The sequence below is a fragment of the Molothrus ater genome, chromosome 9 (assembly GCF_012460135.2).
Source record: "Molothrus ater isolate BHLD 08-10-18 breed brown headed cowbird chromosome 9, BPBGC_Mater_1.1, whole genome shotgun sequence".
NCBI lineage: Eukaryota > Metazoa > Chordata > Aves > Passeriformes > Icteridae > Molothrus > Molothrus ater.
Window position 1 is genome coordinate 25,038,042 of NC_050486.2, and position 288,358 is coordinate 25,326,399.

At 42.3% G+C, this 288,358-nt stretch overlaps 8 protein-coding genes and 1 long non-coding RNA gene across 15 annotated transcripts in view; 3 read left to right on the forward strand and 6 right to left on the reverse strand.

Moving 5' to 3' along the window:
* Nucleotides 1-10,491: 10,491 nt before the first annotated feature.
* LOC129046760 (uncharacterized) lies at nt 10,492-20,817 on the reverse strand. Of its 3 annotated transcripts, XR_008508515.1 has the most exons (5): nt 20,729-20,817; nt 17,246-17,361; nt 17,037-17,156; nt 13,071-13,248; nt 10,492-12,845 (listed from the first exon to the last, which is right to left on the reverse strand). It is a non-coding gene; the product is annotated as an uncharacterized LOC129046760 (long non-coding RNA). The 3 variants fall into 3 exon arrangements; XR_008508514.1 differs by having other exon boundaries at nt 10,492-13,248; nt 17,049-17,156; XR_008508513.1 differs by having other exon boundaries at nt 10,492-13,248.
* Nucleotides 20,770-78,253, forward strand: OSBPL9 (oxysterol binding protein like 9). The gene is given in 25 exon segments (XM_036387485.2): nt 20,770-20,880; nt 29,671-29,721; nt 33,298-33,376; nt 45,041-45,117; nt 54,619-54,714; nt 56,420-56,467; nt 61,161-61,190; nt 62,027-62,077; nt 66,280-66,318; nt 69,236-69,329; nt 69,733-69,834; nt 70,283-70,442; nt 71,115-71,227; nt 71,499-71,617; nt 72,925-73,010; nt 73,243-73,411; nt 74,423-74,507; nt 74,771-74,881; nt 75,272-75,335; nt 75,450-75,590; nt 76,429-76,507; nt 76,830-76,921; nt 77,300-77,348; nt 77,350-77,436; nt 77,533-78,253. Coding segments are annotated over 25 exon segments (2,208 nt in total). The 3' UTR covers nt 77,608-78,253.
* Nucleotides 78,254-78,976: 723 nt separating this feature from the next.
* NRDC (nardilysin convertase) lies at nt 78,977-105,091 on the reverse strand. The gene is given in 32 exon segments (XM_036387480.2): nt 78,977-79,190; nt 79,410-79,499; nt 79,728-79,844; nt 80,135-80,225; nt 81,095-81,178; nt 81,791-81,843; nt 82,124-82,171; nt 82,601-82,739; nt 83,022-83,053; nt 83,731-83,893; nt 84,579-84,706; nt 85,740-85,890; nt 87,001-87,052; nt 87,765-87,884; nt 88,482-88,568; nt 89,052-89,175; nt 89,429-89,533; nt 90,794-90,848; nt 91,421-91,479; nt 91,558-91,678; nt 92,113-92,190; nt 92,555-92,624; nt 92,817-92,890; nt 93,850-93,907; nt 95,182-95,304; nt 96,249-96,344; nt 97,762-97,835; nt 99,517-99,670; nt 100,238-100,319; nt 100,506-100,818; nt 104,747-104,982; nt 104,984-105,091. Coding segments are annotated over 32 exon segments (3,480 nt in total). The 3' UTR covers nt 78,977-78,995.
* A 1,963-nt stretch (nt 105,092-107,054) lies between these two features.
* On the reverse strand, nt 107,055-158,665 carry RAB3B (RAB3B, member RAS oncogene family). 2 transcript variants are annotated; one of them, XM_036388095.2, is made up of 6 exons: nt 158,532-158,665; nt 153,664-153,744; nt 148,244-148,471; nt 117,326-117,444; nt 112,079-112,203; nt 107,055-108,953 (listed from the first exon to the last, which is right to left on the reverse strand). In XM_036388095.2, the coding sequence occupies exons 2-6, from the start codon at nt 153,682-153,684 to the stop codon at nt 108,766-108,768; spliced, it is 681 nt and encodes a 226-aa protein (XP_036243988.1). In that variant the 5' UTR covers nt 153,685-153,744; nt 158,532-158,665; the 3' UTR covers nt 107,055-108,765. The 2 variants fall into 2 exon arrangements, with proteins under 2 accessions (XP_036243988.1, XP_036243989.1); XM_036388096.2 differs by lacking the exon at nt 153,664-153,744 and having other exon boundaries at nt 158,532-158,664.
* A 7,245-nt stretch (nt 158,666-165,910) lies between these two features.
* TXNDC12 (thioredoxin domain containing 12) lies at nt 165,911-175,474 on the reverse strand. The gene is given in 8 exon segments (XM_036387407.1): nt 165,911-166,762; nt 167,163-167,246; nt 167,336-167,405; nt 167,959-168,032; nt 168,527-168,579; nt 173,335-173,395; nt 175,376-175,432; nt 175,435-175,474. Coding segments are annotated over 8 exon segments (504 nt in total). The 5' UTR covers nt 175,460-175,474; the 3' UTR covers nt 165,911-166,682.
* On the reverse strand, nt 167,990-172,379 carry KTI12 (KTI12 chromatin associated homolog). The gene is given in 4 exon segments (XM_054515826.1): nt 167,990-168,032; nt 168,527-168,579; nt 170,534-171,691; nt 171,693-172,379. Coding segments are annotated over 2 exon segments (1,029 nt in total). The 5' UTR covers nt 172,155-172,379; the 3' UTR covers nt 167,990-168,032; nt 168,527-168,579; nt 170,534-171,124.
* A 670-nt stretch (nt 175,475-176,144) lies between the features above and the next one.
* On the forward strand, nt 176,145-185,216 carry BTF3L4 (basic transcription factor 3 like 4). Its single transcript, XM_036387404.2, has 6 exons — nt 176,145-176,250; nt 177,373-177,436; nt 178,267-178,380; nt 180,375-180,576; nt 181,804-181,863; nt 182,745-185,216. Exons 2-6 carry the CDS (start codon nt 177,383-177,385, stop codon nt 182,789-182,791), a joined length of 477 nt encoding a protein of 158 aa, XP_036243297.1. The 5' UTR covers nt 176,145-176,250; nt 177,373-177,382; the 3' UTR covers nt 182,792-185,216.
* Nucleotides 185,217-204,073: 18,857 nt separating this feature from the next.
* Nucleotides 204,074-260,369, forward strand: ZFYVE9 (zinc finger FYVE-type containing 9). The gene is given in 21 exon segments (XM_036388071.1): nt 204,074-204,185; nt 219,203-219,305; nt 223,868-223,972; nt 224,749-226,808; nt 231,919-232,018; nt 235,607-235,783; nt 236,109-236,278; nt 236,994-237,117; nt 238,247-238,266; nt 238,268-238,370; nt 239,539-239,694; nt 246,363-246,587; nt 248,901-248,951; nt 248,954-248,982; nt 249,700-249,804; nt 252,602-252,752; nt 253,853-253,933; nt 255,279-255,441; nt 256,266-256,371; nt 257,264-257,440; nt 257,956-260,369. Coding segments are annotated over 19 exon segments (4,230 nt in total). The 5' UTR covers nt 204,074-204,185; nt 219,203-219,305; nt 223,868-223,902; the 3' UTR covers nt 258,118-260,369.
* CC2D1B (coiled-coil and C2 domain containing 1B) overlaps nt 260,303-288,358 on the reverse strand; it is a 28,423-nt gene continuing 367 nt past the window's right edge. The window contains exons 2-25 of one of the 4 annotated variants that reach the window (XM_036388073.1): nt 288,228-288,332; nt 285,088-285,229; nt 282,277-282,386; nt 281,393-281,512; nt 280,162-280,299; nt 277,963-278,224; nt 277,342-277,466; nt 277,132-277,207; nt 275,897-276,007; nt 275,278-275,408; nt 274,928-275,000; nt 272,716-272,828; nt 271,761-271,929; nt 270,386-270,558; nt 270,157-270,282; nt 269,585-269,643; nt 269,228-269,344; nt 268,685-268,758; nt 267,998-268,056; nt 266,220-266,271; nt 265,524-265,623; nt 262,670-262,760; nt 262,225-262,355; nt 260,303-261,440 (exon numbers count right to left, since the gene is read on the reverse strand). In XM_036388073.1, coding sequence (XP_036243966.1) covers nt 262,236-262,355; nt 262,670-262,760; nt 265,524-265,623; nt 266,220-266,271; nt 267,998-268,056; nt 268,685-268,758; nt 269,228-269,344; nt 269,585-269,643; nt 270,157-270,282; nt 270,386-270,558; nt 271,761-271,929; nt 272,716-272,828; nt 274,928-275,000; nt 275,278-275,408; nt 275,897-276,007; nt 277,132-277,207; nt 277,342-277,466; nt 277,963-278,224; nt 280,162-280,299; nt 281,393-281,512; nt 282,277-282,386; nt 285,088-285,229; nt 288,228-288,293 — 2,607 coding nt within the window. In that variant the 5' untranslated portion in view covers nt 288,294-288,332 and the 3' untranslated portion in view covers nt 260,303-261,440; nt 262,225-262,235. Of the gene's footprint in view, nt 261,441-262,224; nt 262,356-262,669; nt 262,761-265,523; nt 265,821-266,219; nt 266,272-267,997; nt 268,057-268,684; nt 268,759-269,227; nt 269,345-269,584; nt 269,644-270,156; nt 270,283-270,385; nt 270,559-271,760; nt 271,930-272,715; nt 272,829-274,927; nt 275,001-275,277; nt 275,409-275,896; nt 276,008-277,131; nt 277,208-277,341; nt 277,467-277,962; nt 278,225-280,161; nt 280,300-281,392; nt 281,513-282,276; nt 282,387-285,087; nt 285,230-288,227 lie in introns of those variants that run through there. The other 3 variants (XM_036388072.2, XM_036388075.2, XM_036388074.2) reach the window with 3 other exon arrangements.

Genomic DNA, 288,358 nt, shown 5'->3' on the forward strand with positions numbered 1-288,358 from the left:
GTTGAAAATATGAACTGTTCAGAAACTAGAATTCCTTTTTCACTCATGCTTTGGTTAGCAGCGTTTAAGCACAAATAAATAATTTAAATTGCATGGACTATGAAGTGTATTGATTTCCCATTTAAACACTCTGATACATGGTACTAGAGAGCTCTCCCCAGCTTGTGATACTTCCTAGCTCTCCCACAGGACTCCCTGCCCATAGCTTGCCTAAGTGGAGGCATTGTCCCTGCCTTAGGCAGGATTATGCCTTAGGCAATGTCTTCATTGTAAAGTAAACCTGATTTGAAGCTACCATGTTGTTGCAGTGCGGTTTCCTGTTTGACCAGTCCCAGCCCCCTCAGGTGTGCCAACCTTTCCCCCTCCCCCTTTTGCCCTCCTGCCTAAGAGCTGTCCATCATTCTTAACATTCCAGCAAGGCATCTTGTGGTTGGCAGATTTTCAAAACATGCCCCCAGGTTGGGGCTCATTGGCCTGTATATCCTTTGAGCCTTCCCCTCCTCACACCTGGTTGGCCCTCACCTGTCCCTCCCCCTGTCCCCGGGGCTTAAAAGGACATGAGACCATACAGTCAGTGTGTCTGTCTGTGAGCTGTTACCATGTTCAGAAGTCTACCATGCTGCAATAAAACTCTGGACTAAGTCTCTACGACAGAACCCGCTCCTTTTCTCTTCACTGCCGTTTCAACCTTTTCCACCAGAGGTAAACTGAGTTCCTACTTTGCCTGGATTTGTTCTGAGTGCTCAGCTGCAGCACCCAGCTGGCCAAAGGCATCTCTGGGGTGAAAAACGCCACAGCTGCCACCTTTGGTCCAGCAGCAAGGCCCAGAAGAAGCCAGGCACCTCCTCACCCGAAGAGCTTCAGGACTAAAATTCAATACCATATGTCTTGATTTTCCCATAAATGCGGTTTTTTGACACCTGGAATTTTTCCCGAGGGCATGCACACAATCACACACACACACACACACACAAACACATCGACAAACAAAAACCCACCAATATCTATGTGCATATATAAGCCTATTAATTTGTCTATCTCCCCAGATTTTGTATTCAGGTGTCTGAATTTCTTAACATCAGGAATCCTGACACAGGATAAATTAAATACATTCCTATTAAATACATACAAAAAACCCAGACAATGGCAGATTGCATACTGCAGAGTTCTGGTGTGCATGAAAAAAAATGAACATTTCCAAAAAGTGTTTCTGTGTGTTTCTACTTCATGACCAATCACGGTCCAGCTGCGTCGGGGCTGTGAGCAGTCCCAGGTTTTTATTATTCATTCCTTTCCAGCTTTCTGATGTCTCCTTGCTCTTTTAGTATAGTTCTAATATCTCATTTTCTTTTAATATAATAGAGATCATAAAATAGTATTTCAGCCTTCTGAAAGGTGGAGTCAAGATTCTCGTCTCTTCCCTTGCCCTGGGGACCCTCAAACACCACCACAATCACCGGCCGAGCGGGTTTGTGCGAGCCTCTCAGGAACCCTCGGCCAGCCCCGAGTCGGCAGACACCGGGGGGCAGCCCCGACACGGCCCAGAGCAGGGAGACACTGGCTGTGCCCCGAGGGTGCTGAGGGCACCCGGGCTGGGGGGAGACACTCTCTGTGCCCTAAGGGTGCTGAGGACACCTGGGCTGGGGGGAGACACTCTCTGTGCCCTAAGGGTGCTGAGGGCACCTGGGCTGGGGGCAGACACTCTCTGTGCCCCGAGGGTACTGAGGGCACCTGGGCTGGGGGGAGACACTCTCTGTGTGTGCCCCGAGGGTGCTGAGGGCACCTGGGCTGGGGGGAGACACTCTCTGTGCCCTAAGGGTGCTGAGGACACCTGGGCTGGGGGGAGACACTCTCTGTGCCCCGAGGGTGCTGAGGGCACCTGGGCTGGGGGGAGACACTCTCTGTGTGTGCCCCGAGGGTGCTGAGGGCACCTGGGCTGGGGGGAGACACTCTCTGTGTGTGCCCCGAGGGTACTGAGGGCACCTGGGCTGGCAGGGAGACACTCTGTGCCCCGAGGGTGCTGAGGGCACCTGGGCTGGGGGCAGACACTCTCTGTGCCCTAAGGGTGCTGAGGGCACCTGGGCTGGCAGGGAGACACTCTCTGTGTGTGCCCCGAGGGTGCTGAGGGCACCTGGGCTGGGGGCAGACACTCTCTGTGTCCTGAGGGTGCTGAGGGCACCTGGGCTGGGGGGAGACACTCTCTGTGCCCCCAGGGTGCTGAGGGCACCTGGGCTGGCAGGGAGACACTCTCTGTGCCCCAAGGGTGCTGAGGGCACCTGGGCTGGTCCCCTGTGCAGCACAAGAGACACCAGAGACATCGGTAGAGGAGAAAGGGCCGACTCTTAGCAGGGGTTAATCCAAGGTTTTATTAGGATCCCAAAGGAGCTCCTGCACCTCAGGGGGCCTCCTGCCGAGAGCCCCAGGGAGATGTGCCAAGGTCACATTTAAAGGGAGGTGGAAACCAAAAGTAGAAAACATTTTACCAACCAATGAGTGACCCTAAGGGATGGGTACTGGGGGATCCAGACATACAGGACAGCGTATGGGGCAAGGCTTGGGGGGCTGACCCCTGGCCTCGGGCTGATCACTCAACGACCGGGACAGAAACTTCTGCATGGAGGGGATGGGATCTGAGTGATTGACAGAGAGCCAGGGTGGGGGTTTGGGGATGATCTCATCCCGGGAGAGGGATAACACAGGTAAAGGGAGGGGGGTACAGTTTGGGATAAACCATTTGGGAAAAATATGGGGATACAAAACAAAACTACTTCAAAGTATTACAAAGTATAAAAATGCACTACAGCAGGTTTGGGCAGCACCAAATAAAATAAAATAAAATGCTTTAAAAATAGAAAAATTAAAAATAAAAATTAAATAAAATTAAAATAACAAAATTAATTTAAAATAAATGAAAAACAAAATAAAAACTGTAAAGTGCTGTAAAAGTTCCATAAAAGGTAGTGCTGTAATGCAAGACCCTCAAACACTACCACAATCACCAGCTTGAGTTGGTCTGGGCAGCACCAAATAAAATAAAATAAAACCCTTTAAAAAAAGAAAAATTAAAAATTAAAATTAAATTAAAAAAAATTTTAAATAAAATAAATGCTTTAAAAAAAATCAAAACTAAAATTTAAAAAATAAAAAGCTTTAAAAATAGAAAAATTAAAAATAAAAATTAAATAAAAATAAAATTAAAAAATACAAAAGAAGCTTTAAAAATAGAAAAATTAAAAATAAAAATTAAATAAAAAATTAAAAAATAAAATAAATAGCTTTAAAAATAGAAAAATTAAAAATAAAAATTAAATAAAATTAAAATAACAAAATTAATTTAAAATAAATGAAAAACAAAATAAAAACTGTAAAGTGCTGTAAAAGTTCCATAAAAGGTAGTGCTGTAATGCAAGACACCAGCTTGAGTTGGTCTGGGCAGCACCAAATAAAATAAAATAAAAAGCTTTAAAAACAGCTAAATTAAATAGAAAAATTAAATAAAAAATAAAATTCAAAAAATAAAAGAAATGCTTTAAAAATAGAAAAATAAAAATAAAATAAAAAATAAAATTAAAAAATAAAAAAATGCTTTAAAAAAGAAAAATAAAAAATAAAATTTAAAAATACAAAAAAATCTTTAAAAAAAGAAAAATCAAAAATTAAAATTAAATAAAAAAATTAAAAATCAAATAAAAAGCTTTAAAAATAGAAAATTTAAAAAAAATTAAAGAAAAATAAAATTAAAAAATAAAATAAATGCTTGAAAAATAGAAAAATTAAAAATAAAAATTAAATAAAAATAAATTAAATGCTTTAAAATAGCAAAATTAAAATAAAATAATAAATTAAAATAACAAATAATTAAAATAAATGAAAACAAAATAAAAACCGTAAAGTGCTGTAAAAGTTCCATAAAAGGTAGTGCTGTAATGCAAGACCCTCAAACACCACCACAATCACCAGCTTGAGTTGGTCTGGGCAGCACCAAATAAAATTAAAAAAAAAGCTTTAAAAATAGAAAAATTACAATAAAATGGAATAAAAATAAAATATAAAAATACAAAAAAAGCTTTAAAAATACAAAAAAAAAAATCCCAAAAAATCAAAAATAAAAATTAAATTAAAAAATTTAAAAATAAAATAAAAAGCTTTAAAAATAGATAAAAATTAATAAAAATAAAATATAAAAATACAAAAGAAGCATTAAAAATACAAAAAATACCCCCCAAAAAAAAAAAAAAAAAAAAAATTAAAAAATAAAATAAAAAGCTTTAAAAATGAAACAATTTTTAAAATATTAAATAAAAAAAAAACAAAAAAGCCTTTAAAATAGAAAAATTAAAAATTAAAAAAATTAAATAAAAAATAAAATTTAAAAAATACAAAAAAACCCTTTAAAACTAGAAAAATTAAAAATAAAAATTGAATAAAAAATAAAAAATAAAAAAATAAAAAGCTTTAAAAATAAAAATTAAATAGAAATAATTAAATAGGAAAATTTAAAAAATACAAAAAAGCCTTAAAAAAAGAAAAATCAAAAATAAAAATTAAATAAAAAAATTAAAAATGAAATAAAAAGCTTTAAAAATAAAAAATTAAAAAAAATTAAAAACACAAAAAAAGCTTTAAAAATAGAAAAATTTAAAATAAAAATTAAATTTAAAAAGTTTTAAAAATACAAACCAAGCCTTAAAAATAGAAAAATCAAAAATAAAAATAAAATAAAATATAATAAAAAGCTTTAAAAATAGAAAAATTAAAAATAAAAATTAAATACAAATTAAAATTGAAAAAATAAAAAAAAATGCTTTAAAAAAGAAAAATAAAAAATAAAATTTAAAAAATAAGATAAAAAGCTTTAAAAATAGAAAAATAAAAAAAATTAAAAAATTTAAAAATAAAATAATTTTTAAAAAAAAATTAAAAATAAAAAATCAAATTAAAAAATACAAAATACAAAAAAAGCTTTAAAAATAGAAAAATTAAAAATAAAAATTGAATAAAAAAATATAAAAATACAAAAAAAAGCTTTAAAAATAGAAAAATCAAAAATAAAAATTAAATTAAAAAATTAAAAAATAAAATAAAAAGCATTAAAAATAAAAAATTAAAAATAAAAAATTAAATTAAAAAATTACGAAATATAAAAAAAGCTTTAAAATAGAAAAATTAAAAATTAAAAATTTAATAAAAAAAGTTTAAAATAAAAAAAACATTAGAAATAGAAAAATCAAAAAAACTTTAAAAATAGTAAAAATTTTAAAAATTAAAAAAAAATTAAAAAATAAAATAAAAAGCTTTAAAAATAGAAAAATTAAAAATCAAAATTAACGAAAAAATAGAATCAAAAATAAAATAAAAACCTTAAAAAATTAAAAATAAAAATTAAATAAAAAAAAAATTTAAAAAAATTATATAAAAATTAATGAAAGTGCGACTGTCGTAAAAGGTGCCGTAAAGCGCGACTGTCGTAAAAGCGGCCGTAAAGCGCGACTGTCGTAAAAGGTGCCGTAAAGCGCGACTGTCGTAAAAGCGGCCGTAAAGCGCGACTGTCGTAAAAGCGGCCGTAAAGCGCGACTGTCGTAAAAGCGGCCGTAAAGCGCGACTGTCGTAAAAGCCGCCGTAAAGCGCGACTGTCGTAAAAGCGGCCGTAAAGCGCGACTGTCGTAAAAGGTGCCGTAAAGCGCGACTGTCGTAAAAGCGGCCGTAAAGCGCGACTGTCGTAAAAGGTGCCGTAAAGCGCGACTGTCGTAAAAGCGGCCGTAAAGCGCGACTGTCGTAAAAGGTGCCGTAAAGCGCGACTGTCGTAAAAGCGGCCGTAAAGCGCGACTGTCGTAAAAGGTGCCGTAAAGCGCGACTGTCGTAAAAGCGGCCGTAAAGCGCGACTGTCGTAAAAGCGGCCGTAAAGCGCGACTGTCGTAAAAGCGGCCGTAAAGCGCGACTGTCGTAAAAGCCGCCGTAAAGCGCGACTGTCGTAAAAGCGGCCGTAAAGCGCGACTGTCGTAAAAGGTGCCGTAAAGCGCGACTGTCGTAAAAGGTGCCGTAAAGCGCGACTGTCGTAAAAGCGGCCGTAAAGCGCGACTGTCGTAAAAGGTGCCGTAAAGCGCGACTGTCGTAAAAGCGGCCGTAAAGCGCGACTGTCGTAAAAGCGGCCGTAAAGCGCGACTGTCGTAAAAGCCGCCGTAAAGCGCGACTGTCGTAAAAGCGCCGTAAAGCGCGACTGTCGTAAAAGGTGCCGTAAAGCGCGACTGTCGTAAAAGCGGCCGTAAAGCGCGACTGTCGTAAAAGCGGCCGTAAAGCGCGACTGTCGTAAAAGCGGCCGTAAAGCGCGACTGTCGTAAAAGGTGCCGTAAAGCGCGACTGTCGTAAAAGCGGCCGTAAAGCGCGACTGTCGTAAAAGGTGCCGTAAAGCGCGACTGTCGTAAAAGCGGCCGTAAAGCGCGACTGTCGTAAAAGGTGCCGTAAAGCGCGACTGTCGTAAAAGCGGCCGTAAAGCGCGACTGTCGTAAAAGGTGCCGTAAAGCGCGACTGTCGTAAAAGCGGCCGTAAAGCGCGACTGTCGTAAAAGGTGCCGTAAAGCGCGACTGTCGTAAAAGGTGCCGTAAAGCGCGACTGTCGTAAAAGGTGCCGTAAAGCGCGACTGTCGTAAAAGCGGCCGTAAAGCGCGACTGTCGTAAAAGGTGCCGTAAAGCGCGACTGTCGTAAAAGCGGCCGTAAAGCGCGACTGTCGTAAAAGCGGCCGTAAAGCGCGACTGTCGTAAAAGCGGCCGTAAAGCGCGACTGTCGTAAAACCGCCGTAAAGCGCGACTGTCGTAAAAGGTGCCGTAAAGCGCGACTGTCGTAAAAGGTGCCGTAAAGCGCGACTGTCGTAAAAGGTGCCGTAAAGCGCGACTGTCGTAAAAGGTGCCGTAAAGCGCGACTGTCGTAAAAGCGGCCGTAAAGCGCGACTGTCGTAAAAGGTGCCGTAAAGCGCGACTGTCGTAAAAGGTGCCGTAAAGCGCGACTGTCGTAAAAGGGGCCGTAAAGCGCGACTGTCGTAAAAGGTGCCGTAAAGCGCGACTGTCGTAAAAGCGGCCGTAAAGCGCGACTGTCGTAAAAGCGGCCGTAAAGCGCGACTGTCGTAAAAGCGGCCGTAAAGCGCGACTGTCGTAAAAGGTGCCGTAAAGCGCGACTGTCGTAAAAGCGGCCGTAAAGCGCGACTGTCGTAAAAGGTGCCGTAAAGCGCGACTGTCGTAAAAGGTGCCGTAAAGCGCGACTGTCGTAAAAGCGGCCGTAAAGCGCGACTGTCGTAAAAGCGGCCGTAAAGCGCGACTGTCGTAAAAGGTGCCGTAAAGCGCGACTGTCGTAAAAGCGGCCGTAAAGCGCGACTGTCGTAAAAGCGGCCGTAAAGCGCGACTGTCGTAAAAGGTGCCGTAAAGCGCGACTGTCGTAAAAGCTGCCGTAAAGCGCGACTGTCGTAAAAGCGGCCGTAAAGCGCGACTGTCGTAAAAGGTGCCGTAAAGCGCGACTGTCGTAAAACCCGCCGTAAAGCGCGACTGTCGTAAAAGCGGCCGTAAAGCGCGACTGTCGTAAAACCCGCCGTAAAGCGCGACTGTCGTAAAAGCGGCCGTAAAGCGCGACTGTCGTAAAACCCGCCGTAAAGCGCGACTGTCGTAAAAGGTGCCGTAAAGCGCGACTGTCGTAAAAGCGGCCGTAAAGCGCGACTGTCGTAAAAGGTGCCGTAAAGCGCGACTGTCGTAAAAGGTGCCGTAAAGCGCGACTGTCGTAAAAGGTGCCGTAAAGCGCGACTGTCGTAAAAGCGGCCGTAAAGCGCGACTGTCGTAAAAGGTGCCGTAAAGCGCGACTGTCGTAAAAGGTGCCGTAAAGCGCGACTGTCGTAAAAGGTGCCGTAAAGCGCGACTGTCGTAAAAGCGGCCGTAAAGCGCGACTGTCGTAAAAGGTGCCGTAAAGCGCGACTGTCGTAAAAGGTGCCGTAAAGCGCGACTGTCGTAAAAGCGGCCGTAAAGCGCGACTGTCGTAAAAGGTGCCGTAAAGCGCGACTGTCGTAAAAGGTGCCGTAAAGCGCGACTGTCGTAAAAGGTGCCGTAAAGCGCGACTGTCGTAAAAGGTGCCGTAAAGCGCGACTGTCGTAAAAGGTGCCGTAAAGCGCGACTGTCGTAAAAGGTGCCGTAAAGCGCGACTGTCGTAAAAGCGGCCGTAAAGCGCGACTGTCGTAAAAGGTGCCGTAAAGCGCGACTGTCGTAAAAGCGGCCGTAAAGCGCGACTGTCGTAAAAGGTGCCGTAAAGCGCGACTGTCGTAAAAGCGGCCGTAAAGCGCGACTGTCGTAAAAGGTGCCGTAAAGCGCGACTGTCGTAAAAGCGGCCGTAAAGCGCGACTGTCGTAAAAGCCGCCGTAAAGCGCGACTGTCGTAAAAGCGGCCGTAAAGCGCGACTGTCGTAAAAGCGGCCGAAAAGCCCGACTGTCGTAAAAGCCACCGAAAAGCCCGACTGTCGTAAAAGCCACCGAAAAGCCCGACTGTCGTAAAATCGGCCGCAAAGCCCCACTGTCGTAAAGAGAGCCTTTTAGGACACAGGTTTTTTAAAGCACTTTAATAGCATCTCCTGCCAGGGCATGGCTGCCGCGGAGCTGGTCCCAGCTTGCAGGGTGCTGCTCGAGCTGTTTGTGTCAAGGGGGATGCCCGCAGCAGCCGCCCCACCGAGCCCCTGCCCCTTGTGCTAGTCCGCCCCTTGCCGCCGCGAGTCTCCAACGGGACACGCCCCCCACCTCCCCGTCGGACTGCACAGCTTTAGTACCCGCAGTCCTGCTCGCCCCTGCCGCCCCGCCCGCCGCCCTCGCGGTCCCGGCCCCCTGTCCCCAGCCACTCCCACCATCCCCACCTGTGCCATGCCGTCGGTCCCTGCCGTCTCGGCTACTGCGGGCCCCCCCCCCCCCGAGTCCGCCACTTCCCCCCCCCGCTGCCAGCGCGGCCGCTCCTGCCGCCCCCCACGTCCCCCTCGCCCCCTTTGCCGATACAGCGGGGCCGGCGGCGGCTCAAGTCCCGTCGCTGCTGCGTCTTTGCAGTTCCCTGCGGCTCCCGGATCTCCGGTGCCGAGCACGCCTGGCGCGGCCGCGCCGCCCCCAGCGCCCCCTGTGCGCGTTGCCGCGGGAGCCCGCCCCCCCCCGCCCTGGCGTCCAAGTGCACGCCGCGCACCCCGAGCTGCCCACGGGCCCCGCCGCGGGACAAACCCCCACGGCTACCCCTGTCCCTGCCGGCGTTTCAGCGCAATCCCCCGGTCCGGGCACAGCCCCGCTTGCGCTGGGACCGGGGCGCCCCAGCCCGCCCAGCCCGCCCGTGCCGGCGCCGCGGCGCCTACACCGGCGTCTGCAGCCTCTGCCGTGCCTGCTGCCGCTCCAGCCCAGCTCCGGTCAGCGCCGCCCCTGCCCGCCGGGCCAGCAGCCGCCCCAGCCCCCAGTGGCTGCACGCCGCGGTCGAGCCGCCGACCAGCCCACCGCCCGCCATGCCCCCCCCCCGCAGCAGCCACCCGCCGCCTCCACGCCGCTCCTCCCGCCTCCCGCCACCCCGGGATCATCTCCCGCTGACGAGGGGCTGCTCCGCCGCCGCCCGTGGGGCCGAGCCGCGCCTTCTCCACCGCGGCCCCCCGCTTCAGAGCTGCTGGATGGCGCGGCTCCGCCGCCGCCTCCCGCACCCCCCGGCCGCCCCCCCGCGCCATGATGACTACCCACGCATGCGGATTGCAACCCCGCACCAGTGATATCACTCCGCGCCGACTCATCCAACCACAGCGCTGCTTCCGGGATCAGCCGCACGCATGCGCAGTTCTATTCCATGGTCCGGCGCCACCCCCCACTGCTTTGGCCGCAGCTTTGGTACAGCCCGGTCCCGGTTCCGAGCCGCTGCATGCCGCTGTCCAGCCACAGCCGGCATCCCTGTGCCCTGTCACGCCACTTCCGCCACCACCGGGTCTGTACACGGCACCACAGCAGCCGAAAACTGCGGCGCTTGCATGTATCCTTCCGCGTCTCTCCCTCTGCCGGGCACCGAGAGATCCCCCCCCCCCCCCCCCCCCCCCCCCACCCACGCAGCGCGTAAAACCGATACCTGGTGTGCCTCCGCGTTTTCTCCTTCTACACTCCTAGCACCGAGTGGGACTACTTTGTGTCACGATTCGTCCGCACAGCCACATCCATGCACACAAACCGTGCGACGAGGAGGAGGAGGCTGGAATATGACAGCTGCTTTAATAAATACAAGACAGACAGAGAATAATTTTGCCCCTGCAAATGCCAACCCTTTGATCCAACACAAAAGAATTTCGAAAAAGAACTGTTCCCAAATAGCTCCAGAGTCCCCACAGTGTTTCGGATAGATTTCTCGACCCTAAATGAGACAATAAACCCTGAAAATTCCCCAGCATTAATGCCAAAATTAGAAAACTCACAAAAATATTTTGATAATTTTCAACTAACAGACTGCTGTGAAAAACGGCAATCACTTGTTTTTAATTTTTTTTTAAAGTTTAATAGTAATAAAATGGTTATAAAAATAGTAATACAATTAGAGTAATAATAATTTGGACAATTTGAGTCAGGACAATATGAGACAATAGATACAAAGAGTTACACACAGTCCGGGTACCTTTTTCTGGGCAGCACGAGCCTGAAAAAGGACCCCCGTAAACAAAGGATTAACCCTTAAAAGTAATAGACTGTTGCATATTCATACACTTCATACATGATGCATAAATTCCATTCAAACACAGGATTCTGTCTGGTCAGCGGTCAGCTTCTTCCTTCTAATCCTAACAGCGCCTTCGAGATGGGAAGAAGTTTGTTTCTTCTGATAAGAGGGCAATAAATTCTTTTTCTCTGAAAGATTTAGATGTCCTGTGGCTGGTATCTCGCTGCGAGTCCTTTCTTTAAACTAAAGTCTCTTACATAGCATTGTTTCCATTTTAACAGTTTTTGTAACCTAAAACTATATTTAACACACTACTTAAGAGAATTAATACAGCATTACTTTCTAACACAGCACATATAATATTAATTTCAATATTTGTGAAAAGCCAATCATAAAATGCATGCATTTTTCACAATCCCCACTCTTATTCTTTGTAAATCATTTGGCTTGAGCAATATTTCTTATCTACTTGCATCTTCTGGACTATGCTGGCAAAAAAACCCAGGGGATTACACAAGGAAGAAATATAAAAACAGTTGTAACACATAAAATGAAAGATCTTAATTTCTTCTAACACATTACCCCACCAGCTAGGTTTTAACATTTTTTTCTAATTTTTGGACTGGTACCTGGGTTATTATATGCATATATATTTTTTTCTTCTTTGATTTCTTTTGCTTTTTCTAGAATGACTTTTCTGTGGTCATGAATTTTCAACAATCTGATATATTAAAGTTTTTACAAACACCCCCTTCTTTGGCCAATAAATAGTCTAAAGCCAACCTATTCTGATACCCTACAGTTTTTGTTTGGCTTAGCTGACTTGATATTAACTCTAATGCCTGGGTGGCTCCATTTGCTATCATTTCCATAACTGCTTGGAGTCTTCTAATACGACTCAATCGATAATTTGGGGTCAATACAAGTTAAATTGCTGTGCTGGTTTTATCTTTTTGTTTATTATTTGTTTTTTTACCAAATCTTGTATCTTCAAGATTAAATGTAAAACAAATCCATCTCTCTCCTTTTGGACATTCAATTCCAAATCTATTACCACTTTTTTCTAAGTTTCTTGTAATCCAATCATTTACTCCATTTTGCCTAGAGGTTCTTAATTTGGATGGGTTATAACAGTGGCTGATGACATAGGTGTGTGTAATAAAAGAGGAACTTTGGTTTCTTTCCATGTGATGCTTTCTGTAGCATTTGTGACACGATCTTGCTGGTATCCTGAAAGGGAAAAGACAACAAATGAGTGCCAGAAACAGGAATAACAGAGGTCCAGTATGGTTTATACTCCCACCTCCCAGGCCTGTGAGGTTGCAACCCACAGCAGGTGTATTTGATCTTGGTGGCAAAATACAGAGGCCAATCTGCTCTTGCCCTCTATTTCCTTGTCACTTTCTCTTAACTAAATTCCAGGCAAATTGGTTTTGACACCCTTTAACTGTGGTCTCTTACCGTTCTTCAGGTATCTCTAATTCAACAGGCACTAATAATCCCCATCTACAAAGCTAAGTTATTACTTTAACACTTTTTGCAATTAGAGCATAAATGTTGTGAACCACAATACTAATTATTCTCACAATTCAAGCATTTACTTATAACCCAGCTAGCATGTCCAGTATTGGAATGAATCAAATAAAGTTTACTAATGGAAATGGTAATTCCCCTTCTCCCCTGTACAATTCACAGGCTAAGGTCAGAACACAAAAACAGTCTTGACTCTTCTATCTGGAGTATTCCTCCCCTAAGGAGATGTTTTATTCAGGCAGTGCTTGAAACCAGTGGTATAAGCATTGTCTTACTTCTTAATTCAGTGTTATTCTTTGTACATTTCTTGGATCATTTGGCTTTTTCCAAACTGTTACCACTCAGTCCCCATTGGAAAGTCAGTTTGGTATCACCCAGTTTAAATGTGATAGTCCATTCCTCAGGTTTCTTCACAAGTCCTTTGATTCTGCTGGCATGAATTCACCCTCTTTCCGTGAATCTGATTGTTGCTTCAGTAGTACCTGGATAGGACTTCTTAATAGCATAGTAATAAAAGAAAGATAATACTGCATTAACTTTTACCATTCACTTTGCTTCCAAACTTTCTGGGTTTAGCTAAAAGCTTTTTCCACAGCAGCCTCTTCTTCTTCTTCTTCTATCCAGCTGTGCTAATAGCTGCAGAGGCAAATTCTTCTTTTTGTGAGTTACAGTTAGTTAAATAAGAAAAGCTAGATCAATTTTAACACGAGATGTATCACATCTATTGCTTTTTACTTTTTGGGCAGCATTTAATTGTTTTAGCCTTACAAACCCATTCTTCAGGAGAAAAAAAAAAAAACCAACAACTTATTTTTAACAGCAAACAAAACACACAAAAGAAAAAACCAAAAACCTTCTTACTTAAGAAAAACAAATCACTTTATGAGGTTTGGAGAGTCAGCAATCTCTGCTTTGATTTTATCTTTCAATCTCAAACATCATCTTGGACACTGGGCAGATCCCTCTTGTGACACGATGAATCTGCTGAAAAAAGTGTTGTAATTGACACAACCTGGAGTCTCTGGAAGCTGGACTCCTCCTAAAAAAAATACAAAACAAAATCAGAACAAAACCAGAAATTACAAATTAAAATAATTAAAAAAAACAAACCATTTACTCCCTGGGAGCCTGAAATTTTCTACTGCTGCACCGGACATACAATTTTTCTTCTTTTTCTTCTGTTTACTATATACAGTACAGCAATAGCCAATATCTATGGAAAATGGTAGGAGTGGAAAACGTAGTGACACTGCCCAGGTGGACTTCACAAACTTCCAATGATTTACAGTTCAGAAGTCACCTGAGCTGGAGTTGATTCTTGTGAGTGGCTTTTTTACTTTGGACAGCAGCTTAATGTATCCAGTAATATATCCAAGGCTTTTGTCTTCAGCCTCCCAAGACTGAAACCTCACCAGGGTGTGCCAGGGCTTTCCCTGATCCTTGAACCCTGATCCTGGGTTTTCTTCCAAGCTGATGGAGCTGCAGGAGGTGCTGCTCTGAACTGAAGCCTCACTTCATCTGGAGATCTGATGCAGCTGCATTCTGCACAAGTCTGAGAGTTCACACATAAGTGGAATATTCTCCTGACAGCTCCTGAGAGCTGACACAGTGGCAAAGCACCCATCTGCTTGCACCCATCTGCTTTCTAAATTCTGGTCCAAGTGCACATCATGATTTTTGGGGAGTAATCTGAGTGTGTTCTGCCAACCACTTTTTTTTCTTCTACTAAATTAGTTTTCCCTTTATTTTTTCTTCTCTCATAGAAGAGAGAGAGAGAATTGAGTAGGATGAAAAAAAAATTCTGCATTTTTGCTTTCATCAGAACAAGGAGAAAGCAAGTCCTTTAAGTAGGCATGAAAAAGGACTTTCTCATTCTCAGATAAGAAGAAAAAAAATCTTCTCCAGTTTTTGGTAGGATAAACTTTGCTAGTTTTATCTCTCATCCTTACACAAGAAACAGTAACCCTAAAGAAAAATCTTTTTGCCATCCCAAAATCAGGGCAGTATTAAATGAGGGCTTATACTGTTCATGGACTCCTCCTACACACAAATCCCTGGGAGTGATGCTAGACCTCATGAAAAATTATTTTACCTTATTCCAGAACAAAATGTAGAGAAGACAGAAACTCATTCTACATTGACACAATGGAAACTTAGTTTTAACAGAGACCCTTTTAATACCTCTAGTTATGGAAATTAAATGAGCAATAAAGGCACACATTGTACTTGTGTATTATGATGGATTGCTCAGCTCTAGGTCTCCTTGATTTTACTTTTAGCCTTCCTTTCATCACTTATTTAATACCCGAAAAATTACCAGAGTCAGATGTCTGTTATTAACCTGGACAAAAAACCAAACCAAAACAAAAACCCAAAAAATCAAACCAAACCAAACCCCACCAAACAAACAAACAAACACACACAAAAAACAAACAGGGGGAAAAAAGATAGGGAAATAGATATTTCCCCTCCAGATTTTACCATGACTTTGTACCACTGAGTGTGGATACTGCTCATAACAGCCTAAAAATATGCATATATTTTGGAACCTATCTGTATGTATAAACACCAGTTTTAAATACTGCCTTTGATATTGCTGTATCTATTAATAATAAATAAATACAGTGTATAAAGAAAAACAAACAGTCCTGAATTGAAAATAAACACAGCATATAATCCTTATGAATAGTGACAATAAAATACTAATTTATTCTTACCTTTTCCCTTGCTAAATTTGCTACACATCAAACTCTAAGTCTAAATTTTGTGAGAAGATGATGATAGATGTATTGCATTCTTGCTAAACCAACTACAAAGAACAAGTAACCTTCCCTGAACATATTAATAGGGCAAACACCATGAAAAAAGGGGATGGTGAGAAAGCTTTGGGAAAAGAGATTATACTTCTTTGCCTTTTTGTAGCAGTGGCTGCATACCACAGCTGCAATGAAGGAAACATTCCAGCTGAGCAGCATTCCTCTGTCTCTTTTCAAAGCCCCTGTGGAGGCTAAAGTAGGAATCACTTATTTGCGGTTGAGAAAATAGCAAGGACTTCTGCATTAAATTTTAAATACATTCTGCTCGGAGGATGATAAGATGTTTAAATCAAATAATGAGACATTACCCATCTCAGCAATGCATTAGGAGTATGAAATGGGATTCAGCACGCTGTGAATTCTAAACTCCTGTACTCAGCAAAGAATCACAGACTCACACAATGCCACATTGGAATTACAATATCATCCTCAAGGATACTGTGGTCCATTCTTTCCTGGTGAAAATACAGACAGACAATATGGCCCAGCACCCTATCAACTCTGAATTTTAGAGGTGTCAATGGCCTGTTGATCTCAAGAGAAAATTATGGTATTTTAAGTTTTATAATAAAGTAATACAAAGGTGACAATGAATTGGTCACCAAAATTCATTCCAGCATTTTTCTACTTGCTAGATTGATTTTCAGATTACCAGAGCTCAGCCAACGTAGAGATGGAATATAGCCTGTATAACCATTTCTTCAGTATAAAGGCTAGGTAATTTTAAAAATTATTTTCTATTAGATTTATACTATGTTTAAGTTACAGAATGTGTTAGAAGGTGCTTTCCCCATTTAATTTTTACTGCTATTAATTTCTCTTAGAACACTGAAGATCTCAAGTGTGATCAGGATATGTGGGAGGAATTCTTTGTCCTCTGAGTAAAGTGAGTGCAGAAGATAATCACATTTCTTAACAGCCAAGCCTCTCAACATGCCCAGAAATGTACTTCTTGAAGAGATGTTGAGTCCTGAAGTGTCAATCTACACTCCTGCAACTCCCAGATAACATTATGTCAAACTGTCATGCAAAACCTGAACTTACTCTTAAGAAACCACACCAAAAATTTAGGTTGTGTTACTGTTTCAAAGCTACTCCAATTTATAATGTCCTTAAAATGTGTTTATCTGCAGACCTTGTAACAGGATTTGGCCATTAGGTGAGTCACTGGAGTTGCTTAATGAAGCACCTCCACTCCCTGTTTTTAACACACAGCAACAACATCTGACAAACTGCTCCCGGTCCTGCCAAGGGTCCGTGCCAGCGAGGTGAGTCAGCCGCGTCCTTGCTGCATCATCCCTCTGACAGACAGCGCTACAGGGAGGATTAAATAACTGCACACAGAACAAATCTGACTTTCTGCATAATCTCTATCTTAAATGCAAGACAGAGTCTTCAGCCTTGTCTTAAATGGTGTTGCAGTTTGGCTGAACATATTCCATGGGTTATGGAGAACTGGCTCCAATATTCCAGCGCTCTCCAGTGCAGCTCCAAACACACCGTGGAAGGATGAGATCCTGAACTGCAGGAAGGCAGATCTAATGTCCAAATAGAAAAGCCCCTTCTCTTGTGAACTTCCACCAAACACAGCCATAAGCAATATGCAAAACCAGAACAGGGATTCTGAGACGTGATGACTTGATTCCCATTCAACCTGCTATAATTTGATTTTTTCCAGAATATGCTAATATGGAGTCATTTAGAAGACTCAGAAAGGCCTGCATAACCCTCAATGAAGTTCCTCATCCCCGAGCAATTTAATGAATTTACGACAATTCATTAAAATCAGAGAAAAAACTAGATTAAAATGGACAGAATTGGGAAAATGTATTGCTAATTGCTTTTATTTCATAGAATCATAGAGGAATTGGCAAGAAAGGCCCAAGAGAATTATTTGTTTGCCTCAGAAACTAGCTACTGTCCTCCTTCCACTGTCTTGTTGATTTTTTTCATAAACATTTCTATTAAAACCAGTGACAGTATAATAAATCTATTCAGAAAATCTACTTACAGTGGCACTTACTGTCATGCTTGATTTAATTGTCCTCTTTGAAGAATGACTGCTTGTAGGATGAAGGTGATTCTCTCCCATCTATCTTTCTCTCTGTAATCCCCTAAACCAGACATAATTCTGAAGAAATAAAATAAAAAATGTTTATGCTCTGACAGTGCTCCTATTCTTAGTGTAGTTGGGATGTACATAGAGGGACTAGAAAATACCTGTAAAGGACAGAAGCTGGAGACTGAGGATGACTCAGAATGCTCCATCTTCTACTTGATTGTAGTTTATTACTGCATTTGTTACCCATAAAAAATAAAATGGAAGGAACGTTTCCCTGAAGGTACAAATAAAAGACATTATTTGCTATCAACAAGCGAAAAAAGAATCATCCACTATCAGGCTAAAACATAAATTGTTAATTAGGATTATTACATTATCAGTAATTGACACAGGGAACTTACAGGACAAGCAATACAAAATTAAAGTACCAGCACATTTCTGAAGTTGGAAAAGAAACTGAAACAGAATGTTATTTGTTCTCTTCTCAAATGCCTTCCTTATGTTCCTCAGAACCCCAAGCAATTGCAGCTGTTGGGAGAAGCAAAAGCCACTTTCACTGGTGCCAGTCACACTCCAGACACCCTGAAGGAAACCCACAAGCCACAACTTCATCACTGAGGTTCTTCTGAGTTCAGCCATAACTTCAGCAAAATGACAACAGAAAAGCATTTTCTTCATAAAGAATCAGACTTCCAGTGTTCTCTTGCTTCCATTGTCTACCCTGGTCCTTCACTGGTATTCACTCTGACCAGCAGTGTCTCCCTTTTGGCTAGAAACCACGAAGATTTAAACTGTAATGGGCAAAAATATAATTTACTGGCCATGCTCGGACAAAGAAAAATAACACAGAGGAAATTTTTTAAAGTAGGGTGCAAATTGGATGTCCTGGAAAACACAGGAAGGACTGGGCATATCTGAGGTTTCCCCCTACATTCCTGCTGGGACAGTCTGAGTACCCTGGAGGCCACTTCATGGTCAGGAAATGTGTGTGTGGCTGGGACACTGTGGCAGGATAACAGAACTGAGACCTCTGGGAGGCAAGAGAAAGGTGCTGGACAAGATTTTCAGCTGATGGAGCAGTGCATGAAACAAAGGCAGTACAAGGTAACAGCTGCTGCCTTCAGCCCAGTTCTATTACACCTCTAGTACATTGTTCTCTCAGGTGACAGTAGGTACTAAATGGTACAGAGGGTGACACTCCAGTCTGAGTTGTGTAAAATATGGAGAACATCACAATAAAACTGCCTATAACCACAGAAAATAACAGCTCTTTGTAACTGATCCAGATGGAATTCACACAGAACATGTTAAAGTAAACCAAATCCTTCTATTAAGAAATTACTCCCTAATTTCTATTTTACGCCATTTTTAATTCAAAATAATCAATGCTAATGATTTAAAGTAAAAAGTATATAAAAAAAGATTATGGCACATTGCTGATTTCAGTTTATTGATTTATTTAAATGAACTAAAATGTTTGCATTGATCTTTCAAAAGAATTCAAATAGGCCCCAAGAATCTTTATCAGAAGGATCTAAGTAGTTCATCCTAAACCCTTTGTAGTGCCCTCATGATCCATGCCCAATATAGGGAGTTATCTGACAGACACAGAACATCCTGGCCTGAGAGTGCATAAACCTGTATGATACACCCTGGATGCTCTGTCAGCAGGGTATATCATACAGGTTGATGCACTTCCATTTGCACATTCACAAACTGAAATAAATACATTTGAAAAGACTGCCATTTCAAATGTATTTATTTCAGTTTGTGTGGGGCTTTCTGAAAAACAATGATTCTCTGATCTCTGCCAAATTACTTTAAGAGACTATCCACACTACATTTCTAAAAGAAACCTTGAGCTGAATTCCCCCTTTTATTCCTGTTAACACATTTTTTCCTACTCTAAACTTTTAGCTAAAACGAGATACCTAAAATACCTGTTTTTTTCTGCTGCATGCAAGCCTTTGTCATATTTCCCCACAAAAAAGAGTCAAAGAGAACAAAGAACTGCTAAGATATGCAGTGTGAACTGAAGTTCAGGAAATTCAGCCTCTGGCAAACCAAGGTAAATAAAAAGCTCTTCTGTGGAGAATTTCCTACTGTGGATGCTCTGCCCACACAGAGCTTTTTTGGGGTTAAGCCAAGAGGGGTTTTGTTCCATGAGTTCTTTGCATTGTTTCAACTTCTGTTGCATAATAGAGCCAAAGGAGTGATCTGAGATAATAAAGCTCCAGTCCAGCTACAGCTTTAACTGGCAGCACTAGTAATGTTCTGGCACCATCTGATGTTTTTTGTTTTGCTTGCCTGGGTATAATCTCTAGGCAGCCCCGCTTTGTTTAGTCAGTGAAAATAAAGAACAAAAACAGACTACTAAGGTCATATGCAGCTTGGAAAAAGAAAAAGTTATCTAAATTAACAAGCTGGATTTCAAAATCAGATTGTGCATTAGGCGCCCTAAACTGGTGACTCCACGCATAAATACACCACCAGGTGACTCCGAGGAGTATCAATGCTCCAAATTCCCATTGGTGACAAACTAGTGTATGATGTGACATGTGATATGGGGAGACAATTAGAAATCTGGAATATTTCTTATTTCCTAAAACCAAACACAGTGATTCTTTTTCACTAAAGGGGTAATTTTCTATTAAATTTTGTTTAACTTAGTATAAAGTTGTAGTGTTGTGAGACACTAAACCTGCTTTAGCCCACTGTAAAGGCATTTAAATAGAATAAAAAAGGGCTATAAGGGGGAAAGGAAAAAAAGTTACTAATGAACACGGTAGACTGCATGATAAACACAAACCTCATGGTAAAAACACTACTTCTGCTGCTTTATTGTTGTTCCCTAGGAAGGAACATGAGTATCCCTATGGGTCCTTTGAAGTTTTCATGTTAAAGCACAGCTCAAGTTCTGTACTTATGTCAGAGGAGATCAGTGCCAAAACCATGCCTTATGCTGAACAACAGATTTGCAATTGTTCGTAGCTCCTGGGGAATTCATTCCACATTCTTGGATCAGTCCACAGGAAAGCTGTGCCACATTGAAATCTTAGCTTTTAAAGGTCATCTCGAGTCATGAATGGGTTTTAGACACTGTGGACGTGGAGCGCTTTGAAGAGAAACCCCCTCGGACTCCATTGTTAAGCCCACTTTGGTTTAGATTTAAGGCACTTAAAAAAGCCGAGAGGCAGAGGGACAAGTACACCAGCGAGAGACGCTCAAAGCTTCCAAGCGGTGCCAGGTGTTCTAGAGAGGAACTAAAAGATCCCTAAGTGCTTTAGGGGACAGGATGACGCCCTCCCGCCCTCACGCTCCGCAGGGCCAGCGCGCCGTGCCCTCACGGCACCGCCTCACAGCCCTGCCTCGCGCCTCGCCCTCTGCCTCCCCCGGGGCCGTGAGGAGAAGCCGCGGGGACGGAATCCCTCAGGCAGCGCCCTCAGCGTCCCTACCCCGAGCTCCCTCTCTCCGGAGCCCGGGGCCGCCCCCGCCGAGCTCCGCTCCCCTCACGGCCCCTCCCCGCTGCGCGCGCAAACGCCGCCCCCCGGGGCAGAGTGGCCCCGTGGCCCCTCCCCGTCGCTGCGTGCCCCGCCCCTCCCCGCCCGGCGGCCGCCGAGTCTCTCCCCCGCTCCCCTCACCGAACGCGCGGCGTGCGCGGCGGTGCCGGTCCGGTGCTAAGATGGCGTCTATCATGGAGGGCCCGCTGAGCAAATGGACCAATGTGATGAAGGGCTGGCAGTACCGCTGGTTCGTGCTGGACTACAACGCGGGGCTGCTCTCCTACTACACGGTGAGGGGCGGCGGGCGGGCCGGGCGGGCGAGGAGGCGCCGGGGACCGGCTCAGGCGCAGGGTGGGGGCGGGGAGGGGACTCGGGGCGTGCGGGCGCCCGGGCGGCCAATGGGGAAAGAGGAGGCGGCGGGAGCGACCAATGGGGGACGAGGAGGCGGCGGGATCAGCCAATGGGGCGGCGCTGCGGGGAGATGGAGTGGCGGGGGCGAGGGGCGCTGTTGTTGTTGGCGGCGGGCGGCGCCGCCGGCGGGAGCGGCCGCGGGACCCGCCCGGGCTCTCCCGGCAGCTCCGGGGCCGCGCACCCTCCTCGGGCGGCCCGTGTCCTCCTGTCCCGGAGCCTTGCTCGGTGCTGGCCGAGTCCCGCTGCTCCCCGCCCTGTCCAGCGGGAACTCGCGCTGGCCCCGGTCTGGGGGCTCAGCCCGGCCGGCGGGCGCGGGCGGTGCCGCCTTCTCGGGGCCGTGCGCGCCCCGCGCTTCGTTCCCGCGGCTCTCGGTGCGTTACGGCCGCGCTTGGCGGGCTCGCTGCCGCCCGGCAGGTGCTTCCCGGAGCCGGATCGACTTTCCCGTTTCCGTTCAGGACTTCCCACTTCCCAGCACGAACTTTTTACTGCGGTGTGTTAAGAAACAGTGATGCTTTTCTTAACTTTTTTTTTTCTTCTTTATAACCCCTGACAGATCCTGCCTTACTGGCTTGTTCACCTTCCTTATTCATATTTTTACATAACTTACAAGTATTTTAATGGTAGGAATTAATTTTTTTCAAGGATGCCCCCTGAAATCTGAAGGCTCACTGAGTGAACTGCATCCATGCCCCAAAGTTTTCTTTTTCAAAGTATATCAGGCTGAATAAAACACATACAAAATAAGCCTGCAGTAAGTTGTAATAGATGTACAGCAAATAACTTGACATAACCACATTGTCTGTGAAGCTTTGTTTGTACAGAAGCATTGCATATGAAACTTTTTTTCCTAAATCTGGATTTCCATTATACTGGTAGAAGCAGGGGTAAGGCTCTTGTCACAGAACTGTCACATGCTCTCGATTTTGTTCATGTGGGTTCAAAATCTCACACCTGGGATGTGGATGGAGAAATGGAAGTGCTTTTATAGTTGCTATTTAGTGGCTCTTCAAATGTCAGCTGCTTGACAGAGATGAATTAGTCAGTGTGGTCTAACTAGCAGTCCAAGGTGCAAAGTCATTTAATGCTCAGCTACAGAAATAGAAACATTTGCTGATGACTACTGTGTATAATTATAATTCTGGATATTGCACTGACTTTCATCCTATGGTCTTCAGCTGTTTAGTAGAATTATAGTATTTAATTTTTCCTGTGACTGGGTACCTCTACACGTATGTTACACTTCCATTTTGTATAATTTATTATGTTCTCTGTCAGTATAACAACTTTTAGTTCAAAAATTTAAAACCCCTTTTTTTAACTAGCTATCCTAAAAAGTTCAAGTTGGGTTTAAGGAATAAAATCATGTTCTCTGCTTTATGTGCCTTTACCACTGAGAAGTGGCTGGAGTGAGCATTTCTTTCAGAATGCTTTTCCCATCCATGAGCTCTTTCATTCTCATACCTAAGGCTGTTAGGTGTAATGTAATGCATGTAATGCATATGCATTTGCAAGGTGTTTTATAAAAGCCTTTTACCCAAATTGCCAAATTTCAGTCCTGCTGAAGCCTGCCTGTCACAAGATCTGGTCCTTGGGTGTGCCCTCCTCTCCCTGTGTGCTGGCAGGGCTGCTCCCAGGGCAGCAGGGTCAGCAGGAGCAGCGTTTGAGGGATAACTCAGAGCTTGTCCCAGCTGATCACACCCCTCTCAAGAGCCAGTCCTTCACCTGTGATAGGGTGATAGGGCACTGTTTGCTTCAGCTTCAGTGTTGGAGTACTAACTCCTGACTGGTAGTTGATGAGGCTCATAAAGAGCATTAATTTGAAACGTTGGCAGGTTTGTGATTTTATTTAAATGGGACAATGGCCTGTTGCACTCTGCACAGGCAGCCTCGTGTTGGGAAGGGACCTGTGATCAGGTGCACAGGGCTCCTTCTGCACCAGTTTCAGTCTGGAGCAGTGGAGTTGCCTGGCTGAGTCAGTGTGGCTGCTGTCTGAGCCTGGATCTGGCCCCTCCCAGGAATGTAATGCAGGGCTGGGATAGGATAGGATGGGGTGGTTCCAGCCCGGCTGTCTGGACACACAGCCTGGAAGCAGTTTTGTTGGTACGAGAGATTACGGGTACCTGATCAGCCTGAGCCTGCCCACTGTCTCTCCAGGCTCCTCAGCCTCAGTAAGTTCTGCAGACAGGAGAAACTTTCTCCAGCAGCAGATCCCACAGCCTGTTAACCTTTGGCTGGGCAGCTGTGGAAAACTGCAGGCAAATAACTCCTGATGCAGCTGAAGTTTCCATTAGAGCCTGAGCCACAAACTTCTTCATAGGCGTGTCCTGGCACTCCTGGACTCAACCCTCCCTGGTAGTTACCTAAAATAGACTGCAGAAAAGCACCCTTAATGTGAAATAAACATTCAAACAGAATTAGTGTGCAATAGCACTGCACTCTGGCAGGAAAATAAAAGGTTATGCTTTTTCTTTTGGTGGAATGAATAGCTGTTAACCTAAGTATGTTTTGGATACACCAGGAGCAAATGATTTCAATGAAATTCCATTTCTCGAATGATTAGAACTTTAAAGGAGCAAGTCAAAAGATTTTGCATCAAGTCAGAGTCAGGAAAAAAAGAAAAAAATGTAATGGTCACATTTATTTCTGTTTTCATTTGTGTGTTCCATGCTCTGTACTTGTATTGCAGTGAACAATAGTAGTGCTACTTGCATGTGTCAATGTGAATCTTCTCATGTGCATTGACAAAAAAGCCTTTTACCTAAATTGCCAAATTGTTGGCTTTTTTCCCCACTTCTGTTATCCAGGAGCTTTTTTCCTCATTCAGAATTGAAATGTTCATCCTCAAATTTGCTTACAGTTACTTTTGTGTTAAGTTATTTACAAATTCTGTAATTTACAGAGTATGATTTGGACTTGTCATCCAAGTACTCTTTTCACATGGTTTTGCTTAAATAAATGATTGTCTGATATCAGTAAATGGCCCCCTTTTTTTTTTTTTGCTTTTTTTTTTTAAAGCAAAATATGAATTAAATGACAGCGTGCCATTTTTGCCATCTTGGTTCAGTTTGACCAATGGCTTGAAAAATTTTTTTTTTCCCCTCAGTATTCTTGGATTTGTGACCCTACTCACGCTTCAGTGCTTTCTCTTAAGGGAATAGCTTATATATGTAAGTTACTGAAGCATTGGGGGGGTTCACTGTGTTGTTGGCTTCACTGAAATATTTAGCAAACAAATCTTGAACTGGCTCATTCCTGCTTTCTGCTGGTGCAGGAGCTGTAAAGTTGTTCCATGAGCTGGATTCCAGATGAAAAATAGCTTTGTGCTGGTTTATTTTTTCAGCTGAATTTGTTCTGTTGTTTGTTTTGTGCATGTCAGTGTAGAAACGTGTGTGTTGACATTATTCTGGGAAGAGAACATGAAGACAAAGAAATGGTCAAGGAGGAAAGGGGAGTTGAGTGCAATTTGCTTTTTGTTTGTGTTTTCTGGCAGAAGTGCTGTCTTAAATACACATCAGCTATAGCCTTGATAACCCTTGGGAATTCTGTAGAAATAATCCAGTGAACCACTTAAGTTTGAAAATCTGATTTAAATTCTAGCTTTAAGTGTATTCTTTAAATAAATATTTAAATTGTATAATAAATTGAAAGCAGAACTGGCATAGCTGTGCAAACAGTGCCAGAGGAAGGTCAGTTCCATAAAGTATTTTAAAACTTCATGGATATATGACATTTGGTGATATTGAAAGGAGAACTATTCAAAATGTTGCAGGCTTAAAGAACTGCCTTGCACAGGGAATGAGGGCTGCCAGAAAAAATTGTTGTGTATGACAGCTCCGTATTGTGCATTCCTGAAACCAAACTGGGGAACCTCCCATCATCTTAGTGGTTTTTGCACCAGTGAATACCTGAAGAATGGATTTAAGTGCTGTTCTTTTGTTCATCATTCCATCAAACTACTTTTAAAACATTTGCTGGTCGACTGCTTTCAGGAGCAAGAGCTGTGTGAAATCAGTTGTTGGGAAAAGTAATTGTGGCAGTATGAAATTATCTCTCCCCTCATGTTTTTCAAGACTACAACTAGTTAGCAACTTTCAAACTGGTTGTATTGAAGAGCTGCTTGTGGGTTGTACAAGCCAGCTATTGAGGAGGGAGACTCAAATTTTGGAGCAGTTTTGTGAATCTTTGGTGGTGAACTGAAAGCAAACCTTGTTGCTTTGATTTCAAACGATGCCTCTGAAGCTGCAGTCAGGGCTCAGTGGCCCTATGGCAGAGACTTTCAGTTAAATACTTCTTTCAAATACACTTTCTCAATCAGCAGCTGCATGCAAAAATCCCAAGAAAACAGGAAAAAACCACATCTGCTTTTGCAGAAACGTTCCCTCCGAGGTCTCTGTTTTCCATTCTCAGATGAAATGACACTTTTTTCTTATAATAACTTGATCTTGTCACATGCCCTGAAAACAACTCAGTGAGTCTATTAAAACCAGACAAAGCTGTAAGTGAACTTGTCATAATAAAAATAATTCTGAATTTATGGTCACGGGATCTAAAATATTGTTGGTTGTCATACAACACTAACTTGAATTTTGTACATAGTTTAAACTTTGTATCACAGGTTTCCGTGCACTGAATGAACTGTTAAAGGATTATAATTGAAGTAGTTGACTCCTCTTTAGTAGTTAAGTTTCAGCTACAGGCAGTTTAGTCTGCAGCTGTGCATTTTTGAGGAAGAGGCTGAATGGAAGGTTCCAGGACTGAGCTGTACCTTTTACACCTTGATGCAGTTAAGGCCTCATATGTATTAATTTCTCATAGGATTCTCTAAAGCAGTGTAATGCTTTTCCATGCCAGGATCTATAAAATGTTGCCTTACCTATTTCACATAATCCTGGTATCTGTTGGGGTTAGATGAGCCCCAGTGGCACATCAGCTCTTGCTGCAGTGTTTTATCTCCTGTCTTATGACTGCACCCACAGAAGTCCCAGCTTTAGCTGCACCAACAGCAGGGCTGTGAGATGCTGTCCCTGAGCTCAGGGAGCTTCTCCTCTGAGACTGGGCTGTGCCTTGGAAAGGGGCTGGAGGAATGGTGGGGCTGGGAACAGCCTGTGAAGTCTTCAAATTGTGGAGGTCTGTTTCTGCTTAAAAAATGAGCGTTGCCTTAGGATTTGATGAGAAAAAATGACTGTTATGGAAAGTGATCCAAATTTAAGCTTCTCTTGTAGATAAATTGCAAAGATTACTGTTTATAGATACAGCTTGTTCCAGGTTCTTCATCCTTAACAGGAAATAAATGTCCCAAGTGGTTTTGCTCATCTGTGTACTTATGTTAGGGATTTCCATGACAGCACCGAGTGAGTCAGAAATGCACCTCTTCAAGTTCTGCCCTTCTGTGCAAGCAGAACTCGTGCCTGAGAACTTTTGGAGGCAAAGAGCAGCTGGGTTTTATTTGAAACCTTAAACTTTGCACGCCACAGCTACAACTCAAATGAAATAGTAGCACTTCTAAAGATGAAGGAGGGCTGGAGGTCTCTGGGGCCTGGGTTAGGATTCTAATTTTGTTTTGTTTTCTTTAAATAGGCCCAAACATTATTTTTATTTCTCTTAAGAAGTTGTAGGTTACCTGAAATGCCTTATGTTAGATCAGTTCTGTATGTGATCAACTTTGCTATGTGGATGTTAAAGAGGAACCAATAAAGGCCACATCTTTTTGGGAGATACCTAAATTCTCCCTGCAGTAATACTCTGTAGCTTTATTCATTTTTACAAATTTTTATTTGAGTTTCAGCTGAAATTTATCTCATATTGCTGTCTGCTTATAACCTGTTCAAGTCCTTTATCATCACAATCAGTACAGTGTGTATTGAAAGCTTATGGAAAATGCAATTTTGTCTGGTTATAAAACTGAGCACTGAAAAAGATAGCTGCATATTAAAATTTTAAATATAAAAGGAAAGTAAAATGTGGGGGTTTTTTATTAGCCCTTTAGAGATGTCTTTCTGCTGTATGAGTTTTTTGTTCAGTGAAATGGAACCATTCCTCAAAGCAGTTATGGGATGGCTTTATATTTAATAGGATATATTGGATAACCTAATTTCTATCAAAGAATAATAAGGGAAAGCTGAAAGTATTTGAATTGTATTTTTATAAAATCTTAGTTGTGGAGGGGCAAAATCTAAAATGTCAGCTGAATTGTGTTCTAAAGTGCTGTCCTGCAGCAGTAGGGAAAGGTTTGCTGTCTGCCAGTGAGAGAATGCAGCAGTGTGTGTGATGGCAGCTGCCTGCTCTGGAGCTCAGGGAATTCAGCTACTGGAATGATGGGTGTTTTATTGCACTTAGGATGGATAAATTCCATTTAGTGCTTTCTTATAATTGGTATTAACCAAGTAAAGCTCTGTCAGAAGATGGTGAAATTATGGGTATACAGGCCCACACTCTGACCTGTTATTTATCTTGTGATTCTTCTTGCAGACTAAAAACATTATAAAGTTTAAACTTAATTTCCATCCCATTAAAATGTGGTGGACAAGAAAAAGGGAGGCTTTTACTGTATCTTTTGCAGCTGAATTGGTGATCAGTGGAAATGGGGGTTCTTAGGGTTCTGCTCTCCCTTGCACTGGGACGAGCCCCCAAATTCCCTGCATGTCACTAAGAGGTATAAACCCTTCCAAACCCAATCTCTTCTGCTGCCTTTGCTTTTTGTCTGCTCTGGTTCTGTGCAGGGAGCTGGGAGGGCTTTGCCTGGCTCATGGGATCTGGGTCAGAACTGGTCAGGTCCCTGCAGCTTCTGCACTGTTGCAGCCTCAGTCCAGATATTTTCTTTCCTGCTTAGATTATGCCAATATTTCTTCCAGAAACCACCAGAGGGAGTGATAAGCTCTCAGAAGTGTCCTCCCATTTTAGGAGAACTCTCAAGGCGGTGAATATAAAAAATAAAAGTGTACTCTAGTGAGCTATGTTTCAAATATACACAATTTCTCATAGGAAATTGTTGGAGAAACTTTGTAACTAGATCCTCTCTTGGGTTTGAGGTTAAAAAAAGAGACCAAAACAAACAATGTTCCAAAAAGTCTTTCCTATGTACTTGTTGTCTAAAAAGAAATTATATATCTGTAGAATGCATTATGGAGGCACTGCTGGTCTTTACTTGCATTTCATTTTGATCAGCTAACATGTGCTGATGTAAAAACAAGTAGATTAATACTGATGGCTTCTAACACTCAGAAGACAGCTCTGATAAATTGGAGCCTGAATTGAATGAGAGGTCAGCTAAAAATTTATTTGAAGCCCCAAGTGCTGTACCTGTACATTATCTTTAGTGAATAGGACTTGCTAGGACTGCTTCATTCTTTCCTCCTAGCTGTATCCAAAACATGTTTCAGGTAAAGAATAATTAGTGACTCCTAAGACTGGTACTTCTTGTCCTGTCTTTTTTTTTCCCATTAATGTCAGCAAGATTTTATTGTCTAATTGCTAAAGTGAAAATAGGTCTGGTGATAATAACATCAGTATATTGACTTGATGGAATTATTGATACACTGCTGGAAAGAAGTGGGTATTTGAGAAGATGGCAGCAAGAGAATCTGATCTTGAGACACCAGTGAGAATTGTTGTTTTCCTGACTTGAAAGAATGCAGTTTGAATATTTGGATGGCGGGAGAGGAGGGGTTTTATTAGACAGAACTACTTTTCAGATAAGGCTACAATAGCAAGGAATTTATAATTTAAAAAACAGGAAGCGTGTGTGTGGGTAGTCAAAAAACAGCCCTTACCAGAAAACTGAGTATTCAGGATGATCTCACTATTTTCTTTTTCACCTTAAATAGTTGGTGTGTGCTACTTGGGCTTGCCACTATTGCCCAATAGCAATGATTACTGTCAGCTTTGCCTGTGGCAGTGGTGGGAAGAGCTGAAAGCTCAAGGATCACTATTTCAATCTGAGTTTAATCTTTAGAGTTCCCTACTTGGGGGGGGAGGTTGAAGCTCTTTTTTCAGTGCTTCAAACAGGTAGTAAAGAAGAGATTGAGTAATTTTGCAAGGTGGGTTAATGTGCAAGTTTGACCACTGGTTATGGACATGAAAATCCTGTTTTCTGATCTGGGTTCCAACAGCTTAAATGGCTACAAAGGTTAACTTTTTAAACTGCAATAATGACAGCGAGCTGTACTAGCTAGGAAGTAGATTTACAAACAAGTCTAAACATGAATTTTGTCTCTGCTAAAAAGGGGTATAAATCAGGGGAAGTTTCTGACAGATGTATAATTTCATTTGTGCAATTCTGCCTGCACAGCTAGATTTTGTTTCATGGACACTTTCCTGAGAATAGGAGAGAAAAGAGGAAGATGTGAATCAGCATACTGCTGACTTTTAATATTTCTCAACTCCTTTCTTCTTCCTTTTCTTTTACTTTCTCTAAAGGCATGGACTGCATTTCATAAGTATTTCTTGAAGTTACTTGGGAAACTTCTTGAAGTGGGATCTTGTATTCTTTTGAAGAATTCATTTTCCATACCATGGCGGTGGGAACGAACCAATTTTGTAACAGAAATTGCATCTTGTTTAATCAGTCACTAAAACACGGTGTAAAAATGCTTTATTCTTTCTCTGTTGCTTTGAATAACTTTCTTCTTACTGTATCTGTTAACCCACTGATCTGTTTTTTTCTGTTTCAGTCAAAAGACAAAATGATGAGAGGCTCACGCCGAGGGTGTGTTAGACTCAGGGTAAGTGTTGTTTTATTCAGTACTCAATGACTTACTGTGTATAATATGTCCTAGTGGAGAGAACTGCAAGGAGACTTTTGAGGTTTGGGCTCTATTCCTGACTCTGCAAAATGCTGAAATGGTAAAGTATTTAAAGAAAGAAAACGTTAGAGGTCAAGTGACATGCTGGGCTAATTACATCCTAGAATTTATATATGGTATAAAAATATTATACATTTTATGTGATATATTGGAAGGCATTCTGTGGCAGAGTAAGATGGGTTAGTAGTAGGATGCCAAGAAAAATTTGCTGTTGGCAGTTCTCATTTTTCTGTGTGTGGAGGTCCATGTGTATATACACAGATATATATATATATATACATGTATGTATATGTGTGTGTGTGTGTGTGTGTGTTGTTCTGTACCTACAGAAGTCATTGTGAAACTGCTTCCTTCTGTCCTGGTTTGTTTTTCTTCTCTTACCATGTCCTCCATCCTGCCAGTTTGGACACTCCTTAGGCCTAGGCTTGAGCTTAGTGAAAGGAGAACTGGAAAGGGAAGGGAGAACACTGCTGGCAAAGTTTTTGAAATATGATTGGGTGTGCAAATTGGGGAAAGAGAAGGTGCAGAGTGGGAAAGCTGAGCATTACCTGTGTGGGGCTCTCTGGTGTGGTTCATTTAGCCCTGACTGCTGCTGCTGTATTGGAATGGAATTACTAAAGGGAGGTGAGAGTGCTGTGATGTCTTTGCACATGCCCAGTTCCTACCTCGCTGTCATGCTTGTACCAAAACTATTTCTTCTTGCACAAGTCCTTTTTCTATATTTTTTCCCATTTCCTGTAGAATTTCTGTTTCTAGCATGCAGCAGTCTTGTGAAGAGCTGGAACAAGTGAGGAGTGAGAATGCTGGGTATGAATGGGAGCATTTTGAAAGTTGAAGAGGAGTCAAGAGAAGGGGATCTGTGGTCTTGCAAGCAATGTGATGAGTGTTGAAGGAAAAGTGTGCATTTTCCAGTTACTCCTTCCTTCTGTTGTTAGGCCTTTCTAGTCTTTCTCTGGGTACCTGTAGCCTTCTGAGACTCAGAGAATCCCCAGTAACTTGAATTCCAGATGACTTCTTTGCACTTTGCCTTGCTTGATGTATTGATATCTTAATTCAGAATTTCTTTAAGGGAAATGTACACTCAAACCACTCTCTAGAACAAGACATTCCCAAAGATTCATGAGGGAGGTTTTTTCATTGTGCAGAAAAATTCAGTTCAGAAAGCCATGCCTGCTTTAATAGTGCTGTGAGCCTGTCACTGTGGAGGTTGGCCTCAGCCTGCCAGTTTAGGAAATAATAAAAGTGAACAATCTGTTCAATATTGCCTGGTCCATCTTTATATGTATTTAACATAAAACAGCCACTTTCTCTTCTCCCATCTGTCACTCTTCCACCACAAATTGTTCTTTGGAATTTTCTAAAAACTGATGGACTCCCCCAGCCTTCCTCTGAATGTGTAATGTGTGTGATTTGCTTGTTTGGGGGTTTTTTGTGAGAAAGGAAGGAATCTTCCTTTTTTCTGCTTTTGTAAAGCAGCTCCCCTGGCAGATGACAGTGATACTGATAGCTGAACAGATGGGCTTTTGCAGTCTGAAATTCTATCAGAGAGGTTTTCTGTTTAGAGTAATTGTTGATTTGTAACTGTAGGTGTGAACATAAACAAACACGTAACTTAAGGAATCTGGCTAAAATATTTCCTTTTCTCTTGAATGGATTATGAAAAGCTTGTTCCTCACCTTTTTTGCTCCTAATGCACATTTCATAGGGCTGAAGTTTCATCTTCAAAATTGTAGAGTACTTAGGAAAGTGTAGTCATAAACCATTCTGTGTCATCTGCACTATGCTTACGTCCTGCTAAAGTTTACTGGAATATCCATAAACTTTGCCACTCTTATTTTTAATTTTACTTGTTCATATGTATTATCTGCATGACAGAGGAAGCATTTTCTGTGCTTCTGGCTCAGACCCTTTGCCCCAGTGTTGCAGTGACAGTATGTGCACAGGTTTGTGCTGAGTTCACAGGCCCAGGAGAGCTCTCCCTGTTCCCACACTTGGGATGGGGCAGGACTCAGCTGTCTGAGTCTGTGTTTATGTGAATTTTACTTGTATCCTCTGAGGAGAATATCTTGGTCATGGTGAGGGTCAGTCTCTTCTCCCGGGTGACAGGATGAGAAGAAATGGCCTCAAGTTGCTCCAGGGAGGTTTGGATTGGATATTAGGGGAAATTTCTTCACTGAAAGAAAGGTCAGCCATTGGAACAGGCTGCCCAGGGAAGTGGTGGAGTCACTATCCCTGGAAGTGTTCAAAAGATGTGTGGATGTGGCACTTGCTGAGATAATTCAGTGTTGGGCATGGTGGCACTGGGTTACCAATTGGACTGGATAATCTTGGAGCTCCTTTCCAGCCACACTGACTCTGATACAGCTGCTGAGGAGAGCAATATTGTACAACTTGCAGTGACCTTCTGCTTTACTGCATAGCAAAATATGTACTTCAAGTGCCAGATATTTATCTACTGGTATATTTAAAAGAAATCTGGTGGTTGTTGTGTCCTGGCACTAAAAATGTTCAGAATTATACTGGTTTGGATACACTTTTTAGGTGCCTCTTTTCTAGTGATCACAGAGCTGTCCATGAAAAGCCTATAAGGAAGATACTCTTGGAGAAGTTAAGTGGCACATTTTATCAGTGGAGGGAAATAAAAAGCCAGCTTGGAGCTATCCTTTCCTGCCACACTGCCTTGTATTACAGAGGGTTGGTGCTGTTCTTACCTAGGACTGCTGTTGTGGGGCAGAAGGAGAAAAGAAACTGAGTCAATCCACTGGTGATTTTTGAGCTAAATATTACAATTTGTTGGAGCTGGCGGAGACTTGGAATTGTCCTTTTTTTGTGTCTTCTCCTGGGTGAAACTGTTATTTATTATAAGTGTTGGAGGGGGCAGGAATGAAAATGTGGATAGATTTGTAAATTGCTAAGCACAGATGGTCTTTAATTTATTTGCATTTTCTTGTAATAATTCATAAAGAATTAGGAGACAAAGCTAGTTGCTTCTGATATATCCTGATTACTTACTGTTAATATTTACTTAGGGACTGAAAATTAGATCATGCAGTGTACCAGTGACATGACATGATGGGCCAAATTCATTCTGCTAGAATGATTTATTTTTTATTACAGGCTGGTAGATAAAATCAGGTCAAGAGCTTCTTTTTGTAGAGTACTTAAGAATTATTATTTTTATACACGGAAAATACATATAAAATATGTAGTAGGGAACTGCTGCAGCATAAAGCCACCTCCACTACAAAAATAAAAGATGCATATCATTATCCAGATAACAGCTTTACATTCACTGGTTTTTTTCTGCAACTAAAAATTTATTGTTTTAAAGAACTGACTGCATCCTATGCCTGAACAGAGATTCTTTTTGCTCTTTACTGTATTCGGTTTGTTTCTAATTTGTCAAAGCTTTTTAAATTCCAGTGGTGTAGTGATAGAGTGTGTGCTGCTGATGTCACTGCTTGCCTTATCAGGATTTTGTTCTTTGTTTCACAGGGAGCTGTGATTGGTATAGACGATGAGGACGACAGCACCTTCACAATAACTGTTGATCAGAAAACCTTCCATTTTCAGGGTGAGCTGAAAGAAGAGATTGTTTTTTCTTATAATAGATTCCACTTGTATTTGATGGATGATTTTAAATGTTTGGCAACAGAACAGCATGAATGAGCACGCTGAGAACATTCTGGATCCAGGGGTGCTGCAGGTTAGGCAGGGATTTACATCTGCAGTGAATACATATGTGCTAGAAGGAGACTGTAGCTCTGGCAGGATTTGGAGATGAATAATGTAAAGAATAAATCACTCAAGGGGAGAAAGTAATGTGCTTCTGATGATGGGTTTCGCTTGCAAAACGTTTCTGCTCTTCGTTATCAAGATACAGTGATGCATTTCTTTATGAAGAGAATCAAGACTGGTCTGAAGGTTGCAGTTTTATCCAAATAGAACTTAATGCTCAATTATGAGGAGACTAGAGGCAACGTTGGGCTTAACGGTGGAGCTTTGCTTCAAGATTTACCAGCTTGCATTCATTTCATCTACATTTCTGTGTCTTGTCTGCCAGTCACCATTTCTCTGCTATTATCCTTTTATTCACATTTCCTAGCACCAATGCCATCTGCCACTGCTATGTTTCGTCATTGCATGCTATGGCTCACCGGTAGAAAGGGTAAGGCTCTATATCATTGCTATGTATTCCTTAAATGATTTTGTCTGCAGCAGTAGGACAAAATACTGTGCTGATATTGAATAGAGAACTTCCTTTTTCTGAATGTTAAAATCCCAGGGAAGTATGATGAAAATATTTTGCAGTTAACGTTTGTTAGTCCTTTTGCTTTTCCTCTGAAATGCAGTGACTAAATAATTGCTTTGTATAGAGCTGGAAAATGTAAATACCCAAGAGGCACACTTGCATTTATGCAGTCATTTTCATTTATGTAAACTGAAATAATTCTATAACTTATATTGTACTGTACATATTTTTAAATCAGTGATTTGCAACTGGGAATTATCATCAATGCTGTTGCTTTTGTGAGACTATTTCTAATGATAAATACTAATTGTACACCATATTGTCACTGGCTTCTGTATTCCTTGTGCTGTAGTTTTTCCTAAATACTGCTGCTGTCTTCTGGCTTTTCACTGCATTAAGCCTTATAAATATACCTTCACAGTGCTGAGCTCACAGTAATACTTAAATCTCCTGTTCCCAAGGATAATTGTTAAATGCAAGCTAGTTGCTAATGCAGTAATGGAATGCTGTACCAGGGCAGTCTCTCAGTACTATAAAGCTAAATACTGCTGAATATTTGAGAACTTGATACAGGTAAATCTAGAAATCTCTGATCTTTAGTTACTAAGACAGACCTTTTTTAATACATCTTGTTATATGCTGTATTCTCCTTTGGGGAGTCAGATGTCTTAAGAAAACTGATAGTATTTGACATAAGTAATGCTGTACTCTTAAGTAGTATTGGTCATTTTTGAACAGCAATGTTGTCACATCTCATGCTTTATAATTTCCCTTTCTCTGCATTTCATATTAGGCCAGGATTTATGTATCCTCCTTTAGTGTACAACTAAGATATTGTGCACTATTTTCTGTGTTATGCTTTTTCTATTAGTATATTATGAAGATAACGTCCCTGATACCCAGGAAATTGTAATGATACAAGCACAGTATTAACATACATGGATTTAATGCAAACATGTATAAAGACAGGTAAGATCTGAGTCCTGTGATATTTCAGTGTCAAAAAATGCTCTGTAGAACTATATATGTAGTTCTTATAGCCACTGTAAATGCATTCTCACCTCATGCAACCTCTGTAATATTTATGTCAAATTTTTGTACATGATATTAAATTGATTCGGTATTACACAGGTTTAAACTTATGCAAAATGTAGGTCACTTTCAGTCATAAATGGTGAGGGGTTAATAATGTAAATATTACAAAATGTATGCTGAGACTACATAGGGTATGTAGGGCAGATTCTGGGAATAATCCAAGAAAACATACAAAATTCCTAACAATTTCTTCCTAACTTTTAATAGCTGATTAGGAGAGAGCTTTTGTTCTGCAAGGTAGTCATAACTATAAATTCATTTACCCTTTATAAAAGAAGTCTTGGACAAGAGAAGACTGCAGGAATGGCAACTTACAGTCCCTTCCTTCTTGCTGCCTTCCTGCTCTCTCAAGGACAGACAGGGACTCAAACAAGCTGGAGCCTCCTTGCTGGGGAAAAATCAGAACTTTAAAAATTCAAGCTTTCAGAGATCTCCTGACCTCAGCTGGGGTCCCATCTGCAGTGGAGCAGTTTCTCTTGCAGGCTCTCCATTCACTCAGACTTTAAGTACTGATTGGCGCCTCAGTGAAATTTTGCTGACAGTGATAGAATTTGAATTTGTGAAAAATGAAAGAAGAACTTCATTCTGGGTTAATTAATTATTTCTTAATGTCAGTTGCTCGAAATTGCACATCTGACTAACGCTCTAGAGATGGAAATAATGAGATGAAGGGCAAGTAAGTAATTTAAAATTGCCTGACCAACCTCTCACATGGAAGTTGATTCCATATGTGTGTAACTGAATTTCTGAAGTGCCAAAGCTCCAGCATCTCCCACTAAGATTTGCCTATCACTGGATTTTGGCAACTTCTCAGTCTTTCTCAGAAGAAAAGTTCATATTTTGTTTCTGTCTGTGACAATCTCCCTCTTTTCTGTTCTCAGCTGTGCTTCCTAGTGGCCATCCCTGTATTGAACATCAGCAAAAGTTAAAAAGTTTTCATTACAAAGATATTGTAGGTTTTGAAAGGTGACTGGGTACATCCACATGTAAGGATATGGGATCCATATCCTTAATACCTGGGTATAAAGGACAGGAGTTAATTGAATAAATATTGGCAGTAAAACAAACACGTTTGTCAGCTTGACCTTAGCTCTGCCAGAGTGCCCAGCAGATTCTTTCCCTGTATTTTATTGTTATAGACAGGTATATTGATGCTCGTTCCTATTGGAGAGGGAAGGGAGGTAGAATGACATCAGAAATTTCAAAATAGATGCAAAAGTAATGTGTTACCTCCTGACTGGTCCTTGTTTGGTCGTGCTGAATATCCAGTTTCATGGCTTGCTTGTAAGGCTGCTGAATTAGGTAGATCTTAAAGTATTCCCTCGTGGATTTTTTCAGATTAGATGCAAAAATCCATTCAAGTTGCTGTGAGACATTTGGGATAATACTTCTAGTTTAATTTACCTTCCTGTCAGGAAGCTTTTTCTTGGTAATATATTTTTCCTTGCTGCAGTACATGTCCCTGTTCTAAATGTTCCATAACTTTCAAACACTGTGGGGGTTGGGTTTGTTTTTCTTTTAACATCTTCATATCATCACCAAGCTTTAAGCTCTTTCCATTTGGAAATTCACTTCTTCAATCCTTCATATTACTTAGCTGTTATTTCTCCTCACTGGGATGCTTGTGACTTAAATTCAAGAGTGGGAACATGATGTTCAAGAGACTCTGGCAAGGGTATTGCTGTATTTCTTCTTGATGTTTGATTTTCTGTCTAACCTGAAGCAATAATAGCTTCTATCTGGACTGAAATACTTCACTAAATGCACATTGTATGCATAAAAAAGAATTCATATTTTTTTAAAAATTAAACTCCTACCTGAAAATCCAGCTTTTATTCTTGCAGCCTGCAGTACAGTTCCTTGGAAGGCAAATCAGTTTTGTCTCCACTGTTTTGTGTAATAAAGGATGGAAAGATTGGAAGCAGTCCAGTGCATTGATCTGAGATGATTTTGCTTTAGCTTTTGTCTTTCCTTTCCTATTCCTGCCACAAAAGTATCTGAGAAATGAAGCGTGAATGTTGCTGTGCAACTTATTCTCCTATTACATGAAAGCTGTCAGCTGGTAAAGGTAGATTTCTCCTTTTTTTTCCCATCCTTTCCCAGTTTTGTAACTTGATTTGTGTCTGCCCACCATCACAGCTGAGGAAAAAGGGAGACATGCCCAGCAAGAGGTTGCCATAATGTTACAAGAGCAATGATTTTTCATTAATTTGAGAGGCATTATTATTGAGGATATACTGGGGCCCACAAAGCCTTAGTGCTGAGCAGTGTCAGAATGTGAGATTTTAAGTATTTGTATTACATATCGAAATTAATTATATTGGTTTTATACCTGTGCTTCAACATTACTTGCAGAAATAGTCAATATTTATAGTCTCCTAGAAATCTTTGACATTGTCCACCAAATAGATGACAGGAAGCTGCCTGCTCTTGTGGTAGGAAGAGGCACTTCAGTCTATCACATTACCTGATTTAAATGATGATTCATAAATTGCAGCCTTTAAAAACAAAAAGTTTAAGAGTTGGTTTTTTTCAAATTTAATATTGAAAAATGCCTAGAGAGAGATTTTGGTGTGAATTCTTGCTGGTTTCTTCAGTGATATCTATACCTGCTGTTGACAATATTGTTTGTCCTCAGTTAACATTTTTCTGGGTCTTTTGGACTTCTGGTGGTGCTGAAACAGTGAATTCCTCTGTGCTGAACTGTGCTTTTATGTTGCAGAGGAGTAAGAGCAGCTGTGATGAGAGTAAAGCTGAGCTTCCTCTGATCACATCCTCCCTTTACCTGACCAGGTCTGGGCTGCACAGAGTTCTGGGCTGCATCTCATCCTCCCCTGATTGGCATAACTGCAGAAATTCCTCTGTGAGCCAGAGCTAGGTTTAGCTTCACAGTGATTCTTCTGTCTTCCCTCTCTTCCCTCTGCTCCTTTTTGCTATTGCTGTGTTGCACTGGTATTTTGAGTGGCTGGGACATGTGACCAGAGTGCAGGGAATGGTGCAGGGTTGTGCTTTTCCTGTTTCATGCAGGTCCTTCTTGCCCCAGCAGCATCCTGTGTTGTAATTGTTTTCCAATCACCACCCCTTGGTTATGCCATTTTTTAATGGAACTTCCTGTACTCAATTGTTATGGTTATATATAAACACCTCCTTGTTTTCTGTTTTAAAGGTTGAAGCTGCAGATTTTAGAATGTGTGTTACACTTAAGAGTAGGAAAGAAATAATACCATGAAACTGTATCTGTGTGATGTGTTGATTTGTTTTCTTTTTTTCTTCCTCTGGAAGAAATTGTTACTTTTGGCATCAATATGAATATCTTATCTCAACTGTATATGGGGTACATGGCAAGGATTTTGGAAGGGGAAAAATGGCCAGAAAAGGTCTCACTATAAGGAGGGGGAAGATACTGAGTAGTTCAACACTCTTTTCCTTCTGTTTTAGCAAGAAATTCCAAATAGCAATAACCTTGAGTTTGACCTGTTAAATTGACAACTGTTTATTGGCTAAGAAAATGGTTATATTTTTGTTCTTCTATTTTGATTTATTTTTTCAATTCAAGCCAAAATATGGTTTCTACCTTAAAGTAGTAGTTTCAGAGCTTTGTGAGTGGGATCTGCAAGGGAAAAAATCCTTTACTGTGAGGGTGCTGAGGCACAGGTTCCCCAGAGAAGCTGTGGCTGCCCCAGCTCTGGAAGTCTTCAAGGTCGGGTTGGACTGGGCACTGGGCAGCCTGGGATAGTGGAAGGTGTCCTTGCCCATGGCAGGGGCTTGGAATGAGATGGTTCCAAACCAAACCATTCTGTGATTCTGTGATTAATTTAAAATGCAAACATACCCTGAAAACCATTTCCACAGAATATACCATATGAAGTATTGTTTAGTGCTGCTATTATTAACATTTAAATATTATTTTCTAGTGAAAAAACATATACTTGCCAATTTGTCCCACACTCAGAAATGTTTAATTACAAAATTATATATGGATTATGTAGACATTATTGATGGATTTCCAGAGAGAACTAATAGGAACTTGATCATGTGTTTCAATTGTCAAGTTCCCACCCAAAGCTATGTTTCTGGGCTGATTATAAAGCTTGCTAAAAAGGCTTTTCAGCTTAGGTAACGATAAAAGAACAGTTTAGTTGGTTTCTCAGGATCACAGATGACACATTGTGCTCAGGAGACCTTTTGATGCCTTTTGTTTGGGCATGACTTTGTGTCTTGTGACTGCACAGGAGTTTCCTGTAGGGACAGGGAGCTCAGGCTGGTCAGACACCTGACCAACAAAAGGAGGGTTGATTTATGTGTATGGGTGGAGAATGGCATCAGGAGGAGGGAGAATAATGATTGGGACAACTCCAAGATTATGATACAGAGGAAATAATGTTCAAGCTACTGCCAGATGTGGGAGCTGCATGAGTTAAAGGGTTTTTGTCGGCAGTGGAAGTACAGTGTTGTTCATACAGGCTTGTATGAAACCCTGCTTCATCTTGCATGTTTTTCTATGGTTTGAAAGGCCTTCAGTGACTTTAAATAGCAATTTATTTAGCCATGGAACAGTCCTGTGATGCATGACTTTTCCACCTTATTGAGCACTGCTGATAAAATCTCTTTCCATTGAGACTGGTGGCAGAAATCCTATCGATCTCAGTGTAGCCAGGATTTCATCTCTATTATCTGGTGATTTGTGTGTAAAGGTACTACATTAGTTCTGCACTTGGCTGAGAAAATACAGGAATTTTGCATACAAATCAGTGGAAGTTCTGTCAGAATAAAAGCTGCATAATTGACTCTATTGACTCTGTGGGTATAATAGACTCTTCTTACTGAGTTCTGCCTGTAAGTAGGTCACAGTGAATGAAAATGAAATATGCATTTCTTCTTGTGACAGCATGGTGTTTTTATAAGTAATCTAGTAATTTTTTTTTTAACTAATTCTTCAGGTTTTTCTTTCATCCTCATGGCCATGTAGATGCACACACACACACAAAAATAAGCACCAGTGTGCAGATTCTGAGGTGATATATTTTGTGTGTTTTCTGTCTTCCAAGTACTGCTGTGCATGACCTAGAAATGCTGGTGGTAAATGCTGTATCGTGGAGCAGAGTTGTTAAACTTGTTTGTATCTAATCTTTAGATGCTATCAAGCTTAGGCTGGAAAAAGTAATCTGTTTTATGCTGTACTTTAACATTTGGTATACGTTATATAAACACATATAATCTCTCCACAGCAAAGTAAATATTATAGGAACTCTAAATTATAACATTTATTCTCTATTTGGAAAATTAATAGAGGCTGAGAGCATCTAATGTAGTTGCATTTCATTTGACTTCTTATCCTCATAGAACTTTTTTAAATCCCTGACATATCTGATTTAGCAGTTTGGGAAGTTCAGAGATAAAGGACAATTCCATAAAACAAAAGGGAGTTTTAAACCACAAGTTTTCAGAATTACAGTAATTCTTCAGTAGAAGCAGTAATTCTTGTGTTTAGTACTTTTTTTTTCATTCTATAATTTTCTCTTTGATCAAATAATTGCTTTTCTTTCTTTGAACCTCTTCTAGGAAAGAGTTCAGATTTTTTTTTTTTAGTATAAGATTGATGTGAAAATATCTTAGGAATAAACTCAACCAGACAGATCACAAAAAATATGCATTAAAAAAATCATAATAAAACTCACTGTAATAAATGAGATACTTTTCAAGTGTATTTCTCTGAACTAGTCATAAATAGGACTATGATCATGTTAAGTACCCTGTGGTTGTCTTAGATATGCCTGAGATGTCACAGTAAATTATACAGGTGTCTTTCAAAGGATGCACCACAGACACAGAGGAGTGAGGGCTTAGGCATATGGGAACAAACTGTAATCTAGCTCATAAATACTAATTCTACTAGGAAAAAAAAAGTAAAAATAGCTTAACTGACATAATCACAGTAAATTGCAATGTTTCAGCCATTAATGATTCCAGTCTCTTGCACACAGCAGTGATTATGCAGCTCTGTGTGGATTTAGCTTCTTTCACGTGCAACTGCTCACTGTTAAATTACAGTAAAAACTGAATTAAAATTCTAGGACTTAAAATAAGAGAAAAACACAGGCACTGTTAGTGCCCTCTCAACTGCAGACCTAGCATGGCTATTTTTGTGGGTAGTTACATGCTCTAGCACAATTTGAATTTCAGCTGACCAGGTAACACTTGCATTAACCCCTCAGACTAAGAACCACCTTTATGTTTTTAAGTGTCAGGTATATCTCATGTCCACGTGTCCTTCAGTGTTTCTTGTTTGGTTTTTTTTTTGTAATACTGTTATTCTAGAATCAGCCTGGGGAAAAGCAACTTGTTTATCTCTCATGCCCTTCTTCTCTTTTTAGAAGTTTTGTGCCAGGAGGGGCCAGATAATACTCCTGTATTTTGGTATAAGCACACCAGTGTCATTCCTTGGACTAGATAAGAATTGCCTTATCCCAAATGTTTTGTCAGAAACAAATTCTGGAGCAGCTTTCACATAGGAATTGAGGAAGGGATTAACTTTAAAGTGGAGCCTGATCAAATAATGGAGAAGTTGGAGTGATTTCAGGGTACTTGAGAGAAGGAGTAATGAGCAGGGCATTCTTGTCCCTACCTGCTGAAGAAAGCATCTGCAGATACAGAGTGGATATTAGGTGCTGTGCATCACAAACTTCGTAGGTGCAAGGATATTGGAGCTTTTTCTTTGACCAAAGTTGCCTTCTTTAAATGTAAAACAGCTTGGATATTTAGCTTTACAGATAGGTAGATAATGATCTCTGACCATTGTGTGTAGATTTTTCCCATAAATTCTTTCTGAGTGTGTCGACTAATCTCTTTTTTGAATGTTCCCATTGATTTTTTTTTTTCATCAGTGATCTTTTGGCAGCTGTTCAGTTCTAAATTGCTTTTACCATTAGGGAGCTTTTACTTGCACCTAATCTCACAGCAGCCATTTTGATTAGATTTAATATAACTTTTCTTGCATCTTGCTTTACTAAAAACTGCATCCTGCTGGTTTTCTCTGTGGTTTTCTTAAGAGAGTATGGAGGAGAGCCAGGAGGATCTGCTGTTGATGATAAATGGTCTGAAATTAAACCAGTGTCCTGAACAGAGAGTGCTTAAAAGGTTTTGATGCTGTGTTTCCATGCAGTAAGCAGTCTTCTCATGGCAGTGTTCCTGGATTTATCGTGCCCAAGACTTTCTCTAAGTAGCAGGATTGATGAGATTCATGTGTGCTCCCTAAGGATGGATCATGCTATGCCAGAAGAGTGCAATGTCTAATATATGAGGAAAAAATACAGATTTTGTTCCCCCTCTGCTGAGCCCTGGTAGAGAGAGCTGTAAAGGGGTCATTGGAGAAGCAGAAGTTTGAAAAACTTCGTTTATTAATGAGCATGGGAAAGTCAGTTTCATTTTGGAACTGTATGGATTGGTTGGTTTCTAGGTCTTCCCTGCTGCTGTAAGGCCTCTCTGTTCTGGTGGGGGTTCAGATACAAGCCAGAATGTGATAACCTTTGTTAATGGGCTACTGGATATTAAGATCAGTATTTAACTAATACCATGACCTCTTTTTGCTGGCAGTATGGAAGATCACAGGAATCCTGCAGCAGTACAAGGATTAATTCACTGGTCTGCAGCTTAATTGTTTCCTTTTTAGTTTAAATAATCGTGGGAAAAAATCCTTCAACATAGGATATTTGTATCCCATGAATTACTTAACAGCTCCTCAGTGACTTGTACCCCAGTTCTCCAGTGAGATGTTTCTTGGGACTGGGAGATGGTGATTAAAAAAAAACACCCCAGAAAAACAGAAACCTTACACATATTGAAATAATGCTAACCACTGTTGTTTTGGACACACCTTTGAAAGCTTAAAGCACTGATACATTTCAAATACTGATGGATTCATGACACAGGTAACTATATATATTTAGTGGTGACTGGAAGAATAATATAGGAAGAGTAAACGATATTCTTCCTATAATAGTATAGGAAGAATAAACTTGATTGAAATGTCTGGCAGGACTAGGCCAAGGAGCCTGGTTTTGGTAAGCAGAACTGAAGAAACTAAGAAACATTAAAATTGATTCTGGTTGACTAATTCAGTAATTGAAATGAGTGTTAAGGTGTAATGCTGTGCAAAAAGAACAGCGTTTGTGTGCACGTGTGTACAGAATGTGAAAAGAAAAACTGTAATTTGCATGTTGCAAAATGTATTTAGTGTAATGCAGTCACTGGACAGAGTTCACAGGGCCTCTGTCCCTCCATCCCGTCTGCTTTCACTGAATTATAAACTTGTCCTCAGTGCCTGCTTCAGCTTCTTAATTAAAATATGGATCATCAGTAAGAAGAGTCCTGTAAGTTAAAAGTTCTTTCTAATGAGGCATATCCAGCTTTTTAACACTTGCTGCATTTCCTGCAGGAAAGTCATCTGCTGTTCTGAGCAACATTTAATTACTTGAACTTCCTCTTTCTCTGTGCATCTGAAAGCACTTTGGTAGACACTTTTCATTATGTCTAGTTTTAATTTGTTCAGGTTATTGGTATTGTAGCTGAAATACCTGTGGCTGTTGATCATAATCTAGTATTTTTAAAGAACAGTGAGTAAAGATTGACTTGTAATAGATTGGAAAAATGTAAATTTTTAGGAAAAAAGTAGATAGATTTCAATCTTTTACCTTGTGTTTAGTGAAAATTTTGTCTCACTATTTTGTGAGGCCACCTCATCAGTTAGGCTCTGAGCAAGCTTATGTATTAAAAATACATTCTTAATTATTTCTCAGAAACATTGTCAGTTCTCTCCTGATGGTTTTGTTAACTTGATGTAATTAGTGTATATATGCTGAAGTAAACAGTGCAGTATGTTTATCTTTAAATTGGTAGGGTTATCCTTTGGGAGTTTAGAAAAATCTACATATTCAGGAGTCTTGGGGCATTTTTAAGTGCTGATAGGTTTAAGCTGCAGAATTCCAAAAAATAAAAGCAATGGAAAAAAAAAGAGTGAGAAAGGCAACATTGAAACAAAGTGTTTTGAGCTGGAGAGTACATTTCACTATAGCCTAAGGATATTTCCTCTGAACTCCTTAAAAATAAGTGAGATAGAAATCTCAGTTCGCTGATTCATAATAGGTGCTAGCTCACTTAAGCTTTCCTTGCTTCTAGCAGGCTTCCTGTTTCTTTTAATATCTTCCATTTGAGTGAGGACCTAGAAACAATTGTTAATAACTGTTCTCAATCCATTTACAGGCCAGTTTGTTTACAGTCTATTTAATGCCTCTGGAATTTTCCCTTCTTTCTTTACCTGGAGTCCACTGACTGTTCCTTTGTTTTTTAAGTACTCCTAGAGCACAGCAAGGAACTCTTTCAGACTAGTGAAGTAAAGGTGGCTTGTCTGTACTGGGGATAGGAGGGAAAGAAAGCAGTTTTGGAATAGGATTTTCTTCAATTTAATGTTTGTTGTATGTTTAAGATTATTCTTTGTGCTTCATTATTCACACCAGTGAGCTGTTGGGGTGTTTGTCCCCTATTATGAATCCATACCTGAAAGTTACTATGTCCACACTGAAGTAGAATTACTAGATAATTAATTACAGGTAATTTTCTTGTAAATAAGAAAATTTTAGAATTACTTAATGACTTGAGGAATATCTGTGCAAACTCTCTTTGCATGTGTTCCCCTAAAGCTGGACAAGGGACAGAGCTGTAACCACAGAAGAAGAAACAGGATATTAAGACAACTGTGGAATGTTGTGCTTGGTGATTAACACAGACAGTGTGATTAATTTCCATATTTAGTGTGGACAGCAGATCTGTTTGCCTGTGCCTTTTAGTATATAAGACTGCATGTAATTGAACAATAACTTTTGAATTCTTTTTCAGCTCGAGATGCAGATGAGAGGGAGAAGTGGATCCACGCTTTAGAGGACACCATCCTCCGCCATACCCTCCAACTTCAGGCAAGTTTCACTTTCAATTTTCACTTGTTTTACTTTTTTTTTCAATCAATGAAATACAGTGGCATGACTGCTAATATCCAACACATCCTGTATAAAATCTTGCTGTTCTGTGGCCTATACAGTTGGACATCTGTTTAGGTTCAAGTCTGTCACATTTTTCTTGTCCTACCATAATGAAAAGTCAGAATGACATTTTCCTTTATTAGCTCATATTTATAATATATATAGTTTTCATTAACTCATATTTATTTATAATGTCTATTTATGGTAAAGTTCTGGATTTATGTCTATAAGACTTGCTGTATGTTTTTTTTTTTTCCCTGGAGAGAAACCCAAACTCATGAAAGGAATTTGGTTTGTACCATATAGTGTCTGGTGACAGGGTAGAAATCTTAAAGCAGCTGTTCATTATTTGTGTTTAATAAAGCTTTGGTTGTGCTTTTGTAGCATGGCAGGAGAATTAGGTCTCCTAACATTTGATTCAGTGTGAAGAAAGATAGAATAAAATCTCTAATATCACGTAAAGAGAACCTTGTGAAGACTGATTTAGATGAAATTTGCCCAATCTAAAGGGTTAGAACAAGCCTGAATTTGACCCATTGAACTTTAGACCATTGTACTATCTCTGTCAATTTACCTGTTAGACAGTGAGTTTCAACCTCCTTTCATACCACTACAAATTTTTTTAGAGAATAGCAGATCCCTGGATAAAAATTCCCATTTGACAGTCAGCTTTTACCCCTCCTACTGTGCCATGGGTATGTTAGAAGTAATCTTCCCCTCTGAACACTGTAGCTGACCAAGGGCTGAAGAACCCCACTCTGCAGTGGATGTGAGGAGACAGGGATTACCTAGGGAGCAATATGTGCACGTAGAAGGGCTGAGCTCGCTCCCAAGGGATGCCTCTTTCCCTATCCTCAGTTTAGAAAGTGAATAGGTTAATGTGATTGGTCCTGTTTAAGGTTTGAAATGAAGTTAAAGGAATCTGTGCTGTTTTCTCTGCTGGCAGACTTTTTATGACATGGAGATACAGAGTCAAGGAATGAAACACCAGAATATATACTGGTTTTATCAAAATGTACACTTCCATGCTCTCTAGAAATTTTGAGTGTAGTTATATTGGTGGAAATAGCTTTCATTATAGCAGCTAATAATGGAACTATTTTCCATTACATAACTGTTCACGTTCCTGGAGATTTTCAAACGAGTAAGGCGTATTTAGGAGAAAAAAAAAAGCCCAAGTTAGTAATTTATCTAGTAATGTTTGAGGGAATAATTAAAAAACCTGAATTGGGTATAAGAAACATATCCTCCATCCTTGTAAATATGTTCACCATGGAGCGTCATACTTTGTGGACCACTGCTGTGTGCTCACCACTCATTTTCAAGAACCTTCTTCAGTGTACGGGTCATGAAACCTTTTACTCTCTGGCCCTTGTTTGTGGGGTCGGTGGAGTAGTGTTCACTTACACCCCCGTTCAGGAGCTGCCAAGGTTTGCCACGGGAGCTGCTGAACCGATTTCAGAATGAAACACGGCTGCACTCCTTGCCAAACCTCTTTCTTTCACGGCTTAGGAGTGTGCTGTTCCTTCTGTTCCCCCTCGCCGGCGGGACGCGGGGGCGGCACGAACAGGGGCCGAAGTTTGGGGGGATGCTCGCAGGGCCGAGCTCGGGCTGAACCCGGGCAGGAACATCCCCGCGCCTCCATGGCAGGGCCGAGCTCGGGGTGAACCCGGGCAGGAACATCCCCGCGCCTCCATGGCAGGGCCGAGCTCGGGCTGAACCCGGGCAGGAACATCCCCGCGCCTCCATGGCAGGGCCGAGCAAGGGCTGAACTAGGGCAGGAACATCCCCGCGCCTCCATGGCAGGGCCGAGCACGGGCTGAACCAGGGCAGGAACATCCCCGCGCCTCCATGGCAGGGCCGAGCTCGGGGTGAACCCGGGCAGGAACATCCCCGCGCCTCCATGGCAGGGCCGAGCTCGGGGTGAACCAGAGCAGGAACATCCCGGCGCCTCCATGGCAGGGCCGAGCACGGGCTGAACCCGGGCAGGAACATCCCCGCGCCTCCATGGCAGGGCCGAGCAAGGGCTGAACCAGGGCAGGAACATCCCCGCGCCTCCATGGCAGGGCCGAGCTCGGGGTGAACCAGAGCAGGAACATCCCCGCGCCTCCATGGCCGGCCGGGCACTGCTGGGCTCCCCGCTCCCTCCCTCCCCCGGCCGCGGCTCTCGGGGCCGGGCCGCCCCGCTCCAATCTCCGTCCGCCGTGTTGGTGACGCGCTCGGCGGGGCCGCGGCCGGGGGGTCCTGCCCTTCCCGCCCCTTCCCGCCCCGCTGGAGGCGGCGCTGCCGGGGCCCGGCGGGCGGGCGGCCAGCCCCGCTCCTCCGCCGCGCTCGGAGCACCGCGGGATGGCCGGTGTGAGTACGGGGGGCCGCGGGTCGGGGCTGCGGGAGTCCCTCGGGGCAGCCCCGGGCGGGCAGCGAGCCCCTGCCCTTGGCGGCCGAGCGGCGCTGGCGCTGCCCCGCCCGGGCACGGCGGGGACGGAGCGGGAGCGGACACGGAGCGCCCGGGTGGCTCCGGGAGCAGCGAGAGGCGCCCGGTGCCGGGTGCCCGCAGGGAGGCTCTGTCCGCATGGTCTGACACGCCTTGGCTTCAGGAGCCTTTGAACAAACGGCGCTTCGTGCGCTTGGTGTTGTTGTTTCGCTTTCCTTTTCCTTCGGACAGAACAGTCGGACGGGTTCTTTGGGGGATTATTGGCTCAGCGGGATGGCGGGGTCTGAGTGCCGCGGCAGAGATTATTTTCTGTAAAGGCATTTTCTTAGGCTCTTCGTTTCGCTAACTAAACACGTGGTTGACAGTCACTTAAAACCTTTAGGCAGCTGGTTTTGCCCGAAATGTTTTATCTTTTCAGAGTCTTTTTTTCGTATTTCCATGCTGCTTTTCAGTCTGCCTGTGCTGGTATAGGAGTGTTCAAGTTTGAAAGTCAGACTTAAAGTTGACTTCACTGTACCAAAAACTCATCTGAGCTGTGAGGAACTGTACCAAACCCCGGGGGTTCGTGTGCTGTGTGAACCAAATCAGGAAGGATTACGAGTTAATGCGAGATGGAGAGGTGAAGTGGTGTCTCTGTGTTCTCTGGTCTGATTAATCTTGCTGGTTTTATTTTTGCCTAAATGTTCTGCTGTGCTGTCCTTCACTATTTATAATGGAAGTGTTTTTGAAACACAGAATGAAACAGACTTCTGCCCCCCTCCCCCCAAGCCTAAAATGAGCTACAGGCAAGGAACTGAGTCATAAATACATAGAATGTATAAGGGGACCCAAACTGTCCTGAGGGCTGACAGTTAGCTATGTTGTATCCACAGGGAACAACGATAGGGAGGAAACATTTCAGATACACTTGGAGCCTGATTTGTTTGAATTTTGAAACTGAAATGCGCTGTGTTTTCGTATGCACTTGTATTAAAGCTGTTGCTAAAAATACACATAGTGGTTCTAGTATTAGCTTTGTCTGTGGAAAAGTCATTGAACAGATGGTGTGACACTACTGGAAATGCCATTCTGAACCCCGCAGAGTTTTTCCCCTTATCCCCCCAAATTGTTACTATTGTGGCATTAGCAGGGCTGTGGCTTTGCAGTGGCAGCACAGCACTGGCCTCATACCCACAGCACTTAAAGGGGAGGGTGTGCCTGGGGTGAAGGCATGTTGTGGCTAAAGTTTCATGTTTGTGTGGGGAGAGAAGTTATCTCACTTTTTCTTCAGTTCCCCAGCAGCAGTCTAGCTGAGCAAGTCTTCTGTCAAGCAGCAGTCCCATTCAGACAGGACATGCTTCTCATTGTCCTGCTTTCCTTGCTGCCTGCCAGGTACACCCTGGCAGCACCCTAGAGCTACAAGTGCTTTTGGGCAGTGGAATTTGGCTCTGGAATTGTCTCGTGAGTTATAATGGATAGCTCATGTCTTTTAGTAACACAGTTACTTCCTTATTTGATCAACACCAATTTACTTCAGCTCTAAGTGGCCTCTGTAGAGACAAATGAACTGAAATCATGAAGGTGAGCAATTTCTAACCACCATTAAAGTGAAAGGAATTAAGTGAAAATTAATTGCTTTCTAGGTTGATAATTCCATGATTTAAACAAGATGTTTACTTCCTAAGTAGCAAATGATAAGAAAACTTGATTCTAATATGTGACTCTATGCTGGCTTTAGAGAAGAGTAGATTCAATGGCTTAAACACTGACTGACACCATGGCTTCACCAAAATGTAGGAGTTGGTGCTGCTTCTGGGAGCAGTCCTGTCTCACTTCTCCTAGCAAAAGGGAAGAGGCAGTGTGGCAAGAAGGGTGGAATTTGGAATTTAAAATTGCTTTTCTTGCTGCTCTCTCTGCATTTATTTTTAACCCTGATTAGTTTCCACATTGAGTTGTTTATGTGACAAGGTAAATGTTTGTGCTGACTCAAAATAAAGAGCAGAACGAAGGCTAAAGTGAACAGCAGGGGAACTGATTTGTTTCCTCTTCATTTATGCTGGTGCAAAGTGTTTGTGAAATGTTGATAGTAGCAGTTCACCTAGTACCACATTAACCAGGATTTTTTTCTGACCTTTCTAAAGTTGCGAGCAAGAACACGAGGTAGAGTAAAACTTCCTTGTGTGTTAACTATATTACACTCTAAATATATTGTGTGTTATTAACTGGCTTTTCAGTGCTGCTCCTTTTGTGAGTCAAGAGTTCTTGCATAAAGCTAAAACCAGGCTCTTTTAGATTAAGAGTATATCCAGTGTAGATGTTTTACAAGTACTAGAGGGAGGGCATAGGGTTGGCAGCCATGCTGCCCTTTCCACATTTTGCTAAAGAAATAATCAGATAGTGCCTGAATACCCTAGAACATGTGCATTATCTGCACTGGTGATAGGTTATAAAGGTAAAGAAATGGGACTCTAAGATGTACTTGGTATTTGTGAGGTTTCAGAATTGTAACTTACGCTTTAAAGAGAGAATTTTTACATCAGTGTGTAAATGTTTCTGTCTTCTGAACTTTCTGTTCTCCTTGAAGATCTGATACTATCTACAGGTACACAGTCTTTGCTAAGCATTTTGTGTTTTGCAAAGTAGAGCCTTTTTTTTTTTTTCCTAAGAGTTGCAATATTCTGTTTGGAAGGGTCATATGCTTTCCACAACTTAGAATGTGTTTGAAAACAAATATATGAGCTTCAAATATTGCATAAAAATCTAGCAGAGGAAAAAAAAAGAGTTATTTTTGCCAGAAAACTGCCCTTGTTTAATGGCTTACAAGTTCATTTCTTGTTTTTCTTCAATTTTCTATCAGTGGTCCTTACAGGCAATGTCCAGCTCATCAAAATCAAGCATGTAGGCAGGGACTGTGTTTCTGATGAGATATTGTGGATGAAAAGAAAACATTCTTATTCACTTCTTCAAACTAACTTACACAGGAATTTTTTGTTGGATTTGGAATCCTAATTAGATGAAGAATGTAGAAGTGTCTTCAAAAAGATAAGAAATTCCACTCTGTACAGCTTTCTGCCTTCCTCCCCCAGGAAAGCTGTTATTCTAATGCTTCTATTTGAGAAATATAGTTGAATATTTCTGGTATGCTTCTTCTAAGGACTATGCAATCTTTTCATCCCATCTGAGTTTGAAAGAACTGGTTTAAATTAGGCTGAATTACTTCTCAGCATGGACAAGTTTTGAATACAAATGCATTAGAGATATGTGTGACTTGTAATTTGGAGGACAAGGAAACAACACAAAACTCCCTTGGTGCTGGCAGTTCTGTAGTGAAAATAAGGCTCATAAGATGTATTTTTAATTAGGTTATGTTTTGTTGTTGCCCTCCTGTTTACCTCCTCCAAAAAATGGGTTGTGTATGAAGGGAATAATTTTGCAGGACTGTTAGCATGCAAATTATTTACTGAACTCGAGAGCAGCATAGAAAGCCTTTCCTAGGCAAACCATCCTGTGTGGTCACTCCACATCACTGGGATCACAGAGATCCCCCTGGGCACTGATCTCAGCTGGTCAGTGCTGCTGGGCCCTGCCTCCTCCTGCACACACTGGCACTGACAATGGCCCTGGACAGTCTGGGCCCTGAGCTCCTGCTGTGTCCTGAAGGGGAGGGACGTTCCAGAAGTTGTGGGAGGGAGGGAGGATGAGGGAAAGAATGCTATGGTACCTTTTTCTCTTTTATCAGTATGGTTTGAGTATCAGGATATTTGTTCCCTCTTGGTGGGGAGCAGTCAGACATCAAATTACTTGTTTTGACACCAAACTTCTTGGTTTGGAAGATTGTGGTCAGACTAAAATTTTTTAAATGACCCCCTTCTGCAGCTGTTTAATCTGTTAATTCTTTTAAACTTACATGAACACAGAGTCTTTATTTGAGGTTAATAAAGTGTATTTACAAAAAGATATAGTTACTCAATGGAAAAACAAGTTATACTACTTCAGATAGGTCCTGACAGTAAGAGTTCAGTGTATTTCTGAAGATCAGTAATAGTCTGGATTCCTGTTCTTTGAATCACAGGATGACTTCAACTGGAGAAGACCTCTGGAAATCACTGTTCCAAGCACCTTCTCACTGAAGGCAAACTTGTGCTTTAGATCAGGTTGTCAAAGGTCAAATCCAGTTGAGTTTGGAGCTCTGCCCTCCAAGGGTGGAGGTTCAACAATGTCTGCAGGCAGCCTGTTTTGTCAGCCTGTGAATAGGTGAGCAGTGTATTTTACAAGTTCCTCATAAAAATCTGATTGCTCGTTGAGATGTGCAGATTCCTAATGTCCAAGTTTACCAAGCTGTTAAATGCCATTCTAGTGACTCTGCTCACCTGTTCCTTTTGAAGCCTCATTTCCTTCATGGCAGGGTAGGAGAGAAAGGGTCCCTATTTTACCTTTACTGTGGCTTTGAGAGACCAGAAGATCAAGAAATAAGCATTTCTTATGCAAATGTGCACTTTGTGTATCTCCTCTTCCTAAATTACTGCTGGGTTTGAAATGCTGATTGATTTTGTTTGCTATTTATCCAGACTGTTTTTTCTATGCTCTTTTCAGCTTTTCCGAGTGTCTTTTGGTTTTCAATTCTAAAACTATGTGAGAACTTAAATTAGTAACCTAATCTCATATAAGACAGGCTAATAAATTTGCTGAGAAGCTTATCAAATTTCATCTCAGCTTCCCAAGAGCAAACTAGTAAGGTGCTGCAGCTTTAAGTACCTGTGCTTTGCAAAATTATTCTCATGTTTCATCTCTGTTAAGTTCAGCTTGACACTTTACCTGGTTTTATGGCTTCCTTTTTACATTGTTTAAAGTTTTAATTTTCAAATAGAACTTCTTAGGTTACAATTTTCCCTCTGTGTTTTGTGTGGGTGTCTGCTCAGTTGTAACACTGAATGTTTTGATCAGCTTTTCCCTTAGTTCTAAGAGCCTGAAATTTAGAATGACATTTTATCTTAAGCCACCACTAAAAATATCAGATAGTTATGTGTTCATAGTCATAGAGTGAGGACTGAAATAAAAATCAGCATTTTGATGCAGCATACAGATAACATGCACAGTAAAACCATATTTCTGTGTATAGTATCTTCAGAAATTTCCTGTATGTGGTTTGGTATATGAAACCTGACCTCCAGAATTTTTAACTGAGCTTGCAGGACCATTTGCTGAACTAAAGAGTTTTGCTGGTAGCTGTACAGACAATTCCATTTTCAACAAGGAAATTGAATACTAATTTCACATCATTTCAGATGTAGTTTCAGTGTAATTTAAGCTAGTTTGAGGGAGAGTCAGAAGTTGCTGGGTCGAGAGCACTCTCCCTTCTGCCTATTAGTTGTTTTAATAACTTGTGAAACTCAGTGCTTTTTGAATTTTTTTTTGTCACAGTCAAAATGTTTTGTTTTGTGGTGTTTTTTCCCTCATCTTCTCCTCCCTCCACCTTGTTTCACAACACTATTTCTAAATTTGACTGGTGTTGGCTGTCTAATACAGGTGAAGTATCTTTTTGGATTACAAACCCAGCTGTATGGAGAGATGGACTCCTGTAGAGCTGTTGTCAAGATCTGCATATCCATCTGTAGCAAATGAATAAAGAATAATATTTTCTACAGTCACTAGCTGGGTTTATGTTTTAGGCTGTGTGTGATGCTGTGCAAGTCATTCCACTAATGCACAAAAATGTTCACACCTCTAAAGAGCCATCAATAAAACTCTTAATATGATGGCCCAGCATCATACAAAAATAAGAGAAATTGTGTGTTCTGACAGAGCCAACAATGCCAAAGAAAATGCTACCCTAATGTGGAACTTTACAAATACAGAGTGCCTCTCTTCCTCCATGTGGGATGTTTTTCTCCACTGGTTGATCTTTACATGCTCAGACTCTTGAGATGCTCAGCAGTTCAAACAGCACTTGATGGTTTCAGCAGAGTTTGAAGTTGTCCTATTTGAGATCAGTGTGAAAATACTGAGGCTGGTAGCAAAGTTGTCACTGCTGTGATGTCCTCAGGATTGCGTTATTTTACAACTGATGTTTGCTTCTTTATCCTTCATGGGTTTTCTCTCCTATATATGTTTATCCTACAGTGTACAATTTTTTCCAACTTCAGTATTTGTTTCTCAGTTCCATTTACATTAAAGGTATTATATAAATAAACCTTTAATATGTTTACATAGCATATGTGCATGAAGGCAGAAGTCATCAAGAATCCTCTAATTAAAGATGTGGTATCCCAGTGGGAATTTGTTTGGGTTTTTAAATCAATGATGTATCAGTTTAGAGATAGAGATGATGTTATATACAGAAGTGTGTTCTGAGTGTTATATTATTGGGAGAAACAAGTTTCCAAGCAAGAAAATATAAAAGTAATCATTCTCATTGCACTGATTCATTGTCCTTGGTACTGTGTGTGCAACTAAGTGTCAAAATTCAGATACAGTGACAAAGATGCAAATCATTTTAGCTGTAAAGGAACTAGGGTGACCAGCACTAATGATTTTGAACTTTTCAGATCAAAGGTATTTAAGAAAAGATTTAGCAGTTCTTAGCTAGGAGCTGTGAGTTGAGCAATACTGTGTGAAGTGTGAAAAGTGCAGTTATCCCATTGGGTGTGATTTGGGCTTCCCTAGCTGAAGTGGGAGGCTATGGAATCACAAGACAGTCTTCAGAAAAATGTGAATTCTCCTTTATATTTTATAAAGAAACTTTAATCAGTGTAATTTAAGAGGATTTGTTCAATCATCAGTAATGAAATACTCTGGTGTGTGATGATTATACCCCCTCTGAAAATGTGGAGCAATTTACTGCTACTGATTTAGCTGCAGAGAGAAGCCAAATGTGTTCAGCTGTGTGCCTGTGTTTGCACGTGGCAGGATGAGAGGCAAGGCAGCATTTTCTCAGTCAGATGGCAGGCAAAACCATATTGCTGTTGTATTTTTTTCTCCTGTGAGACACTAATTAAATATTTTATTTTTGTTTGTTTGTTTATTTCTAGGGTGTGGATTCAGGGTTTGTTCCCAGCGTTCATGATTTTGACAAGAAACTTACTGAGGCTGATGCTTACTTACAGATCTTGATAGACCAGTTGAAGGTATGGTAACTAAATGCTGCATTTATTGTGGTGGGGGTCTGTTTGTCAGGCTGGATTTCAAGGCCAGGTTGAAAGGAAGCTCAACAGAGAGAGTCACTCAAGATGAAAATGCCTTTCTCTTAGGATTGTTAAAAATTAGAATATGTCAAGCATATTTAGATAAAATGGTTTACAGTGGCTGAAAGATTCTGTTTTCTATACAACTTTTATGGAAATGGCAAGGTTAAATATGCTAAAACATAATTAAATTATTGTGTTGCTCATAGCATTTTAGACTCTATCTTGAGAAGGTGTTGTCAAGTGATGTGTAACTACAGTTACAGATAGTTTCAGACTTTGTTGCAGTGGTGGTGGATAATCCATGCTTTGTCCTTGAGTGAAAGCATTCTGGAGGAGTGTTGTACAATACAGCTCTTTCAAACTTTGTATTTTAAGAATAGATGGGACTGCAAGGAACAATGAGGTCGTATCTCTCAGTACTCACCTTATTGAGAAAAACAATTTTGCTGCTGCTTAGGACACCTTTTTTCCCATGACTCAGCTGATTAAAATTGCTGTTAAATTGCTTCAGTTCTGCTGGGTTGGATTTTTTCCCCTGATATAATGTGCAAGTATTGCATGTGGGATATTCAGCAAAAATTCAGTTGGAGGGGAGGGTGGAGAGGGGGATGAGCACAGCAACAAAAACGAAGGTAGGCAGAAGAGATGCAAACAAAATTCAGAGCTGCCCTGCAAAGACTTGATCAGGAGCTGTCTTTTCTGCCACTCTGGAGCCATCACTTCACTGACAGAATGTATTTAAATCTTTACACCTTCTAATTGTTATTTTAGGCCAGCTGGGGGGAGGGGGATAGAAATTAATTAATAATGAAAGATGAGTCAGTTTGAGGATGGACAGAGACCAAGATCACAGTCTATTTTTAGAACTAGAAATCAGCCCTCAAGGGAAAGGGAACACACGAGTAGGTTTGAGGCAGGCAGTTGAGTGGAGAGCTGCAGCTCACTTCCTAAAAATTACATCCTCTTCTCCAAGCTGCAAGGGTGGATGTCATGAACTTTCAGCATTACCCATGGTCTTTTCTCTTCCTTGAGCAGCTTCATGGTTGTGTGTGCACCTTAGAGTGCCCTCAGAGGCCTTTGGTAACTCTTTCAGCTCAGCCTGTGTTAACTGCACATGCAGGCTCTTCAGTGAGCATTTGTTTCACTTTGCTTTGTTGCATCTCATATCCCACTTTTAAGAAAATAAGCATAAATTAATGCTAGGAAGTCATATCTTCCCCAGAAAATGTGCTTACATGATTTGGATCATGTACCTGAATCAAGGTACCTGGAAGGGTTGGTGAGAGTTAAAGTTCTTCTGGTTAAAGGTTTTTGCTGAAATAGAAGAAAGGCAGCTGGAGGTGTTCTCATGAGCTCAGTTATGTTCCTTAACCTCACCTTTTTCTTCAAATCATGGTAGAATTGTCAGGCTTAGCTGTGGGATCTCTTGCAGGATGGGATGATGTGAGAAATTAGTTAAAAATCTCTTCTATCACAAATGCTGTAAAGAAATACTAGGCCAGAACTGCTTTGGATCCTAATACCAGGGTTGTGTGACTTTATCCTTAATAAATGTTTTCGGTTTTGAAATGTCAGTGTTTCTGTCTGATTTTATGTGGAAAAATAACCCTTTCAGTATTCTCACAAGTATCTCTCTTCCTTTCAGCTCTTTGATGAAAAACTCCAGAACTGCAAAGATGATGAACAAAGAAAAGCAAGTACATTTTGTCTTAAAAATTGTCTATCAGGTGGTGTTGTGCATCAGTTTGCTGTAGTAAAAATGCTAAGTACACATTTATTGGGTTGTCAAAATCACTTCAAGCAATTAGAGTAACTTACAACAGTTTGTTGTGACTAAGTTTGCAAAAAAAAAATTTAGTAATAATGGGAGTCATAACATTAAAAAGGTTTCAGTCTGTCAGAAGTAATTGCTCCTCTGCTATCCCATATGTTGAAATGCTTCCAACAGTGTTGAAAGCATTTTAACTTAAATTTGCTATTTTTTAGTCTTTAACAAGGATGAGTGTTAAATGTTGGTAGGAATTACAAAGCTATTCCAAAGGCAAAAAAATAATACTCCTAATCATGTCTTTCACATAATCAATCTGCATCCTGTGTAGGTCTGTGACTCATTGGGAGTCTGAGAATACCACAGTTGATTCACTGGAATGAGGGTGTCAGCAATGTAGTAGTGGGGAGCACAGCTCTTTAAGCCAGGGTGTAATTTGTTAAATGGTTTGTGTTCATTGCACCCCCTCCTGTTCCATGCCACAGTCAGCTCTGTCAGTTCAAGCACTGTTTAAGAAAGGCTGGCACATTCCTTTGGTGGTGTGGGTTTGGCATTAAGTGTGCTGCTGGTTTCATAGATTAATTTGTGTGTGTGGAGGAGGGGTTTAACAATTCCTTATGAAGGGTTGGTTACAGAGCAGTTGCTTCTCTTCAGCAAATGCAGTAATTTTGATATCATGAAGTAGTGGTGTGTTTCATCCTTGTTCTCTCCCTCAATGTCTCTTGTGGAAAACAAGCTGTGTTCTCCTGGTGTTTGGTTCCTGTTTTGAAAACTCTTTGATGTTTTCTGTGTTTAGTTTTACTTCTTTATAATGGTTGTGACCTTTCAAGTGTTATTCATCTCACCTGATGTGTTAGGTGGTGTCTTGGGGAGCTCTTTTTCATGTACAGGCTTTTAAAAGAACTTTGAAGTACCTCTCTGTCAGTGTGTTTAATCTGTAGACAAGTGACCACAAGAGTCAGGTCTAAGGATTTTGTATTTCTCCTTCAGTGTGTTTTACTGGGAAGAGTTGTCCTTCAATTCTGACCTCCCTCCAGATGCTGCTTTGCAGATCAGGCAGTACTTTCTTGTCTCCTAATCCCTAGAGACTTCCCACATGTTGTGCTGACTTCTTTATTTGTCTGTGCAAGGTATCTGTGGCACAGATGGATTCACTTCATAGAGAAAGGAGGAGGCTCGTTTCAAAGAGGTTGGCATCCTCTGGTTTTAAATCTTGATGAGGATTGCTATTACTACAGATTCCATTTATTCTCTATTAAAAATGAAGAACATTTGACAAAGCATTCTTTTGTCTCTGCCTGTACTGAGAGGTTTTTTGATACAGTATTTGGCATTTTCCCTGTTTGTTTATGGAAGCATGGTTCAGCTGTCAGATTATGAGTGGAGTGTAATCTGCAGGGTGCTTCCATCAAACCCATAGTTCTTTCCTCCAAGGAAACAACTTTTGGATATTTGAATTTTAAGTGCTTCCCAAGCAGCTGAGTGCTGTTCTGCAACTGTTTATGGCCAGGGATTTCAAACCTGAGCTGTTGTTTTTGCAAGTTCACAGAGCATTGTATGAGCTGGCTTTTAGTTACAGAATATTTGGTTTTCTGGAGATGGTGACACGGGTTATAGGTGTTCTGACATGCCTCAAGATCTCCTGGATATCTTCCTTCTGAGATGTGCTATCTTCCTTCTGAGATGTGAATTTGGATGAAGACAGTGCAGACGTAGGCCTGATGCAAATGCAGGGATTTTCATGCATTCCCTGTGCTGCACTGCTGTTCTGGCAGAAGTGCAGGGCCTGGGGGATCATGCACAAGCAGCAGTGCTCCAGTTCTGCTGGATCTCCTGGTGGGGTACAATGTTTGTGTCTGATGGCAGAGGAGGGGAAGGAGGAGGGGGGTGTGATCTGATCTGAGGGTGCTGGTGGTTCAAGGTGGAGACAAGACAGGACCTTGCTTTCTTACAGTGTTTCCAATATTACTGCTGAGAACTCCAGCACAGCTTTTCTCTTCAGTTTGGTGGAGTTATCTTGACCACACATCAGAGAGAAGAAAACTGGAGCACTCTAAGGCACCAGAATAGCAAAGAGGTGCATGTTTGCAGGCTGGAACAAAGCTGACATTCCTTAACAGGATTTGGGAGGCAAGTGCAGCCTGTTTAAGCTGTTTGGTTCAAAACAAGTGCTTTTTGTGAAGGAAATCCAAGGCTGAGCACACAGATTTGGGTTGCTCCTTACAGATTTCAACCATGAGTCAGCTCCCACTCTGTGCTCTGCTGCCTCTCTGTGCTGGGTGAGCTGATCCCTCTGTAGTCACATGATGGTTGAGTGAGGCAAAAATCATGTTGGATGAGGAAAAATTGGCTTTCTCAGTGATTTCCTAAAAAATCAGATGTCAAGGGGACGCAATGAGCAGCAAGTAGAGGGAGCAGTTTCAGCAGCAGCCTGCAGTTTGATTAGATTAAATATAGCAAATTGTGTTCTGCAATTGTAAATCTGCATTCTGCAGATGTAGATCTGCAGGAAATTGATGTGTCAGATGAAAATATGTGTATTCATTACTGAAACCAGGGGAACTGTCTTACTAAAATTTTATCTTCATCATTTTTCACAGACTAGGGATGATGAAAAGAGAAAACTGTGATAGATGTTAGTAGTAAATGTTTGAGGTTTTGTTTCTGTTTTTTTTTATTGGTAACGTGTTTTATCTTCAACATACTTGCTTATGGTTTTCCTTACAGTTTTGTCTAAATTATCAAAGTTCCATGTGCTGTGTTCTTGCAAGGTGGTCATTGAGCACAAATGTGAAAAATACTGGATCAGTGCAACCTGTCACTGCTTAATTTGGCCAGCTCACAAAGAATTCATTTCCAAGAGGGAAAAACTGTGGTTCTATGATTTACTGAAAGGCCTTAGAAATCTGCTTGTCTTGAGGATTTTTCCCTTTCAGTCTTCCATGTGATCTTTGATAAAATTACCCTTTTGTCTGTACCTCTGTGTAAGAACAACAATGTCTCAGTGAACTGTTTGGAAAATTACACATGGGTGGGGAGAAACCAACTTCACTAAATTGCATCACATGGCCTGAGGTCACTTTCTTATTTTCAGCAAAGGTGATGTCACTGAAGGGACTGAGATCTCAGTTTATTTGGTGTGTAAATACTCTATAACAAGTGGAGGAAAAAATGAGTAAAGAATGATCAAAGCTGCTGATGGCTGCCTCCATTTGGCTGTACAGCCTTGAGACTGCATCATCTCCTTCAGCTGCATCATCTTTCATCCAACAAGATGTGTGTATTTGGGTGCATTGCCTATTCTATTTTGGGGCTAAAAGGCTCAAGTCTTCTATGCTGTCATATTTAAAATGCTTTTTTGGATATGTGCTGATAAAGTTTAGACTGGAAGTCTCGTTGAGACGTGAAAAACAAACAAAAACAAAGCCAAGGGATTTTTAGCTGTTGGCATGCTTCTCTGCTAGCAGCAGGAGCAAATATAACTTCATGGTATAACATCCCTCATATGATATATCCTAGATAAACATGATCCAGGGTTTCCAGTTTTTAGTAGGAAGGGCTGAATCTGGGTTCTGTTTGGCCAGCTCTTGCCAATTAATCCTGAAGAAAATAGACAGCATCCCTTGAGTAATATCTAGAGCATAAGAAATTTATCTAGAGCATAACTGAGAATTTCCCCCCAGGAATTGCCTGAGAGGCTGTCACTGCATTTGTTTTCTTTTTAATCCACAAATTGGGACTGTTCATTTCTGTGGATTTTTATAGCTGCATGTTCTGTTCTTATGCTTCAGGCTTTTCCTTGCAATGCCTGGTGCAGGGAAAGGATCCTTTACACACTTGGATTATTCAACAGTCAAGAAGATTGTGACTCAAGTCACATGAGACACTCAAATTAATCAAAACAAAGAGCTCCTGTAATTGCATTAGTGGAGGTTCAGTGCTGAGCCCAGTTTAGTGATTTTGCCTCCTGCAGACAGAGCCAAGGACATCAACAGGAAGCATCTGCTGCTGCCCCAGGTCACGCTGCTGTGGAGCAGGGCATGCAGATGCCTTCTGCATGCCTGAGGTGCAGCTCCACACAGGAAACCTTGATGGACCAGTGTTTCTAGATAAAATTCAGTAGGCACATTTCCAGATGCACTTTCACTGGAGGCGTGGGAAGAGCAGGAACATGTGTGCACTGCTATTTTCTGTGATTTGTTTCAAGCTGTGCTTAACTGCAAATGTTTCTTGTACTTGAATGATGGTCACTTGGTGTAATAGTGTTGAAATGTGCCACCATTCAGTGCACTTTATAAGGATACAAAATGAATTTAGAATCTTCGTGCTGCATTTCATTTTTGTTGATGTTATGCAAAAAGGAAGTATAGCTTTTAATGGGTAAATGTCACTGTTAAGAAATTCTTAACCTTGTCATCTTTAAGCTTGAATTATCAGTTTGACTTCAGTCTTGTCTTGCAAATTGTCTATATATGGAAATAGTCTTTAACATGTTGGTTTAGGGCTTTTTTCCCTCCTCCAATTTAAAATTAAAATATTGTGTTTATACAGTATTTAGGTCAAACCAGATGCTGGGAATTCTGTCTTTAATCACACTGTTTTGATTTTTCTTTTACAGAAAATTGAAGGTCTCAAAGAAACAACCAGTGTAAGTTTCTTTAATTTTTGTAAGTCTTATATATTGATTCTGAAATTCGCCCCTTTTTTGTTTGGGAAGTTTTTAAAACCTTTTTACAGAAAAATGAGAATCCATATTAAGTCCAACATTGTGATGGCAGAGACAAGCTGGTTCTGGTGCTGTGTTCAGGTTTCAGTCCAGCAATCATGGAGTAGTGGAGGTTGGAGGGGGTCTCTGCAGGTCTGTGGTCCCACCCTGTGCTCAGAGCACCATCAGCTGGAACTGGTTGCTCAGGACCAAATCTGGTTTGGGTTTTGAGTAACTCCAAGGCTGGAGGCTTTACAGCTTCCCTGGACAATCTGTTCCAGTGTTTTATCATCCATAAAAGAATAAAAGGTGTTTTCTTCTGTTTAAGGTGATTTCCCTGTATTTCTGGTTGTGGCCATTGCTTTTCCTGTCACTGGGCCCCAGTGAGAAGAGTCTTGCCCTGCCCTCTCCTGCCTTCCCAGTCAGATATTGATCCCCCTTGAAAAGGCCTCCCTGAGCCTTTTCCTCTGCAGATTCAACAAGCCCAGCTCTCTGAGCCTCTCTTCCCTGATAATTTACCTGCCTGCAGCACTCTGGGGTTTGGAGCTGACCTCCACTTCACCCTGACAGCCTGGCTTTATGCTCTGTGTGGCTTTGGAAACTTCACTTTTCTGCTGCTGTGCTTTTGTCTCTTGAAAAAAAAAAATGGGGAAGGGAAAGCAGGAGTTCAACAGAACTGAGTGTCCATTTAGTTCACACCCAATATTGTATGTAACCAATAAATACAAAATAATAAGGGATAGTAACACAATTTTTTTGTGATATTTTTCTTTTCCTAGAGCATGGTAGAATCAATAAAACACTGCATTGTGTTGCTACAGATTGCTAAAGTAAGTACACTGTAAACTATTCTGAATTTTAGTGATACAGCATTAATCTAATTGAAACCTAAAAGTGCCTTCTAAATGATCCAGGAACAAGAAAACAATTATAAGTTGATTTCTGCTTTTATTTTAATGAAGTTTCTGAAAGACTGAGTTCCACAGCAGACAGTCCTACTAATGCTCATGGTAACAGTCACATTGGCTTGAGTTTTCTTTCAGATAAACTTTCTTTTGCAGAGTTTGCTACTGGACTAAAGAAGAACTTAGACAAATGTCAGGTTGACAGAACAGGAACTTAACAAAACCCTTCTTTCTGCTTCATTTAAGAGTGTGGCTAACAAATAAAAAGGGCAGAAGGATGATGGAAATAGTGAAACTGGTTTGGCAAGGTCTGTCACAGGTCTGAAGTTCATCATGATGTTGGAACTTCTTGAAGTTAGAATTGTTTCATTTGAGAATGCAGTGTGGATAATGCACTTACACTTTTCACCTGCACGTTTCATTGGATTTTAAAATCTGGGGAGTTCTGGATTTGTCTATTTGTCAGATTCTGCCCTTGCAGGTTTAGCATTCTTTATTTAGTATATGTGAATTATGAACTGCTGATTTGTATCTTGTGACCAAAGTGGAGGGAGGTGATATTTTGCAAAGAAATAAAGATATTTTCAGAATTTCAGGCTGATCTACTCAGAACACATTCTGATTTATCCAGATACAGGTGTGGGCTCCTCGATTGTTTTTTTCCCTGTAATTCTGGATCAACTATTTTTTTGTGGCTTTGGAATGCAAGACTGCTGTTAGTGTTCATTTTAGATGCCAGATATGTTGTACAAAATTCTGAGTGCAATGAAAGTTGAAGTATTTAGACTCTTAGAGGATCCAAAGTCATTCACTGAAAGGATCAGTGTATGTTTTGGGAAATTCAATTTTCATATCTATTACTTAAGAATCTGTGAAGAAACTGTTTGTTAATTAACAGGTTTGTACAAAACCAAAACTTTTTTACAAGCACTAGGGTTGAAACATTGAAATAGTTTTGTGCCACATGAATTTGGAGCTAGGGCAGTTTTTATTTACCATGCAGTGAGGCTACTTCAATCCTTCACTGTAGTGCCAACAAGAAAAGCCTTTCAGTATTTAATTTGCTGTTATTTAGTCCTGGGTATATTTAGAGGTGTTTTAGCACAGTGAAGCCAGTAGACAATACTGACAATGTCATTTTTTAGGGATTTGATGGAGTCAGTTGTAGATAGGTTAGATGGTAGTATGCTGATTTTCTTATCTAGATGTGATTTGCTGTATTGAGGAAGCTGTTGGACAAACTGCAAGGAATTACTAGCTCATTTTTTCTTAATTACTGTATAATTGTATTTAGTAGTTCATATTTTCACAGGGGTTTAATTCCTATGAAATTTTACTCTTTTTCAAAATCTCTGCTATGTAATTAGCAAATGTGAAATTGCAGAGTTATAATCTGCTTTTCAGGCTGTTGGTCAGAGCTGGTAACTGGGTTATCTTTCTTGTTTCTGTTGAATATCAAATCCTGCTCTGAGTTCATTGGGAGTCAGACAAATGTGACCACCTGTGCTGATGCTAAAACATATTTTGAAGTTCTTTAGGTGACTTACAGATAATGGACAAAGCTGGGAGTGGCAGATGCAGTCCTTTAGGTCAGGTTCAGTACTTTACTGCTCCAGCTGCCATGGGAGTGTAAAGGCACGTGGAATTTGACTCCCCCAAAGGTGCTGACAGTTGCTTTTTGTTGCACTAAATCAGACCTTGAAGTCCTTCTTTCAGTACCACTAAATATTAACCAGTGTAAACAGCTCAGTTTATCCACCAAGGAGTGGGGGTTTATTGTTTTGGTTATTTGCTAAACCAAATCTGAAGCTCTTTTGGAGCTGTTGAAGACAAGGTGGGTTAAAGGGGTGCCTTATGCACAGCTAATTGCAAGATGTTGATCCACATATAGTGAAAAAAAATTTCCCAGTACTTTAATAACCTCTTTCCTGCTTCATTTCTTCACCTTCTTTGTCTCTCAGGCAACTGTACTTTTTAACTGCAAGGGAATTCTGTCTTCCTTTCCCCTACACCTTTTCCATTAACTGTGTTAGTATCCTGATTTCCTGCTGCTGTAGAAAATTTATAATACAAAGGGGTTTGGAGTTTTTTTTCCCCAGAGTTCTGCAAGTTGCTTGTGTATGATGCAATCTCTGTGTAAAAACGTGCTGGGCCTGACTGTGGCTTTGTGCTCTCCATTAGAGACCTTTTAAGATTCTGCAGGGTTTTTTTTTTCCCAAATCTGTAGGGCAGGTATGGCTGCTGACTGACACTGCTGAAAGGAAATCATCCTAACACCACCCTGCACCCCATTTTTACTTCCTTTTACTTTACTTTACTTTTACAGTGCCTTTCTCACTAGCAGACAGATTTGCCAATCTGTACCTTGATAGTGTTACCACTTCTCTACATACTTAGAGCTCTGTTTCCAACACATGACCATTTATTATGTTGATTATTTGGAACATTGAGGCAAATCTGGACTTTTGTTTATTGGAGTTTTCTTTTGTTTCTTTTTTTAATTGTGTTCAGTTGTTCTGTTTCATGGATTTTTACCTGTGTTAATATTTGGACAGTTAAATTTTCATTAAACTTGCTGGTAAATAGTCTGTAATTACACCACTCATACTGAAGTGACTCATGGCATTTCCAAAATAATGAACTAAATACCAGCTAAGCAGGAATATGTCATAATACATTCATTGCTTATCAAAAAGCAGTCAAAATAAACAAAGTGGGAGCAAAATAATATACAAAAAAAAAAAGGTGGAGCATTTGGCCTGTGTTGTCCCCTTTGTGTGTGTGGCAGCTGAAGATGTCCAGCCCTGCTGATGTGTGTGGTGTAAAAAACATGAAATGTTCTGCCAGTGATGTGGTAGAACTCAGTCTTAGAAATATATGTGATATATGTGTTATGAAGTACCTTTTATAATTTAGATATTTAGTTTTGCATCCTTCCCTTCTCTTTTCCACTCCATTTCTGGCAGTCTTGCCTGCCCAGTTTTGTGGAATTTCTGCCTTCCTTACCTCAGTGATGCTGCTACTGGTGCATTACTGAGGTGGGAGAGCAAGCATCAGCCAGTGCTCCTGCAGCATCTTTGTGCTTTATATCTTAGGTCTTAAGATTATGGACACAACATGAGGGTTTTTTTTGTGTTGGGAAAAAAATTATGTGTTTTGTAAATTTGCAACCCAGTGGAACTTTTTGTCCTTGGTGTTCTTTTTATCATGGAAAGCCAGACTTGAAAAATGTCAACTAGCAGAGATGAAATTTGTTCAGCCTGTTGCCAACTGTATAAGCTAAGGAAGGATGTATTAAGTATCAAAACATAAATATGTGCCAATTTTCTTTATACTTCTTACAGCTTTTTTTTTTTTTTTTGTTCCTTTCAATTGTAACTGGAAATCCAGGGGAATACTCTGCAGACAAGTTTTGAGGTTCACACTGGATAAGGTTATGGGTTGATGTATTGACTAATATGAACTTGGCAGCAGAAGGGAAGAGATTTGGCTTAGTGTTCAGTAGAATTTATACTGGTGCTGTTCAGTGCTCAAACTGTGCTGGCTCAGACTGGCATTAACTGGTCTGCTGCTCGTGCCATTCCCCTGAGGACAGATGTTTTTTACATTGCCTGCTCTTTCACTTATGCTTCTGGGCAAAAAAAAAACAACCAGAATCTGAGCTAGTGAATGATCTTAAAGCATTTTAAAATATAGTGGATGCCAAAAAGCAAAAGTTGAAACCTTTCAACTTAAGCCTCTCCCTTTTTTGTGTGTTAATCACAGAAGCTGAGAACTTCATTTTTTCAGGGACTTACAGGAGCTGCAGAGCATATTTAGGGGAGCTCCTAGGTATTGGGGAGCACCCATATTATAAAGCAGAATTGCACTCTGCAGTACAGAAAGGATATTTTTAAAATGGTCTGCACTCATGTGGACAGGCCCTCAGAAAATGCTGATGTTCAGAGGTGCAGGGACTGTGAGTGGAATTGTGTCCTCCAAGTTCAGTTACTGTCTCACATGATGAGGAACATTTTATGGCTGGAAAGGTGGACATTCCTGAGGGAAACTCACTGTTCTCACTTAGCACAGAACTGATAAGTCATGCAAGATTGTTTTGTTGATATTTTTAACATTTTTTCCTTAAGGACCAAAATAATGAGGAGAAGCACGCAAATGGACTTATAGTAAGTTTAAATCTAATCTTTATCTCCTTTTAATTCTGCAGAACATGTGAACAGAGACCTGAATTTCCACTCACTTTGCAACATGCTTCTTCCTTTCTCTAATTTACTGCTTCCAGTGTCTTGTTAAAATTCCTGTCGAGTCCTTAGCTCCTGAGGTTGGCTAACCCTTGTCTTTAGAAGATAGAGTGGTCACTTTTGTGTGGAGTGTCTCGGGCAGCAGTGTTGTGACTGAACACTTAGATAAAAATCTGCCATGTGAACAGATGAAAGGGAAATTACTGGCATAGAAATAGTTCTGTGTTCTGTCTGAAGTGTCTTTGTGTAGGAAATAGATCTGCTCTCCGTGTGCTTCCAGTAGTTTGTCTTTTCTACAGTGCTGCTCCTTTGATGCAGAGTTGTGTAATGTCTGTCTAAGCAATGTTTCTTCTTTAATAGAACTGCTGCATTTTTAATGTAACTTCTGTCATTTTTGGTTTTGGTCACACGTGGTTTCTCTTTCTTTGTTCTTTTTTTGTCACTTGAGTACATTTCAGATACTTTTAATAGGAGATTGGTTTCAGTAAAAATTCTAAAAATCCTGATGTGTTTTCATTAGAGCTGTCAGTGATTCCCAGGCCTTGGTTGTTTGTCCACTACAAACAGATTTAGCAGTTGGATTTTCTGGTGTGAACCTTGGACTTAAGGTACACATGCATATTTCAGTTTTGTGCTTATCATAAATAAGGTGAATTATTATGTGCCCTGCAGATGGAACATAATTCAGATCTTGGTGTGAGGGAACAGCTTGTGTGATGTCCCCTGGAAAAGAGAAGCTGTGCAGGAAGGCACTTCCACAGGCACAGTGACCTGCACATCTGGGCTGCAACTCAGCAACTGCATAGAGATATTGCAGCTTGGTGTAGTCTGAATTTGATTAGCCACTGATCTCACTATCTGTAGGCTGGCCTGTACTGGGGAGGATAAAATATTTCTGTAAGGATATATTAACTGTGGGTCAGTGATTGTGAAGTCTAAAATTGTGACTCTGGGGAGGTCAGCATCACCTTGGGCTAAAGGTCAGGATTTCACTTTAAACTTAGGCAGAAATACAATCATTGTCTGCTGCCATGGTGGGATGAGTCTTGTTTCTGTGTAATTGTTATTAGACTCAGAGCAGGAGACTTTCAGGTCTGCCTTCAGCTGCTTCTAGCTCATGAAGGCATCCCTCAAAATATCCAACATGAAACTCCAGTTCTTGGTGCAGTATGGAGAATTGTTTAAGGATGAGGTTACAGCCCTGAATACAAAATCAGAGTTACTTTGTTCTTTCTTTATCATACCAGTGCTCTGTATCATGTGGATTATTAGTTTCCCTAAAAAATAAAGGAGATGTAGGTAGCAACAGCATCCTGTGTATCATAGAGCCATCTTGGGTTTTAACTCTTAACTCTTAAGATGGGATCATCATTTTAAACTGTGAACTCTGTGGGACAGGGACCTTCCTGTGTTGAACACATGACTCCACAAGGAGGTGAAGTACTGGGTAAAGGACATTGCCTTTATGCTGGAATGCAGTGGAGTGATAGCACCTGTACCTGATTATTTGTATACTGAGTAGTAAAGCCAGTGGAACTTTAGAAAGCTACTTTTATGGATGTTTTTAATGGAGATTTTTTTTTAGTGATAAGCAGAGAATAACTGTTCTATTTTTAGTTAAAGAAATCCTGTGCTATAAAAAAAAAATAATAGAACTTTTCACTGATTTTTAGAGTCATACAGTGTCCTGAGTTGAAAGGGATCCCCAGGGATCATAGTGCTCCAGCTCCTGGCTCTGCACAGGACAGCCCCAGGAACCACACCATGTGTCTGAGAGCATTGTCCCAACATCCAAATGTAGGATAAAGGTCTGAATTTCAGGTAACTGGGAAAGAAGGCAGGAAAGGAATCTGCCTTTAGTAGGAAAATGGGAAGAAGGTTAAAATGAGCCTGTTTCCCTCAGTCTGAATGCAAATAGAAATGAATGGACTAAAGGGAGAGGAGAACAGTTGTAGACACTTCTTTTAAATACTGGTGTAAAAAAGAGGATAGGGATGAACATACTGACTGAATTTCTGAGCAAACTGAGCAAAAATTTTCATAGTTCTGATAGATTAGGCATTTAAATTGCAAGGTGCTTGGAAAAGGGTTTATTTGCCTTTTACTCAACAACCAAGAAGTTCAGGTGGTTGTGTGTAAACATAAATAACAAACAGTGCTTAGGTGATATTTTGGGTTAAGGACAGGGCAGTTCAGATTTCCAAGGGTCTTGATGCATAAAAGCCAAGGACATCAAGTGAAGTCAGTGACTTTTGGGAGCATTGAATGGACCTGGTCCTTCATTTTCCAGGTGCCCACATTCAGAAGTAGGTTGAGATGTCCTCTCCTGAGCTGCACTGAACACTGTCAGCTTGCTTTGGGAAGAATTTTGCCAACAAAGCTGCTTCATGGCTCTAAGCTTGCTGATGATTCTTGTTTTGATTTATGGGTTGATCTGCAAAATGAATTTTTGAGGAAATTTTTTTTTTTAAATACTGATTACCTATTCTTATTTTGGCCGGATAATTTGCATCTAACTTTCCACTCTTTGCATGCATTATTAATTAATGGACATTGGGTGGCATACCAGAAGCAAGAACCTGAAATAGGAATTCTTTATAGGACGCTTCAAATCTGCATCAAATCCAATTTATTGTGCAGTCTGTGTAAAGAATCAAAATATTCCCACCTCAAAAGTATTTCTCATGTCCTCAACTGTCAATTTGTGTTTTACTTCCTCTCTCAGGAATTCACTCTCTTGCATTTGGGCATTTCTCATGCTCACAATGTTCTTGCTATCTGTGCTTTATTTTGTTTTAATTGAGGGGGAAAAAAATAACGTGGTTTTCTTTTTCTTGCCTAGAGCACCATCAACCCCGTGGACGCCGTGTATCAGCCCAGCCCCTTGGAGCCATCAGGGATCAGCACCATGCCCTCCCAGGCTGTGACACTGCCAGGTAGGCTGGGGACAGCCCCTCCCAGGCTGTGACACTGCCAGCTGGGCTGGGGACAGCCACCCAGAGCAGTGACTGCACACTCAGCTCAGAGGGGCTGAACAGGAGCAGGAGGCACAGAGAATTCTCACCAGCCTGGTTCTGGGGATGAGCTGATTTGTTTTATTTACTCTCAGTTACTGGTTTGCATTTCTAACACTTTTTAAAAATGAAACTATAACTTTCAGAAAAGGCAAATGTTTTCTAGCCTAACAACTGCAGGTTTTTTTAGATGCCATCCTTGGTTAATAAAGAAAAGGACCTAAGTATGGCTTTTGTAGGAAATGATTTGATTTTTGGAGGTGAGGTGAAATAATTTGGAATCTCCTTCTGAATTTTGGGGTTAACATGTCAAAATCTCCCCTAGAACCTGCTCAGCTGTGCAAGTCAGAGCAGAGACCCTCCTCTTTGCCAGTGGGACCTGTGGTAGCATCGCTGGGGAACCAGACTCCAACACCAAACAGTACAGGTACAGTTCTGGGTAACTTCTGTTGAAACACAAGAAACCCTGTAATTAGTCATTAAAACAACAGTATTGTTGGCCTGCATCTTGCTTTTGATCAACACCAATTTCAGTGTTTTGTTAAAACCAGTAATGCTGCTCTTTCTCCTCACCATATGTACACAATATGCACGAGTTTTACCAGCTTCCCTTTGTCTCCCCAGCATTGCAATCCTGCAGTAACTGAGAAAACATGTCCCTTAAACTTTACTGGTGTTCTGTGCTCTTCATTTTCCTTGTGACTTTCCTTTTGTCAACTGTTAAACTCTTTATGAACCTGCCTAATTATTGCTTTTAATTTTGTACTTTCCTCTTCTGAGTTTATATCAGCCTTTATTGATTTGAACTATTCTTGTTTAAGTAGATTTTGAAATAATTCATTTTTATTGTTTCTGTAATTTTTAATACTCCACAGGGAGTGGGCAGTCAGCACCTAGCAGCAGTCTCACCTCTCCAAGCCATGTCAACCTGTCTCCAAATACAGTCCCAGATTTTTCTTACTCAAGCAGTGAGGATGAGTTCTATGATGCTGATGAGTTCTACCAGAGCAGTTCTTCCCCAAAGAGATGCATGGAGTAAGTAGCTGGCAGTGTGCACTGTGTGCAGTCTGTATCTCCAAGGCCATGCCTTGTCTGCTTGCAGAAATTGCTTTAAAAAGGTGGGGGAGGTCAAAAAGCCACTTGGTGTAACAGAGTGAGATTACCCCTGCCCTCAGCCACAGACACAAACACAGAGGCAGTTTCTTCCTCTCCTCCTTCCCATTCCATCAGATATGTGTTCACAAACTCTAACAAACCAAACTTTGGAAGCCCCCAGCTCAGAGCTGTATTCTGAGGCCATGGTGCATTTCACAAGCATTTGCTGCAGCCCTTGCTAAGTGACCAATTCCTTCACACATTTGCTAAAAGATACTCTTTGAAGTTGGCACCCTTTTCCCAAAATCTCTATTTACTCTCATTTTTTATTAATTGAAAAATTAATTTTAAGAGATGCTACACATTGCAAAGAGGGATTAGTCAGCTGTTTTCTGCCTTCATGTGTTATCTGAGGCTGCAGGCTGTCCCATTCCTTCAGCTGCAATCCATTCTGAGCTTTCTGTGAATTAGCATGCACCATGTGTCTTAATGTCTGCCACTGCACAATTATTGATGTCTATCACTAAATTCCCTGTCTGTGAATATCAAATGACAATAATTTGGTCTGAAATTACTTAATTTGAATTGTGAGAATTTATTAGTCTTCTATAGTTCTTCAGGGTCTGCTGCAGTCCTGACTCGGAGCAGCACAGGCAGCAGCCTGAAACGTCCAGATACCACAGAGTCCCTCAATTCTTCCATGTCTAATGGCACAAATGATGCTGGTAAGTGGCCTGTGTCAACTTTCAGTAAGGAGCTATTGATTGTTCATCAGTGTGTAAACTGGGTCAATAGATGCAGGGGTTTTTTATATATGTGTGTGTATGTATATGGCAAAGTACTTATGGGAAGGGGTTTATCTACTGTTTCTTTACTAATGGAAGATTGCTGAATGGTAGGATTTAAAATCTGTATTTTTTTACATATATGCTAATGAAATCCAGTCTGGTTTTGAAGGTTTAGAGGAAAACAAAAGCCATTTATTTGGTCTTTCAGATCTCTTTGATCCTCCTGACGATCGAGAAGATGATGGGGAGGGGGAGTCAGTGGAGGAGCACAAAAGTGTTATCATGCATCTCTTGTCACAAGTGAGATTAGGCATGGACCTCACCAAGGTAAACTTGCTGCTCTTCATGGGGATGGGAGGGGCAGTAAACCCAGAGTTCTGGGTAAAAAAATGTTGAATAATTTAACTACATAAGAGCTGGTGAAGCTGTAATCTCTTTAGCATAGTGTTTTTGAATTGGAGTTCTTACTGGAAGGGGAAGAGTAGCTGCAGAATAAGTATATCCAGATGCTAAAATCTGCTTGGGAAAATAGTTTGCTATGGAAAGTAGCTGTTTGTTCTCTTTGAACCTAATTCTTGGAGTGCTTGTGAAGCTGGCATAGGGAGAATGCTGAAATGTTACTCCTGTCTTTAGTTTCCTAGAACAAAGAGCTCCAAGATCGCAAGATATGGTGGCATTCAATAAAACATAAAGTGAAAGGGAGAATTGTAACCATATGGTGAAAAGCTTGGCTTAGTTGGGATCTTAATGAGTAAATAAGTTGCCTGTGTATTTTGAAATGCTACACTTAGGTCTGGCAAGGAAAGGGTTGGGTCCTTCATGGGTGAGATTCATGCTGGTGTCTGTCTGGAGGCTCAGTGAGCAGCATTCTGAAGGTGTTGGTCTTTCCAGGCAGCTTGGATAAATTTAAAGAAGTCATTCCAGAGTGAGAAAGGACAGGGGAGATCAATCCTTATCCTAAAGTTTCCTTAAGTGGATGAATTGAACTGTCCAGCCTGGAATGAACAGGAGATAATAAAAAGATACCACTTTTCTGGGGAAGTGATGGGCAGCAGCTCACAAGCAAACAGCTCAAGGTTTCTGGCAGTTCTGAATAGGAATTGATCCAAACTGTGTCTGTTCTGGGAATTCCTGGGGTAGCTGAAAATTACTGATCTCAAATCAGGCTGCCAGGAATCTTTGTGAGCATGTACCTTGTCAGCAACAGTAATTGAGGGTGGATCACACTGAGCAGATCCATGAGGATGGACCTTTGGGAAGCAGTAGGGAAAAGCTTAACCTTGATCTTGATGAGACATGCAGCAGGATGGGACTGCAAGTGAGTGTTTGTAACTGAAAATTGACAGTGTTCACAGAGATGGAATTCAATCAGCAGAGAAACTGGAATTCAGAGCAGCTTTTGATGTGCTCTAAGTGGGACTAGAATCCGTGTAGGATGAGACTGTTCCTGTTAAACCTTAGGGTTTGGAGAAGGTGCCAACTGACCTGCATACGTCAGAACTCATTGGTGAGCTCAGGCTCACAGTCAGCTGAGCACACACAATGCTGTGGCTGCTCTGTTTGCTGTTTCCACTTGGCTTTTGTACAGGATATTGAAATACCTTCAGCTGGATGAGATGTTTTCCTTCACTCAGGTGGTTCTCCCAACATTTATCCTGGAAAGAAGGTCCCTGTTGGAAATGTACGCCGACTTCTTTGCACACCCGGACTTGTTTGTCAGGTATTTGACTTGGGAGATGGAGCATTCACTGCTTCTCATGCTGCTTATGGCCCTTGTGGGCTGCCACAAGTTGGTAGTTTTGAAGAATATTGCTTGGATTTTGGTTGAAACTTCAAAAAACAGTCAAATCAGCCAAACTTGTAGTTGTAAAACAACCACCCATTAAACTTTCCTGTCTCCAAGGTCCCTGCTTATATTTCACTCTGCCTGTCCTTTTTCTCCCTCTCTGTAGCATTAGTGACCAGAAGGATCCCAAGGAGAGGATGGTTCAGGTGGTTAAGTGGTACCTCTCAGCTTTCCATGCAGGAAGGAAAGGCTCAGTTGCTAAGAAGCCTTACAATCCCATTTTGGGGGAGATCTTCCGCTGCCACTGGGTGTTGCCTGGCACTGAGGATGACATGGTGAGTTTCTTGTGGTGGTTTTTTTTTGGAGCCCACAATGCAGAGATGCAACCCAAAATTTTGTGAAGTCACTGCCTGAAAAGGATTAAGCTGTGGTTAAGTAGCAAATCAACAAACTGTAGCAATTTCTTAACCAATTCTCCCCATCCCTCCTTGTTATCTTTTGACAGAAGTATAAATCTTGCATAACAAAATTTATTGTTTTTTAAAGAATCACTTGACGTGTTGAAAAGTGTCCTTTTTCCCTGAACTGTTTCATAGCACAAATTATGAATTTGATTATTCCCAAACTATTACTATTTTTTCCTTTACTTTCTAAACCAGTGCAGCCCAGAGGGATTTTTTTGTTGCTTTTCTTTTCTGGCACCTCATTTGGGCCTCTTGCCTGAGGAAGTTGCCAGTGATGGTGTGGAAGGTGCTGTTGTGAGGTGCTTCATATAGCCCCAGGGTAATGCATCCAAGCCAATGTGATTATTTGGGTATAAGCCATGCCTTTTTCCCATTTCCTTTGCTTCCCACTGATCTGTTTGCTGAAATCTTGTTTCTGAGGTGAATGTTTGCACTCCAATTTGCTGGCAGAAAGGGAGTGTTGTGTTTGGGCTTCCACGGCTTCTAACCATGAATTAACTACACTTTGCATTCTTTGCCACGGAAAATAAATATTAGTTTATGGTTTTGTGGTACATGGAATCTGATCTGATTATTAATGTGCAGATCAGACTTTTTCAGAAGCAAAAGCAAAAACTGTTTCTGCCACTTAAACATTATTTATTTTGTAATTGGGTTTCTACATGAGTCTTTCAGTTTGACTGTTTTTTCTGGAGACAATTAAAACAAAGACATTTATACTTAACAATAAGAGAGTAGATCCTTTAGAAAGGATCATAGTTCCAGGACTAAGGAGTCCTGCAGTACATTTTCAGAAGCCTTTAGAGATGGAGGCAGCTCTCAGGGAAGCTTGCAGTGTTGTTAGGCAGTGTGAGTGATGCAGTGCTCTGCCCTGTCCCACAGGAGCCAGTCTCTGAAGGACCAGTCCCCTGGGTCAGCAAAAGCAACGTCACCTTTGTGGCAGAGCAGGTCTCTCACCATCCTCCAAGTAAGTTGTGACAACACCTTTGCCAGGAGAGGGGGGGACAGTAAAATCAGCTCTTGGTTTCAATCCTGGATTTACACTTTGTCTCCAGATTTAAAAGCTGAATATTTATAAAGACTGAAAAATTATAAACTGCTTTTGTGTGAAATTGCAAACTCTGTTACACATTAAGTGTGAGGCACCTGGATATTTCCCAGTGAATGAATTTGGGAACAGAGGTATCAATGTCCTGTGCTGCTGTTTTTAATACCTGCCTTTCTTTTCAGTTTCAGCATTTTATGCAGAGTGTTTTAGCAAGAGGATACAGTTCAATGCTCACATATGGACCAAGTCCAAATTCCTAGGAATGTCTATTGGGGTTCATAACATAGGGCAAGGTATGTGTGTGTCACCTGAGCAGCAGAGGAGAAATTAAATTCTGCAACTAGGATTTTTCATTAAATAATTAATGTAAATTATTCTATGTCATGGTACTAAATGTAAGCAATTGTTGCATTTATATAACTGGAGCTTATGTATCTGAATTAGAGATCCCTTCTACACTCTCTGTGTGCTGAAAACACCTAGGGCCCAGTTTTTCCCAAATTACAGCCATCCCTGCCTCCTCCAGAAGCTGGGCATTCTCAGCATCCATTAAAAATGGAGCTCCTCCCCTTTCCTTTTCATGGCACCTGTTTTTAATGGCATATTTCATGAGATCATTATGAAAAGTTCTGTAGAGGTTTTGCTTAATGTTTTTCAAATCTATTTGTATTTTTCTTTAACAGGGTGTGTTACATGCCTAGATCATGATGAACACTATATTTTGACTTTTCCTAATGGCTATGGAAGGCAAGTAGATATTCTAATTGTTATTTTCATTTTTAATGCCTTGTAATATTTCATGCTTAGTATTTATGGGTCAAGAGCTTATCATGATGTGCATTTCTGTGTTTCTAATTGCAGGTCTATTCTCACTGTGCCATGGATAGAGCTTGGGGGGGAGTGCAGCATCAGTTGCTCAAAGACAGGTTACAATGCTTCCATTGTCTTCCACACAAAACCATTTTATGGAGGAAAGAAGCACAGAATTACAGCTGAAATTTTGTAAGCAGCTTCCTTCATCTCACTTTTCCCTTCCTGAAATGCCAACAGCTTTAACAAGACAGTCAAGAGTGTAAAATGCTGAAGCAGAAACACCCAGAAGAACTTAGCTCATCATTACCTGTCATAGAATTTTATTGCCAGGTTTGTGAGAGGAAGCTGCACAGGCCTGTGTCCTACTTTGTGCTGCTTGAAAACATCCTCAGCTGGTTCCCAAAGGGAACTTTGCTGTCCTGAATTATCAAAAGTGACTCCATCATTACCTTTCCTACAAATACAAATACTGCAGCAAGCCTGGGATACTGCTCATGGTGTCAGTTGCAAACTTCACTGATTTTTACCTGTGGTTTGGTGGATTTTGGTTAAACCCTGTGCACATACCCAGCACAGAGCATTCAGTGGAGATTCCCATTGTATTTGGAGATGTGCTGTGATGCCAGCAAGTGGATGCTGACAGAATGAGGTTTAACCTGGTTTTAAACCGTTGACACATTGATAGATGCCATTTAAACACTGGTGTCTTGTGTTTCCCTGGAAACCTTTATAAGCTTAAACTCACCACCCTAAATCTGTGTGGAAGGCCTGTAACTGCTTTCCTAAACTCTAAATGCAGATCCAGCCCTCGGGCAAGGCCTGGTTTACCGTGCTCAGTGCTTCTGTGAAGGTTTCTGTAACTCACTCATGCCAAACTGCCCCCTTGTGAACAGAGCCCTCCTCTGCTGTGCTGGGCAGGGACTCTTTGGCTGATATGAACCAGGCTGTACAGAAGACCAAGTTTGATCCTTTAGGATTTTTCAGTTGCTGTAATACAGCTGAGAACTGACTGTTTGTTTCTCTTTAGTTCTCCAAATGACAAGAAACCCTTCTGCTCCATTGAAGGAGAATGGAATGGGGTCATGTATGCAAAGTACTCTACAGGGGTAACACAGCTTGCTTTCTTTTTTCTCTTTTCATCAGAAATACAAGATTGTACTTAGAAAGGGGGGTTTGGGGTGGTTTTGTAGGCTTGGGATTTTATTTTAAACAAACATTAATAGTTGGAACCTCCTATGAGGCTGTCCAAATGAATGCTGAACTGGGGATAAAACTTGTTCATTATTTTTAAGGAAACTTGATTTCTATACAAGAGAATCTGAAGAATTACCATGTTTCATGTATTTGCTGCTAACCAGTGCACTAGGGTGTAGAAAATTTGAAGTCTAGCTAAAGAACTGAGTAGGTCTTTTTCATCTTCCACTCCAGGAGAATGCTGTCTTTATAGATACCAAGAAAATGCCTACAATAAAGAAGAAGGTAAGGAAATTGGAGGACCAAGACGACTTTGAGTCTCGCTGGTAAGAACTTCAGTTTACTGGGAACATTAAGGTTTTATTTTAGTTAGACTCCAGTTTGCAGTACAGGGACTAAGGCTGCACTGATCCAAGCACTGCATGCTCTGCTCACCCTGAGCCCAGGTACAGGCAGGCTGGGGATTTAAGGGGCAAGAGGATACCTGGAGTTCTCAGTCACATCCTAATCGGGATCACATATTCAGGGAGGTCTGGAGAGCTCCACCACAACCTCTTCCCTCCTGCCATAACAGCACAAATCTCAAATATCCTGAGGGCTTTTCTGCCCTTTCTCTAACCTGAGATCTACCTTTATTCGCTGCTGTGTCTCCAACTTGTAGCACTCTGCTCCCATAAAAGTCTCCCTTGCCTTTCTCTTTGAAGCTTATGGAAGGATGTCACCTACAACCTGAAGATCAGAGACATCGACGCAGGCCACGGCGGCCAAGCACGCGCTTGAGGAGCGGCAGAGAGCCGAGGCCAGGGCCAGGAAGGAGAACGAGACCTCCTGGGAAACGAGGGTGAGCTTTATTCCAGCAGGGTGAATGAAGCTCAGCCTGTGGCCTTTGTTCCTTTCTGGAGTCACAAAAAGCTCACGTGTGGTTATTCCTTTGCAGTTATTCCACGAGGACGGGGAGTGCTGGGTCTATGATGAGCCGCTGCTGAAGCGCCTCGCTGCCAGCAAGCACTGAGGGGGTGAGGCCTGGGCAGGGCAGGGCAGGGCTGGGCTGGCAGCTGAGCCCACCCTGGAGCCTGGGCAGGGCAGGGCAGGGCAGGGCTGGCAGCTGAGCCCACGGCCGCAGTGATGATCCCAGCCCCGGCCCTCCTGCAGCTGCAGCGGTTCCTTTCTCAGGGATACTGGACTTACTGAGACAGACAAAGCAATTCACGAGAGGCTGAGCAGCTCCGGGCAGGGACTGGCTCTGGTGGCAGTGGCCAGGCTCAGGCCCTGGGGCACACACACTGTGTAACCACTGTGAAGGCCACGGCGCTGGGAGCAGTTGCATCATAATCCTGGGTCCTACATATTTAAAAAGCAAGGAACAAAATGCAAGGTGTCATTTAAATCTCGCTGATGTTAGCAACGTGTAAATATGAGGATTCCTCTGATGGGACAATTTGTTAGAAAATGCTACATCAATGTTATCTTCCACCTGTATGATAATCAAATCTTTTGGCATTTCAGTGTCTTGCCCAAAATAACTGTTATTTTGAGATTGAAATGTAACCATAGATAATTCTACCCAATGCATCTTAAAGCTTCATAAAATAGATTTTTCAAACTTCTCTTATGGACTTTTTATTTATTTCATAATAAACCTTTGCAGGAAGACTGTTTTCCAGTTGAGTCATGATAAATTAATTATGTGAAATGTATTAGAGGTATTTGTTTTTCCACTGGAATAATCCTTGCAGCTAGCTAAACCTACTTCTTAAAGTAGTTCATGAAGTAGCAAAATGAGGATCTGCAGCATCCACAGGAGAAGTTTTCTGGACTCTACATCCAGCCTTGCCAGCACATCAAGAACCTCTGCATTGTGTGCTTTTGCTACAGTTAATAATGATTGAGTAAGTAGCTAGATGTAGCAATCAAACTACTTTTCTCTCCACAGTTAAGTCTAGCTTTTATTTGATTTCATCTTAATTTTGTCTCTGTTGCACATACAGAAAAACTAAAAAAGCAGTGTGAGATGGAAGCCTTGGGCTTTTCTCCCCCTCCCAGCCACTGTCACTGCTCCAGGAGCGCTGCAGATCCTTCCTGAGGAGCTGTCACTGCTGCTGAGGAGCTGCTGCAGCACTGCAGGGATGGTGCAGGCCAGGCTGGACACGAGGGCAGAGCCCACAGCTCCAGGCAGCTGGAGAGGAGAGCGTGGGGAGGTCAGGGCTGTGCCTCTTCTCAATGAACATGGGAAGGTGATGAGAGAGGTTGGCTGGAAACTTGAGGAAAGCTTCCTCAGTGTCTCCATGGGCTCTTCATCCCAGCTACCACTACAGCTCTGGTTTAATAAAAATAGGTTTGTAATGTTGGTGTTGCAGAAAGCACCTGTATTACACAGCAGGGCAGGGGAAGGTATCAGTTTTATTTCAATATTTTATGGTAAGGGAGAACATTCAGAGTTGATGTGTAGGCTTTGATGTCCTTGATGGAAGTAAAGTCACGCATCAAAGAGGAGGGGGGCAATAAAACAAGATGAGGTATTTCAGCAGATGAAGAGTTCTGTCCTGAGACAGCTGTCACCTCTGAGTCCCCTTCGTGCTTTCCATATCCAATCACCTGGAAAAAGGGACCAGGAGAGAAATTGGGATCTCATTCAGTGTTTCTATGCCCTGACAATTAACTTGAGATACCGAAATGCAATTCTAACAAGAACAGTACTTATAAATGAAGAAAATGTGGATAACCAGAGTAAAAGGTACATCACAGATCTTCTCTCCCACACTCTTACTGCACTCTGCTCCTTGAAGGTGGCAGCAGGAGCTGACAGACACTCACATGTACACTGAGCACTTTCCTCTGGTTGCTTCTGTGGTCTTGGAACCAGTTGACCAGGTCTGCTTGTGTGATAGACTTGAGAGCTTCAATCTGAAACCCACAGCAAGGAGGTTTTAGCAGCACAGTGGCAATTCAAATCATTTTAAACATAAAAAATATTTCCTCTGCGACCTCTACTCCACTGGATAAAAGAACCTTTTCAAAAGAACATGTAATTTTAGAGCCAGTGTGTCACTAGTAGCATAAATCCCATTTATGTTTTTGAAACTTCTGCAAAAGCAGTGTGGTTTTTGTGTGCCACAGCTGCAGGACACCCACCTCCCGTGCCAGCCTGTCAAACAGGTACTGCTGGGTCACCACTTCATTCCAGTTCCTGTCCACTTCTTCCCCAAGGTGGGAGTCTTCACATTCCTTCAGTTTTATCAAAGCTGTTACCTACATGGGAAAAACAGAATTAGCTTTAATGGGTTTAAAACTACCTTAAATTTAGCATCCCAGTCACTGCAGTTGAGAGAAAAGCTGAATTACATTAACAAGGTAGCTCCTTGCTTTTGGAGCTTAACTGCAAATGGCCACAGATTGGATGTTTAGGGAACAACAGCAGAACAGAGCAAGAGGCAGATTTTAAAAGGTGATGCCTTTGTCCAGAAAACCTCAGAAAATCACCAGATAGCTGGAACTGAATCATGCAGCTCAAAGAAGAGCTTTTCAAGATGATGTTTTACCTGGGTGTTAAATGCCTCTTCAGTTAAATCCTTGATTTTCTCTTCAAAGCAAGAAAGGAACTCCTCTATTTTCCTGTCAACCAATTCAGAACTAAAAGAGAAACCAATAATTAAATAAGGCAGGAAAAACCAAACAAAAAAAATTTCCACAAATTATTAAGGGGTAAAGTAACAGCCCCCATATGATGAGGAAGGGACAGGCTCACTGCTGTAGTCCCCTGAAAACTCATCTGAGAACACCTGGTGGTCAGATTGTGCAGTGCTCTCATTTTCAGCTGTGCCCAGGTACCCCAGGAGCTGTGATGCTGCTGGGGTCCTGCTCTGCTGTCCCCAGCTGCAGCCCTGAGCCCTGCAGAGTTTGGGGCTACAGGACTGAAAGAAAATGTGATGTGATAGATTCCGAGGTTTCTGACACATTGAAACCCTCACTGATGACAAACACCTCAGTAGTGGAAGTGTCCAAATGTAAAAATCAGATGCAGCAGCACTGTGCTAATGAAGTTTTCACTGACACTGTTATTTTTCACAAGTGGCACATTTTTCAAAAAACCCTTCAACTCTGGCAGGTCAAATGCTTGCAGTTCAAAGGCCCAGCTTTGAACAAAACTGTAACAGTGCTGTGCCTGCTGAACATGAGCCACAAGAACAGCTAGACAGGATTTGACCTCTCCTGGCAGGATAGCTTCAAAAGGGCAGGGGGATATTTTACTTAGTCTTGAGATTACTTTTCACTATTCAAGTCACGATCAGTGCAGTTTTAAGAAACCTGAGGCTACTGTTTTATTCAGGTGCTGGGTTTGAATCAGGATATTGTGACTGTCAGCAGTGTCCCTTCTGACATCCCCTTGAATTAAAAAATCCCTCTGTGGCCTGAAACAGGAGGGGAATCTCACCTGGGAGCAGGTGACTCCCACAGCCAGGGCTGGGAGTGGTGAAGAACTTTCCCCACAGAGCACTTACTTGTATTTAGTTGCCTGGGTTGCCACTGTGACTGAGAAGCCAAGAATCCCAGAAGTGTTCCTGCAGGTGGGGTACACGTGGTAGCTTAAAAGAAAAAAGGACACAAGCACAATTAACTTGTCATTTACAGGACATGCTGCAAGTTAAAATAGTGTTGGTACTTTAGACAGAAAAAATGTGATATTTAAATTTGCAATAGTCTTATTTATTTTCTGCATTGCTGCTTTTCAGTGTTTTCTCAGCCTTAGGAAATCCTTTTAAACTTGGGAGTGTTTGTATTTGGGTTCCTGCAAACTCATCCAAGCAGAGTGAGAGACCCAGAGCTGTGAAAAGCCTGCTCCAGTTTCCTGAGGTAGCAGGGTGCCTCTGAGGGAGGCTGCTCAGCACCACAGAGCTGCTGTGAAAACAGCCCTGGGGAAGGGGGGCTGAGTGTGGAAGTGCAAGGAACAACTTTATGCTGAATAATTCTGAGTTAACACACTGGTAATAGATGCAATTCTTACAGAAGTCAAAAGCAACTTGGCTTGCACCTTGTATTGATGGGTGCTTTTGGTTTTGAAATGTTGATGTTGCTGTTTCCATTACAGTAACTGAGGATTAGCCACTGTGCAGGAAGGACTCCCAGAGTAAAAGCACCAGAGACCAGTCAAAGCAGGAGTGTAGGAGCAGGTGCAGAATTCCTCCCAGTGAACTCACCCAAGGGTCTGCTTGGTCCTCAGGAAGTCAAAGCAAGGCTCCTCCATGTGCATCTGAAAGAGCACAAAGGTACAGCAGAGGTGACACTGCCTGCAGCCCCTCGTGGGCTCCACACAGAGCAGGGGGACACTGAAGTGCCCCTGGCCAGCCACAACCACAGCATTAAGAGAGCTCAGTCCTGTGGGCTGGGAGCTACAGAACAGTCTCCTGTGGTGTCCATCACTGCAGCACCCCAACATTGCAGCCAGGGGCAGCAACAGAAAACTGGGGGCCAGTCAGCCCTGTGGCCTCAGCTCCAAGCAGCGCTCAGGGGAGACACAAACACAAACTTACCACAAGCAGCTCCATCAGGGTGTATTCCCTCAGGTTCCTGGCACCTGACTGGAAAGAGAATGAAGAATTTAGGGTGGGTTTCATGGGATTGCTCAGGCCAAGGTGACTTGTGGCACACACCTCAGCCTGGACTGCAGCACGGAGGGACAATTCACAGCAGGGACAGGTGGGAAGTTCTGATTTTCCCTGAGGGGACAGGCCCAGCCCAGCACCCAAGATCAGAGCTGGGGACACCAGGAAGCCACCACAGCACTAACCCAGCTCCCAGCACTAGTGCAGGAAGGGAGGTGCTGGCTTCAGGGAACCCCCCAACTTGGATTTCAGGCTCAACTCACCTGGGCTGAGCCTTGGGCACAGGGCCTGTGCTCACAGGAGGGGTGTGTGTGTGTGTGTGTGTCCCCTCTGTGCCATCCCTGTGCAGAGCCTGCTCTCAGGGAGGGGTGGTGCAGAGGAGCAGGCCAGCCCAGCACACAGTACCTGGTAATAGACTGTCACCTCGGAGTTGGCGTCGCCCTTGTTGAGAGTTTTCACCTTACACAGCAGGTGGGTGTTGGGCAAATCCACCACCCGGAACTGCACGGGGCAGGGATGGGCCAGGGGGGCAAAGTGGAGCTTTCTGGGGGGAGCACAAACAGCACAACTTCAAACACCTGCTCACACCTTGGCCAAAACCAGAGAACACCCAGACATTTACACACTTGGTCTGACATAATTTTCCCCTTCTCCAAACCAGAACTGTCTGCTCAAACTGCCACCATCAACAGGCACCTCCTGCAAACACCAGAGGGAAGAAGGGAATTTCTCAGCACTCCCACTCTAACTCCCTCCTCCAGAAAAGAATCTTATCTTGATTATAGTTTCCATATAATAAGCAATTAAAGAGTCAAGAGATACTCACTGAACAACATAATTCAGGAAATCCTTTGCTTCCTAGGGAAGAAAGCAAACATCAGCTTTAGTTAGAATTATTACCCCAGTTCACAACCACAGACCCCAGGGTAGCACTTGAGAGAGTGAGCCCCAAGCAGAGCTGAGCTGTCCTACTCCCTGCATCCCTGCATTCCTACATCCCTGCTTCCTCACATTGTCCCCAGTCCCTCCAGCCTTCTCTGCACCACACTGCAGAGTCTCCATGCTGCTTTTTGCACTTCTCCAGAAGGAGAAGGCACAAGCCAAAGAAATAGCACCAGTTATCCTTACTCCATGTGTTTGCCACTCAATGAGATTTAACCAAACCATGCAGGCAAATTCCCAGGATAAATGTGCTCTGAGGGAAGCCTCCTCCTGTGGCACCACTGTGGCAATTTCTTCATATCAAATATATCAATACACCAAACAATATAAAACATAGTGGCAACAGGAGAAATAGATTACAGACATCTACTACATTTTTTCCTATCAGCAGTTTAAATCCAAATTCCTGGAAACTTCTGTTCAAACTGGCAACTGTGGACTGCCATTGGCTTGTCCCCATGAGCACTCCTGAGGTGCTGGAGGTGAAGCTGCCCAGCACCCACGGGACTCCAGACTGCCGGAGCAGAGGCAGCATCAGAGTTCAGTGTGGTAAATCCCAGAGTGAGCAGTGGCACTGCCAGGGCTGCACTCACCCTGCTGGTGAAGTTGCCCTGCACGAGCCCCTCCACGAAGAGCTGTGACTTGAAGGCGCTGACGAAGGCGGAGAGGGCGTCGATGGAGAGCCCCTTCATCAGCGTCTGGTACTTGTCGATCATGGACCAGCGGCCGTGCTCCAGGATCAGCAGCCGCACGTCCCTGCAGGGAGCACAGGCAGGGCTCACCAGAGCTGCTGCATGCCAGAGATGCCACTCCAGATGCAGACAGGAGAGGCTGCAGAGCCCATGGCTGGCTGTGCCCTCCCCCAGCAGCTGCTGCTGGCTCCAGGTCACTGTGGGACAGTGGCTCCCTGGCCACACGTCTGCCCCGCTGCTGCAGGGCTGCTGTGTCACAGACACGTTTTCTGGAAAACCCTTTCCTTAGGATTTTTCCTCCTGAGAAGCTGAGAGGCCTCAGGAACAAAATGTAAACAATGGTTATCTGCTGCTGTGGAATGCAACAGGTGGATCTGTGATTGGTCTCATGTGGTTGTTTCAAGTTAATGGCCAATCACAGTCAGCTGGCTCAGACTCTCTGTCCCAGACACAAGCTTTTGTTATGATTCATTTTCTATTCTTAGCCAGCCTTCTGATGAAATCCTTTCTTCTATTCTTTTAGTATAGTTCTAATACAATATATATCACAAAATAATAAATCAAGCCTTCTGAAACACGGAGTCAGATCCTCGTCTCTTCCCTCATCCTTGGACCCCTGTGAACACTGGTCACACTGCTGGGGCTCCCTAAGCTACAGCAAAGCCTGCACACAGCCCTGTGAGCACAGAGCAGGGATCCCTGAGCCCCTCAGCTCAGCCTCAGCCACTGCTGCCCTCCCCAGAACTCACTTGGCCAGAGTCTCGGGTTTAATGAGGATGTTGTAGTATGTTTTCTTCAGCTGCTCTGTTATCATTTCGAAAACTGCTGGAGTAAAGCTGAAGTCAGACAAGTAATCGATGATGAGCTGAAATAGAAGCTGTAAAGAGAACAGTTTCAATTGGGGTTTTTGTTGGTTTAATTTAATGCTGTACAATAATATAAAATTATCATTAATAAAATTATCATTATTGAGACATGGAGCATTACTAAAGCACATTCCTCCATTCTGACAGATGGTCTTCACTAAACAATTCTATCCCAAATGACTGTTTCAGAAGGGCAGTGCTTTTACACAGTGAATAAGCTCAATATCCCAAATCAATAGGAGTTTCCACATTCTATTGAAACCAATCTAGCCTGGAACCCCCAACATTTCTGTATTCAATATTCCATTTTTTCCTTTTACAGCTGACCAGCCCAATGACATCACAACAGACACATCATTCAGGATTAAAAAAGAGAATATTCAGACCCTGCTGCTTGTGTATTTGGCTTTTTCTGTTAAAACTCCTATTAATAAGTCTGTCAAGTGATTAATGGTCTTAAAGCTCCAGCAAAGCTCTTGCAATAGAAGTTAATGGTTGTCTCCTCTTCACTGTGTGTCCTCTCTGTGCCTGCCATGTCTTACATGAATTTAGGGAATGGGAACAGGGATCCCCCAATCCTCTCAGCAAGCCAACACAGAAAATCTGCACCCAAAATGATCATGTTCAGAAGCTGGATCTCCAAAGTCAAATTGAAACCAAAATCTCTTTGCAGACACCCTTCTCCAGACATCATGCAAAGAGGCACAACTTAGAGATAGAAAGGCTCCAATCCTCTTTATGGCCATGGGAGACACAAAGCTCTTTTTACAGGAAAGGTTGTTAAAATTTTAATGGAGATACAGTTATTACTTAAAAGGAAGATTTAAGTCAGCCTGAAGTCAGTAATTTGAGCTTGTGTAAGTTCACACAACTCCATCTTTATACATGTAAGCACAAGAAAAAAGCAGCACATTTGCTGCATTACCCTGCCAGGGACTAATTTTTCTATTTAAAACACCTCATGCAACCATTCACAGCTCCAGAACAGCACACACACTGCAAAGCTGCAGGCATAACAGCAGTGAGGAGAGGAGCAGAGCTTACAGGTAGTTTGTGATTGAATCCTTTCACTCTGATGATCAGGCCATACTCTCCCGCCACCAGCTTGTACTCCAGCTGAGCCACGTCTGCTTCATAAGCTGGTTCCCCCAGGTTGTGGGAAAGGATGTTTACAAATGTATCAAACAAGACTATGCTGGAGGGAGAAAAGGGCAGGGGGTTAAAAAGAAAGAAATAAAGGATGGACTAAATATGAAAGTTAAGCCCGATGAGCTTGACAGTGCATGCAGTGAATTCCAACAGAAATGGAATTTGTGTAAAATGAGATTCAAAAAGAAATTTTCCCAAAAAAATAGAAATAGAGAATGCAGGTTTCCCTTTGTGCAAAAAGCACATGACACTATTTAAAAATGATCTGGACATCCAGCAATGTGTCAGGATGTCCTCGAAATGTGAAAAATTCCAACTTCAAATATTTAAGGTTTCTTCAAGGTAAGAATGCACATTTTAACAAGACAATACTCAAAACATGGAAAAATCACAGCAAATTAAATTATTTCACTTTGTGTAAAGGCCTGGAGAACAGATAGACTCAGTTATGCTCAATACTTGAGTAATGAGATGATTGTGTATGTACCAAGATAAAATAATAATAATAATAAGCTAGAGCAAAGCAGGCTACACAACCTGGAAACTGCAGTCCCTGCTTTCAGGTTTTTGTTATTGCCTGGATTCCAATGCAAAGATTAAACTAACACACCTCCTGAAAACAGATTTAAAAAGGCTTTCCCAAAACATGATTTGTGCAAGTTTTGGCAGGCTCATGACAACAGCACTGTGACAGTTTACCAGTGGCAATCTCAGCCTGGGGCAAGCCAAGTGCAGCAGACCCAGGAGTGCACCCAGAGCTCTGCCTGACCCCAGCTGCTCTCCCAAGGCTGCTGCAGCCTCTTCTCCTGCTCCTGCAGGCTCCCAGGATGCTGGGACACGCTCAGGACATGACTGTGGGCTGCTCTTTTCAGGAGCAGCTCCTCTCTGAGCACTGCTGCTGTCACATTGCTTTTCCCCAGGCTTGCCCTGGGGAATATAACACCATGAACTCCTTACGCATCTGTTGGCTGCAGGCAGGACCTGCTGCAGAACCACCATCACCAAACTGCAGATAAAACCACAAGGAAGGTGGAAGGATGTGAGAAAAGGACACCTTATTCTATTCCTGCTTAAAATGAAAGTGTCTTCCCAGTTTTTCACTAGGTATGGTAGTTTAGTTACTCTGCAAGGTAAGCATAAGTAATAGAATCCTCACTTCTCTGCAGACTGCTGTATCAATGGAGAGATCAGATGGAATCGAACATAACCTGGGGAGGAAAAGGAAATTTCAATGAGCAATTGTACAGAAAGTGACAACTTTCTGAACTCAAATATATTTTCATCAAGTTGCTCTTTGGTGACAATTTGACTTTAATGAAAATGGTCATTCATGTATAACACTTTTTTTCTTATTTTAAGTCATCATTAAATGTCTTCTCCTTATTCTAAAAATCTTTCCTTTGAAGTACCAAATATTGGAAAACAAAGCTGTGCTTTGCAGAATACTCCCATGGCATGACCACTATAAATAGAAAAAGAAAACTTCACAGAACATCTGTTTAAGAGACACTAAATTCTGCCTGAAAGCAGCAATATATTTTACACCCCTGTCTCTGATCCAGGCTGTATTTTTCTCTTTCTGTAGAAGAGACTATGTCCCTTCTAATTAAAGCGCTCTTCCTTCTGAAGCCCCTGTCTCAGCAGCATATTCTGTCTGCCCAATCCTGTCCCCACACAGACTGTTCAGAAGTCAGTAAATTTCAGTGATTCCACTTTTCAACATGAGGTATCAGCAGGGTGTCTTTGTTGCCTTAGCTCACCTGCTTCTCTTTTATTGTAGCTAATAAACATATCAAAAGGACCATGGAAGAGCTGACAGCAAGTTTAAATGGTGAACACTACCACGGATTATTTGCCTTCAAATAAATTCCAGCTGGTAAAAACAGGGTCTTGCTATTCAGAAAGCCCTCAGGCATTTACCTTTTGGGATTTTGAATTTATCATCCTTCCTGTACCAGAGACAGCCTTGTTGTGTGCTGAGTGTTTTGACTGGATATTCTGTCTCGGGGCAGTCAGAAACTTTCAAAGCAAAGTCGGTGGCTAACAAGGAGAAAAAGCACACCAAAACCATGTATTAGTGTGTTTCACAGACACAATCAGGCTAAATTCATCCAAGTCTTCAAAAGTATCAAAAAATACATTTTTCCCCTCTAGTTTTCTGAATTATTTGTGACAGTACTTTCCTGGACCCAAAGAATACCTCTTTTTCACTTCCACACCAGAACAGTGGCTGAAGCAGACCAGAAGTGGTGGCATCACATTTCCATCCAGGACACAAGTCCAGGCTTTCATTTCTTTTGCTTTTGGCAACAAAGCCAGATGGTATTTAGATGCTTTCAGAAACAGGAGGATTAAGCAAATAAAATTCTCTTCTAAGGTGTCTGAAGCTCTGCATTAACTCCCACTGACTGTGAGGCCTGCTCTGTTATGGATATATCATCTGTAATTTTATATACCTTAAAATAACTCAGTTCTTAAACCTATAAATAAAAGAAGAGCAAATAAAATCCAGCTGAACAGAGTGCTCATGTTTTAATTTGTAAAAACCGGTTGATACCAGTTTAGGTTGTTTTTAAACCACAGCAAATTCTCAAATAAATCACTGGGGAAGATTTCACTCATGCCCAGGTGCCTTACCTATGTATTTGTTCTCCTCTGGAAGGTGTAAATCCGGATTTAACTCAAAGTCACTGTCCCATAAATCACTCCAGTAGCTGTCAATATCTGTTACAAGCCATGAAATGCATTAGTTCAACAGGAAGGGAAGGCCATCCTATTTCCAGACATCTTTTCCCAATCTCCAGAAAGATCTGCAGAATCACAGCAGTTTCTTAACATCCCCCCATTCCTCAGGACTCTTTCTAAATCCCTGCCTACAAAATCTTCTGGAGCAGGACTGGAGCAGCCCTATTAAAAAGCAAATCAAGTCTGCCTCAGTAACCCAGCTCCCCCCACAGCCTGTGCTCCACTGCTGTTCCTTCCCTGAATGGCAGCCCAGTGCAGCTCACTGGGACTCTGCCTCCCAAAGAAACTGCACGAGTGGGAATCCACTGGCAGCAAACAAAGAGCAGGTTTGGGTGGCACAGAGACTGATGGTGAGCTCAATAAAGCACTGAAGATTCATTTCCCCCCTTGTATTTTGTGTTGTCATCCTTTCACTTCCTCTAATGCGGGAATCAGAGATTCTCAGCTCTGCTGCTGTTTTACCTTCCATGCTGTACTGAGTCCCAAACCACTTCTCTTTGAGGTGACACTGGCCTTCGTTGGCAGCAGACAGCAAAACCAGGTTGGCTCTCTGAGGGCTGAGCTGGTTCAGGGCATCAGCAATGATCTGCAAGTTCCAGACAATAGGTCAGTTCAAATGCAGCTGACTGCCTGAGCCAGCAAAGACTTCTCAGTTGGAATGTAGGAAGAACAAGAAAAAACAAGCTTACAAAACAGATTTGCTTTCTGAATACAACAAGTGTTTCAATTAATACAAAACCTGTGCCTGCATTATGTTTAATTATAAATGCCTGTATTACACTGCATGCACATGTTTTCCTTACATCAAAACATATAATCAGAGTTCAAAGAACATTTACCTCTGGCTTGTATTCAAACAAGAGCTGGTCTCCTGTCAGAAAATCTTCCTTCTGAAACAACTGCATGTTCTCACAAAGGTTTTCCACATAGTCAACTGGATCTGTCTGCAAGCAAAGAAATAAAGCTATTTGTCACATAATTAGAAACCCAAGATACCCATTTTCTGTTCTGAGAAGAGCTTGACTAGTCAGATATGTTGAGCATGTGTTGGATGCTGTGCTTGTTACAGCATTTCGTTTCAGTTATTAAATTAAATATGTTTCATAACCATATCTAATGTTCGGTCTCCTCTGAGAATCCTGACATTTCAGACACATCATCTTTGTAGAAAAAACCTTGATTATGCAGTTTACAGGCATGAAATCTACTAAGTTAAAGACCCAGCAGAAAGCACTCCTTGCCTCCAGGGGACACAAGCACAGCCCTGCAACAATTCAAGATCTAAAGTGACCTGGAAAGCACAAGGCAAGGAACTGCAGCTGCTGCACGAGGAGCTCTGGCTCTGCTCCTTTCCCCAGCCATGATTTAACTCAAAGTCATGATTTAACTCTGCTCCTTTCCCCAGCCATGATGTGCAGGGTGAGGAGGGGGAGTTCTCCTGTTTGAACATGAAATACATGCTGCTCTTAGCAGGGTAAGGCTGCCTGGAGGACCAGGCTGCTCAGCTTCTTGCCAAACGCTTTTGGGGTGTTTGCACCAGGTAGCACAGGACTGAACAGATCCTGGGGCAGACAGAGAGCACAGGACACCTGGAAAGAGCTGAGTCTTGTAAATGTAGTGGGAAACATGCCCAAGGATTTCCTAAGACACCAAACACCTGAGAAAACATTAAATCTCTCCTAGGCACCCCCTAAGCATTCATGCTAGCCCTGCCTGTGAGACCATCATTCCTTAGCACAGCTCCATCCACCAGGCAGAAAACTGGGGTGCCATGACTAAGTCATTCTTCTGCCCCTGGGATTCATTCACAAGCCTGTCACAACAGCACACACAAATCTATCTTCCTGCTGTATGGAGTATTTCTATGGATGGATTTGTTTTCCCAAAAGGAAATTTCAGTGCCATTCAAAGAAAAAAAAACCAAGTTACCTAGCAAGAAACAGAACATGACTAAATGTAGTAGGAGTAAGAAAATCTAAACTGAAAGAGCCTACCTAGCAGGTAAGGAATGAAAAATCAACATTAAATTCTGTTAGGGAAAAATCCCAATATTTCTCTGCCTAGAATACATCTCCTTTCAGCAAAATACAGCCTCATTAAGTGCACAATGTATTTCTTCTCAAATAGAACTTTGAAAATGTGTTTCAAAATGAAAAAGTAATTACTTTTCATGGTTTACCTATTTCAGAACAGAGGATAAATACCTGTTCCTGGTAGTGAAATTCATTAGCTTCAATCTTTTGTATTTCTTCCCATATTCTGCAAAGGAGGAAGAAATAATAAAAGTGGATTTTCTCCAGTATTCCACAACATTTACCAAGAATCTTAAAAAAGGAGCCTTCTAGGAAAGGCATCAATGGTGGGATGGATGATTCATTCAGGTACAAGACACAGAAGCCAATATTAAATGCACTTCCCAAAATGGCATTTCTCAGTACTGGCAGAAAGTTCTTCCATTTCCCAAAGAGAAAGTTAACTAACAAGTGTCAAAATCTGATACCTAATTAATATAAAGGCTAACACAAGAACACCCAGTCCTGACTCCCACAGACCTGGCTCAACAAATTCTTTTAAAATGAACACAAAACTGCACCTGACCTCTACACTAGTTCAGCTTACTAAACTGAAGGAATCACATCACAATAAGCATAAACATTTAGAAAAATTCTTTTTAAACTTTTTTAAATGGACGTGTTTTCCACACAGACAAGTTTTACTAGTGACTCCCTGTTTATGCTTCAGGAACTCCAGAAAAAGGGCAAACACTACAAATAACAGGAAAATGGAGAAGGACACCACCAGAAATATCTGCTGGAGTGGCAAACGCTTGCCTTTGATCTGGCCCCCTTCTCTGCAGCATCTTCACGTACTGAAACACAACATGGGCCACCTGCAGACAGAAAGGAACAGATTCATCTTTCCAGCCATTAGGGGAACAGCAGGAAAAACAAGCTGCAGGACACCATACCTCATAGAAGTGCTTGTAACCTTCATCAGTCAAAGTCACAGAAATGCTGAAGATGGAGTAAGTGGAGTTCTGTTCAAACCCTGTCTCTCCATTTCCTCCATACAATGCAAGGGCCCAAAACCTATAGAAGAGTGAAAGGTATTTATTAATTAATTCTTTCATCTTTGTTTGAGCTTAGCTAGAAGCAGTATATCACAGGGTATCTCTATTCCAGAGGCTTTCAATCCATTTACAGTTTACAAAAAGCTTTTCCAGTTTAAGGATGTGACCTCAGGATACAGAATTAAAGAAAAACAGTGAAAAAGTTAAGTAACCTTTTGGAGATCTCAAAGATCAGTCAGAGATACTGCTGATCCATGACTCACAGACAAAAATCCCATTTATTTCTTACTTGGGTTTATCATCACCTCACAGAATATCACTACAAAACACTGATAAAAAAAGGCAGGCTTGGCCCGCTTTTACATCTATAGAAAATACAAATACACAAAAGAGAGTTTATCTGTATTTGAATGAGATCAAAGCATTTAATAACTGTGCTTAAAAACCACATACTTTTTCCTAAGGAAAGAAAGAACACTGCCTTTGCCTTCATGTCCCACCAGCCAGGAAATATAATGAAGAGGCTTCACCCTAAGAGAAAGTTTGGAGGAGATTAGATGCCAGGAGGTAACACATTTCACAGAAAGAATTCAAATCACTGGGCTAATGACTGAAATATGCACTGTCTCTTTTTTCAGGGCAAGTTTTGCATTTTCAGGCAGAATTAAGATAATAAGCTGAAAGTGTGGGAGTTCAGAACATAACGACTGATCTGAGTCAGTGAGGAAAGGGAAGTGTATTTGCAGCAGTTGAATTCATTTTTAAATGAATTCAGCTAGGAGACTAGCTGAACCAAAGTAATCAGACAAGTAAATGAGATTCTTTGGTTTGTTGTGAAAGTCAAGAAATTATTCACAGCATAAACAAGGTAGAAGTAAAATGCAGCACAGTGTACCTGTAATACTGTTCTTGAGGAGGAAGGGCCCAAGTGATGGTCAATGAATGAACTTTCCTGATTGGAACAACTGGACACAAATGAATGGATTCATTATAAATATATGTGACAAGACAGAGACAAGAAATTTCACATAATGCAGAAAGAATAGTTAAAAGCTACTTTAAACCACATAGAATTACTCTACAAAATATCTGGATCACCCAAAGAAAATTTCTTTCAACACTCAGGTATTCAAAACATTTAAATCCATTTCACTTACCTCTGTAAAGCTTGTGAAACTCTGGTGTGTCAAAAGGCTGAGTCAGATGGCCAAAGCTGGGCTTGGGTAAACCACTAAAAAGCAAAATGGAAGTGTGATGTTACTGGCAGGGGTTCAGGGCTACACTGAGATATTCAAAGGCATCAGGACCACAGCCCTGCAGGACACCAGGAGTCTGGAAAAGGCCCTTGTCCTGTTTTTAAGGGTGCAGGCCAGCATCCCCCCAGCCCCAGGGAGGTTCCCTGGAGGCAGCCTGCCCACACAACTGAACAATTAACCCAGAGGTGTGGATACCACCCCAACACCTCCCCTTCCTTCTGTACAAGAGGCACAAAGCCTGATTCTGTACAACCAAGAACAGCAAACAACATCCTGAGTTCACCCTGCACCCGAGGAATCCTGATGGATTGTCCTGTGGGGCAGGAGGCACGAGGAGGGGAGTGGCCAGGACAGACAAAAGTGTCTCTGAACGGCATCAGGCTCTCACAAGAGCACTTCCAAGCACCACAGAAACAAATCTCTTGCAAAAGGGAAAAAAACGCTTTTCAAGTTAGCAGAGCTTTTGCAGAATCCCCTTTTTAGAGGGCATATTGGAGTGAACCATTAAAAAAAGATTTATTTCTAACCCATTGCCACCCAAGGATGACACTTAAATTCCAGATGAGATGTTAATTAATTTTGCTTCTAATTATTTTTGACACAAAGCAAAGATAAGCAATGTGAAATGATAATCTAAATTTGAATGACTTATCATAAAGTCAAGGCATCAGCACATATTAAGCAAACACTGCTTCAAGTTAGCACCACACAGCTCACAGCCTAAATAATTGTTAAGCAGAAACACAATCTTCCTGGAACAATTAACAGTGGTCTTAATTTAAAAAGTTGCCGTGTTTTTTTTTTCTCAGATAAGAATGTTAATTAACAAATGGTGATTTCCCTTGTTTCTCCAGTAAGGGATTTTTAAAAATGTCATTTTAAGAAGAGATAATTTTATCATCTGCAGTGTCTTTATGCATCAAATGAATCTTACTTATTTGGGATCTCAGAGAAGATTTCTGTCACCCACTTTTCCAATGTATCCAGTGTTTCTAAAAAGAGAGAAGAAAGACAGAAATGCAATTTCCTCAAGATCTAAGACAAGTTACCTTATCTCACCAGTTCAGTTATTTCAAAGAGGCTGCAAGTCAGTGTATTTGAAAACTGCCAAGTTCTACATTTTAAACTTCAAAGCTGTTGGTTTGAACCAATTCTTAACATTTGCTGAGCTGTATCTGTGGCCACAGCTCTGGGTTTGTGTAGGGGCTCAAATCCCAGGCTGACACAACTGGGATTTAAAGTTCAGTAGTGTCTGGAGTGACTGCAGAAGGAATTACTGTCTTAGGGATCTACAAAAGGGATCACCAGGACTTGCAACTCTTTCCCCGACTCTCTAAATTATACAGAGGAGTTTTCCCCCTCAAACTCAGTCCTGCAGTCCCAAGGATTCCTTCTCCCCATCCTCTTTTCTGAGGAAAGTAAGTCACAAACCAGAAAGGTTTTTTAAAATAAAAACTTTTCTTGTTTAAGCAACCATTCTGAACTCCAGAAGTGATGTTGTATATGTAAACAACAGCAGGAAAAAGGTCTGGATGGGGTAGGAGGAGGATTCAATGCTGGGTTTGTTTTAACAGAGAAGGAAACACAAAACTGACCTGGCTGGTTATCAGGTACCACCATTTTCTTCCCAAACACCATAGAAAATATTACAATCCATCACTGGCTAAATGACTATTCAAGAGGCATTCAGCACCCTTACTGTCTAGATCAAAATTAAAAGCAAAGGAGAAGAAAAGAAAGAATGCCTCTATTATTTTTATCTCCATTTTAGAGATGGAAATTGTAATCAGTTTTAGCATTCAACAAAACTCCTCCCTAAACACAAACCATAATCCATTTTAATAGAATTTTTCAAGGTATGGGGGGAAAAAAATAGAACTTCTACTCCTCCTAGACAAACAAGACAATTTGATTGGGAGATTCAGTCACAGTGTCCCCATCACTTGCTGAGGAGTTCCACTGTTGATGGCAGAGAAACTAGCAGCATTAATTCATTTAAGTGGTTTGACTCTTCATTGCTACAAGATTATTTCTGAAATGTTATCTTTGAGATTTTCCCTTCTGTGTTAACATGGAACCCATTCAAAAGGTTTCTCAAGAAGCAGCAGGATGACAATAACACAGCACAATTGCTCAGGTCCTGTTTCATTTGGAAACCAGGCTAAAATCTACATATAAATACCCTCTGCAGGACTGGACAAACCACTAGAGTGGCTTGGGCTGCAAAGGCAGCAATGAGGCTGCTCTTAAGGAGAGCTGATGTTACCTTTAGACTGGACAACCAAGGTCATGTAGTGAGCAGAGTAATGGCGCTGCCAGAATTCCCTCAGCCTGGTGTAGGTGTCGATGTTGTTCAGCTTGGGCTCGTGCTTGAGGGTATCTGCATTACCTGCAAACATCACAGGAGAGGCAGGGCCAGTCATCCACACAGCAAGAACACACCTGGTGAGAATCCACTTCCCTCCCTGGCTCTAATCATGGTAAAGCACATTAAAAATACCTAACAGAAAACTGGAGTGAAAGGAGTGTTAAGTGAAACTGGGTATTTTCTGATTTCTGGCTCTTATCCAAAGGACAGCTGATATTTTTATAACAAGGAAGGCCAGAGTCCTCCTGCATTATCACATCTCCCACAGGTCCAGCTCACTGTGTATTGCCAGCAATTCCCTCACCAGTGGAACTTCCAGAACAGCAGAGGGAAAAGGAGGAGGAAATATAAAGCTCAGTGTATGTCACCACAGAAATTTATAAAAACAAGCTACACTTCAAAGCTGGTAACTATAATACCCATCAATCACACTGCATTTACACACTCACCAGCACCACAGGGTGAGGGAGACAGGACTGGACTGTCCAAGAGAAGGACAAATTTCCATTTTGCTCCTTTCACATGGCTGTGAAGGTCTAACTTCCAGAAATTCAACAATGAATTATTTACTTGGAAAAGCCTCTCTTGACAGACAACTAGAAATAATTTATTTTTCCAGGAAATTCTACTAGCAAAAAAACCCAAGCTTCAGCAAGATGGAGATGACTCAGAGAGCACCACCTTTGTGTTAAGAGAAAGTTCCATAATTATACACCTTGGGCACCCAGTTATAACATAGCAAAAAGCAGAACCAGAAAAAAAAGTATCTTAAAAAGGAGACAGCTGCTTTTATTCCCAACCATTTTCCTGTAAAATGGATAATTGCTTGAACTCTTCTGAACAAGTTTAATGGCTGCTGTGATATGACAGTCCATGTTAGTGCATCTAACCACTCAAACTTCTAAGTGGTTAAAAGTTTAATTATCATTACCATTTTAGAACAGAAATACCCCAAAAGGACTTACCCCAAAAGAATTTCTTCATAGGGTGTCCAGGCCTGGCAAGACTCCCAAATAACATCTCCTTTCTGTTGGCATCAGAGGGCCTTGCAAGCTGATACTCTGTTAATTATAAGAATTTGCAGTGGCATGCATCAAAGTTTGACATCATGTTCCCACAAAACAAAGCACAAATCCCAGCCAAACTGAAAAGGAGACATATCACACAGATGCAGTCTGGAATTTCTTTTAATATATGAATGCAGTAGTGAAATAAGAAAGTAATAATGAATACAAGAGGAAAAATATAGCTGAGAAGTAAAGAAGGTGTTAGAAGTAAAGGAAGTGTCAAGAAGGAAAAGCATGTAAAGCACCACTTTATCCTGTCTGAATGCTCTGATTATGTTAAGTTCAATGGGGACAAAATTAATCAATATTATATAGGACCAGGCCCTGCAGTAAGAGCCAGAGAACAATTAAAAATCTGTTTCTACCATATGTCACACAGACCAACTCCTAGCCTAATAATGAAATAAGAAATTGAAGGGTGAACAAGATAAGTTTCTAAAAATGCAGTTTTACAACCACTTTACACTAATCTAAATATGGGGCTCTGCCAAAATCAATTCACCCTCCTGAACTGCGTTTTCCCATTCCTGTTTTGCTGGTAATAACAACCATGTACAGCAGAGCTGTAAACTAATTCCTGTGGCTGGGCTCTCCAGCAGCCAGCTCAGCAAGCTGACACCATTTCCTGGGCAGCACATTACCATGGTGTCACTGCAAGGCAAGGACTGGTTCTGCACCACCAAGGTGCAAAATGGCTGAAGCTGTTGAAGAACCACACCTTAACTCAGGCAGGTCCTTGTTTACACTGACTTTTATCGAAATTCAAAGATCAAATCATCCCCTTTCCCTGCCAGAAGACAGATAAAGAAAATTACTTGGAATAAATATTTGACCTGGTTGGGATATCTGCTTTTTTTTTTCCTAAAACAGTGACATTTTAGAGGCAGTCTGGGAGTATCCATCACATATAAGAAAATCAACACTCCACTCGCTTTTGTGCCTGGTTTAATTTCCTTCTGGGAAGTGACTTTTTAGTTATTCAGGTGTTAGAATAAGGAGACAAGTAAAATCACCTCAACTGATTGTATTAACTCTGCACAGGACTGGAGAGAGCTCTAGGGCTCTGCTGGAGCTAAAGGCATTTTGTTCACTGCAGGGCATCCACATGCTCATGTAACTGCCCTGCCAGTTTCTGCCAAACCACTTCAGATTATTAATTTCCAATTAGTGAAAATGTGAGGGCAAACTCTCATAGTGCTGGCACCACATCCAGTTTTTCTTCCTCTAAAAGCCACTGATAGCTAGCAGCCACAAAGCTTCAATTCAAGAGTTTAATCTCTCTGTAAATTATGTGAAGTTGACTGAAGTGCTTAGAAGGGGAGTCAACACAGAAACCAATAAACAATATTAAAAAGTAGGTTTTGTTTTAAGAAGATGGGCTAAACACACAGGCAAAGATTCTCTTACTTACCACTGTCCACAGCCTCCACTTCTCGATCTATTGCATCCCTGATCATTAATGGGTGAATAAAGAATTGTGCCCACCTATGGAACAGAAAAATTCATATACTTTTCTTTAGTGTCTATTAAACTAGGCCAAACCCCCAGTAATTACATCCAACATCTACTGTTTTGGTTTACAAAGTTGCATGACTTACTAGGAGCTATGTCATTCTTGACTATCATGTCTTAAAGGAAGACAAAAGCCACCAGAAAGCAAAGGGCAGAACTTCCCAGCTCCAGAGTGGGACTGAATTGGTTGGATGCAGTAGGACATGGGTGCAGGACTGTCTGCATTACATCCTGAGAATGATCACACCAGATGATCACACAAGTGATCCACCTAATCTGCAATCTGGAGCTGATAGGGACCAGTATCAGGGGCTTCAGAGGAAATGCCCAGTTGTTCCTCAGGAACAACATGCCCACATGGGGAAAGTTTCTTCCTAACTCCAGGAAACAAAATGCTGTGAAACACAAGTTTCTATATCCATTACAATTTTACTATCTACTATAAAAGTCAGCATTGTCATCCAAATAAATTTCTTCTGTATCCTCAGAGAGCAGAGCACTGGAAAGGGAGAGATCTGCAGTGCATGGGGACTCTGCAGAAGGCTGCCAGAGAATCTAATAGTTCTGTTTAATTTGCTGAGGTTTTTTAATGAAAAAGTGAACTGGCTGAAGCAAAAGGTTAGGAGCAATAAAAGGTTAAAAGTAATATATCTGTGATGGAGTTCTATGGCCAGAAGACCCATTACACTGAAGACAACTGAAAGGTGATGTCTTTCCATTTCTTCAGATCCACAAGTGCTTGAATGAGCAGAATTCATCCTCAGCACTCATTTATCTCCTTTGTATGAGAAGCTGTCCTACAGAACTCCTGATTTCTGTTTCCCTCTGCACCAAGCAAGCTGTTGTGACAGATTGCAATTATATTTTTTTATTCTTTTACACTTCCAAACATCTTAAAAAGCTGAATTAATCTGCAAATGGAAGCTGAAATTGGCCTAGTAAAGTAAAATTTAGGTTATACTTGGAAAAATGTGCAAATGTGTTGCTCTTATGTCAAAGTAAATTTGCAGTGGAGCCTACTCTGCTCCTGAGATATTTTATGGCATCAAGAGTATTCAGCTATACCCCTGTGAATGAGAAATTCCTCTCACTAAAGGAAACCATGCCAACCAGTGGAGCTCTGTTGTTCCCAAAGCACAAAAGAGCAAGTTAAGCACTTTCTGGCAAAAGAGACATTCAGCAGTGAATAACCTGCCCCGGGTTAAATGCCTCCCTCTGAGACACACATTGTACCACAACTTTGAAGACTGCCTGAAACAAACTAACAATTTAGAAAAAACACTTACTCTACCAGAACAGACATTTCAAAGGATGAGTCCCTGGGATTCTGGGAGCACTTCCCCTCTGATCAGTTGTCACATTGCATAACATTTCTCCTGTCATCGATGCTACCAGTTTAAGAGTGCCAAAACAATCAAAGAGCTGCATGTGTTAAGACTTAAACATAAGTCCTACATAATCCCACAGCAAAGAAACCAGCAACATATCCAAAGGGAAACAGCACTTTCCTATATTCAGTATCACTGCTGTAGTGCTATGGAAGTTCAGCAACAGCTTTGATCATCCCAAAATGAAGAACTGGACAAATACACCCAAGCTCCTGAGGCACACACAGACATTAATGAACACCTAGTCACCATTCACACAAAGTTACCTATCCAGGGCTTCTTTGAAGTACTTCCTCTGCACATCAAACTGGAACACTGTCCTCTCACAGTCCGTCGAGGCGTTGTCACCACCCCCGTGTTTCTTCAGGAACGCATCGAAGCCGTTCTCATCTGGGTACTTCAAACTGCCCATAAAAACCACTGCAACAAAAAATCACCAGCAGTGCCAAAATGGCAGCAATCTGTTAATCCTGACTGCAGCTAGAGCAACCCCTCTGTGACTGACCCACAGCCCAGAGGAAGCCTGGCTGATCTGCCCAGTACCTGCTGTAGTTTGCCTCTGACAGTGCCCTCCCAGGCAAGGCCTGGCCCCAGCCAGGCAGGAACAGTGTTCTGAAACACACCTGGTCAGAAACTTCACGTGGTTTCTGTGTCCACACTACTAATTCATCACCCTTTACCAGGAGACAAAGGTCCATAGCTCCAACCTGGTCTACAGAGCCACAGGTAACATAATTCCCCTCAATTTAATGGGTAACAAATGAAATTGATATAAGCTCATGCACAGCTTGGCAAAGTGTATGAGACACCTTCTCTCATATTAAGAACTCCTTACTAAGTCAGTATTTGTATAAAATCACAAGCTCATGAAAATAAATTCTCCAATAGCCACATTAGGAATTGATACTAAATACTTCAGAAATGCAGAGCTACACAGCACCATTTTGCACTGAAGCTGGAGAAGATGAAACAGGAGCAGATACATACTATGTTCCAGGAAGTGTGCTAATCCAGGCAGATCTTCAGGGTCAGAGAAGCTGCCAACAGCAACACAGAGGGCTGCTGCAGACTAGAGAAAATACAACATTCTCAGTAAAAGCTGCTTCAAGAACACTTCAGGAAAATGACAGAAGTACAAGATGGATCAATTGGGACAGGCACAATAAAGAGGTCTTGTCTGAACACCTAATCACACGTTTCAGACCTCAAGAAAGTTCACTCTATATTTTTGCACCCTACAGCTTTAAGTACATACCTGCTTTTCTGAACAACCTCTCTTTCTTGTCTCTTCCTTTTCAGCCAGCTCTTCTAATTCACTGTTGTCAGAATCATTGAAATCCTCATTATCTCCATCACTGTCCTCACTCTCATCCCCCTCATCACACTCATCATCATCTTCTTTGCCATCTTCAATCTCAGCTCCAGAGTCATCATATTCATCACTGCCCTCTTCAGAATCATCATCATCATTATCCTCCTCCTCTTCCTCTGAAGATGTTGGGGCACCATCCAAGTAATTCAAATCCGAAATCAAAAGTGCACATAAGCCATTCTGCAGTTTGATATACCTGAAAGAATAATTTTGTGCAATGAATACGTTCATTTCCTAGGTTTGAATTTTCAGAATTGTAAAAATTTCATTATTTCATGTAATACTTAGAGACTGATTTCCTAGTGAAAATCTAATGGTAGGCAGGACTGAGCAGTTTTATAGCAGGAAAGTAAAACATTCTTCTGCTATTCAACAGCTCTAGGAATAAGAAGCAGTTCAGGGCAGAGGCAGAAGCCCTTCTCCCATGAGGTCAAGCTCACTGATTTTGGCTTTTATTCTTCTCTTTGTGAAACATTTAAGCTATTAGCACTCACTTCATGCACTCAGGACAGGCAAACCTGAATTTCAACCATCTTTTAGGCTTGTCAGGCTCTTGGAAACAGGTGTGATGTGACAAAATGAAGATCTTAGTCTTTCCTTCTAGCTAGGCCCCAGAGCATTTGATTTGATTTGTTTTCATCAATGGTTTCTAATAAATGGGGTCTGCAGATGTAGCAGGCAAGTGTTGGAAAGGAGAGAGCTCCTCTGCAGGCTCCACAGAACCAGTGACAGGGAACTGGCTGGGCTCCTATCAAGAAGCAATAAACTCTGTGTGTTTAAGTTTTTAAGAAGTTTTTAAACATGTGTCTGTACATATAAATAAAACCCCACAAGCCCTCTGTGCAGCACCCTTCTACAACTTTTCACTCTGAGGACTGCAAGCACCAATGCTCTGCACTACAAGAGCCCTCATCAGTATTCATTTACCATCAAATCTGGAACAGTCACAATTTATCAAATTAGCCAGAGCATCCCTGCCAGGAGCATGCACCAGCAGCAGAAAGGAAGGAATGCTGGTCCAGAAAATACTTCATCCACCCTATGAACCAGTGTGATGGAGACCTGTGGTATCTGATCCAGCAGAAACACACACAAAAAAAAGCAAGCTAGAATAAAATAAATCCATGGTCACATCCCACACTCCCAGAAAAATCTGAGATACAGAGCACAGAACCACAGAAGAGTCTTTGTTGAAAGGGGCCTTTAGAGGTCATCTGCTCCAATCCCCAGTTTGTACCAGGTCAGAACCTTGCCATGTAGACACAGCTCCTGCACTACCAAGTCTATGAAAAAAGCTAATGAGCAGAAGTCTGATAGTTGTGTTAAGGCTATGACTAATGACCCAAGAGCTTACTCTGGGCCAGGGTTTTGTGATCCTGCACACACCCAGTTTCCCTGCTGCAAGGCTGCTGAGCAGGACTAATCTGCTCTACCCAAAAGCAAAATGCATTTTGACTCATTCAAACTCCAGCAGACACTGTGTAACTTGCAGGGATGCTCTGATGAACTGCAGGAGGCACAGAGAGTGCTGGAATATCTGTGAACAAAGTGAATCCTCCTGCATTCTGAAAGCACGTTTGTGAACCATTCCCACCAGACACAAGTCCCACTGCACAGCTGCAGCTCTCCTGAATGTCCCAAAACACACACTGCACATGTGGGTGCTTCACCCTCCGGGCAGCTGAGAGCCAAAGCCCAGACAGCACCTTCCAGCACCTCCTTGTCCACACACAACCTCTGCCCTGCAGGTTTGCACAGCTGCTGCAGAACCCCAGCACTGGTGTGGAGCAGAGAACAGAACGGGGCTGCTCTTCCTGAGGAACAATGTGCCATAAAGCTGCTCAGCCAGGTGCATCCAGCAGCTCTTGCTGATCCTTTGCACAGAGCCCCATTAAGCTAATGGAGCAGATTATACTAATTTTACATTGCTCATCTGGAGGCTCGTGGGTGTTGCACCCAGGACAGAAAGCAGCAAGGACAAGGCTGGTGCTGCTGGAGGCTCTCGGATTTCACTCCAGCAGGATTTAACCAGCTTAGGTTATCCAGAGCACAGGCACCACTAACACAGGTGTTCTTTACTTTTTCCATGTTTCAGTCCGATGGAAAAGGACAAATGTAACTAATATCCACTAGTATGCAAAATACAGTACAAAAATGCAATGGCATAAGGTAGAAACAGAAGCAAGCACAGTTCAATTGCTTTTTTGAAGGACTATACAGCATTGATGCAAGTGAGGCCAAATTATAAAATAAAATTCAAATTCTTAAAAATACTGCTTAAATCTCCTGAGTAAGTTTAAACAGGATTGTTCTCACACCAAGTTTTTCTTTGACAATTGTTTAGAAGTCAGTATTGAAATACATATCACTGCATGGTAAACACTGAGAGAAATGCTATAATTTCACAAATGACAATAAATACAGGACCATGAAATTCCATATATGGATGAATGGAAATAAAACATACATTTTTGGTTAATTTAACTACACAGTTACAGCTCTAATGAGCGAACTTTTAGCATGACAAATATTTTGTCCCAACAAACCCACTTTTGAAAATACATCCTGATATCTACATCAGAGCTCCTTTGGTTTTGTGAATGTTATTTGAGAGGGCAAAATAAGACATTTTCCATGATGTTAAGACTGATGTCACCAGACACAGACACTAAGCCCACAGTGACTGGGCTGCAGCACACATCACTGAAGCATGAAGAGGGGAAAACGTGTCAGCACCATCACATCTGTCAGCACCATCACATCACCCGCCAGGACACCCCATCAGGAGGTTTGGGACATCACACCTGGACACAGGTTCAGTGTGGCTTTGCTTCCAGACACACTGAACTTCTCTTCCATAAGGACAATGTCTGTGCTCTGTCAGGCTCACTTCACGCACATGGAAATGAGTCTGAAAGGATGTTAACTCTGTGCTTCCAACTGAAAAATTCTTTTAAGACTGGGCAGTAGGATTTCTGAAAGATTTTGGTATTAGTTTATGTTATAAGCAAACACTGTCTCCAATTCTCACATGCAGAGGAGGGTCCTGAGCCTCAAAATAGACAGTGACAGCCTTCAATGGATTTCCCAAGCTTCATCCACCAGTGTGCTGCTTCAGGCAGCAAAAGCAGGAGTTTCTTAACCTGACAGCATCAGCACTGTGAGCTTTGCATGAAGACAAGCCTGCCACAAAGTAGCATGACTAAGAATGCCATCAGGAGAGGCAGGCAGAGATCCGGAGGAAGCAGCAAGGAAGTAGGGCAAGAAGGGAGGGAGCAAGTTTCTCCCTGAGCCAATGGGCACAGCCCTCTTCAGGCAGCCAGCAGAGAATCTCACTGCCAGCCAATGTCACTGCAAACCCAAACTTCAGTTCCAGGCTCAGGCAGCAGATTCTCCACTGGCTGCACAGATTAGACATCATGAAAATTAAAGATAAATTTTAAAAAGCAGCTCGAACAAGGGCTGGATAATCTTCTCTCTTACAGGAAGAAGTTATAACAGTGTCCTTTCAAGAACAGACTGCCCTACAGCATCCAACAAGCTCAACCTCTGCTGGAGTTTTCATCCGAGTCTCTCGCTGGGTCTGGGCCACAGACGCTGTACACCGTGCTCAGGGAAGTTGATCTTTTTCATCACTTTTTGGGGTATTACTCAGAAATATTGAAATAAAAACACAAACAAAATGGCAGCCTAAAAGCACTTTGCCTCAACTCACAGATACGTTTGCATTAAAACTTAGAAGCTCATCTAAAACACGAAGAGTACCAGTTCTTAAGTTGGGTTCTGCTCTGAAATACTTAAACCGCACTTTGCACTGAAGGCTTTCGGAGAGGAGCTGCCGAGCCGAGGGCTGCGAACTAGCGCTGAATTGGCCATTGCTGTGCCTGGAGGACACCCAGCAGCGAGCAGCCTGGGCACAAGGGCCGATCCTCCGCCCTGTGCCCGCAGCCCACCCTCAGGACGAACACAACCTCAGGACCGCCAGGTCTCCTTTCCTCACAGACAGGCCCCAGCTGCCCGGGCCGCCGGGACCAGCCCGACTGCCATCCCCGGGGTCCCCGGCCCACCCCACCGCCCGGCTGGGCTGCCCCGGCGGCAGCCCGTCCTGCCGCACCCGCCCTCACCGGTACTGCTTGGGGTCGCTGGGGGACTTGACGATGTCGGGGTCACCGAGGTTGTGTTCGGGACCGGCCCCCCCGCGCTCTTCCTCCTCGTCCCCGTGAGGCGAGCGGCCCCCGGCGTCGCGGCCCCCCTCCGCGGCCTGCTGCCCCACCGCAAGCTCCGGGCTGCCGTAGCCGCACGTCGCCTTGTTCCTGCCGGGCATGGCAGCGGTGCTGCCGCTCCACAGCGGCCGGACAACAGGCCCGTCCCGGCCGCAAGCCCCCGGCCACGGCCCGCCCGCGGGGACCCCCGGCCGCCGCCGCCCGCCCGCTCCGAGCGAGGGCGGCCGCGAGAATGCGCATGCGCATAGCTGCGCAGCGCTCCCATTGGTGGAGACAAGGCTGCCGGCGTGAGCGGGTGGGGGAAGCCATGAATGGAGGAGTGAAGGGGAGGATGTGGCTGCTTTTAAGAATAGGGCGGAGCGGGCAGAGAAATCAGAAGGGTGAGAAAAAGGCGGAAGAGCGGATACATATTTCGGGGACTGAGCTGTGCGCCGCCACGTTCCAGTGAGTATGACCGCCCGACGCCTGAGCTGCGCTCCCCTGCTCTCGCCTTGGAATAGTCCAACAGCCAGCTGGCGGAAGCCAGCCTCCTGCCCTCAGCTCCATCACCGATTGGTTGGGCTGGCTGTCGCTCTAGCCTGCAGTGACCAATCAGCTCTCGGGCCGGCTGTCGGCAGCATGGAGGGCTCCGTGGGCCGCCGTTGCCGGGAAGGGAACGAGCAGCGCAAAGGCAGTGCCCACGGCTGCCCGACAGAGACCGCTCCTTGATCTTTGCCTGCCCCTCCGGCAGCTCTCTGCGCTCTCCGGCTCGTGGGTATCCTTTCCCCCATCCCACTGCAGTGCCGATGGGGCGGCAGCGGGAGCGCTGCTCTGCCTCTCGGCTCAGGCGCTTCCCGGCGGCGCCGCCGGGATCCTGCGCTTATCGCAGCCTCTCTGCACCGTTCCCGTCCCGCTCCGCTCCCCGCGGCGCCCGGCAACCGGCGGCCTTGGCTGCAGAGGAGGAGCTGAAGGCAAGAGGCGGAGCCTGAGGTACAGGGAAGATCGTTCAGCCCGGGTAACTCGGTCGGGGTAACTCGGCCTGGGCGCCCTCCTGACGCTCCAGCGCTTTCGTTCTCCACCAGATGGAAGCCAAGACCTTCTCCAATCCCAGGGTTTCTCCATGGCTTTTACCGAGCACAGCACGCTCTGTTATGTACAACCACAGAGAGCCGCTCGTGAGGAGCTGTCGCCTCTTCATTTTCACACCCTAGTGCCCCTCTTTTACCTTGTAACCAGGCTGCTTTATTAACACAAGTATCCTGCCAGACAAACACAAGGCTCTCTTCAAGCCCACATCACGAATTTCGAGTTTGCCTTCAGTGCAAGCAGGGTTATTTCCCGTGCCCTGACAAACCAGTGTCTCACATTCTGCCATTCCCCTTACAAGTTAATGCAAGTAACAATTACTCCTGACTCACTGCTGGTACTGAAACCAGCTGCAGGCCATTTAAGGCAAAAGGCTTTCCCTGTATTCCTTCACAGCAAACAGAAGATTATGAGATACATCTCTGAATTAATATACATATTGTTTATCAGTCACCTGTGATGGTTTGATTAGTTATTTGAAATAAATTCTGCAGGATTTCTGCAAAAAGTATTAGGCTTCTCCATGTATGCAATATCAGGCAAGGTAGAATTCCCAACTCTTTTCTTCAGATTGCCATGTAGCTACTTGCTCGTTTGTCCTGTGAAAAACAATTCTGCCCATCCTAGTTTGAAGGGCCTGGAATGCAACTGTATTCTTTAAAGAAGCCGATCTGACTTGACCAGAACAACACAATTATATATTGGGTAGGAAAGGGCAAGGTCTTTTTTGCTACAGGAAAAAGAGTAAGTGAAAGAAAATAATTGAAATTCCATTTCTGCTGAATCCATTGTCTTTTATCAGGGAGCTGCTGAGCTGACAAATCATTATTTGCACTGAAGTACTAAGTTTGTCTGCACAGCTCAAAATCTGGTGTGAATTTTTTTTAAATTTTATTGCTAGTTATAGAAGTTGCCCTAAAACCTGCTTCTTCTACAATTAGAACACAACACTATGTGTTTATTGGCCAAATAATCCTTCTCCTCACTGTTCTGAAGCTACATAGTGATTCCAGATTGCTGGGTTCGAAGACCATCACCTGTTAAAGAAAGATCAATGTAGTTTGATGGATTTTTAAAGCATTAAAAAGATTTCTCCACACACGTGGAGGATTCCTAACACAAGAAATGCAGCTGACACAAGCTCTCTGGCCACACCCAGTGAGTACATTTCTCTTTATTTTGCTGTTTCAGGAGTTTAGATACAACAAGCACAGTCCCAGCACTGCACAAATCACACTCTCAGCACGAGATCACACACACCCCCAACACGTCACAGTAGAGATTCCCAAAAGCGACAGAGGGATCAAGCCTTTAGCACAATGAGCTCAAACCACTCCAAAAAAGTTGCACTTTTGTCCAGAAATTTGTGCTTTTCTTCTTAGAGCTATTACACTTTGAGACACAGCAGAAGGAAATTACAAAAGCACTCAGTGGTGTCATGATCCAACACGTTACAGGGCAGTGGGCAGGCACTCCTCTCCTGTTCCTGGCATCAGGAAGTCTCCTCAGTCAGAGGAGATCACAGACCAAAGGTAAAAACTTTCCAGAATTTTCCCTCTTAAGACAACCAACTTCTCTCCATATCCACTCAGTTTAAAAATGTTGCCTCCCTTCAAAGCCACAAAAAAGTTGACAGAATAACAGGATGTCTTTGCCACGTTTCATTTGCAGTTGTGTTTTATTAGTCACTCTTACTTTTCTTAAATTATACTTTGTGCTTGAATCTGAACCCAGAAAATCTAGCCCCCCACACACCCATCTAGAACAAGATTAAAAAAATAAATCAACAACAAAATGCAGAAAGATAATCTAATAATATTGGCACAAATACCTGCCAACACTCACATTTTGGTTTGTGATATTTTTATCTCTCTGAGACAGTGCTGTTCCATATCTTCTATGTTTTTGCCTCCAACCAAGCGTTCAGCAGCCAACTCCCCTTTTCCTTCATCCTGCAAGCAGCTGATGAGAGAAGATCCAGACTGGAGAGGTAAACTACAGGATACAGGGGAAAGGCTGCAGGACAGAGAGATTCTGGGGAGAGGAGACTGGGGACAGGAATGTGCTGAACACAGCAACACCCCCAGCACTCTGCAAGCTGTGCTGAGAAGTTTGGAGGCAAGGGCAGCCCCTGGAAGGGCTCTTACTCCTTCACTCAGCAGCAGCCAAAGCACAGGGAAGGCAGTACAGGGATGGCTGCAAGGCCTCCTCCTCCTCCTCCTCCCCAGCCTGGCAGCTCTGATTCCTGCCTGTGTTCTTCATCTGTTTAGAGGCTTGACACAAAATCCAGCCCCTTCCTCTTCACTCTGGGAGACCTCACACTGTCAGACAGAAATGCTCTGCTTTCTGCTCCATCCTGCAGAAAAACTGAGGTCCATGTCTGGAGGACAGCAACAATTCTCAAAATATCTGGAGATTTATTTGTTGTTTGTTTATGTTTTAAAATAGCATATTCTTGCTTTATAAGAGATTTCCCCCTTTCTGCTCTTAGACCTGATTCCCTCTAATTGGTTTTTGTGCTTTCTGCTGTTCTTGACAAAAACACTCTTTCTGCAATAGAGGAATTTAGAATTTAAAAATGCAACATTCTCTGTAGAAATAACATTTGCATCACTACACAATTATTATTCTTCAGTGTAACTCACATTCACACAAGGTGCACTTACAATATTTTTTCAGATTATTAAATTATTGAATGAGGAAATATATAATATCAACACTCCAGCACATTAAACAAACATACCAGTTTCCTACAACAGACACTTCTGCCTCTGGACTACATGATAATGCACCACCACAAATGAAAAGATAAAATTTAATCAGGGGACGAGGACATTTCTCAGTGTGAAAGGTCACTAGCACGAGCAGTTCTGCTGTGAAGGGGAGGGGTTGTCTGTGAGCCTCATGCTCCTTCCAGAAGTGCCCCTGGAATTGTCTGATTCTATGCTCTCTGACATCTTCTCACAGATTATATCCACCAGACGCTCAAACACCTGCCTCACGTTGATGTTTTCTTTGGCACTTGCCTCAAAATAGTCAAAACCTGGGAAAAAAGGGAACAAAATTATCAATAGAGACAGATGGTCATGATGGGTTTTAAAATATCGGGTTTTTTTCAGGATTTACCTGAAGAAAATAAGACATCAGATAATCCTGAAAGTCAGTTGATTCCCACAATCTCAGAACTGTGAGCAGAAATGCTTTTAAAAGTTATCAAGCTTCTTTAAGAGTGAAAAAAGGATACATGGGTCCTTCCCATTACCCTGGTCAGCACATCTGCAGGTAGGGGTAAACTCTGGGTAAGGGAGTCAGTTCTGCCCCTTTCATCAGTGCTGGTCCCCTGGGCTGCAGCTGGTGACCAGCAAGGTGTGGGGACAGCAGCAAGGTGTGGGGAACCTCCCTGGGCTCCTCAGCCCTGCCAAGGGCCAGGCTCCCCCAAGCCCTTCTGCCCTCTGGCAAGAGCAGAGGTCAGAGAGAGAGAGAAAATGGGGGGTTGCTTTCCTTCTGCTCACCAATTGCTGTCAAAATGCTCCTTGACCCTTTAAACACTGAGCTTTTCTGATTAAAACAAACCAGAGCAGCAAGGCTGGAGTCACAGCAAGGAGGGGATGGCACCAGCTCCTCCTGCTGCCACCAGGGGCTGGGGGAGAAGCAGCCTGTGACAGACAGCCCAGGCCCTGCCTCAGCAGCAGGAATGCCCTGAACTGGGAAGCTTTTCCTTATCTCCCTCACCCCAGGGGCCTCGAGGGCCAACCAAGCTGTTGCTTCTCTCCTGTCAGGTTATTAAATTGCCAGCAGCAAGAGCTGAGGCCCCACGGAGAGTTTATTTTGCAATAAGCTCCATTCTGTCGTGCTTCATTCTGGGGATACTCAGCATTGCATCATTTCCCTTTGATTCTGCCACAAAGAAAGAGAAAATTGGTCTTAACTGATTAGTGTGCCACTGCTGGCAGGCTTAGTCACCTCCATGTGGGGGATAAGTAGGTGTCCACCCCATTTGGAGCCTTTTTAAGATTCATGGGACAAGGGGTGAAGTGATGGTGATGTTTGCCCTGTTAGCAAACAGGGGGAGCTGCCCTGCATCAGATGAGGGCTCTGTCTGCTCCACTTGCTGTTTTGATGATGAATAAAAATGTATATAAAAAGCACAGGAAATCGGAGAACTGCACTTAGGTATCTGTTAGTCCAACATTGGCTTAGGTTCTGCTAAACCAATCTGTTTTGGTTCAGTTCACATTCAGGCTAACAACAATTTCTTAATCTGATTAGGGAATTATTTCAATGATGTTAATGTCACTATGCAAATTTAGATAAATATGCTGAGGGATAACCTTTATGTGAATCATTATGATGAATATTAGCACTTTAAGCAGTCAATTGCCAATTAGATTCCTCCCACGTAACTCACAAAATAATTTCATATAATGCTGTACACATTAGCACGGTTACTATAAGGAAAAACTGATCTGAGCAAATCAGATCTATGTTCCAGCTCTTTTAAAAAGAGTCTTTTGGAAGTTGGGAGGTTACAGAAGAGCAGAGCTGGGACAGCACTTCCCAAAGGCTGTTGGGCTGCTCTGCACTGGGCTGGTTCCTCCAGGGTGAGCTGGACAAGCACCAGGTCAGGGCAGCACTGGGGATTCTTCTGCAAAACAGTTTCCTATTGATGGAATCAGTTGCTATGGTAACCCTGTGTGTGTGTGTGTTTTGAAGTGTCCCACACGTAAAGGATTCAGATTCTAGATGCCAAGTTTGTATTGATACAAGGAGATGAATTTTGGGAGGAGAAAAAAACATTGCAAGTCCAAATTGGGTTGGGAGTTCAAATAAAACTCTCCATTTGCTGCTACATTGGTCTGGACAAAATTTCAATTACTAGCAGTGTAATTATTGCTGTGAGATGGGTGGACACACATGCATCCACAACCTTCCTGAGAGTCTGCCAGCCAGGAACCAAGTTTATTCACATTCATATTTTCAAAAACAAATTAAATTCTGATGGGTAAAAAAGAGCCCATAACTGATTTTGCAAACTAACCGTATCTTTGCTTTGCCAATCCTACATGTAAATATTTACTCTTACAATAATAACAACAATGGTCTAATTTGATATTTGCTTGTTATTTGTTTAGGATGGCAGTGCCTCAAGGCTCCAGCCATGAATGGGACCCCTTTGTATGTGCCATATGTAGAATTTACATTTTCAAGGCCACACTTTAAGCTACACCAATGTATGCAGTGTGTCCTGGAACTCCAGCACCCCCAGTTTAACAGTTTATTATGCACCCTCCGATTACTGCTTAAAAACTGAAGACAACACAGGATTTTATAAATTGAGGATGATGATTATTCTTTTGGGTCTTTTGGTAAGATTCTCTACTCTTACAAGCTAAACATTTATGCCCACTGTAAGGGTCTCCACTGTTACCTGAATGAAATTTTATCAGGATTTACTTGTTACTTTGAATTCTTTAACAGAAAACAACAGTATAGGTAAATTTTAACACAGAGCCCTGATTTCATACTAAAAATATCTTATAGGCTATAATAGATAATGAAAAGTGATAAATAACTTATAAACTAGTATGAGTTTACTTGGCTCTTCATTATAAAATTTTCATTGCAATCCCAGCTTCCTCTCAATGGAACTGTTTTGCTTTTTCTATTCCACATCAATAACATAATGTCATTTTCTTACCTGGATAGAGAAGCCTAGTACATTTTTAAAATATGTTTTACTCAATTCTTCAGTTCTGATGTATAAACTTCTTTCTTTTTCATTGTTTAGTTAAAAAAATGCTTCAACAAAAATCAATGTTTGCCTTGATTTATAATGAGCACATGGTACTTAGAGACCTGGAGACAGAATTATGTTTATGAAAACTTTTTCTCGTTTCATTCTGCTAAGCTAATAAAAGCTCTTTTATTCATATAAACTTTATCTTCCTTGCACCTCTAGACACCACCTTTATAAACACAGCAACACTACAAGTATTCTACCAGGTATTCTTGGCCTACTGAGCCAAAAACAAGTGAAATATGAACCTAGAATATATTACACTTCTTAGTTGTGGGACCATTATTGAAGTGCTACTGCTGTACAAACTGAAAGGAGCAGAGTATAAAGAAGCAGAGGAAGAAAGGTGGAAAGAAAAGCTTTGCATGTACCCAGCTGATCTGCCAGATGTTTCCCCTTCTCCACAGGAACAATCCTGTCATCCTCCATGTCACATTTGTTTCCAACCAGGATCACTTGTGCATTGTCCCAGGAGTAAGTCTTGATTTGTGTGGCCCTACAAGAGGTCAAGAGAGACTGTTACAATCCATCTGCTGTGCCAAAATACAATCCTATATTAAATATGAAAACAAGTACCACTAATGACACCATCAACATCCCCAGGCTGTGTTGATTCAAGGGCAAACGAGCCCTTACTTCTGTGTAAGGCTTACACACAAAGCAAGGATGCAGCCTGTGTAATTCACAGCACTGCTCTGTTTTAGCACTCCTTAACTTTGTGTGACAATAAAGGCTCTTGTTAAGACTTTGCAAGGGTTTTAAAGATCACAAGATCCAGATAAAAAACTGAATCAAGTGATTTTTGAAGATTAGGGACAAAAAAGGCATTTTGTAAAGCTTCTTCTCCTTTGGGTCTCATCTGTCAGATGAGAACAACAATCAATTACAGCTCTTAAGGATATTGTCCCATAAAGAAAGGCATGCACCAGATGCACACTTCATGCTGGATTTACAACTCCATATATATAAGACAGGACAACAATAATTCTCTCATTTTCTGCAGCACATTTTGCTGTAGATTTTTAGAAACACCATAAGAACAGCTGGAAGTATCAAGGTGTCTTTGCTCAAACAGGAAAACTTCATGGAGACTGAAAATTACATAGAAACAACTGCAAAGGAGAAAGAGAAATTTACCAAATTGGGAAGACACAAGATCAAAGCAAGGCTCTGTGAACTAACAGAACCCAGCAGGACTAAAGGACACCTCAGGCTAGGTGGGAAGAGCACTTCAATGAGAGACCAACACTAACTTCAGTGGCACAGGGGGGCAGTGCAGGGGAGCTTGGCCAGGAGCACTCGGGTGACCTTGGAGCCTCTAAAGCTTCCTGTGGTTCATGTGCTGAAACTGGAGTGCAGCTCACAGTGGATCCCAGGATCACTGACCTTACATTTGGCCTTTTTGGAGTTTTTCCATGACAAAAGAGAATATTCTTTTTGTGCATCCTGAGGGGCCAGTCCTCTCCCACCATCTTTGGTGTCCCAGAGGTGTTCCAGAGCCAACAGCAGAACATTATTACCTCAGTAGCATTCACTTTCATCCAACTTTTCAGACCCACACAACCTATTTTATCTTCACCAAGTCAGCTCTGTCTTTGAAGGCTCCCTCCTCCCCAAGGCTATGCCAGAAGCCATACATTCCTCTCCTCCATCCTCTTCCACTCCCTAACTCACCTTCCCACTCTTTGCCCCACCAGCACTCCAGGCAGGACACTGCAGTTTCAGGCAAATCTGCCATTTCCCAGGAGAGCCTGGAGTCCACTCAAATTTTACTTCTGTGTAAGTTTCCTTGAACTCCCTTAACAATAAAGCACTTGATTCCTTCTCTTCTGAATGAGCAGCAGCCTCCAGCTCTGATCTACTAATTACAATTTTTAATTAGTCTGAGTTGCTTACTTGCTTTTTTCCGTGGAAAGCAGCCAGCTATGTTACTCCACAGATACCTGGGAAAAAGGGGGCATTTCATTGTGCAACTTGCCTTGAAGAGGCTGCCTTGGAGTGCCCTGGAGAGCAGGAACCTCACCCAAGCCCAGCCCCACAGTGCAACATGCAAAAATAAACAAAGACTGTGTGCAATGAAGCTTCTTACTCTCCCTAGTGTCTTCCTGGAGAGGATCTCACTCCAATCCCAATTTTAGCTCCTCCAGTCTCACCCTTTTGAGTGTCTCCATGTAGACAAGTCCTGTGAGAGCTAATATGGATCTGTGATGAGTTTTTGTGGTACTCTGGGGTTTCTCAAGGCTCATCAGAGAAGGGGGCGACTGCAGAAATCAGCCAGAAACCCAGGGAGATGAAATCTCCCCTCCATAAGCAATAGAGAGAAATAAAGTCTCCCCAAGTTCAACTTCAAACAACTACAAGCAGGCTTCTCTTCTGACTCACAGTTCAGCCTCTGGATTCATTTCAGCCCCTGGCATCCTGTGGGGACACCCTGCCAAATCTTAACTATTTACACAGAATTACTTAGAAAATGAAAAAGAAGCAAACAGCATGAAGGATCTCCCAGAGAACTGCATTCTTCTCCTAGCTTTGTACAAACTAGTGGAAAACCTCTTACAGAACACCAATTTATTCTTCTAAGGAATAAAAAACAACCAAAAAAGTTATGAAGAACAAATAAAGGAACCCTGATGTCCATACAAAATGAAAGGCAGAAAATTTCCAGATGCTTTTGGAAAGATAAAGGAGTAATAACAAGGCTTGTGTGATGGAGCTGTTTCAACAACCATCAGGGCAGCCTAATATACACAGTGGGAGAAACACATTTCTGTGACATAATAAAATGCTGTGCCTTGTTTGTGCTGAATTCCCCAAATTAACAATAAAGCACAAACATTGTGTTTCATTCTTAGAAGAAAAATAATCTCAGGTTCACAGTTACATGGAGGTATCAACAACTCAGTTTGGGTTAAAGATAAATAATGCTGATTTGTGAATCCAGATGTCCCTTGTATCTAAGTTAAATTTTACCAATTTTTATTTCCCTTCTATGAAATTGTCTAGATTGTCCAAAGCACAGCTTCCATAATATTTTGTATTTACTTTACAGTTTCAAGTACTGAGTATATTTTAGTTCCACTGCAGTTTCAAACAAGGTATAAACAAGTGATTTATCCACACACAAAACTATCAACCCAACATCAAATAATAGCTACCAAAGGAGTCTACTAAAAAAATTCTAGAAACTGAGCTGACAGCTATGAAAGCTCATTTAACCCTTTCACCCACCCTACAGGAAAGACATATTCAAAGGAAATAATTACTTCTTTTCAAATATCAATTATAACCAATCTTTGTGTTTGCTTACTTATATTTTTCTTGTAAAATAACCTGAACTCTTGCCACACTGCAGTAAGGCTTAATATTTTAAGGTTTCTCATACAATGTGTTGTACATTTTCCAGTGAACAAGAGAAAGAGTCATGTCCCAGCTATTCCCAAATGCATTTAAATAGTGTCTCTTTCTCAGTGGTTTTAAGATCATTATCATTAATTGGGGTGATTCATGTGAATGAAATGAAGATTCTGCTTTGCATTCATATTCTACTTGGAGAGTTTGTCTAAATACTGATATACAGCCATGATGCTCTCACTCAGGAGAGAAAGTGCCTTTACTTGGTTTAGGAGAGGTGTGAGTGACACAAAGCAAACCAGGATCCTCTTCAGGACATCCCCCCATGGAAAGAGTGAGGGTAGTAAAAGGTCTCCCAGGGAAGAAATCATTTGGCAGACTGGGAGGAATATTCTCATTTCCCTTGTGGATAGGAGAGGCCCAATCAGGCAGCTGCTAAAACAGTCATGTGCCAATGATCCAGAGATGGAGATAAAGGAGCTCAAGTAGTAGACACCTTAATTTTCTATGCAGAGTACAGCTCCTGACTGAAGATCTTATCCAGTGGAATAAGTTCTTTTAATCATAACTGTATCATGCAGAATGGTGGGGGAAAAAAATCCTACTTGCTATGCTTGAAAATGGCCAGTAGAGCAGCACCAGCACCAGCCAAAAGCCTTTTTCTCCATTTCTTGTGCCTCTGGAAGTTTTGGAAGCAATTTTGCAGACTGGAGGAGAACCATCTCCTGGCTGCAATAGCCACTAGAGGACTCTGCTGGCCCAGAGATGCTGTCTTGGCTGCAGTCTTCATCTCTCCACTGGACAAGCTTCAGGAAGGAAGGAAATGGTGCTTTTTATCCATCCCACTACCTCATTTGGGATCAGAACCTTAAAGCTGGTTGGAAAGATTCCTGACACACAGAGGAAAAACACCCTGATGGTTCACCTCTGTCCTTTGGCTGACAAAGCGCTCTCAGCAAAGATTTTCCTGCAGCTCCTGTGGCACAGGAAGACATGAAGTCAAAAAGACAGAGCTGACCTTTCCCAATTCTTATTCTCACACCAGTGCCTTTGGAACAGACCTTAGACTACTTCCAATATAAAGCTTCAGGTTAAACTCCACCTGTGCAAACTTTAAAATAGTAGCAGCTCAAGAAATGGAGATTTGGTAAATTTTGGCTAACTTAAGACTGGTAAGTAAAACTTACTAGAGCAGAACCAACAGACAGACAGGTAGATGAACTGTGTGGTCATAGGGATCTTGTTTCATCAGAGAAACAAGCTGGAAATATTTATTGTTTAGTGAAAGATATTGCCCCAGCTCACATGCCTGCACTCCTATGGAAAACATCCCTGTGCAGACACTTGCAGAAAAAGCCTCATCTGAGCAAAACTTGATGGATGAAACTGGTTTTGGCAAAACCTTTGGGTTTGTATTTCTAACAAAAAAATAATGTATTCCTCAACCACGAGCTGCTGAAGGACTGCTCAGGATGGGGCTGCAGATCATTGGGTGTTGTGGTACTGGGGAGGCGGGGTGAAAGTGGAGACTGCATCTTGCATGTGACCTTCATGAGAGAACAAAAACTGAGCAGCTTTAGAGGACAGACAAATCACTTGAAACAGCAAACCAGCTTTTGAGTTACAGCCTGGCTTAGGGGATCCAGAATAGGTGTTCAGAAAGCCAGGCTGAGCCAGATGCTAGCAGCCAGTGCCACAGCCAGGATGTCACATGCTCCAGAGGGTCACTGAGATCACTGCAAATCAATCTGCCTCAGGAGATCACATTAACCACTGCACTGCCCTTCTCTGCACTGTGACCACTCCTATCTGCAGTAATGAGCACCAGGAAACCAGCAGAAATGACTGCAAGACATTTCAGTGGAGTCACAGGGCACTACTGAGGAGAAACACAGCCTTTCCCCAACTCCTGAGATGTGAATTGAACAACCACAGGTAATCTCTATTTTTAGCAGCATAGCCAGAAATCTTATAAACCCAAAAAAAAAGCATTAAAGGATTAATTTCTTCACAATAAATTGAAACTTTTAAAAGTAACAAATACTATAGTATGCTACAATATTTGAATTACAACTTTTTCATTAAAATGAAACTGTAGAACATTTTCTAAGGAATGTTTATAAATCAAATTATTGAGGTGAAGAGGAAAGAACATGGAGGTGATAGAGGGTGGGATGTCTCATGTTCTCAACAAACAATTGTGGAGAGAGAAGTGGCCAAAACCCAAACAAACCCAACATTACCAACAGTATTTCAGTTTTTCCTACCAGTCCTGCACAGCATTGAAGGAGTCCTCACTGGTGATATCATACATGAGGACAAAGCCCATGGCCCCTCGGTAGTAGGCTGTGGTGATGGTCCTGTACCTTTCTTGTCCAGCTGTATCCTGCAAGAAAGAAAAGAACATTTAGGCTTTAAGACTTCAGTTCTCAGAAGCAAAAACTGTAATTAGGTCCTATATCTAAAATAAGACAACCACTCTTTCTTATTATACATTTGAAAATTCTCAGTTTCTCCCAGCTGAAATGAACTCTACTTACATTTTAGCATTAATTAGTCTTTTGCATCAACCATGATTTGTTAAATGCATTTTGACACATGTACTATTAAAAAAATACCAAAGATGTCAACCCTTTAATTGCTCTTCTCTGCCTCAGCTGCAATGCAATAATAAAATGTTAGCAGAGTTCACTGAAAACTGACACTTCAAAGCAGAGGCAAAATAACCAGTCCAGGACTGTTCCAGGCAGAAAACATTCACATGTTGCAATTCAGTGTCACGGTCAGGGAAATGTCCTTGAGGTAGATGCTGGGGGTGACTCCCTTTCTTGCCTCAGGTTAGACACAAAAATTAAAGATTTTATGCAATCAACATTACTATAGAAAGTGAAATTAATGTGGAATATCCTAATCACAGAGTCTGAGGTGCACATACTAATATGAGATCTATTAATCCTGTTCTGTTGGTTCATCTTAATTCTGTTTACCCACAGAGTTCCTGCAGAGTTCCTCCACCTGCAGTTGTCATTTCTGTGTTCAGCTGGGCAGCACAAAGGTGAACTCTGGCATATGCAACAGAAGAATTTTGAAAGACTTGTGACAACTAGAAAACATGTCAACTACCATCTGTTGGATGCCAGGAGCGCTTTTCCTTTACATTTTGCAAGCTTATTTTTAAACTGAGGAATATTTCTACACCAGAACTGCAGTCCTACAGCCCAATCCATTCCCTCCAGACCTGCCTTCTGAACCGAGGAGAGAAGTCATGTGCTGATTGTCTCTCTCACTCTGAAGGTGTCTATCTTTTGAACACATTTCATCCTTCTTTGGGCAAATGGCAGCTCTGTGAAACATCTGCAGGGAGCCAAAAGGCTTTGCCTTCAAATTGTGTGCTCAGTATGAGGTGTCAGCTTATAGTTACTGTGATGGGTTAGTTCTAAAATGAACCATCCTTCAGTCCCCCAAAACCCACACTGAAGAAAGCATTGCTGCCACTGGTTTAAAATGGGATTAAAGTTCTAAAGAAAAAGACCCAAAAGGACTTAACAACCATGTAACTAGTTGGAAGAGTAAAATAAATCCACATAGAGCACTCTTGCAGGAGTAGAGATCAGACACAGCACCTCACCACAGCCTCAGGAGACAGTGGGGAGGAAACTCAGCTTTAAAATCATCCTGCCCATCATCATAGCCATCCATGCAGCTTTGTTTTTGCTGCATGCAAGAGACAGCGTTGGCCCTTGCAGAACACACAGCAGCCAGTCTGGGCCGCCTGTTGTTCTGCACCAGAACATCACAGAGCCTCTCTGCAGGACAGCACTTGTAAATAAGCTCCCTACAGCTTGCTTAAAAGGCTCTGCTATTGCACCACTGTGAGACCATCCACAGCTGTAACACACTGTGAATTTCCCAGTGGAGAGGCTGTGCAGCAGGAATCTTGCTCTTTCTCCACCAGATGTCTGGGAAAAGATGTGATTTTTTCCCTTAAACTTGTGCATTTATTTCAAGACAGGGTAGTGCATTGGCTGATCACGATGAACCATTGCACACTGGCTGAGGAACTGCTCTGTTCCCTCCTGGCAACAGGTCAGAGATGGGAATATCACAATGAGGTGGGCTCCACCCTGCAGCCTGAGTGACCATTTCTTTTCCTGCCAGCGATAAATCCATCACAGAGCACTCTCATATTCACTGACACCACATCCCCCCTCAGCTGCTGAACAGCTAAACCAGCCATGACAACTAGATCCTAACTATATTTCTTCAAGCAAGGAAGGTCTCAGCAGTAATAGTATTGTTCTTCTGTTCAGAGAGATGATCGTTTATTTTAGCCTGATTTCCTAAAGACATGAAGTTTATTAAAACATCAGTCTCCACATAGGCACACTTGATCAGATTTGCCTGAAGGAAAATGTGTTCAAATGTTTTCATATTTGTCACAAAAAGTAGTTGGTAAGGTAAAGAGAGACCTTAAGCATACCTTAGCTGTGAAAAAAGCTGAAGTGCAATGATTATCTTTTCCAAGGATTCATAACAGAGAGGCTTTCTTTGTGCCTCATTGGGAGAAGGCCCTAAATCAGTAACTTCAGAGATCCTGCAACCAACAAAACCAAACAAATCCATAGGAAGTCAGGTTTCTCCACATCTCATGCTCACAGAGTTATTGTTTGATACCTGCATTCACAGGTTCATCTGCCTTCTAAACCTCATCTCCTATTTTCTCCTCTGTGTTTAAGCAGTGCCCACTCTGGCTTAGGGCATGAGGCTGTGACTAGGCAGAAAGTGACTGCAAGACACATTGTCAAGTTACATGCAGAGTAATTTGGAAAGAAATGAAATTTGACAATGGCTCAGAGCAAGGACTCGGCTCTGGGGACATACATCCAGGCTATCCTGGGAAGCAGCCTCAAGGGACACGCAGGGTGACTCCCAAAATCTGTCCTGATACCACCTCAGTGCCTCAGCTCAGTGAGGAATTGGACTGAAAAAGCCAAATTGTGCTACTGCCTGAAAGCTCTGGACTTTAGCACATCTGATTTGATTTCAGAATTCTGTCTGTGATCCCCCTGTGAGTGGGGATGGCCCCAGTTTATACATTAGTGAGAGATGGGGCTGCAGGAGGCACAGAACCCCAAGGGATAACATGAGTTTGCTCAGTCATAACCTGTCCAATGTGGCAGTGCACTTAAACCATTAGAAAGGTAAGTTGCATATTCACTAGAATATACTTCTTGTGTGCCTGCCTTCTCACAGAGTGTGTGAGGGAAATGCATCCTGTATCTCATGGTATATAAAGATTGTTCATACCCTTTCCCTGCTAGCCATGTGCTACAATACAGAGATGTGATTCATCTCCTCCTGAGTCACTGATGGTTTCCTCACTCTGTTTTACTGTACAGGTACAGAGCATGTCATCTCCCCTCACAGCTTTATAGTGGCATTTCTCCAACTGCATCTGAATTGTTGTACGATCACCCTGAAATTACTTTTTTCCTTAGGTTACATTAGCTTCTTAGACAGCAATAAACTGGCTTAATTTTCTTGACTCACCCCATGAGAGCTCAAGTGCACAACCCCCTTCACACACAGAGATGCCTCAGCATAAATAAAATAAAACAAACTGCAAGATCTGAGCTCACTTTCTTCAGCAATTACAGCAGTTGTCCTTCTCTCAGTTTAAAACACCACGAGCCTCAGGTAATTAGTCATTTCAGGTTTTTAAGTTCAAGTTGTTTATCTAATGAAGGAAAAAACAACTGACAGAAATTGCTCCCCACCCCACCAAGTTGTTTCCAAGATTTCCAGGTAGACCACAAACTCATTAGGAGCCAAGTACATGAGGCACAGGCAGGGATCAGCAGAAAGGTGATGTAGCACTAATTAACAGTCTAGCCAAATGCCTGGGTGGAATAGCCTGAGCCCCCAGCATCCAGAAAGCTGCTAGGCTGTCCCTGAGGAGGAACCAGAGAGCTTGGCTGTGAGCAGGCACAGGAGGGTTTCTGGGAGATGTATTTACACCAGGGTGCTACCAGCTCTGCTCTTCTGCAGCTTACATGTGTGCCTGTGCTCTATGCAAACAATTAAAAACACCCACAGGACCATTAGTGGGTAGCTTGAAACAAAAATGTGAAGGTTTTGCATTAATGAGCAATCAAAATTCAGTATTTATCAGAGAAGAAAAAGACCTAAATGCATTTGCATTGTGTGCAGATGCCCTCTAGTCTCAAGATCCATCACGCAAACATTCACAATAGGAGTACAATCAGCTTTTCTTAAATTTACTTGGCTGTCTCAGCAGAAACTACTAGGCACTAACACAGAAAACATATTTCAGTTTTTAAATAATGACAGATGCTCTTTGCTGCAGGTCTGAAAACCCACAATCCCTGATTCCGAACCATCCTTCTTCTAGTCAAGATTTCCAGCCACAAATTCTTTGTTCCAAATAAAATGTCACAGAAACATCTAATCTGTACTGAATTTAATCCCTTTAGCACTATGACTTTTCTAGCAGTGTACGTGACAAATAGCCTCTAAGGAAATAAACATTTCCATTTTTTAAAGAATTATTGTGTGATTTCCATGGTTTTTTGTTTTTTTTTAAAGAAGAATGAGAGTTGATTCATGCAAGAATTCATGCAAGGATGAGAGTTGCTTATTGTCCAGCTACTGGCAACATCTCCAGTCTGCATGTACGTGGCATGATCCTTCCTTAGGCTGCTCAGAGTCAGAACAGAGGCTACGTCCTCCCAAATATCCAGCACCCACCACGATCTGGGCCTTCTTCAAACCTCCTGAAGGAAAGACTTCTTCCCTGCTGTTAAATGTCACATTGTAACATACTATGGCATTTTGCACTTTGTTTGGGGCTGGGTCAGCCTTGGAGACAGGATAATCCACTTTCCCCCTGTGGCTATAGGGGGCTGTTACACACAGGTACACATCTCCTTTGCAAAAGTAGACTTTGGAGTGGAAGCCACCAAGAACCAGATAAACAAAAGTCACCTGGGGAAAGGGGAAAAAAACCACCCACCCACCACATAGCACAAGAGAGAGGGACCTTGGGCAGACTAGACTTAATGTGTCATTAATAAGAGAATGTTAACATTAAGCTTAGCATTTCCTGCTGGCAGCTAGAAATAGGAACAAACAGGCAAGCAGGATGAGTCACTGGTTAAGACATGGAAAAGATGTGATGTCATGAAAAACCTGTGAAGATTCAATTGCTGCCAGGAGCAAAATAACACCTGGTTCCTTCAGAACTCAGCTCTCATCAAAATGCTCCAGTTCAACAGATCATATTAGGCTTTTTTTTTTCCTCTCTTGTTATTGAGTGCTCCCATTGCCCAAGAGCCACTGGAACCTACTCAGACCCATTCAGCTGCCTTGAGAGACATTTCATTTCAGCAATATGCAGGAAAACATTTCTGATGTGAATAAGACCCAACACAAAACCCCTGCCTTTTTTGATAAAATTCTCTACCCTTGCTAAGTGCTTTTCAAACATTTCCCCATTATGGCTATCTTCACTTCTACTCTATAGAAGCAGTAAAACCAGCAGGCTTGTATCATTTCAGTACTTATCAGTTGTAGGAATTTCCCTTTTCCTCTCCTATTTTATTTACCCTGTAGAGAAAGTTCTACCACCATGTTCTCTCTAACATTCCCACACTAACTGCTCACAGTGGAGAGGAGGAAATTTTTTGGAAAGAGACTTTTAGTGCATGCAGAGTCTTCAAGAGCTCACCAGTCATCAAGGCCTTGGTCATGCCCAACACAGAGGCTTTTGAAATTGTTCCCTGTGACTCTGTGGCTAAGTATCTCTTCAGGTGAGGCACTGCACTTACTTTTCAAAGTACTTTTGTAAAAAAAGCTTAGGGACAAGCAGGAAAAGCTACTGTAGATTGACCTAATCCACCATTTAAATATTTCTGGCAGTATGGAAGCCCCTGCTCATTCAACTTTTCTCAGCAACTCCACACCACATAAGACAAAAAGTGAATCACTGAAAATGCAACAGGGTGCATTTGCTCAGCAGAATGTAATTCCCACACTGGAATCAGGCCAAGATGCTGTGAGTGACACTACTGCTCATGACCTGCTAAGATGTTAAAAATGTTATTTCCATTTTCCCAGGTGCCTTGAGATTTTAGTGAAGATTAGCATCAGCTGCCCTTCCTGAGGGCGAGGAGGACTAGAACAGGACTGGCTTGCCTATGAACCTTATCTGCTCTTCTCATCATTTTGTAGGCTGAGTTCTTCTGTTAAAGTGCTTAAAAGACAGTGGCTGCAAAAGTGAAATCACATAACAAGATATACACAAAGACTAAGTTCATTGTGTACATTTCTTAAATCACATAGAGTTTAAAAGTCTTATTTTTCATTACTTAGAACTAACATGAAGATCAGTCTCATATTGTTGATTCTTTCTGATTCAGCTACCTTGATAGAAAAATAAAGAAATGGCAGTGATAAAAATCTGTAGCATCCACACCACCTGCCTACTTTGAATTCCATTTCTTTAGCTCCAAATAAACAGCAAACAAAGTTCAAGAGGCATATGATACATTTGAAAGCCCATCCACTGTGGACAAGTGATAAAACCATCACTGACATAAAAAAAAAACCACACCAAAAACATCTAAGAGGCTGAGATCCCAAAACAAGTGGATGCATTATTAAGGAATATACTGCCAGTTTTGCTAGATCTTTTTAGTTTTCCCACATATATCCCTTAATTGTGTAGATCAGTCCCTGTAAGAACAGCTGTACAGCACACAGCTGTCTGAGCAGGGTTAGCCACCATAAGCATTATTAATTAGCTGCTGTTGAGAAGCTGCTATAATTAATCACAGCTGGAGCACTTCGGAAGCAGCACTCACTCCCGAGAAGGAGCCAGGCATGGCTGGACATCCTAACAGGTCCTGCAGGGTGAGGGATTGATGTGCTGCAGCCCCAGGCCCGGCGGGTGGGCACAGCTCCGCGCTAAGCCAGCGGCACAAAGGGACAATCGGCAGCCAAAAGAACAAAGAACAAGCGCACAGCCTGTGAGGAGGCAGCGATGTGCCGCACGAATCTGCCCGGATCCGTCACTGGCTCTCTGATTTCAGAAGGAACAAGGAGCGGTGACGGCAATGAGCACCGCGGTGCCTTGGGGCTGCCTTCCCTCCAGCGCTCGCAGGCAAGCGGAGCAAATCCCCGCAGCAGAGCAGCCGAAGGAGCCCCAGGCAGAGCGCCCGGAGCCCGTTCCTGCTGGATGCAGTGCCATGGAAACCAGCACGGCAGGGGCAGTGCCGGGGCTCTGCGGAGCCGCTCGGCTGCAGGGATGGACACCGCCGTGGCACCCGGGCATGGACAGCGCTGCGGTACCCAGGGATGGACATCCCTGCCATAGTATCCGGGCATGGACAGCACTGCGGTACCCATGGATGGACATCCTTGCCGTGGCACCCAGCCATGGACAGCGCTGCGGTACCCACGGATGGACATCCCTGCAGCGGTACCCAGGGATGGACATGGCCACGGTACCCACGGATGGACATCCCTGCCACGGTACCCAGGGATGGACATGGCCATGGTACCCAGGGATGGACGTCACGGCAGTACCTGGGGATGGACATCATGGCGGTACCCAGGGATGGACATCCCTGTGGCGGTACCTGGGGATGGACATCATGGCGGTACCTGGGGATGGACGTCACCGCAGTACTCGGGGATGGATGTCGCGCTGGTACACGCAGGTGTGCCCGGCCCTGGGCGAGGCCTTCCTTAACTCATCTACAAAGCAATTTGTCAGAGACATATTTTATGAAAAATCCTTTTGTTAGGATCTTTTATCCTGAGAAGCTGAGAAGCTTCAGTTTCTCAGGAGAAAAGGCCTCCAGGTTCACCTGTCCCCAGCCACGCACACCAGCTTCAGCTTCTCCATGTTTTGCTGCTTTGGAATGTGATCTGGAGAATTGTTTGCCCAGCATGTGAAATTGTTTTTACTTGATGACCAATGACAGCCACCTGTGTCAAGGCTATGAGCAGTCACAAGATTTTATTATCATTCCATTCCTTTCCTTGCTAGCCTTCTGATGAAATCCTTTCTTCTATTCTTTTAGTAGAGTTTCAATATATCATTTTATTTTAATATAATATATATCATAAAATAATAAATCAGCCTTCTGAATCATGGAGTCAAGATTCTTATCTCTTCCCTCGTCCTGGGACGCCGGTGAACACCACCACAGTAATTATTTAGGGAAATCAAGGACTTTGTGCTGAAATACCTGTTGCAAGCCTGAACTGTAAAAAAAACTTGGTACTCTGCTAGCAGCATCCCTCCAAGGGCTGGTTCTTCTTATCCAGGGAAGATTTCATCTTATTTAGGAGTGGATTAAGGCTAAATCCTAGCCTCATACTTCACAAGAACCCCCCAGAGATATTATGTCAAGAGGGTCAATTCTAAGATAAAGTGCTCAGAAATTCTGGGAAGCTGTCCATGATATTTTTGAGATTAAAATACCAAATTGAATTACAACCATGAGTCAAGAATGTGTGCTTTAATTTGAAGGGCAGTAGAAAGGCAAAAATAAAATAATCAAGCTTAATTTATATTAACAACAACATGCCAATAAAAAGAAAATATAATATTCTTTTAAGGTCTTTAAAATCCTAGCGTATCATTTTTCATGATTTGGTGGAAATTTAGAGTAGATTAGGCAATTTTTCAATTATTACATCCCAGATTAGGAAAAAAGACCCACTGCTGTATTCAGGTGAGCATTAAACAAAAATATAAAGAAGGTTCTAGCACTCAAGAAGGTAGAATGAAAGCTTAAAGACAACAAAACCCAAGAGCAATCTGAACCACATAAACCAGAAGGTAAATAAAAAGGAAAATAAAAAGTGCATATCTTACTTCAGTGGAGTTTGAAATACATTTTCTAAACGCTAGAATTAACAAAAACATAGATTCCTCTCTCATGTGTTTTTGTTTGACAGAAATGTGCACTTACTTTGAAAAGCAATGTAATAAATAGATTTGATATATTGGTGACATGTTTAAATTCACAATAAATGTAAAAAAAATCAAATGGAATTTGAAACTCTCCAAGTAAACCCACATCTCTGCTAAGAATATAAAGGAAGACTTTCAGCTAAAGAACAGCTATTTTGGAGTAGTCCTAAGCATCTTAAAATAGAAGCTTAGAATTGAAGTGCTTTGTCAGCCACAACAGTACACGTGTGATGATGCTCAGTAATAGCACAAGACAAAGAAAATAATCTTCTACCATTTACCGTGATGCTTTCTATTATAACCACACAGATAAGATGTTAAAAGGGAAATTTTGTTGTGCAGCAGCTGCAGGTGGCTCCCAAGGCAGCCAGGAAGCACCTCGGGGCAGAAGTGGTTACAGCTGATGCACTTGTAGGTGTGAGGTTCTTTTGAGCACTGTTTTAAGTTCACCCACCCTTGTGGGGATGCTCCTTTCTCTTTTCCATTTGGAAAGAGAGCCATGAGCAAATACTCCTCGACACACACATGTGATGTTTTGCTGGTTTTACTGGTTTATTTTTACTGACCAGTTCATCACCTCCTCCCTGCCCTTGCTAAGCCCCACACTGCCTTTGGCCAGTGGACACGTCAAAGGCCCCAGTGGCTCAAACCTTCCTGATGGAAGGACATCTTCATGTTCATCCTTTCAGAAAGACAGAGGAAAATGACAGCAGATTTCCCAGCTGAAGAAACGTGGTGTTGGCATTATAAAAATGCAATATGCTACTCCATGCCTCCAGGTTCCCCTGTCCCCAGCCATGCACACCAGTGGGGCTTTGCTCAGGCTCCCAAGCACAGCCTGCTGCTTTTACTTAATAGGACCACTCAGCTCAGCCCAAATTTGGGGACTGATATAAAATAAGTCCTGGAGAATTGCAAAGTCCTGTCTGCATCCAGTGACCTCATCCAGCAAAGAATCCTGCATATGCAGGGGTCCTGATTTCTCTCAAATGAGATTAAATGTCTAGATAAGAGGAACACAAGACACAGCTTTTTCCATGTGATCTATTTCTCAAAACACAAACCTCAGCTCAAGGAAAGGAGTCTGTAAAAAAGATCTTAATGACAACTCCAAACTGTCTTATTTAAAGCTAATAAAAAGCCTATAAGCAACAGAGACAGCATGAGATCACATTTGTACAGAATACTAAATGTGTACAATGCTTTACACATCAACAAAATTAGGGGGGCATCAGTCTTCATTATATTCTAGCAATTTTGTATTAATATAGCTTCATAAAACAGGGAAACTGCACAGCATTACCCCAAGCAAGCAAAGGTCTATCAACCAATCTGTAATTGAAGCAATCATAGCATCAGGCACAAGACAAGCACAAGTTCATGCATTATGCTGCTTCCTAAATCACCCAGGCCCTCTGCCAGCAGAAAATTGAAATCAGACTCTCTGGACCCCTGGCTCAGTTCAGCAAAGGGAGCTGATCTACACTCCATTACCTCACCCTTCTGGAAACACTTCCCAGCTTAGGAGTGAATTAGTAGTGTTACACTGGGAAGAACACACACTGAAATATTTATCAAATGAAAGCAGCCTCCCTAGCAAGCAGTAACCTCTGGACAGACTGTGCTCTGCTTTCATGGGCAGCTGAGTGATGTGTCTGGAGAAGGTGCAACAAGTTGATGTTTGGAGCAGCACACATTATTTACTGTGACAGAGATAAAGAAAGGGCTCTTAGGACTTGTTTTTTGTCCCACCCTTGCTCAAATCACTTCTCTGGAATGAAAGTGCAAAAGCAAACTTTGGAGCAAAGCATAAGTGAGCAAAAGACATTTTCACTAAAGGGGACATGACTCCAGCAACAGCATTAACTGCTTCAAAAGATTATGAAACTACAATTGAATTAAATGCACTTTCTGCCTGCTGCTATTTTGCCTTATTCTGACATCAAAGAATTATAACTCAACATAATTTTGGAGGCTTCAGAGCAGCAGAGGAAGCTTTGCTGTTGGCTGTCTGGAGCTTACCCTGATGCTTCATCCCCAGATCCAGGCAGTGACAGTCTCTGCAGTTCTGCAGAAGAGAGTGATTCCTGCTCCTTCAGGGAGCAGTTGCTGTTTCATTGCTATGGTCATATCACAAACACCACTGTCAGAAGAACAGAGTGCAGAGAACAAAATGTATCCCCATTTAAAGCACTAATAAAATTAATACAAAGAACTGAAAGGAAAAAAACAAGTCTCTCTTCACACGGCACCAGTATCTACTTTCTCCATCTATTTTTCCCAATGGAAGTAATTTCCCTTGACCACAGCTTTTCTTTACTCCTTCCGAGCCAGCTGAAAAATTATGAAAGCCACAATAACATCCAAAACTGTTTAGATGTGTTCTTTTGCTAGTTCTTCATATGGAGCCTGGAGGGGAGGTGCAAGATTTCATCCTTGTCCTACCAGGACAAACTGAGAGCTCCCATAACTCTCAACCTCAGCCAGGCCTTTTTAGCAAACTGTGTGGTAACATCAGAGCTCATTTCTTGCCAACATCTCCAGCTGAAAGAAGGGAATCCTAAAATCTAACCCTCAACAAGGAGTCTTTGCAACTTTTAATCAGTTCTTTCTGCCAGTCTTCCTGATGTTTAGTGACTAAAAATTTCCTGGATTCTAGTTGTCTTCATTAAGTAGGGCAAAAGTAAATACACAGCAAAGTTTCATCCATGTTATGTACTCTGCCTGGAGTCAAACAGTCAGGCAATATCAGATCAGATATAGAGTATCAGATGATAAAGAATAAACACTCTGTTCTAATCTCATAGTGTCCTTCCACATCACTAATGATACATAAAATCACCCTGCATTCATTAGGGCAGTTACATCAACAGGCAGCAAATGTTATATAAAAATTACTAGATAGGAACAGGCAACATGTTTACTTCCTTTTAATTAGTGAGCAGGGGAGCTGCAGTCTACCTCCTGAAATGAGATGTAAACATAACCAACCTCCACACAGGTCCCCTCTTTCAAAACATCTTATTGAAGAGAGCTGCAGGAACCACCTCATGCCACATCCATGCTCTGCTCTTCAGAAAGGGAAGAGGTGGCATTTTAGTGTGGAAAGAAGAAAAACAGCAGATATTCAAAGTGCACCTGGCAAAGAGAGAGGTTAATCTCTGTGCCCATGAAAGAAAACAGGAGGGATGAAACTAGAAATACTGGGACTTTTCTGGAGGGAATGGGATCTGTCACTTCAGGGAAGGAGATACCTTGTAACATGTCATGGTTGAGGAACAAGGGACAAGCTGAAATGAGCCAAAAGAAGAGCAAAATAAGATGATGGGAAGGCTGGCTCATCACAAACCGTTGGAAAGATGAGCTCTATTTGGTTAAGTACAACAATCATCCCAGGATGTTCCAAGGCTTGTTTCAAAAAAGGCAAAACAAGCAGCTTCCTCAGGCAGGGGACAGGTCTGTTCATCTGTGACAGAGATCAGCAGGTCTTCAGGCAGTCTCTCCTTCAAGCTTGAATGACTCTCTAAATCTGCAATTCCCAAGGCACTCAGACTCTGCAGATGATAAAATGATATTATCCCTGTCACACAGCAAGACCAAAGAACTCTGGCTGATCTCACTAGGTCTAGGACTTGTACCCATTTCACTGTTCAAGTTTTTAAAAGAGGAAAACACCTCAATCAGTTATTTTGGTAATCACAGACCTCTGCATCTGCTGGTGGGTTGGGGTTTTTTTGGTTGTTGGGGTTTTTGCTTGCTTGGTTTTTACATCTTTGTGCAGTTTCTTCTGTCATTTCCAGAGGTTTGGCCAAACTCAGGCAGCCACAAAATAATGACAAAATCTGATAAAGCTTAAGACATTCAAAGACAACGATGCATTTGGTTCATGCATGCAAGACACTCAGGTCAGGATTTGCTGCTGTGTGAGAGAGGTTTCTAGCATGCAGCAGCAGCATCCTCCTCTTGGAGCTTTTCTATTTGTCAGCTTGTGCCATAATCTGAATGTTGGACAATTTCATAGCATGGTAATGCAGATTTTAGTGCACAGACTGCACTGTGAACTATATCCAAACTCTGGAAAAGCAGAGTTGTCACCACCTCTATATCCACATGGTTACTGAAAAAGCCATTTTGCAGACATACTCAGATTCCAGGAGGAACTGATGAAAATACAATTAATGAAATATTCTAATGAAAAGAGAAACACAATCACAGGCTTCACCTTGTGTCCCAGTTAGACTGTGCTTAGGTCAGAATTCTCAGGTGTTAATAGGATTGTTAAAACAAAGAAAGTGAATAACTGAAGGAAAAAAATCAACTAGGTATAGTAGTAAAACTACTTTTAATTAGCATCTTTGCTTGCTGAATGGGATCACAAGGTTTCAAATAGCAGTATATAACATCAGAGAGTTTGCAAACACATTGTTGTAATAAAAGGGAAAACAAGAAATTCAGAAAGAATGTGCTATATTAACTTGATACTGCCAGGGTAAACAGTTTTACAATCTTGTAAGGAAGATTAGGATCACAAGTTACCAGGATACTATTGTTCCTTCCAGCTTTGTGTTTTCAACACAAAATTGAATACTTTAACACAGACCTGTACTTTCCCTGCTGCAAACTCATTCATCCTGTTGTGTGGGAAGCTGCAATAAACTAGCACAGGACTTTTCAGAATTTCTTTGTTCACAGGAGTCACCAGCTTGTTATTCGTAATTCATTACAGTTCCCACAATCTGAAAACGAAATAATTTCTGGGCACAGTTTTCCAATGTAACTTCAGAGAGAGCATCTGATCCAGATTTTGCTCCCAGGTACACTCCTGTAGGAGCTGAGGTTTTTTGGGTTTGTCTGAGCTGAGATTAGCAGCTGTTCTTCTATTTCTTTACTTGCTCAACAGTGACAAATCCTGCCAATCACAGAGCAGGCTCCTGTCACTCCAGATGGACAGTGCTGGATGGGCAGCTCAGAAAATAAGGAGAGAAAGCTCATCACAGGGTGCTGAAGCAGGGGAGACAAGGGCACGTGCCAAGGCCTTTTACAGTCCTGCTGAGTCTTTGTGAGAACACTTCTCTCTTCACTGACCTTTGACCAGCAAGGATTTCCCTCCCAATTACATGAACACCTTCCCACCTCCATGGATTACTTCTGGCCACTTCCAGTGCCATGGATCTTCTTCTATCCCCAACTGTCCTTGCAGAGAAGAGCTGAATTTGGGGGGCATGTGAGAGACAGGCATCTATAGACACAGCATGACAAAGCCGTTCCAGGACTAGTTAGTGCTCTTCTTAAGGAATGGAGAGTTAATATAGAAGAGAAAAAGGAGAAAAAAAATAGAAAATAAACACCAGCCTGGAGGCAGCTATTCCTTTATACTGAAATACAGATTGGAGGTATTACATTGAAATACAGATTGTTTTGGCCACAAAGAATTAGGTTTTACAGGTTCATATACAGAGTAATGTTCATTTGCCTTTACTGCCCATCTGCTTACCCACCTGAATGAAGACAGGTGTTAACTGACAAGCTATACCTTCCAAATATCCTATAGCAACTGCCTCATGGACACATGAAGGCTGTCACCTGCTACATCCAGGAGAAGATACCACCCTGCTGCTTGACAGGAGCAGATTAAATGTCAGCAAACCTCTTCCTGATCTTAGCAACTGTGCTCACATCCCATGAACCACTCCTGCAAACCATACAGCAAAAGCAGAAAAGCCAGGTTGTGTCGTTGTGTACCCAAGGAGAACTCCCCACTTAGCAACAGAGCAACATGTCACATGTCAGTGGGACTTTGTGCTTCTCAGGGGTGCCATCTCCTCCTCTCACACATCACAGTGCCTAAAGGGGAGAGAACTCCAGAGTCCCAAAGCAGCCTCACTGGCAGTACTGCCAGCTGTGCTGCCAACAGTGCAGCAAGCACTGTGATCACCTTGGAGCTGCTCAGGGACAAAGCAACTGCAGCTCTGACATTTGTGGCGCTGTGCTTATCTTACCTGTGAATTTCCTCTCCCTGAGCAGTAGTTTTGTGCCTACGCAGAAGGTTTGACCCCACTGCAGAACCTCAGAGCAGGGAGAAAAGAAGCAGAGCTCCCCTCCTCCAACTCAGGTTTAATACAGGAGGCTCCTGTTTACTTAAATAAATATTATTTATATGGCTCACCTTGGTAGCTGCACAGAGGCAGTGTGATTACTCAAGTCCTGTGTGAGAAACATCATGCAGAGATGGCTGTAAAGCTTCCCACTCTTCTTCCTCTCCTGCAGCAGCTGTGTCTATAGTGATTATTTGCATAAGTCACTCAGATCAGTTGCTATCAATTACTATGTGGTGGATTATCATTTAATGTTCTTATATAAATAAGATTTTATACCTCCTTGATGAAGTGGGTATTTTTGGCTAGGTGGAAATCACTCTGGGGCTTGGATATCAATCATGTCTGGAGAAGAGCAATGGAGCTGGGGAAGGAGCACAAGTGAAGAGCAGTTGAGGGAGTTGGGGGTGCTCAGCCTGGAGAAAAGGAGACCCAGGAGGACCTCGTGATCTCCACAACTCCCTAAAAGGAGGCTGTAGCCAGGTGGGGATCAGGCTCTGTTTCCTGGTAAAAAGTGACAGAATAAGGGAAAATGGCTTCAAGTTGCACAAGCAGAGGTTTAAATTGGATATCAGGGAAAACTTCTTCACTGAAGGGTGGTAAGGCAGTGGAACAGGCTGTCCACAGAAGTGGTAGAGACACCATCCCTGGGGGTATTTAAAAGACAAGTGGATGTGGCACCTGAGGAAATTAGTTAGTGGTGGGCTTGGCAGTGCTGGGTAAACAGCTGGACTCCATCTCAGAGGTCTTTTCCAACCTAACCAACTCTGTGATTCTACATCTCCCATAACAAGAGCAACTGACTCGCCATGACAGCTTCATTTACTGACCACTTGGAAAGATTTTTATTTCAATCCATATTCATAAGGGTAGAACAACCAGCTCCACTGCCTTAAGTTGTGTATTTAGAGTGATGCATGTTTGTTTAGCATTTGCAGGACCCCAGTCTACATTAGCTGATGTGACTTTTTGAGAGTGCAGGAGGAATAAATACATCAAGGAAGGTGTTCTGCTTCTTTTCAAAGAGCAGCACTTCATACCTTGGCTGGTTCATACCCACACAAAACAACAGCAAGGCTCCTACCTATAACTGAATGCTCACAAGTGAAAGTATTTAGCCTCAGGTTTGAGATGTTGCATCCAATAATCCACCTTCTGTGAAAATCCTCCACTATATATTACGATTTTTCTCCCTAAGCAACATGTACACGAACATCTAAACTGAACAGGCTCCAGTAAATTGAAAACTAACAAAGCCATTTCAAAGACATTGGTCTGAGCTGGTCTCCTAGACCTCACACATCCCTAGTCAACAACCTCCTTCTGAAACTTTTTAGATTCACCCCCTGATGTGAAGCAGAAGTTTTCTTGAAAAATGGCTTGAGGTTTGTTACAGCTACCAGTATTACCCATTTCCTGATGCAAAAGCTACACCTGTCCTAGCTAGATATATTCAATCAGTCCTAATTTGTACTGATAGAAGAATGTGTTGTCAAGCTGCAATCAGAATAATGTTCACCACAGAGTAACCACTGAGAAAAATTTCAAAATAGACAACATTTTCTCCCCTACTTTTCATGCATATGATACCAACACGTATCAGCTGTGCTAGAAATTGAAACAATCTTTTAGACATGCTGGATTGTTTCTCATTAGCATATCCTCATGCCAGTAATCAAAATCAATCAACTCAAATCAAATTAGTTCTCCATGTGTTCAGTTAAAATGCATACTGTATGCTGGCTGAAATGTATACCAAAGCAAGACGTGCAGCTGTAGGAAGCTTCTTTCTGCAGCTCGATTTCACAGCAATATTAGGACAATTTCCATTAAAACACCAACATTTAACTATTTTCAACCAGCCTCGTGTAGCTCCAAAGGAGCAATTAAGTGACTTGTTGAAATTAGTCACCAGTGATGCATCACAATACCTGCTGTCTCTGTGGGATCCAATCACAGGTTAAAGGAAGAGCTCAGTCTCTGATCAAACAGGACCTCTGAGAAATCACAATTCACCAGGCATACCCAGAGGCTCAGCTGTGGTACCATTTGCAAGATTTATAAGATGGCATTTTGAGTCGTCGCTTACTCCACCTAGTTAAACATCTGGCTGCTGTCAAATTGTCAAGGTATGCCGAGCTGGAAAGCACCTGCTTACAATACCAACTACTTCTTAACATCATTGGTTTGCAGGAATGCTTAGGAGCCTTTTGAAGCCATTGCTGAGAAGTTACCCAGGCTGGCCAAGCAGCACCTCTGCAGCCACTGCTGAGTTTCTCTGGGCAGGAGGGTCAGGAGTGAGCAAGCACCAAGGGGCTGCAGGAACCACCACCCCAGTCAGCACCAGGGCTGCCTCCTCCCCACTAGATCACCTCCTCTGCACTCCAGAGGCACTGGGTGGGTAGCCCTGCAGAGCCCTGTGTCTGGGTTTGACCCCACAGTTTAGCTGCAGAACCAACATCAGGTGTGAGATACACACCCTCAGCGTGCTCGGCATCCTGAGGCACCAGGTGAGAGCTGAACACCTCTCTTCAGTCACCCAACTGCTCACAAAACCAGCTGGGGTGGACTCTCTGAAGCTGCCTGGGACATGGACACATAGCCTGTTTTTATACTAAATGCATTACAGTTATTTTAACAGCCCTGTTCTATTCTGACTTCAAACAGCAAGAAACCATAGCTTGCCTCTCCACTTTCCTTACCAGAAGCCTCAATTTGTACTTGATGAGATGACTTGTTTTTCTCTCAGCTGATCACTGTCATATGCCTAACCAAATGTGTCAAGCAAAGTATTAGAGGGGATTCATAAATGCTAAACCTCTAAGAGGCTTAGGAGTGAGAAACATAATCGAGTGTCACTGCTGGAGGCAGAAGAGTTGTTTAGGAATTCTGATAAGCATCAATTCAGCAGATACTAATTTTTATGCTGGTTAATCAGAAACAGGAAGCTTCAGGAAATAGAAATGCTTCTCTGTCTCAATCCTCATTCACCATGGGGTAGAGGAACCACCATGGGGTAAAGAAATCACCGTGCCAGCTCAGATTAGCAGCTGAAGTGTTTCAGCATCCTGTCCTGAACAGTAGAAGCTTCTGATCTAAATAGCCATCTGAAATGGATGTTTCTGCAATAGATACAAAATTGCAGAGAAGTGTAATTATATAAAACTTTACATAAGTAACATAACAGGGGAAACACCTTCCTAACTTCGAAGCCAATCTCCAATAAATCAGTGTGGTGATTTATTTATTTATTTAAAGGTTGTGGTGGACAACCTTTGCATTACCAAAATATTCCTATAACTGAAACACTAAAACCTCTCTTCCTCCTCCATGCAGAATCGGGCAAATTCCCAAGACCCTTTTTTATCCCTCACAGACCCTCAATTTAAAACTTTTTCTTAACCCTATAGGTGTAATTTAAAGACCCTCATCCCTCACAGGTCTCTTCCTCACTGATGAAATTCTACACTGTGAGTTCCAGATGATCTCTGACCATTTTTGGTCAGAAGCCTTAGAATTCTACTGTCAGCACATACCTCAGACATGTTATCTCCTATCTTGGTGGCTGATACCTTTTCAGCCACATTATTTGCCATCACTGCCTACTTCTTCCTTTCAATGGTGACCAAGGAGTTATGGCAGAAAAATGACTGCAAATTGATGGGGTCCCCCTTCCAGAAGGAGCCTGTGACTGAAGCCTGAGCCCTGAGACAGGCTCACCCTGGTGTCCCCTGAGCTGGCAGCAGCACCAACCCCTGGGGCTGCTCTCCTTTGTTATTTCTATTCCCAGAACAGTGTGCACACTCTTCAAGAGCCAGAACTTCTTTCCCTGCACTCTCCTCAGCTTCAAAGCAGAAGCACATTTTGCACTGAGTCTCCAGCCAGACAGTCCCACTTCATTACTTTCCTGCTGAGCTCCTGCTGCCTACCTGCAGGTAAATCCAGCCTCTATTTAATCTCTAAACTTGAAGGGATATTTCTTGTTTATTTTCATACTGGTCTTGACTGCAATATTTCATACCCAGATTCCTGCTGTGCCACCAGTCTGAAAACTGACTTGCCACAGAAATCTGTCAAAAGTTCTTCACAGCATCAGGAAGGCACCTGAGCACAGCAATACAGATACTTGGTGGAGGCATTTCCTCTGCTGCCCTGATCCAGTTAACCAGCAATCACATTACCTTGCTCCTTTCAATACCTCTGGGCTCACTTCAATTCACTTTGGTCTCTCTGAGCCTGGCACTATTGTATCTGCTGCTGTAAGATCCTCTCCAAAAGACAGCTTGATTTGAAAAAGGGCTAAGCATCTTTAACTCCTATTTCACCACTGGAAACATACCTTTGGTCAAAACACATCTGGAGTCAGAGTAGTCTCTGCAGCACTAACAATTAACAATTGGATGCAGGCTTCCAGTGAACCATCTGAATGGAGGTAAGATAAACAGTCAACAAGTACATCACTTATCTGTCAGTTTGGAACTGCTGCACTCATTAAAGGCAAAACATGCCCACACATAAAAACATTCTGCACTGATAAGCTAGCAACAAATAACTTCCCTGTAGTTTCCACAAAACAAGCATCCCTTTCCTTTAGTCATTTCTTGCACTCTTCTCACTGCACCTATAGGAACTTTCAATAGCATCATCACATCAATATGGATATGCAATCTGCATGCATTTAACTTCAAAAACAGTATTACTAGCAGCTTTCTGCAAGATAAATGTTTCATGTTATCAAAATAATTCATAAGACATATTGACTTTCATGACTCCTTGCTACTTTCAAAATTCTGTTCTCTGCCAGAGACAATCAAGAAAAATCTCTTTACTAGGTTCATCACAGCCTTCTGTTCATTAGAAAACCCCATACTTTGCAATGTCACATTGAAGGAGGAATTCTGCAAAAGCAGAGCTGGAAAACTGAATTATATTACAAGCTGAAAAAGCAGAAAGCATGCTGCCATTCTTTTTAGTCACTTCCAAGCAATTTTGTTTGAATCTGCTGAAGGCAAATTTCAGCATAAAGTATGAAAGCTCCAGATCATCTAGTTACTGAGATGAATGCCTGCTAAGTCTTCAGTTGGGACTATCGCCTTCATTTATAAAAACACAATTTCTCCTCCAACAACAGAATTAGCATAAGTGTGCTTACAGTCCTGCTCACAGGATCTGCCAGCCATATCTTCTTTCTTATTTCTATCTGAGATTGACGTCAGCAGCATTCACAACCTTTTGAGAACTCATTCTCCAGTTTGTACTTAATTTGATGTCTCAGAACATTTATATGACTCACAAAATTTGCTGTTTGCAGCTTCAGGGCACAAAGACAGAAAGAAATCCAAAGGGAAAAAAAAAAAAAGATTGCATTTAGTGTAGTAAAATAATAGTAAGAAGAAGAGACAGATAAAATATAGTCAGGTATTTTTGCAATTGCTATTTTTGGCAATGGTTGTTTAGTAAAGGAAGCACAATTTCCCCTTTCATTACTCAATAAAACAAAGAAAGACAATTTTCTGTTCCATTCATTACTCAGAGTGAATGAAGAGATCAATCATAAGAGCAAAGCTAAATTTACAGGATTTTATAGCTACCTGTGGGAGCTGAGTGACACTTTGGGACTGCCAAAGCTGAGAACCGAGGCACCAAGACTCCCAGGAGAGGAGACTTCTTTACACAGGACACACTCCTGACCTGGAAGAGAGCTTCTCTGGGGTCACAGGGTTGTGCTAGAAACTGCTCCAATTCAAATTCAAATCCAAATATGTGTTGGGCAGAACTGTAAAACTCAGGAAGAGCTCATTTTTTAGGAGTAGGAAGTAATCACTGATGTCAGTACAGATTTCATTCCTGAAAACCCCTGCCCCTTCCTCTGCACAAACACAGGTGCTCCACATCCTCTGGATGAAGGGAAGACCAATTCATCTGGGGAGCTGGATTGCTGACTGCACCTCACAGGAAGACAACTACTGGAAAGCTTCCATTCTCTCAGGTGAGGGCCTCTAGTTCCAAACCTGGGTCTTTGTCAGGTCCTCCTCAGTGAAAAAATGAGCTATCCCTCCTGTTCTGAAGAGAGAACACTGGTTATATGAATCCCTCAAGCCTTGACACACTATCAAACTAATATTCTTGTTGTTATTAATCAAGAATTTAATAGATGAGATCTTAATATGTCTTGGGAATCTTTTCATTTAAAAAATGAAGATCCAAGGAGTCATGGCTGCGAAAGTCACTCAGCATCTCCCTTTGAGAGATTATTTTGAACAAGTACTTTATTGAGCAGACAGATTTTAGCAGAACACAGCAGACTCACCTGTGGCATGAGGGCAATTAAGCCTTTATAAATTTTTTTTTAATATCTGTAAAGTAAGTAGACAAGAAGTGAAAGATCTCCTACTTCTCCCATTTCCTGATAACAGTACCAGAGTAGTTAGCAAATCTAACAATCTGTATTTCTTCTCAGCTTCTTTCACAAAAAATATAGTAAGAAAATAAATCAATGCTACAATTTTTCTTGGCCACTTAGGCTATAGCTTAAAAAAACAGAAAGGAGAGAAAAGATAAAGAGGGCTATTGCATGGATTCTGACATTATAACTAACCAAACAAATACCACCTCTTCTCTGCCTTTGTATTAGGTGATAAAAAGCAGTTTGGTTTTGTACTGGGTTTTTGGTTGGGTTGTTGGTTTGGTTTTTTTTTAAGTCTGTATTTTTTTAATCATCAAACTGACTGCAGTATCTCTCACAGCTATAGGGTAATCCAACATTACTTGGAGGAGGTATTCTCAGGCAGAATAAACAGCTGCCATTCCAGGGACTTGAAAACTCTGAAGATTCCAGCTGGAGTAAAAGGGATGCATATGTTTGATACTTTCAGGAGCAGAGTGAATAAACACCTTGCATGCAGTTAATGGAAAATAAAGCTATTCATTTCCTTCTGTTTGAGCACTGGGGTTTGTAAATGCTAAGGCAGGTGGCTACTTTGCCATCACTTAGCAACATCAGGTTTTGACACACAACTGCTTCCTGGTCTCCCAGCCAGGTGGGCAAGGGAGGATTCCCAAAGCCCCTGCTGCAGATGGGAGAACTGACAAATCACTTTGAGCTGATGTTGCATTGACACAAAGGTGCTGCTGTGTCCAACTTTCAGCCAGATTCAGCAAGTTCCACTCACTCAGGTGAAATTTCCTGTCAAAGCAGAAAATATGCTGTAGACCAAGACCACTTCCAGATTTAGGTGAAAGATTACTGAAATAATAGTTTTGCCATGACAATGGAGTATTTTTACTGAATTTGTTCCCTTTCGATTTCTTGCAGTCTCTTGAACACTAAGTAGCTCCTATACATATTTATATCAGAATTTTAGCAGAAAAGCTGAAGTAATTTCAAACATTTCCAAGACCTCAGAACAATGGCCACAGCTTTGAACATGCTACTGTGGCATGTGCAACTCAGAACAGTAGAAAGTACATCACAGAGGAGGACTTTCTGCAGATTCTTCCCTTGCAAGAGTTTGCTTTTCCCTAAAATCATTAACCAGTGCAACTGGAAGGAAATTACTAATCTTACCCTTCCAGTTCTCCAAAAATTCAAGAAGGACTAAGCAGTTCTCACAGATTTACCTCATTTAATATCTTTGCTGTAGTGACTCTTCCTGCATGCTGTTTTCAATATGAAAGTCATTCTTCTAAAAGAAAAGACCATTTTAGCTGGGAAAAGGCACCTTAAACAGGTATGGATTTGCAGCAGTTGCACAGGTCCCCTGCATAATTACACCACAGCAGTCAGAAGGAGCATCAGTACAGAAATACTGCTCATCTCAAGCTCTGAGTTCCCACAATCAGCCAAACCATTCAAGTCCCTTTTGTGCTTTGCTCTCACACTTAGGAAAACAACCTAGAGAGGGGGTTTGGTGAGGAAGGGTGTATAAAAACCAGCTGAAGAGCTTTGCCAAATGCAAACCCCTTTACATCTCAGGAAGCCCAGACACCAGCCACTCCCAGGAGGGCTGGAATCCACCTGGAGTTCACACAGACCGACACTTCTGCAACAGCAGTTCCACCTCTCCAGCCCTCCTGGGATTGCTGCTCAGGCAGCCTGCTGCTTGCAAGGCAGCATTTCCAGCACTGCTCTTTGGTGCTGTTTTGCACTGTAATTCATGTATTCATTACAGGCACTGGGGTTTTCCTTGTCATGGTCCTGCTTCGGTTCTACACAAGTTTTGCCCCAGTTTTCACTTCTCTCTTGCTCCCTTCAAGACACATCAGCACTGCACAGTGGAGTTGTCTGCACAGTCTCCACCTGCCAGAGGCAAGATTCCAAAGGTAAAGGGGGCACAGCAGAGCCAGCTGAAGCTGTGTTTTAGCTAAGCCAGGCTTGCTGCCAGCCCCATCATGCTGCACTGAGCACCACCTTCCTTCTTTCAGACAGCTTTACCCCAGTGTCTCACTACGCTGCTCTCACAGGACCAGCCCTCACAGTGATGGTGGTTCTGCAACCCACTGAGGGCCAGGAGAGGGTAACAGAGGCATAGAAGTATTATGGTCCATCATTCCACTCTTGTACGTGAAAGATTTGAAAAATGCATTCCTTAATTACCCTTGCTTGCTGTAAATTTCCAGTGTTACTATTCCATGTAATTAAGTGTTGCACCTGTGTGCTTTATCACGGAGTATTTCTTTTGTAAAAAGCAGACTAGAATTCCTCACTTTTCCCCAGCTCTACTTGCTCACTCTTAGGCACAACTCCACGATTTTAAATGTTGTTATGACAGTACTCTGCAAGAATTCACCTTGCAGTTAGTGCAAAAGTGCTTACAAAGGTGCTCTCTAACCTCTCCAAGAGCAAGCCAGGGTGCACAACACAAAGAGGAAACAATGGGAAAAGTAGCCCAGCCTTACAGAAATGTGTACAGCATGAAGTTAAACTGCAGAGCAAGAAAGCAATTTAGCACTTGGTGGTAATTCCAATGAAAACACATTTTTTAGCCTTTTAGAGTTAAAAAAAAACCCCAAAACACATTTGATGGGAGTTATTTCTCTTTCTTCCCTCAAAAGAAAAGACTTGCAGTCTTTGGTAAAGGACTTCACCTGGACTTATCAAAGCTGACTCATGCCAGTCTACCACAATTTGGCACTTGGAGCACTCCTTTCACAACTGGGCAGGCTTGGTGCCCGCTGGCAGGCAGCAGAGCAGGATTCAGTTACCATGGCACTGAACACGCAGCAACTTCACAACTGCACCGACCCAGGGACGCGCCGAGGGGAAGCAGCAGGTGAGCCTTGGAAGGAGCACAGGCAAAAGCAAAACCAGCAGCAGGGTGAGTGCTCTGCCTCGTAAACATCCTGTGCACAGGTCCCCTGCATGATGTGTTTTATTGCTCTGGCTGCAAGGAAAGCAGAGGGACAGTAAAACCTGGCAGCAGCAGGAGCATCTGTGCACACACAGATCCACAGCACAGCCGCTCTCTCGCTGTGGCTTTACCCTCCAGCACTGCTGCAGGTGTCTGCGTGAGTTTGTCAGAGCGACAAACCAGCCAGAATCTGGCTGAGAAAACACCACCATCGAGCCTTCTTTGGGTAATACACAAAGTTCAATCACTTCAGTCATAGATCACACGAAGGCACTTCAGTTAATGAAGCACAGCAGCTCATAACACAGTGTTTATCTGCTGCACTTACACCTGCTCCCCTCAAGTTTCAAACACTCCTGCCACCTCCTGTTTCAGTTTCTAACACAAATTAGTAGTGAAGCAGTGAGTATTTGATTAGCAGAGAAATGGATGCAAAGCAGAACTGGCAATACTGGAGGAATTTTCAAACAAGATGCAAGTGCACAACAGAATCACAGGATGCCATGTGTGAGCTGAGCAGGACACTTGGGACTGGCAGCTCCATGTTGATGGAGGAACATCTCAGCAATGCTGCAAACCCAGACTGTGGCAGAAGCAGAGGATGATACACTGGGGTGCTTAGGGTACACTTCTGGGCTGCAGTGGAGTGACCCCTGGCCATAAAATGCAAAGTGCTAAGCTGCTGCTGGAGGGAAGATACATCTTACCCCAAACAGGATTTATGTTTCCTACTTTGTCACTCTCATTATTATTTGCTGGGCAGCCAGAACAGCTCACCAGAAATCTGGGTTGAGATCAGTGTCACCAGGTAAATATTACCTTGCTCTGCAGATGGGAGAAGCTAACCAGCAAACCATAGGCCTCCCAGTTTTCCACACTGCAGGAATGTGCTGCTTTTTTGTCCAGTTTCTGGTGCTTCTCACAAATGTTTCCTTCTGTCTGCAGAGTCCAATGCCAGAAAATTAGTGCTTATCTCTGGGAGCTCAGTTCATGCTGTTTAATCAATCAGGATGATGTTGAACAGCTGGACAACAGAAAATAAATCACAAAGTACATGCTGCTAAATTCCTAGGTACTCCAGCTGTGCTACAGGGTACAATTTCTCACACCTGAAAAACATTTCTGGGGGTTTGGATTCCCTTTTTTGAGCTCTAAAATCAGTCATTCAGGTACTCAAGTGTTGTATAAACATGGCACTGCAGTAGACAACACAATGCATAAAGTTAGAAGTGTGAGTAAGCACAGGAGTTATATTTTCTCATCTGACCAAATGTGACACAGCCTAAGTACACGCTCACTTGAGACAAACACTATGAGAACTCATAAATTCCACCCCCTGTGTTATCTCCTACCTGATCACAGTGCACCCAGCATATTTAAATACAGAATACACCCAGTCATTAGCAGAAGATAAAATTGTGAAAGAAAATCATAATAAGGGTGATTCTGATGAGACAAGGACAACAGGAAAGGGTTTCAAGGCACTTGAGTCTCAGACCTTATATAAATTACTTCAAAATACCTATTCCGAATTTCTGGTAAAAAAAGCATTATATGCAAAACGTCAGGAGGCTGGCAATTAATTTGTCCTCTCAAAGCTTAACTACCTCACCTTATCAAGTAAATAATTTCCCTTGAAATTTCCCATGTACAGCTTTCCCTCTACTGAACAAACAGTCAGCATTGGTCCATTTTCTCTAGGAAAGGTCCAAACCTTTGAACTACCAACAGCTCTTTATCAGCAAACACACACTCGACACTGCCCTGGATACAGCCTGGTACCTCTGAAGATGTTTCATTTTACTGAAATGTACAAAACAAGGCCTCCAAGGGCACAGTAACTCTACAAAGATGGAGCACAAAGAGAGATACTACACCTGCAGTGAGAACAAATCCAGTACTGTCAGCAGGGAGAGCTGCAGTGGTATCAGAGCTTAGACTGAAGTTGAATTTGGCCTTCACTGTGATGCAGTGTTATAATGAGATAACAATGAGATTGAGGTGATTAACTATAAACAGAAATAAACCCTCCATGTCAACTGTTTGACTGCAAACACAGCAATGCCCTGCTCAGCAAGCTTAGGCTGTTCAATAAATTCAATAGTGAGTTGGGTAACTGACCCATCAGTCATTTTGTCTTATTTGGCAAGGGTCTTATTTGTCAAGTTTTTATTTCTCTCCTTTGTATCACCCTTGCAACTCTAATCTTAAAGCCATTCAGAGTGGCATGAGTACCAAGTTCTTCTCAAAGCACAAGTATTATTACTTGAGATATAACCAAGACCTTGGAATTGAATTACAGACACTGTTACTGCATCTCTTCTCCAGTCAAATATTCTGCATTGTATTTTAGCATGAGAAGCAGTGCTTTACATCCACTCACCCACAATGATTTTCATTCCTGGGCCCCAATAAGTCCTTAATGCTGCAAATAAAATGTAATCCTTGACTCCCTTACAAGGATCAACCTGATCTTTCACTATCATGAATTTCTCCATGTTAGTTCTTCATCTAAACAGCAAATCAGAGGATTTCACAACAACTGTGAGCCCATAAAAGCAGAATCAGGTCGATTAGTGCTTTAGAGACACCCATCACTATCACATCTATACATTTAATTACTAAACCTTATTATCCCTTTTTTTAGAAACAAGTTTTGTGCAAGCATCCAAGCCTGAAGTCAGTGCTTGCAAGGAACTTAGCAAAACCATGACAGGAATAGGATGCCTTGGGAATAGATGAATCTCATCTGAAATGCATAATTAGCTTTTGGTTAAGTGTGCAATTAGCATTAAAATTTACAATCAAATATGATGGTGTTCTAATTTTACCTCCTGTAACTGAAAAAAAGAAAAAAAAGGAAAAAAAAAAAGGAACTCAGTTGCCAGTGTTACTGCTTTGAATCCCTTCCCTAAGAGGCAAGCTGCACAAGATGATCCTGTCATCCAGGCAATGCCTGGTACAAAAAGCTGTTAAAAACACTGTGTATTTGCCTTCTGGACAGCTACACAGCAGGGGGGTTATTTTGGTTTATACTTTTCTGTTTTGTAGTGGTAACTGCCACTCAATATAATTAGCAGTTGTCATATTTCTGATTTAAAAATTTAAAAAAACCCAGAGCAATGTTGCTTTGTGCCCTCTCCCCAGCTGTGCCTGAGAGCTGTAACACGTGCTTCAGACATCCACTAAAGCTAATCTCACACCCCAACAGGTTTCAGCAGCTAAGCCACAGAGACATTTTTGTTAATGAGAAGGAAAAAACCTTCATCCTAGCAGTTTAATTCTGATAAACAGCTCCTCAAAAGAAAAATCTTACTGCAGTCTAAATATGCTCCCTCTGTCTGAGCATCACAGCCTTTCTGCCTTTTAACCTGAAGTTAAATTTAATCTCTGTTGCTTTTTACAAAGGGGGTTGAAAGTAGTTTCAACTGTAACATCAGCTGCCAAACCCTGTATTTAGTTATGTTTATTATTAATCACATCAATGTTGAGAGTCCTTTGTGTAAGGCTCTGCACGAAAATATAATGGAAATGTAATCAAATTCCTCACACAAAGTGGGCATTGGGGTTTTTGGGGCTGAACCCTGCCAGTGATTTTCTATCAGTTAATTTATGTGCCTGTGCAAAGAGCTCATGTAATGAACCCAGACTGGGCCAGCACAAGGGCCAGAGGCTGCCCCCCAGCAGCTGCTCTCGAGGCCACGCTGCTCAGCAGTTCTGCTGTCATTTTCACCACCATTATTCCTCACCAGCAATAGACACACAAATGCACAGAAGGCAGAAAAAGAAATCTCACCTTGCTCTTACCTAAAACTGAAATCACTTTTATTCATTCACCCTGCTTCCATGTGGATCTGGACAAAGTGGCCCTCTCTAGCTGCTAGGCAACCTGAACTCTGCATTAAGTATTAACTGTCTGCATTTGCTAAGAATATAATAATGTTACCTTTGAGATTTATTTATAATAAAAAAACATACCTAGCTGAAAATATAATAGTTTTCCTCCAGTAAACAGTAATTAGCAACTCTGGCAATACAAAATTGATCAAGAAATGCAGAGAGATATTATAAATTGGCTCCTTACAACCCAATCATAAGGAAGATGCTTTATATAAAAGTATTATTACAGATGGCAGTGGCATAAAAAAAAATCTAATCCAAGAATTACATTTATGTAGATATATAAATATCTATATAATATATGAATATATTTATGTAATAAATGTTTTTAATTAGATATTAAATTACTAAGTCTCATCCAACTACAAAACAAATGTTCTCAATAAAGTTAATTTATTCTATTAGCACAACACCACCATTCCTAAACAAGACAGAAAATATTTGAAATTAAAACACAGTCAACTGATCTTGGAGTTCTTTAAAGAAAGGAGAAAAAAGCCAACAAAAATTATTTCATAAACCCCTCTCTGAACCATTTTACTCTTTCCATATGCAGCAGCAGTGCTGTCATTCTACCTTAAAAACATCATGAGTATCTCTGCTATGTCCTGTTCCTCTCAAGCTAAAGAGATATTTCTTTCAAGTCTTTTCAAAGCAGATCATTTCCCAGACTGCTTAGTCACAAGCACAACTGATTATTAAAATATCAATTTGGGTGATGGAGGCGTTCATGTCAACAAAGCAAGAGGCCCACTAATGACACCAAAATCAAACAGAGGAGCACTCTTCTGATCATTCCATGTGACAGCTTGTCAAATCCTGATTCACAAAATACAGACTTCCTCAAACTCAGCACAAACACAAAGGCAAGATCTTTGGCTTTAAAATGCTCATCAACTTCTGCTGGAGAAACAAAACCAGGAGTCAGGGCAGAGACATTTACTGACACAGCTGTCAGCCTTTATGGGCACCTGCTCGGCCCTTGAGGCAGCGTGAATTCTTCTGAGCTTTGAGGCAACACAAGAATTTGGGTCCTGCACCCAATTCTGCTCTTCTGCTCAACACAGGCAACAGGCAGTGTAAAGGAAGTCCCACTGATCCTGGATCTCTCTGGATCACAGCACAGCAGTAATAAGCTCCCTCTCACCTTGAGGCTTGCAGAACACAGAACTAGGTTATTTGGCACAGCCCTTGAGCACCCACCTCCAGTGTGTCACAGCTGCGCTCACTTCAGAGCTCCACGAGCACCCCTGAAGTGAAAAAACCCTGGCTCTGTGGAGAAGAGAACATCACAGGTTCCTAGAAGTGCTTTTCTCTGGGTTTTAGAAAAATATTTGAAGTGGTTAAGTCAAACACTTGTACCTTCTCCTTCACTTATTTTCACATTAAATCTGATTCAGATAAGCTTAATGCCAAGCTTAGGGAGAAATAATTGAAAAAAATGTCAACATAATTGGAAAATTCTAAGTCAGAGCAAAGGGTTTAATGGAGCCACAGAGCCCCACACTCCCAGAAACTCAACAGCAGCTGTAAATAGTTTTAAAAACCAATTGGTATGAAAACTTTCTTCCCACACATAGGAGCCCATAGTTTTGGTGTGCTAATGGACCTCACTAACACTTCATGTACCCTGGAGAACACATTGAATGACAAGGATAATCTCAGGACGGGCAGGAGACAAACATGTATAAGTACTGTGGTTTTGATAGAGGCACACAGTGGTTTTGTTAAGGGCCTTGAATCATGACTCATGTCAGGGATCCATGCAAAAAGAGAGAAGAACAGAACACAAGTTACTCTGGAAACTGCCCAACACTTAGGTGTACCTTTTATTAAAAAATAAATGTTAAATCAACAGTGTCGTTGGTAACTCCAATATTACAGGTCCAATGGATTGCAGCCTCTGAGGAATTCACCTGACATCTCTTTTCAAAAGAAGTTTAAGGTTATTAAAGCCCTTTTTGCCCACAAGCCCTCTAACAGATTTAATTAAGATTATTGCTTAATTCACTTTAATCACAGTGTCTTTGAAAAAAACTCTAATATTTTATGGTGTTTTCTGTCTCGCTTTTACACAAATTCTTAAAAAAATTCACGTTCCAAATTTCACAGTGACCAACTAAATGGAAATCATCTTTAGTTGCTTATAGAGCCTGAAGTAAAAACATTTTTATTGCCAAAACCCTAAATTAATTCAATCAATTTCACATCAGGTGACCTACCTTAGTTTCAGTGTCAGGATTTTACAACATGAAAAGGATCTTTTATTAAATAATTTGTTTTACATTGTACCCAGCAACACAGAAATAAAATGAATCATGTAGTTGGAGCACAAAAAAAAGCACCTCATTTTAGATTCTCACTATTCAAGATCACCACAATAAATAAAAAACCCAGATGTGATCACTGTAATTTGACATTTAAATCCAACTATTAAAGAATTACGAATCAGGTGTATGTAGAGCAATTAGAAGATTAAGCTCTTAGATGGGGCAGAAATTGGGTAGAAATGGGCTGCTGAGCAGATACATGAGTTACAGGAAGATACAAATCTCTCATGCAGAGGCCATAAAATGATACTATGGGCTGTGTGTAGAGTTCACTCAAATGCAGAGCAGCTCCTTAGACCATATCAGGACCCTCACCAGCTGAATGAGACAGACACAAAGAGAACTCCCTCAGTTTACTGCAGGGACACAAAGGTCCAGCTACACACAGCTTATGAACAACCAAAATCGACACCAACCCAAAAACCCACTTCCAAATGGGCCACATTTTACCATCCCACCTTTGCTGGGATTAATACAAAGCACCTTTGAAAGTGCTGGCACTTACCCAAATCTGCAGCTTCACCCTCTTGTCATTCCTGTAAACTGTTTTCACCTTGAAGTCGATCCCCACTGTGCTCACAAAGGCTGGAGTGAAGGTGTCGTCGGCGTATCTGAAGAGGAAGGATGTTTTACCCACACTGCTGTTGCCAATGATCAGGAGCTTGAACATGTAATCAAAATTTTGGTCTGAAGTATCCTTCTGCCTGAATCGGGCGTCTGTTACTGAAGCCATCTAAGAAAATGACAAACGTGGAAAAAGAACAGATTTAAGAGCAGTTCAGCATTTGTTTTCCTTAACTGTGTACCATATGTTTAGGTTAGCTCTCCACTTTCTAATGTCATAACCACCATATCTGCTGACTAAAGAGGAGCACACTTTGAAATCTTCTTTTAAATTCTGGCTTTAATCCTGTTTAGTGTTCACTCATGCTGGTAAGACTTCCAAACCCAAGAAATACACCTGTTGCACTGCTTTATATTTAACAGAATAACAGATGGCCACTGCAGATTGTTCAAATCCTCATGGGGAAACAGCATTCTTTACTCCAGTGGCAGGGTGCCACTTCTGTTGCTTCAATAAACTGCAACCAAGAACTAAAATCTTTGACAGTGCATCCAACCATGCAACTCATCAAGCAGCCTCCAAGGTAAATAAACCTAAATAATTGGTTTTACTACTTCTGTGGAAAATCCACATTTCTAGTGCATGCACCACCACCATTTTATCCTCACAAAAGTTCCCTCCTCAACATTTAGAGAAGAAAAACAAAAGGAAATGGGAAAAGATGAAAAAAAACAGGAATTTCAGCTGGAAACTTTGAATCCATCCAACACCTATCTACTCCTAAGAGTGCAATTGGAATAAAGACTGTATAAAATGTGAGAGCCAGTGGGGGTGCAGACAGCATTTGGAATCGATAAATTTTCCCTTTTAGATTCAGAAACAAAAAAACCAACAGCAGAATACAAATCATTAAGGGCCATAAACAGCCTTGGCTGCTCTAATGTGTGCAGCTCAGACAGCTGGTGAGAGGAGTAAGACTCTGACTTTTCACCTCTGGTTGTACAGAACACAACCAGACAAACCAAATTACTACAGAGGAGGAAAAAAACTACCTTTTAACAGATATACCACACTTTTAATCTCTCATGCTGTTTGAAACTACCACACATCAAATAAGCAAAGGTCTTGGCTCCTTATAACAAGTTATAGGTTTGCAAATTGGAGCAATGACATCACAAGTTTAATTAGCAGCTGCTTATGCAAAGCAGGGCCTGGGCTACTCGTGTGCAGTCAGAAGGCACTGAGTAGTGACAGAAGTCTCTCCTTCACCCAGGATCCACAGAAGTTAATTTTCTCTTCAACTCAAATTCACAGGCACCTTTGGGAACAAAACTCACTCCAATATCTACTCTCAGCATGTGCCCAAATGCCTCCCTTCTTAGCAAATCTCACCTTCACAGAGGACTTTGCCCATTCACTGAGAAAAACAGCAACAAAAACAACACCACCCCACAAACCTCACCAAAACCAAAACAAGCAGTTCAAAATTCACAACTCTAAACCAAAACACTATCCCAAGGCAGTTTAAATAGCGATGATAACTTCACTTAAATTTCCAGCAGAGGGGAAAGAAACCAAAAGCAACCCAGTTTAAACTTCAGTGCAATATGCACAATGGTTTATCTCAGATTAAACATATGCATCTTTCTCACACAGAAAAGGGCTGGTGCAGCAGACATTTCGTTCACAGACTGCATTCACAAGGGCAGTTTCTGAAGAAATTTATCAGTAGCTCAATAGTGAACAGCTGCACAGAATGCATTAAAATCTTCCCAAAAGTATTTCTCAGTAGGATACAGCATAATTCTGATACACTCTCTTCTGAACTTCAGCTGCTCTTCAGTCAGTCTACAATCCTTTGCAAGCACTCCAGAAAACACAAGCACAAATTTTCTTCTCATTAGTGTATTAGAAAACAGCTCTTCTACCCATGTGTTGTGGTTCATGGCAGGAATTTCTAAAATGAAGAATTCAACATCTGACTAACTTCCATTCAGACACTCAGGCCAATGCACTTACTGCCTCCTTATCCTTAGAAATCTCAGCTGCAAAAATTATGAATCAGGTGATTAGCTGATTTGTACCATCACCACACTGGACGACAGAAAATTTTCCATTTGAGTCATTTATCTTCCCCATACACATTATAATCTCTACAAATGATAGTAATCTCATTTATAATCTCTACATGGACAATACTTGTGCACTTGCTAAAGAAGAAAAAAATAATTAAAATCTCTACTTCTCCATTCCACTCACACAGGCCCAAAATAGTGAGAAACCCTGATCACTTGAAGTCTGGTCTTTTACAGATTCAGAGGCAGACCTTTAACAAAGGTAGTGTACTAATCACATAGGAATCAGTATCTTCTTTCTACCCCTGCCTGCCCAGAACCCATCCACACACCCCAAGCTGATCCTGTAACTGAAGCACTGCTGCCTCTATTAACCCTCCTAGATTGCTCTAATCAGAATTGTACCTGGCTACAAATGTGACTTTCAGATCTCAGCTGAAAAAGCAATTACAGAATGTGGCCAGCTTGAGCAGCTTTGTTAGAAGCACAACGCAGAGAATAAGATCAAATGATACTTGTCCAGAACGTGGGGCTGTTGTCATAGAAGCACAACCCTCACTGGCCTCTGTGCTGACTGAAGATGCTGCAGGTCAGTGTCTTGAATCACCAGAGGCAGACAGAGCACAAAAATTTTAAAGAAAACTCCATCCCCTTGCTTAAATTTCACTCTTCCCTTTCCCCTCTAGTGAATTGAGTGAAACTGAAAGGACTTTCATACTAATTTCTGATTTTCCCTCTGATAATGGCAGATCATTACTGAAGCTCTGCTCCACCAGCACTTGGGCTGGAAGTGTTTGCAGGGCTGCCCCTGAATTTGTGCAGGGAACAGCAGACCTTTCTCCTGGTCCTCCTCTCCTCCCTTTTTCTCTCCCCCACCTGTTGTCTCACTCCTGCTCCAAGCACTCCCCAGTCATGTCAGCCCTGAGGACCCTGCAGAGAGGTGCTTCAGAGAACAGAGAGATCCCAGTTAAAAATAAATCCTCCTACAGCTTCTCCTATTTTACAGGGCTGTTTGGAAAGTTGGTTCAGTTTCTGATCCCTCACGGCTCAGGGAGCCAAGCAGAGGGGACAGAGCAGTGGGAAGTGGTGGCAGTTGCTATGCTACTGAGAGAAAGGTCCACGAAATGACATCTCCTGCAGGCCCTCTGCACCTGGAGGAGATTCTGCAGCACAGGGAAACGGAGACAACACGCTGAGGGTCAGGCAGCTCCTGTCCAAATCACCTGCAGGCTCACACAGCCACTGCTCCCAGGGGATTGTCCTCCCTCCTTGGCCCAAGGCCATTTAGCTGGCAGTGTAACCCCTGCTCCCTGGGCACACAGCCACAGATGCTCCTTTAGGAGGCCTCCAGACAGAGCAGCAGCTCTGCTGTTTCACACAAACACACAGCCCAAGGAGAGCTCTGTTACAGGAGACAGGTCAAATACAGCTGCCACACAGAGGGCAAAGGAGAGGCTCTCCACTGTTCCATTTTGACTGTCTTGGACTAATCCTCAATAAAATACTTACACAAGAAAGATTTTGCTACAGGACATAAAACCAGTTACACAGGAGAGGGAAAAGCTGCCAGTCAGATTGTCCTTGAGAACACTTCAGCATGAGACCTTGCATGATTTAGTTTTTTGCCTGGGTAGCCCCCATTTTTGTAGCTAGAGCATACTTATATTGACAATCTTTTTCCCCACGTGCATTAGCAATGGGAGCAAGGTCTCAAACACAGCCCCTTCCAACCAGTTTTGTGGGAATAGGCAGTTTTGTAGCTCTGAGATACCTTTTATTTCCCTATTGAGGAAAAAGCCTGCAGTGTGAGCTCATCTTTTATTAGACAAAGAAACCACATAAGAGCACGATGCTGCAAATGCTCTAAAGCAATAAAATCTTAATCAGAGCTTATTAGCCACCAAAGAATATATTCCTAGGTCAAAGTGGCTCTCCTGCCTTTAGTTTCTATTTTGGTCTAATGAATTTTAAAAGAAAAAAGCCAATTGCCCTAAGACACCTCCATGGGAAACCAGCCTTTGTTGTTTTTAGTGCTCACTGAAATCTGTCACATAGATGGATCCACACAGCTGTGACCAGCATCATGGTGAAGCCTCAAACTGGTTTCTAGTGCAACACAAAACATCAAAGTGTTCCTGCTCTCAGCAATCACTGCAAGTGGTCACTGTCAGCCCTGCTCTGGAACATTTTTTGCCTACAACCAACTTCAGGACAAGTTTAAAGTGTTAGCTAGAAATTAACTGATATACCTCACCATTTATTTATTGCCAGAAAGAAGGCAAAGGTTGACTTTTAGTGTTGCCAGCCCTTATAGTTTTGGCTACAAACTAATGGAGAGCTGTTCTTTATCCTCTCACAGACAAGAAACAAGAAATCCAACCATTACCTTGGAAGGTTACCTGTCTCTTTATTAGCAACCATGTGGGTGTGTTCACTGACATGCTGTTTCCACATCCCATTCTCTCTCACAACAGTGTGAGAAAGAAGTCTAAATTTGGGAAAGAATCTCCTTTTCTGCTGTCAGTCACCCCAGTTAACCATGAAACCTGGTCACACTGATGCAACTTATACTTCAAACTATACCCTAAGACACATTTGCAAATTCAGCTTGTTATGAACCTGTTGTTATTCTCTATATTACAACTTCTGGGCAGTTCTAGCAATAAAAACATCTTTTAATATGCTTCATTTTTAAAGCCAAAAGTGTAATTTCCTATATTTGCCTTATGCTATTTAGGACCAGTAACAATTTAAATGTGACAGTTTAACTGTTTCATCATCATCCAGTACCACACATTTCTTTAATTAGGCAGATGAGAGGATGGGGTGAAACCACTCCTTTGTATTTCTACAGTAACCCATGAGAGGTGCTATTAATGTGCAACATAACTTCTTCTCAAAAGCATTAATACCTTGTGTATTTTTTCCCCCAAAAGTCTTAGAAGTGCATTTAAGTTAAAAATATTCTAGTCCACAAATTACATATCTATGTCAATTTTCTATTATAAAAGCTCACTCCTTTATGTGCTCTGTCATTGGAAAATAAATACTGTTTTCTTTTTCAGTAATGAATTTCCATTCTGAACCAGATTTCTACCAAGCAATGGAATTTTTTAGTGCCAATGTGTGCTGTCCTAAGGATAAAGCTCATAAAGGAAACAAGGCTGTGACCTTAGAGACTCTTACACAAATGCTGTTCTACAAGAGAGATTTCTCAGAAGCAGAAAACAGAGTAGGAGCAATTAACATAAGTGCTAATAAACATTGCAAGCAAGCGATAGTTACCAATTTAGATCTATAATCCATGAGAGAGATGAAGGCTTTGCTGTGAGTATATGAATCAAGAGAGTGGTCACACTGTTGAACCTGTGATGTAGAAGCAAAAGGATTACAATGATTATGATAAAGATGAATAATAAGAATATTAGGTAAGGGAATAATGGGTAGGCAGGTTAGGCTGGGAACACAGTGCTGTGTCAGGTCTGAGCTTCCTCCACTGAAGGTAAAGAGGAAAGTCCTGTAGTGTACAAAGAGAACAGAAACAGTGCTTGAGTTAGTGACAGATATTAAGATAACAGCAAACATTCGAAGCCATCAGTTTAAAGGTTATTAAAGGGAGATTATCTTTATTAATCTAAAATTAAGGTTCCGGATAAATCTCACAAGTGGACAGAAAACCTTGGATAGGAATCATTGCACATTCCTGAAGAAAGGCAGCAAAGCAAACGGAACCAAGAAGCAGCTGAAATCCCTCTGTACACAAGAGTGTTTTGCACAAAGCCTGGATCAAAGTCTACCATGCTGCAAAGACAACTGCAATAGGACATCTGCAACTTAGAGCACATCTACACAAAAATATCTGCCTTAAAGTAGTAATTATTCCAGATTTAGAGCAAAAAAAGTAACAGAACATAGTTGTCTTTTTCACGGCTAATCCACTGTAAAGGCCAAGTTTGTGTCTGGTGCATTTTCTCTCCAGTAAGCCCGAGTACAGCACCATTTGTCATCCTGACTTCTGTTATCTTGCCTTGTGGAGACTGCCAAAACACCTGGGCACACTCGGACCTTAGGTAAATAACAGGCTGCAGCCACCTACTCCAGGCCGGAATTTGGATCAAACACAAATCCCTTCTCGGGATCCACACAATTGACAATCACCTCGCTTGGCAACACGACAGCAGCTTGCTCTTGCTCAAAGTATTGCACATTTTTCAGTTACATTTCCTCCTGCTCTCACAGCCCTGCCCCCTGCAACAGCTGCTCCCTGTGACAGCCTCTGGCTCACTCTTCAGTACTGCCCAGAACTTGACTTTGGGGTGTCATCTAAATGCCACTCAGCTGACAGATCTAGAACAAAAACAATTCAACTCTCTACACAGAAAGTCTATGTTTATTACTTGAAAAATGTGAGCACTTTGTCTTGAGCACTTCATCTTTAATAAAATTCATTTATTAATAGAGTCCAGAAGCCTCTACAAGAAGATGCTTGTAGTGGATTTGTTCTGGAACTTACATGCTACAAAAAAGTTCAATATATGCATAACAATTAAGGATGAAAATCTGTAAGCAATGTCAGTGGTTATTTATTTTCATTCCCATTTAGATTTGGGAACACAGGCTTTAAAAACAGCTTTTAAAAGATTTTTAAAAACTTGCTGGGTGTGGAACACGAGTCAAGAACCAGCAGGTACCACTTTTTTGCCATCTACCTTTACAAGAAAATTTGGTTCGACTGTTAGAAAGATTTCCTCAAGTCAAACATCAAGCCATGCCTCTCCCATTTCCTGCACAACATTCAACATCCTCAAAGTCCATTTTAGAGCCAGAAGAAAATTCTCAGGAAGGAGGAATTAGTCCCTCTAGTATTACAACAACAACAAAAAAAAACAACTTAAGGAAATGCAAGCTTCCATTTTTGTACTCTTTTCTATGAGCATTAAGTGTTTGCCACTCTCTTACTATCACACGGTTCCATGCCTGTTGGCAAGCACACTACTCCAGAAAATACACAGAAAAATATGTAATAGTAAAAAAATATGAACCCAGCTCAGCTCTCTCCCAGAGGATGCAGGGAAGAGGGGATTTTTATCTTCCCTATACTCTAAAGAAGGGATGCAGAGATTTTCACAACTCCCTGAATATTCTGTTGAATTTAGGAATCCTGGAGCCAGCCAATTTCTAGTGCTACGAACTGCAAGCTGAGGCTGAATGCAGCCCTGTCCCAGAGAACAGCGCACACTGATGAGGCTGAGGGCTGTTACAAAACTCCCCATCCACAAAGCCCTTCCTTCCTGGCACAAACACTGCAGCGATGGCCGAGACAACAGAAATCCGGAATTCAGCTCCCTCCTCATCGGATCTGCAGCCCCACAGCTCTGCCTCTCCTTCTCAGGAAGGAACTGGCAATGGTGAAGCACTTCCTCACACCTCACTGCGGAATACACTGAGGGAGCAGTGACATGAAGGCACCCAGAGCAACACCCGAGATGAATGTGTGCCAGCTCTGCTACAAGACCTGTGTGAGTGAGTCCCTGCTGATCCTTCCCCAGCTGGAAGGCAGGGCACAGCTATGTTCTGCCCTGGGATGCAGCCCTCATGGAGAAAGCCATGACCATGCCCTCCCACGGTGGTGGAAGATAAGGGAAGTTCAGGCATAAGATGGCACTCGCCCTGTCTGGAGCTAGAGTGAGGCCATGTGCAGGTTCAGGCAGACATCCCCCCACCAATGAGCAGGAGACACTACAGATTTTTCTGCACCATTGGGTCTAACATCTTAAAAGGTTAAAACAAGCTGCTGTCCTCACCGAATCAAGTGACCAGAGGCTGGAATTGTAGAAACCACCTGCAAACCAGAATCACACAGAGACAGGACCAGCTTAGGATGCCTCTGCAGTGCAGAAGTCTAATTTGCTGCCTGTTAATGCTCCTCTTCCAAGCAGAAAATCTGTGATGAATAAGTTAATTCATTTCTCTATGCTATGATGTTCTTCCATGCTGCAAAGTAAGCCACCTGCTAACTGGGATTAGAACAAGCACCCTCACACTTCCCATTTTCTAATGAGCTAATACTTCCAAACATAAATCTTACTGCTTATTTCAAATATCAAACACTACTGCACTAAGCTAAGCACACATTTCCAGGGGCATACTAAATATGCAGAACCTGAAGCACAAGATACATTTTTTACAGCAAAAAGCATACCTGAAATGACCAGTTCAGGACATTTCTCAGCATTAGCCATTGAGAACCGCCTCAAAAAACCCAACTTCTTCAGCCCAACCAGTAACAAAAAATAGACATGTACCTACTGGGGAGGGCAAAGTGGACATGAGAGCCCTTCCCTGGCACTACAACCAGCCAGCATGATGCAAGACCCTGAACTGTGATGCTGTGACCTGCACATTTTAAGCTGAAGCTGCATGAAAACATATGAAAATGAAGGTAGGAAAAACGACCTCTGAACTATGCAGCTAACATGATTACTACACAACAACCATCATGTTAACAAATACTAAATGCATTGCTTTGCTGCACACAAGAACTACTGCTATTAAAACCTAAAGCTGATAAGTCTTCTCATTTTGTCACCTGAAAATATATTGGGTCTGCAAAGAGGGCATCATGATTTTGTCAAAATTGCAAAGGAATCTTGATTTTAATTCAGTTTATTTGTCTCTCTTCTGACTTACACTATAAATTGTTCTGATAAAACTGTCCTGAAGGCAGTGAAGTCCCAGAAAATGCATATACAACCACCTTCAGGATGGCAAGCCAAATAACAGGAAATAAAAGCCTTTTAGTTACACACTTCCATACAGTGGCATATGGATTCAATTTTGTACCCTCTATAATCCAATACCAGCGCTCCCATGATCTGAGTACAGTTACAAACACAGAGATCAAAATTATAGTTCTGTGACATTTTTACCTTTGGAGGGGGAATAAAAAACGTTCACAAGAGAATGTTATTTGAACACAGAGCTAATCCAGGCAACTCTTAAGCCCTGCAAACTATTATTTGCACAACTGAGAGTGCACCACTGGGTGAGGAATAAGTGATGAGAAACAAAGCAGAGACGTCAAAACCAGATTTGCCACCAAAGAATTGCACAGAAACATGTTCTGAGACCACGGTCTTATATTGTCTCAGGACATGGGAAAATCCACGTTAAAATTACTCCCCTCCGGTTTGGGGTATTTTTTTTCTTTTTTGACAAGTTACACTTAGATCAACCTGATGCACTGCACAAGCCCACAAGCTTGTGAGAAGGAAAGGACAGCGTGGAGACCGAACCTTGGGAGGCAGAAAAGGTGGAGCCGCTGGTGCCGGCGTTGGCGATGCCGCGGCGGTCCCGCCGGCTGATGCTACCGCGCACACCAGCGGCACTGCCGGGCTGCTGGCAAGAAACAAAACAGCACGGCAAAAAAAGAAAATATACCGCATGCGTTTCGCACAGCATAAACTGGACAAACTGGAGAGTTTGTACTTTCTATGAACTAAATTAGAAGATGGATGCGTTCGGTTTGGTGCGGTGGGCTCGCTGCCCGGGGCTATGCGGGCAGGGTGGGCACGGCCAAGTCCGCTCCGCCGGCTCGGGCGGGCTGTGAGGCAGCAGCGGGTCCGTGCCCTGCCCGAGCAGCCACGACGACAGCAGTGCCGCGATTCCCGGCAGTGCTCCATTCCCAGCAGTTCGGTTCTTGTCACCTGTTCCCCCTCCCCGAGCCGGGCACGGCCCGGGGTGACGGGAACGGGCGGGTTACGCACCAGCTGGAGAACAGCCGGGAAGGCCCCGCTCTCCGCCCCCCCACTCCCGCCCCGCGAGGCTGAGGGTATTTTAGAGATAAGGCAATATTATATCGCCTCTTATTGCTGGGATATGTTTATTTTAGAGATGGAACTGCTGTTGCCCTCTCCGCCCCGCCGCTCCCGAGGGCTGCCCGTTACACCACACCTCGGGGCACGGAGCTCACCCGCCGGGCACCTCCTGCTTCCCCTCCCGCGGAGCCCGGGGCGAGGAGGGCAGGAGGTGTTTGTGGGTCCCGGCTGGGGACGTGGGGCGCGGAACACCGCCAGCCCCCTCCTCGCCACCTTCGAGGGGAAGCAGCTCCGACGGCGCGGGAGGAGCCCCCTCAGAGGAGCCGCGGCTCTTACCTGCGGCGGAGGAGCGGCGGAGTTGAGCCGAGCCGAACCGAGCCGGGACGAGCCGAAACAAACCGAGCCGAGCAGAGCCGAACTGAACTGAACTGAACTGAACTGAAGCGAAGCGAAGCGAGCCGAGCCGAGCCGAGCCGAGCCGAGTGGTCCCGCGGCCGCTGCTCGCGTGGCGGGAGCCGCCCCCCCGCCGGTACCTGGGGCGGCCCCGGGGGCGGAGCGCGGCGGGGCGGGGGCCCGCGGGAAGCGCGGGAATGGCAATCGCCTCAGGCTGGGAAAACGTCCCGGGTACGAGCCGAACTTGCCGTTCTTACCGCGCTTTCCGCACCGGCTGGGATTGTCATCAGTAGCACTGTTAACTCTGAAGCCTAGTGATGGCCGATGTGGCATCAGGCACTACATTCTACTGGTGAGAAGACAGAAATTGAGGCAGGGGCTGCGATCTAAGTCGTTCGCATGAAGAAAGTCTGATGAAGAGATTGTGGTGGACCCTCTTAGCTTTAAAATCTTTTAGACCTCAGAGAGACTTGACTGTGGTCTGTTTCTCTCCAGGAAACCAAAATAGCCTTTGAACATGATGCCCTGGACAGAATGAACAAAATATAGGGTTTTTAAAAACATATTAAACATTATGTGTGACGTAACCAAGAAGGTGCTTCCCTAACAATCGGCAAAGACGGCAGGATTTAAGCAAGTGCCTCAGCACAAACACAAGGTCTTGTTGGGCCCCAGGAGAGAGGCTCCTTGTGAGGGGAGGCCACAGCAGGAGGTGCTTAAAGGTACTGGATTTGCAGGGTTTCTGTCTTCAGGCAGTACCTCTGAACTCAAACCCCTAAAACTTGGGGGTGCAGATGTCTTTTCACCCTGCTATGTCCTCCAGAGCACTGCTGCTTTCTTCTCAGTCTCATTGTGCCTTTTGTTTGATGTGCAGCATTTTGACTCGGCTCCGACACTGCCCACACAGCACAGGAATAATTTTGTCCACTTGTAAAAGCTTCTTGCACATCTGGTGATCTTCAGCATCTGATCCTCAGCTCTGATCTTCAGACTGGCTCTTAGGTCAACCAGCCCTTGGAGCAGCTTGAGCTTTATAACAGTTCACTCACTTTAGAGGAGTCTGACAATTGATTTATTGCTACATTTTGTCCAGGGCAGTTGACTAGTTACCAGTGTCATGGGAATGTAGAAAGCCAGGGAGCACAGTAGTACTGTATGACTAGCATATAGCTAAGGTGAACATTTTAGGAACTATCACAGGAGAGATGCTGAGCAGCTTTAAGGAGCACCTCTTCTCTTTGCAGATCAGAGATGCCCTACAGCTTCTCCATTTTACTCAAGTCTGAGCTATCTGCCAGGTGGCTCAGGGGACAATTCTACCCAGCATCAGAGTAATTTTCTACCCTCATCTAGAATGAAAATGTGTATTTGCCATCAAAACCTCAGCTAAAATTACTGTTATATAAACCAGGCCCTGATTTAAGCCTTAAGCAAAATAACAGCTTTTGTGTAGGCAACTAGAAATAATCAACAGTGTAACAAAATCCCAAACTCATTACAAACTATTTCAAAGACAGCCTAGCAGGCTTGACACCTAAAAAAGTCTTTCCTGCTCCTTGCAATCCTCTTGTTGCTCTGGGATAATTGATCTCTGCCAAAACCTGACTTCTCATCAACCCAGCATGGGTAGAGCTCTTCTCTCTGTCTGCTGACTGATGCTCAGTCTAGAAAATCATTGTGATCCCAGAGCCCTAAAAAGCACCAACACAGAGTGCAAATGGTCATGGGCACATACCTGCACCTTTGATGCAAAGGACACACCACGGCTGAGGCTCACTTGGGCATCTGGCAGTGATCACCTGATTTGACACCCCAAAAACACAGGCACAAGTGCAGAGCCACTGTTCAATCCTAATTTCCAAAGGCTTTTTTAGATTTCATGCCACCCTTGAAATGCTAGTGTTTACCTGCAAGCCCTTTCTTAGTCAGGGATACCAAAAGAGGGCACCCAGGGAATTAGGAGACAGGAGAATATGTCGTGATTTTTGCTATCACCTTGTTTAGACATGTTTCTATAATTTATGGAGTGAACAATTTTTGCTCTCCTAGTGCACTTTCCTGCCAGGTTTTAATGTTGTATGGTCATGAATTGCTGATACCACTTCCAGTGGGGGAGGTCTTTGTTATTTTAGATTTATAGATGGGGAAATAAGGAAACAGGAAAGAACTCCCACAAGCACACGGAGGTGGAAGAGCAGATGCTGTGCTTTATCTTGTTTTCTGACATGTGGATCTATCTCACTCTCTCCCAGCAGTCAGGAGAGTACATTTATCAAGCACAACATACATACTCTACTGCTCTCTCAACATTTTAAATTCAAAACACTCCATCCTCTCACAGTGCAATTGATCTGAAGAAGCAAAATTAATCTTTTCTAAAAAGGGAATTTTTAAAAATTAATGTATCAATTTATGCATTGATTATTTACTCTTCAAGCAAGAGCAGCACCAAAACAGTTAAATCAGCTGTTGTCCAGGGGAACCAGGTAAAAACAGGACTCCCATAAACAAAATCCTCCTTGTTTGAATAGGCAGCACTCACCCAGGTTCTTCTCAACTTCAGTGTGGAATAAAGAGCAAGTAAGGCCCATGCTGTGTCCCCAGGATGTGTGCGAATTTCATTCCCTTTAACAGGGCTAATGCATCCAAATCCTCACAAATGGCTCTTTGAGCACTGTTCATAATATCAGAAACAGCACAATAAAGTGACATCCAAATTTGACTGTGCTGCCAGTGCAGCTTATTTCATGCACAGCATGTTATGTTGTGACCTGAAGCACTCTCAAAAAGCAGAGAGCACATCTGCAGTTCTTATCAATTAATATTTCCGCAGCACATCTACCTATTTCATGCTGTGCATGTGCAAAATGGTCCAAAAATGAGTGTATACTAGCAAATAAACTCTAATCAGCAGCCAGTTACCCACAGCCTTAGCCAAACTCAATCCACAGACTTGTGCCCCTTCAGCTCTGCTCCAGCTCCTCCCTTGCCCTGACTTGGAGTGTAACAATGGGATCATGACCTTGTGAGAGGGTGCAAACTCTAGGAAGCTGGCTCCCCTTCACTCACCACATCACAGCAGAGACATGGGAATGGAGGAGGAGATTCCTGTGTTGGCTGGAGGAAAACAGAGCACGGGAGCAGCACCCACCCACTTGAGATCCCATGGCCAGGTTGTACCTGCCTGCTCCCCCCACCCTGCCTGCTCCCACATCCTGGCTGCTCCCTGCACTTTTCCTGATGCTGTGCCCCGTGCTGGGATGAGAGCCAGCACAGGGTGGTGTGTGACAGCCTCTCTCACAGTTCTGAGTCAGAAGCTGGAATGCTGTAAGCACAGGTCAGCCGGTCCCTGCTTCCAGCACAGTTGTGAGCAGAGCAGTTTTGGGTCTCTATTTTTGTTTTTTTGTCCATAATCAAAGGAACTTACTGCAGATTTCACCATCACAAAATGGTGCCACGACATCTTTCACAGCTTGGAGAGGGTCACTAAAGCTTTGGTCCCTGTTGCCACTGCCTGTGACAGGTCACAGGGGCTGGCTGGCACTTGTCGCTGAAGATTCCTCCTCCTTGGATGGTGCTGACGTGGTGGCACCAGATTGGTGCTGCAATGGCAGGAGTTGTGCTCCCTGGACAATGGCAGGCCTGGGAACTGTGCACAGCCACACCTTACTCTAGACAAACCTTGAGGGGAAAAGCAAACTGAGATTATTTGACTAACTGCTTAACAAATCAGCACCTGTTTCTTCAAGGAGGGAAGGGGGAATGGGTTAATGCGCCAAATAGTTTTGAGACAAAGTGACTTCTAACATTTAGACAGACCTTTATTATTGTTTCCTGGTATCCTCAGGCAGCAACCTTCCCTCTCCAGTCAGTGCCAAAGACAACTTACACAGATGTCTGGAAAGGGGATGCAACCTTTTAGAGAAACTCCATCCTTGGCTTTGCTGTCTGTGAAATGAGCATGGATTTGCAGTGACTTCCCCTTTTCATCCCGGTCTCTGGAGAGAGCTCTGCTCAGAGTAATTCCATCTTTATTGCTTTCTGCATCTCTATCCTCAGGCCTGAAGTTTAGAGCCACCTATAGCGACGGTTGTCAAGGAGTAGCCCTGGAGTGTTCTCCTGGCTGGGCAAACCCAAGCAGGCAGAATACCAGGTCAGCTGCAAATAAATATCACAGCATAACATAAATGCAAATACCTCTCCTCTTGCCAAAAGTTAAGAAAAGTTTCATCACCTCCAACGGTATATGGCCTCATATTCATAGGGGTTTAATAATATTTCACTTCAGAGCTATTTATTACAGGAGCTCTAAATGAGCTCTGAGTGAATGAAGCTCATTAGCAGTTTGATACAGGCTAGACACTGTGGCAGGCAGACAGCCACGGGGACAAAAGTGTGTTTGAAGTAGATGACTCCTAAACTCAGCATGCCAGGATGACAGATGGGGCACTCTGGCGGTGCAGGCATTCTTGGTTGTTGCAGTTTTGTTCCTTGCTGCTTAACGTGGCAAAGGAGAGGTTTCCCAAGTCTCCAGCTGAAACTTCCTTAAAGCCTGTCCAGCCTCAGGTGCACAAATCAACCTCTGCTCCCAGGCAGCCAGATGGGAGCTGCAATCCAGGCACTCCCTAATTAACTTCAGGTTTTTTTTCCTCTGTAGGTTGTTTCTAGAAGAAAGGGAACTGACAGCATGTTTATTTACAAGAGATTAATTCAGCCTGGAAGTTTGCTGGGTCTGTACTAAGAATTTTGAAGTGTCTTGGGGTTTTTTATCACCATAGAAGGAGGAAAAGCTGAGAATCCAAGGGGATTTCTAAATGCATCTGAAGAACTGATCATGTAAGTTACTGCAAGTCACACACAGATGGGCAGCACAAGAAACAAAGCTGATGGGGGCAAACTAAGCTGAGGTCTTGGTTACTGAGCAGTGTGCAGTATCATTAACTTCAAACACAGCTACAGGAAACATTGACCTGCAAGCCTCTAAGCCCTGGGGACTTGTTTGTGTATAAAGTCACAAAACACAACAAAAAGCAACTGCTGGGTGGATCCCTCTGCACAGAAGAAAATGCCAACCATCTGTACCATCTTATCAAGATCATGAAGAAGAAGGATGTAAAGGAGATAGTAACAAAAATATCCAGGTATAAAACTAACAGGTAGAAAAGAGAAAAATACTTAAGTGACTTAACATCAAAAGTAGGTTTGCCCTGTAATCCAGAGATGTAAAAACAGCTTTTACACAAGGTAATCCCAGCTGTCCCTAGAAACCAAACTGTGAAAGCACATAAATCATATTCTACTGAGACCCCAGCTAGACACCAAGCAGGGCAGCAAGTGCCAAGCTCCATCCTGCTACAGAGGAAAAAAGCATGGTTTAGAAAAGAGTAAATGGAAGAGAGGGTGGGGAAGCTGTACCAGCTGACCGTGTCTGAACATACAGAGGGTAGAAAGGATTACAGAGAAAGGAGGCAGCTGAAGAACAAAGGGAAAAGGTTAATGAAATAAGTTCTTCCTTCCAAAGTACCAAGTCTGGAAGGCATGAAGTGCTAAGGAGAGGAGCTGTGTCAGAGAAGATGTGAAGGAGGATAATTTTGAATCAGGGTGGTCTTAAATGTAAAGAATAAAGCACATTGCCCGTCCCTGTCACTGAAGGGAGATGTCTGTGGATGAAGAACTTTCTAAAAATTACCTTGAGGCCACCTTGCTTCAGGCATCAGAGCATTTTGCAAAGAAAGGGACACTTCATGCACATCCCACAGGCTGCAGCTTCACTGAGAGATAAGAGCAGGGCAGAGCTGCTGCAAAGTCATGCATGGAAACTCACAGAGGCGCACTCTGCTAATTTGCATCAGAGATTGCTTTTTAATTATGATTTGTTGAATCCTTTCCCAGATGAACACGCAGAGTCCTCCCCCTGCTGGCAAGTAAAAAAGCCATAGCAATGATTTTTTAGTTATGTCAATTTAAAGCTCTAAATAAAATGAGCATCAGATAGGATCTATTTTTTATTTGCTCAATGGATAGAGCTGGGGAAAAAAGGGAATATTTTGCACAACACCAATCCTTTTTTAAGGCTTTTATAGATTTACTTTGAGGTTGATATGACTTGAGAGTAGCTGCTGAGTTCAATTCCATTGTTAATTTACTAGACAATTTGCAAGAGAAGCAGAGGATAAAGCCTGTAGAGTAACTATTAGCAGCTGAGCAGGGTAATTGCAATGTGCAATAATTCCATTAATTCCACTGAGTCCTTATCTTTTAGTACCCAGTTAAGTTTTGGTGCCTAAAATTTCTTAAACATACTGGTCTGGAAAGTAGAATTCCTAATGCTGCTGAACAGTAAAAATTGATTCAGTAGACAAGTTGGGTTTATTGTATAAACAATTTTCCCCACCTAACATCCTCAGATGGCTCCTCAATAAGTATCTGTAGAAAATGATCACATTTGTTATGGGAAGCTATGGCAAGTGTCTTTTGGACAGGAAGTTTTGCTTGAGATGACTAATTTGGTGGCTGAGAGGAGAGCAGTAGGTGGTGTTTATTTTGGCTTTACTATGGCTTTCAACACTGTCTCCCAAAGCATCCCCCATAGACAAACTGATGAAGTACAACCTAAATAAAAGGGCAGTGAAATGGATGGAAAACTGGCAGAACAGCTGGCCTGAAGGGGGCTCATCATTAGTGGAGTACCTTTGGTTGGTACTTTTTAACACCTAACTCTGAGCAAACTGGCAGATGATATAAAGCTGGGGAGAGGGGCTGATCTCCATGTAACAGTGGTTGTGCTGCCATTGAGGACCTCAAGAGGCTGGAGAAATGGGCAGAGAGCGTTGTCAGGAGGTTCAAGAAAGGGAAATGCAAAGCCCTTCAACTGGAATCGAGAAAGTCTGCAAATCTGTTTTGCTGCACAGGAGAATATGGGAATCCAGGTGAAGAAGAAGCTGATCATGGGCCAGCAATGCACTCATGTGACAAAGAAGCCCACAGCATGCTGGGCTGCATTAGAAAAAGTGTCCTCAGCAGGTCAAGAAGGGTGATTTTACTCCCTGCTATTCTTCTCTTCAGTTCCAGTAAAGAAACACATTGCCTTCAACAGTGGAGGTAGTATAAGAATGGTGAATTGTAATTGTGGGAATGGAAAAACAAATGATGTATATATATATATATATAATAACAAATTATAAAAAAGGAGAAACCTTCAGCTGTGACAGTCAACATCAATAATCACTGCAACACAAACAAAAACAAACAAACAAAACCATATCCCCCCCTGCTTAAGACCATAAAGCTACACCCTTAACCACAAACCACTCTCTGCATGCTTATGTTTAAAAAGGTTTAATTTTTTCACCCTGGTACAAAAATACAGTACAATGTGATGGCAAGGCATTCGCCAAAAACATTCAAAGAATAAAAGGGGAAACCCCATAAAGCTTCAACACAACCCACCCTCACTTGATGGAACAATCAAAAGGTGAGTGCATAAGGAAAAAGTTACATTTCTGGCCAAAGGCAAATAAAGATGAATCACAGAGTTTTACACAATAATACATTTGCAGCGCTGATAATTCACATGCTATCTGGACATTCATGAAATGTATTCTACTTGGTGTAGTGGCAGAATTCATGGTTTTGGATATCAAGAAAACAACTGGCCCAGGAACATGCCCCAGTGATGGGAATGCCCAGTAAAAACTATGGGATCACATAATATCAGTGAGAAAAGAGAGATTCAACCCTGATTAGTGTCAAAATGATGGCTACTTCTAGTTTTATCCATCACATTGTCCTCAAATACTGTGTTCCCTACACACCTCCCTTTTAACACCAAATATTAGTGGTTTCTCAAACACACAGAGAGATGTGTTTGCACATTACCCAGTTGTAAAGAACCACCACAGTGCAAACTGCCAGGCAGAGAAAACACTGTAACTGTTGTGTGTGTGTGTGTGTGTGTGTGAACTCCAAACAGGGTTTTTAACCTAACATTGCTGACAGGGGAATTATGTCCCTTCAGTGCATCTACATTCTTGGTCTGTTTAATCATTTCCTCTCAGTTTTGAAGTGATGAAAAGCTATCATTCAGTGTATCCATTATAGTTCATCTCCCAGGTGCTTTTGTTTGAAAGCATCGCCTGTCAGCTTCTCCTGGGCCTCCTTCATCCCTTGGACAACTGAAAGATTACACAGAGAGATACCAACCATTAATCTCAGGGTGAAAACATCAAGGTAAACTGGTAATGAAAGTGATTTAAAACAACACAGTTACAGAATGTAGATCTACAGATTAATCTGTAAGAAAAAAAACAGTCCTGCACCCTTACCCCAACTATGTGTGGCTGGATCATGCAATTTCCATGATTTCCCATGCCAGAACTGGAGACAAAATTAGGTCTTAGAGACTTTTAGTAGGTATTAAGGTGAATCATGATTCTGAGTATGGTTACTGAGGCATCAGAGAATCACTCACACTGTATTTAACCACTCCCAGTTACACTTTAAAGTAACATAATTTCTCTCCATTGCCAAAGCTTCATCTCACTAAAAATGCACTTCAAACAACTGAGCACATACCTTGATCAGCATTGGTATAGAAATACTTGTAGCTGGGGTTTCCTCTCTCATTTATGATTTCTGGATGGACCTTTCCACTGGGGTCTATGAAATAAGAAAACCAACAAGAAATTTAGATGGAAACACTAAGAACCCAGTGCTGTGAATGGACACAACAGCTGTGGATGCCTTACCCATGAAAAGGATTCTGGGAATATAACCTCCATCAGGACTAAAGGCTTCATCCTTTGGCTCTTCATCATCCTTCCACAGCAAGGCAGGAGAGAGGAAAGGTATTAGCAAGACAGCTAACAAAACATGGTGCCTTTTACAGAAACAAATTACTGCCTTCAGATTCCTTCTACCCTGAGCAATTTACATCTTGAAGAGATGCTAAGTAACTGCAGTATCCTCCACTCTCCAAGGGAAGAAAGTTATTTTTACCTACATAAGTATCATTTGTGAAAACAATATTTTTTCTGGTCAGTCAATCTGCATTACTCACCCCACTCTGCTACAGGAATATTTTATATGTACTGAGAGAATGAACATAAATTCCTTTCTTGTGGAAACTGAATCACACAAGCTACAAACTGTTAAAGAGGAAATGGCAGACAGCCAGGTTTATAAACACAATTAAAATAACAAGACTGAAAAAAAGTATTTTTAAAACAATGAGCTCTATCAATCAATCCTGAATGCCTATTTAGGAGTGCAGGATTTAGGATGTACACAAAACAGGATGCAACCGGTTGAGTCAGATTCCAAATGCTTCATTACTAGGCAGAACATGGACAGAGAGCAGAAGGCAGCCTACCTCAAGGTTGACCATAACAAAATTATGGGCAAGTTCAGAGATCTCCTTGGATTCAGCAAACTTTGGCTTCAAAGCTAAAGAAATAAATAAAAATAAGAGGCATGTAAAAGCAGTGGAAAATATTTCAGATTTTCAGGTCAATATCAAAATCTCCACTTCATCCCTCCCTCTGGAGAGGTGGCACTTCTCAACAGGCAGTGAGTAAATGGAATGTATGTGTCCAGCCCTTCCAGGCTTGGAACAGCAGGGACCTGAAGCAATTCTTGCCTGGCAGCCATGGGCTGAAGCCTGCCCAACACACATAGGTGGTTATATTTGATCCAGTGCAACAGAAACAGAAATCCTGATGCAAACCACCACTCCCACTCAACTACCTCATCCTTTAAGGCTTAGCCATACACCCAGCTTGTTTGTTTGCTATGACACCGCCATATTATACCACTCTCAATGAAATACAAATACCATTAGTTACATTTTGGATGCAAAATTAACATTTCTCATGGTTACATGATGTCTGTACAAAGGCTCATTAGAAATTTCAGCAAGCTCTAGTATTCAATGCACTTACCTTTGCAAGCTCCACACCAGGACTTGTGGATGATAACCATAAGAGGCAAGCCACTAACAAAAAGAAGAAAGAAAATTGTCAAAGAAATTCTGTCACATGTACAGTTTAATAGTCAAGTTTTCCTCAAAGGCTAAATGTAATGGGAAATAAGTCAGATATAAAGAGATTATGGGGTGCTCTAAGATTGTCTTGCAAAAAGTTTTCCCAATCTTAAAACATGTGATAAAATTATTATAGCTGCCAGCCAATAACTGCTTGTGTACAGGAGGAGGAGACTTCTCTTCTAAGTTTAGATTTCTCACATACACAACTGGTCATGCTTTTTTTTCCTGGATTACTGGCAATGGTTAATGATAGCAGCTGTTGAGAGATCTCAGGGTGGATTCTTATGGCTGCTTAAGGCAATCCAGTGGATGACAATCTCTCCCCATTACAGCCCAAGTCTCACTGAGCAACCAGCAAACCCAATAACCCAGCAAACCCAATAACCCAGCAAACCCTTGGGCTGCCTGCATGGCTTCCTACACATTTGTATGCTGAAACTAATTGTGATAGATGTGTCCAGTACAGGGCTAAGGAGAGGGGGTCTGTGAGGAACTGCAGCCTAAATAAAATGCAATGCAAAAGGACCAAAGTTAGTTTTGATTTCACTCTTTCCAAATAATTCATTTTGCATTTTCTAGCTACAGTACCCAGAGATTGTTTCCATACAATAATGATATGGCTTCCAGAACAGTAAGAACAGCCTAAAATTAGGTGAAGGAGAGGAAGGAATCTGGAGAGAACATCCTATATGGATACTTCTTTCAGGATATGCCAAGCAAAGCAAAATGTAAGCTTTCTCTGACTGTAAACTCTGCACCATATTAGGGGACAAAAATAAAGTCAAATTTTCATACACATTAATTATTAACACCTTTGCACACAACAACATTAATTACTAGCAGAACTATGTATGAGCTTCTCTTTAGGTGTAAATAGACATGAAAGGAAATCTCTACTGAGCAGTGTTCAGTAATGAACTTTAGAATGAGGAAAGGGTGGAAATGAAGCCATTAACATTTAGAATTGTTCAAACACAAATTCACCATCTATAATTAACTGATATGTCATCAACTTTATATCTGCTTGCAGTAAGGAGCAAGAGTACACATTTCCCTAGTAAAGCTTGCATTGCCTCAGTGCCCTCTCCCTGACTTCTTTTCATTGTTTCTATAGAGTCCAAAATGATTTTGCTTATTTCTTGAGGAGAGGCTGATTTAAGACTGGATTTAAGATTGTTCTTATTATCAAGGATCTGTGATTCAAGTTGAAAGAGTTCAATGGTCTGGTGGTCAGTACTGGCATACCCTTTTTAAGGAGAAATTTTAAAAGCAGATTTTAAATGAAAGTGCTCGCTTCTGAAATACCAACTCTTAGTCAGTAAGAACTCATAGAGGTTTGAGATAATTTATGTGTTTTCTCACCTTTGCTCTCTTTACTTTGACTGGCAAAATAAATTTATTTATATAAAAACATTTTTATAGTCATTTCTCAGTTCTGCAGAGCATAAAGCCACTTAGCAGCTGGTGTGCCAGACAGACACTGTAACTTAAGTAACCCTCCTGCCCCACTTCACCATTTCATCCCAGTGAGCGCTACACATAAAATTAAAACAAAAAGCCACCATTTATTAGAATGAAGAATGAAGCATCCACCAGAAAGTGAGAAGTTTATATAAGCTGTACCCAAAATTACTGGAAACTTAGCTACCCATCACAGCCAGTACAGACTTATGAGTTTCACACAGAACAGAAATAAATACATTTATTTCTGTCATTTTATCTCCTTTTTCCTATGACAGGACTCATTCTTAAGCAATTTGTGTTTTTAAGGGTGTAAAGTGATGGTTTTAAGGGTGTATAATGACCTTGAAGACAAAAGACCTGGCCAAATTTTTTCAGTAAAATAGTCCTGCAGGTAAATTAAGACTTTACTCCATTTAAGGCACACATTTTATTATTAGACCTGAAACAGAGAAGTTTGAGTCTGTTAAGCCAGCACCCTTTTGCAGTGTAAAGTTGAAAATCTTGGGTCAGTCAGATTTCTTTGAAACAGTCACATCCTAAAAAACCAGCCTGTTCCAGATCTGGACCTGAAGTCTCTTCTGCAGTTTGACATTATCTGGTGGCAGCTCTAGAAAAACAATCTTCTTATTCCAGCACACACATGCCAATGTGGAGGGAAAAGCCTTCCCTACAGTCATCACCTTTTGCACTTTCACATCACACTATTTGATTAGCAGGGTTTGCATCTCCACAGGAGATTTCATCGCTTGGGGACGCACCAGTAGCTCTCCTTTTTGCAAGATGCCAGTGGGGAGAAGGCAGTGCTGAGGAACTGCTTTCCTGGAGGTCTCCCCAGCGATGCAGCTGGCTCGGCTGCTGCAGGGACACGGTGTCCACCTTCCCAGAGCAGCTGCTGCTGCTGCCCAGTGATCCGAGCATCCCCGACAGGTGGGACCCAGGCTCCGCAGGTCTGTGCCTCAAGGCACATTCATCCCGCTGCGAGTACTTGGGGGCCAGACCACCGCCACTGCTGGGTGGCACGGGTGACACTTCACTGGATGCTGCGGCTCAGGTATTGCAGGAACATGCTGGCCAGCTGGGACAGGTTTTCATCGCTGGGCTGCATCTTGGTGTAGCTGATGAACTGCCTCCGCAGCCGGCTCAGCTCGGCCACGCTGACGGGCCGGCTCAGCACCAGCCCCTCGGCCACGCCGGGGACGCGGATGGTCTCTCCGGGCTGCGCCCCGCTCCTCTGCGCGGCCAGCACGGCGGCCAGCACGTCCTGGGTGACGCGGTCCAGCTGGTGCAGGAAGCCGCAGGACTGCAGCGGCTGCGTGCGGGTGGAGCGGTGCGGCGGCGGCGGGGCGCTCTCGAACAGCGCGGCGCGGATGGCGCCCAGCGGCAGCGGCTCCTCGCCGCGCACCGTGAACAGCGGCCGGTCCCAGCGGCAGCTCGGGTCGGGCTCCTCGAAGGGCGGCTCGTCGGGGCCGCCCGCGCCGCCGGCGCAGTGCAGGAGGCAGCGCGCCGTGCCCGCCTGCCGCGCCGCGCAGTACAGCTCGTAGCGGATGCTCCGCAGCTCGTTGCCCGCGTCCACGATCACCACGTCCCGCCGGCTCAGGCCGCCGCTCCACCTCGGCCCGCAGCGCCGCCCGGCCGCCCTCCGCCTCGGCCACGACGTGCGCCGCCCGCTCCGGGCCGCCCAGCGCCTCCCGCAGCTCGGCCGCCCGCCGGCTCTTGCCGCTGCCGGGCCGCCCGCACAGCACCACCAGCGGCATCGCCCCGCCGGCCGCACCTGACCCGGACGTGGAGCGACTGCTTCCGCCGGGCACACACACCCACAGCTCGCCCGGCCAACCCCGCGCAGCCCGCGGGCGGAGGGAATCGCGCCCCAGCACCGCGACACCGCCCGGCGAGGCGTCCCGCTTAAAAACGCCTTCGCAGCAGCTGTTGGAGCGGAGGGACCGCGCCCTCGCGCTCAGGGAACTTAAAACCGAGAAGTCCCCAGCATCCCATGGCATTGTGGAGTTTACAGAATTGAAATCGAAGGTTTGAAACTTCCTAGACCACCGGCTCTGGTGCATCTCACTTGATGCATCCCAGATAATTTTATGTAATTTTACATCTCCTGATTTATGGTCAGAAAAAAAAAAATGTACTTTTTACGTTTATATTTTCATTGCGACTAGTAGTTTCTCCCAAGCCTTCAATTCAATAACACTCAAATGCTGCCGTGCTCAAATCAGCGAGCAGATCTGCGCGTCAGCAATGAAAGGAGAGTGTAGTTCCCACCCATCCCATCCCTTGCTGCAGGGTCTTTTTGAGCACTAATCCTGCCTAAACCTGAGAGCTCAGACCTTGCCATCGCTCCCACCCTCTTCTGTCTCATTTTAAAGCCTCCTCTGCTGCTGCTACAATTATAACCGTAAAAACTGAAATAATCTACCTTTTTTTTTTTTTTTTCAAAAATGCCAAAGTATCAAGTTATAAAAACTTGTAAGACTTCTGAAGTGTACCATCTGGGTTAATTCAATGTCTGCACTGGAGTGTAGAACTTGCCAGATGGATCCGTTTGAGAGCAGAGCTAAATTAAACAGCAAACCTGAAAGGCATGAGTAATTTCTGCTCATGTCAGCATTGTCAGATCTAGGTTATAAAGTTAAAATGCAAGTAGAATTTATAAGCATGCCATTCTCCTCTTGGATTTTAACAAGAAGCAGAAGAAACTGAGAAGAGAAAGTCAAGATGTCATTTTTCGTAGAGACATTGTTCTTTTTAGAACTTAAGCTTACCCCAAACCAGGTTCTGTCAGTTCACTAGAGTTTGAAACTTCCAGATTTTTGCTGCAGATGGAAACAAAATACCTCATGCTGAGGCCTGATCCATACAGGCACAAGGAATTTTAGGGAACTCTTAGCACTGCTGAGTTTAAGGGCATTGAGCACCACTTACACTTGTATTTGTGTGTTTGAGAACCGTATCTTTCTTTACTGTGATAAATAATTATTTTATTGTTTCAAGGACATGCTAGGGCTTCAATCACTTAATTAAACTGCAGTGATTAAACCTAGGTGGTGCCTTAGCAAAGTTAACAAAGCTCTGTATTTTCTCTCCAATAACCTGTAGGGATCTGAAGAGTCTCCTAAACCACCCTCCTTTTTGTTAATAGAGACTCTTTTCTATGGTTAAATTTAGGGCTGAAATAGAACCTAATTGTGAATGCTTCTGAAAACAAATTTCTGTATTTAACACTAACAAACATACCTGGCTGCTGCCTCTTTCTTCCCATCTTCCAGTGTTCTCCAATGAATATGATCTCCAAAACCTGCCAGAGAGAAGGGTTTATAAATGCTGCATAATTTAACATGTCAGCTAACAGGAAAACAGCCCAACCCTTGAGAGTACTTTCAACTCATTTTATATTATTTTTTTAAAGACAACTATAGCCCCATTTCTGGAAAGACTTCTGGAAATACTTACAGCCCACACAGTCGTATGAGGAATCCCACTGAAATTAATTAACAAAAACTACCATACTCATGAATATTTCTATATATGTATGTAAATGACACTAAAATCCCCCAAACAGATATTAAAATTGAAGTGCCTTCTGATTATTCTCTGTTCTTTTTCAGTTTGTGAACATTTATTATCTGATGAATGACAAATTAAACATGTCAGCATTCAGCTTCCTAAATCCCACTGAAGGTGAACTAAACTGAAACTTAAAAATTTTGAGGCCAACATATGATCATTAATTGCTCTAAAGCTATTATGCCAAGTATTCCTGCTGATGATAATATCATGGAAGAGCAAGAAAGAACACCACCATTACACAGATTTCTGAGTGTTACAATGACTGAACGATGCAGGAAATATTTTATCTGGCATCCAGATAACAAGTCTTGTTATGTCAATTGACTTAAGAGTGAGTCAGTGTATGTTTAACAGTTGCAAAGCCAGGGTTGGGTTTTTTTAGTAGCCTACACAGCACATGGCCAAAAGCCACCTGGAGAGCTCAGCTGAAGGAGATCCAGGAGCTGTACAAAGAGGAACTCTTCTTGGAACACCTCCTCAGAGGTCTTGGTTCCAGTAATTAACAATTACTGTGCTGGACGGCCAAACATGAGGCTCGGTTTGCCCCCTCCCATCGCTAAGGGTTCAGATTAGTCAGGAACCCGCCATGCCCGAGGTGCTGAGGGGAGCAGATTTTGGGAGCTACACAGAGATCAGGAGCCACAGACTGCCCAGTGAAGATACAGGGGAAAGTGGACATTGTCTCCAGCAGACAACTGTGGCAAAGAAGCTGGAGAAAGCCTAAAACAAGGCGAGTCTTTGGGACACCTCCGTTCAGCATCCGGGAGGTGAGGACACTGGCACAGTGTTTGTGTTACCTGATCTCTGCTGATATGAGCAAATATGAGCATAAGTGATGCAACACATCAAACAGATGAGCTCACAGCAGGGTGGGGACGCCTCATCCCTGTCCCCTCACAGCCACACAGCAAGTGCTGAGGCAGCCCCCGACACAGGACCACGTTTGTACGAGCTCAACATCCCAGAGCAAAACCCAGCTGGATTAGCACAAGTCACGTTTACCCAGAATATTGACACCTCAGCTATTTCAGTCAAACGCAAAATGTTAAAACAGGGAAAACCTTCTATTGTTCTAGCTGGGAAAGAGTTTTCAAAAGCTTTTCTATATTTAAAACAAACCCCACTTTGTGGTGAGCTTCAGTGTGTTTTTGAAAGCATTGCCCAACACATTACAGAGTGTATCTTTTGAATGAAAGTCATCTAGGGAATTAAAGGGTGAATGGCTGGCTGGGGTCCACACCACAGCTTTGCTGTCATTGATCAAATTGGTTTCAACCAGCCTCAGAGGAGGAGATTTACCCTCTACGGCAAAGCCACCACCTGGGCTGAAGCCCGGCCCCGGCTGAACCGGGCTATTAGACACGGTAATTAGACAAGGAGCCTGGGCAAGCCAGGAGCGAGGTGAGGAGCGGTCACGAAGCGCAAGGGAAGCGGAGGGCGGAGGGAAGGGCCATTCATCGCCTGCCAGGAGCCCGGCGGAGGCACGGGGCACTGGGCACGGCGGGGCTGCTCCCCCGGGGCTCCCCTCAGGAGCGCTTCAGCCAGAACCCAACCACAGCGGCGGAGACCCCGCAAAGCCCCCCCGCACCTCCAGAGCCCGAAGCTGCGCCCTCTGCCCCCGCCCGGCGGCCCCCGCGGGCTGAAGGGACCGGACCCGCCCGAGTGGGGACAGAAGTTGGGGAAAGCCCGAAGAAAGCGTTTGTCTGACCCTTTCCGAGCCCTCCCGCGGCGGAGGCGGCGCAGGCCGCCAGCACCAGGCAGAGACGGAGGCTGCCGCGGGCTGAGCCTTCATGGTGTCGGCGCGGGCAGCGGCGGCACCTGGGTACGGCCCCGAACCTCCGGACAGGACAGGACCCGCTTAGCTGGACTTTTTTTTTTTTTTTTTTTAGTCTTTTTTTTTTCCCCGTTTTTTAAAGCCCAGGAAGTGATGTGTGGCGGATGTGGGCGGTACACCGCCCTGACGGCTCGGCCCGGGGGTGCCGGGGGAGGCAGCCGGCGGGAACGGTGGTGGGGGATTGGGGATGAGCTCCGCTTCTTACAGGGAGCCGGGAGCCCAGGGGTAGGAGTCATCGCACCGGAGCCCCAGAGCCCTGGTTACTCCCCCTGGGCAAACCCCAGTGTTATCCCGACGGGAGCAGGCAGTGGTGGGAGGGGCATGGTTCCGAGTTTATTCTCTCCTTCTGAAATAAACCCTTTTGTCGCGCTGCTCTCTCCTGAGTTTGCCCAGCTGGCGGGAAGGCAAAACCGACCGCAAGCGCATAGTGTGAGGGAAGGCTCACGAAGGGGGACAGAGCGAGTGGTGACACGTTTGGAAGCGCCGCGTCCCAGTTTGGGTCACAGTGCACCGCTCCCTGCCCCGAAGCGCGGGCGACTCCTGCTCCCTGGAGACTACAACTCCCAGGAACCCTTGCGCACCATACCCTCCAGTTCTATGTAAATGAGGTGGGCGGGCCCGCCCATCTGCGGGCGGGCTGGCGCCGTCACGTGGCGCAGCGCTTCCTTTCTCTGTGCGCCTCTCTTTCCTTCCTCGGCCGCCATCTTGTTCTCGCCGCGTGTTGGTAGCGGGGGCTCCGCCGCGCTCAGGTGAGGGGGCCCGCTCTTCCCGTGTCCCGCTGTCTCCGTGTCCTGCTATCGCCGCGTCCCGGTATCGCCGCGGCCCTGCCGGCCTGAGGCGGGCGGGGCGCCGCTGCAGCTCGGTCCTATCCCCTTGGGCAGTGCTGGGCCGTTCCCCGGGGAGAGGCCGAGCGAGGAGCCCCTTGTGCGAGGGCTGCCCAGGCTCGCGGGGCCGCGGCTCTCCCGTGGGACCGCGCGTACACGGACTCCTGAGGGATGAGCCGCATTCCCCTCCCGCTCCCCCTGCTCTGGGGCTGCACCCTGAGCCCCTTCTCCCGCCACCCGCGGGGCGCCTCCGTGCGCCGGTCCGTGCCCCGCTCCCGCTCTTGCCCCGGCCGTTCCCGGCACGAAGCACATGCGGAGATTTCCGGGGATCGTTGATGACTCGCTGGGGCAGAGGAGTGAAACGCATTCCTTTTGCTGGGAGGCTTGAGGCGTTTTTTCACCCATTATGGATCTTCAGGGCTTTCAGCCTTTAAAGGTCCCACCTGACCCGTGGGAGAAGCACTGGACAAACTTCCCAGTCACTGTATTGGATGTAAAGCTACCAGAAGTTCATGTAGTAAATATGTCCATACACGAATTTCACAGAGTTTGGATCTTGCTTATTAGTCATAAGTATAATAAATTCATTATATGAAAACTATCACTGGTAGTTTAGTAGTGACCGTGTCCCTGGACCCTCGTAAAGATAAGATGTCTTCCCAGACCCAGTTGTGTTGTATGTGCTGGTTTGGGTCTGGTTGGAGCCTGTAATTCAGTTAAATAATTCCAGCAGTAAACTGGCATCCTGGAAATGAGAATCTTGGCTTGATGCAGAATGAAATGTCCTGTGGAGTCTGTGCCTCATCGTGGCACAGACTCTTTAGCTAAATGTGGGTCCTTTCTACTGCAGGACCACTGTGGATTGCTTAGGTGGGGTGGCTTTAAAGCTCTGGTTTGTATGTTTGTTTTGGGTGATGTTCTAGAAGTTTGAAAAATCTGCTGCAATTGTAAAAGTACTCTTTAAATGACTTTTTTTTTGTTACTGTTTAAGTGACTTTTTTTTTGTTACTGTTTTGATGTGAAGTTGAACTTCTTTTTGCTCTTTAGACATAGCACTATGAACCAAGAAAAATTGGCCAAGCTTCAAGCGCAGGTCCGAATAGGAGGAAAGGTAAGAAAAACCACCAGAGATGCTTTTGAAAGAGAAGAAAAAAAATATGCTTAGGCTTGACTAAATACAGGTTTTGTGTGATCTGGCCTATAGTGCAGCTACCTGAAATGCAAGTTTCTTTCAGTTCACAATGGCTGGATGAGCAGTTTCCAGTGTGCAAGCATTGTTTTAATTCAGTGACTTGTTGTGACCTGTGAAAACTCTGGTTAATCTCACCTGTTGGGTGTTCCAGTTCTGCCTTTATGGTCTTCCTGCTGGGGATTTTCTTCTTTGTGCCTGCTCCAGGCACTGGCTGTGTACTGAGCTGTTTCTTTTCTCTGAGCTCTAATGGGTAGTTAATGTGACCAATAAAAAGGTATGTAGTGTGTTCAGTGTGGGCGCTCATCCCCTGTCATAGGGATGATTGTACAAAAGTTTGCCAAGCAGGAATTCCAAAATTGCTGTCTGTGGAACACTCTGAAAGTGTTGATGACTTGGTTGCCAAAGTGGGGCTATATAAATCACTCTGTTTGTGCTTTGATTTGGAAAAAATATCTTGGGGAAACTTCGTTATGTGTTGCTTAATATTAAGTAGTATTTTTGTAGTCTAGGTTAGCGAAAGGGAAGATATGCTGCTGTTTGGTATTTCTTTGGTCTTTATGCTTAAGAAAAAACTTATAATTGGGAGTGATGGTCAAAGCTATAGGTAAAGGGAGATAAGTTAAGAAATGTTTTTGTCTACAGAAATGTCTCATAACTTGAAAGATGTTGCTCAGACTGTGCCCTGACTTTTGCAATTACTGTTGTGAGATTTTGAGTAGGGATGACTGTTGTCTCTTGATTCTTCCCAGGGAACAGCTCGCAGAAAGAAGAAGGTGGTGCACAGAACAGCTACAGCTGATGACAAAAAACTTCAGAGTTCCCTCAAAAAACTGGCTGTAAATAACATTGCTGGCATTGAAGAGGTAGAGTGAAAAAATAAATGTTTCCTGTTTGAAACTGAACTCATGCTATTGTTTTGGTGGTGGTGTGGTGGGGTTTGCTTTTGGCTTTGACAACAGTTTTATCTTCCAAGCTAAACCATAGAGATCAGGTTATTGAGAGGTAACATTGATGTATCATTGCCTCATTGGCATAAATGTGTATGTGTCTGGAGAAGGAAAGGTGAAGGTTCTGCTGGCCAGGCAGTGTGTGGTGGAGGTAGTAAGCTCTGTGCTCTGTGTGTCAGCATTCATTGCAGAACAAAACTTCTCTTCACTCTTGACTTTTGTGCACTTGCTCCAAAGAAAAGAGCAGTAAATGCACATGGACTGTGCAGGCACATCTAGAGCAAGTGTGGTGCAGAGTATGAAGGAAAGTTTAGAAACACCTTGAGTAAGAGCTTGAGTCTGTATTATCAAAATTAGGACCTTTTACTACACAGAACTTGCTGGCATTGTTTGCAGTAGTTCCAGGAAATGTTTTTAAAGCACTGCTGAGACTCTACAGAAACAGCTTCTGTGTTAATGTAAGTGGGAATGTGAAGGTATCAGATGTTCCTTGAATCCCTCTAATTTACATGTATTAATAAAACATGTTTTCCATAACAGTGTAGGGAGTGACCCTCATGCATGGGAAGAGGAGGAGGTTTCTCCATCGTGAGCTCAGTGGAGCTGTAGTACTTGTAAAGGAGTGCAGCATTTAATCTGTGGTTAATTAATTGAAGCAGGATTGCAAGGTGCATGCAGAAGTCACTAAGTGCATTCCTCCCTTCCAAAGGCAAATGCAGATTCAGTGAGGTTTGCCTGTAAGTTTTCAGACCTCTGGTACAGAACAGTTCAGTTTGTCTGTTTTCTTAAGCTGAATACAAATAAGCAGAGCTATATGAACTAAAGAAAGACACAGTTCTTCTTAGTGTGTGTTCGGGGGGGTTTTGTGCACAGAGCACAGGATCTTTATTCAGACACAGTTATTAAGGAATTTAAATATCTCAGTGTAGGAAGATGATGCAAAGTGTTTCTACCTTGATAGCAAGAGACATAATTGTGGAATGTTTTATTCAAGTGAACGCAGGCTGACCTTGGTAAGCTTCGTGCAGCTAGAAGAGTCATGTTGAGTCAAGCATGAGTAACACATTTGTGTCATTTTGAAAGAGGCTCTTAAGTAACAGGATAACTGTGCTTGAAGCCTTTACCATTTCCCCATGGGCAAAGGACAGGATATTGCTTAGTTTTGCAGGAAAGCAACACACCTGGATTTCCTGTTCAAAACATATTTGGAACTCTACTGCTGTGTGAGGATTGAGAACTTAGATGTTTCTGTATTTTAGATCTCATATTTAGTTCTGAATCCCTCTTTATTCCCGGTAACTTAAAAACATTGCTTAATAATTTTTTCATGTAAGTTTAATACCACTGTTGTGTTGGATGGGCCAAACTCTTTTCCTATGGTCAGACAATTATTTTTTGCATAATAGTTTATCCATGCCTAGAAGAAAAAGCTTTTCAGCTTTCTAAAGCAGGCCACTACTCTGGCTGTAAGATAGAATTCATGGTGATTCAGAAGGCCAGGGAAGGAGAGCAGGATCGCTGTGTGGTGTCCTTAGTCTTCAGAGCCCTTGTGGAATTATTGGGGAGGTAGTGGAAGTGTGTTCCAGTGGAGTTGGTACCAGAGCTGTGTGTGCATCCCTGCCCTGAGCCAGTGTGAGCCCTGTGCCTGTGCCAGCTGGGAAGAAGCAGGAACATTTTCCTGGTAGGTGACACAGGCACCTGTGGAAGGCAGTGACTTAGCCTGACCTGGCAAGGTTGGAGCTTTGAGTGTAGATGGTGTTAATTCCAGGTGCTTTTATCATGGTTATATTGTCCTTTAGGAGGAGTGCTAGTTCTGTAACTTTGATATTTCAAATCTAGATTTTAGTCATTATGCTTGTGTAACAAGGTGCTGCAACACTTAGGTGAATGTTATTAATATATTTAAACAGGTGAACATGATAAAAGATGATGGAACAGTTATTCACTTCAACAACCCCAAGGTTCAAGCTTCCCTCTCTGCCAACACTTTTGCAATTACTGGTCATGCAGAGGCTAAACCGATCACAGAAATGCTTCCAGGCATCTTAAGCCAGCTTGGTGCTGACAGCTTAACAAGTCTCAGGAAGTTAGCTGAACAATTCCCAAGACAAGGTAGGTCTTTTTGGAATCTTTCATAGCTGACTTAAAGGATTTATGAACTACTGAAAGTTTTAACCCAAATTTAACAACAGCATGTGACTTAAAAAGTCAGAAGTGTGTGTGTGCTTTTATTTATTTGCCACTGTTGTGGAAGTAGAGGGTGGGGGAAGAACTTTCTTTTTATCTTTGTTGGTTCAAGATAACATAGGCAGGCCCTCATTTAAAAGAAATGGGTAAATCTGGCATGCTATGATAGCAGGTGTACAGCTGTGTATGGCAGAATGCTTAGGGGAAGGCAAGTTTTTACTTGGGAAAACTCAGCCAGTTCTTTTTGTCAGGAAATATATTCTGTTTTCTTTTGTCCATACAAAACATCTTTCTATTGCAATTAAAGAAGAAGTACGTTCTTCTGCTCTACAACTCACTTTGGAATCCAACCAAGACTTAAAAAAAAACTAGTTAAAAATCAATGTTTTAATGGAAAACTAAAAAAAAAAAAAACAAACAACAAATCACAGTTCTGCATATGATTCTTTATTTTCTATTAATTTTAAAACCTTGGGAGCATGGGTGGAAGGGTGTATGTGGTATAACTATTACTGTAATCTTAAAAAATGAAGATCAGGTATAGTTCCAGTTAGACTGTTAAGGCCATTAAGATGACTGTAGTTGGATGTGTTGCAGTTGTCTGTGTTTGGAATGGAATATACATCACCTGTTCTAATGTTTTCAACACACAGTTATTCCTTTTAAATCAGTTTTAATTTCTCCAACATTCATGTTCAGACTTCAGGTGAAAGTAAAGGGCTTGTTTTTCTTTTTTAGTAATGTATAAAATACCTTCTAGAATTTAGAGAGATGGATCATCATAAACATACTTGAATCAAGTGATGTGTTGGTCACTGGTTGGTGCCATATTATTGTTGCATTGAAAGATGGGACTTCACTTAGAAGATTGAGTCATGCTGGGGGTTTTCTGTATCATTTGATCTTTCCAAACTCTTTATGAGTACCCCATAGCATCTGAAGATGGCTCTGCTAATGCTTTGCTGTCAGAATGTCCCCAAGGAAACCTTTTGGTCATGCTGGTAACTCTCAGTACCGGATCATTTGTGTGTGTTTGTCACTACTGGGGACTGGGGAAGTGCTTGCTTTTTTCACATGTATGGTTTTTATTTTGTTGTGTGAGTGTCCCTGATTCTGTATTATGAGAACTCAGCACCAAATTTCTTTTTGTAGTGTTGGATAGTAAAGCACCAAAATCTGAAGATATTGATGAAGAAGATGATGATGTCCCAGGTAGGCACATAGACACTTTTATGTCCATTTAAGATATAAATATTTTGATTCATTCATTTAAATGTGTAGCTTTTGATGTGATCATACTCCTCACTTGCTGAAGGAGGTTTCTTATATAGGACAGCATTAAAATATGACTTGGGATTCCAGCTTTTGAAAAGTAGATTACCTTGTGCAACTACTTTAATTATTGAGTGAAACTAGGTTAAAGTAGTTTCAGTGAGGTTGAACAGGTATCTAAATATCCAAACAGGGGTTTAGGACTGCAAATTTACGTAATTGGTATCGTTACCAGGTTGTTTTTGTATCAGGGTCTGGAGTGGGAATTTTTATTTCTGTAGCAGAAGAAAAAAGACGTATGTCAGTGTGTCTGGAAGTAAATATGATAAGTTCTTTATTTGACAGTGAATAACTCTTTTATCAATAATCACATTCCACTGTATCCTTTGGGATGGTGGGTTAGCTAAAATAACATACGTGTGAACCAGAGATTGAGTTCCTCCTGCCTTGGCACTGGTTCATTTCTTTGTGACCTTGCATAAAATTCAGTTCTCTAAAATGGCAGGCATTCTTTAAAGAATGCTGATGCTCAAAACTCAACTGCAGCTAGTAGAGCACCTTTGAAATCAGCTCTTAATCACTTAATGTTAGAATTTTCACTGTTGGAGTGTTTCTGCATTTCTAGTTCTTTGTGTATGTTTAAACAAACAATATTTTCTAAAGCCCTTTGAAATCTGCCTATAAAGACATGGTTTCCCTAAGTGTAATTAAGTATTACTTAACCTTTCCTGTAATTATATGCATTTTCATTAAACTTACAATTACTTTGTAATTTTTTTTTCTTTGGGCATTACTGTATTAAATATCTTCATCTTTTTCAGATCTCGTAGAAAATTTTGATGAAGCATCAAAGAATGAAGCTAACTAAAACATTAATAGTTCTGGAAGCTGGCATGGACTAGATTTAAGAAATCAGCTATGTGGTTCCAAAGTTTTAAAGAAACAGAGAACATCATCTGTTAATAGTTCAGTAATATAAATATTTTGTATTTTTATGATGCTGTTTGTTCAGCATTTTCTGTCAGTTGATTTTGCATTTTGCACTTACTCCCAGGATCTACTCTTTTGGTCAAAAAGAAATGTCAGTGCAGTTTGAGGGGTGTGTGTATGTGTGTGGGTGTACGTATAGTGGAGAACAAATTGGAGAACACATATTTAACCATTTACCCTTTTCCTTTGGAAGTAGAAATAAACTGAATCTTCAGCATCATTACTTTGATTATCACCAAATAGTGCACAGAGGGAGTTAAGATGAACGTTTCGTCCACATTTTGTGACCTGAAGGCATTACATACACCATTAAAACTTGGGGTTAATTTGCTGTAACTATTGTACTTGCAGGTGTGTTTCTCAATGTACACATATTTGTTACCAACCTTGTGTTGATCCCAGGATTTAGGGGAGATGAGCTGTTTTAGCAGCTTGTTTGGTACAGTAACTTTTAAAAAACTTGGTCTCATCAAAGTGTGCTTTTTTTAACCTTTTTCAATTTTTTTTTTTTTTTTTTTTTTTTTGGTCTCTAAAGTTTTGATACAAGCTGATATTTGACTCCTTCCATGTAGACTTAGCAATATGTTCTCCTGTTGGTTACTAAAGTATTTCCCAGTCAAAAGAAAAACCCCTTGGTTCTCTACTGTCGGGTCACTTCCTAAGCTTGGAGGTCTGGTTGGTAACAGTCCAGTGCACCAGTTTTGCACAGTAACAGGTTTTTGCTTGAATAACTTCAAGCTGTTCTCTTGGCATGACTGCATTTACTAGCAGCTGATGATCCACTCTCATTCTTAGGGCGCTAGGAACTAAATGCACTGTGTGAACAATGTTTAGGGTGGGAGGAAAGAGTTGTTGACACTTTGCCTTGCTTCCTGCTGGGCAGTCTGTGCAGTGACTAGCTCTAAAGGGATTTTTTTTTCCTTTTTTTTTTTTTTTTTTTTGCCTGTAACTTACCTTGGCCTATAACCTACCTCTAGGTTTGGTGTCATCTATGTAGTAGCTTCTTACAAAATACAAATGCTCCTCAGGCATAAGGAGGACATTGGGAGGTACTGTTGGTACAGTGCAGTATTTATGACCTTTCTTTAAAATGCTTAATGTGAAGCCGTTTTCTCAGAGGCTCTTTCAAGGTTCTTGATGTAATGTGCATTACAGTATAGTTAGATGTCATTGTAACCTCTGTCAAGGGCAGCTGTGGCTTACAAAAGCCACTTTGGTTTTTTTTCCTCTACATCTGTCACTTAACTATGGCTTAATTGGAACATATCAGCTTTTGGTGTAGGCTCATATGCTAGAGAACTGTAATAGTACAAGCAAACAGTCCATGAGTTCTGGAGACTTCATGAACCCAGGGAAGTAGAGCTGTGGTTGTTCGGCAGCTGAACTCCTCGGTTCATTTTCTAGGCTTCGTTCAGTTTTTCCTGTTATATTTTATATACTACATGGATCTTACTACAAAATAAAATAACAGTACAAAAGAGGAAATGCTCCCTCCTGTGTGTTGTCTGCTCCTCCCACCAGCACTGGCTGAGGAAAGCAGGTGGGTGCAGCAGCTGTTTGAGACAGTGCTGCATTCTTGGTGACAGTGACCAAGGAAGATGTGGGGCCAGGGAGGGTCCTGTTGGAGCTCTAGGATTTCACACTCCCTAGACTCACTCCTATTTTCTCTGTGCTGTGGAAAGAAACTTTCCTTTGTTGTATGGCTGATCAGCTGCAGATGATTTGTTCTGTTTATAAGGAGGAGATGTCTCCACAAATGTGTGCTCAGGCATATGGAATTGCATTCTGCTGCCTCTGGGAGCCCAGGGAGCAAAGGAAGGACACAGGGATGTGCAGTGTTCCTCTGTTTGCTTAAGAGGCACAAGTGAAGAACCTTTCCAGGTAGCAACTGTACAGAGTTGATATATGGGACATCCCCTTCCTAAAGACTAATCAGATACTGAAAATTCCTGCTTGTTCATTCTGATGTAGGAGGTATGTCAAAAGCAATTTTGTGAGAGACTAAAAGTAAGCCTTGGAAACAATGATTCCCTCAGTTTATATAGCTGAACTTTCTGATTCCTACAAAATACTGATTTCGTTTTTGCTCTTGAATTTACATGTTAAACCCTCAAATTTTTCCTGTGTTGACAACCAGTAAACCAACTAACTATGCTAGCTTATGTAGTTATATTATCTTCAGTTTTTTTCACTGTCTCTGGAAACAGTCAACCACTTATGATTTGCTGCTGGAAATACTAGAGCTTATCAATCATTAAACTGATTTTAATTAAAAGTAGCCCATAAAGGCTGTTGTGGGAAAAGCTCTTTTTCTTTTGTATTTATTCATGGTATAACACAAACAGTGTTTGTAGATGCTGATGGAAATGCAAGGTTACTAAAAATAGTTTTGGGGAGCATTGGTAAATAAAAACTCCCCTCATAAAGGTGAACACTAAGTTCTTCTTTGCTTGGCTTGAAGCATGGTAACCACCATGCTTCTGAAGCCCTTGTGCTTACTTGCTCACTACTTAACTCTGCTGATGTATTAAAGACACTGCTAATGCTACTGACATGTTAAATAACTTAGCAGTGACTGGAAAGTAGGGAGATGGAGCAGAAAGGAAATGGAAATGTCTCCTTTTGTATGTGAGGATTGTATGTGAGGGAGTCCAAGCTCGACCAGTGAAAATCAAAGAATGGGCAAATGTGTGAGACAGCAAACACTGACCTTCCTTCCCTTGCTGCTGGTGCATTTGTGTAGTTCCCTAGTTTATGGCTGGGAAACCTGGGTCTGCCTGGCTTCTCTGAGGCAGAAGTCTGTAAAAGCCTTAAATTGTTTCATAATTTCTCTATGAAAGAGAAATGCTTGTGTGTGATGGATGCCAGGGTTACTGTGCAGGCAGTGGGGCTGAGTGCATGGATTTCCCATGCAGACTTGGAGAACAAAGTGAATTTACAGCTGGGAATGTTTGTAGGGTGGAAGGAGTTAATATAAAAGGGACATTTAATGCACAATACAGACCTTGGATTTTTTATTTTTAGCTTTTGTTATATAGCAATACTTGAAGAGTGCACAGGAATGATAAGGATGAATTTAGAACTGCTGTGGAAATATGTTGATAACTTGCTCATATTTGTCAACTTTCCATGGGAACTAGGAGTTGCTACGAGCTCCCTTCTGCCAGGATCTTCACAAATAATGTTTCGGATTTGGTGTGTACAAAATGAGCCCTGGAGGTACTACAGCTGATTTATAAGTGAGCAGTGGGTTGATTGGCCAGTGTATTTGTTAGCAGGAAGGAACTAACTGAGGAAGCCATAAAAGCACAGTAAGGCTGCACTACATATGAGATACTCTACCAAGGAAGGTCTAGGAGGGATCCTCCTGAGGTTCCTTGGAATCAGAATCCATGCAGCTCTGGGCAGTAGGAATTTACAGAGGGCTGAGCAAAGTGCCCCTTAGCTGAAGGTGAGTGAGTGAATTCCACTAGCACCGAAGATCAATCTGCTCATATTATTCAAAGGCAGTACTAGTTTGTTCAACAAAGTGAGTAGTCTTTATTCTGGGGATCCAGATTCCACTAATGAAATGATCCCTGTTTTGTACTTGAGCAAATGAAGTGGTGCAGAAGAGAAGCTTATCAGAACAGCAGCCATAGCAGCTTCACAGAAGTGACAGCACAAGTGCAGGGAATGGTTATTTGCCTTTAACTGCTTTCCCATTAAATAGGTTTTTTTAAATCCCTGCCTTTTAAAGACCAGTTTCCAGACACTGAAGAACTAAATGGATTTATCCAGAAACCTGAGGGCTGCAGTATCAATCAAGGATTTGGGGAGCAAGAGAAGACACTATTTCTAAAATTGGTAGTCTTGACATGTTTGGGTAGAAGCTTGGGCTGGTATCTAGAGCAGGGTTATTGGGGCTTTCCATGTCACATCCACCACTGTTACTGGACAAGAAAAAACAGACTTGTACATTTTCCAGGGCCTTGGTTTGCCTTTGTTTCAGGAATACTGCTCTGCCTCCTCTATGTGCTTTGTAAGTTAATGAATACCAAATGGGATGTTTCTTGAGAGGAGAGAGCTACATCTCTGTGCAATTGGTATAAAAAGCTACTTCTGCGTGATAAACACATAGTATTTGGTGGGTTCTCTGTGCTGTTGAACTCCCTCTCACTAAGCAACAGACCCCCAGCTTGCTCAGATGCTGCTTTTTTTGTCAACTGTTATCTGCCAGATTCTCCCATATTAGACAGCATCTCCTTGAATTTTGCATTGCAGGTAGATTTTTGTAGCTAAGCTAAATTAGTTGCCTCTTTGAAGTAAAAGGAGATCAACTGCTCATTTGAGTTCTTGAAGTTGTTTGTGGTATTTTTGTTAAAGTATGAATGCTAAGCCAAACATAGAAACAAAAAACCTTATTCCAAGGCCTTTTGACCTTTCAGTGCACATATCCCTGCTGAATAAAAGGAGTTATGCAACCTCATGCATTTTCTTGCAACATCCTTGTTGCAGCTATAGTAACTGCTTATGTCAAAAAGTAATATTAGAAAGTATTTAATGTATTTTTAGATTCTGTCTAATGCAACTTAGCTGATAAAGAAGAGCCAGTGCTGTGAGACCAGCTCTCTGCAGACATTGGGAAGTGTGGCGCAAACAACATTTTGAGAACAGCAGATCTCATTTTGAGGCCATGTGCGAAGCTGGAAATTTCCAAGCAATGCAAATTATTGCCTGACACAGGTAAGTGAAGATGTAAAATCTCAGCAGGATGTCAGCAGGATGCCAGACCTTTGCACACCAAGAGTGAAGTTCCCTGAAAAGCTTTCACTGATCTCTGGCTTTTCTGCTGCCAACAGAGCAAGGCTTCCCCTTCCTTTGCTTTCCCAAACTGATGCCTGAGGTCAGCTGGACCAGCTTGCTCTGAAGCTGCAGGAGCTCATCTTGTTCCCTTTGCCTCACCACCTGCCAATGAGCTTGAAATTTCTGGGAGATCAAGGTTAACCCCTAAGAGGGAAGTGTTTGCAGGCTGGGTGGGGATGGCCAGCAGCAGAGCAGCCTCACAGGACTGAGCAGGCCTTTGAGCCCTACTGCAGGGGAGCTTGTGCTGCTGCTGCCAGGGTCACACCGGGTTTGGGAAGAGGAGAGCATTGGCCATATTGAAGCCTTGGGTGATGATCTTGTCAGACCCTCTAACTTGCAGTTTGTTTCTAAATTTTTTGTTGTGAAATAGGGATTCTGTCCAGTTCACTTTGCCTGCACCAGGGGCAGCCCAGCATGTCCTCACTGCCCTCTGCCCCAGCCACCCCACTGCTCCACAGCTGCACAGCCTTCCCTGTGAACCTGTCCTGCATGTCTCCTTCTAGGAGAACAGGGATTTACTGGGGCAAGCTGCTCAAGTTTTGATGTTTCATGCTGCAGGTTCTTGTTCACTGAAAATCACTTTTAAATTTACTGACTTGAGATGCTTAATATAGAATTTCTACTTTTGTGACAAGATCTAGTTTTAAATGGCTTCTGATACATGCTGTTGAATTGAAAATAACACTAGTTTGCTTACAGCATTGCTATAATCTCCAGGGAGTAACAATGCAACTGAATTCCTGCTCTGTTCATTTTGAAACCTTTGCTCTATTGCTGGAGACTTGGCCTGCTCTGTGATTGACACTTGTAATTAGTGACATTTTGCATGCTTCTGAAAGAATGCAAATACAGCCTAAAATAATTTTTACTTTGAATAAGGATTTCTCCCCCTGTATGTCCTAAGTTTCCCACAGCCTGCTTCCACAGTTTGACTGAAAGACATCGGGTTTTCTCATGATCTCCTGATGGATATTTGGGCAATTTGCTGAGGCTTCCTTCTATTTTGATACAGAAGTGCTGTCAGTCTTCTGAAAAACTGGGATGTTATTTTCTAGTCTTTACTATATCACCTTTCAGCAGCGTGATTTCAGTGTTGTTGTAAATTATTAACTTTTGAACACAGGGATATTATTGCCTCTAACTCTTCTCCTGCCCTTTGAGTTACAGGGTTGCTTTCATTGGCAGTCTGCACTGAGAAATCATGTTGGCCACTTGCAGCCCTGAAATTGTAATAGTTTATCCCATTACACGGTGATTTTTCCAGCTCAGTTCTCCTGAGAACCTTGAAATAGGTTTTCCATAAAAATATTCCAGACACTCTTTTTTTCTTTTAAAGGCTATAGTCAGATTTGAAGGGATAATCTAGCTATTGTTTCTAGTGGAATACATGTTCTATCCTGATGATTTTGTAAATTATAGGGGATTTTTATAGTGCAGTCTGGTGAGTTCTTTGAACAAGCTTGCTTGTTCTTTGGCTACAAGCAGACAAACATCATTAGCATCTTAACTGATGGAAACTCTTCCATGAAAAATGCACACAGTCTTACTGGTTTTATCTGCACAAGCACTTCATGGATTGCAGTAAACTGTAATAAAAGGTTTAGGTGTCTTATACCTCCATTTCCTCGATGGCTCGCAGTAGCATCATCAGGAATGTTCACCCATTGAGTTTGCCTTTGTGTGACTGCACTTCTGTCATCTTCCTTTCTCTGTAGCTGTTGTGGTATTGTCTGAGAAACAGGACTACTGAATTTGACTGCCATCACAGTGTGCTGATACTTTCAAACTGCTCAGGTCCTCATGTTCATTATGGTTCAGGATGGCCAGTATTTGTTGGAAAAGAAAAAAGGAAAGTAGTGACTACTCAGAACAAGAATTCACTTGTACTGAATAAATATGGTGAGCAATTCTTTTTATTAGTTTCTCTGTTGAGACATTAATCTGTGTTAAAATTTGTATGAGATATGCCTTGGTTCGATTTTTGCCCTTTTATCTTAACATTTAGATAAGCCAAGATAAGAGAGAGGTGATTAAATACTTGTCCTCAATTACTCCTGCCCCATGAAAAATTACTGCAGGAGGAATTACATGCATTGGTCTACTTGCACAATAAAAACAAGCTTTAGCAGTTGTTCCTACCATATTTAAGTAATCCTGTTAAAGCAGAAACATTTGCAAGTTTTATACTTGGAATGTCTCTCTTGTTTGGTAGAAGCAAAATAATACAGATGTCAGAGATGCCAAAGAGCATTTTTCTTTTTCACCCCTCACTCTCTCTCCCAAGAGTGCAGCTTCTTGATGTATGTGCTGTTATTTACTGTGCCCTGTTTAGTTCTGTATCATAGTCAAAATTGTTTGCAAAGGTTCTGGCACTTTGAAATGGGGTACCAGCCTTTTTTAGCAAACTCAAAGCATTCATCTGACTGACTGCTGAGGTACAAATATGAACAACACAGACACATCTCTCACTGAGATGTTGAGGAAATAGCTGGTCAGGCCTTCCCAAGTGTCTGACTCACAGCACTCCACAAAATCTCAATCATGTGATTTAGCAAGGCATAAATAAGCCCAAGGTGGTTTTTTATAGGCTTAATTACACCCAGTGAAGACATGTCTTTTTGCTTGAGCAGGGAGTTGCTACACTGCTGAGAAGGCAAAGCAGTGCCAGGAGAACAGGAAGGTTCCAGCAGAGCCATGGAGGTCATGGGACAAGCAGGAGGAGTGTGTGTGCACTTCATGGCATTTGGTGGTGGGGTTTGCCTGTGACGGTAAGGCCGATGGATTCCCCGTTTGCCATCACTGCTGACTCAATAAATGACATGATCCAGATGAGTATGTGTGTTTCAGATTTTTTTGTTGTTTGTTTGTGTCTTTTTCCCCTTCATATGGAGTAGTGAAAGAGAAATGAACCAGTGGGAAGTGGGCATGCCTGGTTGTATTTAGTCAGGAGCTCTTTACATAAAACCACTGACACTATTGTTTCTTTCACTCAATTTTTGTGACTTAATATCTATACGAAATCATGATGGTTTTGAGAGGACATTAAAGATCATCATTGCTTTCACCCCCTCTTGCCACATCCCAGTGTCTGCAGGATTCCAGACTTGTCCAGTCCATGTCTAACACCACACCTGGCAAATGGGAATTTTAAGTATGTTTCCATGAATAAGGAGGCCAGCACAGGCTGGTATGTGAAGCATTTGCTAAGCTTGTACAACTGCAACGGGATATTTTCCACCATTGGGGAAGGGGCTGGAGCCAATGCCATCGAAGCCACTGCTGGGCTCGTGCTTGGACCCCAAGGATTGCCTGTCAAAAACAGAATGTGAGTGCTCAGGGGAGAGCACAATGTTCCATTAATGTTGCATCACTGTATTGTGTAATGGGCCTTGCTGGATACTAACTCCTCTGTTAGACTGTTCTCTGTAAAAACACTGAATAAAAAATGTCCCTTTACCTTAAACCTCCATGGGGATTGTAAAAGTAATGGCAGCTGGTTTTTAGTAGTTGTGAATGGCAGTAAAATCCAGTTACAGGGCTCAGTGCTTCTTCCTTACAGAAACAGCAGCAATGTCCCAGCATGATGGCATGGATGACAGGGTCCATCCCACACATACTGCCTTTGAAACAGACATAAATCGTTGAATTATCACCATTCTCTGAAAGTTGCATTGAGGTGTTTGTCATCTGGCCAAGCACTCTTGTTTATTGGTCAGCTTTCATTTTTATGGCCTGTTAGATTAAATGGCATTTTTACCAAGCTCAAATCCTTTCTCAATCAAAGTCTTTAGTAGTAGGGAGCACTTTGAAGTCAACTTAGAAAGCACATGCAGTTCTTTCTAGTATTTGAAGTTCTTTGCCTATTGATAAACTACAGGCCTAATGCACTCCCCTTACTCCCACACGTGAATATAATTCACAGAAATGATATTGAAATTCAGTCTGTCTTCCCCAAGCCTGAATTTGTTAATCACTTGGACACTGCCACAGTCATGAAACCATGAGCCTGCCACAATTCTTCTGAATTACCAGATTTCTTTCTTGTAGCCTCTTACTTTTTATTCAAACACTGTCCTATAGCATCCACTTCCATGTTGCCATACTACATAAAGTCCTGGCTCAGTTTTGGCTTGCCTGCCTTATTCAGCCAAGAGACAGGATTTTAGTTATTATTTTTCAGATGCTCAGCTTCTTGCAAACTATAGGGGGAGATGTTTGCTTATCAGGTTTTTTTCCCAGTGTGAAGCACTCATTTTCCTTGGAAGAAAAGAAAAATCCAGCCAGCAAACAATATTTTTCTGTCTGTCCAATGAAAGAACCCCCTTGTTGCCAAAGGGAGAATGAGGGAGAGGGACTGGTCTGTTTTTGTTTCAGTTTCAAGATGTTTGGCTTCTTTCTGCACATGGGTACTACTCTTATCATTTGGTGCTTGGAACATGACCTTTCTATCCTGCTTTTCACTTTACCTTTTTTTGTTTTGGTACAATTTATATAAAACTGTTATATAATTCATACAAAATAATTTGTTTAATAAAAATAGCTCTATAAAGAGAATAAGAGATTTGGTATCAGATATGACAAATGGGTAAATGAATTCCTTCATTTTCAAAGTTTATAGCAACATTATTCCCTTTACAGATAATTTTCTTTCATGTCATATGTAGTACTTGAGAATCAGTGAAGGTGACTTATTTCTAAAGGAAAAAACCCTTTTTTCTAAGCCTTTTCCTGCTTTACAGTTGCCTGTATTGTAGCAGCCTGGAGGAAAGTGCTGGTTCTGGAGCCAGGCCCTGTGTGTACCTGCACAGAGCACAGCCACTTCAGGCTCCTGTTTTATAACACTTCAAAATTATATCAATTTCAGAAAAATAGTTTTGATGTCATGTGAATGTGATCTTCAGAGAGTAAATTAAATGGGTTATAACTGTCTTCCCTAGTGAATTCATGGCGTGGGGAATTTCAGGTCAGCTCAGTTGACTGCCTCATTTTTCAAAGCGTTTCACTGTGGGTTCTACATTTTCAGTTAAGCTGTTGCTATTTAAAAAGATGACTTCCATGTCATTTGCAAAGCATGTAGAAGCTGGAGGCAATTCAGCATTTTGACACTCTTAATTAACTGATGGCCTGTCATGAAAGCAGGTTGTAATTAAATGATATAGTAATTTTGGCCGTGCTGCCTTCCAAACTATTTTTATATCTCAGCAGAATAATTCAGGTGGTGACATCATGTCAGTATATGTGCTTCTCCTTCCTCAGTGCCTGCTCAGGAATTGTTACTCATGGTTTGAAATAGCTTTAAGAAAACCAATTCCAACCAGTTCTTGGTGAAAAAGGAAATAGAAATTTTTAAAATTTCCCATCATGGACCGTGGCCTGTTATCCTGTCAGGGTCTGTGAAAATGACTTGTAATATGTGACAACCTACATGTCCTGTAAAAGAGACTCACACATTCAGGGTTTCTAGGGCAATCCAGGTGGGTTCATGAAAAATGGTGGAAGAAAAAGATAATTTTGATGGCTACGGAGCCTGAGCCTTGGGATGCTGGTAATTATTTGAGTAAGATTGTATTTGGATTTGGGCCCAAAGTACTTTTGACTAATGAAGATTATGCTACCTTCAACTAGAGGGGTGGGTGTTGAAATGGAGTGCTTTTACTGATTGAGCAAACAGTTTTATGTAGGTATTCCAGGATGGACATGTCCCTAACACAGCCTGACAGTGTTACTGTTCAAAAATGAGTGGGATTTGTCAGAAGCCTGTAATACTCACTGCATTTTGAGCCAGGTTCTTTTGATGTCCATTTTCTGATGTGCTGCCCTGGGGAAATCTGCCATCTATTCATCTATTCAATCCTTTAATAACATCCCTTGTGCCAGGAACATCATAATGCTGAACGCCGTGACTGAGACGTTACTATGAATATGCTGAAGATCCTTGCTTGGTGTACGATGAAACAATCTTTGGGGAATAAGTGAAACAAAAGAGTGTGTAGGATATCCTTTAATTCAATGAGGAATGTGGGTGGAGGAGTAATTGAAATGAACAAGATGCTTTGGATTTTCGTAAATGCCTTAAATACTTCAGGGTGTGCTTAAAGCTTTGTGTGTGTGTGTGTGAACCATTTCACTGCTCGAAGAGCTGATGAAAGCAGGAGCCCATGTAAAGCAGCAGCCCATGCTTTTAACCATTCTTTACCTGCCCCCATCACACCTTTTCCCTGAGCTATGAGCACTGTCTTCCCTGTGGCAGTTCTGATAGAGGAGAAATAACCCTATGAAGAATTTTAGGGCTGTGTGTGGCTGACTGACAGCCACCTGCTGCTGAAAGCTCCTGCAGTGGCTGCCTTCCCTCTCCGTGCCCTCAGCAGTGGCAGCTGGTTTTGGCCCTCCCCTACAGCAGTCACCAGTTGCCTCAGTCAAGTGTGGTTGAATTTGAGCAACATATTCCTGAGCTATTTCAGAAACAAAGATGAGCCTGCAATCTGCAGCACAGGTGTGGGAGCCTCTCTCCTTTGAAAGGCAGCTTCAAATATTCTGTGCACAAAGGATGGTGGTTTTGATGCCTGCTGCACCCATTGTCATTGAGGAGAAATAGGGAGGAAAATACCAAGATGCCAACAGCAGATAAGCCAACAAAGTGTTACAAAGTGATGCCTGCCAGATTCTTTCAAGAATAAAATCCCTTTCGCTGGAGTTTGACTCAATCACACCTTGAATGATTTAATTACCAAAATTCATTAACCAGAGCTTGAGAGTCATGTATGTCCATGCATAGCAGCTATTCATCTATCTCCAGTGCAACAAAGAAGGGAAATGCTTGAGATAACAATGAGCCAACGACATCTATCACTTCCTTTCAAGTAAGTTTCAGTTCCTCCCTAAAGAAAACCCAGCTCTTCCTCTGAATCCACAAAGACCTAAAGAATAAAGTCATATATACATATTAGATCAAACCCTTCACATAAGCATTGAAAAGGAAAAAAAAAAAAGGTACTGTAGATGAAGGTTTATACTTTTGTTTACTTACATCCTCAAAAAAAAAAAAGGCCCCTCAAACAACAAAACAAACCAGACTGGAAATATGTAGCTGCATGATCATAGACAAGTTGACAATGCTACACTTGGACTGAAAACTTTGTCTGAAACATATTTCCTACCTCAAACACAAACTGTGAGCTTCATGGAAGATGTGTGTCCTCACTGCTTCTGCTGTCCCTCATCCTCTGCCTTCCTTTACCCCAGCACTCACTGGGCTCCTTCTCTCTGCATCCTCCCTTCTCTGACCAGGATCAGCAGCTTTCCCTCTCCTCCCTCAGGTTCACAGACCTGTGGATCTGGTGGAATTGGAGAAAGAAATAATGAGAAAAAAATGCTATTATAGCATTCCCCTGTCTGTGAGGCACAGAGATGGGATGCATCCCTCTTTGCTGTGCTCTGGCAGCACAGCCTATACAAGGAGTCAGATGTAGCAGTTTCTCACCTTCAGCTGTTTGTTTGTTTTGTCTTTGTTCCTACCTTGGACTTCGATTTCTATTTGAGTGCCTTCCACACAACCACAGAACAGCAGAGCTTCTCTAACTCGGTGCCACAGCCCCCTCAGCTCTGCCCATAACCCTCACCCTGTCAACAGGGATAGGACTGAGGAATTACAAACTGAAAATGACACCATATAAAGATGCAAGGAAACCTGAGATTTAAAGATAAATTGAAAACATCACAATCTTTACGGAAGAAGGAAAAGGAGGTACATAGCAGAAATAAACAGAATTGAGGGTTACAAAGAGAACAATTTTTCCTATATGAGAAAATAAAAGGGTATTAAGTTAAATTGTACAGTAGAGCATTTACATCTGCTGGAAGAAAATACTTTTAAAGTGCCACGATTAGTGCCTGGAACTCACTTTTACAAGAAATCACAGACTAAAACAGGATTTAAAATTATTAGATGTTTTTCTTCATGTGTAAAATGTGTCTCTATATAAGTGCAATGATGAACAGATTTATTTAATTTGTGTACTGAATCTGTAAAAAATTCTGACAGCTTTTTTGGTCATAGAATATAGTTATGCTGAAAGAAAAGACACATCAAAAGATATCACTTCGAAAGTCATAATAGTGAGTTATTTAATAGTACTGATGTTGATGTGATTTTTCAATTTGCAATAGTTTTATTTTCCACTGTCTGTAATTAAAATCAAGTCAAGTTTGAATTGTAGTGTTTCAGTTTCTCTAAAATTCTTTCATCCTTAGAATTTTCCTCGCATCTGAAGCACTGACATTCAAGGGAGTGGGTTCTGTTCACAAAAACAGTCATTCAAAAATCCTCCAAAGAACATCCTCTGTGCTGCTGTTTGCTGGTGGAATTCCTCTCTGCCAGTGTCTGGTGAGGTTTGCTCCCAGCCAACAGCCTTGCTTCTAGGAGTGAGTGTCCCAAGCATGTTCACTGAAGCCCACACAAATGCTGAGATGTTATTTTTGAGCTTCTAAGCTCCGTTATAGGGCCTTTTTTTGGTCTAGGTTGGAGAGTCTTAGTTTAAAAATCACCTGTTCTTCACCATCGTGCTTCCTATTGGCAGTGAAGTGTAGAAATTTTGGTGGTGCATATGGAAAAGTGTGTAGGGCTGTCAACAACTCTGAAACCCCTTTATAGAAGTTGTGAGACACTTCTTTATAGAGTTGTGCTGGGCCCTCCCTCCTCTCCAATATATCACACTTGAGGCAGGGTTTTTTAGACCAAACTGGCATGAATTATGACTTTTATCCAAACAATGAGAATCTCAGTTTTCCTAGTATCCACCATCCTCTGGCACAGCTCCAACAATATTCCTGGAGTACTGTCAGCCTTAGCAGAGTTTTATATCACTGAGGAAATGAAATAATAGCACATCCCAGGGACACCCTAATATACAGGGGATAAGTTGTAAAATCAGGAGTTCTACAATTCCAGGCCAAACCCTTAAATACATTTTTTGAGTGATAATGAGCAGGTATTAATCCTCACAGGGTGACTAGCAGGCATCAACTATTTGTAAATTACTTTCAGATCTTCAAATGGAAAATACATATCTGTCAGCATTTTAGGGAGATGAATTTCTGTAGATGGAGTCCATGTCTCAAACTCCTATTCATTTTTGTCTCTGAACCAGAAAGCACATATTTAGGTGGTTATTTCATATCTTCCAAATGATGGCTTCTCAGGTAATCATCATAATAACCTTTCCCATAAGAGACTCTCAAAGTGGTTTCACAGACCTTCCTAAGGACTTATGGAAAACTTACTCATGCTGTAGATATAACTACTTCTACTGCACACAAGGAGAGGAGGTCATGGGGGTTAAATGTCACTCAGCAAGGCAGCAAAGAGTTGAACAAGAACCTGTTTCTCCTGATTCCAGATCCTGGCAGGTTTTTTGTTACTGAGCACAGACATGTTCATCTGGAATAGCCTCACAAATACATGAGCCCCATGAGTATTCACTAAAGCCACTTCCACCTTCTGGCCAGAACAGGAATGTAATCAAAAAGGTACTTTAGCATTGCCAGGGCTTCTAAATACGGATGAATAACAAAATAAACAATAAGAATTAAATGATCCAGTTGTTTGTTGGAACTACTAAATCCTGTAATTTGACTTCTTGCTTAGCAGAGGCTTTCAAATTACCTGAGTATCACATCTCACACTCAAATACTGAGTCCAAATAACAACCCTTGAAAAGTTGTCCTGTGAGTATGAGTGAGTTTGCACATGGATTTGTGTCTTCACCCTCTCCTCTCTTCCTTGCACTAACCTCAGCCCTGCCATGAGCAGAATGACCCTGCTACCACAATGACTTCAGCTCCCTCCACATTCTCTGCAAGGCCAGGGCACTGACTGACAAACTGCATGCTGTCACACTGAGTATGGACCAGCAGAGTTGGACTTGCTTTGCATCAGCCCCTCTGTCTCTGGCCATGGAATGACACAAAAAATTCTAAGAACTAAATTTCTTTTGAGACTTACCACTTTTTCAGCTCTGGCAGAAATTGGCCAAGAGATCCTAAAGACACAGGAAAGAGGGAAGGGGAGAGAAAGACAATTTAATTGAATATGTGCTATTTCCTTATGAAGTTTGGTGTAATAATCCAAAATGGGTGTCAGAGGGAGAGAAACAGAAAAAATTGAGATGTCCTTGAAGTCCAAAGCCCTTGCTCAAGCTCCCATAGAGGTTTAAAACAGGTACAGACACAGCTCTCTTAGAGACTCCAGGTCAGTGCCTGGAGTATGGACAGAAAAGTGATGGATGTTCAAGATTTAGCCAGCATAGACAGTAAAGAACTTATACCCCTTTTGAATGTATAATGAGTTTACTGTTGAAAAGAATTACCACACATTTTTTTTTTTTAACTTCTAAGGATACATGCTACATTTAAAATTTAAACTGGACAAAATAAGAACAGGTATTGAGCATGGAATGACTCTAAACTGACTCACACAATGAGATGATGACCTAGCAGGCCTTTTTCCTTCCAAGAGATTAAGTCCTATCTGGTGGAAAATGCATCATAGATTAATTAAGTGCCCATGTATTAGTGGCTTTATCGTATGACTCACTAATACTGAGTTAACCTTAATATAGGATTCGGAGAATCTTAAGCCAAGGATTTTATTGATTCACATTGTTCTGGTGCAGGTAGTACTTGAGTTTAATGGATGAAGACTGCACAGAATTTAGAAAAATCAAAGATTCAAGGCTGATGAGGTAATCAAAACGTATTAAGACAGACACCACCGGAGCTGGGCGAGTCCCTCAGCCACTAGAGGGCAAAGCCACAGCATTGCAGTCGGCAGCGCCGTCTGCTCGCCTCTTTCCAAGGGTGTTATCAGCGAGGGCGTTCATTTTACAACAAAAACTGGTTAAATGATCACTAAGCCCTTCGCTAGGAACGGCATTACTAATGAATACTTAGAGTATTGTTTCTGTCAAAGTGTGGCATGCAGGCACTTATTAGCAACTGTGCAGAAAAAAAGCCAACATTTTCTTCCATGGAACTGTGAATAAAAGCTTCAGTCACTCAAGAGGTTTGGACTCTTAGGCTCACAGCACAGGCCTTTCCTACTCGAGAGCTTGCAGATCAGTGGAAAGCTGAGCACTTGTATCAGGAACTACATTGGGAAAGTAATGAACATTTTGCTGCAAAGTTTTCCAGTTTTTTGATGGTACCAGATCAGACTGAGAGACTCCTGAATGCTTCAATGACAGATTTTGGAGACACCCAGAGCCTTGTGTACAATCCCCTACCCAAGTCAGCCTTTGACCTTCTAATATTGAGAATTCTTGTTGTCTCCACTGGTTCTTGCCCTCTTCTGTGCAATGCATGTTATCAAGCATCTGTTCTCTGCTCACCCTCAATTTCCCACTGCACTTTTCAGAGATCAGGCGTGGGTCAGCTTTGGGTGGACCTGAGAGACTGTTTTGCACAAGATCAATGTGCTGTCTGTGACAGTGGCCAGAAGCAGATGCCAGAGGAAGAGTTTAGTAGCAGGATAATCATATAGTCACACTTGTCAGGAGTATCCTCCCAGCTTCCAGCAAGGCATGTCTCAGGCTTCCTGAGTGAGAAAAGTTATCTTGGTATGCAATATGCTTCAAAGGCTTTGCCTTCTGTGAAGGAGTCCACCCATCCCTTGAACCATTGTAAACACTGCCATCCCCATGGCTGCTCCCATCATGTGCTGAGCAGCACATGAGCTGTGTCAGATGATACTGAAAGGGATGACAGGTTGTTACTTCTTAGTGCCCCAGGAAATCAGCTTCTGCATAGACAAGCAGCCAGAATCCACAGCTACAGACAGAGAGCTCTGTTTCCCAGGGAGCAGACTTACAGGACTGAACTCCTGCTTCTGTCAAAATTAAGTTTTTACAACCTCCTGATTTTGACATTCCCAGTGCTGGGAAATCCAGCTTGTCCTGTCCTAAACTGTCCTGGTGATTAATTACCTTCCCTGTAGAAGACCTCACAGGAAGATGAATACATCTGCATACACTCACTGAATCTTGAAGGTCCTCAAAGCCTGTGATTGAGTCACCCCTTCACCTTCTTTCTTGACACTGAAATAATTTGAACCTTTTCACTTTCAGTCTAAATCATTCTTATTGATCTTCTCTGAACCATCTCTTTTTCAGCTTCTGTTAAGGAATTAAGGAATTTAGGTATCAGACTTCAGGAGCAGTGGGATTAGTACCAGAAAAATAGAGACCTCTTTCTATATTCTCCTGTTTCTAAACCCAAGGATTGCATTATCCTCTTGGCTACAGCACCACACCACCTGCTTATTTTCTCCTGATTATATGGGATGATTCTTGGGGGTTTTGAGCATTAACCTGTAAAAGCACAAATTCTCTCATCCTATAATCACTCCCTCTATTCCTTGATGCAAGCTTTTACATTTGGCTGTACAGAAATGCACATTATTTGTTATCAAGCTGTCTCAGCTACTTTGCAGCATGACTTGTTATTTATTAATCCCTATTGCTTACATCACTTGCAAATTCTTTAAGTGATGATTTTATGTTCTTCTTAAAACCATTAATATCAATACAATGCAGTGTAGAACTAATTGCCATAGGATGCAGAAACACATTGTTTGATGATGACTTTTTATTTTCCCACTTTGTAACTGTCAGTTAGTTAGAGTCTCAACAGTTTAATAAGTGCTGTGATGAGTCGGTATCATTTTGGCTTCTTAATTAAAATGCTGCAAATTACCAGAACAAATATTTTGCAGACCTACTTACCTTCATCAACCAAACTTGTAATGCCATTTAAAAAATCAAATTATTTTTGCAAGATTTATTTTCCACATCAATTTGCAGTTATTGTGTTTCCATTCTTTAATTCTTTTTCAATCAAGTAATGTAGATAATGTCCCATTTTATTACCCAGAATTCTTGTCAGTCTGGCAGGTTGCAATTACCTTGGTCACCTTGTTTACCCTTTTAAAATATGGGTACAATATTTCATCCAGTCCTCTGGAACTTTAACAGTGTTCCAAGATTTATTGAAAATCAACATTAATGGTCTAAAGATACTCTGTGCCAGTGCTTATAAAACTTTTGGATGCAAGTTACCTGATTCTGCTGATAGCCAACTTCATTAGCTTCTGTTTAACATCCTCCTCAGTGCTTGTTGTAATGGAATGTATTTCATCATCATCATCATCATCATCGTCATCATCATCATCATCATCTGATATTTGTGTATCATCTGGCTCTTCCCCAAAAACAGACCAGGAATAATTATTGACTTCTGCTTTCCTACACTGTTGTTAATCATTCCACTATTTCTACCTAGGAACAGAGTGAAGACATTATGAACTTCCTTTTCTCCAGGTTTCTGCAAGTTTCATCATGTAGTTAAAAAAATCATCTTATTTATCCTTAACTCTGTTGTTCAGAGATTACTCTGGCATAATTTTGAATCCCCTGGAACTCCTAGATCCCAGCATACACACGTTGTTACACACATCTTTGTATTGACCCTGTAACTCTGTGCTGCTCCCTGCAAACAGGGCACCTCAGAGGTTCCCTTCACTTTTCTAACTGTGGTCCCCTTTCCCCCTTTCCCATCCCCTGCCTTTTGCAAATTGGAGTACCCTCTTCTCTCTGCTCTCCTTTATGCCTTTTCCTTGGTAGCTTCTCATGAAGAACTGAGAAAAATACTTGGGAAAAGAGGTGGCAAGCTCAAAAGCAAGCTGTCATGTGGGATAGTATCAGGCACCATTTCTTGTGACAGTGCTGTGGAGGCTCATGGACATGGAAGAGCTGCAGATATGTTTTGGAGAGTTTGTACCTTGGACTCTTGTGCCAAGTGAAAGGTCATTGTCCATGGTCCGTGGTCTTACAGCCTCGCTGTGGCTTGGGATCGAAATTATTGGTTTGGTTTGTACACAGTGTTTCTCACTATCAATATTGAAATGTTTCTTCTTCTAGCAGAGGGAGCACATTGAGAACATAGGATGGGCAATCTCCCTGCTCTAAGCTCAGGTGTCTGGCACCACAACTGCCTGCAGCAGCACCCTGGAGCTTGTGGAGTTTGCTATTCCTCCAGATACATCTTCATTAGGAGCAAGTCACGAGGCATCCAAGACAGCCAGGAGGAATGGGGAATGAGACCATGTCCCATCACCTTAACTTAGAGATGATTCCCATTGCTCCTAACTTGTGTTTTGCATGCTTTCATGCTTTGCCCTCTTGCAAAACAGCCAGTTATAACCCTTCAGGAAAAACCTCCCTGTGTTTGGTGAGAAGACATCCCAATGAATGGCTATATCCAGAGGAAGACAAGTAGAACAAAATTATGGTAGTGATATGCCTCTGTGAGACATTCACAGATGGCAAAGCTATGCACTGGCATGCATTTGGCCAGAGGTTACAGAGTGTTACACCACTACACCACTCACTCTTTAATTAATTTCCTTTTTTTTTTTTTTTTTTTTTTTGTCGGGTATATTGTGTGTTTATCAGTCTGAGGTGTTTTGTGAGAACCATTCCGAGGACAGTAATTGTGTATTGCACCAATCTGAACCCCTCAACTGTTCTTCACAAGCATGGCAACACTAATTGCTAAAGAGATAGCAAGTTGGGGTTAACCAGGAATGCTTTATGGGAGTAAATAAATTCCATCTCCATTAACATGCTGCTCCCAGCTATGATGGATGAGCATTTTTTATCTCCTCAGCTATTTGCCCATGGATTGATGATTCAGTTGATTGGGAGTATCTCATATTTTTCGCTTGAAAAGCACATAGTTCCACCAGAATCAATGAATAAACATTAAGTGCTTCCCTTTCATTTCAAGCGGGATGGGCTGATGCTCTTGGAGCAAGGAGGCCTAGATTTTATCACCGAGGCTCATTACACTGCATTCACTGACATATGTGGCAAGTTAATGGAGAAGCCCAACCTGCTGGAAAGGGATGGCCTGTAAGTGTGAAGGCCTGGGAAGAGGGAATGGCCGTGCAGCTGCATTAGCAGCCACCACACTCACCTTTCCCTCCTTCCTGGGCTGACATGGCCCTGCTGCAGCTGGGAGATCACGGACCTGCACAGAGGGGACAGCGACTCCTTCCCATTCCCCTGGCACCAAGCGAGCCTTTCCTGAGGAGGAACCGAGGTGAGGGGGTTCCTGAGGCGAGGGATGAGGGCTTCCTAAGGAGGGAGATTCGGGGTTCCTGAGACAAGAGGTTCCTGAGGCGAGGGGTGGGGGTTCCTGAGGTGAGGGCTTCCTGAGGAGAGAGATTCGGGGTTCCTGAGGCGAGGGGTGAGGGGTTCGTGAGGCGCTGGGCGCTCGCTCGCCTGGGTGAGGCTGCAGGCGGCGGTGAGGGCGCGCTGTGCCGGTTCGCAGCCCAGCACCGGCCGCCCCCGCCCAGCCCGCGCCCGGCGGACCGCGGCACACGCGGGGAGTGACAGTTCCTGGAGTTCCCGAGCGCCCGCAGCCAGGCGAAGAGTCCCGATCCCGGCATGGGCGGCCGCCTCCTCTTGGAGAGAGAACGGGTGAGACTCCTGGCGCAGTGTCACGGTTTGGCGTGCCCTGCCTGCTCGCCATCGCGGCTTCTGTGGGGAACGAGCGTGGTCGTTTGTTGTTATTTGGTGTGTGGGGGGTTGCTTTGTTTTGTTTGTTTGGGTTTTTTTTTCTCTCTTTTTCTTTTTGTGTGTTGTGTTTCTCTTTTATTTTTTTCTTTCTTTTTTATTTTTAATTTCTGGAAGCCTCTTTGCTTAGGATTGAACGTGTTTGCCAGCGGATGGCTCCGGGCCTCGCACCTCTCGGGGCGGCCGAGGGCGTCCCGCAGGATGGTGTCCCTCTCCGATTGTGGAGACGCTCAACATGAAATGGCGAGATAACACATGTTCGGCTCCCAGCCGCGAGTCCTTCTCGCCGGGTTTTGTGGAGTGGTCACACTACGCACACTGCAGCCGGTGCCCGGAGGCGCGTCCCTCGGCCGCGGGGCACCGGCAGCGCCCGGTGGCGGCGGTGGGTGCCCGGTGCCGCCCCCGCCTCTGTGTGTGTGTGTGTGTGTGGCTGCGGGGCCGCGGGCTCGGCGGGTCCCCGCGGGGACAGAGCGGGCGGCTGCTCCCGCTGTCCGGCCGCTGCGGGGGTGCCAGTGCGGACCCCGGGGCCCGGTGCGGGGGTGCCGGCGCGGACCCCGCGGCGCGGGGCGGGGGCGCGGCCGCTCCGCGCCGCCTCCCCGGCGGTGCCGCAGTGCCGTGCGCTGCCGCCGGGACCGGGCAGGGGGCGCTGCTGCCGGGCGCTGCGGCGGCCTTGGCCGCGGAGGCAGCGAGCGAGCGCGGCTGGCGGCGGCGAGGGCGCGCCGGCCCCCAGCGCTCCCGGGGCGGACCCGGGAGATCCCTCTCGCCATGCAGACCCGGCGGCGCCTGCTGCCTCCCGAGGTGAGTGAGCGGTGTGCGGCACGCCGACCGCGGGCCCGGGAGGCCGGGGCACCCCGCTCCCCAGGCCCCTGCCGCCCGCAGCGAGGCCCCGCGGGCGGGCGGGCGGGGAGGGCTCCGGCGCCTCGGTGGAGCCGCCGTATCGCCGACAGCGCCCTGGGCCTGCCGGCTCCGGGCGTCCCCGAGCCCCGCCGCCCTTGTCCTCGGCACGCCACCAAGGGGAAGGCAGCGGTCGCCCCCCAGCCCTCCCCGGCCGCCGCCGTGGTCCTTCGAGCTCCCTCCCCGCCGTTCCCCCTCCGTTCCCGGGCGGCCGGAGCGGGTGACCCGCTCGCCCGGGGCACCTTTCTCCCCGCGCCGGCGATGCCGGGGATGGGGAAGGAGCTGCTGCTCCCCCCGGGACGGCCCGGGAGCCGCGCGGGGCAGGGTGAGGCTGTGCCCGGGCAGCCGCGGCTGCCGGCCCGGGCAGGGGAGGATCCCTGTTTGCATCTCGTGCCCTTTTTATGGCCTGATCTCCGCTCTCTCCCCGGGCAGGGAATGTTACTTGCTCATCGCGATGTGTAACAAGTCACTCCTGCAATGGTGGTAGTGGTGGAGGGGGATGGGGAGAGCGGGCGGGATGCGTTTTATAACATCTCTAATTACGTGAAATTGTGGTCATGTCTCACTCTAAGAATAACTGGCACTCTTGACATGTCAGACTTTTTGCAGAGGTAGGCTAGTTTCTTGCTCATAAATGTTACGGCTAAATAGGTGCCTGTGGCAGAATGTGGCTCAAGAAATGTTTTTATCTTCTTAACCAGACAGAGAAACAAGTAGCAGATGGAAATTGATAGACTTTATGTTTTCGTGTTAACGATCTTCTTTATTTATAGACAGGATATTCCTTATTATTTTATGAAAGTGGTTTTTCAGAGAGTGTCATTTTTACACATATTTTCATTCAGTTCAGATATTAAAAGTTGACTAAATTCCATCAGTCTTCTTATTAAGTGTGATTGTCTCTGATTAGAATTTCTGAATAACACTGCCCTCAGTTTTTGGGTCCAGACAGAACCCAAACATGGAAGGAGCTGTGTGAAAACAAATAAAATAGTAATAATAAAAAAGATGCTCTACCTGAATAAAAGCTTTTATTTTCTTTGGGCAGTATTTAACTGACTAGGCAAGGCTTATTAACTAACATTGTATTTAACTTCTATTAGCAAGTAATTTTCGATTGCATGGAACACATCCCGATTTTAGATACCCCTTCAGTGGCTGAGACTGAAGGATCCAAATCCTTTGTTACTGCCTGAACCCTCTGTGTGCTTCTTTTTATAAAGTTAAGGCATGTGATGCAAAATGAGAAGACCAGTCTCCTTGACCCAAGAGAGACAAATTTAAAAATCTCTTCAGAGGTTTGGGGAATCTGAAATGGAAGCTGAAGAAGGGTTTAAAATTTCAAACAAGCCTCCCCCCTCTAATTGAAGCCCTGATCAGCCCTGAACAAGTTACCACGTTCTGACACACTGTGATTTATTTGCATTGCTTTATGGTGCCTGCTTTAGTGTGTGAGAAAGGAAGAAACCCACCCCAAAACCGCCGTGCTGACTCCTGATACTGGGTGTTATTTTTGTGTGTTAGCTTTGAGGCAGTTACGAGGCTGGGGATTAAATACTTTCAAACACACACTCATCTCAGGATCTGAGGCCTGGGGCTAAGGCTGAGATGAAATACAGTTTTTTTAGCCTGGCATAAAGTCTGGCTGTGATTGTCTCAGGGAACAAAGGTAGAGACTGAACAAAGATGCAGTATTAAAACTTGTGGCCAAAGAATGATAAGCTTTTAATGTCTGTTGTAGTCTGTCCACTTGCTGTGCCAGCTTTGGCAGAAAACAGCTTGCTTGTTTTTCAGTTTGCAGGCTATCTATAGAAAATTACATGGAAATTATTTTGCTAAAGGATTAGAGTGGCCTTTTGCTTTTGAATACAAGTTGACCAAAAAGAGGTTTTGAAAAGAAGTTCTGTGTTCATGTTTTGTTGATCAGAAAAATCTTTTCTATATACTAAGCTGAGAATCTTCCCAATAAAACTGATTTTCTTAACTGAAAATCAGTTGAGGAATGATAGTTTCAGTGCACAGTTAGTCTGTGTGCTGATGAATCTGTGATCTTTTCCAGAACACTGTTGTAAGATGCCAGTATATTCATAGGCTTCTTTGAAAGTGTTATATAAAGGCTAATGTTTATTTTTGTAATGTGATTGAGATTAAAGAAAATGAAGCGTGGCCTGTTTAGGTTCTGTTTGTGATTCTTTAGGAGACTGGGACTTTTATGTGGACAGAAATGTGAACTAATATGCTTGATTTTCCCTCCTGTTGTTTCTGTAAAGCACTGAGAAAGGTACAATGGTACTACCAGTTGACAAAGCTTTTTGTGTTGATAAGCAATAGAAAGTCAAAAGTAAATGGCTGAAAGTAACTGAAAGCATTGAGTTTTAGCTGATAGAGACAGCTTTTACTTCTGTGTTGGCTGGAAGTGTTGGCTATATCTTGCAATACTGTTAAAATTGTGTCAATTAATGCAGATGGATAGGATGACATAAAATATACATCAAGGATCCTTCACTGACATAGTAGTTTCTACTTGATTTGGAATTCAGAAAATAGAATTCAGGATATGTATCGATACAACTTTTTGGACTAATGACTACAGCAAAACATGCTATATAGTTATCAAAAAATGCACACTGAAAAATCAGTGTGATAAAAGTAAATGACCTTTATCTTAATGCACACAAATATAATTTATCTGTAAAGAATAAGTATTGGTCTTATCTCTATGAATAATTTTATTTTTACATTCAAATAAAGTACATTCCTACCTACTATCTGTTTGCTGAGTTTCACTTTAGCTGCTATTCAGGTTGTCATAGCAGACAGGTAGAATAAGAAAAACACTTCTAAGGTGAGTTTATATGTATTCTTTCACTGAATAATTCCAGTCTGGTTTATGACTGGGTTATGCTATTTGTAATTATATTACTGCTGTATTGCTGCAAGAGACAAGCAGAGATGGCTAATATTGGTACTCCTTTTTCAGAAATTACAGCCCTCCAAGTAGTACATCAGCATCAAATAGGCTTAACATGAGTGGCAGAGGAAATCCATAAAGTGTCACTTCAACTATTTTAAAGGTAGTTACTAGAGAAATTGAATTAATTAAAAAACATAGGTTGAAGGCAAGAATGCATGGCTAACTTCAGGGTGTCAACAGAGAGGGTAAATAGTTCCTTCCCTATTCTTTCATCCAGATCTGCTCAAGGGAGAGGGGATGTAAAGCAGCAAGTCCAGTCAGCTGAGATTTGCACAGGCATAGTTCTGTTACAGTAAAAAAAAAGGCAAAAAACCCAAAGGTGATAAAGGATGTGAAAAGCAGGTGTAGAGTCACAACCTGTAGATGCTCTGTGTTTTACAAGTGTGGAGCTGGAGCGCTCTCTGAAGAGCTTGTGTGACATCTCCAGTCTGAGGATAAACGGGGGCAGTCCTTGGGTTTGTTATGAAGGCTGGGGAAAAGAGAGCTTTAGGAAAGTTCAACATTGTTCTGTTTTCAGGAGAAATTTGATCATTTGGAAATGTCAATATGCAGCAGTGTGACCATATGTTCTGCTTTGAAGTTTTGGTGTTGATGGATTGAGCTTTTCACATGTTTTGTCCCCAGTGTACATTGAGCAAAGGAAAATGTGGACTTCAGTGCTGGATTTCCATTTGTGCTGGTTTTTTGTTTGTCTCTGTTTCTTGAGCATAAATGATCAACTTCCATATGGAATTATTTGCAGATAATGCTAATAGCTATACCCCTCTATATTTTGTCTCTGTATTGTATATAGAATTTATAAATATATTTTTCTTTCTTGCTATATGTGTTAATATTGTTCCTACTATACCTCTGATATTTTGATGGCAACTGAAGTTACAAACCTATCTATAAATCAGTGGGGTATCAGTAGTATCAGTTGGTTAAGGGAACACACTGAAGGTCCAGAAGCATTCCAGTAAGCTCTGCCAGGATTTTCTAGGTTTGTCTGTCAGGAATTTTATTGCATGCAGCTTGTTTCCTATACTTCTTCCCCTTCCTTTTAATATCCACAGGAAACTTGATGAACTTGTGTTTTTAAATGGCATAGTGGACTTGAGTAGGGCTTTACATTTGGAAATGGTATTGCCCTTAACATTTTTTCCAACACTGTTTTGTTGTATTTCTGTAATTTGGTTCCAGCACAGTGACAGAGGTGGGAAGCTTTCCCATGGAGGCTTGAGGCATCAGCTGGTGCTTTGGGCAGTGCTGCTGGACCCTGTGTAAGGGATGGGTTTTTATGTGAAGCAGTGCAGTAAATGTGCCTTCTCTGGTGTCTTCCTGGTTTTTGACTCGAGCTGAACTGGTGTTTGCAGTAGCTACAAAAAAGCACTAAAGCCTAATGTACACAAAACTGGATGTGTTTCTTCCTCTGCTGTTTTCTAGGTGTGAAAATGTTGTAGAATTCAGGTTGATAAGTATTTTAGGGCTGTTTCCCAGCTATTCTTCATTAGAGAAATTAGGCATGATCAAAGAGGATTGAAGTGTTTTGTGCTTTTCTTTGCTTGAGCTGAGAAGATCCTTGTCCAGTTAAGAGCTAGAAAAGAAATGCTTTACACCAAATTATTACCATGCTGACTGGTGGTGTTTCAGAATTTTCCTTACTGAGTACTTGTAGTACAATTTTGCAGAAGAGGTTTTTTTCTTATTAGTAAAATGGTAGCTGGGAGGAACTTGTCATTCCTCCTTCTAGCGTACAGAGAATCCAGAGGACATTTCCTATCAGTGATAAATTGAAATTAGGCCATGCTTGGGTCAGAGATTCATGTGTGCTCTATCAATTACAAAGAGCTCTAGCTGCTCTAGTAGTACTTAACAGCCTTCTGGATTCTTGCAGTTTCAAAAACCACTGTAATTGGACAGGTTTGATTTACTTTGACAATATACTGAAGCCTTTTTTAATAAATAATCAAACTCAAACATTACACACATTTTGGGTACAACATTTCTATTTCAGTCCAGGTTTAAAATTTTATTTAGGGAAGCAATATAGGTAAAATACTTTAGCAGATTGATAGGAGATTATCAATGGAAGAACATACACTGGTACTTTTTTCCAAAAAGTAGTGTGATGCACTTCAATTGGTTAATGTTCAGTGGAAGAAGAGGATCAAAGAGCTTTCTAAATCACATAATACCTTCTTTATCTGTGAATGACACTGACTATTACAGGAGCTTTTCTTGTTTCCAGGTTCAGTTTTGTTGTGTCAAAACTCTGCTTTGAACTCAGTGTACATGTTGTCTTAGCTGTTTGCACTCCAAGTGTGAACTAGAAGATCGACTTAGGAACACTAAAATAAAGGCCAAGCCATGTGAAACTATGATTTTATAGTATATGTAGTTACTATAAATTCAAGAAGAATTGACAAATCATATGAATATGCATAAAATTTATTGCTTGACCAGTCAGATAATTGGAAGTTTGTAAGATACTACATCACAAAAATTGTAGATATTTTCAGATTTGTGGTTTTTGTTTCTCAGTCATTGTTTACTGTGCTTCTCTTGCATTTCTTTTAACCCAGTCAATTAAACTGTTCTCTCACCTGTTTCATTTTCTTCTTCAACAGCTTTGAATTTTTTTTTCCTCTCATTTTGAACTGTTAGATTTTAAGAGGAAGGTTGAAGACTGGTGTCAGTAATAGTAAAATATGAGTCCTGGTTTCTGAGGATGTAGATTCCTCTGGTGTGTGTGGTGCACAGACCTCATTCTGATCTTGGGTGTGCCACACACATCCAGTATCTCTGAGGTGCCCTTTGGTGATGAGTGTGGGGGTGAAGGTAAACCCTGCCCCAGTCATCTGCTGAAGGTGCCTGGCAGAATCAAATTTGTATTCCCACTTCAAGTTCTGCAGCTCTGAGCTTTGCATCTCAATTTAAGCAAAATGAAATTAATCTTGTTTTTCTGCCAGGTGGGGAAGTGCAGTGAGTGAAGAGGTGCACATTTGGTTTTTCTGCAGGTGCTGCAGAGAAGCCAAGGCAGTGGGCTGCTGTGGTTTATTGCAGAAGAGAGGTGGATAATGTGCTGGTGGTTCTCAAATAAATGTGATATGAAAGAGAGAAGTTTATTTTGTGTGTTATTCCCAGCAACTGCTGAGTAAGGGTAGTGCTGACCTGTCTTTTTAGTGCATCACATCAAGGGCTTGTTGCCTGACACCATCCACTGCTGAGGACAGAGAACTGGACCTGGGGCTCTAAAGAGTTCAGTGGTTCTTGCATTGAGTCAGTGCAGTGTGCTGGAACCAGTAATAAAGGAGCTGAAGCACTGGGAATCTGATCCAGATTAATTTCTGATGGCTATGACTTATTTTCCACCTGTAATTCTTTAGATTTTGTGAAAGATTTTCTAAGTAGCAGGGAATTTCTTCCATGATCTAGAGATGGAGAGAAGTGTGTTTTGTTTTAAGTTGGAAGATGTGTTGAATGAGTTTATTATCTGATGTTATATGTATCCAAGTCCTTGGAGATACTATATTAGTAAGCATTTTGTTCCACCATCTGTGGAATGAAAGAATCTTGTTTTTCTGGAGATGGAAATCCTTTTTGCCCCATAATATGTCTTTTCTTCCTTCCTTCTCTGCATTAATCCCATCTTTCTCACATAACACCACAATTCTGGGGATTTTTTCCAGAGCTGTGTGGGTATTGATTGCCCAGCAGGTTGCTGCCAAAATACATAGAGCAGCTTGCTTTTCCCTTGGAGGGCAGTCACTTGGATTTGCTTTTACTGTGTAGATACTCATTTTCATGACAGATATATATATATATTAAAATATGAGCATAAAGAATAGGAAATGAACAGTACAATCCCATAATATTAATTTCTATAGGAGATTAGATTAAAGGTACAACACTTGAAAAGTGGCAGCATCTGAACACTAAATCAGTATGTAAGTCCTCTTGTTCATGTTACTGAGGCTCTGAATACTGAGCTTTCTTTGTAGGCTGGAGGAGACAAAAAAGCTACATGGTTAAAATATACCCAGGCAATCATGCCAATGTAATTTTTTATTCCCTATCTGCACTGTAATGCAGATAAATGAACATTTAATACAAATTGAGATAATGTAAGAGGAAGGTTCCCTCTTTGTGATATTTTTTCTTTTCATTTATCCCGCAGTCTTTGAAATTGCACATTCTCCTGTGATACTGTAGAAATGCATGCTATGGCTTGGAAATAGCTTGCTTCTGAGGCTTGTGTTTTGAAGAGGAAGGCACAGGTATTTTTTATTTACACCCTTTTTGGGTTATATCCAGTATACAGCTGCTGGTTTTCGTTGGCCCAGCCCCACTGACAGTCCAGCAGAGCATATTGGTTGTCACTGTGTTACAAAGGTACATTGTAAATGCTGTGTTGGTTAATTCAAAATGAGTATTTTAGCTGTCCCTTATTTGGTGAACTTGAAAGTACATGCAAAGCCCACTTCTTAGGTTATATTATTAACAGATTACTTTAAATAGCATATATATTGAAACAGCCTCTTAGCTGAAACACCAAATTGCATTGATTGTGGTAATTTCATACTGTGTTTTTGTATAAATGATGAAGGCTGAATAAAACCCTAGCATATTTCATGGGTTTCACAGTTCTTTCTTGATTCTTTTATAAATGTAACTTTAAAAGGTTGTTACTTAAGCATCAGTCCACCTGTGTGTTTTTCTGCTTTCAAGTAATTGTATTGGTGTACTGGCTTAATAGCTTCTATATTGTATTTACCTTGGTTTCACTTAACAAGTCACTTGTAAAATGCATTTTAACCCATCTCTGGAATTTGCTCATAGATTTTCTTTTTGACTACTCATGTAGAAGGAATGTAGGGTTTATTATGATGCCAATTAGAAATTGTTTCTTGAGACTCATGAGCAATAGATGGGTGTATATGTAGTGGTTTTGTTCCCTTATTAATTTCCTATAATAACCCTTGTGGCTATTTTTTTTTTAATTAAGCTTCATTTCTCTACAGATGGCTTTTAAATGTACCTTCTGATGTGAGGAAACATGCAATAGTGTAGTAGAAACATGTTCCTATGTATTTAACAAAACTTGTCTTGGCTAGAGGTTTCAGGTACTGAGATGCTTGAGGGAAGTGGTCTCAGATGCTGCATACCCACTGTGTGTATGTGTCAGAAAATGCATTTCAGGCTACAAGGCTGGGGGTTTAAATGAATTTGTGAAGGAGCTTCATGATGGTCAGTAATGATGAGGAGGGGTAGGAGGCAGGTTGGTAGTTAGGACTGTGTCTTAGGATATGGCTGTTATTGTAGCCATGTGGGGTTTTTTTGCTTTTTTGATAGCCAGCCCTCTAAAGACTTCATTTCAGTTTGCAAAGCGGATGGAGCACCATTGCTGTTGGGTTTGCTCCCACTATTCTCAAGGTTGTTTACAAGTATGTTTGTGCCAGTAATGAACAGTAATGTTGGAACATGAGGTTTCTTATGGGTTTGGGTTTTTTTGGTCAGAGAAAGAAGGCAGCTTAGGTAGGGAGAAAACAAATGGATGCAGGAAGAAGTGGATGGGGAAGGAATGTGAGAGGGGAAAAGGGGCCCTCCAGATAAAGAAAACAGGAGTATGCTGAGTATGCTACAGGCTCAGAATGAGAGGTAAAGAGGTGGGGATTCATGGCTGAGCTGAATCAGCCACCTTGTCAGTGGACAGAAGAAGTGGCAGAGGTTTCTCAGTTTTGATCTGTCTGAGAAATGTTGCACCTGAGTTTAGAAGAATTTGGAGTTCCTACAGCTCTGTAAGATTTCTGATAACTGTATTAATACTCATAACTCATTAATAAGGAAGCCTTTCAAGTGTTTTTTGGTTTTGTCTGTTAAATCTTTATTTCCTGTGCCTGCTAACAGAGATACAGAATTATGGGCACTTTTTAGAACTAAAACTTCATGGAGCCCAGCATAAATTTCAGGTAGAAATCCTGATTGCCTCAGTGGCACAGCATATCAGTGAAAAGAAAAAGCTTTACAGTGCACCTAAATGCAAGTTGCTGCCTGTTTCTGGTGGTTAGTGCTCAGTCCCTTCAGCACTGTCACAAGCATGTCAATGGCCCTGAGCACAGGGGAGGTGCATGCTCAGAAATAGCAGTTTCAGTACGCACTGTTGCCATGGATTATGGAGTTGTATCGAATGAGTTACTAGTTACAGATGACTTAAGACATAATGCACTGTGAGCATCAGCAGTGATGCTAGTTAGATCATGATCACAAACGTGGGAGGGAACTTTGCTACACTTGACAACAGTGTTTTATAATGTGTTTGGTGTGATATGAATATAAAGGTCTACACAAAACGGGAATTAAGTTATCTGCTTAGAGATAATTTCAGGGAGAAGACAGTATGACATAAAAGTCCATATTTATTTCAGGATGTATGGTAATCCAGCTTTATGTAACGTAGGATTTGAGAAATAGTAACTATTTGGTGTCTATAATTACATTTCTTCAAAAGGTATGTCAGAATTTACAATGCTGTTGTGTAGCTGAGTTGTCAGAGGAGCAGAGATGACCCAGGAGTGCTGGAAACAAAGCCTGTTGATAAAGTGCTGTTAGTAGGTGCCTGACTGCTTTCCAGTGGTCTTTCAGAGCTTTTGCCTGTTTGGATGGTCCATTCTCTGAAGAGCAGCTGAATGTATGAATTGTGTTGCTTCCAGCAGCTTCTCTCCCCTATGGGTACAACCTGGAATTGATGGGCTGGTAAATGGTGGCAAAGCAGTTTTCACTGCTTGCCCATTGTCCTTTTGGTCTGTCCCATTCTGGTTATGTGGCACTTCTGGCTTTTATTATCAGCTTTTGCTCACTGGCACTCACATGTGTCAGTCCCACTTGAGCTTTATAAAACAGGACAGCTCCTTAGGAGTTGTAGGCTTTTAATTAGAGATTCTAGGGGACCTCAGTCAGTTCCTCTCTTATTGCCCAAATCTAAGAAAGATCTAAAACAATGTTGAGTCTATTTGGGTTTCATTCTTGTTTCTACCCTACATTGGAAAGAAGAAAAATTCATAAAGTATTAGAGTACAGGATTAATCCACTCTGGGATAGAGTGTGCAGCTTTAAATAATTTTATTCTTCAAATGTGTTAAACATCAGAGTCAAAACCTTAAATACTGAAAAATAAAAATCATCCCATAAACCTGCTTGTTCTATATGTTTACTTTAGTTTGTGTTTGAATAAAGATAAATAACAGCTTCAGATCAGTATGTTAAATGGATTAATTTTTAAAAATAACTGTGTTGTTACAGTGATGACATTACTTGGAACTCATGCACAAATTAAGAAACATGATTTCATATTAAATTTATGTTTAATGCACTGTGCATTAGCTTTTTGTGGTTTACAGTATTTCAAATTTGCAAGTTGCATGAAACAAAGTGTTAAAAAACATTAGATACATAAACCACCACATTTTGCTCTACGAGCATATGAGTAAGCTCAGGAAAGGATTTTTCTCCTTTTTTTTTTTTTTTTCCAGCTGTATTCCTCTGGAAAAACTTGCGTGGAAGGCAGCACTGTGGTGTAAACCTATCTATTTGTTCTTCCCCAGAGCAGGGATGGATCCTTTTCCAGGCAGCACAGGCAGTTACATAAGCAGGAGCTGGTTCCTGTCTCCAGGTGCTGAGGCCTCTGCAGCAGGCTGAGGCTGCTTGGCAAGGCTGGCGTTTGTCGGGCAAACAAATCAATTGCTTTCTCCTTGAAATAGTAAAAAAGGGTAGGAAATGGAATTTTATTTCTACTGTAAATGGTTATAAAGCAGGTGTCCTTTTCAGTTGAGCTGCTTTTATTTTCTGGAGCACAAAGGTTGATAATGCTGCTGTAGTTGTTCTTGTCTCCCTGTTACTTTTGACTGTGATACTTCCTATAATGCTGCTTTGAAGTTGCTGCTCTTTTGACTGCCTTACTACTGCTCAGGCATGTGTGAATGTCTCCTTATGGAAACTTGGCTGGAGACAAAAGTGGAAATAATGGCTTTAAAATGGCATGGGGGAGAGTCAAGGCAAAAGATGTAAATATTAGTGAAATAATTAGAGAGGCTGTTCTGCTTTAAGCATTGTCCACCTCTCTTTGTTCAGTTGATTGGAAAAAAAGCCAATCCAATGCAACATTGCAATAGTTTATCTTTTGTCAGCATTCGTGGGTAGTGAGCTGGTACAAAGCGTTGTATTACACAGGAATAGCCTGCCATGCCCCAGCCTGCTCTTTACATGGAGTAGTAGAAACATCAGCAAATTATGGAAAGTAAAGCTGAAGGATGCTTGGTCATCTTGAGCTTTTGTTGCAGGGAAAGGATTATCAGTGACTGCATCTTCTTTGTATTTGTTATATTTCATTTTTGCTGCTGTATGTAGTATTTCTTACTAAATGGATTTATGGTGAGTTTTAATGGATTTTTCTAATCTGAACTGTGGTATAGACCAGGTATTTAAAAAAAATCTGTGTCATTTGCTGAGTTTTCTTTAATAACTTAGAATTCTGAAAACAATTTTTTTTTCTGATTGCATTGAATGACTACTACTTTAATTTATTAATAGAACACTTAATTTTGGAATGCTTAATCTGGGGCCTAATCTGAAGTCCTTGCCATTGCAGACACTTTCAGGTGTGTGACAGATATTGCTACTGCTGTGTCACACACACTTTGTAACACCTGCCTTTCCCTTCATTTGGCACCTGCTAGGTAGAAGAACTCCATGTTTGGGGACAAAATCATTGGGCATGTGGCAAACCACCACTATTCCAAGCATTACATTACTTGAGTGAAGAACCCCCTTTTCCATTTGTGAAGGTTTAGCTTCCAGACTGATTGATCAGATAAAATAATTAATTTTACATTACTGATGTGTGTCCTGAAACTTTTCACCTGTCTCTCCCCTTGTTCAGGTACTCTGATTTCCTGTTAATGTAACCCCCTGCTATGGCATTCCTTGCTGTAGTTTGGATTTTCTTGCAGAGTTGGGGCCTGAACACATCTCCTGTCTGTAGTCTCTGAATCTCCCATCTGATACTTCCAGAGTGTAGACAAGGTAGGAAGTGAAGATACCAGTGTTGAAATCTGGATTTGCATGTAAGATAATGCCTGGTTCAACTAATCTAGCAATAATAAAGTGCCTTAAAATGGCTGCAAATGTCTCCCTGCCTACTCAAAGACATCTCCTCACTGGTAGCACATTATAGAGGATCTGTAGTGTAGTTAAGAGTTGGATCTTTGCCAGTAGATGGAAGCATTTTTTAGCATCTCCTCATGCTTTGAGCATTTTTTGCATTTTTTTACCATAGTATCAAAATTGCTTCTTTTTCAGTCTCTTTCCATTTATTATAAGCTATTCCAGTTTCTGCTGGTTCAGATTACTTTCATTTAATGTTGTAAACATTTTTTACATTCTTTTTGGTGGAAGATATTTCTAATTATGTATTTTTGGAGTTCTTTCCTTCTATTCTTCATCTTTTCTTTATTCTGAGCACGTCTCTGCTTGTCAAAATTCTCTTCAATTTCTGTTTTGCTTTTGCAGTAATTGGTAGTCGCCTTCCTGGAGCTCCTGAGGGAAATCAGACATGTGGGGTACGACCAAAGCCACACCTGAGTGGCACCACTGTAGGGCAGCAGACAGAGGGGTTCAGCCCACCACCAGCAGAAGGGATAAGGAACTGAAATGCTCCAAGCAGCAAACTGGGACAGCAGGGACACTGGGCCTCCTGCGTTTGCTGTGATCTTAGGTCTCAGTGGGCCCATAGTTTTAGGTGGAAATAGATGTATTTTTCACAAGTGTGATGGAACCCTTTTTAGCAGTGTCTGTGATTCAGAGAACACCTAATAATCGCTAGGTTATATGTTGTTGTGAGTATTCTTGGCTCTCATTTGTAGTTATTCCTTTTGTCCTCAATTTTCATTTAAATATACTTCTCTTACATTAAATTCTTACTGAAAAAATAATTTGGTGGCTCTGTTGCCAACTTGTTCTTTTTTTCCACGAAATCCAAATGTTATAATTTACTTTTCTTTTTTCTTTTACTTGCTTTTTGTTTAAATCTACTACATTCATATCTGTAAGCATGCTTTGATTTTTGCATTGATCTTTGTAAGGGGAAATAGCTGCTGAGAGTAAATGTTGAACTGTAAACAAAAAAGCTCCAGGACCTCCAGGTAATATCTCTTCAAAGCTTACTTTGGAGAGTGGCAGCCATTGATTGGATCTTCTCTGTTGAGTGGTTACGCACAAAAAAGTCATTACCTGGGAAGAATGGAACAAGGAAAGAGGAGCAGAGTAAAAACAATGAATAATAAAGCTGTGCCCTGAATATTGCTTGCCTAGAAGGTTTGCAGGCTTAGAGCAGGGGCGGCAGCAGAGCTGCTTTCAGCTGGGGGTTGCTAGGGCTGATCCGTTTCTGATCAGGGAAGGTTGAACTCTGTGGTTAATGTATGACTGGTTCATGTGGTGTTTGTGATGCAGCTGACAGGCCTTGCCATAAATCACAGAATTGTCATTAATTGATCTGTCTTTTTAAAGGGGTCATGAAAACTGAATCATTTTCCTGTACTCCAGGCTGGGAGGGGACCTGGTGGTGGTACAGAAAACCTTCCCCACTGCCACGTGTACTTCACATCCCTTTGAAAAGGCTCATTCTGAAGCCTTTCAGTGGAACTAAATTTCCTCCACTTCTGTTTTTGCATGCATGTGATGCCTATCTGAAGAATGTTGTAATAAGATAACATCTACTACTTCCCAGATAACCAAAATTAATTTTCATTTATAGAGGCGGAAATACACATAGCATCAGAAATTTTACTTCTATACAGGAAGAGTTCTGCTGGCATCCAAAGCTGTGGGATTCTGAGTTTGAAAACAGTACTACTCAGAGTGCTGCTGTTCAGTTCATTAGTTTCCTGGAATTATTACTGTTGCTTATTTCTGAAAAGAATAATAAACAGCCCTGGGAGAAATCTAGTGTAACACTGAATATTGCTTTCATGCATGGAGAACTGATTTTTTTTTTTAGCACTGTTAATTTTGCTGGAGCTTGAAGATTTTTTTTCTAACATATGTTGCAGCTACATCAGAGTACTAATAAATATTTCAACTACCTAACAGGTCAAAATGTCAGTGCTAGCAAAGCTTAAAAAATGAATTTAACGTATCTAATTCTTTTTCTTGTTGTACTATTTGTCATAAACTGGTTTCTGTTTTCTCTGCCCATGGCTGTGTTGGATTTTTGAGCTATGTTGGCTGTTAGGATGCAGCCTGAGAAAATGAGAACCTGACCTATAGAAATGCTGTGGATTGAAGAATAAAAGTTTCTTCAGATGACTTTTTTTTTTTTCCTCTTGGGTCCTCCATACTATTGAAGGTTGGTGCTATTGTGGGCCTTCTGAGAAGAAGCCTTTAGGAAATGAAGGAAGCCTAAGATTGTAGGGGGAATAATTTGAAGACAAAACCACTTGTTTAGCTGTAACAAAATCAGTGGGAAGCTGATGAATACAGTTTACAGAATTCAGAGGGCTGTGAATTCTTGTTGACTATCAAAGCTACTAGCTCTTTATTTTTGGAAGGCCTATTGTAGTAGAATATAATTGATTTCAGAGGCTAGTTTTATAAATTGTTACAGTCAAGGTCATCAGGAATACAAGGACAGTTGGAGTTGCTGCGTTACACTGAGGGTTTACAGTTAAATGAAGAATAATAACAGGTAGGTAACAATGTGGTTTTTATTAGCAACATTTTTCACCAGACTTTGGGAGAGCGATAATGGCACAGTGCACACACATCCCTGAATTCAAAGCTGCAGATGTAATCCAAATCATCTGAAGCTTGCAGCATTTGCCAAATATGCCTGTGCTAGCTGCAGTCACGTGTTGAAAAGGACATGGTTTGTGGCAGAATTGCCTGTCATAAAATACATGTTTGTATTTTCTAGGATCAAGTAGAACAGCCTGATTCAGCAGAACTGGCTGGTTGTGCTGCTGTCATCATGAGAAGGCACAGGGTCATTCGTTTCTTAACATATGTGTAAGAAAAAGGTAAGAGGCAAGTTCTGCTTTAGAAGATTATGATTCAGAGTTTTGCACCTGAAATGTTTTTTATGTATTCTTACAGATATATATTTATATACATATACCTTTGTGTATGGATGGATCTCTTCTAAAGAAGATGATGGAGTATTTTTAGCAATTTGTTGTTTTGTTTTTTACTGAGAGTAATTACCCCATTTTAGAGCAAAGATTGTGTCTTATTTTGTTTGGGAGAGGGGGAAGGCGGGCAAAGTCTTTCTCAGTCTGTGCTGTAGCCAGATCTCATCAGTTCTAAATAAAGCTATTGCTCAACTCAGAACAAAGTGTTCATTACAGCAGAGGTGCCTGACTCGCAGGGACAGGTAACACAGAGCGCCGAAGGGAGCTGGAACAAGATGTGCACTTGGCCATTGTTTGTTGGGCTTGAAGGAAGTCTTCAGGAGCCTGGATCTAATCAATCTGTCTGTCCAGTCCATCTGTACTTCCATGCTGTCGTGCTATGGGAAAATGCCATTTTCTGGATGTGTGATTTTTATCAGGATGAGTAAGCAATGTTTGGTTTCAGTTTGATCATGCCCTTTGTGACTTCCATCTTAGGAGCTTTCCATGGGTATTTTTTATGAGCACTATAATAAGCTGTTTGAGCATTTTGTAAGAGATTACTGAAACGTGTAGGTTCACAGTTTGATATTGAAAGAGTTGTCTCCATGGGACAGCATGACAGAAAATCCTGAGATCCTATTCTGGTTCTTTACATATTTTCTGGTTTTTAGGTCTTTGCTGCGAGGCCAACAGTTGCATGTCAGTATTACTTCCTTTCAGTGCATTTTTTATGACAGTGTATTAATGTGATTATGAGCTGATCATCCACTGTTAAAAGACAATTAGAAAGACTAAAGGCTGTCAGTTCCTGTGGTGAAAACATCCCAAGGATAACTTAGGATGTGCAGTGCAGAAGATCATTGGTTACATAATCCCTTATCACAGAGCCCTACACAAATACGAGTCTGGCTGCTTTGCAGGTGTAACACAAGGCCAGTCTCTTGTACAGTTCATTTCCCGGAAATTTCCAAACTGGCATGTGGGATATCTGAGAGGCAGTCTCCAAGGCTAAGCCTCTTTGAAACACCTAATTTTAAGGACACCTTTGTGTCCTTCTTTCCTCCACTATGCAGCTGCAGTCTGAGTTGTGTTTGAATGCTCTGATGACAAGGGCAGTAATTCTGGGTGGATATGACACACACATTTCTGGTACATGCACCTTTAAATTTAGACATCAAGGGAGAGTAAAGCATGTAAGCTTCATGGAATGTAAGTTCCTAAGTTTCAGAAATGAAGATGATGATAAGCCCATGCTGTTGTTATGAAGAAATTGAGAAGTAAAACACACTTCCTGAATTATGCATGATGTGTGATCCAACAGGAGCTTGAAAATAATCTGGTTTGACAGACTGCATGTTTTAATTAGCTCCTTGCCCTGAAAGACAGAAGATGACTCTGCAATGGATAACAAGTGATCTTGAGTTCTGGACTTATATACCAGTGGATAGTAACCATTGTAGCAATCTTTCTTGTATACAGAGTTAAATAAAATGTAAAAATTTACTTTTTTTTTCCATAATTAGTCTTTTCTGCCAAGTCTTAGCATGGAGGACTGTATTTTTGAAAAAAACATCTCCTGTTTTTTACTCATTGCTGGTTTGTGCTTTCTTTTCCTTGCACTGGCACAAGATCCTCTCCTTCATATTGTTCATCCCAATATATAGTAATTTTGGATCTCCTTTTTGATAGCATAAAATTACCACTGAAACTTCTTTCTGATTTGCTCCTGTTTTTATTCTCCTTTTTCCAGAGTCTAAGTGTTGTGTGTTTGCTCATCAGCTTCTCTTCGTGCCCTGACTCAGGATATTTGGGCAATACTACAGAGTTTCTCAACTATTAAGGATCCTTGAAAAAATGTCATGCCAACCTTTGTCCTAAGAGAAACTTTGGGATTAGAGTAATTCTAAAAGTCTTCCAAACTTTTATAGTGGTACATGTGAGATGCAGTCAAAGGTCTCAAAAGACCTGTAAAGAACATGTTTTTTATTTATCTTGGGCATTCAATAAAAATATTCAAATAAAATGAAATTCTAAACCACAGGGAAAACAGCTCCTCAGTTATTATGGCATGCTGTGTTAGAGCATTTTATTTTCTATTTTGATCTTGAGTTGCTGGCTATGGTGAGTTGAAGCATTAAATCTTCACCTGGAAAATATGTGAGTTGCTGACAATCAGGAAGCCTTGCTGATATCTGTTAGGAACATGAGTACTCATCCTCCTTTACTGTCAGACAGAGGAGAGGACATTAAGGACTTCTGTGGATTTGGCAGCGTGTTTTGCCCTTGGCAGAAGCTTGCAGAAAAGCTTGGGGGGTTGTTGCATTCTTTTATATAATAATAATAATTTTAGATATGAGACCTAAAGATTTGCAGCTGACCTTTTCTGAGAAATACCTACTGCAACAGACAATGAGATCTCATTTAGAGTGGCTGTCATCTTAGTGACTTTGAGCTTAAAAATAAAAGGTTCTCCATGTATCCTGGTACATCAGTGAGCGAAATAACAATAGTGATATAAAAGGTCTTTTCTCTCTTCACTTGGAACTCATGAGCACAAAAATTTGTTATGACATTTTTCAGTCTTGCAGTGCCTCACTGACAAATACTCTTTGCATCATTGACTTCAGTAGCAGGACTTTGCCTAGGAATAATTATATATGTCTTCATCAATTGTTTGCTAGGAGCAATGTTACCATTGTAATGTAAATGAAATACATTATAAATGGATGTGCAGTCACCTGGTATTTTGTACAAAACAGTGCTACTTTTTGAGACTCCTGAAATACAGCTGGCGATGGAGGTGGGCAGCTTTTCCATTGCCTATGTTATGATCTGTGCATCTGTGCACAGTAAATGATATGGCAAATCATCTGTTTTCCTTGCAGAAGGAATTAATCTAAGTTTCCAGAACAGAGGACAAATCTAGGAGTATGTTAGATGACAAGTCTAGTTTATCTTGGAATTATTTTGCAAATGGTCTTTTTTCTGTTGATGCATGTTAGATTAAATTTCTTTAAAACTTGCTTCTGTGTATATCTTTAACACATGCCTTAGTCTAATTATATTAAATAGCAATGTATTTATGTTGTATCATGATCACCTTTTAAAACAACCATGTATCAAATTTTAAGTTGACCTTGAAAACTTGAACTCTGCATTTTGTGATATTTTAATGCACAACCCTTTCCTATCAATAACCTAACTGCAGCTGTTGTAAGCTGTTGTACTGTAAATATTAATAATTTGTGAATTTGTAAATACGAAATGTTGTAGTAATGGAAATAAAGGTGGTTGATGTTTTCCTCAAATCCAGATCCTGTGGGGGTAATGGTAAAGTATTGTTTTAAATTGGAAACTTCCTCTAGTGTGTTGTATCTCTGGTGGAAAAAAGCAGGTTTTTATTTGAGCTGTCAGATCTAACACTGCTTCATGCTGCAAAACAAGGTTCTCACCCTCTCCTCCTCCATTGCCTTATTTCACAACAGTGAAAGCCAGCTCTGAAGAGAATAAAGCTGTTTTGGATGATGTTCAGAGAACAGGTCAAGTCAAGGTCTCTGTGGTTTATAGGTTATGGCACACATTTCCCATGGAAAATGTCTCTGCTGGTAGTGAATGTTTGGGACAAATGAATCAGGGTGTCTTGTTGCTACAAGACTTTGGTAGTGAGGCGTCCATGTTACTGGTGTTAGGGCAAAATATTACTTATAATGTGAAGAGAGTTATGTAACGATTCAGGGTTGGCTTTTTGCTTTGGTTTTGGTTTTTTTTCCCCCTCATTTCTCTCTTGTCATCTTCTTTTCTAGCCTGAGAGCATTATCTCTTGATGACACTATTTACTTCTGTGCATTTTACTGGATTTCCAGTGGCTGCCTTTCAGGGAAACAAGGATTATTAAAGTAGACATTTTGAGAGGTAGCACAATTCAAGTAACACCCATTAAGTCCCTTAACAACTTTTACAAGCATGAATCTTTGAAGCATCTCGAGAGGAATGAGGACTGACACAGAGTACTGCTAGCCTACGGTACATTAAAAAATCAGAAGCACAGGGAGTTGAAACTCCTTGTTCAAAGCCACATGAAGTAATTGGTGGTAGCAGAGATCTGAAAGTCAGGTCTTCAGATTTTTTAGTTGGCCTTTCTGGTTTCTCTAGGCTGTTTTGTTTTTTTTTTAAGACTGGTGTCACAGCAGTTTTGCTCTTACCATTATGGTGATCCCAATAGCCAGACATATTAATGTGAGAGACTGGAGGTAATAAAATCCAAATCAAGTTTGGGGAAGTTGTTAATCTGAATGAAACAAGTTTAAGCACACAAATGATTTTTATTCCTGGAAAATACTTTTGATTTATGTCTGTGATGTATGTAAAATTTGATTTACAAAGGACTTTTCCCCTTAAATCAGGACAATATGTAAGGGAACACTGCTGACTGAAGGTTAAGCATCTGATTGTAATTTGTTCTCTGGCAGGTTTAGACAAGGATCTGGTGGTTGTTCCCTGACAAATGGAGAACTATTTCCAAGCAGAGGCATATAACCTCGATAAGGTTTTAGATGAATTTGAGCAAAACGAAGGTGAGTCATTTTGAAGAGGATTGTAGATGCACATCAGATCTCTTCTCCAGAGGACAGTATGGAAAGGGGGAGATCTGTGATACCCTTTGAGGGTTTGAGTTGCAAATTAATCTCAGAATTTACAAAAAACATCTTTTAATTTTGCATAGTATGTCTTCAGCATTTCTTAATAGCATTCTCTTCTGCTTCCATTCATGTTGTTTACCTTTGTAAAATTTCTTCCTCTATTAATAGCAAATGTGCCATACACTTTTAAAGAAAGGTTTTGTGAAGCTTAATCTCAGTAGCAATATTTGAATCATTTATTTTCAACAAATCAGGCAAAACTTATTTTAAGCTTCTTTAGCAGAAATGTTTTATTAGGTCACATAAATCATATGATGAAGGCTATCATGTTCAAAGCACTAAATTTTTTGCTTAGTCTAATTGGTCATTCTTTGCTGTCTAGGAAGTTGAAATGTTCATTTTATGGGGGTGAGAATCTTTCCAGGCACTTCCAGCTGTCTAAAATACATTAATCAATGCTCTAAAGCTGCTTTTGCAAATTCAACCTGATACTAATTGGGGTAGCTCTAAACTTCTTGAGTTCCAGTAACATTATGGAAATCCACTACTAATGGTTGACCAAGGATGTTGGTTATGACAGGTGCGCTTCATTTTTGTGCCCATATTTGAACACTTCTGCATTTCTATTTGGGACATTCTAATGCAGCAGGATTAATAGAACCTGTAGCTTTAATAAGGCAGTAAGTTTTGTTGTTTAAACCCTTTTTCAGATGCCGCTGTTTCACCTACTCTGCTGGGTGCAAAGTGGAATCAGATTCTAGATCCTCCTTCTCGGCGCCTGTCATTCAACTCGGCCGTGGCCAACGTGAATGAAGCTCCAAGTCCTAATGAATGTCAGCAGAGATTAAAGTCTTTCTCCTTGTCCCACTCAGTGACTACACCAACAGGAGGAGGGGATTGCTGTGCTAATGGAAAGGATTTTAGCATAAGCCCAGAGACCCCAGTCATGTGGATTGATGATCAGGCAGCAGCAGATGATCAGTTGGTTAAAAGAAATAGTAATCGGGATGATCAGTGTAACTCTATGGAAGCAGGAGAAAAGAAATGTGGAAATACAGCTTGCTTGCCAGAGGAGAAAAATGTGCTAGTCGTGGCAGTCATGCACAACTGTGACAGAAGAACACTACAAAGTGGTGATGTGGTGGATTGTACAAATTACAACAGTCAGTCCCTAATGGACTCTATTAGCTTTACACTGGATAATGAAAACCGACAGAGTGACCAGCTCAGTGTTACTGTAAATGGATCCACAGAAAAGGATATTGATACAGAAAAGCAGGTAAACAGGCTGTGCACTGAAGATGATGCTGTAAGTCATTTGATTAACGCTTCATCTGAAAGCCTGGCTGCTGCATGCCCCTCCTCTCGATTAAAGGAGGATTTTAATATGAATAAAGATTTGCTGTTTTCAGAAGCTACAACTGCAGGGATCAATGCAGTGACTCTCTTACAGAGACCAGTTGATGGTACTGCTAAAATGCAAGAAAATTGTACATCAGTTGAAAATTTCACTAGTAAAGCCATTCCTCAGAGAACAGATCTAGAAGCTGAAAACTCTTCTGGTTCCAGTAGTGGAAGCTTAATCGTAGAACAGGAAACAACCCAGCAGTTGCAGTCTAGGCTATCTGGGCTCACCGAGACCTGTCAGCCTAACGTGGCTGGAAGTGGCAATTACAAGGAATGTGTTGCAGAGGATGTTGGTGCCACTGAAGGCGAAGTCATTGAATGTGATAAAAATCTCGGCACAACGGAATTGCACAGCATGGCAGAATGTTACCCTGAATCTCAGGAGATGACTAATTGGGAGCTGACAAAGTTGAATGAGATGAATAATAAGCAAACTCTAGGAGAGAATGAAAGACTTTTGCAGACCAAACAGCCTGATGATGCATGTGGGAATAGCAGAGAAGATGAAGATGGGGTATTGGAGGCAGGCATAGACTTAAAAGGGTCTGGTACAGATGAGCTTGGAGGGTCCAGTCTCTCTGATGTGATGGCTACATCAGCAGCAAGCTCTCTGTCTAATGGTTGTGATTCCTATGGAATGCAGAACCCAGTTGTTGCTCATGTTCCAAAGACTTTACCCTCCAAGGAAGACTCGGTAACAGAGGAAAAGGAGATTGAGGAGAGCAAGTCAGAATGTTACACTAATATTTATGAACAGAGAGGAAATGAGGCCACAGAAGGGAGTGGTCTTATTTTAAACAGCACTGGTGATCACATAAAGAAAAATTATTTGCATAATCTTTGTAGTCAGGTTTCATCCATGCAAGGGCAGACTTCACCAAAACCAGTGACTAACCTGCAATATAGTGTTCCTTTTGGTGGTGCAAGACCTAAGCAACCCACAAATCTGAAACTGCAGATTCCGAAGCCATTATCGGACCACTTACAAAATGATGTTATTCCCCCAAATTGTGGAGGTAGTAGTAAAAACAAAAATGTCTTTGGTAAGACACAGTTAGGGGATACAGCAGACACGTTTCCTGGTGAAACATCTTCAAATGCCTCTGGTACTGGCTCTAATGGGGAACATTTGGACGAGTATGAATCTGGAGTCTCTAATAGTTCGTGCCTTGCAGTAGCCCCAGATAGTCCAGATAATGATCTCAGAGCTGGCCAGCTGGGAGCTCCAGCCAGAAAGCCTTTTACGACTTTGGGTGAGGTGGCTCCTGTGTGGGTTCCAGACTCTCAAGCACCAAACTGTATGAAATGTGAGGCCAGATTTACATTCACCAAAAGAAGGCACCATTGCAGAGCCTGTGGGAAGGTAAGTTCATATTTTGTGAATAAGCTCAAAGCACCCTTTTTTCCCTGGTACTGCACAACATCAGAGGGCTTGCTAAGCTACTGGATATAGTTACCTGTGACACCTCTTCCTAAAAAGCTGTGTCTGAGTGAAGCAAAATGGGAATTTCTGAGCTCTGATCTATTTAGTGTGTCAATAAAGAGTAACTCATTGTTTTTAGTCTAAATGAGCAGTTGTATTTCTTGATTGCAATGATCATCCTTGGGTTTATGTCAGAACTTTTATAAAATTACTAAGTTCAGGAAACTGCTTTACAGAAATTACTGCATCAATAATCCCATTAAAATGACTGAAACAAACTTGTGTATTGGGAGTGGGCTGTTGGATTGCTGGCATTCCTGCTGGTTTACATGGCTGATAAACTCAGTTCTTCTCAGTCTTCTCTACTATTCTCATATTGCTTACATTATTTTAAATAGTATTAACATGTTTTCAAACATACATTTGCTCTTGGGGGAAAAAAAAAAGTGATTAACTGTAATCTGGTGTATGTCCACATAGTGAGAAATGTCATAATGAAAACAACTAAAGCACAATTTCTGTATCACTTTTTGTTGTGTAAGAAATACTTTATTGTTGAGAATGTTTTAACATTTTATGTATGTGCCATCTAGGTGAACTCAAATTCTTATGTGATGATTTTATTGTAAATTATTAACCTGGAAAGTATTCCAGATATCTTTTACTGAAATATATATCAGTGACATAAGCAGGAACTCAGGGAGAAAATAATGATGATTCAAAAGCAGTAAACTAACACTCTTGTTAATTAGCTATTAATGAATATTGTAGTAAGAAATACCAAAACCAACAAGAAGTAGAATAAAAAAACTTCAGTTCATTCAAAAGTTTCTGAAGTTGATTGAAAGACCTGGCTGCTATGGGTGATAATTTTTGCTACCAGAAGAGTGCAGGGAGGGCAGAATGATTGGATAAAGAACCTAAAAGAAGCAAATGTATCAGGAAAGCTCAAAGCCTGGTGCCAGCTGGTTCTGGCAGCAGCCCAGCAGAGCCCCCAGGCTTGCTCCTGTTCCCTTTAGGAGCCAGAGAGCGCAGCACTCAGCCTCTCACTGGAGACATGCTGAGCAGTCTTTCCCAGGGCTCTCTGAAAAGCTGAGCAAACATTCCCTGTGCTCTGCTCCAGGATTTGCACTTGGCTCAGCCCATCCTGCAGCATCTTGGTTGCAGTGGAAGTCCTGATGTGGAGCCAGTACTGACCACAGGTGATCAATGAGCATCACAAAAAGCACATGCCTGCCTTCAGTGTACTTTGGGTTTCCATCAGCGGCCTCATTCTTCTCATAGCAGCTAAGGAGAATCTGTAAGGCATGGAAGTTAAAGGGTTGTCCATGATTTTAGCTTTGATATGTTAACTGATACGGTTATTTAGGGTTTTTTTTTCCTAGTTGGACAAATGTGACTTCAGATTTTATGTGCAGTAAATTTTTTTACTTATTTTTGTGTTTTAAAAAAGTTTATTGCTTGGATTTAATTGTTCCTCTGTAATGACTGAAGCCCCGAGTAACACAAATGAATGCAGAAAATAAAAGTATCTGTAAATGGATAAAACATGCAATGATGGAACAAGGCCAAAAATTTTGATATGTTTTTTTTTCTTTTTCTTTTTACATTCTTCTGACAAACCTTGAGAAGAACCACCAGTGCCAGTGGGGTTTTTTTTGGATTATATGTAGGAAAATGGATAAAATAAAAAATACCTCTACTCAGTAGACAAACTGACTCAGTAGACTTAGAATGGATTTGTTTTTACAAGCTTTTATCAGCAAGTGTTTATCTGGGCCAAATTTGCACAAGTGCAGCCAAAAGATGTGGTGAAAAGGACTCACTAATAAATGCTAAGGATCAGTGTAAGTCACATAATACCCAGCACAAACTGCAAATTGCTTTACAGCCCTTAATTCCTGTATGATGCTGGGCAGAGACAGACCAAAGCTTTGACAGACAAGTTCTGATGAATGTGGCTGCAGTGGCTTGAGAAATCCCAGTTCTCAGCTCTCTGCTCCTGCTTTCTGCCTTTTTTCCCCAGAGCAGTTCAGAACTTCACCAGTAAAGCCATTCCTCAGGGAACAGATCTAGAAGCTAAAACCTCTTCTGGTTGCAGTAGTGGAAGCCTAATCACAGAAACAACCCACACCATGTGTGCTGTAGGTAACTCCTGAACCACAGGGATGCTTCCACTGCTAAAGGTCTGAACCTCACCAAAAGAATTGGGGAAACAGTCTTCAGCCCTTGCAATTATTTGTTTCTAAGGGAAGTCATGGGATGAAGTATTTTGAACACAAGCTTTAGCACAGCAGTTTTTGTTTAAGCTTTATTAGCGTTGTGACAAATCATTTTAGTAGGGGTGAATGTATCTGCTTCATTTGGGAATGAACACTGCATTTAAAAATAATTGAGTGGCAACTAGGAAGTCTGGGTTTTTAATTTCAGGGTAATAATTGCAAAGTTAATGGATGATATGAACCATTTGGATTGATAGAAAGTAATACACTTAGAGTAAATTTTGAGTTAAAATAAAGAACCTGATGAATGTGTGGACACATTCATAAATTATATGTTACCTATTTATGTACCTTCTATTGTCAGATTAGATCATCATCCTTGATAGGAAAACCAGAAGATTTATATGCAATCTTTTTTATTGACAATCAAAATTATATTTTTCTACTAAAATACTAAAAAAATCAGCAATTCCACTAGCAACTAATTCTTTAACAACTCCTAGTGAACCTGAAAGCCTTAGTAACACAAAAACTTGCTATGACACTGCTCTGTTGTTTTTTTTATGTCATGGTATACTGAGATAATGACTTGGTGATTGTTAATAACAAGTCTGACTTGTCAGTTGTGCTGGATTACGTTCCCTGCTGCTCAGGGCTGGTGCAGCCTAAGAGAGGAGGTGGGGATGTTCTGTCATTGCTTCTATTTTCTCTTTTAATATTTAAATCACTGCATTCGGGAGCTTTCATGAATGTATTGTTTGAAAAAGGGTCCTAAATTAGATATTAATTTGTGTTGGGTCTTCATTTATGGTTGACAACATTGATTTTTCCATGTTCAATACTGAATGAACTTTTGACTGGAAGTTTTGCCCAGAGAACTGAAATGATGTCAAATGTCTCTAAAATATGCTGTGATGTTGTTTTAAATATTCCCTAGAATACATGTAAATTGGGTTAAGATGTAAGTGCAGAAATCAGATTTTTCAAATATATTTACTTTGGTTTTTTAAAGGTTTTCACATATGTGAAAGGGTGGATTTTATTTTTGCATTAAAATTCCAGTCTATGCTTAATTATATTTTGTTTTTGAAATGTTTGAGCTGTCATAGTTAGAAAACATTAAAACTGGTTCTAATGAGACAGGGCTGAGCTTTCTGCACGTTTGTTTTTCAGCTCTCATGTTTAGTTCAGAACCTGTATTTGCTTATTTTGAACACTTGCCACTAAAAGTAGTTGTAATTTGGTGTGATCTTTAACTTGGTTGAAATTTAATTAGGCTTAAACACATTTATATATAACAATCCTGTGTAGCTTCTTGTCTGTATTACAGAAATAATGCTGCTGGAGTGATGGAATATTTTTTTTAATTTAGAAAGCGTTATAGATCATAATAATGCATAGTGTATTGCAGAGATAATATCCACCCACAACTAAATGTTGAAATTCTCTCTTGATATCTGAACTCATTTGTTAGGCAGCTGCTGCTGTTTGCAGATCTCCTGAGTGTGACATTACCTTTCTGCAGGAAGTCGATGTTCATCAGCATCTTCATATCACCGGAAAAATAACCCTGAGGAACTACTGTTTTTTTTTTAAAATAAAGACAATATCATTATTTAAAATGAATAAGAAATCATTAAGGGCTCGTGTTCTGCAGGATTTTGAGAAGGCAGATGCTACTGTAGGATCCTGTCTGCATGCAAGTGTGTTCTGGTGCACAAGCCATGCTCATGTTTGATGGTTTTGCTTGTCTGGAAGAAGCTTCAGGAATGTTTCCTGCCCAGGACTGGGGAGTTTTTAGAGCTGCTGCAGGGGAGAAGGACCAGCACTGCAGCTGCATCTCCACAGCACTTTGTGCTCCCTGGGCTTTGCCCCAGCCCCTTCAGCAGCCAGGGTGCACCCAATGCAGTTCCTGAGTTCTCCCTCCTGTTGTGATACTGTGATGTTTGCATTCATGTCAAAATGAGCTTTTTTATAGAAATGGAGCAAGATTTTCTTGCAGTACTAATGTCATTCAGCTTTCTGAAATGTCTTGGTTTATGTGTTTAACACTTAAAACATTTTGATAGTCACTGTTCCTCCTCAAACCTACTAGCTTCATATCTGGAGTTGCTATCAGAATCACAGAATTATTTAGGTTGAAAAAAACTTCCTGAGATAATCAAGTCCAGTCTTGACTAATGACTGATCACTGCTTTGTCAGCCAGACCATGGCACTGAGTGCCACATCCAGTCTTTCCTTAAATACCTCCAGGGACCTCCCCGGCATCTCTCTGGGCAGCCCATTCCAATGTTGAATCACCCCTTCTGTGAAGAAATTCCTCCTGATGTCCAAAAATTCCTTCTAATGTCCAATTCCATGTAGATGAGTTGTGCTGTTACAAAGAATTCATTAAGTTTGAATTAATCTGTGCCATAGCAGTTTCTTTTATATATATGGAATACTTGTGCATTGAATTGCTATTTAATTCTAGGAAGTACTCATGCTTTTTCTAAGACTGAAGTTAATTCCCAAATTGTTAATTCTGTGAAGGATTGTAATGAGGTAGGTATTTTTTACCCCCATTGTCATTTATGCCAAACAAATTTTAACAACACTGCTGTGCAGTATCAGGACAAAATGTGTTTATGTGTTCCACAAAATAATCCTCAGGATTAGTACTACAGGCACCCTGGGTAGGTATTGGTCACTGTGGCTTTAATGGGAAAATACTGATTTTTTACCTCTGTCTTTTGCATTTCAAGAGCTTTGCAGACACTCACTTGTGCAGTTCCATCAGTTTGTCCCATATTTGTGCACAGCCCTGAGCAGTTTCCCTGTGTTCCAGGTGTTTTGTGCCGCGTGCTGTAGCCTGAAGTGCAAGCTGCTGTACATGGACCGAAAGGAAGCCAGAGTGTGTGTGATCTGCCACTCAGTGCTGATGAATGGTGAGTGGACAGGGAACCTCTGGCACCTCACTGGCTTTGTGTGGAGCTGCAGTGAGGGCATTTGAAAAGAAAAAATACCAAAATACTTCATTTGTATGGGTAAGTATTTGAAACAGTAAAGGTGCTTGAGAGGCTGGCATGGATTCCCAGTGAAGAGTAGAAAAACTGGTAAGGTTGCAGTGAGTTTGAAAGCTTTCATTTGGGAGTACTCTACCAGGATTGCAAAAACTGGGACTTTGAGGTTTATTCAGAAGTGTACTCTGTATCCTTAGTTGCCTGAGTAGATAGGCTGCTACACATTTAGATGGAATGCCAAAGATGTGCATGATGTGCCTGTTCTAGATCATGCACTATAGGAGATTGGGAAAGTAGTATTTATCCACAAATTAATTCAGCTCCTCTTCTTAATTCCTTGATGCTAGAGTAGGAGGTCTTGTCTAAATACAGGTCCCCAAATGTGGACAGCTGAGCTTTGATGGTTACATTCACACATTCCTGGAGAGTGTCAAACCCAGGGTGGTGCTGTGGCTAAAAGCCTGGTGAAAACATGGCACACAGGAGAGAGGTCACAAGTAGTTCTGAAGTTCACACAGTAGAACTGATAGGAAGTTCTATCACCTCTGCTTGGTGTAAAGAAAAACTCTGGTTTTGGCCAGCAGGCTGTGGAGTGTATTTTGTGTGTTGTTCTTTATTGTGTTAACACTTTAGAGCTGTGCTATAAATATGGGGAAACACAGAGCACTCCCTTGAGGCTGTGAAAATCTCCAGAACTTCCCACACTGGCAGCTACCCCTGGGTGATGATCTGTCCAGCTGAGATATGCCCATGACACTGAGACAGCTGCTGCTGGAAGACTCAATGTTCACTTCTTCTGTCTTGAATTGAGAAGGCAGAGGAATTGGATTAGGTTGAGAGAGGACCCATGTAGGTGCTTAATTCATGAGATAACCTGTCTCATAGTGAGAAATTCCAGGCATTTTGGCTTATTAGTGGGAAAGTGAATGGGTGTCTTGGTCCTGGGGTACAAATATATATCTGGATCACTGAAACTTGATGCCAGAAGTGAATTCAGTGGTAGAGGACGGTCTGGCAGGTGCATTCTAACATTCTAAAAGGTACAATGAGAAGTCAGGGAAATTCAGGCTCTAAATGCCAACTTTTAACTGTTAGAATTGCTGTTCAGTAATTATCAGGATGGTTTATCATGGAATATCCATTGCTGCAATTGTTTAGCTAAACTTTGGAGACTTTTAGCAGAGATTCTAACCAAGAATTAGTCAGGAAAATTGTGGTTTGTGTCAGCATCACAGAAAGTAATTTTGGCATTATCTTTACATATTACTGCATAGTGGATTATTTGGTCTGTTTTCAGAAAGATCACTTACTTTGTTGTTTGAACATCTAAACTGAACTTAAGGTCATAGCTTTTACTTTTTCTCTAAAGAAGTTGAGTATTGGTTCAGGTTTGGTTGAAAGTAACTGAGTGCTTAGTCTTGAGATGAGAATATAAAAGTAGACAGTATCTGTTATTAAACAAGAATATAATTTTCTCAGAAAAAAAATTGCAAAAAGATGAAATGCTTCAAAAATATTAAACATTAATCACTGTGCAGTGGTAGGTTTTAATTATTAATAATTCTTTAGGCCAAATGTGACAGGTAATGTAAGGTGACAGGAAATTGTAGATTGCAGTATCTAGAAATTAAATCTAGTCCCACTAATGATGCTGAAGGGGTTCTAAACTGTTACATTTTGAGATGGGGAAATGAACACATTTCAAGGTGTTCAAGAACAGGGAATTACAAATACAGTTAGCAAAAGACAGCTGGCTCTGGCCTGGTGAGTAGGATTAATTTTCATCTGGGGGAAGGGAAGAATCTGTAAATATTTTGTTGAAACCAAAGTGTTGTTTCAAAAAGACATAATAAAACTGATCACATTATAATGATTTCATTTGATAGCCTCTCTGTCCTGTTGCCAGGGCAGATGCACATGAATGGCAGCAGTGACACCAGTGCCTGGTTCCTTCCAGGCCGTTGCTGTGCTTGCCCTGTCTCCCTGGGTTCCTGTCCCTGCTGCAGTGCTTCGTGGTGATGCTTTGGCTTAGTTCACCTGTAGCCTGATTGCATCCCAGCCCTCCTGGTCCTTCCAGTTTCTTTTGTCAGTGCAGCTTTTGGGCCTTTTGTCCCTGTCAGTGCAGCAGGTTAAGCATTAATCTTTGCACAGTCCTGGAAGCAGGGGTAGGAACTGTAAAAGCAGTTATTATTTCACTTGATTGCTCAGAACCAGGTTTGTGTTTGACCTGGGTGTGAGGGGAGGGTTGTGTGTTTTCTGGCACGTTTCCATGGCCAGGCTGTGTGTCTCATCAGTTTCCAATGCTAGTTTCAGTGTATTTTCAGTTGGTAGATCTGCTGACTTGGCACTTTGCTCCATTTAAAGAAGGCTTTAAGAATGCTCATTTACTTTTCTAATAAAGGAGCCCTGGACAGATAACTGTGCATTTTTAATGCTTTCTTCTTTCAGGACTTTTGCTATAACTGGTATAGAATTGCTGTTTAAAAAGTGCTTTGGTTCAAGTAATTTTCTCAGCTGGAATGCCAATACATTTTTCATTGACAAGCATTTCACTATTGGTTTTGCAGATTGATGGGGAAAGCAGGAGGGTTTCTGTTCTGTTGAGTTGTGTTTGGCCTTTTTTTTTGGTCTTGTTATTTCCACCTTGGTTTTCTTAACAATTTGCAGCTGAAGGAACCCAAGGGTGTACGTGCTCTGAGAGCTTAGGTGCCATGATATTTGTGCCTGACTCAAAGAATGCATTTATTTGTAACACACTAATATGGTTGTGGGTGCAAACACACATAGGATTTTCTGGCATCTTGCTACAAGCCTCCCTTAGAGGTGAAAAAGAAGTAGCACTGTGGAGATAGTCTGGTTTACTCACTGGAGGAGGTTTTCCTATGATAGATGTTGTTGACAAAGAAGATTTATGTGGTTTTTTTTTTGGCCAGTTGAATTAAGGCTCAAGTCATGCCTTTCAAATTAATAGCATAAAGGTTTTTTTAGAGTTAAGAATAAAAGTTGTTGATCTGCACACAGCTGCCCTGGACATAGAGAAATGCAGGGTGCTTTTTATCATAAATGAAAGCTAAATCTGCTCAAGTATTTTATGGGTTATGAAAGATTTGTAGTAAAAACCTCCATTTCTCCATGCATTGTGATATATATATATATATATATATACATATACATATATATATATTTACGTACACATTGACTGTTTTCAGTTAAATCTTTGAAGAAGAAACAAAATGAAGCATGAGGAGCTAAGCATCGCTCAAGTCAAAGTGTATTTTAACCCTTTGCAGAAAATACTTCTTTTTGGACTGATATTTTTATTGCACAGGGCCAGTGCAGTTTCTCCTTGTGCTTTTCTTGCTTAATTGCAGTCTCCTGGGCTGTTACATGGAGGGAATGGTCTTTGGGAGGTGGCAGGGTCCATACTGACAGCAGCTGAGAACTTAACACAGTGTTTTGGACTGTTAGATACCTTGCTCTGTGTTGATGGCTCTTGTTCTTTGTTTGCTTTAGCTCAAGCCTGGGAGAACATGATGAGTGCCTCAAGCCAGAGCCCTAACCCTAACAATCCTGCTGAATACTGTTCTACTATCCCTCCTTTGCAGCAGGCTCAGGCCTCGGGCGCCCTGAGCTCCCCGCCTCCCACTGTCATGGTACCTGTGGGAGTTCTGAAGCATCCTGGAGCAGAAGGTAAGAACACTTCATTTTTCTTTCAGTTTACCTGTAGGAAGAATTTGGAAAGAATATCTGCACTTCATCCATTCCAAATAATGGCTAATGCCCATGAGCTGTTCCTGCCCTCAGCAGGGACATCAGGTTTTTCAGGACATGTAAACTGTTCTCAGTGGTTGTTTCTGTACATGATGCTGCCATAGGGAATGCACTAGGTAATATCTTAAGTTCCTTCTAATCCACATTTTTATATTTATTTTTTCCGTTTTGCAGTTTTGTACTCAGATTTTCCTAGGCAGTGTTGCTGTGAGATGTTAAATGCTGGTTTTTATGTTCTCTCCAGTGGCTCAGCCTAGAGAACAAAGGCGTGTTTGGTTTGCTGATGGGATTTTACCCAATGGAGAAGTTGCCGATGCAGCAAAGCTGACAGTAGCTGGGACTACTTCCACAGGAACCTTAGCAGTGTCTCATGATCCACCAAAGCCCATGGCCAACAACACTTCATCAGCAGAAGTAAGGGAGTATTTGGCATTCAAAATCCTGTGTTTGCCTTGGTTGTGAGTGGTCTGTGAGTTGCTGTGGTGACTGCAGTAAGACTCATGCAGGAAATCTGCTCAGGCTTGTCTTAATATGTTGCACAGCAAGTGTTGTCCTTATTTGAATGTTTGCAGAGTGCTGAAACAACCATATCTTTTTAAATGAAATGAAGAGTTTTGCAGCAAAGCACTAGGAATATTTGTTGTCTGAGTGGCTTCCAGCTATTTGGCTGTACAGCTGGTGTGTGAAGGATGTTTGTGTAACACATGCTTTAAAAAAGGTGAGTTGTGATCAGTAAGGAGTTCGAAACAGTAAGATTATCAGAAGAATATTCTGTCACAAAATTATGTATGCAGGAAAGTGCAGATAAAGTTAACAATGTAAGTGGAATTGAGACTCTGCAAAAAGTTCAAATGGGCATAGATGCATTAAGATTTTGTGAAGAAATGGGTTTGTATGATGTTAGAGAAGGGAGGTGCAGGCTCTGAGCAGATTTTCTAGCAATAGTTCACATACAGGAGTCATCACATGATCATCTGTTGTTACAGAGCCAAATTACTTGGTGCTTCTGTTTCTCCAGCAGACACAGACTCCTTCACCTACATCTATAATAATTTAGCCAGCCAACTCTTATATTTGTATCATTATTACTGTTTTAATGTTGTCCTTCCTTGTTGTTTGCTTCTTGTAGACTGATAATGCCTCTGTATTCTCGGGAAATATAACTCAGGTTGGCAGTCCTGTTGGCAGTGCAATGAATCTGATTCCTGAAGATGGTCTTCCTCCAATTCTCATCTCTACTGGAGTAAAAGGAGGTGAGGGTATAATTTGGCAGCCAGCTTTTATGCTTACCAGATGCAATAACCTAGTGGCTGGTGTGTTTATTTTAAAAATAAGATGCTGGCAGTGTGCTGAGTATTGGAAACAATTCTCAGTAAGCACTCGTGGGTAAATGTTGGGCCACTCCTTTGCACAATTGATCCCTATTTGCATCCAGGAAAAGCCCCACCTTGCAGTGAAATTCCTGTAAAAAGTAAAACACAAAGCAAAAAATTAACTGCAGTCCAGAAACATGTGCTAATTTCTTTACTAATCGGACTGTGGGGAATGTTTCAAATAGAGATAGGTTTTAATTAGTCTTTTGAATATTCATGCTTCCCTTCTCTGAAATTCTGTTGGAACATGGGCTCTGTCTGAGGCATCCCCAAGCACTGCATTCAACAGCACTATTGCACATCATGGCCCACAGTGCAGCTTTTAGTCATTGTGATATCCCTTTATAAAGGTTCCAAATTGAGGAGGCTTCAGAAAATTAAAAACTAATTTTGAAAAGATTAGAAAATGTGTATTTCTTTATATGAAATTGCTTTCCACAGTCTGATTCATGACATCCTTTAATACATCCCTGTAATGAATTTATTTTCTCTTCTTTGTTTGTTTTATTCCTATTAGATATTTTGCTGACACATTGTGTTTCTAATGTTAAGTTGAAAGTAACCTTTTATTTCAGGATAGTGTCAAACCCAAAATGTGAGCAGCATTTAATTTCAGATCTGTTCCATCCTGTGGTAGTTTAGGACTGATGCCCTTCAGCCTTGCTGTGATTTAAATAACAATTCTTAACTTCTTAGTCATTTGGGATTTCAGTTGACATTGTGACACATTTTTCAATTTGATTTCAATTTTCTCCTCTAGTTGACACTGAAAAATAGTTATTTTTCTGAAACAAGCTGCACCTTTCTAAAGGATGTACAGAGGCTATCTCATAAATTCTGTTGAAGTTTGAAAATACCAGCCTAGGAAATAATCACTTAAACCAGCAATACTTAAATAAGTTTTTGTCTAAAAGGTCAAAATAGTAAAAAGAATTGGAATTGGAGTTATCTGATTATAATGTACAGTCTGTACCAGTAATTTATGGATTTCATTGTGTTTCTTTCGTAGACTATGCTGTGGAAGAGAGACCCTTCTCAGATCTCTGTCATGCAGCAGCTGGAGGATGGTGGCCCTGACCCTCTAGTATTTGTTTTAAATGCTAATTTGCTGTCGATGGTAAAAATAGTAAATTGTAAGTGTTTATTATTTAATAAGTCTTAGTCTATGAGAGGGGGAATGTTATCTAGATTATTAGTAGGAACAGCAGCATTTTTATTTGGTGTGATAGTCTCAGAAAAAGTATACAGGTTGAAAACTTTGTATTGAGCCATATAAAGTTAAATGTCAAAAGGCCCTTTTCTGGTGATTTAGGTATCAGTACAGATAATTTTATGAAGAAAATAGAAACTGGACTGATGGAGCCTCCAGTCTCAGGTTTGGAGATCAATGTCCCCTGTAGAGCTTAGTAGGGCAGGGTATTTTATCACCCATTTTCCTTTGATTGCTTCACTTATTCCCCTGTCATCCCATTCTGGAAAAAGCAGATGGGATCCCATAACAGTGCAGAGGTTCCATTCCATTCCTCTGTGCACCTCTCCTGTCTCTTTCTGTCCTGTGCCTGTGTGTACCTGCGCTGAGGGAGGAGTGGAGAGGCACAGGATGGCTTCTCATGCCAGTTCCTCAGCTGATCTCTGCTGGATAGAAACACAATGAGAAATTGGAAGGACAGTTTTCTATTAATAAATGATTTATAAACCTTTCAGCATCTCTTGGATTGCAGTACAATGTTTTACATATGTATAAAAAGGTAATATATTATAGACACAGGTTTAATTTCAATAACTTAGTATTCTCAAGAAATGAAGCTCAGAGCACATATCATTACTAACATCCCTGTGAAGCAGAACAATACAGTGAGGTCTCATGGAGACACCTGACATCCAGCTCTCCATATTAAGGAAGATATCACTGCTGGAAACTGTTTTAGCTGTCAGGATCATGGTACACACAGCCAACAGCCTGGCCCCTTCCCAGGCTCCTTCATTCACATTTAAATCCTGTCCTTTCATTTGAATACAGAAACTGCTAAAAGTCTGCTCTGTGGTGTTAATCCCAAGATCTGACTGGGAGCTGTAATGCTCTGGCTCTCCCTTAGCTGTAAACTGGGAATTACTGAGCTGCTCTTGTTTTGGATGTGCTGCCCTCACGGTAACAGATGTAGGACGTAATTTGTCTGTGTGACAGATAACACAACAATACGTGCTGTAAAACTGCTCCTTCCAGTTTTTTTTTCACTGCAGTGAAATGTAGGGATCCTTTTTGCAATTCTGCTCTGCTGATCCATGTTTCCATCCGTGCAGATGTGAACAGGAAGTGCTGGTGTTTCACCACCAAAGGCATGCACGCGGTGGGGCAGTCGGAGATCGTCATTCTCCTGCAGTGTTTGCCTGATGAGAAATGTTTGCCTAAGGATATCTTTAACCATTTTGTGCAACTTTACCGGGATGCCTTAGCAGGTAGGAATGCTCTCTGTTAAAAATGTTAAAAATCATACAGGGTCAGATATATTTTTGTCACAGCAAATGGCTCTTTTTGAAAAAAAAAAAAAAATAAAAGAGAATAAGGCTCAAAGCTGATACGAGGATGAGTTGTTGGTTGTTAGTATCCAGTGTTCTAGTCATCTCACCAGATAAAATACTGCTAACCTAGGGAGCTGCTCCAAAGATCTTCCAGCCAGAAAGAAAATGTTGAGAATTCTTGTGGATAGTATGTTCAGTATCTCCTGACCAGGTGGTTCAGAAGTTTGATTCTCATACTGCCTATGTCTGTTACTACATTATGGAGATCCTATTTATATTTTAAAATAATATATATATATGTGTGTGTCCAGAATGAACTATAGAGCATTTCAGAAATTATCCCTGAATTTTGAATTTTTGTTTCTTGATTGCAAGATTTTTATGTAAACCATTGCACATTTTGCATTTACTAAATAAATAGGCTTCCACTTCTAGGTATTATTGTTAGACCTTAGAATTCAAAAATCCTTATAAGGAAATAGGCAAGTATTTGGTTCCACTCATCAGAAGATAAAGCTTGTTTTCCAGAGGTGAAATTGCATCACATTAAGGTTATATGCTGAAAATACATTTACAGGAGGTTCTGCTTATCATTCCTAATGCCTTTGGAGTGATTGAACCCAGTACTTTAATAAAATAATGAAAGATACTTGTTTCCTAAAATATCTTTGTACAATAAAGGTCAGCTTGTCCAGAGAGGTTGCCAGGTTCAGAATGTATTATTATCTCATGTCATAATGGAGCTTGTGTGCATGGCAAACAACTACTGTTCTAAACCTCAGTTCATTTTCTTTGTCTTATAATGATGTTATTCAGAGGGAGATAGAGATGAAAAATGGCAAGCATGTGTATATAAATGTGTATATATGTATATTGCAGATATAAATCCAGCTTGGTGTGTATATTGCTGTGAAGTTCTGTATAATTACACTACAGAAATACATAATTTATAACTCCTACATAATGTATTTGGAATTCTTTTTTAGTACTGTAGTGGTAGTAATTTGATATCCTACAATTCCACTGGTGCAAAGAGCTGCCTGCTATTGTACAGTTGTTAATCAGAAACCGAATGTTGCTGTTGAAGAATTCCACTGTGTGTTTTCTTTTGGTGGGATCTGCTGTGTGTTGTGTTTCAGACGTGAAGGATGAGCAGACAGACACCTTCAGTTACTGTATAATGCCTGCAGGTCTTGTAGATAGTGCACCTTGATGAATTCCCAAAGCACTTGGGAATGCTCTTTCAACATCCATCCTCTTTTCCTTTCCAAGGCACGCGTTGAGAGGCAGAAGGATCTGTTAGCATATTTGTAACTTGGCTGCTTTAAACATTATTCAGGCAGAGAGGAGGTGATGCTGTAGGGGTTTCAGTTTGGTGTCTGTAATCCCTTGGAAGTGGTTAGCAGTTCTGCTCTTGTAGGTGGAGCCGTGCTTTCCAAGCTGTTCATTTCAGAGGTACTGCACCTCTCCTGGCAATGAGATGATTTAGACATTTAGAGCAAACAAGAATTCCCAGTAGAATTTAGAGGACTATTTAACAGCCTGCCTCACCATTCCATTTTTCATTATATAATATATTGGCTTAAATATATTCTGTGTCAGGAAACTGAAGTAAATTCTGTGGAGGTTTTTTATCTATTTCCTTTAGTATAAGTTTTCTTAAAAACAGTAATAAAATAAATGTACTGTAAAAAGTACTTTTTATTGGAACGGAAACAAGAATTACTTTTTATGTTGTTGATATTGCTTTGAAGTGGTTTTATATTTCTTGGTCTTGTTTTAGCGGGAAAACACAGCATTCCTTTTTGTTTGTTGGATTAAAGCCCAATCCATAGCAAATGATTTCTTCATGAGTCACATGAATTTAGGAGTTTGAATTCTGTGCTCAAGCCTAGAAGCACAAAGTGCTTGTATGTACTCATGCCTCTTCCCAGATGTTTCCGCTTTCCTGAAGGGATAACTTGTTCTGGAGGCAGAGTCCTGCCCTCTGTGCTGGGTGCTGTTTGCAGGCTGCCTCTGGTAGGATGGCAGCAGAGAGATTTTGAAGGAAAAAACGGTATTTTTTACTGTAAACTGTATGCATGTGAGTTAGAAAAAACAAAGTCTGTTAAGGCAAATATTTGTTGCTGCTCACTTTTCATCACTTTACTTTTCCTCTGGCCCCTCTCTCATCAAGCTCCCTGCTGTGTTGCTTTTCTTGTTTTGAAATTGGAAGCTAATGATTTCGGTGGTGGTTGTAGTAGTTGCACCGCTGTAGCAGTAATCCCATGATTATCCTTGTCTGTTGGCTATAAGCCTCGAAGTGAATGGGAAAATGAGGACTTCTGTCCATCTGAATGGGTACTTTGAGGCAGTTGGATGTGTTAATGTAGTGCTGCCAGAGATGCCCTAGTGCATCAGCTCTGTGCTGGAAAACAATAAAAGCTACTGTTACTTTTGTAGTGGAAATGTAAATCTGGCCACTGTCTGAAATGGCTTTGTGGTCACCCTGGTTTTTGGGGATATTCCTTGTGAGGGTGGGTCTATCCCAGACACAGTTTGTGCATTTTTTACCCAGTATGGTTTTAATTCAGTATGGTGGTAGTTAATTGTAGATCTGTAAAGAAGCCCATGTAGATGTTCTGAACAGAGAACAGGTTAGCCAGCTGGTCTGTGGAAAGGTGGAGACAAAATCAAACTTCATGTGAGGTCAGTGAGTGATGTTAGGAAGGCTGCCACAGAGTAGCCTGAGAAAGTTCTGGGTGCTGGCAGCTGCTGCTCTCACTGGTAGTAAGTGAAGCATTATGGCCCTTGGCAATAGGAGGAAGTTCTTTCCAAGTTCTTTCCAAATTGCTTCCTGATGTGTTTCAATAAAGAGATGCTGACCATGGCCAGAACTTTGAATGTGGAGCTGATATGGAGGTTTTTCTCAGTGTTGGCATCTGCTACAGATGTGTTGGGGCATCAAGGTACATTCATGGTCTTGGCTTTTCTGTGGCTCTTTGTGGCTCTTGGAGTGATGGGGTTTGTGTTCCTTCTCCAAAGGAAATGTGCTCTTGAAGAAAATCCATCTGGCAAGATTGTTCACAGGTGAATATTGCTTTGCATCTCCTGCTGCAGGACTGGGTTGCTGGGGTTTTCAGGATGCCAGCAGAGTTTGGTACATGGCAGTTCCTGGCTGTTCTGGCTGGAATTCCCCAAGCCACAAATAAATGCCTTGCAATTGTCTGGATGCCGTTACCTTTTTGACCTGGAATTAACCAAAAGATGGGAAGCATACATTGAGAATTTAATCTCATTGTTTTTTGGTAAAAGCACCTAACTGGCTTCACTACTCATTGAGGGCAATAAACAAATGCAGGAATATTTTTTTTCCTCATCTACCTTTCCTGTTATAGACTGTTTTTTATAGGCCAGAAGGGATTGCCAAACTGCTATACAAAGCACATTGTTCATCATGGAAAGATGAACAGTGAAGAATTCAAAACACTATGGATAAAAGCATCTTTTTTTTTTCTGGACAACTTTGTAGGGATGCTTAAGATTTAAAGCCAAGGATAACCCAGTATAATTGAGAAGAGAATAAGTACTGACCTCCTGCAGAACTGCTTTAGATGCATCATGCACACTTAAAGCACTTCCTAAATAATGTCAGGTGCTGGAACTTAATATATGGAAAGGCACCTTTCTGCTCACTCTGAGATTGCCTCATTAGAAAGGAAGTTGTGATATGTTTTAAATTAAATTACATGCTTTTGCAAAGGATAGTTATTTTTGAAGGTTTTTCTGACGCCTACACTTTCTCTACAAGCCTCTGAAACAGTTCTGTGCTTAAAATGTGTAATGGTGCAGTGGGTTTGGTTTGACAGTGTCAGGCTGGGAATAGCAACTTCTCAGTGGGGCCTTGGCTTGGAATGACCTTAAGAGAGACAGGGCAGGAAAAACTGACAGCCCCTGGTCATGGCAGAAATGTTTGAGGGGCAAGCCCAAAGAGGCTTTTTGACTTGGTGGTGCTGACTGAAAAGGGCACTAAAGAAGTGTGTAGGAAAATACTTGCTTCTTCCCATGCTGTCCACATGCAGACTCTTAAGCTGTTATAAATAATGAATTGCAGCACAGCTACCTAATCCCAGTAATTTGTCCTCTTAAAGTGGTGGCAGCCTCTTGGATCTTGCACTGTGCAAACTGCTTGTGTCACAAGGAGTAATTTATGGTGCTGTGGCTTATGGAAGGAAAGGGCTGAACAGCTGAGTTGCAGATTCAACTCTGAGGGTTTTTTCCATGTTTCCGTTGGCTGAAAAATTATTATTAAGGCATCCCAGGCGTGTGAGCCTTGAGGCTCCATCTCCTGAAACAGAAAAAATAAGTAGTCATCCCCTTCTGCTGCAGCACTTGGCACCAGTCTCAAGTGGAAATGTCTGCTTGCTTTGTCATTCCAGTGGGCAGTGCCACACGTCTCAGATCCATACAGGATTGTACAGCTGCACTTTGCCTGGCCTCTCACACAGAAAATCCACAGAAAAGGGGGCAGAACTCAGTGCAGTTTGGCAGTTCATACACGTCATACACTTGAAGGGTAAAAAGGATTATTGTGATCATGTTGTTGGAGCTGAGAACCTCACCAAGTAACTTTATTATCAGGCCTGTAGCTCTATTTGGGTAAGAGCAGATGGGAAGGGGAAAAGGAAGTATAAATGAAGAAGAGGCGATTAGTGAGGGTAGGTGGAAACTGCAAAAGCAAACGAGTGCCAGCAGCTATTTTAGATAAGTGAAAATCTTTCTCATGAGCACCAGTGGATACACTGGTTTGCACTCACTAGCAGGATACCCACGTTGGTGCATTGGTATTTCACTGAGCAGTGTCCCAGCACAGCTGACAGAGCTGCATTTGCACATGGGCAGGAGCAGGGATTCTCAGCAGCTGCCATTTGATGTGGCTCTGTTATTCCTGATAGTTTGACCAGTAGCTGCTTTTCATCAAGTATGCTCAGCTGAGAAGTTGTAGCCATTCTAAGAGTTCTGGAGTTTGATCTGGGTGATCATGTCAGCTTTGGCCTGTGTGCATCTGTAAAATTACAGGTTGGCTTTGCAGGACAGTGGCAAACTCTGAATGAGCCTCACCCTGCTATGGGATGCTGGGCTGCCAAAGCTGTCACTTTCTAACAGGGAACCTAATAACTTACTTTGTGCAGCAGTTGTGAGTACAGAAAAAAATCCACAAAGGGGCCCTGCAATTTGAAAAATAAGTAACCCCTTGAGCTTATTTGTTAGTTGGAGTATAAAAAGAGCCTTTTGCTTACAGACCTGCCAGTCACTATATGTAAAGCTGGAGGACTCAAGGTAGTGTAAAGGACAATATTGAGTGATGATTGTGCCAAGGTGGTCTGGAGAGGTGCAAAGCAGCATGGCCACATCTCCAGAGGGAGGGCTGGAATAGCTGTATTATTATAACTTGTATTACTGAGGATGTCAAAGTATCACTTCTGTGACTCACAGTTTTACTTACTTAAAACCTGGCATTTGTCTGTGTGTGCATCATGTATATAAAAGGAAGAATCTCCCTAGGTAGTGCCCAGTGGATGTGCAGATGGAGAGGTGCACATCACTGCCTTGAGTTCAGCTACAAACACTCTGTTATGAGGTGCTGAAGGAGCTCAAACTCCTACTTAGCAGTCTCTGTCTGCAGGTGGGAAAGCCTGGGATTGTTCCAGAAGCCCAGGAGGTCTGCATGAGTACCTCAGTCCCATGCAATTCCTCATGAGTGGTGTGATCATGCACACCATGCTCTCTGAATTTGTCTTTTTCTTTGAGAGCAAATCAGCACTATTAATATTCACATCTTCCTATGGAGAATTGTGATCAGCTGTTCTGTACATTATTTGCATGCTGTTGTTGTCATTTGGTAAAAGGAATCACACCATGGTTCTTTGCTTCAGTGTTAAATGCTGTGTTGGATGCTATAATAACCTAATCAACATTCATATTCATTCAGCCATTTGAGTATAAACATTTTTGGAAATCAGAAGCATCAAAGAGTAAAAATGTGAATAAAAATTAGTGATGTTTCTCCCCTGTGTCTCTCTTAGTTGTGTTTTACATTAAGTGTACTAATGAAATAAACAGTCTTTTGTGTAATTCTTGAAATGACCCAGATCTTTGATATGTGTCTGAGCAAGCACCCCAGTGGTTTGCCTAAATGGAAGGACAACCAGGGGGCACTAATTGTTTGACCAGGTGCACATCCCTCCTTAAATTGCAACTGAATCCAAAAGTTTAGTTCAAACGACAGCAGCTTCTGCAGTGGAAGTCCCTTTAATATCTGTAATGCACTGAAAAAAGGCTTTGTGTGGATGTGTCTGTAGTGCCAGGGGGAGGTTTCAGGTACCACCTCAGCAGCAGTACTGGCCTGAACTCTCCTGTGGTATCCTGAAAGGGCAGTCTCAGCCTGGCACAGGTTGCCCAGAGCAGCTGTGGTTGACCCATTGTTTCAGGTGTGGTTAATACACACTAATGCTCCAGGAAGAAAAGTGAATTTAACATGGATTTTTTTCCCTTCTGAAAAACTCCTGACATTCTTGATACAGCTCTCAATCCAGTGAAGTAATGAACTTCTCTTTTTCCCATAGGTAACATTGTTGGCAACCTGGGACACTCCTTTTTCAGCCAGAGCTTCCTTGGAAGCAAAGAACACGGAGGGTTCTTGTACGTTGCAGCGACCTATCAGTCCCTGCAGGACCTGGTGCTCCCAACCCCACCCTACCTGTTTGGCATCCTCATCCAGAAGTGGGAGACTCCCTGGGCCAAAGTGTTCCCCATCCGGCTGATGCTGAGACTCGGAGCTGAGTACAGGCGTGAGTAACTCGTGCAGGGAGTGGATGGATTCTGCTCCAGAGCACTCCCCAGCCAGGGATTGTTACCTGTCAGAGCCACCCAGGCTCAAGCAGGCAAGAAGAGCTGTGTGTCAGACCCACAGTGCAGCACTCAGGTGGTGATGGGACCTACAAGCTTTTTACAACTCTGCTGGGTCATCAGGGAGGTTTTTGGGGAGACAAATCATGTTCTGAGCATGCTTGTATCCATTTAGTGACCTGAGAGTTATGTGCAGAACAAGTCTGATTAGCTGGCATAGATAGCACAAGGGAGAGCTTTGAGATGTTAAGATCTTTCCATGCTGAAATGAAAGGACATTTGCTTTTAGGTTTTTAAAACTGTATTCATTTGCCAGAGAGTGGCAATATGTGCAGGGGCAACAAACTTGGCAGTTTGTTGAAAAAATACTGTTGGCACTAATAATAAATAAGCTGGAGAGAATGCTTCATCTGAACAAAATCTTAGCAGTTAGCATGAAATTGGCATAAAGTTAAGTAAATAATTTTCAAAAGACATTTACCATTGCTGGAGCAAAGACATTACTGGCAGTCTGTCCACCATGATGGGCCAAAAATTGTATGTCTTACTCATCTTCAGTTTTAATTGGCATGTCTCATTAATCTAAATTACTATGAAAATGGTCTGTTGCTAATTTTTCCCAGAACTCTTTCAGACCATTTTAAGAAAATAAGTTTTATAATATACTGTGCAGAGATTTGTCACTTTAACTTTTAAAGTTTTGAGAACATTGGGAATTTTCCACAAAATATGTGTGTTGCTGGAGGAGAAAAATAAAATCATCAAAATTTGCCTTCTGAGGATGAGGACTGAAGGTTAAACTTGTCCAAAGAAACATTAATGTTAAAGGTGTGTAGGTTTTGGTGTGTACCTGCAGGCATTTTTAAAGTAGTGCATTTATTCCCATCAGTATTTAGAAAAACAAACAAAAACGCTCATGTTATGGATATGACATCTGTTTCTGAGCACAGAAAGAAGTGTTTTGATAGTGACAAAGAAAAGTACCTGGGAAGCCAAGCTTTGCATCATTCCCACAGCTGTGGTTTGGATTTAGACATTTTCCCTTGAGCTGTGCCAGTGGTGACTGCAGGGCACTGCCTCAGTTTCTCCCTGCTTTTGTGGCCCAGGTTTGCTGGGTTTCCTTCCATCCTCCTTGCTGGTGCAGCTGTCAGAATCCAGCCACTTGTGCAGTGCTGCTGGCAGTGCAGATCAGATGCAGGAGGCCCTGGGGTTGCTGGGTGTGCAGAAAGCATCTGCTGAGCATCCATAGATCAGCCCAACAGCCCAGGCTCAGGGAATTCGGTGCATCTGGGATGGAGGAGCTTGAAACCAGTGGCAGACACAGGAAATTCAGCCCTTGCTGGTGCCTCAGGGCACCGTGCAGGGGTTGGTTGTGTGTGGTGCTTCCAGGTATCAAATCAGTGTGCAGAGGCTGGAGCTGATTCCCATCAGGAAATCCTCATGTTATTCACATGATGCTGAGCGTTCTGCAGTCCCTTCTGACCACACTGGGAACTGGGAGTGTGGCATTTGGGGAAATCAGGCTGAGTGTTTGCCTGAGGATAGCTTAGGAATCCTCCTTCAAACATGTGTTTAGGAAACCTTGGCATTATGTACCAGAGCATGAGTCATGTTCCAGGCATTGTGATGGCTTCTGCTGCAACATAACGTAATGCAGCCAGATTCATGCCCTGCACTCAGAATTGCATCACAGATGTTTGACAGGTATGGATGTCAGGCAAGGAATGCAGATATTTTACATCACTGACATACCATAAATGTCCTTTAAATTGTTTTTGATGTACCCCTGTGGAGTTTGCCACACTCTCACGAAATAATGAAAACAGGAAATAAAATAATCTGGGTTATCACTTGAATGTCACATGTCAGCCACAGAACTGAAAGACTGATGATGCTGTAGTGGAGAGCAGCAGGATGGGTGTGCAAAAATAGAAGCCATTTCCAAGAAGCACTTAGAAAGGTCATCTTTGCCATCAGGGCCCAGGTCACTCAGTTCAGTCCTGCAGTGTGGAGCCTGCAAGCTTTCCACATAATTATTCTTGTTTCTAGAACAGTGGGCAAGCAGCCATGACACATGTGAGGTCATTACAATGTTGAACCCTTCTGCCCTTTTGCTTTTTAAACTCCAGTCTTCCCAGTCTCTTCTTTAGCTGCTGCTTACCACATTCAAGTGAGGCCATGATATTTGAGTCTGGTTTTGCACAATAGGAGTATGTAAATTTCCATCTGACCTGTTCTTTTCCGTTTTATTCCAGTTTATCCATGCCCACTCTTTAGTGTCAGATTCCGTAAGCCTTTGTTTGGAGAGACGGACACACAATCATGAACCTCCTTGCAGTAAGTCTGTGATGGAATCTGTGCATTCCAGTGGTGTGGGTGGATCTGTGTGGGGAGATGGGGACTCCAGGTGCACGTAGCAGCTGGAAGGTCCAGGAGATGCAAGAGGAAGTAGTGGGGATTTGGGTGAATTTCCCTGCTGTTACTGAGAGTGGATGTTAGCCTTTCAACAACACAGTGAATTGTAACAAGGTTCCCAAATCAATATCCCAAACCTGGCTGCTGGAGGATGTTTGGATTTTGAAATAAGTGCATTGTTTGCTCAGACTGCTTCCTCAGAAGTGCTGGGTCATCACAGTGTGCAGTCACAGGTCTCTGATTACATCGTGCTCTGACTGAAGGGATGTTATTATCTCTTCCTACTTGGCAAATATTTTCAATATAGGAAATTCTCTTTGATGCATGACTTAATCTCACTGCTAGAAAAACTAATAACTCCATCTAGTAATGTAACAGAACACGGAGAGCAAATTTTCTCACATACAGTGATGATATTCAAGGTTGGAGAACATTAATTTTGATATAGGAGATATTTTTTCATTTGTGTACTGCAATTACATGGGTCACATGCTGTGGTATGTCTGTCCCTCCCTGCCTTCCAGCCACTGATTACAGTTATTTGAATGGGCTCAGTAGTAGTCACCCAGGATAGTTCTGAAACCTACAGTGTTAATGATGATCATCATGGCTGACTTGAAACCTTGTTTTAATTCTCAGGACTTCAGAAACTACCAGTACACACTGCCTGTGGTCCAAGGTTTAGTGGTTGATATGGAAGTCAGAAAAACCAGCATCAAAATACCTAGCAACAGATATAATGAGGTAATGCTTATAAAACATACATTTGTGTACAATTTCTTTGTGATTGGAGTACCAGGGATCTAGAGGAATTTTTATTTTATTCACTACCACTAAGAAAAAATGGCTCAAAAGCAAATAGCAACTGTGTGAGGCACACAGCTTTTGGAAGTGAATGAGCCTGGCTTCACAGGAAGAATGCAGTTCCATTTACTATTAATTAAACTCTTAAACTCTTTTTCTTCAGATTTTTGAGCTGTTTACATAAAGTGTCATATGTTTGATTTGAGCAAGTTGACAAACTTTACAATTGAGGAAAACTAGGAAGAAAACATGCATTAGCTTTTCTCATTTGTTGTGTGTTCCCACTCAAAGCTTTTAGTAGTATTTGTTGGATTGCTGATTATTTTATGTAAAAGTTCCCTCAACATTGAAATTTTATACTTGATTTCTGGTGTGAGAAAATCAGTCAGCATCTGTAGGAGTTAGTGCTGCTAACTAGAGAAAGCTGGGGGAGGAGGTATTTGAACAGTAATGAAAGGGAACAGTGGAGAAGGGATTGATTTCGTGTTCTGTCTGAAGAGAGGGGGGTAACTTGGTGGTTTGAAACCTGTCAGAGCTGGGGTGAGAGCAAACCTCCTGAGCAGAATGGTATTTGTAAAAGTTCTTGTAAGATCAGAGCAGGATGCAGCTTTATCTCAAGAGGGAAATTCCCTGCAAGAGGCATATGAGTGAAATAAGTGAGTAAAAAAAAATCATTGAATAAAAAAGTGTTCTTTTATGAAGTTTGAAAAAGATGAAATTGATGAAGATAAAGGGTCTGTTAAAAGGTGTTTTAATTTTTGATGCAGTTGTGCCAGAATGGGAGAGGTCAGTGAGGTTTGAATGAATCCAATCTGGCACAGACAATGCAGTTCAGTGTCAGCTGTGCCTGGTGTCTGCAAGGTGTCAGCTCCACTTGTGCCAGGCATGGGCTGAGAGGACTGAGAGGGAATTCCTGTGTCAGGGACGTAGCAAAACTCTGCCTGCCTTGTGCTCGGCTTCCCTTCCCGCTGTGATGCAAGCATTCAACCTTTTAAATGGAGAAATTGGTACTTAATTTAACATTGTTCATAGCTTGTGATTCATTTGAAAAGTTGTATTAATGGGAATAATTATGTATTAATGGGAATTTTTCATGAGTTTACTTTGAATTAAGATTCACAGAATATTCTGTGTTTTTGGGAAGGGACCCACAAGGATCATCAAGTCCAACTGTTAATGGCCCATACAGGGATCAAACCCATAACCTTGGTGTTACCATCACCCTCCTCTAACCAACTGAGCCAGTCTCAAGATGAATTAAATAATAAGACCTTTACTTTTATTTAATTAGAAAGGACTGTTACTCAGGTATTTTCAATATTCAAAAAGTGAAAAACTAATTTGAAATCTCATGCGTGTATTAAATGGGCAAAATTCGACCTGTGATTAACAAATTCCACATTAATATTTAGTTTTTCTATTAAATACATATTTTTGTTTTCAAAATTATTCAAATTTTCTAAAGCTTAGAGGGTCTTAGTTGTCTCTTTGATCCCTCAGCAAAGGTGACTGTTATTCCTTAATCAGTTGCCTTCTAAGGAAGCACAGTTGCCACATCCAGTTGTTTCCTGTTGTGCTGAAGGCAACTGCTGGGCTCCACAAATGTGGCTGTTCTGGAGCTAAAATCCAGTTTCTGGAGCATGGCATGATCAACTGGATAATGAAAGACACTGATGTCTGATGCAAAATCTTAATTAAGTTTCCTCCCCAAACATTACACCTGTGCACATTTGTCAATAGCGAGCATCAGTTAATGTTCCTGACACTGTAATTAAGGTTTTACATTGGACTGAGAGAGACAAATGTGTTGTGTGTAGCCTGCATGCTTATGAGCTCCAGGAAGCAGAGGTGGGAGTGTGAATGCTGTTAGGAGATGTCAAATAATTCAGTATTTTTCTGGGTTTTCACTGCGGGGGGATTTGTGTCATTTAATTTGACTTTTTTATTTTAAGCAAACATGTCATTTTCCTGTTTGAAACAAATTCCAGAGTTGGGTGACTCCCTCAGTTTTCTTTTGTATCAAAAATCACCAGTCTGAGCCTCCATTAAGAGGAATAGTTGAGAAAAGAAACTATAGAATCCACAAGGGTATTTTGTCAAGGCGTCTAACCGTGTATGTTAGATGATAGTCAGCAGAACTGAAGGGCAACTGTGTCATAAACTTTTTTGGATGCTTTCTGGAGACCTCCTTTGCAGAGAAAGAAAATTTGGATGTTTTTTAGAAGTCTTAAATTGGGAACATTAATTCCAGTTTCACCAGTTCATGAAGGTGAAGCACAGAGACACTGAAGATTTGGTGTCTGGTTGTGGCAGAAGAGGATGAAATGGCCCCAGTCTGAGAGCCCACGTGGCACTGAACTGTGGAGGGGCATTTATGATTTATGTCATTAACAACTGCAGTTGTGTAAACAAGCCAAGTATTTCCTCCCAGGGTTTTTCTCCTGGTTTTTTTTCCCTGTGTATTTTTAAAACCAGGTAGAAAACAGCTTTTGCAATTTCTGTAGCTCAGCTATCCCTTCTACCACTTATGTTAATTGCACAGAAGATGGCACTTGAAAGTATCCAGGCAGTAAAAGAGCTGAACCCTCTTCTCAAAAGCAGTTTATGGTTCTGAGTGCTAAAACCTGACATGGAATACGAGAACTTGAGAAGCTTCTGGTTCAACTGCTCCAAGAACCACCTATTTATGGAAGTGCTTGGTGAGCTGGGTGGAAATGCTAAAGCTTTGTGTTTGCAGATGATGAAAGCCATGAACAAATCCAACGAGCACGTGCTGGCAGGGGGAGCGTGTTTCAACGAGAAGGCAGACTCACACCTGGTGTGTGTGCAGAACGACGATGGCAACTACCAGACCCAGGCCATCAGCATCCACAACCAGCCCAGGAAAGGTGAGGGGAGCCCTGCCTCGGCTGCAGGCCCCTGGGTGCCTGCCCAGCTTTGGCAATTGGCTACAGCTGGGTTTGGCTGGCTTTCACCCAGTTTCTGTTAGAGAAAATCAGTCTGACCGCTGGAGTCCCTGACAGGGCAGCTTTGTGCTGGAACTGGCTTGGGTAACACCTCTCCATTAATAATGAGAGCTGGCTTTGGCATTATGGGATGTGCAGGTGAGGTTGTGGTTGCCTGGGCTTGACCTACACTATGTGAAAGAAAGACTAGATTCAGTAGGACAGAAAGTTCAATAGGAATAACCAACCACAGCAGCATTGTAATAATGCATCTTCAAGCAACTTTTCATTTTCACCTTAATTAGACCATCTAATTTCCAGGGTATATTTTTGTTACAGTAGGCTGAAGGGCTGCAGCAGCTGTGTGCTGAGAATTTAAATGTTGTGTATTTGGGGACATTTCTGGCAAAGACATTTATACAATCTCCAAATGAGAACAAGACAGAGGCTGATTTGGATGGTTTGCAAGTATCACTGGTGACTCCAGCAGATGTACTGGCATGGAATGTCACTTGGGACTGATGGTCTTGTCTGACTTCTGTTAATTTCACCTCTGGAACAAGAAGAGGGATTTCCAGCAGGAATTTCATGATGCTTAGTAGACATTGAAGATCATTTTCCTTTAAGCCAAGTGGCTTTGAGCTGTGGCCTTGCTGGTGGGTTGGTGTTAGTGTGATCCATAAACAGCTCACTCACAATCTGCCACCTGTGTGGGAACATTTGGAAGTTAATTGTGTACTTGGTTGCCCAAAATTAGTAATTCTGAAACTCAGAGGTGTATAGAACATGGAGAGGGAGAGTGATAAAGTACAAGCATTAACTTAGACAAAAACTGTTGTCCAGTTTAGAAAATAACTGGGTGATTTGCCTTTGCATATCCAAGCTTATGATGTGCAATGCAGGCACCATAATTCCGAGCAGCATTTGTCCTGATCCAGGGTAATCACCTCTCTGGCTGATAGAGCTGATACCTGATTCTTGGGTAAGGGCGTTGCTTTGACAAAAGCCTCACTAAATCTCTCCTGTTGTTGTTGTTGTTGCAGTGACTGGTGCCAGCTTCTTTGTGTTCAGTGGAGCTTTAAAATCCTCTTCAGGCTTCCTTGCCAAATCCAGTATAGTGGAAGGTAAGAACTAAACTGCTTGCTTAAAACACACTTCTCTCTTTGCCCAGCTCAGCTCTGCAGCTAAAAGGGCTCTCTCTGCTCATATGCCTTGGGCCTTGGAGTCTTGTTGCTGCTTCAGCTTTATCCTACTTCTAAGCAAAAACCACCCAGTTCCTTTAACAAGGAGGAATTTGTGCAGATGCTGCCAAACAGGGTCCCAAGAAAATGAGGGTAAGCTACAAAATAGTTGGCTTGGGAGCCTGTGATGGATTCACTGGTTTGGGTTGAATGAGGAAACTGTGAGCCTAAGAAATACAGAATGTGTAATCACCAAGCAGCAGAGGAAGCCCTGCTAAACTTCTCTGCTTCCAAATAGCTCTGCAGTGTGCTGGGGTAAGAATGTGCATTGTATGTGGGCAGAGAGAACAGGACAGGTTGAAGGCACCGAGCTGGCCCCTCTTGGATTTGGTTTCTTGTATCACAGAAGGAGCTGCCCTGGGGTGCCCTGGCTGGAAGCTGTTAGTGCCTGCAGGCTGAGCTGCACAGCTGTGCAGTCAGGTCCCTGTGACAGTGCAGGCAGGAGTGGTGCAGCAGCGCTCCTGCCCTCGGTGCTGAGGGATGCCAGGTGCCCCCAGGAGCAGTCAGTTGGCAGAGCTCCACGGGCGAGCAGGAGCTCCTCGTGCTGCTCCAGCTCCTGGCTCACAGCTCTGAGTGTGTGGCCGTGGTGGGGTCCCTGGGCAGCCCCTGCCACCAGAGCTTGCAGGTCATTGTGCCCTTTCCTGCGTCTGAGTAGTGGTTAGAGTAAGACAGAGGCACAGGGGGACTCAGGCTCTACATGGGGAAGTGTTTGACTCCTGGTATTTTTGCCATAACTGAGATTCACCAAAGTGGTGCTGGGTTAAGGGCTGGAATGGATGATCCTGGAGGTCTTCTCAACCTTCATTCTGTGAATCCAAATTCTGTATCTTTTGCCACTGTCAGGCAAGCACTGACTTCTCAGCCACTGTCTCTGCTGGAGTGCTGCTTCCAGAGCCAACAAAGGAGATGGCTCCATGGAGCAGTGTCATGTGGCATTTCTGAGGGTGGCCTCTAGAACATGTGTCAGGTTGTGAGGCAAACGCACGGGGACTTTGCTACAGCTGACTTCACCTGGGAGCTGCCCTTCTCTTACTGTTGTGATTTCCCCCATCAGCACTGAGCAGGTTTGCAGTTTAGGAAGGTGACTGTTCAGGAGTGTGTTTATGGAGCACTGCTGCCCATGAACATTTAACCTCTGTTGCAAACAGATGAAGGATGTTTGTTTTTTTCTGTACAGGCTGTGTTGGCATGGCTTATCTTGGCTAATGAGGATTTCTTGGTTCCCTAGATGGAGTGATGGTCCAGATAACTGCTGAGAACATGGACTCTTTGAGACAGGCCTTGAGAGAGATGAAAGACTTCACCATCACCTGTGGCAAAGTAGATGCTGAAGACCCTCAGGAACACGTTCACATTCAGTGGGTAGAAGATGATAAAAACTTTAACAAGGGGTAAGTAGGGGAGCACTTGACATCGGTGCCTGTTAAAAATTTTAATTGATCTTGTAAGGCACACGAGTCTTCAAATCAATAGGAATTAAAAGTCTGCACCTCTATTTTGAGTGATAAGATGCAATTAATTGTAATGAAAATGGAATTGAGATACCAGAGCTTTGGAGCATCAATTTAGAATATTGGCAATGCTATGGATTTTTTTTGGCATTGCCAATATCCAGTTATTGGAAACCACTAATCTGTCTCCAACTCTCAGTGCTGAACCCTGCACATTGTGGTCACCTTGCACTGTTGGTGCTTAGTTTGCATTAAGTAAAGCTGGAAACAAAATTGCTGAACATCAAGAGTATCTTTGGACACTTGATAGTTAAGCCAAAAGGAAGGTGGATTTGGCAGCTGAAGTATTTATGGCAGTAAAGTGCTGTTGTGATGGATTCCATATTTCAGGGCTCAGCACCTAGAAAGAAGGATATTTCTGTAGTTTCAGGCTCTCCAGATCAATCTTAGGTTCTGCAATCAAGTCCTGGGCTGTGTAAGTTGTGTTTCAGGTATTGATGGCCTACACTGAGTTTACAAATTAGCAAAAATCCAACCTATATGAAACACCTCGTTACTCTGTTAGAACCCTACAGGATCTCAGCTCTGCTGCAAAGCTTTGTTGGAAACCTCCAGGAAGCTCCTCCTGCACCTGCCTTGTGCATGTGACCCCTTTCAGGAATGCCTTTTGATTCCAAGGTCATTCTCTTTCTGCACAGGGCTCTGTCCAGCTCAGTTCTTGTGCTGAGTCAGAGCTCACCCTCCTCCCTCCCTCTCTTTTGCAGCGTTGTGAGCCCTATTGATGGCAAATCCATGGAATCTATAACCAGTGTGAAGATATTCCACGGCTCCGAGTACAAGGCCAACGGGAAGGTCATCCGCTGGACAGAGGTGGGTCTGTCAGCCACCACAGGGCAGCAGCCTCTGCTTCCCCACGAGGCTGTGGTGCCTTTCCTGCCTGCACAGGCTGGCATCCTGCAGGACCAGAGGGATGGAACATCCTCCCCCTCACACAGCCACAGCCCGCGCGGCACCGGCCAGCGCTGCTCACATCAGGGTGTTCAGCAAGTGTTCAGATACCACCACAACACTTGCTGCCTTACACACAGGAACAGTTGGTTGCATTTGCCTTTGTGTGAAAAGCTGCCTTTCTACATGGAGACAAATCTTAATATAAATTGTTTTTTAGAAATGTTATTTCGAGCTACTTTCTCTAAAATGTTGCATGTTAAAGTGTTGTGGCATAAATCACGCAGAAACTGCTTGCATGGCTGATGTTGCCTGTGACTCTGCCAGCACACAAATGCTGGTGTCAAAATATTTCTGTAAGTGTTTCACTTTGCCTGCTGAGGAGGAACCAGGCTCCTTACTCTGCAGCTCAGCCCCCGTGTGCCCTTTTTTCCCAGGTCACTTGGGCTGAACAGAAACAAGTTCAGTGACAAAAATAGCAGAGATTTTCAGGCTTGTATTAAAAGTGTAATTTTTCTGAACTTAACATCTGTTTAAAAGCAGGTTTTTATTAAAACCATGTGCGATACATAGTGAATTTCCATAGCAAGGCTTTTGACCAGATCTAGGAGGTTTTAGAGGACTATTTAAATTTAAATCATTCTTCTGAAGTTTTTATTTTTTCCTCCCTAAGGTGACTTGTCTTTAGGGGTTTTTGCTGGGCTTTCCTGAACAGTTACTTCTTAAGTCTTCATTTGTAGAAGTTGAAATGACATCTGACCTGAATTTTCTAGAAAAGCCAAGTGTTTCATCTTGTGTTGACTCTTCCCTTCAGGTGTTTTTTCTAGAAAATGATGAGCAACATAATGGTCTGAGTGACCCAGCTGATCACAGCAGACTGACTGAGAATGTGGCAAAAGCTTTCTGTCTGGCTCTGTGTCCTCATCTGAAACTGCTGAAAGAAGATGGAATGACTAAGCTGGGTCTGCGTGTTACACTGGACTCAGATCAAGTAAGTCTTCAATAGTTTGGGTTTAACTGGGAGATTGTTCTCTTGTTCATTGCCCAGAACAGGAATACACCACTGAAACCACGAGAATTCTGAAGCAGTACCAGTATCAGATGCTAATCAGATGGTGCTGGCTGTTGTTTGGTGTTTTGGGACATCTGTTAGAGATCCAAGGCCCAGCCTGAATTAACACAGGCTTGACCCCCATATGGCACGAGCAGCACCTGCTCTGTGCTCAGAACAGACTCTTAACTGGCCTTTTTGCCAGCAAGTGTGAGGGTCCTGCTCATCCCAGGGAGCTGCTTTGAGAAAACAGGAGGAAAAGCTTCCTTTTGCTCAGGCAGCCACTGGGAACACCAAGAAGCACAAAGACAAGTGGAAAAGCTGCTTTAGTGCCTGCTCAATCCAGTTCCAGTTCCTGAATTCCCTGGGAGATACCACAGCTCCTCCTCCCTTCCTGCCCCCTGACTCACAGCCTCGTGTCCTGTTCTTAAAAACCCCCTCTTTGTATTTTTTAGGTTGGTTATCAAGCTGGGAGCAATGGACAGCCACTGCCCTCTCAATACATGAATGACCTGGACAGTGCCTTAGTGCCAGTGATTCATGGAGGGGCCTGTCAGTTGAGTGAGGGGCCAGTCATAATGGAGCTCATCTTTTATATTCTGGAAAACATCTCATAAGAGGACTTCATTTTCTGTTCAGACCTGTTCCAGCAGCAGTTGTATCTGAATCATTTGCACTTTAAAACTGGAAAATTAAGCTTTTGTTAACACTATTGGGGAAGGGGGGGAGGGGGGTGGGACAGTTGTTCCATAATTCTAAATCTTCTATGCATTGTCAACAACCAGAGGATCAGGGCAGCTTCTATACTACAACATGGCTATGCTATCCTTGCAGCTAATCCACTTCTGTTACTGTTTAGAAAAATGCTCATGTTTAAAGACTTACAGTCGTGTACTCTAAATGCTCAAAGGGTGCAAAGATCACTGGGGCGTAAATAAAAAGTGAAATTCCAACCTTGTACTGTCTGTAGATGGACATGTAAGAAACAATCAAGACCTCCATTCTGACCTCATCCTAATGCCATTTGTGGTTATTCTATAGACATTAAAAGTAACGTTTACATTGTTTTGACCAGATTATTGGTTGAAATATGTTTGGAGAAGCCCTTGAGAGATAGGGAAAGCTTCCCTAGCCATAACCCTGTTTGTCTGTGCATCCAGAGGAGCAGGACAGGCAGCTCTCTGCAGTTGTGTGTAATAGGCTAGTTTCCTTTTCTCCTCTATTTACCACAAAAGTCTGTCACTTGGGCAGGTTTCTGTGATCTCCTACAACAACTCTGCTATTCTGTACCTTGTTTACAAATCTGTCTGAAGCAGAGGAAAGATCAGCCCTGAAGTGCAGTTCCATCTTGTTCCTTGTCCCCAGTAGGTCCTGCTTTGAGAGGCGAGTCCCACCCAGGGCAGCTGTGTCCCCTCCCTGCTGTTTGCTGTAGTGTAACGCCAGTGTCACGTAACCCGAGCCAGCTTGTACTTCATATTGCAGCCCCATGTCCAAGCTTACCTGTGATACCAGTGTAGAGTGGCTGTTCCTGCATGTTCTGCTGAAAAAGGCTTTGTGGTCAGTTCTGAACATGTGCACTCGGCCCAGTGCTCTTGGTCTCCCCTGAGAGGGCTTTGGTAAGGAGAGCAGCTGCTCGTGTCTGCCAGGGCATTAAGAAGCTGGAATTGAGCATCAGCCAGAGGAAATGTGGTTCCATGTTCTTACTGTCTCCATGGAAAGCTGCTAACCAGTGGCAAGAGCTGTAAGCAGGAGAAGGGGTTTGGTTTGTTTAGCCAGTCATGCAAAGCAGCTCTTGTGAGTCCCTCCCAGGAAGAGGGGTGAAGGTTTCTCCTCCTGTCTGGAACTAATGAATTTGGGAAGAGAGGTGCTAATTTATGGCGAACATTTGTGGTGTCAGACACTCCCTGCTGCCGTCCATTCTGGGGGAAGCTGTGACACAGTAACACCAGTGGCCTTGCAAAGAGAAAGGGAAGTGCCAGGCCACTGTGAGACTGAGGCTCTGGTTTTTAAACAAATCAACACCATTGGCTGGGCAAAGGAAAAGTACCTGCACAGAGTGATATGTTTTATAGAAAGGCAGCCCAGTGTCTGCACAGAGTGCACTTGGGAATAAATGGCTGCTGCTTTTCAAAAAACAAAGTATGACAAATCCAATGTTCCCAATCACAGCTGGCACCACCCAGCCCTTGGAGAAGACAGGCCAGGGAACTGGGGCCAACTCCACAAGCAAAAGCTGGCCAGCAAGAGGGAGCACAGTACCACGCTTTAAAGGGCGTCAGATCCAAGTGAAGCCTCACCTCTGGCATTTGGGACAGGGTGGGTGACAGTGCAGCTCATTTAGTGACCCACGCCCTGCTCCTGCCGAGGTGCAGCCCAGCTGGACTGAGGCCACTTGCTCCCCTCTGCCCCCTGGCTCTGCACACTCTGGGACACAGCTCGGCACGACACGGTGTAGGCACGGTTCCACAGCTGGAAGAGCATTCCAGAAACTTGGTGACAATCTTCCTCCTAGAGCCTGCACTCCAGCTTTGCCACAGCAGCAGCTTTCCAGTTACTTTAGTTGCATTGTTACGCTTAATAATGCAGTAAAAGAGGTGAAAAATGTTTATCTTTTCTTCTTTTGCCCCAGAAGTCTTTTAGGTTTGGATTTTGTTTGTGCAAAACACTATCAACTGGTGACTGACATGTCTGCTTCAACCATAGCCTTTGAAATGACCTTAATTACCATGTTGTTAAGAAATGAGTACTTGTTTAGAAAAAAATTGTACTTTTAAAATTCAGTTAGTTAACACTGCAAAAAACTGCATATTATATTTTTATTTTCAACATGTAGTTTTGTATATTAAATTTATTGAAATTAAAAACTAAACACTGTATTGTCTTCATCTGCTCAGGAAGACAGAGGCAGAGCTGCCTGACCTGTCTGGACTCTGTTCTGTCTCCCAACCTGCCCATCCCTGGCACAGGCACATCCTCCCCTTGGAGATCCCTGGTTTCTGTTAGCTCACAGAGATTTAAAAACACAAACAGATTTAGTACCCTTGCTTGGATGCTGCTGATCAAAAAGCATTCCTGAAAATGCATCACGATCCAGTTTTTTTAAAGGACAAAGTGGGACTATTTTCCCCATCACCTGGAAGAATTGTAAAAGCCCATTTTTGTAAAAATACAAGGAACATTTGGGAAGCAGCAGAGTCTAATGTACTTTCTTCTTTTTTAAATTAAAACCCCAACACCATAAAGGATGAAGGCACAGTACCCTTCTGCACTGGACAAGCAGTGCAGCAAGCACAGCACACAGAACTGGGAGCCAGAACAAAACCAGAGGTCTGTAAACACCAACCTGCTGGGGAATCCTGGGGCCTTTCCTGCAGAAAGGGACAGCCCTTGGAACCTCTGGTGCCAAGGCTGTGCACAGAGGAGGGGCTGGCACCCCTGAGCTGCTGCCTGAGAGCTCGCCTCTGACTTAGGAAACAAAACTAGACCCCAACCCAAACAGGCCTGGATAGGAGAGGACAGACAAAGCAGTAGCAGACTGTTCACTGAACCACGCCGGCTGCTCAGACACTTGGGAACAGGAATTCTGGTGAAGGTCTTACCTGTGACTTAACCAAAGAGCTCTGGCACTGCCTGAGGGAAATTTTAAAGGGCTAAACCTTTCCCACAGCACTCTGCATAGTTAATGTAACATTCGTCCTGGTGCTACAGCAGTAGTCCCACATTAAGGCAATTCTGTCTATTTTGGGCAGACCGGTCCCAAGCCCTGCAGCAGCGCGTTCCCAGAGCCTCCCTTTGCCTTGGAGTTATTAATAAGCACTATGGCTGTTATCAAAATAGACATTAGGTTCAGTAGTGCATTCATTTAACATCTTTGGTGCTTGCAGCTTAGCAGCATCTTCCTGCCTTCGCTCAGCCCACGACTTCCAACATTCCCACGGATCTGGGGAAAACAGCGCAAACAAACCCATCAGAACTCCTTGCTGCAGTACAGAACAGATGCTCACAGCTCAAGGAGACACTGCATGGAAAATGCTGACACCAAGGTTCTGGATGGTCAACCAGGAAAATCAATGGAGCAAAATGATTAAGCTCCAGTGATGGAAAGTGCTTGGGCACGAGGCCAAGTTGTTATTTCAGGTATGGTCACCAAATGTGTCCCTCAGCCTGACTGGAGCTCAGGGGACCTGCTGACCTCCTTGGCTGGGAGGACACCACTAAAACAGGCCCTTTGACACCCAAAGGGTGACTCCTGTACTGAAATGAGACCTCAGTCTCTACAATCTGACACTATTTGCCACACCTTTGTTTCCAAACAGGTGATGTCACTCTAAAGCTGATGAATATTTGCTTAATTGCCATTTAGAAATGTAAAGTGAATACATATGCTAAGGAAGAGGGGGCACAGAGGCTTCAGGAGATCAAGCAAAGGAAGACAGATTACTTATCACTTTTCTAAATAATATTCTTAGTAAAGGTGACAGCAGGAGCTGTCCCTGTATTTCAAATTATTGTGAAACAGCATCTTTGAGATACAAACTAATCAGAGATTCTGTAACCTCATTTATGAAATGATGTCAACTCCCCACCACAAATATAAAGAGGAATGCTACTGAAGCCAGAGCAGTACAATTAGGTCAATGCCAACAAAAGACATTGTTCAAGCAGAGTTTATCTGAAGGGCTGTCGGGTCCTGCCCAGACCACCTCTGGACACAGAGCTCATACCTCAGACAGAACTAACGTTCAAGGACCAGCCAATTTTCTGTAACTGTTTGAAGATCTTGACCACTGAGGGGCTCCCTGAGTCTCACTTTTACCTCCAGTTTCCCTCCAGTGGGCTTTCTGCCATCAAAAATCTGAAATAACCACAAAAAGAAGAGCAGTTAGGACAAACAGGGATTATAATATTAAGCTGTACAACTGTGACTGTATTTGCCTGTGGCCCAAGCGTGACAGAGATCCCTGCAGGTGACTGCAGTGCTGGGAGTGTCACAGCCAAGCATTCCTTGGACTGGAGCTCAGCAGAGCAGTCCCCCACAACCCAGGCAGGTTATCAAATTCACCTAATACAAAACTTGACTGCACTCACACATTTATATGATCCAGATACTCATTTCCCCTTTGGGCTGAAATTCTGAGCAGAAGAACACACCTCATCCCAAAATCCTACCTCGATGATCTCTCTAACTTCACATTCTGATTCCAGCTTGTCCAGCTTCAAGTGTGCTGTCCCCACGTGTTTGTCACTTCTGAAAAAGGATCTGTGCCAAAGAAGTGAAGGGGTAAAGACTGTCAGAACATAAAAAGAAAACAAGCCCAGAGGTCACCACTATTTGCTCCATCCCCACATCCAGAGAGGGCTGGCCAGGACGTGCTCCTGGAACCCTGCACATCACAGGGCCACAGGCAAACCCTTAAAAACCAGACTACAAGGAACAAGATAAGAAAGTACTCATTTGTTAATTATTCTTTTGCAACCAAGGTAAAGATGAAGACAGCAGTGAAGAAAAACAACCAACTACATCAGCACTTGGAGTGGCAGTAGCTCCTGTCCCTGCCCGGGGTGACAGGGAAGGAGGTCCCAGAGGCCAGCACAGGGCCATCCTCTGCCTGGGGCTGTTTAACACAACAGGCTGAAGGACTTCCCAAGGAAGTTCCATCCCCCAGCAAAACAATCATTTCACAGGCAACTGTTGCTTTTGGCAAACTACTTTTAGGAAAAAGTCTCATGAATCATTCTGTTTCATCTTGATAAATCAAAACAATTTCAGTAAATAAGAACATTTCAGCTATTGTTTGGATTCACCTACACACTGGCAGTTTTAATGGTCAAAAACTGTAATTCTAGGATTTCCAGTCTGCTGGAATAAAGCACAGAAGCATTTTTACCCTGTGAAGAAAACAAGCAACTTCTTGCTGGAGTCACTTGTGTTGAACAGTTTAATCAGCAATAAATCAGCAATTTACCTGCACAGAGCCAGGTGTTACAGCCCTCACCCAGACAAACTCCTCCCAAAGGCAACAGCCAGGACTAAACCACCCTAATTCCACAGAACTGTTCAGCTCAAACATAGCATTTCTTTGCCTGCATCCAAGCATCTCCCTGAACCAGTCTCCAAAAGGTTTGATAAACAACTAAACTCTACAGAGTCTGGAGTTAAAAAAGGTAACTTGGCCACACCTGCTGTGTTTTCTTGGAAATTTTCCAAGATTTCAGAAGCTTCCCTTTTTTACCCACTCTATTTCAGAAAAAACAAGCAACCAGACCAACAAACATAAAAAACCCATTCTCCACAACCCCAAAACTTCCACCCTTCTTGCTATTATCATTAAGAGATACTAAGATACAATCAAGCAAGAATTGAGATATTCAATGGAAACTCAAAGATTGTTCATGGACCCTCATGATCACATCACTGGTGGCAACTGAGACTGAGACTCTCAATCAGTGAGGCCACAGCAGACTCACAGAACAATTTAGGAAAGTTCAGAGTTTCTTAGCTCACATGTTGGAATACTTCCTTCACAAGACCTTCAAATGAGGGGTTATGTAACTGTACTGCAGCATGTGGGGCACTTTGCTCATAAACTTCAGAGAATCAGCAATTCTTGCTGAATTTTATAAAGCATTTTTCCATTTTATAACTCAAGAAACAATAAAGACTGGTTCATCCCTGCTCAGTTCCAGGGGGCTGCTGTGAAGACTGAGAACTTGCTCTAGGCTATGGCTTCAGAAACAGCTCTGGGGAAATCCCCTTTCATCTTCAGAAGCTTTTGGGAGAGGCTCAAGGAGAGACTTTTCCTTTGGAAAAATACATTGCTGAGTTTTTACTTGAAAGTGTTGTTAACCTGAGGTTTAATATATATGACCTGAAACAAGTCTCCTTTGCTCACTGAGCAAAAATAATTCTTGGGAGATGGTCAAAGAGCTATCAGAGAACCCAAAGCTACGACATCCACCAAAGCATTTCTGAAAGTATTATTCATTTGTAGTCTTGGAAAAGACAGGGAGCAGACAGTCTTTAGGAAAGAGCCTGGATCACTTCATCCTGTCCTTTCTCCCAAGGAGATGGCTGGGAAAAGGTGATAGAAACCCCATTTAAAATAAATGTAAACACTTCACAGCTCTGTGCAAATGGGGGGGGATCTTGAACACAGAGCAGTGGAGCAGTCAGGATTGACAGGAAAAAAAAAAAGAAAATCAACTTTTTCTTCAACAGAGATGCCAATGAATGATCTGGAGTAAAACAGTGGGACTTCAGGTCACAAACTGAAACATCTGCTACTTGAAAACCATCTCAGAAAACCTATGGACAATTTCTGCATGGCCCAGTAATACCAACAAGGAATAGGACAAAGAGCCACCAAACAAAAACCAGATTATCTGGCATCCCATCACAGTCTTGGATCACAACCAACTCAGGGATGAGGGAATACAGGCCACTCCTGTTCTGAATAACTGGACTGGGGATGATCCTGGTTATGAGCCTGGACTGAGGATGATCTCCCTGAACGTTGAACACTGATCTTGTGATGCTGCTCTCTGAGATGAGGGCAGTCTGTCTCTCTCAAGGCAGCTGCCAGCAGTGCTCAGGAGGTATTGCAAGATGCAATGAATCAAAGTACAAAACATAACTCTAGTTCTGCCATCACCTGTCACCTGCTTTCCTGCTCTTCGTATTTTGCTGCCACTTCACTTCATTATTCTACAGAGTTATTCCACAGAATATTTAAATTTTCTAGTCCTGATGACTGAAACCAAACTGGGTAAGAATCAAAACTATTTGAGGTAAATCACTGCTTTCTCAGGAGTTGGTGGGACTGAGAAAGATCTGAAACAACTTCACTGAATTTGTGCCTTTCTTCACCCCGCCGGGGAAGAAGCTACAGAGCTCAGGCACATTTTGAGAGCTCTCAGACATGAACACCAGCCAACTCTTCAGTGCTGGCTTAGAGATTGTGCCTCATAAACTTCAGCTCCAACACGCTTTCCAGCTGTTAGCAGAGAAGCAAACCGGACTCACCCTTTGTGGAACACTTCAAATTTGATTCCTTTGGAGCGAATTGCGCGTCGGAAGCCGCGGTGGTTGCGGTTGATGTTGAGCTTGAACAGCTGGTTGTACTCTGCAGTGAAATAAGGACAGGGAGCAGGCCTGGGAGTCAAAGGGGGTGCAGGGCTCCATCCCATGCACCTGCTCAGAGCTGTTTTATCTCAGTTTGGCCCACAGCAATCCTCCTCAGGAGGGTGTTTCAGTCAGGCCCAGGGCGTGTCCCTGTGCCACAGTTCAGGTCACCCTCGCCTTACAGGGACAGAACCCAAACTGCAGGGAAACCAAAGCACTGTGAGCTGACAGCAGGGTACTGGGGAGCTAAAACTACAGAGTTTAGGACTTCCAACATGTAAACAGTGTTTGTGGCTACGAAAAAAGGTACAAAGTATTAAAGAAAAAGAGTAAGGCTGGAATGACTGGGAAGGGGTGTTTTGGATAATATAATTAATACTGGTTTAATTCATGACATAATAGCTACCACCAATATTTTGGGATGAGGGGGAAGAAATTGCCAACACAGCTGGACTTCACCCCCCAACAAACCCTTTCATAAGAAAGAAGAAGGTGGGAGGATCTCTGGCCTGGTCCACAGTCTGACACCAGCCTGTACTGTCCAGGGATTCCCAAGGTGCAACATTTTCCCTGCTGTTCCAGAAAAAAAGTACTCACCTGGACAATTGTTATTGTTAATTACAGGTGTTTTACTCTTTTGAGGTTGTTCCTATCAAAAAAAGAGACAGACATCACATAAAACTGTCAGGTATTGTTTGAAAACAGACTAGCGACCATTTTTATTGCCAGCTCTATTTTATGCCTATACCAGAAACATAAGGTTTTAGGGGTTATCTAAATAAGAAGAGTCATGGTATATTCAAGACTAAAATACTTGGATTGCAGTGTGGTAACAAGGATAATACTGCAGAAAGAATAAGGCAAAACATTACATTAAATATGAGAGCCATAGATAAGCTACATAGTCACAGTCAATTCAATCCAATCATCATAAAGTTACTGACTGGGGCTGTAAAACTCCATGACAAACTGTGCACCTTCCAGCACACAGTAATTCTGTTCCTCCTGCATTAGCTGCAATAATAAGCTACACAAGGAATTCATCACAAATCATTCAGGGAATTGTCCTACTATTATTTTTCCTGACAATCAATCTGCCACCAAAATGAATTAACTTTTAACCTAAAGCAGAGTACAAACTAAATCTCTGGGGAATGAGCAAGGACAATGTGGCCTAATTATTGCAGCTACTTTGCAAAACTGATTTCAGCTGTAAAGGAGAAAGGTGGTATATTTATTTGACTGTTGGCTAAGGAGTAAAGACCTGGTTCTGCTTTAAACAAAGGAAAATAGATTAAAAGGAACTATGCTGATTCTTATTCATTCCCCAGAAAATTACTCATACAGATCAATTCTGGTTTCAGCCACCCTAATTGTGTTACTCCTTCATTAAGGCCTCGAGTCACTCAAACCTAAACACAAACCTGGTCTGACCATCACCAATTTCCCACAGGTAAATGAATTAATTTTAGTGGAATTACTGCAAAATTTATTGGGAGGTAGAAATGTAGGCTCTGCACTCTCCCAGGGCTAAGCATTAGCCCTGTAAGAGCAAGGTCTGGTTTTGCCTTACAGAGAGAGCAGCAAAGCCCCAGGATTTCTACTGACAGTAAGAGACCAGTCAGTCCCTCCTCAGAAGCCCTTCTAGCTCTCAGGTTTGAGTTTTTTCAGACCAGAGACTGCTTTTCAAGGTGAGAGGAACAGGATGACACTGGGGAATTCCAAGGAAAGAAGTAATACATATGTGTATACATATTTTTATATATATACACATACATACATGCACATACACACAAGTTTTAATTAGTAAGGGCAAGAAACTTGCATGGTCTAATACAGATATATTTCCTAATTAAAACACCATTTATTTGATGGCAAAGATTAACCCTTTCAACCCATTTCTACAAGTCTAAGAGAGGATCAAATGCAATATCTTTAAAAGCTGTTTTTTTAAGGGAAGAGGACTTAGGGAGATCACATCTAAGGTGGTCCTTGACAACAAATTTGTGTGCCCTGGTGCTGGGTGTGTTTGCACCCCCCAAAGAAATGAACTTTGACACATTTTGCCAACATTGGAAAGAGCCTGATTGTACCTTCAGGGGGGGAGGTGGGCATGGCTTAGCACTGAGAGTGCTGCTGACACAGAACCTGCAGACACCACCCTGCCAAAGGGAAGGTGTGGAGAGCTCCGAGGTGCAAAGCTCAAACCTGCAACCAACAGGCTCAGTAGCTCTGTTTCTCAGAAAAATAAATCTGCTCTAAAAGCAGATCCAGGCAGGATGTCTAGAAGTGCTCTCCCTTTCCTTGGAGCCCTCACAAGCTCATGCAGTGGCAGGGGGGACAGAGTGAGGGGCAGAAGAGCCAGACACACTCACCGCACTCGGGTACTGAAATTCAAACTTCACAAACGCATCCAAATCTCTCGGTGACACACCTGGGTGAGACAACAAGCAGCCAATCCAAACAGCCAGTACAGACATTGTCATTGCAGCTGTCATGTCCAGCAGGATTCTCAAGAGCACCCAACTGTTTTACAGCAGGACTCATGAGCTGCCTCTAGAGAAGTGAAAACCCCATCCATCAAACCAAAATCCACGGAAAGTTGGCATCCAAGGGAAAACACCTGGGATTTTTAATGTTGTTAGTCCTAAGAGTCTGGCACAGATGGTTTACAAGCTCCCAGGAACAAGGGGCTAAAAGCAGTAACACTGGCTGGAGCAAACCCTGTCTATTGAAGGGTCAAAGTGTTGCAACTCATAGGCAGGCACTTGTAACAAAATAGGAGGTAAAAATGAAACCTTAACTATGACCCAGTTATGAAAATTTAAAGTTCTTCTCACTGGCTAGATGGAACCCAGATTCTCCTTCTTCACCTCTCTGCTTTTATAAAAATACTGTTTAAAGTTTTTTGGGGGAGAGCATGAGCCCAAAACGTGGTTACTTTGTTTTACTGAGAGAAATGCTGGCTCCTGAAGTGGCCTTCAAGATAGAGAAATTTAGTTCCCCATTACTTTCCTTACCTACTCAGAGGAAAAAGCCCACATGCCCTCTTGAGTACACACCTGGTGGGGCTGGTAGGTTCATCCCCCTGACAATAAGAAGGTGCATTTCTGTGCTGTTGAGATCAGAAAATATCCTGTGAAAAGACAAAAAAGCACATTCATCCCATCATCAGGTGATCCACTGCCAGACCAGAATGCCATGGCTATTTGTCAGAGCTTTTTCAACAGTGCACTCCTACAGAGATCATCTCCACAAAATACAGCAGAGCAAGGGAAGAGCACAAACAGAGCTAAAAATATCTCTTCAGCCAGGAACAAAACCCAGGAGGCAACAGCATGGAGGGAGAAACACAGAGGAAGGAGGAATGGCTGAAGAAACAGAATATAAGAGGGGAAGCTGGAGGCATTTTGAAAACAAAAGAATCAGCAAGAGAAGGTAGAGAGCAATTTTGTATTTAAGTTGCTGAGAGTATCCTTTCAGGAATGCTGAGCATAATCCTGGATGCCACCCAAGTTTGCTGAAGCCCAGAATTCTCTAAGCAAGGGCAAAAGACCAGGAAAGTCATTCCAACCTGACTGAGAAATACTCTTGTTTTTCCACACCTTATCATTTTAAAGGTTCTTTCCTCAAAGTGATGGCTTGGAGGATCCATTCCTTGTGCTCGTGCAAGCTGTAGGATCTCCATATCCTTTTTACAACCTTGTGCCAGTTTCTCAAACCTGTAGAAAAGGCAAAAAAAAAAAAAAAAAATTGGCAAAAAACCCCACATGTGCTCAAAATCAAACAGAACCCAGAGTAACCCTCAGCCAGAGCTGAGAGCAATGTGGAGATGCAGGAATCACAGTCCCAACCCTTTCACACAAGGAAAAACTCAAACCCCAACATCTTTAGGGGGTGAGGCAGACTCAACCCTGAAACAGCAGCTTTGGGGATGACTGAAAGCAGGCACTGGGTCTTACCGAGTTGTTTCTGCTACGTTTCCCAGATGCATGAATTGCTTGGAGTACTGCAAACACCTCTGTCAACACAAACAAAACCAAACACATTCACTCAGTGACCCTCACACACATTCATGACTGGCACAGTGCTGAGCTTGATGACAACCTAATTTAAGAAAAACCAGGCATTTTCCTGAGTCACTCAAGAACACTCACCACCCCATTCCTCAAGTCCAAAGCCCAGCATCTGTTTGAGCTGTTCTCCCTTTTACTTTTTAATCACCTGATCTGTAGATATGATGTTCACCTTCGGCCTAGTTTTAATATTCAGGTACTTTTTCAAAATGGAGTGCTCATATTTAAGAGTGATAATTTGCTAGTCCCAAGCCTTCAAGCACACCCTCTGGCTTTAACTATCTATAGAATCCAACTCTGAAAATCGTCCATTTTAGGACATGCAATTTCAAAAGTATTTTAAAAGAAAAAAAAAAAACGACCCCACTGGAACAATGATGGGATTATAGTATTAATAAACCCCACAGAAATGTACAGAAGAAACTCCAAAACATTTCTAAAAAATATAAAACAGTCACCTCATGTTGGTCCTTCAGCAATTTTACAAGCTGTGCATAAACTTCATCTGCTTTCTGAGACAGCCTGACATCTTCATGGTGTACAAAGATAAAATCACCCTCATCATCTGTAGGAGGTGATGGCAGCTGCAACACAAGAACATCACATTTCAGAGCCCTTATAGGGAAAAGTAAGCACTTAGATGTCCAAGAATAGGAAATAAAGCAGAGTATTACCAGTCCTACTAACCTTGGAAATATCAACCGTTTTGCCAGATTTTGCCTGCTCAATCTTTAGGTCAAGGCCCTTTGCTGTTCTGAGATAGGTCTTTGCCTGTTCGAGGTTGTTCTCCCTCTTTGCTTTGATGGCTGCCTTCAGGTATTGCTTCTTCCTGTTCTCCAGAAATTCCAGCTGCTCCCTAACTGAAAAACAGTTGTACAGAAACACTCACTCATCTGACACTGCCAATGCCCCTGCCACAGGCTTACCCTGTTCAGTTTACAGCCAGGAAAAGATCAGTGAAAGGACACATGTCAAATCAGGAGATTTCCTTACTGCACTCAACTGTTTCTTGGGCACTTTCAAGCATTAAAAAAAGAAACAAGCTTCCTTCTGGAACAGCATCCTTCATCAAAAAAACCTCACAGCACTTAACAAGTGTCACAAGAGTGATTACAGCCCCTAATTTGCAGGCTTGAGACAGATTCCAGCACAGCTGACTGGTCCAAGGGAGAAGCTGAATCCAAATTTTCAGCTCTCCATGTTAACTTCTAAAAAACAGCAAATATTATGAGCATCCTCTGGAGTAATTTCCTTCCTCTCCCCTGATTTGCCAGAAAAGAACCCTGATGAACCAATGTGCAGGCCCACTGGGATGTATCACCTCTGCTTCTCTGTAATCCCTTGTTCTCTTCGTTTCTTCTTAATGCTTGAGTCTCTTCTTTCCTTGCCAAAACATTAAGGACAACCACAGCACTAAGATTGCTTTACACTGTACCAGGTTAGCGCATCAGTCAGCCAGGCAGTTCTGTTTGACCCTGAGGGAACTGCCCAGGGCAGAAGGGAAGGAGGATGGGGTTACAGTGGAGGCATCAGCGAGAGCCTGAGCACTGGCAGCGTGTGCCCAAACCCCACTGGAGTGGTGCCTGTCCCTCACTATCTGCACAATTCATCTTGTACACACAACTGCTCAGTGACCTTAGCAAGGCAAGAGCAGAGATTGATGAAGCCCTGCCTGCACTGCCAGCCTGAGATCCCTGGGTGAAGCACCAGGCAGGGAGCTCCATTAGATCAATGAATGATTCACACTGGCAACCTGTCCCCTTTAATGAGGGTATATGGAGAGTTCAGCTGTGAGCAGAGTTAAACATTATGAATCGATACACTTGGTACATCAAAATTAATTAAAAAACCTAATCAGCCTTATAATTATACATGCTGTCTCTGTGAAATAAAGCTGCATGGCTGGTCTGGGCCTGCCCTCCAGCACACACATATTGAGGCTCCTGTCAGAGGAAATCTGTGACACACATTCACAGGCTCACACCTAAATTATAAAGTCTTCACCAAACTAGAGCAAACCACTTGGATGTGGAGCACTGGGGATGGTGATCCCTTCACTTACCAGCTGGAGGGAGATGATCCATTGATTCTGCCTTGTCCAGGGAGGAGGGTGATGCAGCTCGTTTCAGGTGCTCAGGAGAGCTCTCCTGAGCTGCAGCAGATGAAACTGGAGTTGGCTTAACAACCTGAGTGGGCTTCTTGGCAACTGGGGCCTGGGGAAGAGGCTCATTCTAGCAAAACAAAAACAAATGCATATTAAATGCATAAAATCTATTCCGAGGTTGAGGACAGCATCTCAAGCATCGACAACCATGGTTATCACTGTATCAGTCTTTGGGTGTCCCTTTTTGAGGGGAGCATTGCATTCCAGACACTAAATTTTAACTTCTGGAGGTTTATGAGCCATGCCAGGCCAGCAGGTAGCTGATCTATGGAAGCCATAGATGGAATAAAATGAATGTTTAACAAGGCTGTGATTTTTAAAAAAGTAGAGGCATGCAGAAAAAATATCATCCAGGAATTCTCTCCATTAAAAGCTACTCCAGTTGAAAGCACAATCAATCAGCAAGGAAATGCAGAGAGAAATAGAAATCAAAGCAAAGTCTAAATGCTGGTGCAGCCTGACAAAAAGCAGTAAGAGCTGAACATCCTGGGAAAGAACAAACATAGGAAGCTACTGGGATGCAGGATAAAAGTATGGATTTAACTTCAGAACAATGTAAAGGAGTGGTGAGGATCTCAAGTGTTTGCTTTGAAAATAAAATCTAAATACAAGACAGCTATGAAAGAGCCAAACCCTGCACTCACAGACTCTGTGGTACTGACTGTAATAATAACATCTCATCTGTCTCTCCTACTCTATAGAGGAAACAAATGACTACTGAGATCCTGTACTCCTCAGACTTTTGGGAATGTATTCCAGCTCATTTCCTTACCCGGAAATCCAATGGCCTCATCTCTGCATGCCACAAGAGATGGCAATTGAACCTTTACACATCCTACCAGGCAACACTAACCTCCTCCTCTTCATCATTCTCCTCCATGTTTGCCAGCTTGCTGGCAGTCTCCAGGACAGCAGCGATTGTGCTGCCACCATCTGTTGCTGCAAGACCAGGAAGAGGGGGAAATCCTGTGCAGGAAAGGAACACAGAAGAGAGAGTTGCATAAGCCCCATGGTGTGTCTTCCATAGCACTTGTTTACTGTGAAGCTGTTTCTATCCAAATACCTATTATCTAGTGTATTTTAGTGTTCAGTCTAACTAGACTGAGGCCAAGGCCAAAAAGCCTTGCTAGATCAAGTCTGAGTGGTGGCTTTAGATCAGATCTCTCACAGACACCCAGCTTAAGGGGATGATAGTAAAATGATGCAATAACTGAGCAGTTTTCCAAGCTGAGCAACTGGCAGCCAGCCAAGTAACCTCAGATTTCAGTAGTAGGGATGCCCCCAGAACCAGCAGAGAATTTAGTCCCATTTTTTCCTCTCTCAGTGCTGCCTCACTTTAGCAGGCACACAGTCCAGCAGAAAATCAGTGCTACCCCCAGAGTAATAAACAATCCACTGCTGACAGCTTGTGTGGTTGTTACACACTCAGCCTCTGCTGAAAAGGTACTGCAATGCAGAGGTGGCAAACCAAGGCAGAACCAGAGGAGTTAAATAAGAAGTGTATGAAGAATAATGTCCTTCATTGTTTTGTTATTCTTTTAAGTATGGGAGGAAGGCTTGATGATGGAAGATAAACTCTCACTGCCACATGACCAGTTAATGTCAGCTTCAGAGAACAGAGATCCAGAGCCACTACTATAAAATGTCTGTTAATACTTCTCTCATTTAATGTATAGCAAGTATTCTTGCCAGTCTCATGAGAAGTGCTAAGTGACTAAACTGCTTCTAAACCTAGAGATGGCTGCAACAGCACAAGTTTGAGGTACTCAGGCAGGCAGAACAGAATCCTGTGCTGCTGCCCCGTGTGACATTTGATCCATTGCTCAGCAGCATTTCTGTTTCCAGGGAGTCCAAGGCTGGTACTCATCACCAGGGAGATGCCATGAAGGGCACTGCCATCCCAGGATAATTCACTGGTGGTTTCAGTGACTGCCTGATAATTGTCTTCAGTGTAAATCACATGGCTCCTAAATGATGGCTGAAAAACACAGCTGATGTGCAAGGACACTGAGCAGTTCTCCACATTTCCAGAGGTATAAATATGGAGTGCCTCCCTCTTACAGAAACTGGTATTTACCAAGAAAGAGACCACATTCTGCAAAAAGGGATGCTAAACTGCCTTTCAGGGACAGCTTCAAAACAGGAAACCTTCAAAACCACACATGACCTGGCAGAGCTGGCAGTGCCTACTCTACTACCACTGCAGTGCTTGCCATTGCCACATTTGATAGTGACAAAAGTACCACAAGGTCCATCTCTATCCTCCAACTTAAAATCCAGGCACTGCTTTGTAGAGCTGAGTGTATCCTTCAGAAGAACACATCAGGCCCAAGATAAAAGGAAAGATGTTTCTAGGGGAGAAATGGTATCATGCAAATGAGAGGCAGAGCATTCACAGATGACCTTGCCCAAACTTTTCCAGACACAGCACTTGGTGTTCTGAAGAAGATAAACAGGACACAGTGTCTCAAGAAACAGGCTCAGCTGCTGCCTCTGCCACTGTCTCAGTGTGACCATGGGCATGGTGTGCTTCATCTCTGCAGATGCTTTTAACAGCCAGGAGAGCTGCAATACTGATTTGATGTCACAAGGTGTTACAAGGGGATATGCATTAGATATCAAGTTCTGAGGCTCCTGATGGGAATCAGCAGAATGGGGGACATCAGGAAAGTTTTTTCACTTCTAAAAACCTCTTTCCAGCAAAACTAAGGAGCCAATATAACCCAAATGTAGTCTTTCCTCTAGGAGAGCTGATACAGAGGATAGACAAGTGACATTTTTAGCACCTGCCTATGGTGAAGTTGTTGAACTTTTCAAATAGTGCCAGTTTTAAGTTCCCATACTGTCAATCAGGCAGTCAATATGCACGAATATTCAATAGTGTCAGTGTTTGGGAGCACGTTAATAAAAAAATCTCACAATACCATCAAACAGCAAGGCCAGCTACTCACTGAGAAAAAGGAGGAGCTGTTCCCCAGGATGAGCAGGCAATACCTGCACAGCCCCTCCAGAGCATAGCAGGTGTACAAAAGTTGGGGATTAGGACGTTTTACAGTCACACTTACCAGGAGGAACAGGTAGCTCAGAAAAATTCACTTTTCTCCCTGCCTTATGGGCTCTTATGGCATCTTGGTATTGCTGCAATCAAAGGCACTCAGTAAGACATAAAATAGAGCTGAGTGTGAATTAGCAATCATCTGTATTGAACCAGCATAAACACTGCACAAGACTCAGTATTTTACTACAAGATGTGCATTGTCTCTGTTTCTTCCTCCAAATGCTTTCCAGCTTCCCCACTGGATCTCTTTTCAAACAGACAGACAATACACAAATTATTTCAGCCTTGAAAAAGTCTTCAGCAAGAGAACTAATTCAAAAGGCTTTGGTGGATGCAAAGAGCCACACTCCACTGTACCTTGGCTATCCTGTCGTGCATCCTGCCCTTGCGATCGTCCCCGCTGGCCTTGGCCTGAGCTGCTGCTGCCCTGTACCTCTCCAGCCGCTGCTGCAGCGCTTCCAGCACCGTCCTGGGCTGCTGCAGGGACTCTGCAAAACACAAAATGCCACATCACCAAGATTTCAAAACACACAGGCTGCCTGTCTCCTCTCCTTCTTCAGAGAACATCACTGGAAAGTTTCAATGTTAGAAAGTTCTTTAACTTTTACTTCCATCACTGATCCAGAACAAAAGTAGACTGGATCAGCAGCAAACAATACTCAGGAGCATCAGCCAGGCTTACTCACTCCTGCTGCAGTTCAGTGGGAGAGGTCAGACCTTAAAGTGCTTCCCAGCTGTGCTATTTTCATGACTTACTACATGTGTAGTGCATGGCTAGCAGGAGACCTGTGATGATTTGAGTGATTAAGCAAATGCCTAATGGAGACCTGAAGTTTCATCATGCTGAGATATTTGATGCTGCTGGGAGGTCAATTAAGGCATCATTGATGATTTTTAGGATGGATTTGGTGGTTTTTACGAAGATTGAGGGCCATTGGTTGTTTCTGTATGTGGACATGAAATGCAAAAGTCCTACCTGAAGCTTCTTGGGTCTGAGGTTCAGGTGTTGCAAGATCCTGGGAACTTCCCACCCGAGGTGGTACTTTTTGCTTGGATGCATCTTGTACATGTCCTAAGCTTTCAAGATCTGCAAAGCAGGGAAAGCAGAAGTTTCACAACATGTTCCCTACACAGCAATTACTGCTGCATGTCACTCAGAAAACCTTCAATTTGATCATATTATCTTCCTGAAAGCTTTCTGGCTTCCAAACAGAATCTCCACGGCTAGCTAAGTCTAAGGTTCCCATTATCTACAGAACATGCTTTATAAGAGAAAATCTCAAATGCTGATTTAATTTTGGTTAGGGCTGCTTGAGGGGGGAAAAAAAAACAAGTAAAAGTAGTTCAAGTATTCTAAGAATTCTCTCCCCAAAATATAACTTGGTATCTTGGCAGATGGAAAGAGTGAACAAGTCTGCTAATTGACTAAAATATTCTAGTAACAAAAGATGTGCTGGGAAAGGGAAAAAACTCATATCATCTATTCAGAAACTCCTGTTTCTGGTATTGTGTAAAAGAAAACTACAAGATTATTTGCTGCAAAAATCTTGCACTTTTTTAAGGCAAGGTTATGCCTTGGGTGCAGTTCCTCTGCAATGCCATTTAGTGATCAGTAACTTGAGTCATGACTCTCATGATTTACTGAAATAATCTGTCATTTAGTGTCTTAGAATAAAATAATCTACTAAAGTAAATTGTTTAAAACACTGGGCTACAAAGACCAAGCATTAACTATTGCTGGGGATACTGCACCTACTTAAAAAAACATAAAACTCTCTTACCAGGACTGAGGTATCTTTAATATTGATAATTTCCTTTAAAAATTAGACTTTAGTGCACTGCAATCTGTTAATCTGAACGTTATGAATTTTAGTTGAAGCACATAACATCAAACATTACAGTAAATTTTAAGAATGTGCCATTATCCTTATTTCCCTTCCACTTCAAATACTGGCTGCTGTTATCTACACTTAGAAAACCTGGAATATGAGACATCAATACTTGTTTGAACTTGTAATTCACAGAGAGTAACTGCAATGTAAGTAATGATCCCTCATTTCTCTTCATCGGTCTTGATTAGACTGTGAACATGCAGTGAGCCTCAGTCCAAAACAATCTCCAGTTCTTTTAATAGCTTTGCAACCAAATGCAGAATCATTCCATTAGAGCACAGAGAGACTTCTGAAAAGGTTTCCTGAAGACAAGCCTTACCCTGAGGAGATGGAGGCATATTCTGGAGGTCTATTGGCTGCCCACTGTCCAAAGCTTCCAACACCACATTAAATTTCTGACACAGAAAAAACAAAAGGTTTATTCTGGTCTGTCCAAGACCTGCCAGCTGCCACAGTAAGTATGTGACATTTAATGTATGTGGGTACAGCACAGGGTATGTTCAGCATTTGGGATTTCTTGAGTGCATACCTTGCCTGCCTTCATGTATTCCTTTGCCTTCTCCAGGTCCCCTTGCTGCTTGGCTTTTAGAGCTGCTAATTTATACTCCTTCTGCCTCTTAAGAAGGATTGCTCGTGTGCTGCTGTGCTGGGCATCTGGGAGAATGAGACAATGCTGAGACTGACACAGAGCATGCAAGATTTGCATCCCTTTCTACATCCATCTATGCAAACCCACATTTGTCCCCTTTTGCTGTAAGTCACAACAGCCATCTTACAAATATCCTTTCACCTCCAGTCACCAGAAGTCCTATCTAACACAACAATTCCACTTTTCCCAATTTAAAGAAAAAAAAACATAAGGTCTTTAAGTCAGTATGTCAAAACTCTTTAAAGGCTGGAATTCCACATGTCAAATAATGAAGGAGAAACTGAGGCACAGGAGAAGTTAAGGATACTGATCCAGTGCACAGAAAAGCTCTAAAACAATAACTGATTCCACTGCCAGAATCTCAGCATTCCATGGACAACTCTGAGACATTCAGCAGGAAGTTCCAACATAAGCAGTGCTTTGCTACACTCAACACAAACATCAGGGAAGATGCAACATTAAAATAGGGTTGCAACTGCTTCTCCTCTCAGATCACAGTACCTGTTTCCACAGAAGGATCAGCAGCAGCACGACCTTGCAGGGACTCTGATTCCAAATGCTCCCTTGCCTCAGGAGAAGCCCTCTGCTCATCATGTGCAGCAGAGTCAGCTTTATTCTCTGGTGAATCTCCTGAATTCTCTAGCTCCACTCTCATGGTTTGAGGTACACAAGAAGAACTCTTTCCTGTTGCAACAGGAGGTGGCATTTCTTCCTCATTGATTTTTTTGCCTTTCTTCACTGCAGCCAGCATGGTTTCCAGTGTCTGGCACAGAAGGAACAACAGAGTCAACAGGCATTTTCATCAAATATGTTACCAGCATAAGATCATTAAAAGACAAATGCATCCCCTTACACATGACAGGCTCTGTCACACACATCACCACAGACTGCTGCCCTTCAGCTCCCTGTTCTCTGCAGGGAGAAAGAACTTCAGTGCCAGTGAAAGGTGTCCAGATACCAGAGCAAAGGCCTTGTTACCCAAAGCAGGTAACTGCAGGTACCTCAGCACCCAGAATTATTGGAGAGCTGATATGATCCACTCAGCTTTGTCACAGAAAGTCACCAAGGAAGCCATTTCCACCCAACTGTAGATGGATTTTGTGCATCTTTAAAATGGAATAAAGTAGGCTATTCTGAAATGCCACTGCCTAGATGGATCCAGGGAAGGAAGGGCTCTGCAAACCCATTTAATGCAATGAGAAAAGACATTAAATACTAATAAAGGAAATGGAGCTTCAGCTCACCACCTATGGTAAGGAGTTCTCACCATCTCTAACTTGGGTTAACTGCTGCTCATTTTTTTAAACACCCTCCTCCTCCCCAAGTATTACCTTCCTCAGTATTTTTATTTTTTAAATTTAATTTGAGGTTCAGACAAAAGACCACCATGCACTTCAAGCCAAAACAAAAGTTTTACTTCTTTCATCTTCCAAAGAAACTGAAATGGAAGCACAGAAAGACAACAACAACAAAACCTCATCAGTGCCAGAATCACTGCTTTCTTTTTTTTAGCCATGGCATTGTTTGATCTATTGAGTAACAGTGGCAGAGATACTTTGAAATGACTGCATGTGAAACTGGGGTTCAGACCAGCAACCCATAGGCAGCTCTGTCTTCTCCATGTGGGGGTGACAGTCTGAGGTAAAAGTTCAGTTCCAAGAGCTACATAGAAGAGAGAACTCTACACCATTTGTTGACATGTAATTTTGCTAATTCAGTAGCTGTGAGCTGTGAAGTGAGCTCTGGTCTATTACCCTCAGTTACACTGCTTAGGCACAGGGAAACTCCCTAGGCTGAAAAATTAAGGAAGTGGCACATCATGACTGGATGGAATAGCTGGTTTGCTCATCCCTGTGGCTCTCAGAAAGGCCAGGTGGTTTTGTGTACATTCCTGTCAGGGCTGGCAGGCAGTGGACACACACACATCTTTCTTGGGCTTTTTCTTCCCTGAATTTGGCCTCAATTGCTCCCTCTGTACCCCAAGACACCTGGAACCCAGTGAGCCATCACATCCTGCCCCAGTGCACAGCCTTGAGCTGTTCAGCTTTGCTGCTGCCTGAGGTGATGCAGAAGAGCTGCTGAAAGCAACGGGGAGAGAAAGGCCCTGCCCAGCAGTAAACAAGCACTGCAGCTCACTGCAAGCACGCCACCTGCCTGGAACACGAGAGGCTGGAGAGACTTTGCTGCAGCTCTTAATTGCCTTCTTCAGAAATCCTGCTCTATTCCTTCTCAAGCAGAGCCAACACTCAGGGAAAGGCACCACCTCCCTTTGTCTGACAGAAGTGAGTGGAAGGTGAGTACCTAGGGGACGGCAGCAGTGATGAACTGCGAGGTGTATATGCTAGGAGAACTGCTAAACTTTGCTTTAAGGTAACATGAGCAGTCACCACCAGTCAAATTCAGACCCAGGCAGGTGGGTTTAACTTCAGCATGTACCACAAACCCTGCCTCCAGCTACCACCTGGCAAATTCAACAGAAACAAAGCTCAAAAGGCAGCTGAAGCCACACCTATCCGTGTGTTTGCTGTATCAGGTGGGTAGTCAGTAACAATGACTACCCACAACAAATGTTTTTAAAGTAACACCAGGCAGCACACAAAAATTTCATTTCCTGTCAACAAACTCAGGGCAGCTGGCAAGAGCAGCCTTCAGAGAGCTGCCTTTCCTCAGCCTCACCCACACCTGGTGATCCCCACTCACCTTCAGGCCCCTCTCGTAGCGCCGCACTTTGGCGCTCTCCCCCGAGCCCCTGGCGTTGGAAATCGCCGTCCTGTAGTCAGCAATCCTGCCCTGGAGCATCTGCTGCAGCTCACTGGTAACAGCAGGAAGTGAGGAGGTCTCAGAAAAAACAATAAAACAAATCAAGAAAACTTATTTCATCCAGCCAGACGAGTTTTCCCACCGCACCGAAAAGCAAACACTCCTCTTCTACACACACACACACTCTGCTGTGAAGTGAGTGCAGGAAAGAACCCCCTGAAACAGAGGAGGGTTTGTGCTGGGCTAACGGGCCCTGCATCCACCTCTGGGCTCTCTCAAAAGCCTCACAGAGAAGAATGGGTGGAGAGACTGGGGAAACTCTCACTCACAGAGTAATTGGAGCCATGTGGTCGGTGAGTAGGTGAGGAGAACACTGAAGCCTCTCAAACCCCACACAACAGAGGGTGTGAAGAGGTATTTTGGCACAAATCTGGACTTATTCTTTTCTCATTTTTAAACCATGCTAGTTTGCTCCCTTCTGGGCTTCAACCTGGTTTTACAACAAGAGCTCTTTTTCCTCCTCCTACAGCCTGGAATCAGTTCAGTGACAAAAGCAGCCTAAGCAAAGTCACGAGCAGCAACTTAGAAACTCTCCACAGCCACAGAGACCCTGCAGATGGCTCCTGATGTAATTATGGCCATTATCTCTATAGAAACCCTCTCAACCCCATTTACCAACAGGCCCAGTGTACAAGGCACTGGAATCTGTGGCACACAACAGAAACATGCAGTGACTGAATAAAGGATCTGACTGCATGAGGACTGACAAATTAAGCTGAGACAGATAATGCTACTGAGAAAAACCCCAAAACTATTGAGTTATAACATGTCTCACAATTTCAGCACACTGCTCAATACTCTTAGGGAGAAGATACGAACTCTGGAAGTCTACACTTCAGTCTGCATGCTCCTGTGTATAATGAGGGACAAGACATGCTTGTCTCCAATTGTTTACTCTTCATTCTATGCTAACATCTGAATTCATCCTTGGAAACAAAGCAAAAGGATCACCTGCCCTCATACAGCACTGCTTTCCTTGGAGGAAACAGAATAGTACTTTTTTCTTCCTTGGAGGACAAGGCCTCCCCAGATGCTTGACAATGACCCTCATACAAGCCAAGTGACACCAGTGATTCAGCAAAACTGTCAGAAACACGAAGTTCATTCCTACCTGTGACTGCAGTTCAGGTGGTTCAGCTTCTGCTTCAGCTGGGGATGGCTCTGTTGCTGTCATTTCATCCTCACAGCTTCCTGCCTCACCTTCTTCCCCCAGAACTTCTTGTAACTCTGCCTAAGGTAAAAGTAAGAGCCAACAAAAGGCATTTCCTCAAAAGCTTCTCCGTCCTCAAAAGACAAAAATAAAATCGAGTCTAAAGTGTCAGAAGCTTTGGATGGATCTTGAACCCAAGTGAAGAGCCTGAAGATCTTCTATTCCAGTCTTTTTTAAATTCAATTTTATTTTTTATTATTAATTTAAACTGGTTCCAGATACCACTGAAGAGCCACACCGCAGCCCCAGGATCACCACACAAGTTTGTAGCTGGAGATCTGAAGCTGGAGAAGTTCAGAGAAGTACTTTTACAAAGATTATGCAAACCTAAATTTGAAATTTTCAAAAAGCCTCTACTAGCAATGACAGTCAAAACCACTGCTTGACACTCCTTCCCTAAACCCTGCCAGTTAGATGAGTCACTGAAACAACAGAGATTTTCCTGGGGTGTTCTCTCAGGCCAAGCACTGCTTGAAGCAGAAGCAAAATGGTGGCAGACAGCACTTCAGGGAGACTGTCCCTGGCTGTCCTTCCTCAGATGACATGGAATGGGATTCCTGCTCTTCCCTTAATTCTCTAGGACCCCCACACATATAAATGTTAGGAAACTCTCTTACTTTGCTGTGCAGGGGGATGGATCCTGCAAAGAATTGCATCTAATGGTGCTTTTGCAATATTTTAGTTTCTCACCAGGAAGTTAACAGGTGTTTTTGCTAAACGCAGTTCTGTTAAAAAAAATTACAAAAAAATACATACTAAAACTCTTTGCTAATAGTTATGCATACCAGCAGGTCTGTATCTTTCTCCAAGTCCTCATCATCTGCATCTTCCTCTTCATTCAGGTCCTTCATACACTCTGCAGCCATCTTTTCAATATGATCCATGGGCAGAGGAGCTGTAAAAGGAAATCCCAAGGAGCCATAAATCCTGAGGAACAGTTATACCCAGTTAACACTGGATATAAATCCTGAAGGAGCTGCTACCAGCTGAAAGAGAGCAGTGCCCTCCCCTCTTGTGCCCCCTTTATTGCACAGTGTTGTAGGCAACTGAGAGTATATTGATGGATAAAGGGCAGAGACTGGGAAGCGAGCAGCCAGGAAAAGCAGCCCTGGTGTTTCTGCTCTGACACTTGAGGCAGGCAGTAAGCCACTTGCACATTTTCTGCACTGCTGTCTTGTGATGATGAGATTCAGCCTTTTCCAAATTTTTCTTGGCTCCTTCATTTTTCAATTTTGCTTCTGGTCTTCATCCTGAAAACTCTACTTAACTCCTCATTGCTGAGTTCTCATCTGTGCTTCATCCTGTGCCAACCACATCTTCCTAAACTATCAACTTCCTCCACATGCTCTCCAAGGTGAGGCTGTTTGCCCACAAATCCCAATGGTCCACGTAAATGCCTCTGATACTTCCCTATGCAGACACATGACTGTGACTCACCAGTGGCAGCAAAAGCTGCAGAAAATACAGATCTCCAGGACAGAGCTTTAAAGTCAATTTAAATGGATCCCATTCACTCCCCGCATTTGCTGAATCAGCTGAAAATTAACCCAGGTACAAAACTGTTTCTGTTCAAACAATCTAATTGACCCCATGGGTGCTTCAGTATTTGTATCAAACATGCTGCTCATAAATTTGACCCTTAGCAAAACTTGGACTGCAGGCCATACCCAAAGGCAACTGGCTGTGCAGAAAACTGCAGCAGAGGCAAAAAACCTAATCAAGCCTCCTCAGATGGTTTTTCAGCTCTAATCCCGTGCAGCAAGATGAGGCCACAATTTCAAACACGTGAGCAGCTGCCCAGCTGGCACTTATCACAGACAGCAGGGATCTCTGGGCTTAAGATGTTCCAAGAGTGCAGCTTTTGCTGGAGGAGGAGGAGGCCATTCCCCCACACCCACCAGAGCTCTAGGATGTGATCCAGGAGGGAATTACTGCACCTGGTGCTCAGCCAAGAACCAAGCACACGAGTTGCACTGGATCCCTTTTTTCTGCCCTTTCCCAGACAGGATCTGTTTGTCCCCAGTCCTCACAGCTCCTCCTTCCCAGGCAGATGGAGACCTGCCTGCATCCTGCCCCCACCTCTGCACTGGGCCAAGTCTCAGGAGTGCCCAGTGCCAGCTGCTCATCCTCCATCAGCTTCTAACCCACACACTTACAATTCTAACAGGAAAACAGAATGGCTGCACGCTGCTTTGGAAAATCCCTTTTTAACCACACATTTAGAAGGCACGGTAAATGTTAGGCATAGTAAATGTTAATTTTGCACTGCTTGAAGTTTTATTTTCCTCTTATGAATAAAAAGACTGAAACAACAAAATAAATGACATGAGGGTGAGAGGGATGAAAAGCTGACAACAATTCAAGAGCTCCTGATACACAGATTCATCCTCAGAACATCATCCTGCAGGTTTTAGCCATGAGTAATCTATGTCCAATGGCAGAAGTTCTGCTGTTATGCCTGTTTGCACAATTGTGCTTATTAGCTTTAAGAGTTTACTAAAATTTTGAAACGTGGAGAGTGGAAACGATTTAGAATTTAGTTTCAGATACAAACTTGTCCTTTGTCTGTCATCAGCCACCGTGTTTATAGAGTTGTCTTGCCTAAATATTTCAAAATTCTTCATTTCCCTGCTGCTCTGTGTGAAGCCCCTTCAAATATTACAGGGAAATGACTGCAGAGCTGCAAATAAGGCTGTAGGTGCACTATCCCCTCCTTCCTGCATTCCTGCACCTGCTCACACCCCTGTAGGTCCCATTTTGCTTTCCCCACCTCAAGCACTGGCTGCCACCCCAGCTCTCAGACAGGCAGGGAGCAAACCTGGTTCAGCTGAAAAGCTGCCACAAGAAGTCAGGTTTATTTTGGCAGAGGAGCTCCTGAAGCAGCTCAGCCTGCAGCTCCACAAACACAGACACGCTCAGAGGCAGAGCATGCTCACTGAGGGGCCCTCACAGCAGCAGCAGCAGCAGCCTTGGCTCATGGCAGGTTACAGCCAGCCTGTAAACCACTGCAGAGCTGCATGCAAACACCACCAGGCCAAATAAACACACACTTGAAGCATTAAGAATGGTAACAACAGTCCATTCCAAGAGACACTGTAACCTGCAGAACACAAGCTACAGGATTCTCCAGGTGACTGCATCAGTATCTGCCTCTGAAAATGGGATTTAGTTTTGGTTACAGACTCCAAGTAACTAAAAATATAATGCTCATTATGTAAATTCATTCTTCAAACAAAAACACAAGAACAACCACATGACAAACAACCCACCCTCCACAAGAAACATAATTTCCCTTCTAAAATCATCTAGCGCCTACTACACCTTTTTATGACTTCATATGCTAAAAAAGCATGTCTTAATTTAGTCATTAAATGGGCCAGCCACCAGAGATCTTTTTCATATATCTACAAGAGCAACAACAGAAAAAAACTTTTACATTGTTTGTGGAGTAATAAATTAAACCTTTCGAAGTAAAGAAAAGAGCAGTTGCAGGTTCAGCTTCTACCAGTGATAGAAAAACCATTTTAGATAAATTTAAAGATTTTTTTTAAGATCAATTTAACAAAGTTAAATTAAATTCAGATACTTTAACTTACTTTTCACCTTTGGTTTTGGTTTTCCTTCTTTCACTTTTCCTCCTGTGATAGCAGCAAGCTCTGCTTCAAGGTCCCCATCATCCTCACCTTCCTCTGCACCCAGCAGCATCTCTTCAGGATTGAAATCCACAAACAGCCCCAGCTGGAGCCAAGGGAAAATAACAATACAGAATAATAAAATACCCTAGAGTTAGAACAAAGATGACACTCACAAACATCACACTGCATGGATTATTTCGACATTTTCACGCATTCTGAATCCTGTTCATTTTTTTTACAGCCACTATCACACCACTTGTACTACCACAACAATGCATACCAGGCACCCATAACTGGTGTAAGGTACATAAATCTTAACACCCCACAAGTATCCCTTAAAAACTCTACACAAACCATTTCTTAAAATCAATCCTGTTTAACAGTCTGACAATAACAAGGTAGAGTAAAATGTTTGTTTTACTGAGCCTCATGGAGCAGATAGCATCAGGGAAGTTCAGGGCAGTGTCTTTAACAGCTAAGCTAAAAAATATTCACTCATGGCTCACACACATCAGGTCTGACATGTGCACACTGCAGAGACTTCACCCTTATCTCCTGAAGAAGCTACATTTATAAACACAGAACTGTTCTGTCTTCTTCTTACATCAGTTTCTAAATCCCAGAAACAAACACAGCCATTAAAACCCAGCAATGCCCACACTGCACTGGACTGGAGAAAACCATCAGAACTGGCTGGCACAGATCATCAGCTGAGAGATAACATCTCAGGGAACAGCATTAATAACAGTAATCAGCATATGGCAGCAGGGGTTAGCACTCTCTTGTGGCAAAACATTCCAAAGTACAGCAAAGGAATCTCCGGGGTCTTAGTCCAAAAGGTATTCTTTAAAATGCCACTTCATCACTGTTTTTGTGTTTCTGAATAAGATATTCACTGCCTCAGGAAAATAAAATTATCTGAAGTATGCTAATGTTTTTTTTATGAACATGAATGAACAGAATTAGATTCATCCTATGAAGAAGGTGAAGCTTTCCTCAGACTTTTTCAAAGCACAAACCCTTATTGATCCCCCCATGGCCAAGGAGGCAGCACTTCAGTTTCTCTCCAGCACAGGAAAAAACATCAGCTGTCATTATTCTGAGGGTCAGCAATCTCCTTCTGTCCTGAGGATGTGAAGTGCTGCAAGAAGCTACCTGTCAGTTTATAAATTAATGTGACAGGTTTTTTTTTAAACTCAGTAGGAATCAAAGTGCTGGTGGCTACTGCACTGAAATATTCTGTGCCCCTCTCTGGACCATTTTATAATCCCAAGGGAGAATGTGAAACAGAGAGCTGAGAAACACTGGTTCAGGGAGCAGCAACAGCACTCAGAAGCAGCAGCAGTTTATTTCCTAGCCCTGCTCCTGCCCTTGACATTCCACAAGGCACTGGGCAGATCAGTCAGCCACCCTCTGCCTCATCCATCGCTCAGCTGTAACGCAAAACTAAAGTTGCACACTTGGCTAGGACAGAAGGAAGGTGAGGACAAGACTTAAACAGGAAATATTTACAGCAGTGATGTAAAGATTCAAGTTCTATGGAAGACACACAGGCCTTTCATCAACGTGCAGAACAGATGAGGAGCACACAGGATCTGCTCATTACCACACTGCAAGTGTGGACAGTGAAGCAACTGCAGCAACCACGGAAGTCAAGAACACAATTCAGCAGTTCTAGCTCCAAGTCCCAACCCATTCAAAAGGAACACTTCCAATGAAATTAGTAGCACTGAAGCAATGTTTAATAAAACAGAAAAAGTAAGTTATAAAAAGATTGCAGGTGATGTATTACACAACAAAAAAACATTTTAAATTCAATTAATTTGAAAGCGAACAAGCCATTTGTTTAGAAACACTTATCTATGATGTAAGACAGGCTGAAAAATTAACTGTATTGAATTAGAAATTAGTAAAAGATGTTAATCAGATCCTCGATTTACTCTCTGTCTTTTCAGAGTGAGGTTTCTTTTTTTTTCCCCAGAAGGAGGAAAACTATTTTCATCTTTTATCTTCTCCCCTGCTCAGACGAACTAAGTTATACCCTGTGTGTCTCACAATGCAAACTTTCACACTGAAATGCAAACTTTCACACTGGAGCCACAGTGACATTATGGATCACTAACTACAGCATTCTGCCTCCAGTATGAGAACACTGGTTCCTAAGAAATCACCAAAAGAGAACATCTTAGCTATTCTGTCTGTTCTAATAGCCTGTTACAATCCCTTTTCACATTCCTCTACTTTCTAACCAGTTATTCCACCTGTTACTTCCCTCTATTCTCAAAGGTTTCTGGAGTTCCATTCTGGTTCTAACATATTCTTTAACTACACTGTTTTCCCCTCAGTTTTCTACCCAGAATTTTGCCTTGACTGTATTTCTAATTTTGACACTGTCGCCTGACTTTCTACACCTGCCAACCATGACTAATTACTGCTTCTCTCCACAAGACTTCTGAAACTCCATCCAAAGGTAAATAGGTATGGAAAAAAGCCCTCAACACACAGACACAGCTAAACTCACTTTTATCCACAGGAAAGGGGCTCATCAGTCTATCTGTTACATGAAAATATGACTATACAAAGGGAAATTAAAATTAACTGTCTCTTGTTTAGCACCTAAATATTCTCCCATATACGTCCCTTAATTTGTTACGTGATACTCTGCTCTCCACTAACAAGTGAAGAGTGCATCCAATTTTTTTTCTTATTTCTGTTTTCTTAGAGATGTAGGGAAAGCTTCCACAGAGTCACTTTAGTTATTATTAAATCTCAACATAGCTGGGCTAAGAAAATACTGTAAGCATGAGTCATGAGGTCTAATGCAAAGATTACAGCATTACAACACTGTGCCTTCCCTGCAAGACCTCCACAGCTGCCTATCAGATATTTACTTGAAGAAGAATGCATTAAAGAAGGAAGGAAAACAGGCACCACACAGTCTGATTTTCCCCATGATCCCGCAGTGCTATTACCACATGGGAGATTCTGCAGGAAAACAGCAGCGAGAGGTCTGAACGAAACTATCCCGAGGAGCAGAGGGAGTGGGAGGTTTCCCGTGCCTGCTCTGCCACCACATCTCCCTGGCCCTTCGCCCTCCTTACCTGCTTTGCAACTGCAGCTCCCTGGCCCTTTGCCTGAGGGCTCTTTTTAGGTCTTCTGCCAAGCATGTTTGTTCATGAATTTCAGAGGGCTGTGTCTCTATAGGACTGAGAGCACACGGAACTTAAAGTCA

Bases quoted from the DNA above. Each gene is read 5' to 3' on its own strand.
- RAB3B (XM_036388095.2), bottom strand. From the start codon at position 153,684: ATGGATTATAGATCTAAATTG. The intron at 117,445-148,243 runs GTAAGTGCCAGC...TCTTTCTTGCAG, and splicing joins GGGTGAAGCTGCAGATTTGG to GATACAGCTGGACAAGAAAG. The intron at 112,204-117,325 runs GTAGGAAAAACT...GACCTCTTGTAG, and splicing joins TTCAATGCTGTGCAGGACTG to GGCCACACAAATCAAGACTT.
- BTF3L4 (XM_036387404.2), top strand. From the start codon at position 177,383: ATGAACCAAGAAAAATTGGCCAAGCTTCAAGCGCAGGTCCGAATAGGA. The intron at 178,381-180,374 runs GTAGAGTGAAAA...ATATTTAAACAG, and splicing joins ACATTGCTGGCATTGAAGAG to GTGAACATGATAAAAGATGA. The intron at 181,864-182,744 runs GTAGGCACATAG...CATCTTTTTCAG, and splicing joins AGAAGATGATGATGTCCCAG to ATCTCGTAGAAAATTTTGAT.